General features: G+C 39.9%; 1 long non-coding RNA gene across 1 annotated transcript; it reads left to right on the plus strand.

Moving 5' to 3' along the window:
- The first annotated feature begins 108,935 nt into the window (after positions 1-108,935).
- Positions 108,936-109,415, plus strand: LOC146320924 (uncharacterized). The gene is made up of 2 exons (XR_014771436.1): positions 108,936-109,163; positions 109,244-109,415. It is a non-coding gene; the product is annotated as an uncharacterized LOC146320924 (long non-coding RNA).
- The last annotated feature ends 178,943 nt before the right edge of the window (positions 109,416-288,358 follow it).

Genomic DNA, 288,358 nt, shown 5'->3' on the forward strand with positions numbered 1-288,358 from the left:
GCATGTCATCTGTTCTCTCTCTGCCACCTTTCCTATCACATTCTTCAGTCTGCCCTGTTATTAAAGCCAAAAAAATCAAGCTGTAATGTTATTCAATACATAAGACATGATTTTTAATGTCTGTAATGTGGAAACTAGCTTCTAACCCCTGAGTGGAAAATGAAGTGCTTTATACAAGCTTATCTCACTGTTAGGAGATATATTTTAAATTTTGCATGTCTAGAATAGATTTGAAAAGAATCTCAAGTCAATCTATGTTCGGATTCCTCATCAGCTCAACTGTAATTACGCATGTTACATATGCAAACACTGCATCCTTACTGCAGCGGCCCTGGTTTGATTCCAGTCAGAGTAGGGAGGAGGCTTAAGTGTTTCTTAAGCAGAGGAGAACATGACAAAGAACTGATGAGTGACAGTGAGTTAGTAAAACGCTATGGATTGGACTGTACGGGGATAACATTTGTGGTCGATCTCATGAGAGACGTGCTCATGTAACAATAATAATGATCAACTTTTTTTTTATGTACCACTTTTTTAATGTTACCAAGTACTTTACAAGATAAAATAAAACTAGACAAGGCTGATAAATCTTCCTTAACAACAATAACAATAACACTATGATGCCAGAAATTAAAGTGATCATAACAGGGAGACTTTGGTCTGTTACAACTTTCCATCAGCAGAGTGATCACACAATTACAGTGCTTTCACAGTCTTACATGGTGATACAGTTGATTTCATTTCCACTGGATGCCCACATCTGCCAGGCTCACAAAATGGCATTCATGGACACAGGAAGTACAATTAGGCTTACAAAGTATTCAGTTCTTAAAGGATAACTTCAGTATTTTTCAGCCTGGGTCTAATTTCCCCATGTGTATGTGTGTGTATGATTGATGGGGACAACTCATTTTGAAATTGGTCCAGTATTGAGGGATGCAGATGCAGCCAGCAGTCACGAAACAAGTTACAACAGTATATATGGGGGTAAATGCCTCCTGTAAAAGTTCATGCATTGAAAGTGCTTTTTTTCCCACCACAGACCAGCTCAGATCACCAGTGTAAACTCTGTTAACAGCATGCAAAGCACATCTCTTAACCTTCACTTGCTCCAGGCTGTGTGTGACAAAATCTCATGGGATCTTAGTGTGTTGCCAGAAGAAAACAAAGGAACCATGACTGAGAGCCGGTCAGAGTGGAGTTGGTTGTCCCTGAGTGCAGTTGAGAGTTTCACTATATCGATTAAAAACAAAAAAAAAACAAAAAAAACAAAAAAAAAAGTTGCTGAAGTTGTGGCTAATTGTGCTACAAATTGATGCTAACATTCCTGTCCAGACACTGCATCTTGCAGACCATCGGGTCTGCAGTGTCCCAAGATCACTACTGCCAGCCCAAGAAGAGAATACATCCGATTTTAACTCATATGCTACAAGTGTTTAAAGCGGCAGAAAAATTCCTCAAAGTTAAGTGTTTGGTGTAAATCATCCCCACTATGGAATAATGGTGACCTTTTATCTAGGGGGATGTTGAGAATTTATTTTGAGGGAACATATTATTTGTAAGGATAAATAAGTTAAAATATAAGTTACTGTTAATATTCATAAGCAGTTAGAATGTAGTTTAATAAGGGACTGCATTTTTTCAGTTCATTTGATTTAGACTTAGATGTAATGGACTTCAGTACCCAGGATGCTCTAGGAAAAAGTGTGGACGCGACGTGATGACATCATTGTTGTTGTTGCTAGGCAGCCATGCTGTGCCTCTCGTGTAGCGCACGCTAAATGTATGTTTCCTTTTTTTTTTATTCACTAAAGAACGTCTAATTTGAATCAAGAGTCTCGCTTCGTCATTTTTTAGTAATAAGTTGAATCTGCAACATTTTTTGGTGCCGAAACCCGGGAAGCAGGAGACTATGGCTGACGAAGATAGAGACCACGAGGAGCAACTGGACAGTGGGGAACACCGTACTGAAAGGTTAAAAAGAAAGCGTTGGACAATACGGAGTTCCACCACGAGACTGCTGAATCAGATTGATGTTGAATTATCAAAGGAAGACCCGGACATTGGCCGTGTGCGAGAGATGCTGGCCGTGTTGTCAGCAAAGGAGGACAGCTTGCATGAGTTTGACCGCGTAGTGGAGGAAAACACTTCGCTGGAAGACGTGGAGGCGGAGGTCGAACTCGGGGAGGAATACAGAGACCGCATCATCGGCATGAAGACGCGGGCTCACCGAGTGATCAGAGCACATGAGACTGTGAGCAATGACAACCCCCGGCCCGCTCGGCTAAGTGATGCTAGCACAAACGCCGCCGGCTCACAGCACAGCAACCCGACTGTGAGACTGCTGAAACTGATGATCAAGAAATTCAATGGAGATGTAAGTTTATGGCAGGAGTTTTGGAACCAGTTTGAGACTGCTATTCATAGCAATGATGCCCTTTGCAAAAGAGAGAAGTTTACCTACCTGAAAACCTACCTCACTGGAACAGCTGCAAGGGCAGTAGCAGGATTCACACTGACAGACAGTAACTATGATGCTGCAGTTGATATACTCCAAACCAGATTTGGAAGGAAGGATCTCATTGTAAACGCACACATGTCAAAGCTACTGAATCTCACTCCTGTGAAGAAAGCATCTGATGTCAGTGCATTGAGGCAGTTATATGATGACTGTGAAATTCAGATCAGAAGCCTAGAGTCGCTGGGAGTGGTATCAGACACCTATGGAGGTATGTTATGCCCAATACTGCTCCAGATGATGCCAGAGGAAATGGCTCTTGAGTACAGCCGTCAGAGGGGGGATGATAATGAGTGGAAGGTGCCTAATGTGCTCAAGTTCCTGCAGAAGGAGGTTCAGAGCCGAGAGAGAGCGTTGCAGATGATGAGATCATATAACCAGAGAGGGAACCATTCTACTAACAAAACATGCAGCCAATCATACTCAGCCAGTGACATGAAACTAAAGAAACCAAGCATGACATCCACAGCTGCACTACACACTGCCAGCCAGAAGACACAAAACTGCCTGTTCTGTGATAGTACTGAACACAAATCTGAAAACTGTCCAGACCACCAGGTGTCAGCACGTAAAGAAAGGCTAAAGAAGCTTGGCAGGTGCTATGTGTGTTTGGCACCCAAACACATCGCAAGGTTCTGCAGGTTAAAGGGCATGTCATGTGCCATATGTGGAGGCAGACATCATGCAGCCATTTGTGAGAAAAATGAGGCACCCCCACCTGCTGTTTCTGCCAACATGGACACTGTTATTTCTTCTGCAATTCCCCAAGCAGAAAAGGGCAAGCCTGATAATGAGAACACTGTGTTGCTGCAAACCGTCAAGGCATGGGTTGTAGGGCCCACAAGCAGGAAGATGGTCTGCTGCTTGCTAGATGGAGGCAGCCAGGGGAGTTTTGTGCATGAGAATGTGGTGAAGGCACTGCAGCTACCTGTCGTCAAACAAGGAACAATCACCCTTCACACATTTGGCTCCTCTGCTCCAACGACGGTGAAGCGCAATATAGTGAAGCTCAGCTTGGAGAATGTCTGGGATAAACAGCAGAGCATTGAAATAGAAGCAGTTGTGACCCCTAAAGTGTGTACAGCATTGATGAAAGTCCCTGGTGAACATATTCAGAGGGAGATGAAAAGGAGGGGTCTCCAACTCGCAGACTTCACTGGAGATGACAAACCTGAACTTTCTGTGCTAATTGGCTCAGACTACTACTGGCAGATAGTATCCGGCCGAGTAGAAAGACTGACAGAGAGCCTGGTGGCACTAGAAAGCACCTTCGGATGGGCAGTACAGGGCCCAGTAGCAGTGTCCAGCATGACAGAGACAACATGTATGCACCTTCAGCTCAGTGAGAATGTGCAGCTTGACAAACAGCTGCATGCATTCTGGGAGCTTGAGTCTCTGGGCATCACAAGTGAGAAGTCTGAGAGCCCAGAGGATGCAGAAGCATTGCAGCGGTTTGAGGAAACCTCCATATTCAAGGATGGGCGTTACCAAGTGGAGATGCCATGGCGACAGAACCATCCTCCACTTCGAGACAATTATCGCATTGCAAAAAGGAGGCTGGAGAGCTTGAAAGGAAAACTAAGTAAGGATGTCACGCTCTACAGCAGATACAATGAAGTAGTGGAGGACTACTTAAAACAAGGAATGGCTGAGGATGTGCCAATGGAGCATACATCACCACCAAGCAGTGAGACATATTACTTACCTCATCACGCTGTACTGAGGGAGGACAAAGTGACAACAAAACTGCGGGTTGTGTTTGATGCTTCATCCCACGAAGATGGAAGTCCCTCCCTAAATGATTGTCTCTTAACAGGTCCTAACCTGAATCCAGATCTGTTGAGTGTTTTGATCAAGTTCAGACTACATGAAATTGCATACATGGCAGACATCAAGAAAGCATTTCTGCAGATCTCACTCTCACAAAGAGACCGGGATGCTGTAAGATTTCTGTGGTTCACAGGCCCACCCACAGAGGACAAGGATGAGAAGCTGCGCATACTCAGAATGACAAGAGTGGTGTTTGGAGCTTCATCAAGCCCATTCCTACTGGCAGCTACCATAAGGAAGCATTTGAGACAATATGAGTTAGAACACCCACAAGTGGTAGAAATCATTAGCTCCTCCTTGTATGTTCAAGTGCAAGTGAGGTGACAGAGGCCCATGCAGTGACAACTACAGCTAAGAACATTATGTCTGCCGCAGGCATGGAGTTATGTAAATGGATGACAAACTCTCCTGAGCTCAAAGAAAAATGGCAGGAAAGCTTGATGGATTGCACTGCACAACCAGAAACATGCGGGTCAGTGCTGAAGGTTTTGGGCTTGGTGTGGAGACCAGTCACTGATGATTTTGTGTTCGACCTCAGCAGGCTGCTTGATATTCTGAAAGAAAGACAGAATACAAAACGAAGTGTTCTGCAGTCGTCTGCTCGCATTTTTGACCCTCTGGGATTCTTGACCCCCTTCACCATCAGAATAAAGTGCTTGTTCCAGGAGATGTGGGAGAGAGGGCTCAAGTGGGACGAGGAATTGCCACCCGATTTGACAAAAAAGTGGCAACAGTGGTGTTCAGAGCTCCCTCAATTGCACCAGCTGTCAATCCCACGGTGGTACAAAACACACATGCATCAGAATGGTCATGATTTAAAACTACATGTATTCTGTGACTCAAGTGAAAGGGCTTACAGTGCAGTTGCTTATCTGCAGGGAGAAACAAAGGATGGAGAAGTGACCATAAGCTTGGTTGCATCCAAGTCCAGAGTGGCTCCACTCAAAAGGATGACACTGCCACGTCTGGAGCTGATAGGAGCTGTAATAGCGGCCAGGCTGGGGAGCACCCTCATGAAAGCACTGCAACTAGACAAGACACAGCTCAGACTATGGACAGACTCAATGATAGTGCTACACTGGATTCACAGTTCTGCTCACAAGTGGAAACAGTTTGTCGCAAACAGAGTGACGGACATCCAGTCTTTAACTGACCCACAGTCATGGTCCCACTGCAAAGGGAAAATGAACCCAGCTGACCTTCCCACCAGAGGCCTAACAGTGCAGGAGCTAAAGCAGAGCGTATTGTGGTGGAATGGACCTTGTGTTCTGATGTCACCTGATCAGTTGGAAAGCAATCAGGACGATGTTCAAGAAGACGAGGCAAACTCTGAACTCAGATCAAAATACCAGATTGCTGTACAGGTTGTTAATCAAGACACAGATTTCTTAAAACCTGTGTTATGTCTAGAGAAGTACAGTAAACTAAAAACAGTGCTCAGAGTGACGGCCTGGGTGAAGAGGTTTATTACCAACACCCGCTCAAGCACAAAATTAAGGGGTGAACTGACAGCAGAAGAGCTGAATGAAGCAGGGAAGCATTGAATAAAGGTGATTCAGATCCAACGTTTCAGCTCAGAAATTGATCTGCTGAAGGCAGGAAAATGCCCCGACACTGACTCCAGAATAAGAGAGCTAAAACCATTTCTGGATGAAGATGAGTTGCTCAGTGTGGGAGGAAGGCTCCAGCATTCTGACCTTTCTTACAGAGAAAAGCACCCATGGATTCTGCCCAACGACCACAGATATACAGAAATGTTGGTGCAGTATCAACATGAGAACATAATGCATGCAGGGGTACGAGACACTTTAGTGCGAACTAGAGAGAAATATTGGATTTTGAGGGCACGGCAGGTAGCCAAGAGAGTTGTGTCAAGATGTGTACTTTGTAAAAAATTCAAGGCAAGGGCGGGACAACAGACTACTGCACCACTGCCAAGGGACAGAATAACAGAGTCACCACCATTTGAGATCACAGGTGTAGACTTCGCAGGGCCACTCTATGTGAAGTCACAGAGCTCCATGACAAAGTCATACATAGCACTGTTCACTTGTGCTGTAACCAGAGCAGTGCACTTAGAGCTGGTCTCAGATCTATCCACTGAGAATTTTCTGCTAGCTCAGATAGCTAAGATTCATCTCAAGAAGAGGATTATGCAAGGTGATCTACTCAGATAACGCCAAGACTTTCAAGAGAGCTGATCAGGATTTGAAGGAGCTCTGGAAAGGCATCAAAGACCCTCAGCTACAGGAGTTCTTCTCAGAGAAGGGCATCACCTGGCGGTTCATCGCTGAAAGAGCAGCCTGGTGGGGCAGATTCTGGGAAAGGCTTGTAAGGTCAGTCAAAATTATTCTCAGAAAGGTGCTTGGCAGAGCTAAACTCAACTTTGAAGAAATGTGTACCATTCTAACTGAAGCTGAGGCCATAATAAACTCAAGGCCACTTACTTACGTGCACAATGATGTGGATGAGCCACAGCCACTGTCACCTGCACACTTCCTGGTGGGTCAGAGACTGACCTCCCTGCCCCCTAAGCCATTTCCAGCTGACATTAACCATCCAACAGGAAGCAAGGAGGAGATGACACGTAGGTGGCGATACAGACAGAGACTTATGACCAACTTCTGGAACAGATGGCGGAGAGAATATTTGCTGGATTTGAAGTCAGCACAACGCTGTGACACCCCACAGCCTTCTCTGCTGAAGGTGGGGGATGTTGCGCTCATCAGAGAGGATAACACACCAAGGCAGAGCTGGAGGCTAGGAAGAATTGAGGAACTGTTTCCAGGTCGTGATGGCCTCGTGAGGTCATGTGCAGTTCGCACAAGTATTTGTAAGGATTAATAAATTAAAATATAAGTTACTGTTAATATTCATAAACAGTTAGAATGTAGTTTAATAAGGGACTGCATTTTTTCAGTTCATTTGATTTAGACTTAGATGTAATGGACTTCAGTACCCAGGATGCTCTAGGAAAAAGTGTGGACGCGACGTGATGACATCATTGTTGTTGTTGCTAGGCAGCCATGCTGTGCCTCTCGTGTAGCGCACGCTAAATGTATGTTTCCTTTTTTTTTTATTCACTAAAGAACGTCTAATTTGAATCAAGAGTCTCGCTTCGTCATTTTTTAGTAATAAGTTGAATCTGCAACAGGGGAAACCTTTTACTAACAAAGCCTGGGAAGATAAAGGTATTACAACAAGATATGCTACGCGGATGACACCCAGCTCTACCTTTCAGCCAAACCTAACTCCACATTCCCACCCTCGTCCCTCACCAATTGCCTTCTTGAAATACAATCCTGGTTCACCTCAAACTTCCTTAAATTAAATTGCAATAAAACAGAACTTCTCTTAATAGGCACAAAAACTATGCTAAATAAACTCCATAATTTTTCTATTCCCCTCGATAACTCCTCCATCTCTCCCTCCCCTCAGGTTAAGAGTCTGGGAGTCATCCTCGACAGCACCCTCTCCTTCGCCTCCCATGTCAATAACATCACTCGGTCTGCCTACTTCCATCTTCGTAACATCAACCGGCTTCGTCCTTCTCTTACCCCTCACTCAACTGCTGTTCTTGTTCACAGTTTGGTCACCTCCCGTTTAGATTATTGTAACTCTCTTCTCTTTGGCCTTCCGCATAAAACCCTCCATAAACTACAACTGGTCCAAAACTCAGCCGCCTGTATCATTACACGCACCCCTTTAATCCATCACATCACACCTATTCTACAACAGCTACATTGGCTCCCCATCACACATCGCATCAACTATAAAATACTCCTCCTTACCTTCAAAGCTGTCCACAACCTTGCCCCTACATATCTCTCTGACCTCCTCCACATTGCTACACCTGCCCGCACCCTCAGATCCTCTTCTTCCATCCATCTCATCGTCCCCCCCGCCCGTCTTGTTACCATGGGGAGCAGAGCATTCAGCCGCTCTGCTCCCCAGCTCTGGAACTCACTCCCACCTGACCTCCGTAACACAGACTCACTACCACATTTCAAATCCAAACTCAAAACCCATCTGTTTAAACTGGCTTACTCCCTCTGATCACATTTGCATTGTCCAATTTTAAACTGTATTTTGTATTTTATTGTCTTTTTAATACTGTGTCTGCTTTTATGTTGATGATGTAAGGTGACCTTGAGTGTCAAGAAAGGCGCCTATAAATAAAATGCATTATTATTATTATTATTATTATTATTATTATATTAATGGGGCAAGCACAATCCTTAAGTTCCATACAATATTGACAAACATTCTCTTTTAGGGTCAGTTTGTTAAGCCTATAAAGTTCAGTGGGAATCAGCCTTACAAGAACATCCTATTTTAAGTTGGATACAGTGTGCTCCAGATGAATAGTGGCTTATATATATGACAAATTAAACTTGCTTGGCTTGGGGGAGAGACATAGCTGAGGTGCAACAAGAACTGAAATGGGTTGTAATTTGGAATAGCGTTGCTGATGCCTCCTAAAACCCAAACCATCAGTATATATACATTTGAAATTTTGTCGTAGACCATACCTTAAAGGGGACCTATTATATTCATTTTCGGGCCTTTGTATTTGATTTCTGGACTCCTATAGAGCAGCTACACACGATCGCCCGCACAGAAAGCTTTGTAGATCTTCAGGAAGCTGTGCCTCTCGCTGCATCTCTTCCTTGTATTTTCTACGTACCGCGAAAACGGTCTGTGTAATTTACTCCACCCCCCCGGCCCTGCTCCATGTACGCCTCCCGCCGAGCCCACTCCATTGTGATTGGTCGCACTCCCGAGGACTTCCGAAGGGCTGGCGAGCGCTGCCGAGCCCGGCTACTGGCTAATCCAGCTTCGTACTGGCCCATGTTGACAAAACAGTCCCCTGTGACGTACCGTAGACAGACAAACACGGAGGTATTTTTCTTTTGCTGGCCGGGAAAAAGCAACTCTATCCACTTCTGCCTGGTGCTTGCCTCTTTAGGAAAGCTAAACAAAGGTAACTTTCCCTCACACCCGAACAAACATTTTCTGGGAGCCATTGCTCAACGTGCTAACACTGTGAAATCGTTGTAGACAGCAGAGCAGCGCACAGCGATGTAACTTCTGAAGCAGAGCGGGGGAGCGGGCAGGCCTAGAGCATATGCCTGGGTATGACCATATAAGTAAGTCTGGCACGCATTAACATCAATGTTACTACACCGTTAAAAAAGACAGTAAAACACAGCATGCAGAGCCATCCAAAACAGCTTGCAGGGCTCACTTCCAAATGCATGAACCTCATTATTTGACGCTTTGGAATCGTTTAACACGAGTATCCGACATTGTGACAACATTTATAGGTCAAAAAAGAGGAAAAGCATAATAGTTCCCCTTTAAACCGAGAATTAGGCATCAAATAGGACTAGCCCCTGACCCATACTGTTCTTTCTGTTCTCACAGAACTGTTGGCTCCTTTATTCATGTTGTATGAAAATGTCCAGGGATTCTAGATTTCTGGGCAAAAGTTGTTAATACCCTGGCAGGACTAATTGGGGTGGTATTACCAATGCTGTACATCCTGCTGTACATCTTCTAAATGACGATTCCTGTCTCTTATTTCTCTTTTTCTAATTCTAACAACATCTTGAGATTTAATTTAGTCTTTCTCCTGCCATCATCATTACTGAGTTTTGTTGGAATGAAAGAGGGAGTGCTTGCTAGGGCTTGTTACAGAGTGCCTGGATGACGCATTTCTGCTTTTGCATCAATCCCAGTTAAGAGTGGGTACTGTACTTGGTTTCCTTCTGTGAGGTACACAGCATGGGGCCAGTCGCATTTTAGAAAAGAAGAAACAACAACAGCTGACTTCAAAGTAATGACAACCTTTCTAGAAATGTGGTACAATCATACAAGAGTACAATATTTGTTTCCAGAAAAACAAATACTCAAGTAAAGTACAGTACTCAAGTAAATGTACTTTCTTACTGTCCACCCCTGCATATTTGGAGTGGATGATTTTGTACTGTAAATACTTACAGTGTGCAAGATTTATGCAGGCTCTGCTAGTGTCTCTAAAGACTGGAACAGTTTGTAGACTGCTCAGCAGTGCAGTCAAGAGTACAATTATTGAAAAGTCATTCATCGGTAGATGTGTTCTGAACATGTGCCTCCTTGAACCTGCTGTAAGTGCCAGTGGGGGACAGGTACTTGCTTCTGATAGCAGTGATGATCCAGCTTGGCAGCACTCTTCTGTTACCACAAACAAGACGTTCTCCTCTGACAGCCCACTCCAGCACCACATGATAGGCTGCAAGTCTGTCCTGGCTGGATGAAAGGAAAGGGTTAAGATGATTTAGAAATGTCTGAGGGCAAACTAATGCATGCAACAGAAAAGGTGCATCTGTCAAACAATTCTAGGTACAGATATTACATGCATGAAGACATATTATTTATACTTACTCAATGGATAGTTGACCATTTGGTCTCTGTGGTTTTGGTTGCCTCCTCCAATTTATTTTGGGCACATGAAAGAAGGTATCCAGCACTGCTCTGCTGGTCAGAGGGCGGAAATCCTGTAAGGTGGTGTGGTGGAAAATCTGAAAATTAAGACAGACCCCATGACCAAGATTGTCTTTCTGGTGTTTTAATCGAGCTTTGCAAAGGATCAGTACACAGTCACACTCAAAGTGTAAAAGGAACTGATAATCAAGTCAAGAATGTAAATCTGTCTTACAGGGTTAGGAGATGAAGGAGGTTGGGTCAGGATGGACCTGAAGTGCTTATCGGGAGAGTGGGGATGTGATTGTGTTATCAGAAGTTGTTCTTCCAAAGGGAAAACAGCTGTGTGTTCAAGGACCAGTAACCAGTTAGTGCCTGACAGAACATGAGAAATAACTAAGAGGAACAACAGTGACCAGTTTGGTGAATAATTTTCCCACCACAGTGGTTACACAGCGTTGGGTAGTTTCTCTATCATCCCTGGACACATCAAGACCATAAATACTGGGCAACAGGTCCCACTCGTTACAACACAGACATTCTTCCTCTGTGGGCATAGAGTCACAGCATTCAAGGAGCACAATCAGTCTTCACAGATTCACAGACATGCAGCAGCTGCTTCATCCTCGTCTGCCCGTTGCCCCTTTCTCTCTATCCTCATCCGCTCTTTGTTTGTAGGAACTCAAACTCCTCATCCGTATACTCGGGCTCAAATAAATACTGGCAGCCACTGAAATCAAAGATCTCATCTACATTCTCCAAATCAGGTAAATATTTAGCCATGACACTTCAATCGGCCTAGTAAACTCTCACCTGTACTATGGGACAACCAACTGACTTTTACAAGTCATGGCTCCTCTGTTTTTTTCCAGTAACAAGCAAAGATCCCGTGAGATTTTGTCACACACAGCCCGGAGCAAGTGAAGGGTAAGACAGACGCTTCGCATGCTGTTGACAGAGATAAAACAGGCGATCTGAGCGGGTCTGTGGTGAAAAAAGCACTTTCAATGCAACAGGACGCATCTGTCCAATGTATACTGTCGTACTTATTTTGCAGCTGCCAGCTGCATCTGCCTCCCTCAACACTGGAAACAATTTCAAAACGAGCTGTCTCCATTAAGGCCAAGGTTTAAAATTTCCAAAGTTGTCCTTTAATACTCACTCGTAATTACACCATATCTAGATGGAGACAACATTCTATGAAATTTACTGACCATTCTATGGCCATTATCACTAAAGGCTAAAACACACCGTGCCACACTGCATTACCCTCGTCCAAGACACTGTGCTTGGAATATATCTCGACCTCAGCATCTCTGAACCCCATCTTTGCCCTCAAGCTAGCGTGTGTTGTCAGACTGAGCTCCTGTCTGTGCAGGAGAGCAGAGACAGTGGTCTGAAGAAGTGTGTGTGTGTTAAAGTGATAGTTCACCCAAAAATGAAATTTCACTCATGCCATTTACACCATGTTTTTAGCCTAAATGTCATCTGTAGCCTCTCAGACCGGATCTGTGTGCACACGCCTGAAGCAGGTACACAAGCTCTCGCCCAAGTGGTGTAGCTGCAGCAAAGAAATGATGTTCCTCTTCTATATCAGTCCTCGAACATTTTCTTCTTGGTTGAAAGTTTGCAAAGTCAACTGTACGCATAACAAGTCACTATTTCTGAGAAGATCTCGCTCTGTCTGAGTTGCTTCCAGGTAGCATGTAAACACAGGTATGAAAGTATTGCAAGACCTTGTATATCTCGTGTTGCACCGCTTGGGCAAGAGCTTGTGTACCCACTTCAGGCGTGTGCAAGCAACTCCGGTCTGAGAGGTTACAGTTGATATTTAGTCTAAAAATATGGCGTCTTTTTGGGTCAAATTTTAATGTCTCAGCTCACGGACACTTGGGTTACACCACACAAAGAGTATGGAGACATTTTGTGGGTTTTTTTGTGTTCTTTTTTACATCTTAAAACTGGTCACCATTCACTACAATTGGCCACAACGCTGTTTTCCACTGAAGCTCCAGTGTTTTGTGAACTGGAGATCTTCACCCATCCTCACATCAGCACAGGGATGAGTAGATATCGAGAGAAATTTAATTTGTGGGTAAACTATCACCTTAGGCTCTCAGTACTTTCTAACCTCTAAATGAATGACTGTGGATTAACGTTTAGTTTCTCTCCTGTGATGCTGTTTATACGTTTAGGTCACTGCTTTATTTTACCATTTCTTAATATTCGCTTAAGAAGTAATGGCAATTCTTCAATTTGTGTTCAACATTGTAGAGAAAGGCTATGTAGCAGTAGGTTTGGGCCAAAAATACAATCATGTGATATTGGAACTATTGATATGTCAGATCATTCACCGATAGATTTATAATTAACTAGAGATGAACCGATCGACAGTGTGACCGGCCCTGACCGGTGACCGGCCGGTCAGCGTCACATATCCGATTCTGTGCCCGTCATTGTCACACACGTGTTCTGCACGATGGTCACATCATGCGCGCAGCAGACAAACTGACCATGACGTCAATGCAGCGCTGATAACAGCTACACACTCTGATACATGTCTGCTTGAAGCTGGTGTCAGCGACAGATTCCAAGAACAAGATAAAGAGAAGACAGAAAGTCTACAATGAGACAGAGCAGCTGACAATGTCGCAAAACAGCCGTAAACTATGTAGCTCTTCAGGCTAATGTTAGCCAGCAGCAGACTGCTGTTCACAGAGGGACAGTTAAAATCTCACCTCCTGTTCTGGCTGAAGAATAAACAACCTGTGTTGATGTGTCTCCTCAAACATTTTCTCATCCAGACTCTATGGCATTCTTCCTTATAATTGCTTGACAATGACATGGATGGTTCCATACTATGCTCTTTGCAAGTAAAATTAATTATGACTATATTCATTGTGTGTTTTATTAAAATTTATAGCATCTGTGGTCTTCCCGGCTCAAATTTGACCCGGCCACAATTTGTGGTATAATGGGTCATACTATTGTGGTTTCCAGTACAATAAACACACACACACACACACACACACACACACACACACACACTGACTGTTCTGTCACACACACACACCCACTGACTGACACACACACACACACACACACACACACACACACACACACTGACTGACACACACTGACTGACACACACACACTGTTCTGTGTTTATATGAATTTCAAAATAGTTTTGGAAATAAATGTTATACTTTGTACATTTTTTTGTTATTTGTATCAGTCGGTTTTGACCTGGGAATATCCTGGCTAATGTTTGACATATACCAGTGAGTAATTATCCAAAATAACTTTTTTTTTTTTTTTTCTTGAAAACATGGTATAATTTCAGGTAAATGAGGTATATTGGCCATAAATTAAAAGTATAGTAAAGTATAATAAAAAGAATAAGTGTAAAACAAATAAGTCTAAAATTTGGGGTAATGAGTTAGACTGAAGTTGGCTAAAAATATGGAACACAGAATTGTTTGATTATTTTATACTTTATGCTTTATAAACAGTCAAACCACACCGGGTCAATTTTGAACTGGGAAGACAACAGGTGTGACTATTTGCTGCCATTACATTTTTTTTACATTGTTTCAAAACAGTATCCTGACTAAACTTTGACATGTACCAGTCTGTGATAATACATCAACTTATGTACCTCAGATCATAACTATATTCAAAATAGTTCAATATTTCTGCTTTTTTTAACTCAAAAATTGAGCATAATTTTATATAAATTACATCCATTATACCATATATTACAAAACAAAAGTGTAAAATATATGTTGATGTGTTGGAAACAAGTTAACTAAAAAGGTGCAACACAGAATTTGATGATCATTTTATACTACATGCTTTATAAGCAGTCAAACCAGACCGGGTCAATTTTGACCCAGGAGGATAAAAGGTGTGTAGTAAATGGGAAGACAATATGAGGGTTAATGAATATTTAATAGTCAGTGTCATATTATGAACATCTAATTTAATTTTTACAAGAAAAGTTGCAAAAATGTTTGTGAATGCTGTCAATTCCAGTTCTTAGAAAGACTGAAAATCGGAATCGGTCAAAATCGGAATCGGCAGGTCAGACCCTTATAAAAACCGGAGATCGGAATCGGCTAAGAAAATTGCAATTGGTGCATCTCTATAATTAACATCAGTAATAATCCAAAATCCACACTGTGGAAATTAAATTCAAACATATTAAATAACCCCCAGGTAAAAGAAGAAATGGAAAAGGAAATAGAAACCTATTTCAAAGAAAACAGTAATGGAGAGGTGTCCCCACCTATTGTGTGGGATACATATAAAGCAGTATTAAGGGGGAAAATAATTTCCCGTTCCTCATCACTAAAGAAACTCAAACAAGAGAGGCTCAACAATTTGTACAGTAAACTTAAGGAATTACAAAAAAAACCATAAGAGTAGAGCAGAATCAGATGAGGCAGTAGCAATTAAGAAACTGCAAAATGAGATAGATGAGATATATTCTGACGAAATAAAAAAAAAAAAAAAGGATATTTCTGAAACAGGCTTATTATGAGGCAGGAAGTAAAGCTATGAAACTACTGGCATACAAATTAAGGAAACAGCAGGCAGACAATACTATTAATAAATAATGTCTATAAACAAATGTCCTAAAACAAAGAAAATACAGTATAAAATGGAGGAGATTCAAAGTAGGTTTGAGGAGTACTATAAAGAATTATATTCACAACCAAGACTAGATGGAAAAATTAAATAAATATTTTCCTTAAACTTCTGAATCTACCTCTAGTTACACAGGAACAAAATAAAGCACCGGTTACTGAAATTACTGATAAAGAAGTTAAGGCAGCAATAACAAGACTTAAACCGCATAAAAGCCCAGGCTCGGATGGCTTTACGACTGAATGGTATAAAACTTTTAGCGAACAGATAACTCCAAGCTTGCGACAGACTTGCAATTGGGCACTCAAAAAGGGAGAGATCCCCCCTTCATCGAGGGAAGCCGTAATCTCAACAATACTAAAAGATGGTAAAGATAAATTAGATTGTAAACAATATCAACCCATTTCAGTATTAAACATGGACTATAAAATTTACATCTCAATATTAGCTAGAAGAAGAGAAAAAATCCTATCATCCCTTATCCACCTGGACCAGACAGGATTTATCCATCAGAGACAAACTAATGATAGCCTAAGGAGAACACTGCACATTATGTGGCATATTCATCAAAATAAGATGGAAGCAATGCTTATAGGATTAGACGCAGAGAAGGCATTCGATTCAGTCAGATGGACCTTCCTGTATAAAGTTTTGGAGAAGTTTGGCTTCCACAAAACCTTTATTTGAACTCTCCAAGCAATATACAATAATCCCACAGCAAGAGTTAAAATCAATGGCAGCATCTCAAAATCATTTACACCGGAACGTTCCTGCAGGCAGGGCTGCAGCTGTTCCCCTCTCCTCTTTGCTCTCTTTATTAGAGCCTCTCAGCCAGTATATTAGACAAAATGAAGAAATCAGGGGTATGCATATAGCGGGAGGGGAACATAAATTATCGTTATTTGCGGATGACGTATTGATCTTTTTAACCCGGCCTCTAGTATCACTACCAACTTTGATGTCATCTTTGAAGAGATTTGGTCAGTTGTCAGGATATAAACTAAATATCCAAAAAACCCAAATTTTGAATCTCAACTATGATCCACCAAATCACCTCCTAGAAAAGTATGATTTGAAGTGCGATAAGAAGTCAATGAAGTATTTAGGGGTTAATCTTACTCAGGATATCACAAAATTATTTGAAGCCAATTACATCCCTATAAAGTCTAAAATTAAATGTGATATTTTTAGGCGGAATCACCTACCATTCCTCAGTTTATCCTCCAGGAGTCAAGATGGTTATTTTGCCTCGCCTGTTATACCTTTTCCAATCCCTGCCAATAAATATAACTAAACAGCAATTCATTGAATGGGACAAATTAATTTCCTGGTACATCTGGATGGGTAAGAAACCAAGAGTAAAATACAAAGTAATGCAATTATCTAAAGAGAATGGAGGTCTAGCATTACCAGACTTAAAAGACTACTATTATGCAGCTCACTTAAGGCCCTTGGTGTGTCTTTGTAATTCACAGTTCAGAGCAAGGTGGAAGGAAATAGAAGTTGGGAAATCTATTGGATCATCAACACAAGCTATGATTGTCGACAGTAGATTGATGGACACCTTTACAGATAAAAACAATCCTTGGATACAAGTGGCTCTTAACACCTGGCAGAGGGTAGTTAAAAAATATAACCTGAAGGGTGTGGAGAAATTAAGATGGTGCGCATATGATACTGACTTCATCCCAAACGAGACGGATACCAGATTTAAAATATGGATGGGTAAAGGGCTAACATCATATTGCTGATGTATCCATAACAAAACACTGAAAAGCTTTAGACACTTAAAAAAGATTATGGATTGGAGGATCAGGATTTTTTCAGATATCTAAAAGTGAGACAGAGTGAATGGAATTATAGCTGAGGGCTTGGAGAAAGTAGACAATGATATATTGAATATTTTTGTGTCAATTTACAAATCAGGAAATGGATGCAAAATAATATCCAGATTATATAAAAGTAGGGCTGCACGATATTGGAAAAAACTGACATTGCAATTTTTTTTTTTTAACCCTGCGATATATATTGCGATATGAAAAAATACAGGAATTTTCACCAGATGACTTGAATAGCACTTTATGTTATGCTGCACTGCTGCCATCTTGTGGACAATTAACCTGCACTGATCTTGTGACTCACTCCATATACGGGGGCCTGGTCTGTTTTGGCAAACTGATTAAGAAAGATTGTGATTGGTGGATCGCTGCACGCAGTGTGTGTCAGGTACCCTTGAAATTAAATGAACACGTTTAGTTCATTTGCCTCCTACATCGCAATGTGACTATTGCGCACACATACATTGCAATGACGATGCTCAAACGATATATTGTGCAGCTCTATATAAAAGCTTTCAGGACTCCTCAAAGACAACCACCCAACATGTAAAAAATCAATGAGAAAGAGAGGGAGGAATGGTCATATCTGAAGATGAGTGGGGGGATATATGCAAATCACAGTGGATAACTACATCATCACACTGTTGGAGGCAATTTGGATGGAAAAATATCATGAGATTTTCATTACTCCTGCCCAGAAGAGATATCAAGGTGTTGGAATGAATTGTTGGGGGCTATGTGGAACAGATGTAGGTAACCATTATCATTTATTTTGGGATTGCCCCAAAATTACATTCTATTGGAGGGAAATTCATAAATGTTTGGAAACAGTAATTCAGATCACTATTCCATTTGATGCTTTGACAATGTATATGGGCACTGTAACACTGAATCTTCAAACTAAAACAGACAAATATTTAATGAGAATATTAATTATTGGAGGCAAAAAAGCTGTGACGAGGAAGTGGTTACAACCAGATGCTCCAACATTAGAGGACTGGTTAAAAATTATTCAGGAAATCTACACAATGGAGAGACTAACCTTTACTATAAAAATGCAAAGAGAAAAATTTAGGACATTGTGGTCAAAATGGATTGGATACATTAATTCACAGAGACCTGACCTACTTTAAAGGAAATTGCCATTTTCAATGAACTATGAGGAGCAGACTTTCATAGATAAATGAATGTGTGTGACATTGTTTGTTCAAATGTTTATAGTTGCTGACACTAAAATGTAAGGGAGAAAAATAGACAAGCTTATTTTGACTAAGTTTAATGCCATTATTTGAGTTATGTCTTTACTATTATGTACTTATGTAAATGTGATTTATGTACTGTCTTCATGTACTGAATGTCTTGCAAACCTGGACTGTGAATGACCTCCCTAATAAAAACAGAAAATTGTTCTTTTCAAGTTCATTTTTAGTAATTAAGAAAAGCTATATTAACCAACATCTTACAGTGTTAGTGGTAACCCTTGAGAGAATTAATATCAACACTGCATACGAGAGTTAGAAAAACTAACAATGGTTAGTGTTAAAAAGTGTTGAATTTTAACTCAAAAAGAGTCAATTATTACACTAAATTAGTGTTAAGGTACCAACTCTCCAAAACAATAAAATTAACTATCTGTGGTGTGGACCCATATAGACATTTCAAAAGTGTTGAAATCAATTCCAACAGTGTTAATCTGAGTATATAGATTTTGCTGTGTAGCTGGCAGCAAATTACTGTTCACACAGTGGCAGTTAAAAACTCATTTCCTGTTCTGACTTAAGAATAAACAATCTGTGCTGACCAGGGGGGTATACTACGAAGTAAGCTCAACACAGCCAGGCTTTCTTTGCATGATCTGGATCGACAAAGCCTAAAACCTCAATCAGAGATAACGGGTATCACAATGGTGGTTATCAACTCACTTTGTTAATCCAGGCTTTCGTCTTCAGACTCTGTGCGCGCTCACATAAAAGGGGCGTTTGTTGCGTCATTTGACTCTTCTTCCGCATGAAATGAAGCGATCGCGAGCCACTTAAGTCAAAATCATGAAGTTGTTATAATTATGAGCTGTGGAAAACATACAAATACATTACGGCAAAAAGCAACACTGTTGCTGCAAATTAAGCAGGAGAAGAAGTTTGCTGTTAGAAAATTACTGATGGACTAAATGTGGTTTTAATGCTGCCGTTTATTCTAACATGAAAACTGCACATTAAACAATAAAACTCCATACAGCAGATTTAAACATGATGAAGCCTGTCTGACACTGTCCTATGATGACAGAGACGTGGAGATCACTTAAGTTTTTGACCAAACCAACGTAAAATGAGTGCAACTGATTTAAGATTGTCTGTGATAAATGATGATGAATTTTCTAATCAGTGATCTGAGCTGCAATATCACCAAGACAAAACAGATAACAGTAAAAAGTATTCAAAGTATCTGTAGTTGCTTCATCATTATTTTACTGTGTGGATTATATACAATGTCAATTTAAAGTGTTAATATGATCTGGAGCAAACGGGAAAAATGACTCTGCATCACCAAACGGAGGTTACCATCATGACAGCACGATGTATACCGTTTGTGCTGCTGTTACATTTTTACATTAGATGAATTCGTTCGGTGATATTACAAACATACAGCTAAGCAGTTTTTCATTGTTAACCTCCTCCCTCAGTTTAAAAGCTATATCGCTCATAAACAACCTTGTTAGGACAATAGTTAGTTAAAGAAAGGCACTTTTTACAGACGATTTAATCATAAACTCTGAACATAACCTGTTCCCGACCAGGTTATGAGCTTAGCATAAGTTACCATGGTGATCTACCCAGGTTAAAAGAGAGCCACATTCGTGAGGGGTGTACTACGAAGCGAGATTAATGGGTTAGCGAGCTATGTTGAGTCTAAAGCCAGGATTTTCAGTGTCACGAAAGTGGCTCTCTTTTAACCTGGCTAGATCACCATGGTAACTTATACTAAACTCATAACCTGGTCGGGAGTAGGTTATGTTCAGAGTTTCAGATTAAATCATCTGTAAAAAGCACTGCTCTTTCACTTATAATTGTCCTAACAAAGCAATATAGCTTTTAAACTGAGGAAAGACAATAAAAATGAAAAGTTGTTGAGCTGTATGTTCGTAATATCACCGAACGAAGCAGCACAAATGGTATACATCGCACTGTCATGATGGTAACCTCCGTTTGGTGATGCAGAGTCATTTTTCCCGTTTGCTCCAGATCATATTAACACTTTAAATTGACATGGCATATAATCCACATACTAAAATAATGATGAAACAACTACAGACACTTTGAATACTTTTTACTATTATCTGTTTTGTCTTGGTGATATTGCAGCTCAGATTACTGATTAGAAAATTCATCATCATTTATCACAGACAATCTTAAATCAGTTACACTCATTTTACGTTGGTTTGGTCAAAAACTTAAGTGATCTCCACGTCTCTGTCATCATAGGACAGTGTCAGACAGATTTCATCATGTTTAAATCTGCTGTATGGAGTTTTATTGTTTAATGTGCAGTTTTCATGTTAGAATAAACAGCAGCATTAAGACCGCATTTAGTCGATCGGTAATTTTCTGACAGCATACTTCTTCTCCTGCTTTATTTGCAGCAACAATGTTGCTTTTTGCCGTAATGTATTTTGTATATTTTCCACAGCTCATAATTATAACAACTTGATCATTTTGACTTAAGTGGCTTGCGATTGCTTCATTTCAGGTGGAAGAAGAGTCAAATGATGCAACAAACGCCCCTTTTATGTGAGCGGGCACTGAGTCTGAAGACGAAAGCCTGGATTAACAAAGTGAGTTCATAACCACCATCGTGATGCCCATTATCTCTGATTGCAGTTTTAGGCTTTGTCGATCCAGATCATGCAAAGAAAGCCTGGCTGTGTTGAGCTTGCTTCGTAGTATACCCCTCATGTCTCCCCACACATCATCCAGACTTGTTTAGGTCTCTTCTTTTGTTTTTTCCTCACTGCTAAGCAGTACTACAGCAAACTGTTGCACCAAGTCAGCCTCTGTTTTGTTTACATCTGCCTACCCATGACTTCACAAGAGATTGTGCTTCCTCTGGTACATTAACTTAATAAGACTAAGGCTAAGAGTGACCCAGAGCACTTTTGGAGAAAATGTAAAAGTTATTTCATAGCCAGTGTTTTATTATGAATGTATGTGTGAATGTACAATTTAATTTTCCATAGTTACAAAAACATTTCTATATACTGTCGGTCTTACAAAGACAGAAAAGCAGAATTTGCAAAGGTCAGACTTTAAATAGAATGGAATTGGCCATGGACATCACAATCTATACAATTCTAAGCATACAGTTGTTTGACATTGACTGTTAGATACTGGTTGGTTAATGGTTTAATAATTTGTGTATCAATTACTTTGTAGCTGATCAGGTTAATTGCCAGCTAATTATAGTCAGGTTCTAACTGCAGTATGCAATAAATGGTTGTCCTTTGCGTGTGTTGACCTGTCACTCACTGCTGAAAGTACAGAACACAATTTAAAAGAAATTATATTTTATAATAAAGAGATATTAAATGAGCTTTTAGGTTGTCTGATATACTGCATTTATTTATTGGTTTGATTAATGGTTTACAGTAGCTCATCTGTCTTATTATCAGCTAAGCCTGTTTTATCTTCTCATTCTAATAATAGTCTAATTATCACCTACTGTTTGTGCACTTTTGTGCCCTACAATTTGGCCAGAAAGCCCCAATAAATTTGAATTCATCATAGGCCAAAGTGACTTCTCCTAAAAATGACTTCAAAAAAAAAAAAAATGACAGAAAGAACCAGTATTTTTATACTCATACTTAAGCTATATCACATGGAAGCAGCTTACCTTAATGGTGATAACACACTTGCCACTCTGCATTTTACACGCAGCAGCAAACTCCTGGAACATAAGTATGCACAGTGAGTGTTATAGTCAAAAACATGGTGACACAAAACATTGTGTGGCAAAAACATAATATAGGGTGAGCACTTGTATAATTCCTCTGGGATTAAACAAAACAAAAAAAAAAATTCAAAAACCACAGAGAAATAACTTGATGCTTTAGTCCCACTGACACGAATTTGGCACGAATGTAACGAGTTCTGGCAAAGGACAAACCCATCGTTACTTTGTGATGACGTCATGAAATCTTTGAATTGATACAGAAAAGTATAGTATAGTATAGTATAGTATAGTAATTTGAATGTATATTTTGTTGGCTCTGTTTTGTCATGTGAGCTTGTCTTTTATGTGATACAGAACAGGAATTAACTGTAAAGCAGAGTTAAGTGAGTCAGGGCTGTTTAATTTGAACTGATTTTATTACTTCATTTTCAATTTGTTCCTGCACAATAATAAATGAAATAAAAGTTAAAAATGTTATGTTATTGTTTTTTATGCCTTCACAAAGGAATAAAAATATTTGTGCAGCATTGCGCTATATTTATATGATGAGATAAGTACTTTAACTTTTAACTTTTTTAAGCCAATCATGCAATAAACTAATCAGAAATTAAAAGCAGGTGTGGCACCAGCGCAAGCAGTGGTAGCATGACGAGGAAGAGAAGGAAACAAGGATGTTTTGATACCAGCCCGAGTCTCTTGCAAAACGCATTTTCATCCAGTGAGTCATTAAATCAACATTATTACTCCCTTACTCGAATTGAGAATTGTAACACCGGTACCTCCGTCCCCTCACTTTCTTCACTTCGGATCCACATACACTAATATCAGGCATGCCCTTGTCCATAATTTCTGGGTGTTAACTGGGTATCACGGACACTTACCCTCCCTGCGCCTCAACTTTAGACTTTGAGATTCACTGACAAACAGGGTGAAATAATGTGTGAAAAGAGGAACGTAGCGTTGAGCCTCAGCACAATTTATAATGAGAACTACTAAGCAGGGTTAGTGTTATGGTTAAATTAGCTAACGTTAGCTACCATCCAGCCTAAAATGCCACAGTTGCCCTTGAACTGTCAAAATAATTTCTCTTCAAATAGCAAACTGTTACTAGCTGACATGACTCTACATTAATGTTAGCTAGCTAACAATACACCAATCACCAGCACAAAGACTTATTTATCATTTTACTAATTTTAAACTTACTTCACTTTATTGTGCGGAGTTTTCCACCTCGTGTTCGTGGTCGGTCGGTCCCCTGATTTAATTACTGCCTGTTGTCGTCAACCCGGTATGCTACATTCAGAGGGCCCCGGAAATGGGAACGCTACAATTTATGAATATAACACAAGGCAGCTAGAAGATCAAACAACAAATACTGTCAGTCTAAAGACCCTGCTCAGTATTTTAAAATACGCAAATTTACTTAAATAAAAAGAGAAAACGGTATCTCTATGAAGAAAGAAGAAAAGAAGTAAAGAAGTTTAATATTAAGGATTTTCTAATTCAAAAGTAGGACTTCATAGTTCCTACTTCGGTTTCTTGTCCCAAGAGGAAATTTGTCTTCCCCTGCCTTTTCTGTCTCTTTGTCATGACAAAAATTGCATTTTAATTATTTTCAGTGCGATGTCATAATATATCAATGTCAGGTTTTTTTTTTTTTTTGGTTTTTTTTTATCATTCATCAAAACAGGGTTGGGCAACAAAATGAGACTTCATCCATGCTACATCCACATACAACAAATATAAACATATGATCTGATGAGTATTTTCTCAAATGTCTGACAACTCATATGATATGATTATTCATTCATTTTCTGTAACCGTTTATTCTGGAAGGGTCATGGGGGCTGGAGCCTATCCCAGCTGACATTGGGCGAGAGGTGGGGTACACCACAGACAACATAGAGACAGACGCACACTCACACCTACAGAAAACTTAGAGTCACCAATTGCTTGTACTTAAATTCTGTCATGATATAACACTTTGCAAATACCAATCTGAAGCAGAGGGTCATCAGAAAGTAATTTCAGTGTTATTTCTGAATGGTATCATTGTGGGACAAGTCCTTAAAAATAACTACTGTGAATGGCAACAGGTGTCCTGTCCAATAAAGGCTAAAAGCTCCCCCCCCCAAAAAAAAGTCAAACTAGAATGTCGTGGGTAAAGTGTCTGTTCATGGAACATCCAGTGCTGAAGGTGCAGAATGGTGTGACCAGATCTCTGTGCCTGTGAGATCTCTGTCTGGTCTCACAATGGACTCTGCTTGACAGGAAGTTGAAGTGATTGGGGATATGCTTGATCTTTTGGTAGACTGTGTGCGTCTTGACCAAACTGCACATGCCCATTGCTGTCTCCAGTTAGATGGATGATGTCTACTGTTGGCTCTGAAATCAAAGACAGGTGAATTGGCAGTTGCAGGAACTATTAAATATAAAGCCTAAATTAAAAAAAAAAAAAAAGTGTGAACTTTTAATTGAATATTAACAGAGATATTTATGCTGAATGAGTGCAATGACTGCAAGCAGGGGGAAACTTCTGACGAAGCTCTGTCACAAGTGATCTCGTTAGATGTTGTTATGTTATTGAATTATTGATTTTTTGACCACTTTAGGGGAAAGGGAAAAAGGCTTTACAGCTTTAACAGAACATTGGCCTATCACCACTTTATAAAGTTGTAAGTGAAGCTGTAAGTGGTGAGCATGAGCAAACAGTTGCCCATTTACAGAGAAACTTAAGCATTCATTTGAAGTCAGATTTGTGTCCACCTGACAAAGATCAATATTCACTTTATTTCTGTTCAGGTCTGGACCAGATTTTCTGCTGTTTGGTGCTGGGTAGGTACTGTACAGTGAATTTACCACAGACTGAACAGCTGCCTGCTGTTGCTGGAACCTGGGTTGATGATGTTGAGAGTGAGATCTGAATTTTCCATCTAGAAAATCAGAACAAATGATTAAAGAAGGTTAAAACGTGTTGGTGATGATTCTTTGTGATAATTGACTAATATGGATGAATGCACTTTTACCAAACAAGAAACTGTTGTGTAAGCAGCAGGTTTTTAAAGAGTGATAAAAAATGCTGGGCACACAAGCTGCATAAAGTAGACCGTCTTCATAGAGGATTTTGGACACTACTTGAATAATGCTGCAACTACCTTGCTCACCAAAATGACCCTGTGTGTAAATAAGACAGCTCTGGAAATTTGGATTTGTTTGGAGAAGATATTTTTTTTTCTACTTACTTGGAAATAGCCTATTTCGCCCAGCTTCCCAGGTAGGGATATATTTGACACATTTTACTAGTCCATCAACATGTGGATGGAAAACTAAATTTGCTCACTTCATTTTTTTCTACCAAGATTATTTTGTTTTTCCTGATGTGATGGATGAAGGTAATATGATGTAGGTGACAGAAGGCTGCAGCCTGTGTGTTTGTTTGGAACAGTGACAAATGAATTGACCAATGACATTTTGATTTACAGTGAGTGGGACCAAAATCATCCCCTTAGGCCTTCTTGAAGGTCAGTGCCTTCTTGCTGATGACTAAGCAGTGGAGACCAATGCTGTCGCTAGGTGGCTGACTTGATAGTGCTGACTTTTTTAAGGCAGACTTCCATGGTGTTGTGGAGGATCTGCATTTCAGGGACTGAAATTGCCCTCGTCTCCGAGTCTGTTAGAAAACAATTTTCAGACACTTGAATCTTCTTTATTAAAACTTCTTCCAACAGCACAGCACAGCAGACAGAGCTGTGTTGGTAGACAGAAATAATAGAACTGGAGATCAATGACCCTTATTGATTATTACAGCTCTTAATATCAAACACAAACTTCATTATAACTTAACCAAACAATAGTAACAGAGTAAATGGTAGTCATCTACTGTTTAATACAAATTTTAATACAGCTATCAAGGTAACTGCTGCCTGCCTTTTATTCCACCAAAATCCTTTTTTTTTGGTGTGTCTAGCAAGGCTAAACTGAAGTCCCAGTTCTAATCATCATGGTACGCCACTGATACAAGTTTTCATACTAAGAATTTTTCTGATCTCTCTTCTTCCTCCCTTCAACTTGTTATATGCTTTGTTGAGCTCAGTGCTTCCATTCACTTCTCAAGATTGTTTTGGCTATAATAGTTCATCTTTGCTCTGGACAGTTCTATAAGCACATACTCTATTAAAAAGTGATAGTTCAGCCAAACATGAAAATTCACTCAATCAATCTACTCACCCCTGTGCTGATGTGATGATGGGTGAGGACCTCCAGTTCACAAAACACTCCCAGGTTTCAGCAGAAAACAGCCTTGCAGCCAAATCCAGTACAACTGAAGTGAAAATTTTAAAATGTAAAAAAAAAAGAACAAAAACCACAAGATGTCTTCATACTGCTTGTGTGGTGTAATCCAAGTGTCTGTAAGATGGGACATTAAAATTTGACCCAAAAAGACACCCTTTACATCATGTTTTTAGCCTAAATCTCAGCTGTAACCTCTCACAACAGAGCTACATGCACACGCCTGAAGTGGGTACATAAGCTCTCGCCTAAGCTGCACGACACAAGATATATGAGATCTTGCAATACCTTCACATCTGTGTTTACATGCTACCTGGAAGTGACTCAGACAACAGAGAGAGATCTGCTCAGAAATAGTGACTTGTTATGCATACAGTTGACTTCACAAACTTTCAACAAAGAAGAAAATGTACAAGGCCTTCGACATAGAGGAGGAACATCATTTTGTTGCTGCAGCCATGGACTGCAGAGCGAGAGCAACAGAAACCTGGTGGTGTAGTGTACAAAATCCTTTCCAGATTGAGAAAGGTCCAACTTATGTTTCAGGTGTACATGTGGCTCTGGTCTGAGAAGCTACAGTTGACATTTAGGGTAAAAACATGGCGTAAATGGCATCCTTTTGGGTCAGATTTTAATGTTGCAGCTTATGGACACTTGGATTACACCACACAAGCAGTATGGAGACATTTTTTGTGTTTTGTTTTGTTTTATTTTATTTATTTATTTAATTTCAAAACTGGTCACCGGTCACTTCAATGGATTCGGCTGTTTTCCACTGAAACCCCAGGAGTGTTTTGTGAACTGGAGATCTTCACTCATCCTCACATCAGCAAATTGGTCAATAGATATTGAATGAAATTTCATTTTTGGGTGAACTATCACTTTAAAGAATGGTACAACTGATGGATTGATTATTTATTAGAAAATAACTATCTTACAGCAACCAACATTTTAGCAGCCATGGCTGCCAAAGATAACAACCGCTTCTGAGTTAAGGGTCAGATGAATGATCATTAAGCAACTCTGAATTTTCGTTCACCTTACTCACTGCAAGAGCTGAATAATGTTCAGTATGAAAACTAGGCGTGTCACAGTAAAATGCAGACAAAGCAACAACAACAATGACATCAAAAATCCAAAGTTTAGTTTCTTTTCATTTACTTTGAGCAGAGAGTAGTGCAATTTACTGGGAGGTGCTCAGACCGAGGATACACTGGTGTATCCCTTAATTGGGCAGTTTTGGCAATTTTCATCCTGCGTCATCAAGACCCACAAAGGGACTGACAGAAGTTTCTGCAGCACTTGCACCTGCATGTTGTGAATAATGACACAAGCAAGTAGAAAGTGTGGTGTGTGTATTATTGTGCAGATGACCATAATGCAAGCCAATAAATAGCCTAAGTAAACAAATAACACTGATCAGTTGCCTATATTAATTATAAGATGGAAAAAGGAATATTAAATGATGATTGAAATCAGCATCAGAAAGAATACTACCAATAATCAGCCATTTCAATTTACAGATCTAACTGAATGCTGTTAGGTATCGAAATCTTTCTTAGATTTGTTTCTGTGAACATTCGTACCAGTCAGTTTGACCGCTGATACAGCTGTTATCAGCTCGTCATCAGCTCGTCATCAGTAACTGACGCCGCTTCAGACTAATGCCAAAAAAGGAACCAAGGATTTTTCATCTCACAGCTCTGTCTTCTCTGTCCTCACATCTCTGTCATGACCTCGCTAGGTGGAGCAAAGATGTGAGGAGAGGGAGCAAGTGGAGGAGATGAATTTACAGAATGAAAAGCATCCAGTGTCCTTGTTTTGCTGCACCGTCTTCTTTGGCTGTTCTTTGTTTTAAATGGCAGTTGGCAAACAGCATTTTGGTGATTTAATGCCACCCGCTGGATTGGAGTGTTACTTCACTTGACAGAATGACAATAGTGTGACTGAATCGGTCAGAAAAACAGATGTATTTGTTGTATTCATCATTCACATGCTGTGTACCGAACTGTGACGCCAGTACCATGAGTTTGATGATGATCAGGAGTCAGACGAGTCCCAGTTTTCAAGGAGCAGTAAGTAATTCTGGAGGAAGACATTTGATTGTTAAGTCTCAGGGGCACCGCCGGGGGGGGGGGGGGGAGTTAGGACGATTCTAAGGGCCCGGGCCTAACAGGTTTCCCTTTGAGGGCTATCAATATTATTTTAATAGTATTATCTATGTAATCTTTGAGGGGGCCCAAGATTTCTGGCAGTGCCCCTGTTAAGTCTCATTCCTTGGTCATCAAATACGGATACTTTGGGTTGATGCCTTGAGCTGAAACAAGAAGCCCAAGAAACCAAGACAACTCCACATCTTCACACTCCAGTGACTCAAACATGCAGAATCAACTTTCTGTGAAACAGCTCAGGGACCTCTGGCCCACTCTTCATATGCAGTCTGAGGTAATATGGTTAATCTCTCTCACCTGTTTTTCCTTTGTCAGTAATGTATGTCACATTATGCATAGTTTTATCTAATTTAATTAATCTTGAAATCATTGGTTTTACTGTGAATTTATTTATTTTGACTTTATAGATTTGTTTGCAATGAGATATTGAGTTTATGTAGTGACTTTTATGTTGCAATCATTACTAATACTGCTTTACAAACATTTAGCCATAATAAGAAAATGCTGTTCTAATCCTGTTCTGATTTTATTATTCTTTTTTAAATTAAACAATAATTTATCTTAGTGATTCACAAACCTAGAACTTAATGTACTTCTTCTTTTCTGAAATGTAGCTGTATGTATGCAGCGTTCTAATGGTCACAAGAACCTGCCCTTGAACACCGAGTTTGATTGCCACACCCCTCAACTGATGATCTTATTCAGACAAAGGGCTTCCAAAACTAGACAAAAACAAGATTTCACGTGCTATGGGTGATATATTCAAGTGCACGACCAGCAGGTGATTATGCATTTCACAGGTTAAATTTTTGGAATGTTTAATTTGATGGTTCAAATGAACTTTAATTCCACAATTGCTCCACTGCATAGTCCCCGTTTTTGCATGTCCATGCTCTTTCTCTGATTGCACCAGATAAATCAGCACAAGACGTGTGGACTTATTTTCTGATGCTGTAGTGGCCAGTTGGTTGGAACGGTTTGGCATTGGGCTTGATGAATAAATTTGTCACAGAATTTACGCTATTTTTATCCTCTTAGGAACTTCATGACATCAAACACAAGGTGTACTGCTGTTCTCCTTGGCCTTCCTGTGTATCATGTGGTAAGTTTCAGTGAAGAAAAACCAGGCCCATTCTTTATTAATTCATTCATATTTTCATTTCTGTTTTTTTTTTTTATAATTCAGGTTTTTATTTGAGTTTTTACTTGGTAAATGACAATCGTACAGTGCTCTTTAACATTAAAGAACAGGGCTCTTATACATAAACATAAATGAAAGTATCAATGATATTACAAGGTGTGGAAGTTCCTAGAAAGAAAAACAAAATAAAATAAAATAAAATAAAATAAAATAAATATCAGAGTGAAGGAAATCAGCTGTCGTCCTGCTGACTGACAGTAAAAGTAATGTAGGACCAAAATGGTTCCCATTCTGGCGCTGTGGTACCATCTCTATTATTCAACTTATAAAACATACATTCATATGAAGCAGTCTTTATCATCATATTTACCTATTCTTTAAACGGTAAGGCTTTCAGAGTTTTCCAGTGTTTAAAGGGGACCTACTATACTCAATTTCGGGCCTTTGTATTTGATTTTGGACTCCTATAGAGCAGCTACACACGATCGCCCGCACAGAAAGCTTTGTAGATCTTCAGGACGCTGTGTCTCTCGCTGCATCTCTTCCTTGTATTTTCTGCATCCCGCGAAAACGGTCTGTGTATTTTACTCCTCCTTTACTCCTGTGTACTTTGGTCACACTCCCGAGGACTTCCGAAGGGCTGACAAGCGTTGCCGAGCTCGGCTACCGACTAACCCAGCTTCGTATTGGCCCATGTTGACAAAACAGTCCCCTGTGAAGTGCCATAGACAGACAAACACGGAGGTATTTTTCCATTGCTGGCCGGGAAAAAGCAACTCTATCCACTTCTGTCTGGTGCTCGCCTCTTTAGGAAAGCTAAACAAAGTTAACTTTCCCTCACACCCGAACAATCATTTTTGGAAGCCATTGCTCAACGTACTAACACTGAAATCATTGTAGACAGCAGGGGGCTGTGCTACGAAGGAAGCTCAACACAGCCAGGCATCTAGTAGTTACCATGGTTACCAGGTTAAAAGAGAGCCACATTCGTGACACTGAAAATCCTGGCTTTAGACTCAACATAGCTCGCTAACACATTAATCTCACTTAATAGTTCACCACTCAGAGCAGCGATATAATTTCCAAAGCAGAGCGGGGGAGCGGGCAGGCCTAGAGCACATGCCGGGGTATGACCATATAAGTAAGTCTGGCACGACGTCAATGTTACTACACCGTTAAAAAAAGACAGTAAAACAGAGCATGCAGAGCCATCCAAAACAGCTTGCGGGGCTCGCTTCCAAATGCATGAACCTCATTATTTGACGCTTTGGAATCGTTTAACACAAGTATCCGACATTGTGACAACATTTATAGGTCAGAAAAGAGGAAAAAGCATAATAGGTCCCCTTTAAGAATAATCCTAGCTGCCACTGAGACCCCAACCATGATAACAGAGAATTTTCCTTTTGATATATTATCTATCTGTCCTTTGTCACCCAGTAAACACAGTGTAGGACAAAGTGGCACAAGTCTTTCTAACCAATCACTTAGAATACGTACGACAACCATCCAGAAGTGCTTGATAATTGGACATTCCCACAAACAATGTATCAGAGTACCGTTATCATTTTGACACTTCCAGCACAATGAGTTGTTCATGAGGCCTAATCTATTCAGTCTCACAGGAGTCCAATAATATCTTTGTACAATCTTATATTGTGTACATTTGCCTTTACATTCCCTTAAAAATTTCCCACATTGTGAGATTATTTCCCTCCATTCCTCATTCCCAAGAACAACCCCAAAGTCATTTTCCCATAAAACCTTCAAATTGTTTAGATCAGTACTGAGTGTAGAGTTCATTCTTCTGTAAAATATCGAGGCTCTGTGATGGTGTGATGGCAAAACCAAATACTCTAAAATATGGTTGTCTTCAGTTTGCCAGTCTAGTGACATAACACAGTGCCTTGTCTGAACATATTTCCAAAAATGTTCCTTTCCATTTAGGCTATATTTACTCAATTAATCAATATAAGACATAAACACTTTACCATCATACAAATTATCCAGCGTACATATCCCATGGTTGTGCCAACTCTTTCAGTAGACCAGTGTTTTACCAATACAGATTGCAGGATTTTGCCACAAAGACGAATATGGCTGTTTAGAATGAGATAATTTAATCATTTTGTGTATCTTCATCCAAACTTCCTTGGAATGCAACATAATAGGGTTAGAGATTCTACCTGAATTTTGAGAGAGGAGCTCTATGGGTGTAAAGGGAAAGGATAAAGATTTTTCTATAATGGGCCAGTCTAACTTGCATTGTCCAGTCCAATGTAGGGCAAGTTTCACCATCTCAAAAGAGATATAGTACAATCTTGGGTCAGAGCATAGCCAGAGCGTTGAGCCGATCTTGTGACATAGTGTTTCTAAGGAAAGTTTTTATCCTCTTTAATGTAGAAAAGCACCACTCAGCCTCTGATGTTGTCATTGGTGTTGTGATGATGATGTTGAGAAGACTTACAGTTTCAGTGAATGTTTCTCCAAGGTCGTTTTCCATCAAAACCTGATAGAGAGCCAGTGCACCTTTGCAACTCCGGAACTCCTCATTCTCGTAGATCAGGGACAGTTCTGTTTTAAGTCTGGCCTTGTCCAATGAGGGATAGGCTTCCACCGTGGTTTTCAGTGCTGAATCTGGGAACTTTCTGCTGTGTTGTTGGAACAAGTCTCCTTGCAAGACAGTGGCACTGATGAGGTGCTTGGTGAAAGAAAACCTCTCCTTGGCATGGCTCATGATGGTGTCACATACCTATGTGATAACATACAATTATAAAAAAGGTAAAGAATTAGGTCTTCACGCCTCACTACAATCAATGTTCTGAATAGCTAGCCTATATTGTGTAATAAACGGGATGGTTAACTGTAATTATTCATAGATATCATATGACAATAAACATTTGAGTCTGGACTACTATATCAAGTGGTGAGCATCTTCATTAGATTTTTTTGATGATGTCTTTGTTTCTCTCTGTTCCTCTGTGTCTCTGTGTGTCTGTTCCTCTGTGTGTCTCTGTGGGCCCTATCTTAGCCTGGCGCAAGTGCCATTTTTGCTATGTGCATAAGATAGCAAACGCGCTTGCACTGGGTCTGTGCCGCTGTGGGTGTGAGGTCTAAACATGAAGGCAAAAGGAAGGCGTGGCTGGGCACGTTTGCTATCTTGTGCTCAGGGTAAAATGTGCTCGTGCCTTAGGGTCGTGTCTTGTGCTGATCAAAAGCGTAAGTGGAAGGCGGGAGGCGCAATGGATTTAATTTATTCAAGGTGTGTCCAAATCCAACTTTGCTGTCTTGTGCCAGGGGTGGGAGTGATATTTCGCCCTGCCCCACCCTTTGCGCCACCAGTGCAAAGCAGGATAGACCTATCAGACGTGCCCAAGTGCCCTCATTAATTCACAGGGGAGTTTAGGCCAAACTTGCAATATACCAATCAGAAAGTCAGCTCTCATCACCTTTCAAGAGGCAGGTGCGCCAGCAGCGCAAGCGGAGGCAGCATGACGGCAGATTTACCAGGAGGAAACAAAGAGAAAAGATTTTCAAAGCAAGGAGACAGATCTCCTGGTTCCAGAAGAGAATGCGCAAGAGCACGCAATATATGGAGACAGCAGGACGTCTCCAAAACAGCTTCACGCCGAAATAGTTTATATACAATAATACAATAAATATGAACTGCAAATGTCATGCAGATATGTAACTGGTTATGTTTTAATCTGAAGCACCTTGAAACTGTGTTGTAATTTATAATTAATTATTAGCATCATCATCATTATTAATTTTACTGGCTGAGGAGCGGGGAGAGAGATGGTGAGAGGGGAGGCAAACAGATCCAGAGGCCGCGAAGCTTCCCGGCTCCACCTGGCACACCTGAGCCAGGTGGAGGAGCAGTTAAGCGGTGGTCTGTGCTCCTCCTTCTTCTCCTCTCCCACCTAATCCTCATCTCCTCCTCTCATCCTCCCTCCTCTGTCCCGCTGCGAAACAAGTTGTTCTGTTCTGAAGTTTGGAGTGTGCAAAATTACGCACGGATCTATCCAACCAGCTATGACAGAAGCACACATAACTTTTTTCTCTCAGGTTGGGCCGGACTCCTATGGTCAAATATAGTGTCTGTATATTTTGTATGTTATAGATCATAATTGTTCAATCATTGTTTTTCTGGATCATAACAAACAGGCAGACACACACTACAGCTGCTCCAGCTGTCATGCTGACTCATCCGATAAAGACAATCTTTAGGCTTTATAATTATAATTCTTTTCCTCATTAGTGAGTTCATCTTAAAAGAAGAAAAGTGTTCTGTGATTGTAGAGACGTGTACACTTCAGCCAAGCGTGAGACACACGTGAAAGCTTTTAACTTCAATATTTACTTTTTATTGCTGATAGAAAATATGTTTGAATAACACTTAACTAATCGACACTCAAGTGGGAGGAAGAGAATGATCATAAATGAAGGTGTTTTGTGATTGTGAAGACGTGTGTGTGTTTCGGCCAAGCCCGCCAGGTGCTATCTTGTGCTGAAAAACCACAGACTTTGCGCTTCGACCAGGTTTTGGCTGGTCTAAAGCGCAAGCGCGTTTTACTCCAATGTGCTCAGCACAAGATAGCAAACACGCCGGGCCACGCCTTCATGTTTAGACCTCACACCCACAGCGGCACAGACCCAGCGCAAGCGCGTTTGCTATCTTACCCACATGGCAAAAATGGCACTTGCGCTGGCGTAAGATAGCAAAATCACTTGCGCTGGCGGCGCAATGGCTCCACAATCACCAAACACCTTCATTTACATTAGTCTTTATTCTCCACAGGAGTGTCGATTAGTGAAGTGTCCTTTGAACATATCCACCAGCAATAAAGTGTGAATATTGAAGTTAATAGTGCAGGTATGTGTGTGTCTTGCCCTTGGCTGAGGTGCGCACCCTCATCTCCACAATCACCAAACACCTTTCATTTATGTTTAAAAGTCGTGCGCTCGCGTGTGTGTCTTTGAAGTTAATCACACTAATAAGTACAACAGTACTATTATTATAATTATAAAGCCCAATAAATCTCAGCAGACCTGCAAACAGGATCACAGCTGTCTGATAGTCTTTATCAGATGAGTCAGCATGACAGGTGGAGCAGCTGTAGTGTTTATGTCTGCGTGTTTGTTATGATCCAGAAAAACAATGTTTAAACAATTATGATCTATAACATAGAAAATATACAAGACACTATATTTGACCGCACAAGTCCGGCCCAACCTGAGAGAAAATGTTATGTGTGCTTCTATCATAGCTAGTTGGATATATCTGCGTAATTTTGTGCACTTCAAACTTAGGAAACTCTCTCTGATTATTTCACAGCGGGTCAGAGGAGCGAGGATGGGAGGAGGAGATGATGATTAGGTGGGAGAGGAGAAGAAGAAGGAGCACAGACAGCCGCGTATCTGTGCCTTCACCTGGCTCAGGTGGGCCAGTGGAACCAGGAAGCTTTGCAGCTAGACTGGATCGGTTCGCCTCCCCTCTCTACTGCACCATCTCTCTCCCCCGATCCTCAGCCAGCAAAGTTAATAATGATGATGATTATAACAATTAATTATGAAATATAACATACTTTCAACGTGCTTCAGGTTAAAATATAACCAGTTACATATCTGCATGACATTTGCGGTTCATTTGTTGTAAAGTTTCTTGCAGGCGTTACTGTAAACTATTTCGGCGTGAAGCTGTTTTGGAGACGTCCTGCTATCTCCATATATCGCGTTTTCACTTCTCTTACCAGGAGATCTGTCTCCTCACTTTAAAAATCTTTTCTCTTTGTTTCTTCTTGGTAAATCCGCCGTCATGCTGCCTCCGCTTGCGCTGCTGGCGCACCTGCCTCTCAAAGGTGATGAGAGCTGACTTTCTGATTGGTTTATTGCATGTTCGGCCTAAACTCGCCTGTGAATTAATGAGGGCACTTGGGCACGTCTGATAGGTCTATCCCGCTTTGCGCTGGTGGCGCAAAGGGCGGGGCAGGGCAAAATATCACTCCCGCCCCTGGCACAAGACAACAAGGTTGGATTTGGACACACCTTGAATAAATTAAATCCATTGCACCTCCCACCTTCCACTTACGCTTTCGATCAGCACAAGACACGACCCTAAGGCACGAGCTCAAGATAGGGCCCTGTGTTTCTCTGTGTCTCTGTGTGTGTAAGCAAGTGCTGACCTCCAGTGCCAAATGGTGCTGCATGTCTTCTCCCAATGTTCTCCGTTTCTTTGTGGGTGGCTCCTGAACAGGTCCTCTGTACTCCTCATCCTCAGCCAGATTAGGAACAGCTTCCCTGATCCAATACATAAGTTTTATGAATCAGTTGTGAAAACCGATTAGGGATATATTAACCAAACCCAAGGTTGTTATATTACTAGCAATTATATTTCATCTTAATTTCACATTAATTAATTATTTGAATAAGATGACATATAAGCATTTAAGGCTACACATAATTTATGCAGAGAATTAACAATTAGTCTAGGCTACATAATAATGCATTTAACATACCTGATAGCCTGCATGCGATTCATGAATGTCTGGGTGATTCCTGCGATGTAGACAGCATCGATGTTCCTCTTCTGGACCTGATTATACAGCATGTCCACATGTGGCATGATCTTATGGAACAAGGCTAGGAAAAAACACAAAGCTTCATCTTCCAGCATTCTCACATAGCCTCCAGCCTCTCTCTTCGTAGGGCTATCAAACGCTTCACTGTTCCAGATGGTCTGAAAACACTTCACCAGATCATTCTTGTGCTCATAGACTGTGTTGACTGCACCACTGTTGAAGTTCCAACGTGTTGACGATGCACTTGGAAGTCGGTGCGCCACCATCTCATCTAGCACTGCAGTTCTCTTGCTCGCTTTTGAGAAAAAAAGAAGCAAATCCCCCCATGTCAGTAAAAAAGTGAATGATCTGAGGGATGTGGGAAGTTGCCTGCTGCATTACCAGCTTTAACTGATGGGCATGACAGTGAATGTAGTGAGCGTTTGCATAGATGTCCTGTACCTTTCGCTGCACTCCTCCAGTGGCACCCCTCATTACCGCAGCCTCATCATATGCCTGGGCCATCAACTTTTTTTCTTGTCCCTCGGGAAGGATGCTGTGCAGCCTCTCCAATAAGGCACTGGCTATTGAATCCGCACAGCTGTTGGGTAGCTTGATGATTTCATAGAACCGCTCCTGTATATTGTTGCGTCCATCAATGTACCTTAGTACCAGGACTAGCTGACAGTGTGTGGAAATGTCGGTAGTTTCATCAGCCTGGATTGCTAAAAACTCAGCTGTCTTTACTTCATCTATGATCTGTTCTCTCAGAACTGCCAGCATACAGTCCAGGAGCTTGTTCTGAACTGTCTTCGAGGTGCCTTTAAATACGGTCGCATTTTCAAGGTGCTCCCTCAAGTCCCAATCAATGGATGCCATTAAGTTGACTAAACCTCTGAATATCCCGGTGTTGTCTTAGGAATCCCTTTCATCATGTCCCCGCATTGCTAATTCAAAAGCACCACAAAATTTTACATTTATTTTGGATAAAATATTACGGTTTTTATCTACCTCTTCATTGTGCCTTCTTACAGCAATGCGGTGCCCATCATCTAGCTGCATTGATATGCTAATCTTTCCGAGCACAGCTAGCTTTATGCAGTTTTCCATGTGAATTTTGGACCTCTCATGCTTCTTGATCCGTTCAGAGAGGTGCTTTAAGTCAGTTAGTCCAGTCTTTGTCCAAGTTGAATCACATTTGTCACTTCTGAAGAGGATACAGGGGAAACAGAAAAGTGCATTGGCTGCTCCACAACCTGCCAGCCACGTCTTACGGTTCAACCAGCTCAGACAAAAACTCTGTTTGTACAATTTATCTTTCTCCTTGGTTTGCTGGGAAATGTTCATTTCAGGTTTGTCGGGTCCCAGCTCCTTAACGAGAAGTTTTTCCTCCGTCGTTCGTCTCGCAAAAGGATACATTAATAATTTCACCGAATTTGGTGGAAGCTGTGCTTCAACTCCAGTTGTCACTGCCATCGCCATCGCCATCGCCATCATCTCTCTTCCTCGTCACCATAGTTTTTTTTCTCCCGCTGTAGGACAGAGTCTGGGAGTCGCACTACAAAAAAAACCTATCACTGGCTCCTCACGTAGCTCTAGCAATCATAAACCTTCACACATTTTACGTAGCAGTTGGGGCTACATTTCCAGCGCCCCACCGGCATTAAATTTGGTGACATTGATAGGCCAATTATTAATAATTTTTCCCTAGCAACCATAACCGGATTGGCTACTTAGCTGCAGGTCAGGGGCACTTTGCCGAGCGCCCCGTGAAAGAATGATACACTGTAGGTCAGTCTAATCAGAGGCATGCAACTAATTGTGATCACACCAAAATCTAATTAAAGGCCCTGTCAACCATAATATCCACTCAAAAAAAAAAAAAAAAAGTGGCTGTTGACGGTATTACACTAGGCTTTATCACTTGATTAAAGGCAGGTGTAATCATTCCCACAAAACAAAACAAAAAATCAGGTATGAAATTCAAAACAAAGTTTGAGCTCATTAAATCTGTCACCAGGAAGTGCATGATTACTCAAGCTCAGTGTGAAAAAGACACATTTGAAACATTTGGATGAAGGTCACAAAGCTAGCTCGTCAAAACTGCAGTTTGTCCAACAACAAGTGACATTTTTGGGTCATGTGATGACATGCGAGGGCAAATCCCTCTCCCAAAAAAGAGTAAAAGCATTTTAAAACATTTTCAAACTCAATCATAAAGAAACACGTTATGCCTTTTGTGTTCCTGTTGCAGGCCCTTCATTCCCACTGGTGTTTTCACTGGTGTCCTCAAGGCCCCCCTGAGTGCAATCGCACCTGGGTGAGGCCTAGAAGCACATAGTAAAGTGACATGGACTGCTGATGCAGGGTAAACATTTGTTGACTTAAAACCTGTCCTTCGGAAGACTCTGACGACTCCAACTCTTGGGTTACCAGATCCAAACCGACCTTTCGCTCAGACTGTAGACAAAGAGTGTTGAGTGCTACTCCAGGACCACGGAGACAGAGAGACCTGTAGCCTACTTTTCAGCTAAACTACAGGAATTCCTACTTTTAAAGGTGACTGTAAACTAATTCTGCTCTCGTATGTCTCCGCCAGTCCCACCAATCTTACGTTGTTTCTTTTGCAATGATTCTCCAGGATTTGCACACGGTCCCATAGCATATCCACCTTTTTCCCCATGGTACCGGTGTTTGTCACAAGGCCCTCAGTCGTGTCCTCCAGCTGGGAGATTCGCTCCTCCGCCTCCTCCACTCGTACCTGTAGCCCACTGACAGAGTTTTTCAGCTCGGTGGTGGTTTCTTTGATGGTCACTACATCAGCTGCTACTTCCGTCAGTTTAGTACTCAGTTTGGTTATTTCAGCAAAGATTTTTTCCACACTTATTTTCTTTTCTGCAGCTTCGTCGGGAGACTTGTCCTCATTAGCAGCTAGCTTGTTCCGAGTAGCTATGTGGCCCATATCCTTAAAATATTTCGACGTTGTCGCCATTTCTCACCGCCAAAAATGTAGTCAAAGTACTAAGAACTTTTCTGGGATAAAGTCTATCAATATTTAGCTCAAGGTAGGCAGATAAATATGGATTAAACAATTAAATTAGTTCCGAGTGGTCTGAGCCCTCCTACAGTGCTGCCATCCTGCTCAGCGTACCCACGTGACTCCTCATTTTCATTTAGTTCTAGGGATAACCTAATCAGCATTTCTGTAAATGTGCCAGTGTTAGACAGACAGTTAGCTGGCTAAATTTCAACTGCAGGTGAGAAGTTTTGAAACCTATGAAGTGTATTTTTTGGCCACTTGGGCTGTGTTGATTATATATATGACAGCCACCCCAAACTAGAGCTGTAACATGTAATTGGTTAATAGATAATTAATCAACTATCAAATTAATCACCAATAATTCTGACAATTGATTAATCACTTTGAGTCATTTTTTAAAGAAAAAAAGTCTCAATAGTCTGTTTTTAGTGTGAATATATTCAAATGTGAATATTTTCTGTTTTTTTTAGTCCTCTGTGACAGTAAACTGAATATATCTAGTTTGTGGACAAAAGAAGACATTTGAGGACGTCATCTTGGGCTTCAAGAAACGCTGATCAAGTGATTTTCACACTTTTTTTTTGACATTTTATAGTCCAACAACCTGATTGATTAATCAATACATTAATTCTGAAATAATAAATTCTGAAATATTAAAAATAATTGTTAGTAGCAGCACCACCCCAAACAAATGAAATAAATGTCATTAGTCCAGTAGTGGCACACTTAAAAGTTATCTTACCTTCTCTGCAATCAAGAGCACTAAACAGTAGAATGAAAACAGATGTGTATACAGCATTTTTATGACAATCAACCATAATCAAAATTCTTTGCTCACCTTAGTTTCCATTGTTTTCACTGGATGCGATTAGTGCATTGTCTTTCTGAGCCACAGCCAGATCTTGGGGTGAATCACTGGGACTCTGGTTCACTACCAGCCTATAAGGATCTGTCACTGCAGAAGGTGATGTGGTGATCAAACTCACCAGATTGTTGATGCATCCCAAAAAGACTGACCAACACTTTTAAATTCACTCAGAGCTGCAAATTAGAGCTGCAAACCACGGCTGCAGAGTCAAGAATGACTCGATGACACAATTTTAGAATTCAAGATCTAAACAAGATTAGTGGATTCTGAAAAGGAATAGTGAACTTTAGTGGCTCACTCAGTTACAGCATGGTCTGCGACATGAATATGTTGTTGTCCATGTTGACAACTGTTTAGCTCATCTTGTTCAGATTGCTAATGTAGTCTACAGGCTTTCAGTACACATTGTATTTGAACTTGTTTATGTAATAAATTTGCATTGAACCATTGTAAAAAAGATATGTAGTGTTCATAAGCTGTTATGTGACAATTTTAAAGATCTTGTTTTTAAAGGTACACTTGTAGTTTTGGGAAAGAATTTTGAATCAAAAAAGAATATTCATGGATACATACATGACTGACTGAATTAATAAATAATTACAGAATAAACAAATTGTCCTCAAAGACCATAATTTTCATATTGTTTCTTTTTTTTGCAGGGACCCAACTTTCTGGCTTCAGACAGTGTTTTAGGGACCTCATTTCCCTCTTAGGATCCCTTATTTATTCAGTTATGAAAATATATCAATATTTGCGTTTGTATTATTACTTTTCTGAGTTTGAATTTCTTTTCCAAAACTGCATAATGCGCCTTTATAGTTGCTAGGTTTACACTAAATGGTCAGAAGTATGCCACACAGTACCTTCATAACTGTTAAAAGGATGGTTCCTGTTATTCGAAGTGTGTTTGTATAGGGTACTTATCCATAGTCAGTGTATTGCCCACAGTAGATGTTAGTTGCCTGCTTCTGGTTTGGAGAAGCAGCAGGAGTACCGATGTAGATGAGCTAAACAGTATACTGCTTTAGACAGGGTTAGCAGCAAAATATTTTAACCACTTGAAAGTGTTCTTCCCAACAAAAAAGTATTTAACTTTATGCAATATTTCAAATATTTTCACTGCTTTACCTTCCTGTCAGCCAGCCTTTCCAACAGGATCTCACCTTTATACAAGCCAAATATCATATCTCCAAAGCCGCCCGAGTCTTAGCAGAAGCACTACTTACTTAATACATGGTTGGTTTGGAGAGCGCGATATTTGGCTTATATAACAGCAGTATACCATGAGAAAAGGCTGCCTGGTAGAAAGGTGAAGCTGAGAAAATATTCAAAATATAATGTACATTTAAACTGATACAAATTTTTGTAAGTGGTTAAAATATGTTATATGTTGTTGCTGACCCTTTCCTCAACAGTGCATTGCTACGCTTCTGTGCTGGTACGCGTCTTTGCTTCTACAAAATTGGAGGCGTGTCAACATCCATCGACTGCAGGTAAGTCAGTGTCTCATACAACCTAGGTTCTGTATAAACACCTGAAAAATGTTAGAAATTAGTTTTAATACAAATATGAAATATTGTAGTTAAAGATATAGTTTTTGCACACTTTCCTGATATTGTTAGTTACATGACGTTGATAGATACTTTATTTTAAACCAGATTTCCAGAGGCTTTGAGTTGCTACACGGTTTACAGATGGCCAAAAGAAATAAAAAATTACTGAAACTGACTGCCTCACTTTTTTGAGTACATTTCTCAGCACTCTTCCTTTATACATAAATAATATTGTATGACACAGAAAAACATCTTCTTTTTTAAGTTTTAAGTTAGTGTTTTTGAGTTATGGATAGTTAAGAGGGCTTACTGAACATGAAATGATGGGTTTTCATTAGGCCTGTCACAGTACGTAACAGCCAATGAAATACAAGTAATTTTTCCAACAACCAATCAAAGCACAGATGTGTTTTTTTGACAGCCAATCAGAATATAGGGAGATTTTACAACAGCCAATCACAATACAGGGGGATTTTCCAGCAACCAATCAGAATAAAGAGGTACTTCTCAACAGCCAATCACATTACAGTGGGATTTTCCAACAGCCAATCACAATAAAGGGGGATTTTCCAGCAACCAATCGGAATAAAGAGGTATTTCCCAACAGCCAATCACATTACAGTGGGATTTTATAACAGCCAATCACAATACAGGGGGATTTTCCAGCAACCAATCAGAATAAAGAGGTATTTCTCAACAGCCAATCACATTACAGTGGGATTTTCCAACAGCCACTTACAATACAGGGGGATTTTACTAGACTTGCACCGATTAATCGGCAATGCTCGGAATCGGGCCGGTTTTCACGTGACTGGCCTTGACCGGTGACCGGCCGGTCAGCGTCACAAATCCGGTTCTGTGCCCGTCATTGTTACACACATGTTCTGCACGATGGTCACGTCATGCGCGCAGCAGACAAACTGACCGTGACGTCAACACAGCACTGATAACAGCTACACACTCAGACATACGTCTGCATGAAGCTGGTGTCAGCGACAGATTCCAAGAACAGGATAAAGAGAAGACAGACAGTCTACAACGAGACAGAGCAGCTGACAATGTCGCAAAACAGCCGTAAACTCTCTCGCACTTCAGGCTAATGCTAGCAAGCTAGCAGCAGACTGCTGTTCACAGAGGGACAGTTAAAATCTCACCTCCTGTTCTGGCTGAAGAATAAACAACCTGTGTTGATATGTCTCCTCAAACATTTTCTCATCCAGACTCGTTTAACTTCTGTGTTTGTTTTTGAAAATGGAAATCTGAATCGGCTAAGAAAGTTGAAATCGGTGCAAGTCTAGATTTTACAACATCCAATCACAGCACAGATGTTTTTCATGACAGCCAGTCACAATACGGAGTCATTTTCAAACAACCAATCAGACTGCAGGGTTGTTTTGCAACGGCCAATCAGAATATAGGGATACTTTACAACAGCCAGTCACAATACAGGGGGGTTTTCCAGCAACCAATCAGAATAAAGAGGTAATTCTCAACAGCCAATCACATTACAGTGGGATTTTCCAACAGCCAATCAGAATACAGGGGGATTTTCCAATAGCCAATCAGAATACAGGGGGATTTTAAAACAGCCAATCAGAATAAAGGGGGGTTTTACAACAGCCAATCACAATGCAGGGGGTTTTACAACAGCCAATCACAGCACAGATGTTTTTCATGACAGCCAGTCACAATACGGAGTCATTTTCAAACAACCAATTAGAATGCAGGGCTGTTTTGCAACGGCCAATCACAATACAGGGGGATTTTCCAACAGCCAATTAGAATACAGGGGGATTTTCCAGCAACCAATCAGAATAAAGAGGTACTTCTCAACAGCTAATCACATTAAAGTGGGATTTTCCAACAGCCAATTACAATACAGGGGGATTTTCCAACAGCCAATCAGAATACAGGGGGATTTTCCAACAGCCAATCACAGTGCAGTGGGATTTTCCAACAGCCAATCACAATGCAGGGGGATTTTACAACAACCAATCACATTACAGTGGGATTTTCAAACAGACAATCAGAATGCAGGGGGATTTTGCAACAGCCAATCAGAATACAGAGGGATTTTCAAACAGCCAATCAGAATACAGGGGTATTTTCCAGTAACCAATCAGAATAAAGAGGTATTTCTCAACAGCCAATCACAAAACAGGGTGATTTTCAAACAGCCAATCAGAATACAGGGGAATTTTACAACAGCCAATCACAATGCAGTGGGATTTTACAACAGCCAATCACAGCACAGGAGGATTTTCCAACAGCCAATCAGAATGCAGGGGGATTTTCCAACAGCCAATCACAATGCAGTGGGATTTTACAACAGCCAATCACAGCACAGGAGGATTTTCCAACAGCCAATCAGAATGCAGGGGGATTTTACAACAGCCAATCAGAATACAGGGGAATTTTACAACAGCCAATCACAATGCAGTGGGATTTTACAACAGCCAATCACAGCACAGGAGGATTTTCCAACAGCCAATCAGAATGCAGGGGGATTTTACAACAGCCAATCACAATACAGGGGGATTTTAGAATAGCCAATCAGAATACAGGGGAATTTTACAACAGCCAATCACAATGCAGGGGGATTTTAAAACAGCCAATCACAGCACGGATGTTTTTCATGACAGCCAATCACAATACAGGGTTATTTTCAAACAACCAATCAGAATATAGGGGGATTTTCTAGCAACCAATCAGAATAAAAAGGTATTTCTCAACAGCCAATCACATTACAGTGGGATTTTACAACAGCCAATCACAATACAGGGGGAATTTCCAGTAACTAATCAGAATAAAGAGGTACTTCTCAACAGCCAATCACATTACAGTGGGATTTTACAACAGCCAATCACAATACAGGGGGAATTTCCAGCAACCAATCAGAATAAAGAGGTACTTCTCAACAGCCAATCACATTACAGTGGGATTTTTCAACAGCCAATCACAATACAGGGGGATTTTCCAGCAACCAATCAGAATAAAGAGGTATTTCTCAACAGCCAATCACATTACAGTGGGATTTTACAACACCTAATCACAATACAGGGTGATTTTACAATAGCCAATCACAGCACAGATGTTTTTCACGACAGCCAATCACAATATGGGGTCATTTTCAAACAACCAATCAGAATGCAGGGGTTTTTGCAACGGCCAATCAGAATACAGGGGATTTTCCAGCAACCAATCAGAATGAAGAGGTACTTCTCAACAGCCAAAACCATTACGGGGGGATTTTACAACAGCCAATCACAATACAGGCTGATTTTACAATAGCCAATCACAGCACAGATGTTTTTCATGACATCCAATCACAATACAAGGTCATTTTCAAACAGCCAATCTGAATAAAGGGGGATTTTGCAACAGCTAATCACAGCACAGATGTTCTTCATGACAGCCAATCACAACAGAGGGGTATTTTCAAACAAACACTCACAACACAGGGAGATTTTACAATATATACAATTTTACAATATATGATTATCAAAGTTCATAGATTGTTTAATGTGTATGTTATTTAGGAGGTGTGTCAAAAAGTAACAGGACTTAGTGTGCTGTGTGAGCTATGAGTCGGGTAGGGATTAGCGGGTTGTGTCAGTTTGTGACAGATTTTTCCTCAGCCGGACCAGCAACTTCAGGTTGGTCCATTGCTCGGTGCCCATCACTTGACGGCCTGAAATTAAAGAAAAAAGGTCATATATTTGTATACAATATAACTGATATGAGTATGCAGTTATCAGTATGACTATTTCTATTATTGTATATGATGGAATATTAGAATGTCAGTATCAATATATAAAAATGCACAGTAACAAAAATCAAGTAGGGCAAGAACATCCTCTGAATTAAAATTGAATTCAAATATAAAAAATAATTCAGAGGATTATCTTCTGCCTCCTCAAACCTAATGTACCCCAGTGTGGGGGCTGGATTTGTTTTTAGAGTGGCAGTGTGAAAATATTTTAAATGTATGGCAAACAGGTTCTGGTAAGGATGGAATGTAAGGTTTATGCCACAGGTATCCTAAATTAACAGCATTGGGAAATACCCAAATCATTTTTTTATGTTTCTGTAATGGTTAATATACCAGTATGTAGAGGGAATTTAACCAAAATATTTCTAATGCTAAAATGTAATTATTATTGTTATCCATGAATTTTCAAATTTACTGTTTACAAAAAAACCCAGAAAACATAGTAAAGCACATTATTATTTCTTGATTAAGATGTCAAATTATAGTTATTTACTTGCATTCCTGAACAGAAAAAAATGTTTTAGTGGTTGAATGCTATGCTTGATTAATTTCTGACTTCTCAGAGAAGCCCAGTGAGCCAGCTCAAATTTGGGTACAAAAAGGTGAATTCAGTTTGAAATTCCTCATTCCTGTTCACAATGGTAAAACGTCGAGAGTGCAGTGAAAATCAAAGAGTACACATTAAAACACTTCATGATGCTGGATGATCTCTGAGACAAATAGGGAAAGACATGGAGTCAATTGCTTCTGTGCTCAAAAAGTTACATTCAGTCACCCAAAAATGTATCTGTTTCACAAATGAATCACCATAGTTCACGTTCATGTAATTTATGTTTGGAGCAGACAAATCCACATTATCCTGTTTATTTATTTATTTATTTATTTTTTGGTTTGATTTTTGCTGTTACAAATACCCATTTTTGGTAAACTGAAGAATAACGACAAAAAATTAGAAGATAGTTGTGTCCTCAACTTATTTCCACGATCCAATACAAAAGTATCAGAACTGATCAATATTAGTATGCTCAAAATAATATAATTGATTTCAATGCATTGCTGTTTCTTATTAAATTCTCTCACCCCTTTTTTTTCTTTTTCTCACAAGATAATCAAAATTAATTAGTACAGAGGAATTCTCTACTCTTCTACGCATGCTTTTTGGAGTCTTACTTCACACAATATAATTATTACGCAGTAATGATTTTTCCATACACTATTGTGGATTTAGTAAACACTGAGTCTTACTTTGCACAATACGACAATTAACCAGTGATAATTTTTCCCATACAGTATTGTGGTCTTAGTAAACTCTTTTAAGTTGAACTCGTCAGTGCACCTCCAGGTTTCTATTAAACCTTGGTTAAAAACTGTCGGGACTCTTTCCCATCTCAACTCTTATATCTTGACATCTTTAGTAACCTGATTTTTCCCCGTTTTTAATTTTCTAAAAATCAATTAAATAAATTTTCAGATTCTCACCAAGCAGAATTGTTGAATCGCAGCGCTGAGTGAGTCTGGTCTCGGGTCTAAGGCCCTCCTTCTCACCTGTCTTTGTGGGGAGGTTGAGGTTGAAGGGAATATCTCCTCAGGGTGTGCACTACCACCGTCGACTCTGAGTCCAGAAACCCTCACACAAGCGATCCCACTTCTGACACCAAATTGTAAATTGAAAATCTGAAAATTAAGACCATGACCCCATGACCAAGATTGTCTTTCTGGTGTTTTAATCGAGCTTTGCAAAGGATCAGTACACAGTCACACTCAAAGTGTAAAAGGAACTGATAATCAAGTCAAGAATGTAAATCTGTCTTACAGGGTTAGGAGATGAAGGAGGTTGGGTCAGGATGGACCTGAACTGCTTATCGGGAGAGTCGGGATGTGATTGTGTTATCAGAAGTTGTTCTTCCAAAGGGAAAACAGCTGTGTGTTCAAGGACGAGTAACTAGTTAGTGCCTGACAGAACATGAGAAATAACTAAGAGGAACAACAGTGACCAGTTTGGTGAATAATTTTCCCACCACAGTGGTTACACAGCGTTGGGTAATTTCTCTATCATCCCTGGACACATCAAGACCATAAATACTGGGCAACAGGTCCCACTCGTTACAACACAGACATTCTTCCTCTGTGGGCATAGAGTCACAGCATTCACAGGAGCACAACCAGTCTTCACAGATTCACAGACATGCAGCAGCTGCTTCACCCTCATCTGCCCGTTGCCCCTTTCTCTCTATCCTCATCCGCTCTCTGTTTGTAGGAACTCAAACTCCTCATCCGTATACTCGGGCTCAAATAAGTACTGGTAGCCACTGAAATCAAAGGTCTCATCTACATTCTCCAAATCAGGTAAATATTTAGCCATGACACTTCAATCGGCCTAGTAAACTCTCACCTGTACTATGGGACAACCAACTGACTTTTACAAGTCATGGCTCCTCTGTTTTCTTCCAGTAACAAGCAAAGATCCCGTGAGATTTTGTCACACACAGCCCGGAGCAAGTGAAGGGTAAGACAGACGCTTCACATGCTGTTGACAGAGATAAAACTGGCAATCTGAGCGGGTCTGTGGTGAAAAAAAGCACTTTCAATGCAAGAACTTGTACGGGACACATTTGTCCAATGTATACTGTTGTACTTATTTCGCAGCTGCCAGCTGCATCTGCCTTCCTCAATACTAGACCAATTTCAAAACGAGCTGTCTCAATCAAGGCGAGGTTGAAAATTTCCAAAGTTGTCCTTTAATACTCACTCATAATTACACCATGTCTTGATGGAGACTACATTCTATGAAATTTTCTGACCATTCTATGGCCATTATCACTAAAGGCTAAAACACACCGGGCCACGCTGCATCACTCTCGTCCAAGACACTGTGCTTGGAATATATCTCGACCTCAGCATCTCTGACCCTCCGTCTTTGCCCTCAAGCTAGCGTGTGTTGTGAGACTGAGCTCCTGTCTGTGCAGGAGAGTAGAGGCAGTGGTCTGAAGAAGTGTCTGTGTGTTAAAGTGATAGTTCACCCAAAAATGAAATTCCACTCATGCCATTTACACCATGTTTTTAGCCTAAACAAGGCTGTACAGTGCGACAATTTTCGTCACATTTGCTACTAAAAATCATTCTGTGCGAAGAGAAATAAGTGTCCACTCGCACAAGTGTGAAGGAGTTGCGCTGGTATCATGTCTAAAAAAAAAATAGTAGGGAAAACAAGGCTATAGGCCACATACGGCCCGCGAGATAATTTCACGTGTCTGTTATGAATGGCCCATCGGTAAATAGCACTCCCACCACTCATACTACAAGTCCCACAATGCACTGCGTCAGCTGCTGCGCAACTCGAAAAATAAATCAGCTCGCAGTCGTGAAGACGCGAGCTTCTGTCAAACGACAATGTAAACAGGTTTGTCTGTTTAGGCAACTGACTCAGTGCAAAGAAACACAAGTATATGAGGAGGGAGATGAACTGCAGCTCCACCTGAAACCAGGTAAAAATAAAAATAAGACTGACCCACAGCAGAGAGAGAGAGAGAGAGAGAGAGAGAGAGAGAGAGTCAATATGGACAGATGTGTCGACTTGATATAAAAAACTTTTTATGATCATGAATCATAATATTAATGTACACTTATGTGGTGCGTGATTTTTTTTACTCCAAGTCTGATCTGTCTACTTTTAAATACTTAATTGCTGCGTTATTGTAAGTCATGATGAAGAGTCCAGACTCTGTCTCTCCTCTTCATCTCCTCAGTGTGTGTCAGTGTGCAGTTTAACCTTTTCCTAAAATACTGCTGGTTCTGTGGTGTTACATTTTAAATCTGAAGCCTGCAGTGCACCATAGAAGCTACAGTTGACTTTTCTGTTGAAGTTCTCAGTGCGTTTTGGCCTTGTGTGCATCTTGTGTGCAGACAAAAAGCAAGCATTTTCAAATGTAACCCCTACCTGGATATGTGAGCTGAAATATTCTCGTTTTCTTTTGTTATTGTTGAAGAAAAAAAATATTTTAAATCTTATTTATTTTATTGAGGAAAAAGTTGTTGCAGTCTGGCTGTTCAAATTCATATTTCTGAATAAAACATAGTCAGTTTTAGACAGTTTAATAAATGTTAATCCTGTTTGGCCCGCGACTTAGACTGTGTTTTAAATTTTGGCCCTTTCTGTGTTTGAGTTTGACACCCCTGCTATAGGCTGTCTCTTGTCCTATACGTCAGTTGTTGTAGCAATGCTTCACGGGAGTTGTAGTTCTAAGTGTGTACGGTCCTTCTCAATCCGAATACAAAAGAACTACATTTCCGGGTAAACAAACCAAAAAAGCACTGTTTTGTAAATATTGTGTGGCGGCAGGTGAACTGATGGCAGGGAATACGCCATACATCACAGGGAGTACAATCTTTAAACGTGACAACGTTTATAAACACAGTATTACAAAGCGACACATCACCTGTAGAGATGCTCACCTCGCCTCAAGTCAAGTTTTTTTGTAACATATTGTTCTGTTTTGAGTGTTCAATTTGAATGTTCAAGTACGTAAAATAAATAAGAATTGAAAGATCTGCTGCTGATTTAAAAATAATATCAGTGGAAACGTGGAAAAAAAGTGGAAATAGTGTTACTGCAGTATTTTATCACTAAGAAATAACAAGATTTGTATGCATAGGCCTATGATGAGTAAATGGCAGATTTTAGTGCTGAACAGTAAAAATGACTAATTTTACTATTTTTCTCAAAGATGAAACCCTAACATTACAGAATGCATGATTATAATCAGCAACTTTGAGATAAAAAAAAATGTGGTTTGAATGGGAGTTAATTGTCCTTAACGTCTAAATCTGATGCTACACAAAAAGTAATAATGCATCAAAGTCAATATTTTGGTTAATCCTTGACATATCCAAAAAAAAATGCCCCAGCCACCCAACATTTGTTGTATGGAAAATATCTAAATTTCTTTGCTTTTTTTCATAAATAATAACAGTGATATCGAGTAATCAAACAGGCATTTAAAGGGTTAAACTTCTCAAAATGATTGAATGTTTAGTTTTGGGGGCAGGACTGAAGTTGTTTGAGAGATTTATGCAGAAAAAAGTAGAAAAAATATGAATCTGTACTTTTTTTTAATGTAGTTTTTATGGAGGTGGACATTTTTGTCCTTAACAACCAATTAGGATGGAAATTAAGACGAAGCCAGGGGGTTAACATTGTTAGAATTTCTTTTTTTTTTTTTTTTTCTTTTTTTTTTTAATTAATATTTTTATTAGGAGGTAAGGCACATTAGAACAAAAACCAATGACATAATCACATTAAGTATCACATCACATCTGCATCACAATGTAATCACAATGTAAACATATTGATACGGTAGAAGGACTGTGCATCGTGAAGAATGAAAAGCGTGACATTCAATATGCCTCCTAGAATGTTTTCTTATTTTATACTTGCGGCCCAACAGGAACATGATGGGGCAGCAAACAAACAGTGTACAAATAGAAAAAAAAAAAGTAATAATAAAAGTAAATAAATAACTGAGGATTTTTGTATGTAATAAGTGTTTAAACAAGAATACAAGGGAAGCCAAAAGAGAGAGAGAGGAGAAAAAAAATAAAAATAAATAAATAAATAAAATCAAGAAGAACGAATAAATAATAATAATGATAAAGATAAGAGAAAAAAAAAAAAAAAAAAAAAAAAAAAAAAAAAAAGGGGAAGGAAAGGAGGTAGGGGTCCATCAATCAGGAGGCATAGACTGCAAAGAACGAAAGAATGTTAAAAAGGGAAGCCACTTATTATAAAATTTATCAGAATTTCCTTTCAGTGAATATCTTATCTTTTCCAGCTTTAGAAAAGACATGGTGTCATTGAGCCACTGAGTGCTGGAGGGAGCTTTTGTTGACTTCCAGTAAAGGAGAAGATGGCGTCTTGCCAGTAAAGAAGTAAAGGCTAAAATATCTAATTGGTTAGAGGTAAACCGGTTGTGGTCTTCTGGGAGCCCGAATATGGCGACATGGGGGGAGACTTTTATGGACATTGAAAGTATTTTTGACATGGTATCAAAATAATTCTGCCAGAAACGAAAAAGTAACGAACAAGAATAAAACATATGAGTTAAATTGCAAGGTGAAGCATGACATTTGTCACAAACGTCTGTGATACTGGGGTAGATTTGTGACAGTCGAGTTTTGGAATAATGGACTCTAAACAAAACTTTAAACTGTATAAGTGTGAGACGAGCACAGGCTGAGCTAATGTAAATTTTCTTAAGAGCAGTGTCCCACCAGTCATCTCCCAGATGTAGACCCAGTTCTTGTTCCCAAACAGTCTTGACTTTGGTAACTGGTGAGCAATCAAAAGACAAGATTTCGTTATAAACTTTGGAGATGAGTGACTTCTGAAGTGGGTCATGGGTTAGAAGCTCCTCCCACGGCGGACTTGATGGTAAAGACGGAAAAGCTGGAAACAAAGTGCTAGCACAGTGTCTGATTTGGAAGTAACGAAAGAGATGAGAGGGTGGGAGATGAAATTCACTTGAGAAATCTGTAAAGCTGCGAAAAATACCATCCTTGTAGAGGTCTTTAAAACATTTCAGGCCCTTATTATGCCATGCAGAAAAAGTTGAATCTGTAAATGCAGGTTGGAATAAATGATTCCTCAATAAAGGAGCTAAGGTAGATGCTGACTTGAATTTGAAGTGCCTCCTAAATTGATACCAAATTTTAAGTGTGGAGTGAACCACTTGATTATTTGTAAAGCCAGAGAGGTTGGATGGAATAGAAGAGGTAAGCAAAGCAGTTAGGGAGGATGAATCGCATGAGTGCGCCTCCAAATCACACCATGGCAGATCAACTGATTTGAACCAAAATGAAATCTTGTGAATATGTGCTGCCCAGTAATACAATTGAAAATTTGGAAGAGACAATCCACCGTTGAATTTACATCTCTGAAGTGTGGATTTGCGGATCCTGGGTACCTTTCCACACCATAGGAAGTGAGAAATAGTTTGATCAATTGTCTTAAAGAACTGTTTTGGGAGGAAAAGTGGGAGACAATGGAACAAAAATAGAAATTTGGGCAAAATGTTCATTTTAACTGCATTAATTCTTCCAATTAATGAGAGAGGTAAGCTTCCCCATCTTTGGAGGTCAGATTTAATTTTAGACATTAAAGGCAGGAAATTAGCAGAAAAAAGAGAGTTTAGTGTTCTGGTTACACTGATCCCTAGATACTTAAAGCCAGGCGAGCTAAATTTAAAAGGGATGTCAGATTGTTTGAGCTGTAATGCTGAAGCATTGACAGGGTAGCATTCAGTTTTAGAGATATTTACTTTGTAACCTGAGAATGATCCGAATCTCTGAAAAGTGGATAAAATTGTTGGGATGGAAAGAACAGGATCTGAAACATACAACAATAAATCATCGGCATAAAGGGATAATTTAAATTCTGTGCCCAATCGTGAAATCCCAGTAAAAATGGAAGAGGACCTCAGAAAGATTGACAAGGGCTCTATAGCTAGTGCAAACAGTAAGGGAGATAAAGGACAGCCCTGTCTGGTACCACGGGCGAGAGTGAAAAAACTGGATTGGATGTTATTGGTAGAAATACTAGCTTGTGGAGATGTATAGAGGAGACGTATCCATGAGATGAACACATTTCCCAGCCCAAATTTCTTTAGTACAGTAAATAAATAATCCCATTCAACCCTGTCGAATGCTTTTTCGGCGTCAACCGAGATCACTACTTCAGGTGTTGCTGTGTTGGTTTTAGAATAGATAATATTTAGAAGAGTACGGACATTAAAAAACAGCTGCCGCCCCTTAACAAATCCAGTTTGCTCAGGTGAAACAATAGTTGGTACAATATTTTCTAGGCGATAGGCCAAAGCTTTTGCGAGGATCTTAGCATCCACATTTATTAACGAGAGAGGTCTGTAGGAGCTGCAGAGAACCGGATCCTTATCTTTTTTTAAAAGGAGACCTATGGAGGCTTGTCTTAAAGTAGGAGGGAGAGTACCATGTTGTAGTGATTCCTTATATACAGCATGCAGTAATGGGGAAAGTTTATCTTGAAATTTTTTAAAAAACTCAACTGGGAATCCGTCCGGGCCAGGAGCTTTGTTATTTTGCATATTTCTCATAGCAAGAATAATTTCTTCTACCGTTAATGGCGAGTCAAGTTCCTTAGCCGAGTCTGGGTTTATCACAGGGAAATTGAGGTTATCTAGAAACGAATCCATTTCAGTAGTATCGGGTGGAGATTCAGATTTATATAAAGAGGAATAGAATGAGTGAAAGACAGAATTAATAGTTGTGGGATCTTTATGCAATATGCCTGAGGAATCTTTTACCTGGGGAATCATACGTGAGGCTGCCTGGCGACGTAGCTGATGAGCAAGAAGCCGGCTTGCCTTATCACCATGTTCATAATAAGTGGCGCGTGAGCGTAAGAGAAGTTGCACTGCATCATTAGTGGTAATAAGATCAAATTCAGTCTGTAGCTCAACACGTTGTTTAAGTAAACTGGGAGAGGGACAGGTAGCAAGTTGTTGGTCTAATTTAGTGATATTAGTAGAGAGTTCTTGCAATTTGGCTTTACGGGACTTGTTCAAATGTGCAGAGTACGAGATTATTTGTCCCCGAAGGTATGCTTTTAACGATTCCCAGAGCAATGAGCATGAGATTGGGTCTGTGTCATTTTTATTTATAGCAAGAAAATCATCAATTTTAGCTACAATGAATTTATTAAACTTATCATCTAAAAGAAGTAATGTATTGAACCTCCAAGGTGTTGGATACCGGGGTTGTGAGGAAAACTGAATGTCTAACGAAAGAGGGGCATGGTCAGAAATAACAATAGGGTGGTAATTAACAGTAAGTACATTAGGAATTAGTTTAGAATCAATAAAATAATAGTCAATCCGAGAGAAAGACTGATGCATCTGTGAAAAGAAGGAATATTCCTTGGAGTGAGGGTTGTAAAATCTCCAGGGATCAATGCAACCATTTTTGGACATGAAATCAGAAAGAGATCTCGACATTAATGATGGTGTCAGAGTTCGCGGGTTAGAGCGATCTAAGTTGGGATCGATTACACAATTCATGTCCCCACCAATTATAAGGAGATTGTTATTCAGTGAGGGGAGACATTCAAAAAGCTTGTTCATAAAATGTGGATCGTCAAAATTTGGGGCATATATGTTAACTAATAAAATAGGAACATGGAATAGTGTACCTGTAACAATTAAGTATCTGCCATTTTTGTCTGATATAACCTTAGAAGGTGAAAACTGAATTGACTTACCAATTAAAATAGCAACCCCCCTGGCTTTAGAATCAAAATTTGAATGAAATACCTCAGAAACCCAAGGACATTTAAGTCTGACCTGGTCTTTGGTGCGCATGTGGGTTTCCTGTAGAAACACTAGGTCAGCTTTAAGACGTTTCAAATGTGCAAATATCCTAGATCTCTTAATTGGACTCCCCATGCCTTTAATATTCCAGCTCAAAAATCTCACAGAAGACCCAATATGTTGGGTATCAGAAGTACTAGAATTTGAGGCCATTTTTTAAGTTCTTAGACAAAGAAATAAGTTGAATGTGGACCCCCAAGAGGAAGAAAAGAAAAAAAGAAAGAAAAAAAAAAAAAAAAAAAAAAAAAAAGGGGAAAACAAAGACACAAAAACACTTGCAGAACACATCCCACCCCCCCACCCCCCCATAGCACTTACAACGACCCCATCCCCAAACGATGGTGAACCCAGTGCTAACTCCACAAGGAGTTGGATCCCTTAAACAAATGCTTACGGCTTTAAGACTAATAGTAACAGTCAGGCTTCGGTTAGCTCCCACAAACCTAGCAACATTTGGTAACAAGGCACTAATCAAGTCCAAGTTAAACTGAGAACCACTGAAGAGTGAGGGAAAAAAAAACAAACAAAACAAACAAAAACGAAGCAATATTAATTGTGAAAAGTCACTACATCAGTGTTGTGTTGTGTATCTTATTTCCCTTACGCGTCCAGCGACCTGATGAATGCGCTGGCTTCTTCTGGTGATTTAAACTCCTTCTCTGCACCGTTGTGTGTAACCCGGAGGCGCGCCGGGTAGAGCAGCCCAAAACGTATCCCCGGTATCTCACGGAGCTGGCGTCGGACATCATTAAAGGCGGCTCGAGCACGAGCCGTCCTCGGAGTGTGGTCGGGGAAGATAGAGAAGCTCATGTCTCCAATCTTGATCCGTTGCTGAGCCCTGGCTCGGCGCAGTATGTCCACACAGTCCATATGATAGTGCAGACGAGCGACAATTGGGCGGGGGCGCTCACCGGGTCTCGGCTTCGGCTGGAGAGTGCGATGAGCGCGGTCCACGAGAGGCTCCTTCTCGAGCTTCAGTGCCTCCTTGAGCAGAGAGGAAATAGCTGTAGCAGTAGAAGAGGTGGAAAAATCTTCAGGAATTCCCACCAGCCGAATGTTATTGCGCCGAGATCTCGCCTCCAAATCCTCGCATTTATTGTCCAGTCTTGTCAGCTCTGTTGACAGGCGCTCCACTTTAGCTTGTAATGTGGTGATGTCGTCAGTGCAGGAAGAAAGCGATGTTTCCATCTGTCCAACGGTGCCCTTCAGAGCGCACACATCAGACTGGATGCTTGTAATACTGTAAGATAACTCCGACTTCACTGCCCGCAGCTCAGTCTTGATGTTTGACAGATTCTCGGTCAGGGCCGCTTGGAGCTCAGTTTTGAAAATAGCCGCCATCTCGACGCGGAGTGACGAGAGCAGCTCGGCCTTAAAGTCGGGGCGGGGAGGGGTGTCGCTGCCGCCCGCAGCTCCGTACGAGCAGGAGGGAGAGCCACTACGAGGCGGGGTTGCGGCGGGCGGGGTAGGCCGCGGTGGTTGTGTAGCTGGTTTAGCTTTTGGAGGCATTTGGATCGAAGAGAGGTCGGCGTTGAGTTGAGATTATGGTGGTGGGGAAAACACACCAAAAAAAAAAGACGGGAAAAAGATACAAAAGTGTGCCTGAGATAGGATTAGTGAAGGTTGTTGCAGGAGCTCAGAGAGGTGCGTCCTACTCCATCAGTCGCTACACCGGAAGTCCATTGTTAGAATTTCTGATCAGTATCGAATTTAGCCAATAAACACGTTAACTAACTGTCCAACTGTGTGTGCTACTAAATTTTTCTTTGTGCTATTAAAATTTTTAACTTGCTAGCACCAGTGCTACCACCTAAAAAAGTAAGTGTACAGCCCTGCTAAATGTCATCTGTAGCCTTTCAGGTCCAAATGCTCTGTAGTCATGGTAATGGGGTCCTTTGACGAGAGGGTCCTGCAAGGACAGATGGACCACGCTCATTCCAGCCCAGGTGCCCCACTCCCAAAGCAAAAAAGCTACGAAGATCTAGAGAGGGACAGCAGAGAGGAGGGAGGGGGATCGTGTGTGAAGTGCCGACTGATAGAAAACTTTTTTGATGATAAATCCTGATGGTACTGAACAGTTATCTGATTAAAATATCTGTCCGAAACAGACAGATGCTCGGCTACTCTATGAAATGTTTGTCACTTCACTGCATTATTCTGAAGCCTGCAGTGTGTTTTGGCCTTTGGGAAAAAAGTGTATAGTTTTTTTTAAGGCTGCCTCAAGGGTTAAAGGGATATTTTTCAAGTGTTTAAAGTGTAATTCAAATGTAACTTTATTAAATCAAATACATTAACCTAAATGACAAATACGCCCAGAAACCCTCAGAGGCACTGCATTTGGCATAAAAATACATGCTCAAATAATTACATGACAAACCCAACTCCATCAGGCACAGATGAGCATACTGACCTGCTCAATTTAACATTAAGGCCAAAACGCACTAAAATCTTCAATAGTTAAGTCAATTGAAGCTTCTAACAGCGCACTGCACTGTAGCGATACTAATTTCAAACAAGGTAAACTTCCAGCTCTCCTCACAGATCAACGATAAAGAAGGGCACTACTTAATGGTCAAAGGTTTAATTGACCACAAACAAGTTACATTATTGAATGTTTATAGACCACCAGGAAATAATAAACAGCTGATCAAAAAAGTTTTTAATCTTAGATCTGGTGTGTGATATAGTGTCAGGTGTGTTGGTATGTGGGGGAGACTGGAATATCCAACTTTATCCCTCCATGGACTCCTCAAACAAAACAAAACAAAAAAATAATAAGACCTGAAGCAGTATACATCAAAAAATTGCTTAAATAATTTGGTATGCTAGATGTGTGGAGGGAGCTACACCCACTTGATAGATGCTTTACTTTTTTTTTCTCATGCTCATTCTGTATATTCAAGAATTGATTATTTTTTTTATGTTTAATTCAGATCACCACAGGATTACCAAATGTAACATTGGGGTAAGGGGCATCTCTGATCATGCAGGGGTATATTTAACACTGCATTTTGACAGCAAGCCCAAAGACACATTGTGGAGATTTAACACTAATCTTTTGAATGATCCTCAATGTCAGAAATACAAAAAGGGAGAATTTCAAGAATACATGACCCATAATGACAATGGCACAGTGTCTCCCAGTACACTGTGGGACGCTGCAAAAGCTGTTATAAGAGGTAAACTTATCATGTGGTCAGCTCAGAAGAAGAAGGAAAAAGAGAAACAAGGATTTGACTGAAAACTTAAAGTCTTTGGAGAATAAACACCCATTGGAATGGTATTAAACCTTTAGAGAGATTATAATACCAGTTCTTAAGGAATGTTTTAATTATGTTCTTCGAGGGGGGGGGGGGACTCCATCGTCCTGGACACAAGCAGTAATTTTAGTAATTCCTAACACGGGTAAAGATAAGTCTAGTTCTTACAGACACATATCTGTTTTAAATATGGAGGAAAATATAATCCTGGATTTGACAGATACAGACCAAAATGGTTTTGTAAAAAACAGGCAGACCCAGGACAATGTGAGGCGGGCTTCCACCTCATTGAGTATATGAGAAACAGTGGATAGAGAATCTATTGCCGAGAAAGCTTCTGATTCTGTTCGATGGGAATATTTATACTTGGTTCTTAGACGATTTGGTTTTAACAGCCAGGTAGTTGGATGCCTGAAATCTTTACCTTCATTGCTCTCCCACAGCCAGAATTAAAATAAATGGGAATTTATCTAAAACAGCGTCTCTTGAGAGGGGATGTCGTCAGGGATGCCCCCTCAGCCCTACACTTTTCGCCCTCTTCATTGAGCCACTAGCACAGGAAATCGGAGAAGATAATGACGTAACAGGCATATTGATTGGAGATACACAACACAAGACCTGTCTGTACGCAGATGACATTCTTGTGACGCTTACCAACCCTAATGAAAGCTTGCCTAAATTACTATCTCTTCTTAAAGTATTTGGTTCATACTCCGGGTACAAATTGAACTTACAGAAAACCCAAACTTTTTACTATGAACCACAAGAAAAAGTTTACAGATTATGTCATTTTAAATGGAAGGGTGACATAATTAAATACCTGGGAGTACAAATACCTAGAGATCTAACTGCCATCTATGAACATAACTATACTCATATAACAGCGGATATTAAGGCCGATTTAAATCGCTGGTCATTATTACCAATGAACACGTATAATCGAATAGACGTTATAAAGATGAATATATTACCCAGGCTGCTCTACCTTTTTCAGTCATTGCCTGTTGATGTCCCTCCCAAGCAATTCAGTGAGTGGAACAGAATGATTTCAACCTTCATTTGGGGAAAGCAAAGACCCAGGATTCGATTTCAAACATTACAATTGCCCAAGGACAGAGGAGGAAGGGCTTCACTCTGCTTAGAAGATTATTACAAAGCAGCACAGTTACGTTTTCTGTGTGATCCTACATATGATGCGCAACGGAAAGACATAGAACAAACTCAAACAAACATACCTCTTCAATCTATATTTGGGGAAAAATCCCTTCAGAAGAAATATTTAGACAAATTATCTAAATGGACTGCAGTCCCCTTAAACATTTGGCATAAAGAATTTAAAGACCTGAACTTCGAGAGGAATGCACGAATATTACACTGGGTGGCGTATGACACAGAATTCACACCGGCTAAATTTGAAAACAGATTTAAACTCTGGACAAATGCAGGCATGACCTCATACTGTATGATATCCTCCAGTAGAGGCTTAGATACCTTTCAACAACTTTCAAAAACATATAACGTAGTAAAGAAAAGCAATAACCAGAAAATGGTTGAGCATAGAACCTCCTAAAACCTTTGAGTGGATAGAAATAGTTAATGACATTTATACTATGGAACGATCGACCTTTTCCCTGAAAAAAATGGAAGTCCTATTTGAAACTGTAGTGATTTCTTTATACGTGTTTGGTTGGAGAAACAATGTAATGTATTTTTCCTATGCACAAACAGAGCAGACTTTTAAGTTAAGAAAGAATGGGAGACATCTCACTTTGAAGGAAACACTGAGGACTAGCATTAAATGGAGCCAAGGATCATAAAAACTTTTTGGACCTCAAATAACACTCATGGACATAAAGGACTTTTTCGACAATGAATGTAACCCGGGTTCATTCAATCCTCATTCTGTATGTTTAGCATTTCTCTACACCTGTGATGACCCTGTCTGTTTTAAGTTCTGATTTTGTTTAAAAGAAAATAATAAAAATAAAGTTTAAAAAAAAAATTGTGTTGTTAAAAAGGAATTCACATTAAAGCATTAACGCGTTAACTTTGACGGCCCTATTAAATATACATTCATCGCATAGTTTGTGTTTTGCAGCTACACCCTACCTCAGAAATGTTGTGTTTTTTGTCTGAGAAATAATTACAGGAATATTTTTTAGTCATAATTTGTCTGCAATCTCATTATGTGAAATAAAAAAAATAGTATCATTAAGCCAGTATCAGAAATTGTATCGAATCGTGAGTTGAATGTATTGTTGTCCCTAAGGTGACTAATTTCCCTGTCGATTAAGGCAAAATTGAATTTAGACTAATCGACTGGTCTAACACTAAAAAAACACTCAGAAAGCTGCTAAAATGTAGTAGAATTTATTGATTTATAATGTTAAACACTGTCCGAAAAAAATACTGTGTTTATTAAGAGCCATTTGAAGACGTTAATCACAGTCTACAATCGCAAAATCGTACTTTAAATGCCGCTGAAATGCACGTTATTTTGCGCTGTGCAATACAAGCCTCACACATTTCTGTACAAAACATGACAACAACTCACTAAACGCTTCACCTTTTCAGACCAGAGGGTCACAGTGTCTGCGGGTAAAGGACACAGAGCTAATGTTAGCTGCCAGCCTGACACACAATGTGGCTAATGTCAGTAATGCTAGCAGCAGCAGTTTGGCTTGCAGATTTATGTCCGTGTAAGTTCTTAATGTGGGCACATTTCTCCAGTCGAGTGAATACATATCAGCTTATTCTGTCACAGTTTTACATTCATCTGTCCGACTTTGCAACTCTGGATGTTTGTATCAGCAAACATCCCCAAACATCATCAAGACTTCTTCAGGTTTCTTCTTTTGTTTTGTTTTTTCTCACTGCTAAGCATTACTACAGCAAACTGTTGCATGAAGTCAGCCTCTGTTTTGTTTACATCTGCCTACCATCACAAGAGATTGCCCTTCCTCTGGTATATAAACTTGATAAGACTGAGGCTAATAGTGACCCGGAGCACTTTTGAAGAAAATGAAAAAGATTTCATTGCCAGTGATTTATTATGAATGTACAATTCAATTTTCCAAAAATGTTTTTGTATACTGCCGATTACAGGTCTTACAAAGAAAGAAAATTTGAATTAGCAAAGGTCAGACTTTAAATAGAATGGAATTGGCCATGGACACTGCAATCTATACAATTCTAATCATACAGTTGGTCTAATAATGTTGGTTGGTTAATGGTTTAATAATTTGTGTATCAATTACTTTGTGGCTGATCAGGTTAATTAGCAGCTAATTATTGTCAGTTTCTAACTGCAGTATGCAATAAATGGTTGCCCTTTGTGTGTGTTTACCTGTCACTCACTACTGAACGTACACAACACAATAAAAACCCGATATTTTTATAATAGTGAAATATAAAATGAGTTTTTACGTTGTCTGATTGACTGCATTTATTTAGTGGTTTGATTAATGGTTTAAGGTTACGGGCTGTTTCCCAGAGTTGGGACAACCTTAAGGGAGACCTTGAAATACAACTTACGATGCACGTAGCGCTACGAAGGCTCTGGGAAACGGGGCCCAGGTCTGACAAAGAAAGAACCAATACTTTTATAGTCATACTCCTATTACGCTATACCACATGGAAGCAGCTTACCTTAATAGTGATAACGCACTTGCCACTCTGTATTTTACACCCAGCAGCAAAGTCTTGTAACACCAATATACAAACTGAGTGTTAAAGTGAAAAACATGGTGACACAAAACACTGCATGCCAAAAACATAATATAGGACAAGCAATTGTATAATTCCTCTGGAATAAAAAAAAAAAAAAAACATTCAAAAAACACAGAGAAATAACCACTGGCAAAGGACAATCCCATCGTTACTTTGTGATCATCTCATGAAATCTTTGAATTGATACAACAAAGTACGTAGTAATTTCTGTGGTAGTGGATCTTTTGTTTGTTCCGTTTTGTTATATGATTTTGTCTTTTATGTGATGCAGAACAGGAATTAGCTGTAAACCAGTTTTAAGTGAGTCAGAGCTGTTTAATTCTAACTGATTTTATTACATTATTTTTAATCTTTTCCTGCAAATAATAAATGAAATAAAAGTGAAAAATATTGTGTGTTATTGTAAGTTTTAAGGCTTTCACAAAGTAATAAAACTATTTGTGCAGCATCATGCATAATGTACATAAGATGAGATAAGTACAACATTGACTTTGATGCATTATTAGTTTTTGTGCACCATCAGATTTGAACTTTTTCTCCTTTTCATACTGTTATAACCACATTTTTTGATCGCACAGCCATTACAGTATAAAAAGATGCATTCTGGTCTGTAGGGAAGAGGTCAAATTAGTTTTTAATGTTGACCACCTCATGACACCATTTACCCACTTTAGGTCTATGAATGAAATGCTGGTCATAAAGCAAGTATGAAAAAAATTCTAAATGTTTCAGTAATACTAGTTTTCATTTTCCCTGAAAAAACAAAACTCAGAAAACCAAATGCATATTGAGGGTGCATGGTTGGTTTTCTGTTTCATTTTGTTGGCGTCGGTGACAGAGCTTATAAAATTGGCATTTAAAATATTACAATTCTAAAAATATTTAAATATTTAGTAGTTTTGACCAGAACTGAGGTTAATTAACATATTTATGCAAAAAAAGTTGAAAAAATATTTATCTGATATATTTTTACAGCAGTTTTTGTTAGTGGCTGTTTTCAGCCACCAACAGTAATTCCAACAGTACTGAAACAGAGTTTATTCCAGATAGATATAATTTACTCTACTAAGTTGCCTTACTTGGCAGTTATCTCCCTGGACGCCCAACAGGCATTTGATCAAATTGAATGGAAGTACATGTTTGCTACTATTCTTGCCCCAAATCCTCCATTTTGACTAATCATGACAGGTCTCCCCCAGGCAGGGTTGCTGCCTCTCCCCAATGCTCTTTGCGCTGACTCTCGAGCCTCTGGCCATTTCTATTAGAGCCAGTCCCCAAATCACTGGTATAAGTTGCGGCACATCTCATTGTACCATTGGTCTGTACGCAGGTGATATAATCTTGTCTCTAAACCCAGAAAGCTGCCAAAAGCTGTTTATTATATCAAAAAGGGGAAACAGGGATGTTTTTAGATCTTTTAGTGTTAACTGGGGAAAAAGTTTGTTCATGCCCTTCTCTCATGGTCTCGACGCTGGCTTTCTCGGCAATCTACCCTTCAGACTTTCCACTGAACACCTTGTGTATCTCGGGATTAATATCACTAGAAACCCTACATTTCTTTTTAAACTTAATTTTTTGGATTTGGGGACTAAAACTATGATAGATAAATGGAAATTTCTCATTCTTTCTTTAATCGGATGCGTTAATATTATTAGGATGCTAGTACTCCCCAAATTTATTTCTCTCTTTCAACATGTCCCGATTTTTCTTACATCTTCGTTCTTTAAAATATGCCCTTCATTTGGGCTAACGAAGGTGGCCAGGGCCTTCTTGTCTTCCAACATTATTACTGGGCCTGCAATGCCAGTTCATGGGTTTTCTCATCATTCTGCTGCTAGACAGAAGAGCAGTGTCTGTATCAGATGGCCTGAGATTGAGTCTTGTAATGCAGTCTTACTCACTGGAGCCTCTTTAATGGCCTTTTTATTTTCACAGCCAAATCCACCTATCAAATGTCTAAAGGATGACTTTATTTTTTTTTATATTATTCAGTTTAAAGTCATTCATTCTGTCTCTTCTACTTGTGATAAGTGTAAGTCAGGTGATGGTGAGGAAGTGTTGAGTATAGAGAAAAAGATTTTTTTTATTAATCTAATATTACTACTGTGTAAATTCCATATTCATGAATGTAAACTTAAAACCTGTCTTGTTTTTATTTCTGCCAGCAAAAAATAAAAACTGCTCTCTTTACCCATTTTTCTTTTTTGGTTTAAAAAAAAAAAAAAAAAAAAAAGCACTCACTTAAAGGTATACTCCCTCTTGTGGCATGGATTGGCAACAACTCAGGGTTTCATGTGTGCAATGTCTGAATACACCTATGAATTACTGGTAGAAAATTAATTATTGATTTTTCAGGGAGTAAAGCAATACGTTTTTGAGTTAACGGGATATTACAATCTTAAAATATTAATTCTGTATCTGCTTTTGACTAAAATCCAATGAATACTATGTCCTACTGGCTTTATTTTTTAATATACGGTTACTTTCACATTTTGCATAAATGATTTGCAGCAGCATTTCTCATCTTTCTTATAAAACCCAAACTTATTCTACACTTGAGTCTTATGAAAGTTTGGTGATGCGACGCGGTACAATGTCAATTCTGTCACTGTTTTCAGCACCGTCTGTTATGAGCAAATGAAGAGGAGCCACAGGAGAGGGAGGAGGGAGCGCTTGTTTTTGTGAGTGAAAAAGCACAGAGCCACAAGTCTGACCCACAGAGACGTCATGTCACTGTGAGAACAGGTAACACAGAGCATCACTGTTCCTCCACACTAATCAAAACCACACCACTCTTCAAATGAAACAGAGCAGCAGATCATCTTACTGCAAAAATACTGATATTTTAAACAGTTCCAAAGTTTCTCATTTATCTCACTTACACATGAGACTCATAATAAGATATAAACATCACTGTAAAGTCTCCCCCTCTGTCTCTACTGTTACTATATTTAGTAAAACTATCAGGATTTTTTGGCAACTAACAGCACTCTACAAACATAGCATTAATTGAATCAAAATGTAAAGACTGACACATTGCATTGTCTTGTATTGCGTCATATCGTATTGTATCGAATCGAATCAGAATTGAATCGTATCGAACCGAATCGCTGGCCGCTTAAAGATTTATAAAATATATCGTATTGTTGAACATGTATCGAGATACGTATCGAATCGTCTCAGTCAGTGAGATTCACACCCCTAGGCCTGATGCTATCAGCTAGTGTTTGTGAATCGTACTCCTTACAGCAGTGGTTCCCAGGCTTCTTTGGTTCGTGATCAAATATAGGCAATATCTGGTTAAAACATATATTATAAAGCTCTCTTTTAACCCACCATATTTAATTGAGCAGCTGAGGTTGTGTTTTTAACATTATAAAGATTAATTTAATTTTAATTTATTTATTATTTATTTATTATTTATTTAATAATTTTATTTTTCAAGTTCAAAACATTTGGCCCCAATATAGCTCCATAGGTTTAAAGCTAAAACCCAAAAAGGCACACTTTGAAGCATATATTCCCTCCTGTAGTATTGAGGAGCAACATTCTTCTCTTCATAAGCTCGATTCTCCTGGCTCTTATTTTGATAGAACTAATTTAACTTCCAGGTCAGATGTCTGCCTTTCAACGGTTTTCAAGTCAACAAGTAAGAAATAAGATAACACCAGTATAATTTACAATAATTATTTGGATTTCTCTCTTGTTTTTATTTCTGCCAGTAAAAATAGAAAATTAGCTCCCTTTACCAATTTTTCTTTGCTGGCTTAAAAGCACTAACTTGAGGGTATACTCCCTCTTGTGGCATAAATAGGCAACAATTTGGGGTTTCATCTGTACATTGTGTGAGTATACCTATGAATTACTGGTTAAAAATTACATATTTATTTTTCAAGGAGGAATCTGGTGTCCAATGACTGTTCAGTTATCTCTGTGCAAGCAGCTACAGTCTGAGAGGCTACACTTGAAATTTAGGCTAAAAACATGGTGTAAATGGCGTCTTTTTGGGTCAAATTTTAATGTCGCAACTTACGGACACTTGGATTACACCACATGAGCAGTATGAGACATTTTGTGGGGGTTTTTGTGTGTATTCTTTTAACATTTTAAAATTGGTCACTCTTCACTTCAATTGTACTGGATTTGGCTGCAACACTGTTTTCCACAGAAACCCCGGGAGTGTTTTGTGAACTGGAGATCTTCACTCAGTGAATTTTCATTTTTGGGGGAACTACTGCTTTAGGACATTACAACCTTCAAATATTAATTTTGTATTTGCCTTTAAACAATATCCAATGAATATTTATTATATTGATATATATTTTTTATTTTCATAAAGTTACTTTAACTTCTGTGTCAAGTCTTCCTGTCAGTCATATCACAATGGAAAACAATACATGTATGTTTTAGCAAACAGGACATTGCAACCTTCAAACATTAATTCTGTGTTTGCCTTCAACTACAATGAAATTACATTAAATAAACAATATATCAATATATATAATATATATGGCTTGTGTCAGTTAGGCAATGAAGGAAAGCATCACAAAAGGCACAAATATTATAAGTTAAAGGCAAGATATTAGTTAAAAGCAAATACAGAAATAGTATTTGAAGGTTGTGTTGTCCCATTTACTCAGGGACTTATTGTTTTATGTTCAGATGTAACAGAGATAGCTAAACAGTCACTGGGCACTAGTTTCCTCTCTGAAAAATAAATGTGTAATTTTTAGCCAGCAATTCATAGGTATACTCACACATTGAACAGATGAAACCCTGAGTTATTGCCTGTTTTTGCCACAAGAGGGAGTATACCCTCAAGTTAGTGCTTTGAACCAGAAAACAAAAATGGGTAAAGAGAGCTAATTTTCTTTTTTTTTGCCAACAGACATAAAAACAAGAGTAAAAATCTAAATAATGATACTAAAAAAAGGGATCAGTTTTGGTGTAATTTTATTTCTTACTTGTTGACTTGAAAACAGCAGAAAGGCAGACAGTTGACCCGGAAGTTAAATAAGCTCTATCAAAATAAGAGCCAGGAGAATCAAACTCAGGCATAGCATAGATGAAGACATGAGTGTTGCCCCTTCATACCATAGTAGGGAATATATCCTATAAATAATAAACCAAAATGTGAAATTGCTCATCTTTAAATCCAAAATAATTTTATAGATTACATCCTAACCAACCATTCTAAGCAATCTATGAACTTTGATAAATATAAAGGCAAAGGGCTGAGTTTCTTCAGTTTTCAGGACACATTATAAGAGACAAAATACTATTCTTTGAACTATGAAGGTAAACACAGAGTTACTGTTTGGAGATTACAAACACATGTATTAAAGATATTTACATCATATCGAAACAAAATACTCGCTTATGCTGGTTTATAATGGTTTATGCGTGTTGGACTAGTAATAAGAATTTTCATATAAATTATTTCAGATTCATCGATTCTTTAATTAGAATGTAATCTTTCAAGTATTTTAGATGTAAAAATGACCTTTTTTCAATTTTGGTTTAAAATATAGAAAGGGCACACTTAAGGGTATATTTCATAAACGTGTCATAAACGGACAACAACTCTTTGTCTTCATATGTGCTTAATTTATGTGCTATGAGTTATATTTTCCTGGCTCAGACAAATAGACAGTATATAGAATGTTGCATATATATAAGTTCTTGCTGCTCACACAAATTAAACAGGATTTTGAGCGGTGCTCCCTACTAAATCTTTCTGTAGCTGCCAGAAGCAATGCAATTAAAATGAATGTTTTCCCGCACTTTTTATAGTTATTCCAATGTATTCCAATATTTCTTCCTCTTTCATTTTTCCATAAAGTGGACAGTCTTATTCTCGGTTTTGTTTGGAATAAGAAGTCTCCAAGGTTACGTCGACAAGTTTTACAGAGGCCCAAAGCTCAGGGCGGAATGGTGTTACCAAACTTCCTGTACTATTATTGGGCAACAAACATATGAAATTTGAACTACTGGGTTAAATATGGGGATACTGAGGTCCCTCCGTCATGGTTGATTTTGGAGTCAAATTCTGTTCACCCGGTATCACTAAAAGCCTTCCTGTACTCACCCTTGTATTCTTCTATTTCTTGTTATACTGACTGTTATACTATGATAGTGTCCTCCAGTATTAAAATATGGATTCAATTTAGACATCATCTTGGCCTGCAAACACTTTATACTGGGGCTCCACTAGAAATATACATATATATATATATATATATATATATATATATATATATATATATATATATATATATATATATATATATATATATATATGTATATATACATATATATATATATATACATATAAATATATATACATACAATATTGTGCGGCATTAACTTTTTCCACTAAAGTTTACCTACTAATGTTGAAATCTAAGTCTAAACAGTTCAGTGTGATACATCATGGCATTTAGCTTGACAAAACTGGAAATGCTGTACAGTAGCCAGTCAGCGTAAACAAAAAGTAGAACAAGAGATTTTGTACTCAAATTAACATTTCCAGGGTTAACTGTCATGGAGAAAAAAACAGCTAAACATTTCAAGCAGTACATCTCACACAGTGACAAAACAACTTTAAATGTTGTTGTCAACTAGGTTTTAAAAATGAATGAAAGGCTTTGGTTGAATTACTACCTTTTCCAAACATGCAACAGAGCCGTGATAAGGGGATGAAACAGCAATACATTCCTCCATGGCTGTTAGACAGAAGGCTGTACTCAGTACCTTGCTCACACCGAGAGAGGTATCAGGAGCGCACACACAAGCATGCATAGAGCTCTGCCTCTTCTTCTTCTTCTTCCCTCAACCTCTGATTATACCATTTTCTTTGTAGTTTTACATGAAATATTGTTGTCATGTATGAATGCAAGATACAAGAAAGGATTGCTGCAGAAACATGCCAATTTAAGTTTGTCCCACAACCATTACTTAGCACTTGAATGAATAAGATAACCCAACTCAAAGAACATTACATGTCCTGTTCAAGAAAATGGCACTAACACCGAGATGTTCTGTAGTGATAGTGTAAATAGTCTCATGCTTGCACTGTTGTTTTTCTTTCCGTTTTGACAGTTCCACTTGTTTCAAAGTTTAAAACTAGGGTTGCAACTAAAGGTTATTTCCATTGTTGATTAATGCTGATTATATCTTCTCAATTAATCAAGTAGTTGTTTTGTCTATGAAATGCCAGAAAATAGTGAAAAAAAAAGGTTTTTATTTAGTGTCTCCCGAAGTGCACAATTATGCTCTCATATGTTTTATTTTGTCCACAACCCAAAGATAATTAGTAAACTGTAATAAAGGGTTAAAGAAACCACAACAACAACTCTCACATTTGAGAAAGTGCATCAGAGAATTTTGACTTTTTTTTTCTTAAAAATTACTCAAAGCAATTAACAGATTATCAAAATAGTTGGCAGTTTGTTGGCAATATCAAGATTCTCTTGGACTGAACTAATATATTATCTTTCCTCATCTCGTTGTGATGGCCCACTAGCAGATGTAGACAAAAAATATTTTTATATTGTGGTGGATTTATTGGACCATGATGCTGTATTCGCTGTGTAAAGATTTATTTCATCACAACTTACAATTTCCAATTTAATTTAGCAGACATTTTTATCTAAAGTCACGTACATCTGAGAGCTGATACACCACACAAGCAAGGATCTAGTCACGAGAGAACAACACGAATAAGTCCCATGAAGCAAAGTTCAAGTCTGACTGAGAGACTCTGACAATCGTTCCACCAGAATGGAAGAGTCTAGCAAGTGACCTTGAACTCTGTTGTGGTGGTCGAATCTGGTGTCTTTCATTTTAGATTATTAGAACATGATGTTGGTCTAAACCGGGGAAGAAAATACAATTGTATTTACCAGAAAATGTAAGTGGTTGTAAGTCACCATTTACGTTTCACTTTCAAAGAAACTGCCCATAAAAATTGTACAGATTTGATATTTGATTATAACTTTAAAGCGGTGAAGACATTTTCAGCAAATGCTGCTCTAGATGTGCTTTAATTTTACAGAAATGTCTACTTAAGGATTAACAGAAGTGTCCATTTCTTCTCTAAAAGATAAATCTGTAATTTTTACCCAGTAAATATATAAATAACCTGAGGCACAGCACATCTTAAGACAGAAGTTGTTGTCCCTTTATGCCACAAGAGGGAGTATATGTTTAATGAGCTCAAGGAATTACATACATCACACACCTTATGCTGTGGTGCTATAAAAGAAAGGCTGGGCAGAAATGTATAAAAACACTGCAAACTCTGGCTTTTTTGCAGAATACCAACCATGTAAAGGAAAAAAAATAAGAATTCTTTATTCAAGGGTCAGACAGATACAGCTACCATTTCCTGCCACCTACAAAGTTTTAGAGGAATGGATTTTTTTTTAAATTCGTTTAGATATTCTGGGGCAGTGGTTCTCAAACAGGGGTCTGTGGCACAAGTGGATTGGTGAAAAGTTTTTAGACTCATTAATTAAAAAAGAATATGTAAATAAATATCTAGCCTATAGTTTTATTCATAATTCAACAAATAATATATGTTAAATCTTAGCAGTGCCTTTAGCTATAATGAAATGAGACAGAATAAGCAATGCCTGAAGTGACAATAAAGTCATTTCTGGTTTTGGTTTAACTTCTATTCCAATTGCTGATTTGAGGACATGGACCAAAAAAGCAAGTGGATTTTTCATTGTTATTATTTTTTGTTTGTTTGTTTGTTTGATTGATTGATATATCGATATATAATGATATATTGTATATTTGTTTATCCTAATTATCAAAGTTAAATACAGTTTGGGAGGGATGATACATAGACCCCTCTTCAAGATCAAGATCCAGTCGCTCACCTGGTAGAACACATGCCTTATTTGCAAAGGCGGACTCCTTGTGCAGAGTGTTTCATTCCAGCCCTTGGACATGTGCTGCATGTCATCTGTTCTCTCTGCCACCTGTCCTATCACATTCTTCAGTCTGCCCTGTTATTGAAGCCAAAAAAATCAAGCTGTAATGTTATTCAATACATAAGACATGATTTTTAATGTCTGTAATGTGGAAACTAGCTTCTAACCCCTGAGTGGAAAATGAAGTGCTTTATACCAGCTTATCTCACTGTTAGGAGATATATTTTAAATTATGTTCGGATTCCTCATTAGCTCAACTGTAATTACGCATGTTCCATATGCAAAAACTGCATCCTTACTGCAGCGGCCCTGGTTTGATTCCAGTCAGAGTAGGGAGGAGGCTTAAGTGTTTCTTAAGCAGAGGAGAACATGACAAAGAATTGATGAGAGACAGTGAGTTAGTAAAACACTATGGATTGGACTGTGCGGGGATAACATTTGTGGTCGATCTCATGAGAGATGTGCTCATGTAACAATAATAATGATCAACTTTTTTTTATGTACCACTTTTTTTAATGTTACCAAGTACTTTACAAGATAAAATAAAACTAGACAAGGCTGATAAATCTTCCATAACAACAATGCCAGAAATTAAAGTGATCATAACAGGGAGACTTTGGTCAACTTTCCATCAGCAGAGTGATCACACAATTACAGTGCTTTCACAGTCTTACATGGTGATACAGTTGATTTCATTTCCACTGGATGCCCACATCTGCCAGGCTCACAAAATGGCATTCATGGACACAGGAAGTACAATTAGGCTTACAAAGTATTCAGTTCTTAAAGGATAACTTCAGTATTTTTCAACCTGGGTCCAATTTCCCCATGTGTATGTGTGTGCATGATTGATGGGGACAACTCATTTTGAAATTGGTCCAGTATTGAGGGATGCAGATGCAGCCAGCAGTCGCGAAACAGGTTGCAACAATATATATGGGGGCAAATGCCTCCTGTAAAACTTCATGCATTGAAAGTGCTTTTTTTTCACCACAGACCAGCTCAGATCACCAGTGTAAACTCTGTTAACTCTGTTAACAGCATGCAAAGCACATCTCTTAACCTTCACTTGCTCCAGGCTGTGTGTGACAAAATCTCATGGGATCTTAGTGTGTTGCCAGAAGAAAACAAAGGAACCATGACTGAGAGCCGGTCAGAGTGGAGTTGGTTGTCCCTGAGTGCAGTTGAGAGTTTCACTATATTGATTAAAAAAAAAAAAAAAGATGCTGAAGTTGTGGCTAATTGTGCTACAAATTGATGCTAACATTCCTGTCCAGACACTGCATCTTGCAGACCATCGGGTCTGCAGTGTACACTTTTCCCAAGATCACTACTGCCAGCCCAAGAAGAGAATACATCCGATTTTAACTCATATGCTACAAGTCTTTAAAGTGGCAGAAAAATTCCTCAAAGTTAAAAGTGTTTGGTGTAAATCATCCCCACTATGGAATAATGGTCACCTTTTATCTAGGGGGAAACCTTTTACTAACAAAGCCTGGGAAGATAAAGGTATTACAACAAGATATTAATGGGGCAAGCACAATCCTTAAATTCCATACAATATTGACAAACATTCTCTTTTAGGGTCAGTTTGTAAAGCCTATAAAGTTCAGTGGGAATCAGCCTTACAAGAACATCCTATTGTAAGTTGGATACAGTGTGCTCCAGATGAATAGTGGCTTATATATATGACAAATTAATCTTACTTGGCTTGGGGGAGAGACATAGCTGAGGTGGAACAAAAACTGAAATGGGTTGTAATTTGGAATAACGTTCCTGATGCCTCCTAAAACCCAAACCATCAGTATATATACATTTGAAATTTTGTCGTAGAGCATACCTTAAAGGGGACCTATTATATACTCCACCCCCCCGGCCCTGCTCCATGTACGCCTCCCGCCGAGCCCACTCCACTGTGATTTGTCGCACTCCCGAGGACTTCCGAAGGGCTGGCGAGCGCTGCCGAGCCCGGCTACCGGCTAATCCAGCTTCATACTGGCCCATGTTGACAAAACAGTCCCCTGTGACATACTGTAGACAGAGAAAAAACACGGAGGTATTTTTCTTTTGCTGGCCGGGAAAAAACAACTCTATCCACTTCTGCCTGGTGCTTGCCTCTTTAGGAAAGCTAAACAAAGGTAATTTTCCCCCACACCCGAACAAACATTTTCTAGGAGCCATTGCTCAACGTGCTAACACTGTGAAATCGTTGTAGACAGCAGAGCAGCGCACAGCGATGTAACTTCCGAAGCAGAGCGGGGGAGCGGGCAGGCCTAGAGCATATGCCGGGGTATGACCATATAAGTAAGTCTGGCATGCATTAACATCAATGTTACTAGATCGTTAAAAAAGACAGTAAAACACAGCGTGCAGAGCCATCCAAAACAGCTTGCAGGGCTCACTTCCAAATGCATGAACCTCATTATCTGACGCTTTGGAATCGTTTAACATGAGTATCCGACATTGTGACAACATTTATAGGTCAAAAAAGAGGAAAAGCATAATAGTTCCCCTTTAAACCGAGAATTAGGCATCAAATAGGACTAGCCCCTGACCCATACTGTTCTTTCTGTTCCCACAGAACTGTTGGCTCCTTTATTCATGTTGTATGAAAATGTGCAGGGATTCTAGATTTCTGGGCAAAAGTTGTTAATACCCTGGCAGGACTAATTGGGGTGGTATTACCAATGCTGTACATCCTGCTGTACATCTTCTAAATGACCATTCCTGTCTCTCCCTCACGGCTAAAGCACGCAAAATCTGGCTGGTGGGCCTAACTGCAGCCAAGAAGATTGTAGTCCAGTGCTGGAAACTTCCTCACAATATCTCAAATATTAATTGGCTCTGGAGCTTTTTGGACATTCCTTACCTGAACTACCATCAGCAAGGATTATTGATGCAGGACCAAACACAATTTTAATGTGGATGGATCTGATATCTGACTTGAAAGACTTTCTGTCTAAATAGGACTGCTCTGATCTATCCTGTTGGTTGCTAGAGGGGAGCTGGGGTAGGGGGCAAGAAGGGATAGGGAAAGAGGTTGAGGGCTGGGGGTACATAAACCTAAAATGTAAAATGGCAATTTGCTGGACTGGCTTTTAGCCTATTTGGTATTGTTCCAATAAAAAATGAATGATAAAAAAACCTTAAGTATCCAAAAGTACACATTACAAAGTTCATTTCTATATACACTGCTTACCTTGAAACTCTCTGAAACCACCACAATGGTGCTCTGACTTACTTGTAGAACCATGATGAAACACTATAAAAACTTCAGCATAGAAATGCAATCAAAAACAAAAAGGACAGCTATTGTCATTTTTTCTGATGTAACTGTTAAAATCACAGCATAAAATCAGATTGAAGCCAAGGAAGTTCTCCAAGTCTGTTATATAACTGAGATTTCTTTCTGGCTTCAGGGGCAGTATAATTGTGTGGTATTTTTCACCCAAATAAAAACAATCCAACATTAAAAGCCTACCTGAAATTATTTCTCTTTTTCTAATTCTAACAACATCTTGAGATTTAATTTTGTCTTTCTCCTGCCGTCATCATTACTGAGTTTTGTTGGAATGAAAGAGGGAGTGCTTGCTTGGGCTTGTTACAGAGTGCCTGGATGACGCATTTCTGCTTTTGCATCAATCCCAGTTAAGAGTGGGTACTGTACTTGGTTTCCTTCTGTGAGGAACACAGCATGGGGCCAGTCGCATTTTAGAAAAGAAGAAACAACAACAGCTGACTTCAAAGTAATGACAACCTTTCTAGAAATGTGGTACAATCGTACAAGAGTACGATATTTATTATTGAAAAGTCATTCATCGGTAGATGTGTTCTGAACATGTGCCTCCTTGAACCTGCTGTAAGTGCCAGTGGGTAATGGGTACTTGCTTCTGATAGCAGTGATGATCCAGCTTGGCAGCACTCTTCTGTTACCATAAACAAGACATTCTCCTCTGACAGCCCACTCCAGCACCACATGATAGGCTCCAAGTCTGTACTGGCTGGATGAAAGGAAAGGGTTAAGATGATTTAGAAATGTCTGAGGGCAAACTAATGCATGCAACAGAAAAGGCGCATCTGTCAAATAATTCTAGGTACAGATATTACATGCATGAAGACATATTATTTATACTTACTCAATGGATAGTTGACCATTTGGTCGATGTGGTTTTGGTTGCCTCCAATTTATTTTGGGCACATGACAGAAGGTATCCAGCACTGCCCTGCTGGTCAGAGGGCGGAAATCCTGTAAGGTGGTGTGGTGGAAAATCTGAAAATTAAGACAGACCCCAATGACCAAGATTGTCTTTCTGGTGATTTAATCGAGCTTTGCAAAGGATCAGTACACAGTCACAAACAAAGTGAAAAAGGAACTGATAATGAGTCAAGAATGTAAATCTGCTTTACAGGGTTAGGAGATGAAGGAGGTTGGGTCAGGATGGACCTGAAGTGCTTATCGGGAGAGTCGGGATGTGATTGTGTTATCAGAAGTTGTTCTTCCAAAGAGAGAACAACTGCGTGTTCAAGGACCAGTAACCAGTTAGTGCCTGACAGAACATCAGAAATAACTAAGAGGAACAACAGTGACCAGTTTGGTGAATAATTTTCCCACCACAGTGATTACACAGCGTTGACTAATTTCTCTATCATCCCTGGACACATCAAGACCATAAATACTGGGCAACAGGTCCCACTTGTTACAACACAGACATTCTTCCTCTGTGGGCATAGAGTCACAGCATTCACAGGAGCACAACCAGTCTTCACAGATTCACAGACATGCAGCAGCTGCTTCACCCTCGTCTGCCCGTTGCCCCTCTCTCTCTATCCTCATCCGCTCTTTCTTTGTAGGAACTCAAACTCCTCATCCGTATACTCGGGCTCAAATAAGTACTGGCAGCCACTGAAATCAAAGGTCTCATCTACATTCTCCAAATCAGGTAAATATTTAGCCATGACACTTCAATCGGCCTAGTAAACTCTCACCTGTACTATGGGACAACCAACTGACTTTTACAAGTCATGGCTCCTCTGTTTTTTTGTGGAAACAAGCAAATATCCCGTGAGATTTTGTTACACACAGCCCGGAGCAAGTGAAGGGTAAGACAGACGCTTCGCATGCTGTTGACAGAGATAAAACTGGCGATCTGAGCAGGTCTGTGGTGAAAAAAAGCACTTTCAATGCAACGGGGCGCATTTGTCCAATGTATACTGTTGTACTTATTTTGCAGTTGTCCTTTAATACTCACTTGTAATTACACCATATCTAGATGGAGACAACATTCTATGAAATTTACTGACCATTCTATGGCCATTATCACTAAAGGCTAAAACACACCGGGCCACGCTGCATCACTCTCGTCCAAGACACTGTGCTTGGAATATATCTCGACCTCAGCATCTCTGACCCCCCATCTTTGCCCTCAATCTAGCGTGTGTTGTCAGACTGAGCTCCTGTCTGTGCAGGAGAGCAGAGACAGTAGTCTGAAGAAGTGTGTGTGTTAAAGTGATAGTTCACCCAAAAATGAAATTTCACTCATGCCATTTACACCATGTTTTTAGCCTAAATGTCATCTGTAGCCTCTCAGCCCGGAACTGTGCACACACCTGAAGCAGGTACACAAGCTCTTGCCCAAGTGGTGTAGCTGCAGCAAAGAAATGATGTTCCTCTTCTATATCAGTCCTTGGACATTTTCTTCTTGGTTGAGAGTTTGCAAAGTCAACTGTACGCATAACAAGTAACTATTTCTGAGAAGATCTCGCTCTGTCTGAGTTGCTTCCAGGTAGCATGTAAACACAGGTATGAAAGTATCGCAAGACCTTGTATATCTCATGTTGCGCCGCTTGGGCAAGAGCTTGTGTACCCACTTTAGGCGTGTGCAAGCAACTCCGGTCTGAGAGGTTACAGTTGACATTTAGTCTAAAAATATGGCGTCTTTTTGGGTCAAATTTTAAGGTTGCAGCTTACGGACACTTGGGTTACACCACACAAAGAGTATGGAGACATTTTGTGGGTTTTTTTGTGTTCTTTTTCTACATTTTAAAACTGGTCACCATTCACTACAATTGTACTAAGTTTGGCCGCAACACTGTTTTCCACTGAAGCTCCAGGAGTGTTTTGTGGACTGGAGATCTTCACCCATCCTCACATCAGCACAGGGATGAGTAGATATCAGGAGAAATTTAATTTGTGGGTAAACTATCACCTTAGGCTCTCAATACTTTCTAACCTCTAAATGAATGACTGTGGATTCAAGTTTAGTTTCTCAACTGTGATGCTGTTTGTACTTTTAGGTCACTGCTTTATTTTACCATTTCTTTATATTCGCTTAAGAAGTAATGGCAATGCTTCAATTTGTGTTCAACATTGTAGAGAAAGGCTATGTAGCAGTAGGTTTGGGCCAAAAATACACGCATATGTGTAAAGCCATTGATGGAATTGTACTTTTGGAATTGGTTCTTAAGTGGGTTAACAGGGTGTCAAGGCCCATCCCTTATCTTGGGGCTCTCGAGTTGCTTACCTGGTAGTGCACATGCCCCATATGCAACACTAAAGTCCTTACTGCATAGCCCCTGGTGCATAGCCCCCTCTTCTGTGCTTTGTTCTTGCTACATGCCACAGCTTGTCCTGTTATTGAAAAAAAAGAAAATTATCATATTACATATGTGAGAGTGCTGTTTGTGGACTACAGTTCAGGGTGTAACACCATAGGGCCCTTCAGGCTCATCAGCAAGTTAAAGAATCTGGGCCTGAACAGGTGATGGGTACCTCCCTCACCCGCTATGTGGTGTGTGCGCGTGAGTGTGTGTACATGTGTGCATCTTTGTAGGGGTAAAACTATATGAGTTAGTGGTCCTCATTGCATGTTTGCATTCACTCTGCTTCATGTGGATGTGAACCACAGAAATACAATGTGAGCTTAATGCTGATGTAGGTAAGTTCAAAGCCACTCGATAACATCAATCACACGTGCACTCCGTGTAATGCATACATGTGTATCAAGGACCCAGGTGCAGAGAAAACAAAAACCAAGTCGGAAAGAGTTTGAGTCTGTGACTTCAGACGCATTAAATTTGCACATGGGAATCAATAGTGGAATTGGAAATCTCAATTCTTAATGATTCTGGAGTAATCGTAATTTTGGAACTGGTTCTAAAGTAAAACCAGGTCTTGATGCCCATCCCTAATAGCTACTGCTATATTTTGTAAGCTACTTTTACAGTATGGCTTGCAATTTATTCAAAAGATATTATCTTAACCCTTGTGCATTCCTTAATAAGTACAGCACATATTAGGGATGCACCGATCGACCAGAACCGGCCGGTTTTCAGCATGACCTGCCCTGACCGGTGACCGGCCGGTCAGCGTCACATATCTGATTCTGTGCCCGTCATTGTCACACACGAGTTCTGCACGATGGTCACGTCATGTGCGCAGCAGACAAACTGACCGCTGATAACAGCTACACACACAGAGAGAGTCAGAGAGACAGAGAGAGAGAGAGAGAGAGAGAGAGAGAGAGAGCGAGAGAGAGAGAGAGAGAGAGACTTTGTTTGTGTGTAAACTCATGGACTCTCAGACTTTGTGTTTTTCTGTTTTTCTTGCACCTGTGTCCTTCATGCAGCTGTCTGTTTACATGAATGAGATGAATGAGTGAATGTTTGACTGTGGATTATTGAGGGACTTTGAACTTTACTACAAGTAAAGCTCAAAGCTCACATTTAATTTCTCTAAGTCCACATTCACATCAAGTATAGTTTACAGCAGACATACAAAAACAACTTTGAAGACTGCAGGATGAGAGCCAAAAAAAACCCCAAACATGCTTTTATGCTCCAATGGCAATGGGATCAAAAATCGCAGTTTTGCCACTAGTCAAGGGGACAAAAATATCTTCTGGATGTAAATTGGGGAGCATTTTCATTACACAGTTTATTTTAGAGATATCATAGCATATGAAGTTTAAGTGTCTAAATTAACACAAAAATACACAACATGACCAAAGTGTATGCAATATGCTTTAACACAGCCAAAATGATGGAAAAAATTATAATCCAAAAGGACAAAAATGTCCATGGGTGTTATTGAGGGTTAAATAGTGTTCATAATTACACCATGTCTTAATAGGGGCTAGGGCTGAACAAATTTTAAGAAATATCTAGTTGCAATTATTTTGATTGATTTTGCTATTGCAATAGGATTTGTAATATTGGAGGAAAGGATATTTTTTACATTTTTTACAATTATTATTAATTGTTCAGCCCTAATAGAGACTAAATTCTATCTGTCCTATTTTTTGGATCAACCAATCACACCTTTTAAAAGAATAAGTCATACCCAGCAACAGCGTCAACCACACCTCCTCACCAAGATAAAAATTTCTGTCCCTCCTCCTTTTTTTTTAATTTTTTAGAATGTTTGTGAGTACCGCTCCAGATATTCAGAGGAGAGATACATGGCTTTCACTGAGATGTTGCAAAGGTCAGACTTTAAATAGAGTGGAACTGGCCATGGACACTGCAATCGACACAATTCTAATCATACAGTTGGTCTAATCATGTTGGTTGATTAATGGTTTAATAATTTGTGTATCAATTACTTTGTGGCTGATCAGGTTAATTATCAGCTAATTATTGTCAGTTTCTAACTGCAGTATGCAATAAATGGTTGCCCTTTGTGTGTGTTTACCTGTCACTCACTACTGAAGGTACACAACACAACAAAAAGAACCGATACTTTTATACTAGTGAAACATAGAATTAGCTTTTAAATTGTCTGATTGACTGCATTTATTCATTGGTTTGATTAATGGTTTACAGTCTAATAATGGGTGTTTGTGTTGGTTATTTACAGTAGCTCATCTAGCTAATTATCAGCTAAAACTGTTTTATCTATATACAGTGTAATTACCACCTACTGTTTGTGCACTTTTGTGCCCTACAATGTGGCCAGAAAGCCCCAATAAATTTGAATTCATCATAGGCCAAAGTGACTTCTCCTAAAAATGACCTCATTCTAGGCCTGAGTATATGTTGCCAATAGCCTGTTCTGACAAAGAAAGAACCAATATTTTTATAGTCATACTTAAGCTACATCACATGGAAGCAGCTTACCTTAATGGTGATAACACACTTGCCACTCTGTATTTTACACGCAGCAGCAAACTCCTGGAACATAAGTATGCACACAAAGTGTTAAAGTGAAAAAACACGGTGACACAAAACATTGCGTGGCAAAAACATAATATAGGACAAGCAAATGTATAATTCCTCTGGGATGAAAAAAAAGAAACATTCCAAAAACACAGAAATAACCTCATAGTTTAGTCTCACTGGCAAATTTGGCATGAATGCAACGAGTTGTGGCAAAGGACAAGCCCATCGTTACTTTGTGATCATCTCATGAAATCTTTGAATTGATACAGCAAAGTACGTAGTAATTTGTGTGTTACTGTATCTTCTGTTTGTTCTGTTTTGTCACGTGCTTCTGTCTTTTATGTGATACAGAACAGGATTTAGCTGTAAACCAGATTTAAATGAGTCAGGGCTGTTTAATTTGAACTGTAAACAGTAAAGGTGAACAGTAGAGTACAGTAAAGATGGACATTACTATGCTCAATGAAATAATGAAATATAGCAATATGTGGATTGTATAATTTGTCGTGTGATTACTGCTGTTCTCTCAAGGAGACTTTAAAAAGTTTTACATGGCTCATGTATCAAAATAAATGTTTTTATTCTTCAGTGCTTGTTGTCAAGGTTTATTGCACGAATGCAATAATATGTTTTCCTTTCTTCGTTAAGGACATATTTTCATTATGAAGACTTGTTCAGTCAGTCTGTCAAAATATGTATCCCCCATTATGTGGGGACACACATTCTGTCCGGCTGTATTTTCAGTCTGCCAAAATATGTATCCCCTGTCTACAAAGCCAGTCTTTACCATATCATCAAGTGGTTTTATTTTACAATTTCTTACCCAGCAAAAAATAGAAAAAATTATACGTCACATGAAAATAAATATCAGTCTAATTTAATTACATACAGCATTCTGAAAAGAACAAATGATCAACATAACATTACATTCTCAAATTATTAACTAGGTAGACACAAAAAATGAATGCTCCATCCTGTCTAGATTACAGTCAATTGTCTACTCATATACAGCATGCTAGCCACGTTCATAGCCACACCTCACTGTGTCACAAACTCACTCACAAACTGTTAAAAACACGGCCAATTATCACTGAAACACATGGCGGACTTTCACCCAACATGTACACATGAACCAGTGAACAGGATGGGTGGTTTTAGTGCTAACGTTTAGACATAATGTAGGATACTGATCCAATGCTTACCTTGTGGAGCAAGCGAAAATAAACTTTGAAAAACATGGCGTCCTACACGGAGCAAATCCCAACACTACGGTGCCCTGGAAGGGATAAACAGAGCGAATCACCAGATCAACTGCAGAACAGGCAGCGCAACAGTACCACCCTGTGACGTAAATAGGCAACTGCCTGACATCAAGTAACTGTCTGACAAAAGGAATTGAGAACCGTAACACCAGTAATAGCATTTTAATTATTTTCAGTGTGATAAAATAAGATCAACAAAATATTTAAAAAGTATCAATGCCATTTTTTATGATTGAACAACACAGGGCTACACACACATACAGCATATATACACAAATATAAAGAAATATAATCTAAGGAGTATTTTCACAAATGTCTGACATTTCATATATGATTAACCAAATCATTTCAGCTCTTAGTGTGAGGGCCTGTACTTAAATTCTGTCATGATATAACACTTTAGAAATACCAATTTGAAGTAGTGAGATTCAGAAAAAGTATTCCATCCATCCACAACCGCTTGTCCTGACAGGTGGTGGTGGTTGTGGGGTCCACCTGACAAATATCACTTTGTATTCACTTTATTTGTGTTTTGGTCTGCACCAAATTTCTGCTGTTTGGTGCTAGGTAGGTAGTGTACAGTGAATTTATCACAGCCTTTTCACTGAAAACTGAATAGCTGCCTGCTGTTGCTAGAACCTGGGTTGATGACACTGAGGGTGAGATCTGAGTTTGCCATCTAGAAAATCAGAACAATCAGTTAAAAGAAGGTTAAAAAGTGTTGATTAATTAAGTGGTGATAATTTTTTACTTTGTAATAATTCACTAATATGGATTACTGCACTTTTAACAAACGAGAAATTGTTGTGTAAGCGGCAGTTTTTTAAAGAGTGATTATATATATATATATACACAGCTTATAAAATTTTATAAATTTTATTCTTTTTCTATTTTTACCTGTTATAATGAAGGAAAACCCCAAACAGAAGTTTAGTGTGCATGTGTAGGCCTACTTTGAAATGAATTAAACACTGAACTATGCGTGCCTATTTGTGTAAAATTAATAAAATAAAAACTAGCCCACTTTAATATAAATAAAACATAGTGAAGTCCATTTCAGTGTGCTGTCATAGTTTTCTGTTTTTGTTTTCCTCAGCCACGTACAGCAATCAGCACCAAACTAAAATAAATGTTTTTCTGAAAAGCAATAACCTATTAAATGCTAGTGTTCTCACCTATTTAATGTGACTTGATTTTCATCTGTGAGGCGGGAGCGATATTTGGAATTTATGAAGTTCATGCTTCATGCTCACATAAGTATGTTGAGCCAAAGATGGACAGGACTTCAAATGGTTTTTCATGTTCATATAAGTGTCAGGAATGGCATTTCATGTTTCAAAAACAAGTTTGTCGGGTTTGGGGGGGGGTTCAATATCACTCCATTAGTGCTCTTTAGCGAGAACGGCCTTCTGACAGATGACTTTTTCAAGATCCGCTGTCAGGCTTTTGAACTTGGACACCCATAAGTCTTTATCCGCTATGTCGGCCAGTTCAATTTCAAGATCGGGCTGCATTACTCTTGCGAATGCAGAAATGTTCAGCAGGGATGGGTCCATGTCCAGGGGTGTGACAGGGAAGGACAGAGTGTTTTTTTCCCTTTCTGAACTCGCTGAATCTTTCCCCAAATGCTGTTTGAGCACACAGTGCTTCTGGGTGCAAGATGCAGTGAAATGTCAGCAGCTTTCGATCCAGTGACTTCTGAAGTAAATTCACAAAGCCCTTCTGTGCTCCTCTCATACTACTGTCAGTTGCCACTGACACCAGGTGAGTGTTTTTTTTTCTCCTTTGGCTTTTAGGCAACTCACAACAGCCTCACAAATGTCCTCCCCCCATGTTTGGCCTTTTAGCGTTATAAGTTCAATCAGTTCTTCCTGCAACCCATCAGAGTTTACACATCTGCATAACAGTGCTGTTACATCACTTGACTCATCACAGGCAATTGAATATGCTTGAGCTGAATTGATGTCATTAATTTGCTTACTGGTGATGTTTGATGCCATTTTAATGGCCCTGTCCTTGACGGTCTTTGCAGAGAGAGGCACTTCTTTAATTTTCTGAACAATTTCCTGTTTTGTACTTTTCAGCAAATGCTTGCTCTGAAAATGTCTTTCAACGTTACATTTTTTTTGGTTTGCTAATTTCTCGCCACATATCAAGCACACAGGTAAGCCAGCATCGCTGGCAGTTAAGGCAAAGGAATATGTCCACGCAGAATTAAACTCTCTATTTTCCTCTGAGACTTTTCTTTTTTTGGATTTATTCATGGTTGGCTTACCGAGGGCGGGGATCGCACACTCAAGAAGCCCCCTGCAGGTAAAGGTGTGGATAGACGTGGATGTGATGCATATTTTAGTTGACAGATTATTAAAACTTTTTAAAATTAGTATCACCTCAAACTCCAAGATAACTGTGCAACAAAATAAATAAAAATGAAATAAATCAAAGTTAAATTAAGAAATAACTGTTATTCATTTTCTTTCTTTTCTTTTTTTTCTGTCAAAGCCAGAGGGAGCCACTACAAGGAGGCTGAAGAGCTGCTTGCAGCTCCAGAGCCATGGGTTGCCGACCCCTGCCTTAGGCCTTCTTGAAGGTCAGTGATATCTTGCTGGTGACTAAGCCATCGAGACCAACGCTGTTGCTCGGTGGCTGACTTGATAGTACTGACTTGTTTAAGGCAGACTTTCGTGGTGTAGTGGAGGATCTGCATGTCCGGGACTGAAATTGCGCTCATCCCGGTGTCTGTTAGAAAAGAATTTTCAGACACTTGAATTTTCTTCATTAAAGTTTCTCCTAACAGCACAGCACAGGACAGCAGACAGAGCTGTGTTAGTAGACAGAAAAAATAAAACTGGAGACTCATGATCCTTATCCATTAGTACAGCTCTTAATATTAAACACAAACTTTATTATAACTTACCCAAACAATAGTGACAGTAACAGTAACTGCAGTAAAGTTTTAGTACAGAAAACTCTTGTTCAGCTATTATTGTGCGGTGTTTGCTGCCCTCAAGTGGAGTTTATATATGGCACGTATATGACACGTATGGCATGGTTTGTATATAGTACAAACATGTCATGAGCTAACTGCGGCCTCCCCCTTATTCCAGCAAAATCCTTTTCCATTTTGCTGCATTTTTGGTGTCTGGCAAAGTTTTGGCTGAACTGAAGTCCCAGCTCTAATTGTCACGGTTCGCCACTGAGGTGCAATTCAGGGATAAAGATACTTTCCTCAAATGTCTTTTCTTTGGTGCTTCTATGAACAGGTGCTATGAAAAAAAATTACAAAAAAAAGGAAAAAGAAATACCAGCTTTTTGGCTGGTTGTTTATTATTTATTATTTATTATTTATTATTATTATTATTGTTGTTGTTGTTGTTGTTGTTGTTGTTGTTATTATTTAATATTTATTCACTGTAAACCTGAGTAAGTTAGGCAAGTACTAGAGTAAACCTAACTTTTTTTTGAGCCAATAAACTCAAAAGTTCAGGGTTATCAGTGCTTAAAATTTTGGAATAAGTGTTAGATGTACTCTTTGATTACAGTGAAAATTAAAATTGATTAAGCAAACAGATATTTTCAACACATGCAACTCTAAATTTTCGTTCACCTTGCTCACTGCAAGAGCTGAATAATTTTCAGTATGAAAACTAGGTGTGTCACAGTAAAATGCAGAAAAAGCAACAACAACAAAAAAAAACATATCAATTAAGTTTAGTTTCTTTTCATTTACGCTGAACAGAGAGCAGTGCAATTTACTGGGAGGAGCTCAGACTGAGGATACACTGGTGTATCCCTTGATTGGGCAGTTTTGGCGATTTTCATCTTGTGTCATCAAGACCCACAAACTGAGACTTTCCTGCAGGCGACAGCATGTTCATTAATCTGCTGCCTGCAGCACTCATGGATCAGTGGACTGTACTAGCGGGTCTTAGCCCCCAGAAAAATTACGGCTATGGCTCCGTCCTTTGTCCGGTTGCCACCGTGGGTCCCCTGCACAACTTGACCTCTGTTCACTGGCCTCGTTTCTGGCTTGAGACAACGTATGAACCCCAAGGTATTAAAGCTATGGGAAAGGGGAGAGGGATGAAGGTGGGCCCTCTTATTCTACCCATTGGCCTGACCATGAAGCTCGTTGAAGGCTCCCTAAGGCGCACAGTCTTTTACTTTTGGCGCCGGTTACAAGAAGCAGTTTGCACGAGCCTCACAAACCTACCATGGTGCCTCCTCTCTCCTAGAGAATCCTTAGGGAATTTACCAGATTTAGTTTTCTAAAACTTGGAATCAACTTAGCTCTTAAATCAAAAATTGTTTAAATGATGTTAGTTTAAGTTCGAGTCACTCAATTTCTTAAATATTAAACTCGCATTACTTATTTGTTCCAGATTTACACCTAAACAGTGGTGGACAGTAACAAAGTACATTTACTTGAGTACTGTACTTAAGTACATTTTTGAGTATCTGTACTTTACTTGAGTATTTGTTTTTTTGGAAACGTATTACTTTCATTCCACTACATTTCAAAAACAAATATTGTACTTTTGACTCCACTACATTTCTAGGAAGGTTGTTGTTACTTTTCGACTGAGCTTTGAAGTCAGCTGTTGGTGTTTTTCTTTTCTAAAATGCAGTTGGTCAGATGCTGTGCTCTCCTCACAAAAGAAAACCAATCACAGTAGCTCCTCTGGATTGATGTAAAAGTGGAAATACATCATCCAGGACCCATAACCCAGAACAAGCAAGTTGTCCCTCTGTCATTCAAACAAAAAGCAGTAATGGTGACAGCAGGAGAAAGACAAAATGAAATCTCAAGATGTTATTATAATTATTAATTGTTCCAGGTAGCTTTTAAAGTTGGATTGTTTTAATCGGGGTGAAAAATACCACATAATTCATGTATATATACTGCCTCTGAAGACAGAAAGAAATCTCAGTTATTTAACAGACTTGGAGAACTCCTTACAGTTAGCTTCAATCTAATTTTATGTGGTGATTTTAATACAGTTACATCAGAACATGACAACAGCTGTCCTTTTTGGTTTTGATTGTATTTCTATGCTGAAGTGTTTATAGGTGTTTCTATAGGCTTTGTGTAGCAGAGTGGTTCTACAAGCAGGTCAGTGCATCATTAGATGGTTTCAGAGAGTTACAAGCTTCTGTAAATGCATCATGAAAACAATACAGCATGTATTGATATTAGAAAATGTACTTTGTAATTTGTACTTTTAAATACTTAAGTATTTTTATAAACGTGTACTTCTGAATACTTAAGTATTTTTAAAACCAAGTACTCTAGTACTTTAACTCAAGTAAAATTTTGACTGAGCAACTTTCACTTGTAGTTGAGTAATATTTGACCAGGAGTATCTATACTTTGACTCAAGTACTGGGGTTGAGTACTTTGTCCACCACTGGAATTGAGGGCCCGCATCCAGACAACTGCATTGAGATACAGGACACTCAGCAAACACCAGACCGCAGTCAAAAGTATTCTGGCTATCATATGGCAGGACCAGTCAAGAGACACTGCAGAATTGAGGGCCCACATCCACAGCATCAGATTAAATCAGATTAAAATATCTGTCTGAAACAGACCGATGCTCGGCTCCTCCATGAAATGTTTGTCACTTCACTGCATTTTTCTGAACCCTGCAATGTGTTTTGGCCTTTGGGAAAAAAGTATATAGTTTTTTTTAAGGCTGCCTCAAGGGTTAAAGGGATATTTTTCAAGTGTTTAAAGTGTAATTCAAATGTAACTTTATTAAATCAAATACATTAACCTAAATGACAAATATGCCCAGAAACCCTCAGAGGCACTGCATTTGGCATAAAAATACATGCTCAAATAATTACATGACAAAGTCCATCAGGCACAGATGAGCACTGACCTGCTCAATTTAACATTAAGGCCAAAATGCACTAGAAACTTCAATAGTTAAGTCAATTGAAGCTTCTATGGCGCACTGCACTGTAGCGATACTAATTTCAAACAAGGTAAACTTCCAGCTCTCCTCACAGATCAACGATAAAGAAGGGCACTACTTAATGGTCAAAGGTTTAATTGACCACAAACAAGTGACATTATTGAATGTTTATAGACCACCAGGAAATAATAAACAGCAGATCAAAAAAAGTTTTTAATCTTATATCTATGAAAGTGTCAGGTGTGTTGGTATGTGGGGGAGACTGGAATATCCAACTTTATCCCTCTATGCAAAACAAAACAAAACAAAAAAATAATAAGACGGTATGGTACATGTGTGGAGGGAGCTACACCCACTTGATAGATGCTTTACTTTTTTTTTCTCATGCTCATTCTGTATATTCAAGAATTGATTATTTTTTATGTTTAATTCAGATCACCACAGGATTACCAAATGTAACATTGGGGTAAGGGATATCTCTGATCATGCAGGGGTATATTTAACACTGCATTTTGACAGCAAGCCCAAAGACACATTGTGGAGATTTAACACTAATCTTTTGAATGATCCTCAATGTCAGAAATACATAAAGGGAGAATTTCAAGAATACACTACACATAATGATAATGGCACAGTGTCTCCCAGTACACTGTGGGACGCTGCAAAATCTGTTATTAGTGGTAAACTTATCATGTGGTCAGCTCAGAAGAAGAAGGAAAAAGAGAAACAAGGATTTGACTTGAACTTGAAGTCTTTGGAGAATAAACATATGGAATATAATGACATTGATGTTCTAAACCAGATTCAGGATATAAAACAGACTTTAAACAAAGTATATGAAAATCAAATAGAGAAGAGAGCTAAATTAATTAAACAATTTTTTATGAGAATGGTTCTAAATAAAAAAAAACTACTTGCTTGGAGAATACACAAACAGCAGGCCGAGAGATTTATACATAAAGTGAGACCCGCAAACCAATAAGATGTATCATACACTGGATGACATACAAATTTCCTTTGAAAAATACTACACAAAATTATATTATTTTGCTCAGCCTCAGGCAGCTGAGTCAACGGCCATATCAAATTTTCTAATGTCTTTAGACTCACCATCTGTAGGAACAGAGCAGAATAAAATAATAACTCAGGAGATAATAGAAGAAGAAATAAACAAGGCTATATCAAGATTAAAAACGAATAAAATGCCAGGTGCAGATGGCTACCCATCGGAATGGTATAAAACCTTTAGAGAGATTACAATACCAGTTCTTGAGGAATGTTTTAATTATGTTCTTCGAGGGGGGGAGACTCCATCGTCCTGGACACAAGCAGTAATTTTAGTCATTCCTAACACGGGTAAAGATAGGACAGAGTCTAGTTCTTACAGACCCATATCTGTTTTAAATATGGACTACAGATTATTTGCATTAATACTCACAAAACGAATGGAAAATATAATCCTGGATTTGATAGATACAAACCAAACTGGTTGGTTCTTAGACGATTTGGTTTTAACAGCCAGGTAGTTGGATGCCTGAAATCTTTACCTTCATTGCTCTCCCACAGCCAGAATTAAAATAAACGGGAATTTATCTAAAACAGTGTCTCTTGAGAGGGGATGTCGTCAGGGATGCCCCCTCAGCCCTACACTTTTCGCCCTCTTTATTGAGCTACTAGCACAGGCAATCAGAGAAGATAATGACATAACAGGCATATTGATTGGAGATACACAACACAAGACCTGTCTGTACGCAGATGACATTCTTGTGACGCTTACCAACCCTAATGAAAGCTTGCCTAAATTACTGTCTCTTCTTAAAGTATTTGGTTCATACTCCGGGTACAAATTGAACTTACAGAAAACCGAAACTCTTACTTTTAACTATGAACCACAAGAAAAAGTTTACAGATTATGTCATTTTAAATGGAAGGGTGACATAATTAAATACCTGGGAGTACAGATACCTAGAGATCTAACTGCCATCTATGAACATAACTATACTCATATAACAGCGGATATTAAGGCCGATTTAAATCGCTGGTCATTATTACCAATGAACATGTATAATCGAATAGACGTTATAAAGATAAATATATTACCCAGGCTGCTCTACCTTTTTCACGCATTGCCTGTTGATGTCCCTCCCAAGCAATTCAGTGAGTGGAGCTGAATGATTTCATCCTTCATTTGGGGAAAGCAAAGACCTAGGATTCGATTTCAGACATTACAATTGCCCAAGGACAGAAGAGGAAGGGCTTCACTCTGCTTAGAAGATTATTACAAAGCAGCACAGTTAACGTTTTCTGGTTTGCTGGTGTGATCCTACATATGATGCGAAATGGAAAGACATAGAACAAACTCAAACAAACATACCTCTTCAATCTGTACTTGGGGAAAAATCCCTTCAGAAGAAATATTTAGACAAATTATCTAAATGGACTGCAGTCCCCTTAAACATTTGGCATAAAGAATTTAAAGACCTGAACTTCGAGAGGAATGCACGAATATTACGCTGGCAACACCGCCTAAATTTGACAACAGATTGAAACCCTGGACAAATGCAGTCTTTCAAAAACATATAACGTAGAGAAATGCAATTTCTTTAAGTACTGTCAGGATGTATTTCTGTGACCGGTGTGGTATGTTTTACACTCCGACATGACGTGTATGGTGACAGATATATGGCTGGCAGGGTGCCAGAAAGTCTGGTGGACAAGACTCTGTCCATTGTTGGCATATTTGCATGGTCCAAAAATAAACCGGTTATGTCTAGTCAGACAACCCTATATAAGCTGTAACTGTTGGAGTGTTCTTGGTTCATTCCTTCTTACTCTGTATGCTGTATGATGTGGAAGAACCCGAGCTCGTATTGAACATTTTTTTTGGGTACACCTGTGTCATCTCTTCTTTCTTCTTATTCCCACAATAATCATCACTGTAACAGGTACCTTCAACTGAGACATTATTTTGACACAAATATTAAAACTATTGGAGAGAAGGGACTGAGATTGATTAAGATATTCACTGATGCATACAAAGGTAACTCTAATAGGAAATTGATCTCAAAGACTTACTCATCTTTACAACTGGACAGGGGTTTTTCCACTCTGTATGTTAAATCAAGGTGGGAGAAAGAAGCTAACATAACTGACTGAAGATGACTGGTTAAATATTTGTAGGACAATGTCTACAACTTCAAGTTCAGATTTATGGAGGGAATTCACCTGGACACCTATAACTCCAAAGGTTAAAAAATCACAAAGTCACAACCCCGAACAAGGTCGGTGCTGGAGAATGTGTGGTAAAATGTCTGCTGGTCATTTTCACATTTTTTGGGAGTGCCCTAAAATCTTTTCTTACTGGACAGATGTGGTGACAGAGATCAGATCTATAATCAGCTCAGAGCTTGATTTTAATTTCAGTGTTATATATTTGGGAAATGTATCAACTGTCCTGAAAAAACAGGACAGATACCTGTTACAAATACTACTAGCAGGTAGTAAAAAAAAGCAATAACCAGAAAATGGTTGAGCAAAGAACCTCCTACAATCCTTGAGTGGATAGAAATAATTAATGCCATTTATACTATGGAACGATTGACCTTTTCCCTGAGACATGCTACCAAGAAATGTGAAAAATACTGGAAAAAATGTCCTATTTGTCCTATTTGAAACTGTAGTGATTTCTTTATACGTGTTTGGTTGGAGAAACAATGTAATGTATTTTTCCTTTGCACAAACAGAGTAGACTTTTAAGTTAAGAAAGAATGTGAGACATCTCACTTTGAAGGAAACACTGACAACTAGCATTAAATGGAGCCAAGGATCATAAAAACTTTTTGGACCTCAAATAACACTCATGGACATAAAGGACTTTTTCGACAATGAATGTAACGCAGGTTCATTCAATCCTCATTCTGTATGTTTAGCATTTCTCTACACCTGTGATGACCTTGTCTGTTTTAAGTTCTGTTTTTGTTTAAAAGAAAATAATAAAAATAAAGTTTAAAAAAAAAATTGTATTGTTAAAAGGAATTTACATTAAAGCATTAACGTGTTAACTTTGACAGCCCTATTAAATATACATTCATCGCATAGTTTGTGTTTTGCAGCTACACCCTACCTCAGAAATGTTGTGTTTTTTATCTGAGAAATAATTACAAGAATATTTTTTAGTCATAATTTGTCTGCAATCTCATTATGTTAAAAAAAAAAAATCGTATCATTAAGCCAGTATCAGAAATTGTATCGAATCTTGAGTTGAATGTATTGTTACATCCCTAGTCACCATTAGGGATGTTCCTGGTGACTAATTTCCCTGCCGATTAAGGCAAAATTGAATTTAGATTAATCGACTGGTCTAACACTAAGAAAACACTCAGAAAGCTGCTAAAATGTAGTAGAATTTATTGATTTATAATGTTAAACACTGTCCGAAAAAAATACTGTGTTTATTAAGAGCCATTTGAAGATGTTAATGTTAATGTACAATTCAATTTTCCAAAAATGTTTTTGTATACTGCCGTATACAGGTCTTACAAAGAAAGAAAATTTGAATTAGCAAAGGTCAGACTTTAAATAGAATGGAATTGGCCATGGACACTGCAATCTATACAATTCTAATCATACAGTTGGTCTAATCATGTTGGTTGATTAATGGTTTAATAATTTGTGTATCAATTACTTTGTGGCTGATCAGGTTAATTATCAGCTAATTATTGTCAGTTTCTAACTGTAGTATGCAATAAATGGTTGCCCTTTGTGTGTGTTTATCTGTCACTCACTACTGAAAGTACACAACACAATAAAAACCCGATATTTTTATAATAGTGAAATATAAAATGAGCTTTTACGTTGTCTGATTGACTGCATTTATTTATTGGTTTGAATAATGGTTTACAGTCTAATGATGTGTGTTTGTATTGATTACTTACAGGAGCTCATCTGGCTAATTATCAGCTAAAACTGTTTCTGTTTCCTTTCTTCATACAGTGTAATTATTACCTATTGTTTGTGCACTTTTGTGCCATACAGTTTGTCCAGAAAGCTCAAATAAATGCGAATTCATCATAGGCCAAAGTGACTTCTCCTAAAAATGACTTCATTCCAGGCCTGAGCATACATTGCCAATAGCCAGGTCTGACAAAGAAAGAACCAATACTTACCTTAATAGTGACAACGCACTTGCCACTCTGTATTTTACATCCAGCAGCAAAGTCCTGTAACACAAGTATACACACTGAGTGTTAAAGTGAAAAACATGGTGACACAAAACACTGCATGCCAAAAACATAATATAGGACAAGCAATTTTATAATTCCTTTGGAATAAAAAAAACACATTCAAAAAACACAGAGAAATAACCACTGGCAAAGGACGAACCCATCGTTACTTTGTGATCATCTCATGAAATCTTTGAATTGATTCAACAAAGTACGTAGTAATTTCTGTGGTACTGGATCTTTTGTTTGTTCTGTTTTGTTATATGATTTTGTCTTTTATGTAATGCAGAACAGAAATTAGCTGTAAACCAGTTTTAAGTGAGTCAGAGCTGTTTAATTCTGATTTTATTACGTTATTTTTAATCTTTTCCTGCAAAATAATAAATGAAATAAAAGTGAAAAATGTTGTGTGTTATTGTAAGTTTTAATGCTTTCACAAAGTAATAAAACTATTTGTCCAGCATCATGCATAATGTACATGAATAAGTACAACATTGACTTTGATGCATTATTAGTTTTTGTGCACCATCAGATTTGAACTTTTTCTCCCTTTCATACTGTTGGTGGATGAAATTTCCCCATTGACTTCCATTATAACCACATTTTTTGATCGCACAGCCATTACAGTATAAAAAAGATGCATTCTGGTCTGTAGGGAAGAGGTCAAATTAGTCATTTTTAATTGTTGACCACCTCATGACACAATTTACCCACTATAGGCCTATGAATGAAATGCTGGTCATAAAGCAAGTATGAAAAAAATTCTAAATGCTTCAGTAATACTAGTTTTCATTTTCCCTGAAAAAACAAAACTCAGAAAACCAAATGCATATTGAGGGTGCATGGTTGGTTTTCTGTTTCATTTTGTTGGTGTCGGTGACACTGCTTATAAAATTGGCATTTAAAATCTTAAAATTCTAATTAACATTAGAACTAATTAGGCTAATTAACATATTTATGCAAAAAAAGTTGAAAAAATATTTATCTGATATATTTTTACAGCGGTTTTTGTTAGTGGCTGTTTTCAGCCACCAACAGTAATTCCAATGGTACTGAAACAGAGTTTATTCCAGATAGATTTTCCTTTTCTAACCACCCAGCGTTCATTGAATATAATTTACTCTACTAAGTTGCCTTACTTGGCAGTTATCTCCCTGGATGCCCAACAGGCATTTGATCAAATTGAATGGAAGTACATGTTTGCTACTATTCTTGCCCCAAATCCTCCGTTTTGACTAATCATGACAGGTCTCCCCCTTTCTCACTGCACCATGAAACCAGGCAGGGTTGCTGCCTCTCCCCAATGCTCTTTGCGCTGACTCTCGAGCCTCTGGTTGCGGCACATCTCATTGTACCATTGGTCTGTACGCAGATGATATAATCTTGTCTCTAAACCCAGAAAGCTGCCCAAAGCTGTTTATTATATCAAAATGAGGAGACAGGGATGTTCTTAGATCTTTTAGTGTTAACTGGGGAAAAAGTTTGTTCATGCCCTTCTCTCATGGTCTCGACGCTGGCTTTCTTGGTAATCTACCCTTCAGACTTTCCACTGAACACCTATCTCGGGATTAATATCACTACACTGCAAATGCTAACATACAAATTAATTAAATATGATAAGTGAACCAAACTCAGTTTTCATCAACCTGTTATGAACACTAATTTTAAATAAGTAAGTAGTAATTTGGGGTTGGAAAACATGCTTAACTTGATTTATCCCAGTTAAGTCAAATTAGAAAGAATAATTTATTGTACCCAGTGTGCTTTGGGCGTTTTATTGGACATGCTCAGACCTGCCTCATCTACTTCGCGCAACCAGAACTTTCCTACACATGTCCACGTCAACCGCATGGTCAACCAGGAGCTCCCTTCAACACCTTAACCTAGCCTACTTGTGTTTAGCACATTGATTTGGTAAGTAAATATTTTACTCTTTTGTAAACCGTTGCGTTGTCTTGTTGTAGTGTAGTGCTGTGTGCTTGCCAGGGAGGAGTAAACAAAATCAAATTCAAATATCACCACTAGCACAGTAACGTTACCATTTTTTTAAACAAATGTAGACTACAGTTTATGTAGTGTGGGAGAGAAGGTCAGCCGTTTGGCGTTGTTGTGGGTGTGGCGGAGCTTCGGTACCGGGACCACGGTGTTCCGACCCGCACAGGGAAGTTAGTTTCAGCCGGACGCCGAAGCGTGCAAAGCGGCTCGCCCTTGAAAATCGCGCGCTAGCCGCAGCCTTCCAGTTCACACCAGATGCTCATTTCTCTGCGCCGGTCGACAAGGCCTCTGCCCCTCAGCTGTGTATGTGTAGCCTGTGTCGTTGTGTGTCGGTGTGTGTGTGTGTGTGTCTGTCGGTGTAGGCTATGTGTACCCTGAACGTATATAGGTCAACTATATACACCTAAGGTGTGTCGGTGTGTGTGTGGGTACCCTTTGTGTATATATGTGTGTCGATGTGTGTGTGTTTTCATCTCTGTCGCGTTCTGTTTAGATAAATAAACACAAATAGGCAACAAACGCACACGGAGAGGGCTATGGTATTTGTCAATCTCTGTGTTTTATTTTGAAAATTGATTTAATTTAGAAAATTGACCGGATTCTCTTGTTGTTTCATGTGTGACTTCCTGCCAAGATTGACGCGATCGCTCGCGGCTCGCGCCCAAAACAGACCATACGCCGAAACGATCACTGCAGAGTGCGAGTGATCCCGGCGCCACTGATGTGAACTACACCTAAGGATCCACACACACAGATTTAACTTATTTTGACAATGTAACGAGAGTCGGGGTCCTTATCTCTGTATTTTCTAAAGGATTTCTCCTTTGCCACTGAATTTAAAGCTCAATATAGGAATACAGTTAACAAGAGTGATATTATAACAACCTGGTGTGTTGATTTATGTGTCTATATTTTGAAATTGTTGCCTTAATTGTGTGTTTTTTCACTGTCCTCCATTCAGGCTGAAGCAGATGGTCAACTGTCCACACTTACTCCGCTCTCAGCAATTAAAGTTATTTACCTAATGCTTCATACAATACAATAATCATTCAATATTTGTATTAGTTCCATGGGTTTGGGTAACAGAAATACATTAATGTTACTACAGTGGGATTATGATAAAACCAATTCCATTGTTAAACGGATCAAGTTAATTTATTCCAATTTTGGACTGTTTAAAATAAATCATTGTACATGGCAGTTTGTGACTGTTCATCGCACACTTCGACTTGACTGTTAAAAAATAATTAATTGTACATCTTTATTTATGACTGTTTAAAAAAATAATTCAAAGCACATTTTTGGTTTGTGACTAAAAAATTCATTGTATATTTCAATTTCACTATTTAAAAAATCTTTCATTTCATTTAAAAATAATTTATTGCACATTTTAGTTTGTCAATGTTAAAATGATTCATTGCAGATTTTAATTTGTGTTTAAAACAATTAATTGTACATTTTAATTTGTGACTATTTAGGAAAAAAATTAAACTTTTTTTAAAAAATAAGTGCTTAATGCTGAAATTATCATGTCTTTTCAGGTCAACCAGAGCAGTGCTCCCTAATGCAGTGGACTTGTAAGTACTGCACATTTTTTGCTGAAAAGAGAGGCTACTTGCTTAAGCATTACCGCTTAAAACATGGATTTCACACTCAGACATCCCCACTCCCATGCCTTCATAAGGAATGCCTCTGCACATTTAAATCTTTTAATGCACTCAGAGTACACCTTTCAACATGGCACACTCAAAAGGATGCAGGCAAAAGTGGAGAAACTGCATTTCACTGTCAGTTGTGCGACTTTGTGGAGCCTTGCACAGAAGCAGACTTCTTTACCCATTTGCGAAGACATCTTAAGCTGAGGCAAATGATTGCCTGCCCATATCAGGACTGTAACTTTCAGAGTAGTGTTTATTCTACCTTTACTGCACACAAAAGCAAAGAGCATCAGATGCACAACAAGACACCATTAAAACAGGAAATTGTTTCAAAAAATGTAGTTGAAGAACTTCCAAAAAATACGAGTGTTCAGCTAGAGGAGAGTGACCCTGAAGTTGATGATATTGACTGTGAAGTTGCTGAGCAAAATGAAGATGTGGAGGACTTAGAGAATCAGTTGGAACGCAATGTAGCTGCTCTTTTCCTGAAAATGTCATCAATTCTTAACATCTCTGAAACTGCCCTGCAAGAGGTCATAGATCAGATCAACCAAATTTATTTGTTATCACAGCCATTGCTACATTCTTCTATTCGAAAAATTCTACATACGCATTGTGCAAATGTTGATGATGCTTTAGTGAATGAGATAGCTCAAGTGGTCATTGAGAATAATGTATTCCTCAAATTCACTTCTGATGAGGGATCGTTGTCAACTGCTAACAGGCGAAAATCATACATTTCAAGGGAATTCTCTTTGGTTATGCCAGTTGAATTTGTCCTTGAAAACAAGCAGAATGTTGTGTATGTCCCCATACTAAAAATGCTGCAAACATTACTGAGCAATAGAGAAATTCTGGAAAAGACCATGTCACATGAGGCAACTTTGTCAGAGAAATACCAATCTTACAGAGATGGTGCCCGCTTCAAAGACAGTGCTTTCTTTAATGAGGAAGAATTCAGGATCGCTCTCCGACTGTATATTGATGATTTTGAGGTGGCTAACCCCTTGGGAACCTCCAGAAAAAAGCACAAACAAACTGCCATCTACTGGACACTTGGCAATTTACACCCTAAATATCGCTCGTCTCTTCATTCCATTCAGCTTGCTCTGCTTTGCAAGGCCAATGACATCAAAGACCAGGGTTATGCCAAAATTCTTCACCCTCTTATTCAGGACCTTGTTTTTCTTGAGCAACAAGGCATATATGTTGAACAGTTGGGAGCCACTGTTAAGGGCACAGTGTTATTTGTTGCAGCAGACAATCTGGCTGCCCACTCTTTGGGAGGGTGTGAAAGGAAGCTGTCCACTTACTGAAAGCTTGCAACATTTTCATGTCGTTGATGGTTACCCTCCAGACATTCTACATGGAGGGTATTGTTCCAGTAGAGTTGGCTCTGTGCTTAAAGGCACTGATGTCGAAAGGAACTATCTCCCTTGAGGCCCTGAATGATGCTATTAAACAGTTCCCATACACATTTGCAGACAGAGCAAATCAACCCCAACTCATTCCAAAGACCTTCTCCTCAAAGTCAACAATTGGAGGAAATGGTCACGAAAATTGGACTCTTCTCCGACTTCTACCATTATTAATTGGTCAACACATTCCAGACAGTGATGAAACCTGGGAGGTTTTAATGACCTTAAAAGATGTGGTGGAATTGGTAATGTCCACAAGCTTTACAGAAGAGTCTTTGTGCTTTCTTGATAGCAAAATCTCTGACCATAGACACTTGTTTCAGAAGGTTTTCCCGGGTGAAAAGCTACAACCAAAGGACCACTACGTTGAGCATTACCCTCAGCTCATTCAAACCTTTGGTCCTCTATCTGATGTGTGGACAATGCGTTTTGAGGGGAAACACAAGTTCTTCAAGAAAGTTGTGCATCACTCTCACAACTTTAAAAACATTCCCCTGACTTTAGCAAACAGACATCAGAAAATGATGGCCTTCCATCTAGCTGCCACAACTTTTTTTAAGCCATCTATTGAAATTCACAAAGTGAAGTCTGTGATGGTTTCCTCATTTCCAGAAAATGTGCAGAACTGGCTCAATCAAAGAAACAACCAGCTGAACACAGTCTTTGTAGCTTCCTCTGTCATCATTGATGGCATCAAGTACAGTTCTGACATGGTCATTTCTGTTGGATCTTGCGCAGGGCTCCCAGAGTTCAGACAAATCTCAAAGATTGTTGTTATAAACACAGATGTAGCATTTGTCTGCAGACTGATGACCTCATGGTATGATGAGCATCTTAGAGTGTATGACCTCTGCAGCAGCCATTTGCCCATCTTCTCAGTCACCCAGTTGTCAGATTTGAATGATGTGTTTCCTCTGTCACTTTACAGAGTTCATGGCAAACAGCTTGTTACACTCAAATGGTACATATTATGCCAAGTGGATTAAACACTGAGATGTTGCATGTCTCAAGATGATCTCATTTTTTCACAGGAGGTGACATCGAGATGGACCAAAGATTGATGCTCTGAGTTGTCGCTGATGAAGATGATATAAGGAAGCTGACCCTAAATGATAGACCGGATTCCATTGAAGAACTAAAACCACAGCTGCGGGATAAGCTGTCACTGCAGTACGACTTCAAACTCCAGTTCAATTTCTCAGTGGATGTAGAGTACAGGCTGAGACAGGCAGACCTTTCATTCATGAAAGACCGTCTCCCAATTACTCCATCACAAGACATGAAACATGACATACTTGAGAAGCTCGCCAAAACAATGTACAGTTTCAAGGCGTACCCGAACGATGACGACTTCAGCAGTGTCGCAAAATCACTGATAAGTAAGCACCCCAGTCTCACTGAACCTGGTCCCCAGCCAGGGTGGTATGGCTGGAAAAATAGCATAAAATTCAAGATGGCAAACTATCGTACAAAGCTACGAAAAGCAGGATGTGATGATGTAATGATAAATGGGGGTAAAAGAAGTTAACTTAATCCAGATGGAGAATCATCCAGCAAGAATGTCAAGCGACCAAAAAGAGGTGAAGCCAATTATTTGCCTAATTTACCTGACGGACATGATGAAAGAAGCCTTGAAAATGCCAGGAAGATTGTCATCGAGGAAATGAAGAAAAAAAAACCCAATGCCACTCTAGTCTCGCAAATGATGGACCAAACATTCCCACTGTGCAGAAGGGAGATAGTGACACAGGAGCCTGCTGTGCAGAGCACAGTTGAACGTTGGCCAGCACTTTTCACTGAGAGACAGGTAAGCTACTTGTTCGTTTTGGCCTGCCTTCCCCCATTAAGTTTCCAGCAGATTAAATGTCAGTCAGAACATATCAATGCTGTGAGGTGGAATATTAAAACACATCATCCTCAAAAAATTACTCTTGTACTATATACAAATCAGTAAAATGTTTTCAATGTCAGTATGTGTACTAATGTTATTTGTTTAATAATATAAGTAGTAATGTATTATTCACCATAGTTTCATATGTTAAGCTCTTTAATTTTCTACAGAATTAATTGAATGACAGTCAGTTTGATGTTGCTATCCCTCTCCCTCCTTCCACTCTCCATTTTTTCAGGTCTTTGCTGAGTTTAATCGCGTCGCCAGTAGGAACCTTGAAGGAGACCTTTATGAAGCCCTAGACCAACACACCCCACGCTTCATCGAGCTTTTCAAGTCCAAAAAAGGAACTACAGGACAAAAACTGACAGACTTGATCCAGCACATCAACTGCCTGGTAAGGATTTTGTAATTTACACTCCAGTAATAACGGGTGGTGGCAATGCACCTTAGGCCTGTTTCACATACCATTCACACTGCCTTCCTCTCTGCTGTGTTGCTGCATGCTGCTGTGGAGAGCAAGCGAGACAGATGTACCCTTGGTGACCGTACCAGTGATGTGTACCCATAAATACACTAACTAAATCACTTCAACAATTAAATAATGTTTTTTAAAATCCTTTCACAACACCTATACCAGTTGTTGTGGACTACTCATCTCAACATGTTTTTGTTCAATTTCAACAGGTTTTTATGTGTCTCTCAGTCTGTCATTCTTCGTAACAAGAAAGTCCAACAGTATGGTAGTTTGCACATTTCAAGTGAGTGCTCAATGAAAATGAAATGTTGAGTTTGTATAAAAACAAAGAAAATGTTTACAGGGAAATTGGGATGTGTAAAATTAGGTATTTAAATGTTACCAATTATACTAATAAAACTTAAAGCCCTGTCCCTATTATGAGGCTATGAACTATTAGAGAAAATATAGAAAAGTATATCAACACATACCCCCCACCCCACCCCTCAAAATGCTACGAAGTTCTTAACTTGTATCTATTCTCTCTCTGTATTTTTAGTCGCCAGATGTGACGGCACTTCGCTCTGTTGTCCTCAGAGGCCTTCCTATTGTGCTTGGTGATGACTCCAGTGAGGTCTACAAGACTTGCTTTGTAAGTAACATATTGAAAGAAGAAAGAAACATATTGATCTCAAGTTACTGACAAATCATATTTGATACGTTTGATAGTGTTGTCAAATATTTAAAATTACTGCTGTCAAAATTATCGCGTTAGCAGGCGATAATTAATTTTTAGAATTAGTGCCGTTAAAAATTTTCACGCATTTGACGCATGCGCAGAATGACCCGCCCCATACATCCCATAATACCACTCAGAAGTGCAGTGACGCGCAGTGGGCAGAGCGGATGCATGCGTGCGGTGAATGTAAACATGGAGGAAGAGCAGGTTGGCCCTCTGGATGGGGAATTTCAGTTTAAAAAGAATACAGATGGAACAATAAATAAGCAGATAGTAATTTGCAGCGACTGGCTAGAGCACATGTGGCCACATCTGGCCCGCGATTCAATTATATACGGCCCGCGAGATAATTTCACGTGTCTATTATGAATGGCACGTCGGTAAATAGCACTCCCACCACTCATACTACAAGTCCCACAATGCACTGCGTCAGCTGCCGCGCAACTCGAGAAATTAATCAGCTCGCAGTCACGAAGACGCGAGCTTCTGTCAAACGACAATGTAAACAGGTTTGTCTGTTTCGGCAACTGACTCAGTGCAAAGAAACACAAGTATATGAGGAGGGAGATGAGCTGCAGCTCCACCTGAAAACAGGTAAAAATAAAAATAAGACTGACCCACAGCAGAGAGAGGGAGAGGGAGAGAGATAAAAAAAAAAACTTTTTATGATCATGAATCATAATATTAATGTACACTTATGTGGTGTGCGATTTTTTCTTTTTTACTCCAAGTCTGATTTGTGTACTTTTAAATACTTAATTGCTGCATTATTGTAAGTCATGATGAAGAGGACAGACTCTGTCTTGTCAGTGTGCAGTTTAATCTTTTCCTAAAATACTGCTGGTTCTGTGGTGTTACATTTTAAATCTGAAGCCTGCAGTGCACCATAGAAGCTACAGTTGACTTTTCTGTTGAAGTTCTCAGTGTGTTTTGGCCTTAATGTTAAATTGAGCAGGTCAATATGTTCATCTGTACCTGATGGACTGATGGGTTTGTAATATTATTATATGAGCAGACTTTTATGCCAAATGCAGTGCGATTGAGGGGTTGCATGATTAAAGTGTGCGATATCTTGTGTGCAGACAAAAAGCAAGCATTTTCAAATGTAACCCCCACCTGGATATGTGAGTTGAAATATTCTGAGCTGAAATATTCTCGTTTTCCTTTGTTATTGTTGAAGAAAAAAAAAATATTTTAAATCTTATTTATTTTATTGAGGAAAAAGTTGTTGCAGTCTGGCTGTTCAAATTCATATTTCTGAATTAAACATAGTCAGTTTTAGACAGTTTAATAAATGTTAATCCTGTTTGGCCCGCGACTTAGACTGTGTTTTAAACTTTGGCCCCTTCTGTGATTGAGTTTGACACCCCTGGGCTAGAGGATGAGTAGAGAAGAGGGCCACATTTAAATGTACACACACACACACACACACACACACACACACACAGAGAGAGAGAGACACAGCAGAAGAAACATTTGATTTATATGGTGAAGCTCAAAGCAGGTAGATTTAGCCTGATGTTCTGGTTTTGAATTTTTAATTAGAAAAAAAAAAGAGTGGCCCTGTTGTGCTAGTTTGAAGAGGGGGAAAAATACTGTCCTGTTACTGAAAGAAAGAAAGAAAGAAAGAAAGAAAGAAAGAAAGAAAGAAAGAAAAAGTCTTGTTGATTTTGAAGAGAAAAAAAGAATACTGTCTAAGAAATAAATAATGTTCTTGAACAATATTAATGCCATTCAGTGTGGATTTATGGTTGTAATGAACAAATACAGTATGTTGCTGTACAGTATATATCCGCCTTGTGTCATTTCTTTCCATTCTAACAATAATTTACAGAAAAATATGACATATTTTGGGGATAATTTGAATTGCGATTAATTACGATTAATTAATTTTTAAGCTGTAATTAACTCGATTAAAATTTTTAATCGTTTGACAGCCCTATTTAAAATACACTTATTTTCAGTTGATCAGAATCAGGTGGATTCTAATCTCACTCATAAATGATCAGAATCCCTAAATTAGTACATAATGTAATTAAATTAAGGATGTGAATTCCCCAATCTCACACTTCCAGTCTACAGAATTTCCCAAAAGAAGACCAGATTCAAAAGGTAGTTGTGTGTGCTTCTTTTGCAGGATACAGCGAAGGAAGAAGCACTTGCCTCAGTGACAGTTGGGGTGCTGACCGTGGTCAACAAAGATGCTCAGCAGCAGGGTCTAAATGCAGTGCACCTCCAGCCCATTTCCACTGCCATCATACTTGAGGGAAGTACTGTCATGGACAATGTTAGAGACTTTCCCCAGGCAGTCTGCCTCATGTTTGGACTTATGTATGCTCTTCACTTAGATTACCCAAAATGCATGGCAAACACACTCAGATTCATTCAAGCAGTCATGCTTGGATTGGGAAGCAAAACACTCCCTCCAAAACTGCTTAGTTTGAAAAACAAACTACTGGGGTAGGCAAGTTGATACAGTGCAAAAACTTTTTCCCCTCTTCAAAATAGAGTCCCAGATGTCCCAGCTTTACCTGTATAAAAGAAAATTGACTTAAATTTACCCAAACCCATTTGGTGTGAGCAACTTAACAAAAAGATTATATTTCATTCTCAATAGGAGACACGGAAATATCAGCAATATTAGTATGTCCACACTGCACAGGCATCTCGCTTCACTTACAGCTCCTGCAAGATAATAATCCCAATAATTTAAAATGCACCAATATTATTGTTTTAGTAATATCAATAGTTTCCTGCGTCTCATACCAAGAAAGAATTGTAACCTTTTTTTAAATAAATGTATGTGCTTTTTAAATGTACGTGCTTTTGTACAAGTAATGCCAACACATCCAGGACTCTTATTTTGAAGAGAGGAAGAACAGGAAATATTTGTTGTTAATGTGCATTCGTCATATTTCAGGTTGTTACTTTGGTCTTCAAAAAGTATAGGCACCCAAGATAACCCTAAGCTACAGAACTAAAAATGATTAGTTCAGAAAGATTCTCTGAAAGGGTTTAGTTCTTAATAATAATATTCTCTCTTGCAATTATTTCAGGAACATAATTTTTTTATATGTTGTGCATTTTTGTTGAGAGGCTATTTCTTTGATATTTTTCTTGTCTAAAACTGGAACATATTCCCAGGTAGTTCAATTGTTTGAGCAAATGTTTATTCAAAAAATGTAGTGGAGACTCAAAACTGACTTGTTCGGCTGAGAAGTTGTCGTTTTCGATTATACTGCCTCGTATGTTGACATCTGTTGGCTGTTGCAGCAAGGCACACCTGGATTGAATAGTTTGATGAATAAAAATTCATAAAAGAATGTTAAGTAGGTTTGTAATCAAACTATTGATTGTTCACTTTTATACTGAGCATTAACAAAACACTCTTCAGCCTGTCAAGAGCCAACGTCTTCTGTTAAATGCATTGTTGAGCATTTTAAAATAAATTTTAATTCCACTGAGTTAATCCATTAAGTGTTCTCCCTTCATTGTGTGTGGTTTTTTTTAAATAAAATTAACATGTGCTGTTGTAATTCTTTTAGGTCAAGAAACTTTTAGCACAGAGCCAGGGATACCTTTATGAACCTGAATAAACAGATGCCGAACTTCATCAGACGGAGTTGGAACGGGCAGAGAGAGAGGAAGGACAGAGAAGTGGTCCAAGCTGAAGTTGGACCCACAGCTGTAGCCATGAGAGACAGTTGTGGGTCCAACTTCAGCTTGACTCTCAACTCTCTCTCTCTCTCTCTCTCTCTCTCTCTCTCTCCCTCTCTCTCAGAGAAAATAGTGCCAAGCGATTGTGAGGTCAGACTTTTTCCTGGACAATGGTTTTGTGATGCCAATGTTTCACTCTTGAACGCATATTGTTTTGAGAAGCTAAACGCTTTATTTTTATGACCTCAGCCAACTAGCTGAACTAGCCTCGTCAACACCAAAACCAGGCCCATGTGTTTACTTTTTACACTAATCCTTCCCTCGCTCCTTGAGATGAACCTGAGTACAGTGGCCAAGTGTGGCTCTCACAAAGTTAGATTACATTAAGTTGACCTGAATATGATGGATGAGCAACACTAAAGCGAATTAAGCTATTACTTGAGTACTGGAAGCTCACAATAAATAAGTTACTGTAATCTTATTCATTCAAGTTAATTTGAGTACTCCATACTAAAAATAAACAAGTTACTCTAATCATATTATTTAAGATAATTTGAGTACTGCAAACTCAAAATAAGCAAGTTACTATAATCCAATTATTTAGAATAATTTGAGTACTGCAAACTCAAAATAAGCAAGTTACTATAATCCAATCATTTAGGATAATTTGAGTACTGCAAACTCAAAATAAGCAAGTTACTATAATCCAATTATTTAGAATAATTTGAGTACTGCAAACTCTAAATAAACAAGTTACTATAATCCACTTATTTAGGTTAATTTAAGTACTGCACAGTCATAATAATTAAGTAAATCCAATGTAATTTATCTAAGTCAACATAAATTACTTTTTGTGAGGCAGCAAGTTTGCATATTTTTTTTAAGTAAAGTTTTGTTTAAGTAAGGAAATTTCTCTCTCTTTCTTTAATCGGATGCGTTAATATTATTAAGATGCTAGTACTCCCCAAATTTATTTCTCTCTTTCAACATGTCCCGATTTTTCTTACATCTTCGTTCTTTAAAATATGCCCTTCATTTGGGTTAACGAAGGTGGCCAGGGCTTTCTTGTCTTCCAACATTATTACTGGGCCTGCAATGCCAGATCATGGGTTTTCTCATCATTCTGCTGCTAGACAGGAGAGCAGTACCTGTCTCAGATGGCCTGAGATTGAGTCTTGTAATGCAGTCTTACTCACTGGAGCCTCTTTAATGGCCTTTTTATTTTCGAAGCCAAATCCAATTATCAAATGGCTAAAGGATGACTTTATTTTGCGTAACTCATTTAAGATCCTAAAACAAATCAAAGGTGTGCTGAGCCTCCCAGATCCATCTATGCTTCTATATGTCAGAACCCCTTTTAAGCCAGGCCAGATGGATGTTGTTTTTTCACATTGGTCAGATAAGGGACTGTCCACTATTAAGGATCTCTATATTAACAACTATCTTGCTTCTTTTGCGTAACTTCAGGTGAAATTTAATCTGCCTCCTGGTCACTTCTTTCGCTATTTGCAAATTAGAAATTTTGTCAGACAGTCACTCCCTCACTTTGATATGATCCCCAAATAACACATTTTTTATGAGCTTACAACTAAAACCCCTACCTCCAAACATTTAATTTCACAATTTGTAGGTCTTTTCTCATCTGCAACCTCCTCTCTCCACATTAAAGAGGCATGGATTAAGGACACTGTTGTAGACATTTCAAACAAGTTATGGGCAAAAGGGCTGGGCAGGATTAAAGCATGTTCTATCAATGTTAGACTTCAACTCATTCAGTTTAAAGTCATTCATTCTGTCTCTTCTACTTGTGATAAGTGTAAGTCAGGTGATGGTACTCTAGGCCATCTTTTCTGGTCTTGTCCAAAACTCACATCTTTCTGGTATGACTATATAGTAGACAAGATGAGGTTTTGCTCTTGAGGAGAGGAATATTATATTAGGAAGTGTTGAGTATAGAGAAAAAGATGCTTTTTTTTTTTATTAATCTAATATTACTACTGTGTAAATTCCATATTCATGAATGTAAACTTACAAACCTATCTTGTTTTTATTTCTGCCAGCAAAAAATAAAAACGGCTCTCTTTACCCATTTTTCTTTTTTGGTTTAAACCAAAAAAAAAAAAAAAAAAAAAAAAAAGCACTCACTTAAAGGCATACTCCCTCTTGTGGCATGGTTTGGCAACAACTCAGGGTTTCATGTGTGTAATGTCTGAGTATACCTATGCATTACTGGTAGAAAATTAATGATTGATTTTTCAGGGAGTAAAGCAATACGTTTTTGAGTTAACGGGATATTACAACCTTAAAACATTAATTCTGTATTTGCTTTTGACTAAAATCCAATGAATACTATGTCCTACTGGCTTTATTTTTTAATATACGGTTACTTTCACGTTTTGCATAAATGATTTGCAGCAGCATTTCTCATCTTTCCTATAAAACCCAAACTTATTCTACACTTGAGTCTTATGAAAGTTTGGTGATGCAACGCGGTACAATGTCAATTCTGTCACTGTTTTCAGCACCGTCTGTTATGAGCAAATGAAGAGGAGACACAGGAGAGGGAGGAGGGAGGGCTTATTTTTGTGAGTGAAAAAGCACAGAGCTACAAGTCTGACCCACAGAGACGTCATGTCACCGTGAGAACAGGTAACACAGAGCATCAGTTCCTCCTTAATTTTAATTTAGCAATTATTTATTTAAGTATCTGTCAAACCCATTTTGAGGTCCTGACCCAAGGTTGGGAACCACTGCTGTAAGGAGTACATACCAAATTCTGAAACTGAAAAGAAAAGATCTGAAACTGAAACAGAAAGATCCGAAAGTGAAAAAAAGATTTGAAACTATAAAAAATAAGATTCGAATCTGAAAAGATAAAATTTGTAACTGAAAGAAATAGGATCAGGAGTGAATCATAATTATATTTAACCTGAAAAAAACTTTTTGAACACTTATTTTGAACACACTGATGTATTTTTCAAAATTCAAGATCAAAACAGTTTCAAATTTTATTTTTCAAGTTCAAAACATTTGGCCCCAATATAGCTCCATAGGTTTAAAGCTAAAACCCAAAAAGGGCACACTTTGAAGCATATATTCCCTCCTGTAGTATTGAGGAGCAACATTCTTCTCTTCATAAGCTCGATTCTCCTGGCTCTTATTTTGATAGAACTAATTTAACTTCCAGGTCAGATGTTTGCCTTTCAACGGTTTTCAAGTCAACAAGTAAGAAATAAGATAACACCAGTTTAATTTACAATAATTATTTGGATTTGTTTTTGTTTTTAATTCTGCCAGTAAAAATAGAAAATTAGCTCCCTTTACCAATTTTTCTTTGTTGGCTTAAAAGCACTAACTTGAGGGTATACTACCTCTTGTGGCAGAAATAGGCAACAATTTGGGGTTTCATCTGTACATTGTGTGAGCATACCTATGAATTACTGGTTAAAAATTACATATTTATTTTTCAAGGAGGAATCTGGTGTCCAATGACTGTTCAGTTATCTCTGTGCAAGCAGCTACAGTCTGAGAGGCTACACTTGACATTTAGGCTAAAAACATGGTGTAAATGGCGTCTTTTTGGGTCAAATTTTAATGTCGCGACTTACGGACACTTGGATTACACCACATGAGCAGTATGAGACATTTTGTGGGGGGTTTTGTGTGTATTCTTTTAACATTTTAAAATTGGTCACTTCAATTGTACTGGATTTGGCTGCAACACTGTTTTCCACAGAAACCCCGGGAGTGTTTTGTGAACTGGAGATCTTCACTCAGTGAATTTTCATTTTTGGGGGAACTACTGCTTTAGGACATTACAACCTTCAAATATTAATTTTGTATTTGCCTTTAAACAATATCCAATGAATATTTATTATATTGATATATATTTTTTATTTTCATAAAGTTACTTTAACTTCTGTGTCAAGTCTTCCTGTCAGTCATATCAAAATGGAAAACAATACATGTATGTTTTAGCAAACAGGACATTGCAACCTTCAAACATTAATTCTGTGTTTGCCTTCAACTACAATGAAATTACATTAAATAAACAATATATCAATATATATAATATATATGGCTTGTGTCAGTTAGGCAATGAAGGAAAGCATCACTAAAGGCACAAATATTATAAGTTAAAGGCAAGATATTAGTTAAAAGCAAATACAGAAATAGTATTTGAAGGTTGTGTTGTCCCATTTACTCAGGGACTTATTGTTTTATGTTCAGATGTAACAGAGATAGCTAAACAGTCACTGGGCACCAGTTTCCTCTCTGAAAAATAAGTGTGTAATTTTTAGCCAGCAATTCATAGGTATACTCACACATTGTACAGATGAAACCCTGAGTTATTGCCTGTTTTTGCCACAAGAGGGAGTATACCCTCAAGTTAGTGCTTTGAACCAGAAAACAAAAATGGGTAAAGAGAGCTAATTTTCTTTTTTTTTTTTTGCCAGCAGACATAAAAACAAGAGTGAAAATCTAAATAATGATACTAAAAAAAGGGATCAGTTTCAGTGTAATTTTATTTCTTACTTGTTGACTTGAAAACAGCAGAAAGGCAGACAGTTGACCCGGAAGTTAAATATGTCATGGTTGTTGAGTTTTTTGGATTTGTTTTGGTGTTCTTGGTGTTTCGGTTTTCCTTGTTTCCCTTTTTCCCCCCTCCCCTTTCCTTCCAGGGCAGTGTGTGTGGCAGCGGCGGCGGTCATTGGCTGGCTCAGCATAATGAGACGCACCTGGCTCTCATCAGTGCACTTCCCCGGGTATATGAGCTTGGCCTAGTCTCCACTCCTGTGCCGGACTATTCAGTCGTTGTCGGTAATGTAGCGCAGCAAGCTTTCTAGTGGATCTTTGGTGTTTTTTCCTTCGTGACTCTAATCAACAGTGTTTTTGTGCAGCCTTCAGTTCCTCTTCCGACCGTGGGTGCAGCACTCGTGCTCCTGAACCTACGCCAGCACGGTTCCCCTCCTGTCGACCCCGCTGCGCCAGCCAGCCGACCGCGTCCAGCACCTGCCCTCGCCTTCCGTTGTTTTTTGCTCTTTTGTGAAACAATAAACTCTTTGAAAACTGCTTTTATCTCGCTCTCTGCGTCTGGGGTCCTGGCCAAACTCTGAACCTAACAGAATAGTCCGGCCAAATCATGGACCCCGCGGAGACAGATAAGTTACGGCAGGCGCTATCCTCTCAAGGAGCACGTGTTGGCCAGATGGGGGAAGCCATCCACGAGATCCAAGGCGTTCTCCAGACCCTGGTGACCAGCGTATCCCAGCTCGGCAGCCGCATGGATCAGGCCGTCAGTCAGATCCCCAGTTTGGCTCCTCCTGGGAATCTTCCTCCTTCCTCGGCTCCCTCCTTGGCGACTCCGGCTCCTTCACCCCGTCATCTCCCGGGAACCATACATCCCCACCCCGGTCAGGTATTCGGGAGATTTAGGGGCATGTAGTCAGTTCTTGCTTCAGTGTACTTTAGTGTTTGAACAGCAATCCCAGACTTACGCCACAGATAGATCGAAAATTGCCTTCATTATGAGTTTGTTAACAGATCGGGCTGCCTCCTGGGCTTTGGCTATCTCCACTAATTCGGCGGTAACTCAGTCTTATTCCTCTTTTGTTAATGAGATGCGCAAGGTTTTTGATCACCCGGTCCCAAGGGAAAGAAGCCAGCAGCCGGCTCCTTTCCCTCCGCCAGGGTTCAGCGCCAGTCTCCCAGTACGCTATCGACTTCCGCATTTTGGCAGCCGAAAGCGGCTGGGATGAGCGCGCATTGCAAAGTGTTTTTCTCTTGGGATTAGCTGATAATATTAAGGACGAATTGGCAGCACGAGACGAGACCCAGTCTCTTGACGAATTAATCTCATTAGCCATTAGACTCGATAACCGGCTACGTGAGAGATGCAGGGAGAGAATAGGGAGACAGGGCGCCCCTCCTCCTGTGGTTTCCAACTACCCTCCGGTGTCCACTCCGCAACGCGGGATTCCCCGGGACCTCACCCCCGTGCCTGCCCCCGCTCCTCGTGCGGGTTTTTCCTCCGTCCCTAACGAAGAGGAGTCCATGCAGTTGGGTCGAGCCAGACTGTCTCCCGCAGAACGGGAGCGCCGATTACTGCACCGGCTATGCATCTACTGTGGTCAGCCTGGCCACTTCCTCGCCACCTGTCCTCAACTGCCAAAAGGGGAGGCTCATCAGCCACGGAGGGGGCGCTGGTGAGCCGTACTATCTCTTCCTCCTCTCCCTCCACCCGAGTTCAACTTCAAGGTATGCTCAAACTCCCACATAACACGATACCACTGCAGGCACTGGTCGATAGTGGAGCTGATGACAATTTTATTGACTCTGAACTGTGTAGTCAAGCGAACCTTCCTATTGAGCCTCTCCCTGAGCCTAGGAACGTTCTCACCCTGAGTGGACAATTACTGGCTAGTGTCACCCACCGTACTGCCCCTGTGACCCTGCTACTCTCTGGTAATCATCAGGAAGTTATTTCGCTGTTAATCATTCCCTCTCCCACTTCACCTCTGGTTCTGGGGCTCCCCTGGTTAAAGTTGCACAACCCCCATATTGACTGGTCCGCCTCGGCCATTACCAATTGGAGTACGTTCTGTCATTCCCATTGTCTTCACTCTGCCATTCCCTCCAGTGCCTCCTCGCCACCTGTGCCTACCGAACCTATTGACTTGTCCTCCATTCCCCCCATGTACCATGATCTTCAGGAGGTTTTTAGCAAGGACAAAGCGCTTTCTCTTCCCCCACACCGTCCCTATGACTGTGCCATTGAACTGCTCCCTGGAGCCCCATTTCCATCTCAAAAACTGTACAATTTGTCCAAGCCTGAAAGAGAGTCCATGGAGCAGTACATCACAGACTCGTTAGCTGCGGGGCTAATCCGCCCTTCCTCTTCCCCAGTGGGAGCGGGTTTTTTCTTTGTTGAAAAGAAAGACAAAACCCTGCGCCCTTGTATAGACTTCAGGGGGATAAATGACATTACAGTGAAAAATAAGTACCCACTCCCTCTGATTGATTCCGCTTTTGGCCCCTTGCACCAAGCAACCATTTTCTCCAAGCTAGATCTCCGTAACGCCTACCACCTCATCAGGATTAAGGAAGGAGATGAGTGGAAAACGGCGTTCAACACCCCCCTGGGACATTTCGAGTACCTGGTTATGCCCTTTGGTCTGACCAATGCACCAGCTGTTTTCCAGGCTTTGATCAATGACGTTTTAAGGGACATGCTTAATAGGTTCGTGTTTGTTTATTTAGACGACATCTTGATTTTTTCCAGAGACCTTGATGAACATGTCCAGCATGTAAAGCTGGTTTTAAGGAGACTATTAGAGAATAGACTCTTTGTGAAAGCAGAGAAATGCGAATTCCATGTCACATCTGTCAGTTTTTTGGGGTTCGTGGTGGAAAGGGGACAGCTGAAGGCGGATCCGGCCAAAGTTCAAGCGGTGGCCGAGTGGCCTGTCCCCGCCACCAGAAAACACCTCCAGAGGTTTTTGGGGTTTGCAAATTTTTACAGGAGGTTCATTCGCAATTACAGCCAAGTAGCGGCCCCACTCACTCAATTGACCTCCTCCAAGCTCCCCTTTGTGTGGTCGCAGGCAGCCGATGCTGCCTTCGACCGATTAAAGTGCCTGTTTACCTCTGCACCTGTGCTTTCCCATCCAGATCCTGCATTACCGTTCGTGGTCGAAGTCGACGCCTCTGACTCTGGGGTAGGGGCCGTCCTCTCTCAACGCTCCCCAGTTGACCACAAAATGCACCCCTGTGCCTTCTTCTCTCGTCGGCTCACCCCAGCAGAGAAAAATTACGACGTGGGCAACAGGGAGCTCCTCGCTGTGGTCTTGGCTCTCCAGGAGTGGAGGCATTGGTTGGAAGGCTCCACGCACCCTTTTACGGTATGGACTGACCACAAGAACCTCTCCTATCTACGGTCTGCACGTCGACTAAACTCCCGGCAGGCTCGGTGGGCCCTGTTCTTGGGTCGGTTCCGGTTCTCCCTCACCTACCGCCCTGGTTCCAGGAATGTTAAGCCCGACGCCTTATCCAGACAGTTTACTCCACCGGTGGAAGACACACCTGTGGAGACCATCCTCCCTTCCTCCTGCGTGGTGGGGGCGGCCAGGTGGGAGATTGAGCAAGTCGTGCAGGAGGCTCAACAAGATCAACCCATTCCCGAGAGCTGCCCTCCCAACCGGATGTTTGTTCCACCCGCCGCCAGAACTCCTGTGCTCCAGTGGGGACATGCTTCCAAAGTCGCCTGTCATCCTGGGTTTCATCGCACCCTCTCCTTGCTCCGACGCAGTTTCTGGTGGCCCTCCATAACGTCTGACACCAAGGAGTATGTTTCCGCCTGCTCCGTCTGTGCCCGCAACAAATCCTCCCACCAGACTCCTGCTGGCCTCCTACGTCCACTGCCCATCCCCCATCGCCCTTGGTCTCATGTTGCAGTGGACTTCGTCACTGGACTCCCACCGTCAGAGGGTAACACAGTAATCCTTACCATTATTGATCGTTTTTCCAAAGCTGTGCATTTTGTTCCTCTGCCCAAACTCCCCTCAGCCCTAGAGACGGCCAACCTCCTCGTCCAACATGTGTTCAGACTTCATGGTATACCTCAGGACATAGTTTCGGACCGGGGTCCCCAGTTCTCCTCCCAGGTCTGGAGGGCCTTCTGCCAGGCTCTGGGAGCTTCAGCCAGCCTCTCGTCTGGATACCACCCCCAAACCAACGGCCAGACGGAGCGGGCCAACCAGGACCTCGAGTCAGCTCTCCGGTGCGTCACCGCTAGACATCCCGCCTCCTGGTCCACCCATCTTCCCTGGGTGGAATACGCCCACAACTCTCTGGTCAGCTCAGCCACAGGTATGTCCCCCTTTATGGCCTCTGTGGGTTTCCAACCTCCCCTCTTCCCCATCCAGGAGACCGAAGTGGCAGTTCCGTCCGTTCAGGAGCACCTCCGGCGGGCACGGCGGGTCTGGCGGGAGGCAAGGGCGGCTCTCACGCGGACTGCGGCTCGCAATCAACGATTGGCGGACAGACGTCGCGCTCCTGCCCCCCACTATCAGCCGGGTCAAAAGGTGTGGCTTTCCTCACGCGACCTCCCTCTGCAGACGGAGAGCAGGAAGCTAGCCCCCAGGTACATCGGCCCTTTTGAAATAGAAAAGGTAATCAATCCCTGTGTGATGAGACTCAAATTGCCCGCAGCCCTTAATGTTCACCCGGCCTTTCACGTTTCCCTGTTGAAGCCTGTGTCCACCAGTGCTCTGTGCCCTCCGGCCGAACCCCCTCCACCCCCCCGGCTCATTGATGACCACCCTGCCTACACTGTCCGGCGGTTGCTGGACGTCCGCAGACGGGGCCGGGGATACCAGTTTTTGGTGGACTGGGAGGGGTATGGTCCAGAAGAACGGTCATGGGTGTCCCGTTCTTTTATTCTGGATCCGGACCTTATTAATGACTTTTACAGGGACTTTCCTGGCAAGCCTGGCAGGCCGCCGGGTGGCGTCCGTTGAGGGGGGGGTAATGTCATGGTTGTTGAGTTTTTTGGATTTGTTTTGGTGTTCTTGGTGTTTCGGTTTTCCTTGTTTCCCTTTTTCCCCCCTCCCCTTTCCTTCCAGGGCAGTGTGTGTGGCAGCGGCGGCGGTCATTGGCTGGCTCAGCATAATGAGACGCACCTGGCTCTCATCAGTGCACTTCCCCGGGTATATGAGCTTGGCCTAGTCTCCACTCCTGTGCCGGACTATTCAGTCGTTGTCGGTAATGTAGCGCAGCAAGCTTTCTAGTGGATCTTTGGTGTTTTTTCCTTCGTGACTCTAATCAACAGTGTTTTTGTGCAGCCTTCAGTTCCTCTTCCGACCGTGGGTGCAGCACTCGTGCTCCTGAACCTACGCCAGCACGGTTCCCCTCCTGTCGACCCCGCTGCGCCAGCCAGCCGACCGCGTCCAGCACCTGCCCTCGCCTTCCGTTGTTTTTTGCTCTTTTGTGAAACAATAAACTCTTTGAAAACTGCTTTTATCTCGCTCTCTGCGTCTGGGGTCCTGGCCAAACTCTGAACCTAACAAAATAAGCTCTATCAAAATAAGAGCCAGGAGAATTGAACTCAGGCATAGCATATATGAAGACATGAGTGTTGCCCCTTCATACCATAGTAGGGAATATATCCTATAAATAATAAACCAAAATGTGAAATTGCTCATCTTTAAATCCAAAATAATTTTATAGATTACATCCTAACCAACCATCCTAAGCAATCTATGAACTTTGATAAATATAAAGGCAAAGGGCTGAGTTTCTTCAGTTTTCAGGACACATTATAGAGACAAAGTATTATTTTTTGAACTATGAAGGTAAACACAGAGTTAATGTTTGGAGATTACAAACACATGTATTAAAGATATTTACATCATATCGAAACAAAATACTCGCTTATGCTGGTTTATACTGGTTTATGCGTCTTGGACTAGTAGTAAGAATTTTCATATAAATTATTTCAGATTCAGATTCAGATTTAATTAGAATGTAATCTTTCAAGTAATTTAGATGTAAAAATGACCTTTTTTCAATTTTGGTTTAAAATATAGAAAGGGCACACTTAAGGGTATATTTCATAAACGTGTCATAAACGGACAACAACTCTTTGTCTTCATATGTGCTTAATTTATGTGCTATGAGTTATATTTTCCTGGCTCAGACAAATAGACAGTATATAGAATGTTGCATATATATAAGTTCTTGCTGCTCACACAAATTAAACAGGATTTTGAGCGGTGCTCCCTACTAAATCTTTCTGTAGCTGCCAGAATCAATGCAATTAAAATGAATGTTTTCCCGCACTTTTTATAGTTATTCCAATGTATTCCGATATTTCTTCCTCTTTCATTTTTCCATAAAGTGGACAGTCTTATTCTCGGTTTTGTTTGGAATAAGAAGTCTCCAAGGTTACGTCGACAAGTTTTACAGAGGCTCAAAGCTCAGGGCGGAATGGTGTTACCAAACTTTCTGTACTATTATTAGGCAACAAACATAAGAAATTTGAACTATTGGGTCAAATATGGGGATATTGAGGGCCCTCCGTCATGGTTGATTTTGGAGTCAAATTCTTTTCACCCGGTATCATTGAAACCCTTCCTGTACTCACCCTTGTATTCTTCTATTTCTTGTTATACTGACTGTTATACTATGATAGTGTCCTCCAGTATTAAAATATGGATTCAATTTAGACATCATCTTGGCCTGCAAACACTTTATACTGGGGCTCCACTACAAATATATATATTATACATACATACATACATCCATACATCCATACATCCATCTTCCAAACATGCAACAGAGCTGTGATAAGGGGATGAAACAACAATACATTCCTCCATGACTGTTAGACAGAAGGCTGTACTCAGTACCTTGCTCACACCGAGAGAGGTATCAGGAGCACACACACAAGCATGCATAGAGCTCTGCCTCTTCACCTTCTTCTTCCCTCAAACTATGATTATACCATTTTCTTCTTGTTTTACATGAAATATTGTTGTCATGTATGAATGCAAGATACAAGAAAGGATTGCTGCAGAAACATGCCAATTTAAGTTTGTCCCACAACCATTACTTAGCACTTGAATGAATAAGATAGCCCAACTAGAGAACATTACATGTCCTGTTCAAGAAAATGGCACTAACACTGAAATGTTCTGTAGTGATGGTGTAAATAGTCTCATGCTTGCACGGTTGTTTTTCTTTCCATTTAGACAGTTCCACTTGTTTCAAAGTTTAAAACTAGGGTTGCAACTAACGGTTATTTCCACTGTTGATTAATGCTGATTATATCTTCTCAATTAATCAAGTAGTTGTTTTGTCTGTGAAATGCCAGAAAATGGTGAAAAAAAAAGGGTTTTGTTTAGTGTCTCCCGAAGTGCACAATTATGGTGTCAAATGTTTTATTTTGTCCACAACCCAAAGATATTTAGTAAACTGTAATAAAGGGTTAAAGAAACCACAACAACAACTCTCACATTTGAGAAAGTGCATCAGAGAATTTTGACTTTTTTTCTCTTAAAAAATTACTCAAAGCAATTAACAGATTATCAAAATAGTTGGCAGTTTGTTGGCAATATCAAGATTCTCTTGGACTGAACTAATATATTATCTTTCCTCATGTCGTTGTGATGGCCCACTAGCAGATGTAGACATAAAATATTTTTATATTGTGGTGGATTTATTGGACCATGATGCTGTATTCGCTGTGTAAAGATTTATTTCATCACAACTTACAATTTCCAATTTAATTTAGCAGACATTTTTATCTAAAGTCACGTACATCTGAGAGCTGATACAACACACAAGCAAGGATCTAGTCATGAGAGAACAACACGAATAAGTCCCATGAAGCAAAGTTCAAGTCTGACTGAGAGACTCTGACAATCGTTCCACCAGAATGGAAGAGTCTAGCAAGTGACCTTGAACTCTGTTGTGGTGGTCGAATCTGGTGTCTTTCATTTTAGATTATTAGAACATGATGTTGGTCTAAAACGTGGAAGAAAATACAATTGTATTTACCAGAAAATGTAAGTGGTTGTAAGTCACCATTTACGTTTCACTTTCAAAGAAACTGCCCATAAAAATTGTACAGATTTGATATTTGATTAGAACTTTAAAGCGGTGAAGAAATTTTCAGCAAATGCTGCTCTAGATGTGCTTTTATTTTACAGAAATGTCTACTTAAGGATTAACAGAAGTGTTCATGAACGGCCCAGGGGATATACTGTAAATCTACAGAATTTTCCATTTTAGGGTTGAAAGAAATGTCCACAAACCTAACAGAATATGTACTGATAATTTTTTGCCAGGACATCATTCATTACTCTACAGATTGTTTTCTTACAGTGTAGCTGAGTTAACTAGAATAAATTAAAAATAAGTTAAAAAATAAATCTGTAATTTTTACCCAGGAAATACATAAATAACCTGAGGCACAGCACATCTTAAGACAGAAGTTGTTGTCCCTTTATGCCACAAGAGGGAGTATATGTTTAATGAGCTCAAGGAATTACATACATCACACACCTTATGATGTGGTGCTATAAAAGAAAGGCTGGGCAGAAATGTATAAAAACACTGCAAACTCTGGCTTTTTTGCAGAATACCAACCATGAAAAGGAAAAAAAATAAGAATTCTTTATTCAAGGGTCAGACAGATACAGCTACCATTTCCTGCCACCTACAAAGTTTTAGAGGAATTGATTTTTTTTTTCATTCGTATAGATATTCTGGGGCAGTGGTTCTCAAACAGGGGTCTGTGGCACAAGTGGAGTGGTGAAAAGTTTTTAGACTCATTAATTTAAAAAAAATATGTAAATAAATATCTAGCCTATAGTTTTATTCATAATTCAACAAATGATATATGTTTAATCTTAGCAGTGCCTTTAGCTATAATGAAATGAAACAGAATAAGCAATGCCTGAAAATATCAGAAAATAGAGATAACACAATTAAAGTGACAATAAAGTCATTTCTGGTTTTGGTTTAACTTCTATTTCAATTGCTGATTTGAGGACATGGACCAAAAAAGCAAGTGGATTTTTCATTGTTATTATTTTTGTTTGTTTGTTTGGTTGTTTGTTTGATATATCGATATATAATGATATATTGTATATTTGTTTATCCTAATTATCAAAGTTAAATACAGTTTGGGAGGGATGATACATAGACCCCTCTTCAAGATCAAGATCTAGTCGCTCACCTGGTAGAACACATGCCTTATTTGCAAAGGCAGACTCCTTGCTGCAGAGGGTTTCATTCCAGCCCTTGGACATGTGCTGCATGTCATCTGTTCTCTCTCTGCCACCTGTCCTATGACATTCTTCAGTCTGCCCTGCATGTCATCTGTTCTCTCTCTGCCACCTTTCCTATCACATTCTTCAGTCTGCCCTGTTATTAAAGCCAAAAAAATCAAGCTGTAATGTTATTCAATACATAAGACATGATTTTTAATGTCTGTAATGTGGAAACTAGCTTCTAACCCCTGAGTGGAAAATGAAGTGCTTTATACAAGCTTATCTCACTGTTAGGAGATATATTTTAAATTTTGCATGTCTAGAATAGATTTGAAAAGAATCTCAAGTCAATCTATGTTCGGATTCCTCATCAGCTCAACTGTAATTACGCATGTTACATATGCAAACACTGCATCCTTACTGCAGCGGCCCTGGTTTGATTCCAGTCAGAGTAGGGAGGAGGCTTAAGTGTTTCTTAAGCAGAGGAGAACATGACAAAGAACTGATGAGTGACAGTGAGTTAGTAAAACGCTATGGATTGGACTGTGCGGGGATAACATTTGTGGTCGATCTCATGAGAGACGTGCTCATGTAACAATAATAATGATCAACTTTTTTTTTATGTACCACTTTTTTAATGTTACCAAGTACTTTACAAGATAAAATAAAACTAGACAAGGCTGATAAATCTTCCTTAACAACAATAACAATAACACTATGATGCCAGAAATTAAAGTGATCATAACAGGGAGACTTTGGTCTGTTACAACTTTCCATCAGCAGAGTGATCACACAATTACAGTGCTTTCACAGTCTTACATGGTGATACAGTTGATTTCATTTCCACTGGATGCCCACATCTGCCAGGCTCACAAAATGGCATTCATGGACACAGGAAGTACAATTTGGCTTACAAAGTATTCAGTTCTTAAAGGATAACTTCAGTATTTTTCAGCCTGGGTCTAATTTCCCCATGTGTATGTGTGTGTATGATTGATGGGGACAACTCATTTTGAAATTGGTCCAGTATTGAGGGATGCAGATGCAGCCAGCAGTCACGAAACAAGTTACAACAGTATATATGGGGGTAAATGCCTCCTGTAAAAGTTCATGCATTGAAAGTGCTTTTTTTCCCACCACAGACCAGCTCAGATCACCAGTGTAAACTCTGTTAACAGCATGCAAAGCACATCTCTTAACCTTCACTTGCTCCAGGCTGTGTGTGACAAAATCTCATGGGATCTTAGTGTGTTGCCAGAAGAAAACAAAGGAACCATGACTGAGAGCCGGTCAGAGTGGAGTTGGTTGTCCCTGAGTGCAGTTGAGAGTTTCACTATATCGATTAAAAAAACAAAAAAAACAAAAAAAACAAAAAAAAAAAGTTGCTGAAGTTGTGGCTAATTGTGCTACAAATTGATGCTAACATTCCTGTCCAGACACTGCATCTTGCAGACCATCGGGTCTGCAGTGTCCCAAGATCACTACTGCCAGCCCAAGAAGAGAATACATCCGATTTTAACTCATATGCTACAAGTGTTTAAAGCGGCAGAAAAATTCCTCAAAGTTAAGTGTTTGGTGTAAATCATCCCCACTATGGAATAATGGTGACCTTTTATCTAGGGGGATGTTGAGAATTTATTTTGAGGGAACATATTATTTGTAAGGATAAATAAGTTAAAATATAAGTTACTGTTAATATTCATAAGCAGTTAGAATGTAGTTTAATAAGGGACTGCATTTTTTCAGTTCATTTGATTTAGACTTAGATGTAATGGACTTCAGTACCCAGGATGCTCTAGGAAAAAGTGTGGACGCGACGTGATGACATCATTGTTGTTGTTGCTAGGCAGCCATGCTGTGCCTCTCGTGTAGCGCACGCTAAATGTATGTTTCCTTTTTTTTTATTCACTAAAGAACGTCTAATTTGAATCAAGAGTCTCGCTTCGTCATTTTTTAGTAATAAGTTGAATCTGCAACATTTTTTGGTGCCGAAACCCGGGAAGCAGGAGACTATGGCTGACGAAGATAGAGACCACGAGGAGCAACTGGACAGTGGGGAACACCGTACTGAAAGGTTAAAAAGAAAGCGTTGGACAATACGTTGTTCCACCACGAGACTGCTGAATCAGATTGATGTTGAATTATCAAAGGAAGACCCGGACATTGGCCGTGTGCGAGAGATGCTGGCCGTGTTGTCAGCAAAGGAGGACAGCTTGCATGAGTTTGACCGCGTAGTGGAGGAAAACACTTCGCTGGAAGACGTGGAGGCGGAGGTCGAACTCGGGGAGGAATACAGAGACCGCATCATCGGCATGAAGACGCGGGCTCACCGAGTGATCAGAGCACATGAGACTGTGAGCAATGACAACCCCCGGCCCGCTCGCCTAAGTGATGCTAGCACAAACGCCGCCGGCTCACAGCACAGCAACCCGACTGTGAGACTGCTGAAACTGATGATCAAGAAATTCAATGGAGATGTAAGTTTATGGCAGGAGTTTTGGAACCAGTTTGAGACTGCTATTCATAGCAATGATGCCCTTTGCAAAAGAGAGAAGTTTACCTACCTGAAAACCTACCTCACTGGAACAGCTGCAAGGGCAGTAGCAGGATTCACACTGACAGACAGTAACTATGATGCTGCAGTTGATATACTCCAAAGCAGATTTGGAAGGAAGGATCTCATTGTAAACGCACACATGTCAAAGCTACTGAATCTCACTCCTGTGAAGAAAGCATCTGATGTCAGTGCATTGAGGCAGTTATATGATGACTGTGAAATTCAGATCAGAAGCCTAGAGTCGCTGGGAGTGGTATCAGACACCTATGGAGGTATGTTATGCCCAATACTGCTCCAGATGATGCCAGAGGAAATGGCTCTTGAGTACAGCCGTCAGAGGGGGGATGATAATGAGTGGAAGGTGCCTAATGTGCTCAAGTTCCTGCAGAAGGAGGTTCAGAGCCGAGAGAGAGCGTTGCAGATGATGAGATCATATAACCAGAGAGGGAACCATTCTACTAACAAAACATGCAGCCAATCATACTCAGCCAGTGACATGAAACTAAAGAAACCAAGCATGACATCCACAGCTGCACTACACACTGCCAGCCAGAAGACACAAAACTGCCTGTTCTGTGATAGTACTGAACACAAATCTGAAAACTGTCCAGACCACCAGGTGTCAGCACGTAAAGAAAGGCTAAAGAAGCTTGGCAGGTGCTATGTGTGTTTGGCACCCAAACACATCGCAAGGTTCTGCAGGTTAAAGGGCATGTCATGTGCCATATGTGGAGGCAGACATCATGCAGCCATTTGTGAGAAAAATGAGGCACCCCCACCTGCTGTTTCTGCCAACATGGACACTGTTATTTCTTCTGCAATTCCCCAAGCAGAAAAGGGCAAGCCTGATAATGAGAACACTGTGTTGCTGCAAACCGTCAAGGCATGGGTTGTAGGGCCCACAAGCAGGAAGATGGTCTGCTGCTTGCTAGATGGAGGCAGCCAGGGGAGTTTTGTGCATGAGAATGTGGTGAAGGCACTGCAGCTACCTGTCGTCAAACAAGGAACAATCACCCTTCACACATTTGGCTCCTCTGCTCCAACGACGGTGAAGCGCAATATAGTGAAGCTCAGCTTGGAGAATGTCTGGGATAAACAGCAGAGCATTGAAATAGAAGCAGTTGTGACCCCTAAAGTGTGTACAGCATTGATGAAAGTCCCTGGTGAACATATTCAGAGGGAGATGAAAAGGAGGGGTCTCCAACTCGCAGACTTCACTGGAGATGACAAACCTGAACTTTCTGTGCTAATTGGCTCAGACTACTACTGGCAGATAGTATCCGGCCGAGTAGAAAGACTGACAGAGAGCCTGGTGGCACTAGAAAGCACCTTCGGATGGGCAGTACAGGGCCCAGTAGCAGTGTCCAGCATGACAGAGACAACATGTATGCACCTTCAGCTCAGTGAGAATGTGCAGCTTGACAAACAGCTGCATGCATTCTGGGAGCTTGAGTCTCTGGGCATCACAAGTGAGAAGTCTGAGAGCCCAGAGGATGCAGAAGCATTGCAGCGGTTTGAGGAAACCTCCATATTCAAGGATGGGCGTTACCAAGTGGAGATGCCATGGCGACAGAACCATCCTCCACTTCGAGACAATTATCGCATTGCAAAAAGGAGGCTGGAGAGCTTGAAAGGGAAACTAAGTAAGGATGTCACGCTCTACAGCAGATACAATGAAGTAGTGGAGGACTACTTAAAACAAGGAATGGCTGAGGATGTGCCAATGGAGCATACATCACCACCAAGCAGTGAGACATATTACTTACCTCATCACGCTGTACTGAGGGAGGACAAAGTGACAACAAAACTGCGGGTTGTGTTTGATGCTTCATCCCACGAAGATGGAAGTCCCTCCCTAAATGATTGTCTCTTAACAGGTCCTAACCTGAATCCAGATCTGTTGAGTGTTTTGATCAAGTTCAGACTACATGAAATTGCATACATGGCAGACATCAAGAAAGCATTTCTGCAGATCTCACTCTCACAAAGAGACCGGGATGCTGTAAGATTTCTGTGGTTCACAGGCCCACCCACAGAGGACAAGGATGAGAAGCTGCGCATACTCAGAATGACAAGAGTGGTGTTTGGAGCTTCATCAAGCCCATTCCTACTGGCAGCTACCATAAGGAAGCATTTGAGACAATATGAGTTAGAACACCCACAAGTGGTGGAAATCATTAGCTCCTCCTTGTATGTTCAAGTGCAAGTGAGGTGACAGAGGCCCATGCAGTGACAACTACAGCTAAGAACATTATGTCTGCCGCAGGCATGGAGTTATGTAAATGGATGACAAACTCTCCTGAGCTCAAAGAAAAATGGCAGGAAAGCTTGATGGATTGCACTGCACAACCAGAAACATGCGGGTCAGTGCTGAAGGTTTTGGGCTTGGTGTGGAGACCAGTCACTGATGATTTTGTGTTCGACCTCAGCAGGCTGCTTGATATTCTGAAAGAAAGACAGAATACAAAACGAAGTGTTCTGCAGTCGTCTGCTCGCATTTTTGACCCTCTGGGATTCTTGACCCCCTTCACCATCAGAATAAAGTGCTTGTTCCAGGAGATGTGGGAGAGAGGGCTCAAGTGGGACGAGGAATTGCCACCCGATTTGACAAAAAAGTGGCAACAGTGGTGTTCAGAGCTCCCTCAATTGCACCAGCTGTCAATCCCACGGTGGTACAAAACACACATGCATCAGAATGGTCATGATTTAAAACTACATGTATTCTGTGACTCAAGTGAAAGGGCTTACAGTGCAGTTGCTTATCTGCAGGGAGAAACAAAGGATGGAGAAGTGACCATAAGCTTGGTTGCATCCAAGTCCAGAGTGGCTCCACTCAAAAGGATGACACTGCCACGTCTGGAGCTGATAGGAGCTGTAATAGCGGCCAGGCTGGGGAGCACCCTCATGAAAGCACTGCAACTAGACAAGACACAGCTCAGACTATGGACAGACTCAATGATAGTGATTCAGATCCAACGTTTCAGCTCAGAAATTGATCTGCTGAAGGCAGGAAAATGCCCCGACACTGACTCCAGAATAAGAGAGCTAAAACCATTTCTGGATGAAGATGAGTTGCTCAGTGTGGGAGGAAGGCTCCAGCATTCTGACCTTTCTTACAGAGAAAAGCACCCATGGATTCTGCCCAACGACCACAGATATACAGAAATGTTGGTGCAGTATCAACATGAGAACATAATGCATGCAGGGGTACGAGACACTTTAGTGCGAACTAGAGAGAAATATTGGATTTTGAGGGCACGGCAGGTAGCCAAGAGAGTTGTGTCAAGATGTGTACTTTGTAAAAAATTCAAGGCAAGGGCGGGACAACAGACTACTGCACCACTGCCAAGGGACAGAATAACAGAGTCACCACCATTTGAGATCACAGGTGTAGACTTCGCAGGGCCACTCTATGTGAAGTCACAGAGCTCCATGACAAAGTCATACATAGCACTGTTCACTTGTGCTGTAACCAGAGCAGTGCACTTAGAGCTGGTCTCAGATCTATCCACTGAGAATTTTCTGCTAGCTCAGATAGCTAAGATTCATCTCAAGAAGAGGATTATGCAAGGTGATCTACTCAGATAACGCCAAGACTTTCAAGAGAGCTGATCAGGATTTGAAGGAGCTCTGGAAAGGCATCAAAGACCCTCAGCTACAGGAGTTCTTCTCAGAGAAGGGCATCACCTGGCGGTTCATCGCTGAAAGAGCAGCCTGGTGGGGCGGATTCTGGGAAAGGCTTGTAAGGTCAGTCAAAATTATTCTCAGAAAGGTGCTTGGCAGAGCTAAACTCAACTTTGAAGAAATGTGTACCATTCTAACTGAAGCTGAGGCCATAATAAACTCAAGGCCACTTACTTACGTGCACAATGATGTGGATGAGCCACAGCCACTGTCACCTGCACACTTCCTGATGGGTCAGAGACTGACCTCCCTGCCCCCTAAGCCATTTCCAGCTGACATTAACCATCCAACAGGAAGCAAGGAGGAGATGACACGTAGGTGGCGATACAGACAGAGACTTATGACCAACTTCTGGAACAGATGGCGGAGAGAATATTTGCTGGATTTGAAGTCAGCACAACGCTGTGACACCCCACAGCCTTCTCTGCTGAAGGTGGGGGATGTTGCGCTCATCGGAGAGGATAACACACCAAGGCAGAGCTGGAGGCTAGGAAGAATTGAGGAACTGTTTCCAGGTCGTGATGGCCTCGTGAGGTCATGTGCAGTTCGCACAAGTATTTGTAAGGATTAATAAATTAAAATATAAGTTACTGTTAATATTCATAAACAGTTAGAATGTAGTTTAATAAGGGACTGCATTTTTTCAGTTCATTTGATTTAGACTTAGATGTAATGGACTTCAGTACCCAGGATGCTCTAGGAAAAAGTGTGGACGCGACGTGATGACATCATTGTTGTTGTTGCTAGGCAGCCATGCTGTGCCTCTCGTGTAGCGCACGCTAAATGTATGTTTCCTTTTTTTTTTATTCACTAAAGAACGTCTAATTTGAATCAAGAGTCTCGCTTCGTCATTTTTTAGTAATAAGTTGAATCTGCAACAGGGGAAACCTTTTACTAACAAAGCCTGGGAAGATAAAGGTATTACAACAAGATATGCTACGCGGATGACACCCAGCTCTACCTTTCAGCCAAACCTAACTCCACATTCCCACCCTCGTCCCTCACCAATTGCCTTCTTGAAATACAATCCTGGTTCACCTCAAACTTCCTTAAATTAAATTGCAATAAAACAGAACTTCTCTTAATAGGCACAAAAACTATGCTAAATAAACTCCATAATTTTTCTATTCCCCTCGATAACTCCTCCATCTCTCCCTCCCCTCAGGTTAAGAGTCTGGGAGTCATCCTCGACAGCACCCTCTCCTTCGCCTCCCATGTCAATAACATCACTCGGTCTGCCTACTTCCATCTTCGTAACATCAACCGGCTTCGTCCTTCTCTTACCCCTCACTCAACTGCTGTTCTTGTTCACAGTTTGGTCACCTCCCGTTTAGATTATTGTAACTCTCTTCTCTTTGGCCTTCCGCATAAAACCCTCCATAAACTACAACTGGTCCAAAACTCAGCCGCCTGTATCATTACACGCACCCCTTTAATCCATCACATCACACCTATTCTACAACAGCTACATTGGCTCCCCATCACACATCGCATCAACTATAAAATACTCCTCCTTACCTTCAAAGCTGTCCACAACCTTGCCCCTACATATCTCTCTGACCTCCTCCACATTGCTACACCTGCCCGCACCCTCAGATCCTCTTCTTCCATCCATCTCATCGTCCCCCCCGCCCGTCTTGTTACCATGGGGAGCAGAGCATTCAGCCGCTCTGCTCCCCAGCTCTGGAACTCACTCCCACCTGACCTCCGTAACACAGACTCACTACCACATTTCAAATCCAAACTCAAAACCCATCTGTTTAAACTGGCTTACTCCCTCTGATCACATTTGCATTGTCCAATTTTAAACTGTATTTTGTATTTTATTGTCTTTTTAATACTGTGTCTGCTTTTATGTTGATGATGTAAGGTGACCTTGAGTGTCAAGAAAGGCGCCTATAAATAAAATGCATTATTATTATTATTATTATTATTATTATATTAATGGGGCAAGCACAATCCTTAAGTTCCATACAATATTGACAAACATTCTCTTTTAGGGTCAGTTTGTTAAGCCTATAAAGTTCAGTGGGAATCAGCCTTACAAGAACATCCTATTTTAAGTTGGATACAGTGTGCTCCAGATGAATAGTGGCTTATATATATGACAAATTAAACTTGCTTGGCTTGGGGGAGAGACATAGCTGAGGTGCAACAAGAACTGAAATGGGTTGTAATTTGGAATAGCGTTGCTGATGCCTCCTAAAACCCAAACCATCAGTATATATACATTTGAAATTTTGTCGTAGACCATACCTTAAAGGGGACCTATTATATTCATTTTCGGGCCTTTGTATTTGATTTCTGGACTCCTATAGAGCAGCTACACACGATCGCCCGCACAGAAAGCTTTGTAGATCTTCAGGAAGCTGTGCCTCTCGCTACATCTCTTCCTTGTATTTTCTACGTACCGCGAAAACGGTCTGTGTAATTTACTCCACCCCCCCGGCCCTGCTCCATGTACGCCTCCCGCCGAGCCCACTCCATTGTGATTGGTCGCACTCCCGAGGACTTCCGAAGGGCTGGCGAGCGCTGCCGAGCCCGGCTACTGGCTAATCCAGCTTCGTACTGGCCCATGTTGACAAAACAGTCCCCTGTGACGTACCGTAGACAGACAAACACGGAGGTATTTTTCTTTTGCTGGCCGGGAAAAAGCAACTCTATCCACTTCTGCCTGGTGCTTGCCTCTTTAGGAAAGCTAAACAAAGGTAACTTTCCCTCACACCCGAACAAACATTTTCTGGGAGCCATTGCTCAACGTGCTAACACTGTGAAATCGTTGTAGACAGCAGAGCAGCGCACAGCGATGTAACTTCTGAAGCAGAGCGTGGGAGCGGGCAGGCCTAGAGCATATGCCTGGGTATGACCATATAAGTAAGTCTGGCACGCATTAACATCAATGTTACTACACCGTTAAAAAAGACAGTAAAACACAGCATGCAGAGCCATCCAAAACAGCTTGCAGGGCTCACTTCCAAATGCATGAACCTCATTATTTGACGCTTTGGAATCGTTTAACACGAGTATCCGACATTGTGACAACATTTATAGGTCAAAAAAGAGGAAAAGCATAATAGTTCCCCTTTAAACCGAGAATTAGGCATCAAATAGGACTAGCCCCTGACCCATACTGTTCTTTCTGTTCTCACAGAACTGTTGGCTCCTTTATTCATGTTGTATGAAAATGTCCAGGGATTCTAGATTTCTGGGCAAAAGTTGTTAATACCCTGGCAGGACTAATTGGGGTGGTATTACCAATGCTGTACATCCTGCTGTACATCTTCTAAATGACGATTCCTGTCTCTTATTTCTCTTTTTCTAATTCTAACAACATCTTGAGATTTAATTTAGTCTTTCTCCTGCCGTCATCATTACTGAGTTTTGTTGGAATGAAAGAGGGAGTGCTTGCTAGGGCTTGTTACAGAGTGCCTGGATGACGCATTTCTGCTTTTGCATCAATCCCAGTTAAGAGTGGGTACTGTACTTGGTTTCCTTCTGTGAGGTACACAGCATGGGGCCAGTCGCATTTTAGAAAAGAAGAAACAACAACAGCTGACTTCAAAGTAATGACAACCTTTCTAGAAATGTGGTACAATCATACAAGAGTACAATATTTGTTTCCAGAAAAACAAATACTCAAGTAAAGTACAGTACTCAAGTAAATGTACTTTCTTACTGTCCACCCCTGCATATTTGGAGTGGATGATTTTGTACTGTAAATACTTACAGTGTGCAAGATTTATGCAGGCTCTGCTAGTGTCTCTAAAGACTGGAACAGTTTGTAGACTGCTCAGCAGTGCAGTCAAGAGTACAATTATTGAAAAGTCATTCATCGGTAGATGTGTTCTGAACATGTGCCTCCTTGAACCTGCTGTAAGTGCCAGTGGGAGACAGGTACTTGCTTCTGATAGCAGTGATGATCCAGCTTGGCAGCACTCTTCTGTTACCACAAACAAGACGTTCTCCTCTGACAGCCCACTCCAGCACCACATGATAGGCTGCAAGTCTGTCCTGGCTGGATGAAAGGAAAGGGTTAAGATGATTTAGAAATGTCTGAGGGCAAACTAATGCATGCAACAGAAAAGGTGCATCTGTCAAACAATTCTAGGTACAGATATTACATGCATGAAGACATATTATTTATACTTACTCAATGGATAGTTGACCATTTGGTCTCTGTGGTTTTGGTTGCCTCCTCCAATTTATTTTGGGCACATGAAAGAAGGTATCCAGCACTGCTCTGCTGGTCAGAGGGCGGAAATCCTGTAAGGTGGTGTGGTGGAAAATCTGAAAATTAAGACAGACCCCATGACCAAGATTGTCTTTGTGGTGTTTTAATCGAGCTTTGCAAAGGATCAGTACACAGTCACACTCAAAGTGTAAAAGGAACTGATAATCAAGTCAAGAATGTAAATCTGTCTTACAGGGTTAGGAGATGAAGGAGGTTGGGTCAGGATGGACCTGAAGTGCTTATCGGGAGAGTGGGGATGTGATTGTGTTATCAGAAGTTGTTCTTCCAAAGGGAAAACAGCTGTGTGTTCAAGGACCAGTAACCAGTTAGTGCCTGACAGAACATGAGAAATAACTAAGAGGAACAACAGTGACCAGTTTGGTGAATAATTTTCCCACCACAGTGGTTACACAGCGTTGGGTAGTTTCTCTATCATCCCTGGACACATCAAGACCATAAATACTGGGCAACAGGTCCCACTCGTTACAACACAGACATTCTTCCTCTGTGGGCATAGAGTCACAGCATTCAAGGAGCACAATCAGTCTTCACAGATTCACAGACATGCAGCAGCTGCTTCATCCTCGTCTGCCCGTTGCCCCTTTCTCTCTATCGTCATCCGCTCTTTGTTTGTAGGAACTCAAACTCCTCATCCGTATACTCGGGCTCAAATAAATACTGGCAGCCACTGAAATCAAAGATCTCATCTACATTCTCCAAATCAGGTAAATATTTAGCCATGACACTTCAATCGGCCTAGTAAACTCTCACCTGTACTATGGGACAACCAACTGACTTTTACAAGTCATGGCTCCTCTGTTTTTTTCCAGTAACAAGCAAAGATCCCGTGAGATTTTGTCACACACAGCCCGGAGCAAGTGAAGGGTAAGACAGACGCTTCGCATGCTGTTGACAGAGATAAAACAGGCGATCTGAGCGGGTCTGTGGTGAAAAAAGCACTTTCAATGCAACAGGACGCATCTGTCCAATGTATACTGTCGTACTTATTGCTGCCTCCCTCAACACTGGAAACAATTTCAAAACGAGCTGTCTCCATTAAGGCCAAGGTTTAAAATTTCCAAAGTTGTCCTTTAATACTCACTCGTAATTACACCATATCTAGATGGAGACAACATTCTATGAAATTTACTGACCATTCTATGGCCATTATCACTAAAGGCTAAAACACACCGTGCCACACTGCATTACCCTCGTCCAAGACACTGTGCTTGGAATATATCTCGACCTCAGCATCTCTGAACCCCATCTTTGCCCTCAAGCTAGCGTGTGTTGTCAGACTGAGCTCCTGTCTGTGCAGGAGAGCAGAGACAGTGGTCTGAAGAAGTGTGTGTGTGTTAAAGTGATAGTTCACCCAAAAATGAAATTTCACTCATGCCATTTACACCATGTTTTTAGCCTAAATGTCATCTGTAGCCTCTCAGACCGGATCTGTGTGCACACGCCTGAAGCAGGTACACAAGCTCTCGCCCAAGTGGTGTAGCTGCAGCAAAGAAATGATGTTCCTCTTCTATATCAGTCCTCGAACATTTTCTTCTTGGTTGAAAGTTTGCAAAGTCAACTGTACGCATAACAAGTAACTATTTCTGAGAAGATCTCGCTCTGTCTGAGTTGCTTCCAGGTAGCATGTAAACACAGGTGTGAAAGTATTGCAAGACCTTGTATATCTCGTGTTGCACCGCTTGGGCAAGAGCTTGTGTACCCACTTCAGGCGTGTGCAAGCAACTCCGGTCTGAGAGGTTACAGTTGATATTTAGTCTAAAAATATGGCGTCTTTTTGGGTCAAATTTTAATGTCTCAGCTCACGGACACTTGGGTTACACCACACAAAGAGTATGGAGACATTTTGTGGGTTTTTTTGTGTTCTTTTTTACATCTTAAAACTGGTCACCATTCACTACAATTGTACTAAGTTTGGCCGCAACGCTGTTTTCCACTGAAGCTCCAGTGTTTTGTGAACTGGAGATCTTCACCCATCCTCACATCAGCACAGGGATGAGTAGATATCGAGAGAAATTTAATTTGTGGGTAAACTATCACCTTAGGCTCTCAGTACTTTCTAACCTCTAAATGAATGACTGTGGATTAACGTTTAGTTTCTCTCCTGTGATGCTGTTTATACGTTTAGGTCACTGCTTTATTTTACCATTTCTTAATATTCGCTTAAGAAGTAATGGCAATTCTTCAATTTGTGTTCAACATTGTAGAGAAAGGCTATGTAGCAGTAGGTTTGGGCCAAAAATACAATCATGTGATATTGGAACTATTGATATGTCAGATCATTCACCGATAGATTTATAATTAACTAGAGATGAACCGATCGACCGTGTGACCGGCCCTGACCGGTGACCGGCCGGTCAGCGTCACATATCCGATTCTGTGCCCGTCATTGTCACACACGTGTTCTGCACGATGGTCACATCATGCGCGCAGCAGACAAACTGACCATGACGTCAATGCAGCGCTGATAACAGCTACACACTCTGATACATGTCTGCTTGAAGCTGGTGTCAGCGACAGATTCCAAGAACAAGATAAAGAGAAGACAGAAAGTCTACAATGAGACAGAGCAGCTGACAATGTCGCAAAACAGCCGTAAACTATGTAGCTCTTCAGGCTAATGTTAGCCAGCAGCAGACTGCTGTTCACAGAGGGACAGTTAAAATCTCACCTCCTGTTCTGGCTGAAGAATAAACAACCTGTGTTGATGTGTCTCCTCAAACATTTTCTCATCCAGACTCTATGGCATTCTTCCTTATAATTGCTTGACAATGACATGGATGGTTCCATACTATGCTCTTTGCAAGTAAAATTAATTATGACTATATTCATTGTGTGTTTTATTAAAATTTATAGCATCTGTGGTCTTCCCGGCTCAAATTTGACCCGGCCACAATTTGTGGTATAATGGGTCATACTATTGTGGTTTCCAGTACAATACACACACACACACACACACACACACACACACACACACACACACACACACACACACACACACACACTGACTGTTCTGTCACACACACACACCCACTGACTGACACACACACACACACACACACACACACACACACACACACTGACTGACACACACTGACTGACACACACACACTGTTCTGTGTTTATATGAATTTCAAAATAGTTTTGGAAATAAATGTTATACTTTGTACATTTTTTTGTTATTTGTATCAGTCGGTTTTGACCTGGGAATATCCTGGCTAATGTTTGACATATACCAGTGAGTAATTATCCAAAATAACTTTTTTTTTTTTTTTCTTGAAAACATGGTATAATTTCAGGTAAATGAGGTATATTGGCCATAAATTAAAAGTATAGTAAAGTATAATAAAAAGAATAAGTGTAAAACAAATAAGTCTAAAATTTGTGGTAATGAGTTAGACTGAAGTTGGCTAAAAATATGGAACACAGAATTGTTTGATTATTTTATACTTTATGCTTTATAAACAGTCAAACCACACCGGGTCAATTTTGAACTGGGAAGACAACAGGTGTGACTATTTGCTGCCATTACATTTTTTTTACATTGTTTCAAAACAGTATCCTGACTAAACTTTGACATGTACCAGTCTGTGATAATACATCAACTTATGTACCTCAGATCATAACTATATTCAAAATAGTTCAATATTTCTGCTTTTTTTAACTCAAAAATTGAGCATAATTTTATATAAATTACATCCATTATACCATATATTACAAAACAAAAGTGTAAAATATATGTTGATGTGTTGGAAACAAGTTAACTAAAAAGGTGCAACACAGAATTTGATGATCATTTTATACTACATGCTTTATAAGCAGTCAAACCAGACCGGGTCAATTTTGACCCAGGAGGATAAAAGGTGTGTAGTAAATGGGAAGACAATATGAGGGTTAATGAATATTTAATAGTCAGTGTCATATTATGAACATCTAATTTAATTTTTACAAGAAAAGTTGCAAAAATGTTTGTGAATGCTGTCAATTCCAGTTCTTAGAAAGACTGAAAATCGGAATCGGTCAAAATCGGAATCGGCAGGTCAAACCCTTATAAAAACCGGAGATCGGAATCGGCTAAGAAAATTGCAATTGGTGCATCTCTATAATTAACATCAGTAATAATCCAAAATCCACACTGTGGAAATTAAATTCAAACATATTAAATAACCCCCAGGTAAAAGAAGAAATGGAAAAGGAAATAGAAACCTATTTCAAAGAAAACAGTAATGGAGAGGTGTCCCCACCTATTGTGTGGGATACATATAAAGCAGTATTAAGGGGGAAAATAATTTCCCGTTCCTCATCACTAAAGAAACTCAAACAAGAGAGGCTCAACAATTTGTACAGTAAACTTAAGGAATTACAAAAAAAACCATAAGAGTAGAGCAGAATCAGATAAGGCAGTAGCAATTAAGAAACTGCAAAATGAGATAGATGAGATATATTCTGACGAAATAAAAAAAAAAAAAAAGGATATTTCTGAAACAGGCTTATTATGAGGCAGGAAGTAAAGCTATGAAACTACTGGCATACAAATTAAGGAAACAGCAGGCAGACAATACTATTAATAAATAATGTCTATAAACAAATGTCCTAAAACAAAGAAAATACAGTATAAAATGGAGGAGATTCAAAGTAGGTTTGAGGAGTACTATAAAGAATTATATTCACAACCAAGACTAGATGGAAAAATTAAATAAATATTTTCCTTAAACTTCTGAATCTACCTCTAGTTACACAGGAACAAAATAAAGCACCGGTTACTGAAATTACTGATAAAGAAGTTAAGGCAGCAATAACAAGACTTAAACCGCATAAAAGCCCAGGCTCGGATGGCTTTACGACTGAATGGTATAAAACTTTTAGCGAACAGATAACTCCAAGCTTGCGACAGACTTGCAATTGGGCACTCAAAAAGGGACAGATCCCCCCTTCATCGAGGGAAGCCGTAATCTCAACAATACCAAAAGATGGTAAAGATAAATTAGATTGTAAACAATATCAACCCATTTCAGTATTAAACGTGGACTATAAAATTTACATCTCAATATTAGCTAGAAGAAGAGAAAAAATCCTATCATCCCTTATCCACCTGGACCAGACAGGATTTATCCATCAGAGACAAACTAATGATAGCCTAAGGAGAACACTGCACATTATGTGGCATATTCATCAAAATAAGATGGAAGCAATGCTTATAGGATTAGACGCAGAGAAGGCATTCGATTCAGTCAGATGGACCTTCCTGTATAAAGTTTTGGATAAGTTTGGCTTCCACAAAACCTTTATTTGAACTCTCCAAGCAATATACAATAATCCCACAGCAAGAGTTAAAATCAATGGCAGCATCTCAAAATCATTTACACCGGAACGTTCCTGCAGGCAGGGCTGCAGCTGTTCCCCTCTCCTCTTTGCTCTCTTTATTAGAGCCTCTCAGCCAGTATATTAGACAAAATGAAGAAATCAGGGGTATGCATATAGCGGGAGGGGAACATAAATTATCGTTATTTGCGGATGACGTATTGATCTTTTTAACCCGGCCTCTAGTATCACTACCAACTTTGATGTCATCTTTGAAGAGATTTGGTCAGTTGTCAGGATATAAACTAAATATCCAAAAAACCCAAATTTTGAATCTCAACTATGATCCACCAAATCACCTCCTAGAAAAGTATGATTTGAAGTGCGATAAGAAGTCAATGAAGTATTTAGGGGTTAATCTTACTCAGGATATCACAAAATTATTTGAAGCCAATTACATCCCTATAAAGTCTAAAATTAAATGTGATATTTTTAGGCGGAATCACCTACCATTCCTCAGTTTATCCTCCAGGAGTCAAGATGGTTATTTTGCCTCGCCTGTTATACCTTTTCCAATCCCTGCCAATAAATATAACTAAACAGCAATTCATTGAATGGGACAAATTAATTTCCTGGTACATCTGGATGGGTAAGAAACCAAGAGTAAAATACAAAGTAATGCAGTTATCTAAAGAGAATGGAGGTCTAGCATTACCAGACTTAAAAGACTACTATTATGCAGCTCACTTAAGGCCCTTGGTGTGTCTTTGTAATTCACAGTTCAGAGCAAGGTGGAAGGAAATAGAAGTTGGGAAATCTATTGGATCATCAACACAAGCTATGATTGTCGACAGTAGATTGATGGACACCTTTACAGATAAAAACAATCCTTGGATACAAGTGGCTCTTAACACCTGGCAGAGGGTAGTTAAAAAATATAACCTGAAGGGTGTGGAGAAATTAAGATGGTGCGCATATGATACTGACTTCATCCCAAACGAGACGGATACCAGATTTAAAATATGGATGGGTAAAGGGCTAACATCATATTGCTGATGTATCCATAACAAAACACTGAAAAGCTTTAGACACTTAAAAAAGATTATGGATTGGAGGATCAGGATTTTTTCAGATATCTAAAAGTGAGACAGAGTGAATGGAATTATAGCTGAGGGCTTGGAGAAAGTAGACAATGATATATTGAATATTTTTGTGTCAATTTACAAATCAGGAAATGGATGCAAAATAATATCCAGATTATATAAAAGTAGGGCTGCACGATATTGGAAAAAACTGACATTGCAATTTTTTTTTTTTAACCCTGCGATATATATTGCGATATGAAAAAATACAGGAATTTTCACCAGATGACTTGAATAGCACTTTATGTTATGCTGCACTGCTGCCATCTTGTGGACAATTAACCTGCACTGATCTTGTGACTCACTCCATATACGGGGGCCTGGTCTGTTTTGGCAAACTGATTAAGAAAGATTGTGATTGGTGGATCGCTGCACGCAGTGTGTGTCAGGTACCCTTGAAATTAAATGAACACGTTTAGTTCATTTGCCTCCTACATCGCAATGTGACTATTGCGCACACATACATTGCAATGACGATGCTCAAACGATATATTGTGCAGCTCTATATAAAAGCTTTCAGGACTCCTCAAAGACAACCACCCAACATGTAAAAAATCAATGAGAAAGAGAGGGAGGAATGGTCATATCTGAAGATGAGTGGGGGGATATATGCAAATCACAGTGGATAACTACATCATCACACTGTTGGAGGCAATTTGGATGGAAAAATATCATGAGATTTTCATTACTCCTGCCCAGAAGAGATATCAAGGTGTTGGAATGAATTGTTGGGGGCTATGTGGAACAGATGTAGGTAACCATTATCATTTATTTTGGGATTGCCCCAAAATTACATTCTATTGGAGGGAAATTCATAAATGTTTGGAAACAGTAATTCAGATCACTATTCCATTTGATGCTTTGACAATGTATATGGGCACTGTAACACTGAATCTTCAAACTAAAACAGACAAATATTTAATGAGAATATTACTTATTGGAGGCAAAAAAGCTGTGACGAGGAAGTGGTTACAACCAGATGCTCCAACATTAGAGGACTGGTTAAAAATTATTCAGGAAATCTACACAATGGAGAGACTAACCTTTACTATAAAAATGCAAAGAGAAAAATTTAGGACATTGTGGTCAAAATGGATTGGATACATTAATTCACAGAGACCTGACCTACTTTAAAGGAAATTGCCATTTTCAATGAACTATGAGGAGCAGACTTTCATAGATAAATGAATGTGTGTGACATTGTTTGTTCAAATGTTTATAGTTGCTGACACTAAAATGTAAGGGAGAAAAATAGACAAGCTTATTTTGACTAAGTTTAATGCCATTATTTGAGTTATGTCTTTACTATTATGTACTTATGTAAATGTGATTTATGTACTGTCTTCATGTACTGAATGTCTTGCAAACCTGGACTGTGAATGACCTCCCTAATAAAAACAGAAAATTGTTCTTTTCAAGTTCATTTTTAGTAATTAAGAAAAGCTATATTAACCAACATTTTACAGTGTTAGTGGTAACCCTTGAGAGAATTAATATCAACACTGCATACGAGAGTTAGAAAAACTAACAATGGTTAGTGTTAAAAAGTGTTGAATTTTAACTCAAAAAGAGTCAATTATTACACTAAATTAGTGTTAAGGTACCAACTCTCCAAAACAATAAAATTAACTATCTGTGGTGTGGACCCATATAGACATTTCAAAAGTGTTGAAATCAATTCCAACAGTGTTAATCTGAGTATATAGATTTTGCTGTGTAGCTGGCAGCAAATTACTGTTCACACAGTGGCAGTTAAAAACTCATTTCCTGTTCTGACTTAAGAATAAACAATCTGTGCTGACCAGGGGGGTATACTACGAAGTAAGCTCAACACAGCCAGGCTTTCTTTGCATGATCTGGATCGACAAAGCCTAAAACCTCAATCAGAGATAACGGGTATCACAATGGTGGTTATCAACTCACTTTGTTAATCCAGGCTTTCGTCTTCAGACTCTGTGCGCGCTCACATAAAAGGGGCGTTTGTTGCGTCATTTGACTCTTCTTCCGCATGAAATGAAGCGATCGCGAGCCACTTAAGTCAAAATCATGAAGTTGTGTTAATTATGAGCTGTGGAAAACATACAAATACATTACGGCAAAAAGCAACACTGTTGCTGCAAATTAAGCAGGAGAAGAAGTTTGCTGTTAGAAAATTACTGATGGACTAAATGTGGTTTTAATGCTGCCGTTTATTCTAACATGAAAACTGCACATTAAACAATAAAACTCCATACAGCAGATTTAAACATGATGAAGCCTGTCTGACACTGTCCTATGATGACAGAGACGTGGAGATCACTTAAGTTTTTGACCAAACCAATGTAAAATGAGTGCAACTGATTTAAGATTGTCTGTGATAAATGATGATGAATTTTCTAATCAGTGATCTGAGCTGCAATATCACCAAGACAAAACAGATAACAGTAAAAAGTATTCAAAGTATCTGTAGTTGCTTCATCATTATTTTACTGTGTGGATTATATACAATGTCAATTTAAAGTGTTAATATGATCTGGAGCAAACGGGAAAAATGACTCTGCATCACCTAACGGAGGTTACCATCATGACAGCGCGATGTATACCGTTTGTGCTGCTGTTACATTTTTACATTAGATGAATTCGTTCGGTGATATTACAAACATACAGCTAAGCAGTTTTTCATTGTTAACCTCCTCCCTCAGTTTAAAAGCTATATCGCTCATAAACAACCTTGTTAGGACAATAGTTAGTTAAAGAAAGGCACTTTTTACAGACGATTTAATCATAAACTCTGAACATAACCTGTTCCCGACCAGGTTATGAGCTTAGCATAAGTTACCATGGTGATCTACCCAGGTTAAAAGAGAGCCACATTCGTGAGGGGTGTACTACGAAGCGAGATTAATGGGTTAGCGAGCTATGTTGAGTCTAAAGCCAGGATTTTCAGTGTCACGAAAGTGGCTCTCTTTTAACCTGGCTAGATCACCATGGTAACTTATACTAAACTCATAACCTGGTCGGGAGTAGGTTATGTTCAGAGTTTCAGATTAAATCATCTGTAAAAAGCACTGCTCTTTCACTTATAATTGTCCTAACAAAGCAATATAGCTTTTAAACTGAGGAAAGACAATAAAAATGAAAAGTTGTTGAGCTGTATGTTCGTAATATCACCGAACGAAGCAGCACAAATGGTATACATCGCACTGTCATGATGGTAACCTCCGTTTGGTGATGCAGAGTCATTTTTCCCGTTTGCTCCAGATCATATTAACACTTTAAATTGACATGGCATATAATCCACATACTAAAATAATGATGAAACAACTACAGACACTTTGAATACTTTTTACTATTATCTGTTTTGTCTTGGTGATATTGCAGCTCAGATTACTGATTAGAAAATTCATCATCATTTATCACAGACAATCTTAAATCAGTTACACTCATTTTACGTTGGTTTGGTCAAAAACTTAAGTGATCTCCACGTCTCTGTCATCATAGGACAGTGTCAGACAGATTTCATCATGTTTAAATCTGCTGTATGGAGTTTTATTGTTTAATGTGCAGTTTTCATGTTAGAATAAACAGCAGCATTAAGACCGCATTTAGTCGATCGGTAATTTTCTGACAGCATACTTCTTCTCCTGCTTTATTTGCAGCAACAATGTTGCTTTTTGCCGTAATGTATTTTGTATATTTTCCACAGCTCATAATTATAACAACTTGATCATTTTGACTTAAGTGGCTTGCGATTGCTTCATTTCAGGTGGAAGAAGAGTCAAATGATGCAACAAACGCCCCTTTTATGTGAGCGGGCACTGAGTCTGAAGACGAAAGCCTGGATTAACAAAGTGAGTTCATAACCACCATCGTGATGCCCATTATCTCTGATTGCAGTTTTAGGCTTTGTCGATCCAGATCATGCAAAGAAAGCCTGGCTGTGTTGAGCTTGCTTCGTAGTATACCCCTCATGTCTCCCCACACATCATCCAGACTTGTTTAGGTCTCTTCTTTTGTTTTTTCCTCACTGCTAAGCAGTACTACAGCAAACTGTTGCACCAAGTCAGCCTCTGTTTTGTTTACATCTGCCTACCCATGACTTCACAAGAGATTGTGCTTCCTCTGGTACATTAACTTAATAAGACTAAGGCTAAGAGTGACCCAGAGCACTTTTGGAGAAAATGTAAAAGTTATTTCATAGCCAGTGTTTTATTATGAATGTATGTGTGAATGTACAATTTAATTTTCCATAGTTACAAAAACATTTCTATATACTGTCGGTCTTACAAAGACAGAAAAGCAGAATTTGCAAAGGTCAGACTTTAAATAGAATGGAATTGGCCATGGACATCGCAATCTATACAATTCTAAGCATACAGTTGTTTGACATTGACTGTTAGATACTGGTTGGTTAATGGTTTAATAATTTGTGTATCAATTACTTTGTAGCTGATCAGGTTAATTGCCAGCTAATTATAGTCAGGTTCTAACTGCAGTATGCAATAAATGGTTGTCCTTTGCGTGTGTTGACCTGTCACTCACTGCTGAAAGTACAGAACACAATTTAAAAGAAATTATATTTTATAATAAAGAGATATTAAATGAGCTTTTAGGTTGTCTGATATACTGCATTTATTTATTGGTTTGATTAATGGTTTACAGTAGCTCATCTGTCTTATTATCAGCTAAGCCTGTTTTATCTTCTCATTCTAATAATAGTCTAATTATCACCTACTGTTTGTGCACTTTTGTGCCCTACAATTTGGCCAGAAAGCCCCAATAAATTTGAATTCATCATAGGCCAAAGTGACTTCTCCTAAAAATGACTTCAAAAAAAAAAAAAAATGACAGAAAGAACCAGTATTTTTATACTCATACTTAAGCTATATCACATGGAAGCAGCTTACCTTAATGGTGATAACACACTTGCCACTCTGCATTTTACACGCAGCAGCAAACTCCTGGAACATAAGTATGCACAGTGAGTGTTATAGTCAAAAACATGGTGACACAAAACATTGTGTGGCAAAAACATAATATAGGGTGAGCACTTGTATAATTCCTCTGGGATTAAACAAAACAAAAAAAAGGCTAAGAGTGACCCAGAGCACTTTTGGAGAAAATGTAAAAGTTATTTCATAGCCAGTGTTTTATTATGAATGTATGTGTGAATGTACAATTTAATTTTCCATAGTTACAAAAACATTTCTATATACTGTCGGTCTTACAAAGACAGAAAAGCAGAATTTGCAAAGGTCAGACTTTAAATAGAATGGAATTGGCCATGGACATCACAATCTATACAATTCTAAGCATACAGTTGTTTGACATTGACTGTTAGATACTGGTTGGTTAATGGTTTAATAATTTGTGTATCAATTACTTTGTAGCTGATCAGGTTAATTGCCAGCTAATTATAGTCAGGTTCTAACTGCAGTATGCAATAAATGGTTGTCCTTTGCGTGTGTTGACCTGTCACTCACTGCTGAAAGTACAGAACACAATTTAAAAGAAATTATATTTTATAATAAAGAGATATTAAATGAGCTTTTAGGTTGTCTGATATACTGCATTTATTTATTGGTTTGATTAATGGTTTACAGTAGCTCATCTGTCTTATTATCAGCTAAGCCTGTTTTATCTTCTCATTCTAATAATAGTCTAATTATCACCTACTGTTTGTGCACTTTTGTGCCCTACAATTTGGCCAGAAAGCCCCAATAAATTTGAATTCATCATAGGCCAAAGTGACTTCTCCTAAAAATGACTTCAAAAAAAAAAAAATGACAGAAAGAACCAGTATTTTTATACTCATACTTAAGCTATATCACATGGAAGCAGCTTACCTTAATGGTGATAACACACTTGCCACTCTGCATTTTACACGCAGCAGCAAACTCCTGGAACATAAGTATGCACAGTGAGTGTTATAGTCAAAAACATGGTGACACAAAACATTGTGTGGCAAAAACATAATATAGGGTGAGCACTTGTATAATTCCTCTGGGATTAAACAAAACAAAAAAAAAAATTCAAAAACCACAGAGAAATAACTTGATGCTTTAGTCCCACTGACACGAATTTGGCACGAATGTAACGAGTTCTGGCAAAGGACAAACCCATCGTTACTTTGTGATGACGTCATGAAATCTTTGAATTGATATAGAAAAGTATAGTATAGTATAGTATAGTATAGTAATTTGAATGTATATTTTGTTGGCTCTGTTTTGTCATGTGAGCTTGTCTTTTATGTGATACAGAACAGGAATTAACTGTAAAGCAGAGTTAAGTGAGTCAGGGCTGTTTAATTTGAACTGATTTTATTACTTCATTTTCAATTTGTTCCTGCACAATAATAAATGAAATAAAAGTTAAAAATGTTATGTTATTGTTTTTTATGCCTTCACAAAGGAATAAAAATATTTGTGCAGCATTGCGCTATATTTATATGATGAGATAAGTACTTTAACTTTTAACTTTTTTAAGCCAATCATGCAATAAACTAATCAGAAATTAAAAGCAGGTGTGGCACCAGCGCAAGCAGTGGTAGCATGACGAGGAAGAGAAGGAAACAAGGATGTTTTGATACCAGCCCGAGTCTCTTGCAAAACGCATTTTCATCCAGTGAGTCATTAAATCAACATTATTACTCCCTTACTCGAATTGAGAATTGTAACACCGGTACCTCCGTCCCCTCACTTTCTTCACTTCGGATCCACATACACTAATATCAGGCATGCCCTTGTCCATAATTTCTGGGTGTTAACTGGGTATCACGGACACTTACCCTCCCTGCGCCTCAACTTTAGACTTTGAGATTCACTGACAAACAGGGTGAAATAATGTGTGAAAAGAGGAACGTAGCGTTGAGCCTCAGCACAATTTATAATGAGAACTACTAAGCAGGGTTAGTGTTATGGTTAAATTAGCTAACGTTAGCTACCATCCAGCCTAAAATGCCACAGTTGCCCTTGAACTGTCAAAATAATTTCTCTTCAAATAGCAAACTGTTACTAGCTGACATGACTCTACATTAATGTTAGCTAGCTAACAATACACCAATCACCAGCACAAAGACTTATTTATCATTTTACTAATTTTAAACTTACTTCACTTTATTGTGCGGAGTTTTCCACCTCGTGTTCGTGGTCGGTCGGTCCCCTGATTTAATTACTGCCTGTTGTCGTCAACCCGGTATGCTACATTCAGAGGGCCCCGGAAATGGGAACGCTACAATTTATGAATATAACACAAGGCAGCTAGAAGATCAAACAACAAATACTGTCAGTCTAAAGACCCTGCTCAGTATTTTAAAATACGCAAATTTACTTAAATAAAAAGAGAAAACGGTATCTCTATGAAGAAAGAAGAAAAGAAGTAAAGAAGTTTAATATTAAGGATTTTCTAATTCAAAAGTAGGACTTCATAGTTCCTACTTCGGTTTCTTGTCCCAAGAGGAAATTTGTCTTCCCCTGCCTTTTCTGTCTCTTTGTCATGACAAAAATTGCATTTTAATTATTTTCAGTGCGATGTCATAATATATCAATGTCAGGTTTTTTTTTTTTTTTGGTTTTTTTTTATCATTCATCAAAACAGGGTTGGGCAACAAAATGAGACTTCATCCATGCTACATCCACATACAACAAATATAAACATATGATCTGATGAGTATTTTCTCAAATGTCTGACAACTCATATGATATGATTATTCATTCATTTTCTGTAACCGTTTATTCTGGAAGGGTCATGGGGGCTGGAGCCTATCCCAGCTGACATTGGGCGAGAGGTGGGGTACACCACAGACAACATAGAGACAGACGCACACTCACACCTACAGAAAACTTAGAGTCACCAATTGCTTGTACTTAAATTCTGTCATGATATAACACTTTGCAAATACCAATCTGAAGCAGAGGGTCATCAGAAAGTAATTTCAGTGTTATTTCTGAATGGTATCATTGTGGGACAAGTCCTTAAAAATAACTACTGTGAATGGCAACAGGTGTCCTGTCCAATAAAGGCTAAAAGCCCCCCCCCCCCAAAAAAAAAAGTCAAACTAGAATGTCTTGGGTAAAGTGTCTGTTCATGGAACATCCAGTGCTGAAGGTGCAGAATGGTGTGACCAGATCTCTGTGCCTGTGAGATCTCTGTCTGGTCTCACAATGGACTCTGCTTGACAGGAAGTTGAAGTGATTGGGGATATGCTTGATCTTTTGGTAGACTGTGTGCGTCTTGACCAAACTGCACATGCCCATTGCTGTCTCCAGTTAGATGGATGATGTCTACTGTTGGCTCTGAAATCAAAGACAGGTGAATTGGCAGTTGCAGGAACTATTAAATATAAAGCCTAAATTAAAAAAAAAAAAAAAGTGTGAACTTTTAATTGAATATTAACAGAGATATTTATGCTGAATGAGTGCAATGACTGCAAGCAGGGGGAAACTTCTGACGAAGCTCTGTCACAAGTGATCTCGTTAGATGTTGTTATGTTATTGAATTATTGATTTTTTGACCACTTTAGGGGAAAGGAAAAAAGGCTTTACAGCTTTAACAGAACATTGGCCTATCACCACTTTATAAAGTTGTAAGTGAAGCTGTAAGTGGTGAGCATGAGCAAACAGTTGCCCATTTACAGAGAAACTTAAGCATTCATTTGAAGTCAGATTTGTGTCCACCTGACAAAGATCAATATTCACTTTATTTCTGTTCAGGTCTGGACCAGATTTTCTGCTGTTTGGTGCTGGGTAGGTACTGTACAGTGAATTTACCACAGACTGAACAGCTGCCTGCTGTTGCTGGAACCTGGGTTGATGATGTTGAGAGTGAGATCTGAATTTTCCATCTAGAAAATCAGAACAAATGATTAAAGAAGGTTAAAACGTGTTGGTGATGATTCTTTGTGATAATTGACTAATATGGATGAATGCACTTTTACCAAACAAGAAACTGTTGTGTAAGCAGCAGGTTTTTAAAGAGTGATAAAAAATGCTGGGCACACAAGCTGCATAAAGTAGACCGTCTTCATAGAGGATTTTGGACACTACTTGAATAATGCTGCAACTACCTTGCTCACCAAAATGACCCTGTGTGTAAATAAGACAGCTCTGGAAATTTGGATTTGTTTGGAGAAGATATTTTTTTTTCTACTTACTTGGAAATAGCCTATTTCGCCCAGCTTCCCAGGTAGGGATATATTTGACACATTTTACTAGTCCATCAACATGTGGATGGAAAACTAAATTTGCTCACTTCATTTTTTTCTACCAAGATTATTTTGTTTTTCCTGATGTGATGGATGAAGGTAATATGATGTAGGTGACAGAAGGCTGCAGCCTGTGTGTTTGTTTGGAACAGTGACAAATGAATTGACCAATGACATTTTGATTTACAGTGAGTGGGACCAAAATCATCCCCTTAGGCCTTCTTGAAGGTCAGTGCCTTCTTGCTGATGACTAAGCAGTGGAGACCAATGCTGTCGCTAGGTGGCTGACTTGATAGTGCTGACTTTTTTAAGGCAGACTTCCATGGTGTTGTGGAGGATCTGCATTTCAGGGACTGAAATTGCCCTCGTCTCCGAGTCTGTTAGAAAACAATTTTCAGACACTTGAATCTTCTTTATTAAAACTTCTTCCAACAGCACAGCACAGCAGACAGAGCTGTGTTGGTAGACAGAAATAATAGAACTGGAGATCAATGACCCTTATTGATTATTACAGCTCTTAATATCAAACACAAACTTCATTATAACTTAACCAAACAATAGTAACAGAGTAAATGGTAGTCATCTACTGTTTAATACAAATTTTAATACAGCTATCAAGGTAACTGCTGCCTGCCTTTTATTCCACCAAAATCCTTTTTTTTTGGTGTGTCTAGCAAGGCTAAACTGAAGTCCCAGTTCTAATCATCATGGTACGCCACTGATACAAGTTTTCATACTAAGAATTTTTCTGATCTCTCTTCTTCCTCCCTTCAACTTGTTATATGCTTTGTTGAGCTCAGTGCTTCCATTCACTTCTCAAGATTGTTTTGGCTATAATAGTTCATCTTTGCTCTGGACAGTTCTATAAGCACATACTCTATTAAAAAGTGATAGTTCAGCCAAACATGAAAATTCACTCAATCAATCTACTCACCCCTGTGCTGATGTGATGATGGGTGAGGACCTCCAGTTCACAAAACACTCCCAGGTTTCAGCAGAAAACAGCCTTGCAGCCAAATCCAGTACAACTGAAGTGAAAATTTTAAAATGTAAAAAAAAAAGAACAAAAACCACAAGATGTCTTCATACTGCTTGTGTGGTGTAATCCAAGTGTCTGTAAGATGGGACATTAAAATTTGACCCAAAAAGACACCCTTTACATCATGTTTTTAGCCTAAATCTCAGCTGTAACCTCTCACAACAGAGCTACATGCACACGCCTGAAGTGGGTACATAAGCTCTCGCCTAAGCTGCACGACACAAGATATATGAGATCTTGCAATACCTTCACATCTGTGTTTACATGCTACCTGGAAGTGACTCAGACAACAGAGAGAGATCTGCTCAGAAATAGTGACTTGTTATGCATATAGTTGACTTCACAAACTTTCAACAAAGAAGAAAATGTACAAGGCCTTCGACATAGAGGAGGAACATCATTTTGTTGCTGCAGCCATGGACTGCAGAGCGAGAGCAACAGAAACCTGGTGGTGTAGTGTACAAAATCCTTTCCAGATTGAGAAAGGTCCAACTTATGTTTCAGGTGTACATGTGGCTCTGGTCTGAGAAGCTACAGTTGACATTTAGGGTAAAAACATGGCGTAAATGGCATCCTTTTGGGTCAGATTTTAATGTTGCAGCTTATGGACACTTGGATTACACCACACAAGCAGTATGGAGACATTTTTTGTGTTTTGTTTTGTTTTATTTTATTTATTTATTTAATTTCAAAACTGGTCACCGGTCACTTCAATGGATTCGGCTGTTTTCCACTGAAACCCCAGGAGTGTTTTGTGAACTGGAGATCTTCACTCATCCTCACATCAGCAAATTGGTCAATAGATATTGAATGAAATTTCATTTTTGGGTGAACTATCACTTTAAAGAATGGTACAACTGATGGATTGATTATTTATTAGAAAATAACTATCTTACAGCAACCAACATTTTAGCAGCCATGGCTGCCAAAGATAACAACCACTTCTGAGTTAAGGGTCAGATGAATGATCATTAAGCAACTCTGAATTTTCGTTCACCTTACTCACTGCAAGAGCTGAATAATGTTCAGTATGAAAACTAGGCGTGTCACAGTAAAATGCAGACAAAGCAACAACAACAATGACATCAAAAATCCAAAGTTTAGTTTCTTTTCACTTACTTTGAGCAGAGAGTAGTGCAATTTACTGGGAGGTGCTCAGACCGAGGATACACTGGTGTATCCCTTAATTGGGCAGTTTTGGCAATTTTCATCCTGCGTCATCAAGACCCACAAAGGGACTGACAGAAGTTTCTGCAGCACTTGCACCTGCATGTTGTGAATAATGACACAAGCAAGTAGAAAGTGTGGTGTGTGTATTATTGTGCAGATGACCATAATGCAAGCCAATAAATAGCCTAAGTAAACAAATAACGCTGATCAGTTGCCTATATTAATTATAAGATGGAAAAAGGAATATTAAATGATGATTGAAATCAGCATCAGAAAGAATACTACCAATAATCAGCCATTTCAATTTACAGATCTAACTGAATGCTGTTAGGTATCGAAATCTTTCTTAGATTTGTTTCTGTGAACATTCGTACCAGTCAGTTTGACCGCTGATACAGCTGTTATCAGCTCGTCATCAGCTCGTCATCAGTAACTGACGCCGCTTCAGACTAATGCCAAAAAAGGAACCAAGGATTTTTCATCTCACAGCTCTGTCTTCTCTGTCCTCACATCTCTGTCATGACCTCGCTAGGTGGAGCAAAGATGTGAGGAGAGGGAGCAAGTGGAGGAGATGAATTTACAGAATGAAAAGCATCCAGTGTCCTTGTTTTGCTGCACCGTCTTCTTTGGCTGTTCTTTGTTTTAAATGGCAGTTGGCAAACAGCATTTTGGTGATTTAATGCCACCCGCTGGATTGGAGTGTTACTTCACTTGACAGAATGACAATAGTGTGACTGAATCGGTCAGAAAAACAGATGTATTTGTTGTATTCATCATTCACATGCTGTGTACCGAACTGTGACGCCAGTACCATGAGTTTGATGATGATCAGGAGTCAGACGAGTCCCAGTTTTCAAGGAGCAGTAAGTAATTCTGGAGGAAGACATTTGATTGTTAAGTCTCAGGGGCACCGCCGGGGGGGGGGGGAGTTAGGACGATTCTAAGGGCCCGGGCCTAACAGGTTTCCCTTTGAGGGCTATCAATATTATTTTAATAGTATTATCTATGTAATCTTTGAGGGGGCCCAAGATTTCTGGCAGTGCCCCTGTTAAGTCTCATTCCTTGGTCATCAAATACGGATACTTTGGGTTGATGCCTTGAGCTGAAACAAGAAGCCCAAGAAACCAAGACAACTCCACACCTTCACACTCCAGTGACTCCAACATGCAGAATCAACTTTCTGTGAAACAGCTCAGGGACCTCTGGCCCACTCTTCATATGCAGTCTGAGGTAATATGGTTAATCTCTCTCACCTGTTTTTCCTTTGTCAGTAATGTATGTCACATTATGCATAGTTTTATCTAATTTAATTAATCTTGAAATCATTGGTTTTACTGTGAATTTATTTATTTTGACTTTATAGATTTGTTTGCAATGAGATATTGAGTTTATGTAGTGACTTTTATGTTGCAATCATTACTAATACTGCTTTACAAACATTTAGCCATAATAAGAAAATGCTGTTCTAATCCTGTTCTGATTTTATTATTCTTTTTTAAATTAAACAATAATTTATCTTAGTGATTCACAAACCTAGAACTTAATGTACTTCTTCTTTTCTGAAATGTAGCTGTATGTATGCAGCGTTCTAATGGTCACAAGAACCTGCCCTTGAACACCGAGTTTGATTGCCACACCCCTCAACTGATGATCTTATTCAGACAAAGGGCTTCCAAAACTAGACAAAAACAAGATTTCACGTGCTATGGGTGATATATTCAAGTGCACGACCAGCAGGTGATTATGCATTTCACAGGTTAAATTTTTGGAATGTTTAATTTGATGGTTCAAATGAACTTTAATTCCACAATTGCTCCACTGCATAGTCCCCGTTTTTGCATGTCCATGCTCTTTCTCTGATTGCACCAGATAAATCAGCACAAGACGTGTGGACTTATTTTCTGATGCTGTAGTGGCCAGTTGGTTGGAACGGTTTGGCATTGGGCTTGATGAATAAATTTGTCACAGAATTTACACTATTTTTATCCTCTTAGGAACTTCATGACATCAAACACAAGGTGTACTGCTGTTCTCCTTGGCCTTCCTGTGTATCATGTGGTAAGTTTCAGTGAAGAAAAACCAGGCCCATTCTTTATTAATTCATTCATATTTTCATTTCTTTTTTTTTTTTTTATAATTCAGGTTTTTATTTGAGTTTTTACTTGGTAAATGACAATCGTACAGTGCTCTTTAACATTAAAGAACAGGGCTCTTATACATAAACATAAATGAAAGTATCAATGATATTACAAGGTGTGGAAGTTCCTAGAAAGAAAAACAAAATAAAATCAAATAAAATAAAATAAAATAAATATCAGAGTGAAGGAAATCAGCTGTCGTCCTGCTGACTGACAGTAAAAGTAATGTAGGACCAAAATGGTTCCCATTCTGGCGCTGTGGTACCATCTCTATTATTCAACTTATAAAACATACATTCATATGAAGCAGTCTTTATCATCATATTTACCTATTCTTTAAACGGTAAGGCTTTCAGAGTTTTCCAGTGTTTAAAGGGGACCTACTATACTCAATTTCGGGCCTTTGTATTTGATTTTGGACTCCTATAGAGCAGCTACACACGATCGCCCGCACAGAAAGCTTTGTAGATCTTCAGGACGCTGTGTCTCTCGCTGCATCTCTTCCTTGTATTTTCTGCATCCCGCGAAAACGGTCTGTGTATTTTACTCCTCCTTTACTCCTGTGTACTTTGGTCACACTCCCGAGGACTTCCGAAGGGCTGACAAGCGTTGCCGAGCTCGGCTACCGACTAACCCAGCTTCGTATTGGCCCATGTTGACAAAACAGTCCCCTGTGAAGTGCCATAGACAGACAAACACGGAGGTATTTTTCCATTGCTGGCCGGGAAAAAGCAACTCTATCCACTTCTGCCTGGTGCTCGCCTCTTTAGGAAAGCTAAACAAAGTTAACTTTCCCTCACACCCGAACAATCATTTTTGGAAGCCATTGCTCAACGTACTAACACTGAAATCATTGTAGACAGCAGGGGGCTGTGCTACGAAGGAAGCTCAACACAGCCAGGCATCTAGTAGTTACCATGGTTACCAGGTTAAAAGAGAGCCACATTCGTGACACTGAAAATCCTGGCTTTAGACTCAACATAGCTCGCTAACACATTAATCTCACTTAATAGTTCACCACTCAGAGCAGCGATATAATTTCCAAAGCAGAGCGGGGGAGCGGGCAGGCCTAGAGCACATGCCGGGGTATGACCATATAAGTAAGTCTGGCACGACGTCAATGTTACTACACCGTTAAAAAAAGACAGTAAAACAGAGCATGCAGAGCCATCCAAAACAGCTTGCGGGGCTCGCTTCCAAATGCATGAACCTCATTATTTGACGCTTTGGAATCGTTTAACACAAGTATCCGACATTGTGACAACATTTATAGGTCAGAAAAGAGGAAAAAGCATAATAGGTCCCCTTTAAGAATAATCCTAGCTGCCACTGAGACCCCAACCATGATAACAGAGAATTTTCCTTTTGATATATTATCTATCTGTCCTTTGTCACCCAGTAAACACAGTGTAGGACAAAGTGGCACAAGTCTTTCTAACCAATCACTTAGAATACGTACGACAACCATCCAGAAGTGCTTGATAATTGGACATTCCCACAAACAATGTATCAGAGTACCGTTATCATTTTGACACTTCCAGCACAATGAGTTGTTCATGAGGCCTAATCTATTCAGTCTCACAGGAGTCCAATAATATCTTTGTACAATCTTATATTGTGTACATTTGCCTTTACATTCCCTTAAAAATTTCCCACATTGTGAGATTATTTCCCTCCATTCCTCATTCCCAAGAACAACCCCAAAGTCATTTTCCCATAAAACCTTCAAATTGTTTAGATCAGTACTGAGTGTAGAGTTCATTCTTCTGTAAAATATCGAGGCTCTGTGATGGTGTGATGGCAAAACCAAATACTCTAAAATATGGTTGTCTTCAGTTTGCCAGTCTAGTGACATAACACAGTGCCTCGTCTGAACATATTTCCAAAAATGTTCCTTTCCATTTAGGCTATATTTACTCAATTAATCAATATAAGACATAAACACTTTACCATCATACAAATTATCCAGCGTACATATCCCATGGTTGTGCCAACTCTTTCAGTAGACCAGTGTTTTACCAATACAGATTGCAGGATTTTGCCACAAAGACGAATATGGCTGTTTAGAATGAGATAATTTAATCATTTTGTGTATCTTCATCCAAACTTCCTTGGAATGCAACATAATAGGGTTAGAGATTCTACCTGAATTTTGAGAGAGGAGCTCTATGGGTGTAAAGGGAAAGGATAAAGATTTTTCTATAATGGGCCAGTCTAACTTGCATTGTCCAGTCCAATGTAGGGCAAGTTTCACCATCTCAAAAGAGATATAGTACAATCTTGGGTCAGAGCATAGCCAGAGCGTTGAGCCGATCTTGTGACATAGTGTTTCTAAGGAAAGTTTTTATCCTCTTTAATGTAGAAAAGCACCACTCAGCCTCTGATGTTGTCATTGGTGTTGTGATGATGATGTTGAGAAGACTTACAGTTTCAGTGAATGTTTCTCCAAGGTCGTTTTCCATCAAAACCTGATAGAGAGCCAGTGCACCTTTGCAACTCCGGAACTCCTCATTCTCGTAGATCAGGGACAGTTCTGTTTTAAGTCTGGCCTTGTCCAATGAGGGATAGGCTTCCACCGTGGTTTTCAGTGCTGAATCTGGGAACTTTCTGCTGTGTTGTTGGAACAAGTCTCCTTGCAAGACAGTGGCACTGATGAGGTGCTTGGTGAAAGAAAACCTCTCCTTGGCATGGCTCATGATGGTGTCACATACCTATGTGATAACATACAATTATAAAAAAGGTAAAGAATTAGGTCTTCACGTCTCACTACAATCAATGTTCTGAATAGCTAGCCTATATTGTGTAATAAACCAAAATGGCTAACTGTAATTATTCATAGATATCATATGACAATAAACATTTGAGTCTGGACTACTATATCAAGTGGTGAGCATCTTCATTAGATTTTTTTGATGATGTCTTTGTTTCTCTCTGTTCCTCTGTGTCTCTGTGTGTCTGTTCCTCTGTGTGTCTCTGTGGGCCCTATCTTAGCCTGGCGCAAGTGCCATTTTTGCTATGTGCATAAGATAGCAAACGCGCTTGCACTGGGTCTGTGCCGCTGTGGGTGTGAGGTCTAAACATGAAGGCAAAAGGAAGGCGTGGCTGGGCACGTTTGCTATCTTGTGCTCAGGGTAAAATGTGCTCGTGCCTTAGGGTCGTGTCTTGTGCTGATCAAAAGCGTAAGTGGAAGGCGGGAGGCGCAATGGATTTAATTTATTCAAGGTGTGTCCAAATCCAACTTTGCTGTCTTGTGCCAGGGGTGGGAGTGATATTTCGCCCTGCCCCACCCTTTGCGCCACCAGTGCAAAGCAGGATAGACCTATCAGACGTGCCCAAGTGCCCTCATTAATTCACAGGGGAGTTTAGGCCAAACTTGCAATATACCAATCAGAAAGTCAGCTCTCATCACCTTTCAAGAGGCAGGTGCGCCAGCAGCGCAAGCGGAGGCAGCATGACGGCAGATTTACCAGGAGGAAACAAAGAGAAAAGATTTTCAAAGCAAGGAGACAGATCTCCTGGTTCCAGAAGAGAATGCGCAAGAGCACGCAATATATGGAGACAGCAGGACGTCTCCAAAACAGCTTCACGCCGAAATAGTTTATATACAATAATACAATAAATATGAACTGCAAATGTCATGCAGATATGTAACTGGTTATGTTTTAATCTGAAGCACCTTGAAACTGTGTTGTAATTTATAATTAATTATTAGCATCATCATCATTATTAATTTTACTGGCTGAGGAGCGGGGAGAGAGATGGTGAGAGGGGAGGCAAACAGATCCAGAGGCCGCGAAGCTTCCCGGCTCCACCTGGCACACCTGAGCCAGGTGGAGGAGCAGTTAAGCGGTGGTCTGTGCTCCTCCTTCTTCTCCTCTCCCACCTAATCCTCATCTCCTCCTCTCATCCTCCCTCCTCTGTCCCGCTGCGAAACAAGTTGTTCTGTTCTGAAGTTTGGAGTGTGCAAAATTACGCACGGATCTATCCAACCAGCTATGACAGAAGCACACATAACTTTTTTCTCTCAGGTTGGGCCGGACTCCTATGGTCAAATATAGTGTCTGTATATTTTGTATGTTATAGATCATAATTGTTCAATCATTGTTTTTCTGGATCATAACAAACAGGCAGACACACACTACAGCTGCTCCAGCTGTCATGCTGACTCATCCGATAAAGACAATCTTTAGGCTTTATAATTATAATTCTTTTCCTCATTAGTGAGTTCATCTTAAAAGAAGAAAAGTGTTCTGTGATTGTAGAGACGTGTACACTTCAGCCAAGCGTGAGACACACGTGAAAGCTTTTAACTTCAATATTTACTTTTTATTGCTGATAGAAAATATGTTTGAATAACACTTAACTAATCGACACTCAAGTGGGAGGAAGAGAATGATCATAAATGAAGGTGTTTTGTGATTGTGAAGACGTGTGTGTGTTTCGGCCAAGCCCGCCCCGCCAGGTGCTATCTTGTGCTGAAAAACCACAGACTTTGCGCTTCGACCAGGTTTTGGCTGGTCTAAAGCGCAAGCGCGTTTTACTGCAATGTGCTCAGCACAAGATAGCAAACACGCCGGGCCACGCCTTCATGTTTAGACCTCACACCCACAGCGGCACAGACCCAGCGCAAGCGCGTTTGCTATCTTACCCACATGGCAAAAATGGCACTTGCGCTGGCGTAAGATAGCAAAATCACTTGCGCTGGCGGCGCAATGGCTCCACAATCACCAAACACCTTCATTTACATTAGTCTTTATTCTCCACAGGAGTGTCGATTAGTGAAGTGTCCTTTGAACATATCCACCAGCAATAAAGTGTGAATATTGAAGTTAATAGTGCAGGTATGTGTGTGTCTTGCCCTTGGCTGAGGTGCGCACCCTCATCTCCACAATCACCAAACACCTTTCATTTATGTTTAAAAGTCGTGCACTCGCGTGTGTGTCTTTGAAGTTAATCACACTAATAAGTACAACAGTACTTTTATTATAATTATAAAGCCCAATAAATCTCAGCAGACCTGCAAACAGGATCACAGCTGTCTGATAGTCTTTATCAGATGAGTCAGCATGACAGGTGGAGCAGCTGTAGTGTTTATGTCTGCGTGTTTGTTATGATCCAGAAAAACAATGTTTAAACAATTATGATCTATAACATAGAAAATATACAAGACACTATATTTGACCGCACAAGTCCGGCCCAACCTGAGAGAAAATGTTATGTGTGCTTCTATCATAGCTAGTTGGATATATCTGCGTAATTTTGTGCACTTCAAACTTAGGAAACTCTCTCTGATTATTTCACAGCGGGTCAGAGGAGCGAGGATGGGAGGAGGAGATGATGATTAGGTGGGAGAGGAGAAGAAGAAGGAGCACAGACAGCCGCGTATCTGTGCCTTCACCTGGCTCAGGTGGGCCAGTGGAACCAGGAAGCTTTGCAGCTAGACTGGATCGGTTCGCCTCCCCTCTCTACTGCACCATCTCTCTCCCCCGATCCTCAGCCAGCAAAGTTAATAATGATGGTGATTATAACAATTAATTATGAAATATAACATACTTTCAACGTGGTCCAGGTTAAAATATAACCAGTTACATATCTGCATGACATTTGCAGTTCATTTGTTGTAAAGTTTCTTGCAGGCGTTACTGTAAAGTAAACAATTTCGGCATGAAGCTGTTTTGGAGACGTCCTGCTATCTCCATTTATCGCGTTTTCACTACTCTTACCAGGAGATCTGTCTCCTCACTTTAAAAATCTTTTCTCTTTGTTTCTTCCTGGTAAATCCGCCGTCATGCTGCCTCCACTTGCACTGCTGGCGCACCTGCCTCTCAAAGGTGATGAGAGCTGACTTTCTGATTGGTTTATTGCATGTTCGGCCTAAACTCGCCTGTGAATTAATGAGGGCACTTGGGCACGTCTGATAGGTCTATCCCGCTTTGCGCTGGTGGTGCAAAGGGCGGGGCAGGGCAAAATATCACTCCCGCCCCTGGCACAAGACAACAAGGTTGGATTTGGACACACCTTGAATAAATTAAATCCATTGCACCTCCCGCCTTCCACTTACGCTTTCGATCAGCACAAGACACGACCCTAAGGCACGAGCTCAAGATAGGGCCCTGTGTTTCTCTGTGTCTCTGTGTGTGTAAGCAAGTGCTGACCTCCAGTGCCAAATGGTGCTGCGTGTCTTCTCCCAATGTTCTCCGTTTCTTTGTGGGTGGCTCCTGAACAGGTCCTCTGTACTCCTCATCCTCAGCCAGATTAGGAACAGCTTCCCTGATCCAATACATAAGTTTTATGAATCAGTTGTGAAAACCGATTAGGGATATATTAACCAAACCCAAGGTTGTTATAATTACTAGCAATTATATTTCATCTAAATTTCACATTAATTAATTATTTGAATAAGATGACATATAAGCATTTAAGGCTACACATAATTTATGCAGAGAATTAACAATTAGGCTAGGCTACATAATAATGCATTTAACATACCTGATAGCCTGCATGCGATTCATGAATGTCTGGGTGATTCCTGCGATGTAGACAGCATCGATGTTCCTCTTCTGGAGCTGATTATACAGCATGTCCACATGTGGCATGATCTTATGGAACAAGGCTAGGAAAAAACACAAAGCTTCATCTTCCAGCATTCTCACATAGCCTCCAGCCTCTCTCTTCGTAGGGCTATCAAACGCTTCACTGTTCCAGATGGTCTGAAAACACTTCACCAGATCATTCTTGTGCTCATAGACTGTGTTGACTGCACCACTGTTGAAGTTCCAACGTGTTGACGATGCACTTGGAAGTCGGTGCGCCACCATCTCATCTAGCACTGCAGTTCTCTTGCTCGCTTTTGAGAAAAAAGAAGCAAATCCCCCCATGTCAGTAAAAAAGTGAATGATCTGAGGGATGTGGGAAGTTGCCTGCTGCATTACCAGCTTTAACTGATGGGCATGACAGTGAATGTAGTGAGCGTTTGCATAGATGTCCTGTACCTTTCGCTGCACTCCTCCAGTGGCACCCCTCATTACCGCAGCCCCATCATATGCCTGGGCCATCAACTTTTTTTCTTGTCCCTCGGGAAGGATGCTGTGCAGCCTCTCCAATAAGGCACTGGCCTTTGAATCCGCACAGCTGTTGGGTAGCTTGATGATTTCATAGAACCGCTCCTGTATATTGTTGCGTCCATCAATGTACCTTAGTACCAGGACTAGCTGACAGTGTGTGGAAATGTCGGTAGTTTCATCAGCCTGGATTGCTAAAAACTCAGCTGTCTTTACTTCATCTATGATCTGTTCTCTCAGAACTGCCAGCATACAGTCCAGGAGCTTGTTCTGAACTGTCTTCGAGGTGCCTTTAAATACGGTCGCATTTTCAAGGTGCTCCCTCAAGTCCCAATCAATGGATGCCATTAAAGGAGAAGTGTGTGATTTTCAGCGGCATCTAGCGATCAAAATTCAGAATGCAACAAAGAGGATTTCCCCCTACGCTGCCTCTCCCTTTTCAGGCGTAAGGAGGCCATCACGTGACAAAATGGCGTAACGCTCGCATTAGCTAGTCTTTCCAGTGTTGAGGTTTGTTTATGGATAATATTAAAAAACGTGTTTCGTTGTTAGGCTCTAGAGTTCATAACTTTCATGTAAAATGGCAAATATAACTGTTATTTGCTCCACAATGTGGTCGTATTTTGTCGAGCGGCTTTGCATGGTGATACACGCCGACACTGGCGAAGTAACTGTAGTTGTTTAGTGTGACAGTACAATAGTTACGGCGGGACACTTATTTATTCTCCGTTTACAGAGTCAATGTCTCAGTTATAGGTCGGGGGTTAGAGGACAAGGAGGAGGGAGAGAAAGACGGAGCGGAAGAGGACGAGAAAGAGGAAGCAGAGAGGCCGAGGTTACGGTGCAGTCAGGGCCAGGTGAGGGAGAGGTGCGGGCGGGCGACCAGAGCGGAAGCTTCGCTGGAGGATGAAGAGGAGCGATTTGAAGCTTCACAAATGAAGGTATGTATTTAGAAAATTACTTTGTTATACTAATCCAACACAAAGTTATATTTCCAGCTCTGTTCTCTTCATGTAGCGATGTTAGTGTCGTGTGTCTTCTGATGAGTAATCTCAGAGTAACGAGTAATCTCAGAGTAACGCGAGTCATCATTACTTGGGATGTTACTGAATGATAATAAATACTGCAGAGGAACAGCATCACTCAGCTCGTGTTACTCTGACTCTGAACAGCCTGTACATCATAAACTGCAGTGATATTAGCATATTACCAACATAATATCAAACATCTCATTAACCTTGAATGTATTTTTCCTGTGTATTATTTCTTCAGAGACTTGTTGAAGACCCTGGAGGAACACAGGCAGCTCACCACTCAGCTCCTGAGGAGGCAGACAGGACTGTTTGATGCCCTGATGATGCATCAGCTCAGACATGGTGCCCCACCTTTTACCAGGGTATCATGGTGTACTTGTGGTAACTGTAGGAACATGTTGAGGGGGCCTGGGGTTGACAACAGGGAGTATCATTACACAGCCTGTAGGCATTTTATTTTTTGGCTACATGGCTCTTTAGTGCAGGGAAACCGACTTGTCATCCCCAGCTGCTGTGTTTGGAGCATCAGGGACAAGTTCGCGTTTCCTTCCAGGCCCTCTGGAGTGTCAATACAGGACCACAAGTACTCACTAACCTGTGTATATAACATCAGGGAATCAAACAAATTTTTTATTTGTTCTAGATTATATAAATTATTTATTTATATATTGCAGAGTATGTTCCATATTTTCATATTTTTCTGCTAATATTACATGTATGGTTTATTTTTTAGTCCATTATTTGTAATTCAATGTTACATTGAATTGTAAGTGCAATTAATAAATGATGATAATTAGATATACCTGCTGTATTTATTACAATTTTATACATATAAATATGTACTTTTATATGAAGTTCTTTCCTGCAGTGTTGGTACATTTTCATGACCACTTCAGGCTTCACTAATGTATATTATCATTACAGGGGTCAAAGATTAATCTAAAAAAAAACAAAAAAACAAAACACCACTGACAAAAATGACATCAGCAATATAAATTATTTATACAAACAGTCTTGGTCATCCCTGTCAGTCTTGATAATACAAGGAGAAATGCTGTCTGATAATCATAAACCTCCAGCTTTTAGTGTTCAGACAAACATTTCTGCAGCTTGTTCTGTCTTCATCAGAGTTGCTTTGATAAAGACAGAAGAAGCTGATGAGACATTTGTCTTTTTGAACTGAAGACTAAAAGCTGTGAGTTTATCATTCTGTGTTCCTAACTGAGAATCACCCTGTTTGAGCTACTTATTACATGACATTTGTTGTTTACATGTTGATATTATTAGGCTATTATTTATTTGGCTGAAATGTGGACAATAAATATAAAAAAAAGTTGATCATCAGATGTACATGATTTATTTTTTGCAGTGATATACATATAAACATGCTTGCAATTATACAGTAATCATGACAATACTTCCCTGCAATGTCTGTAAATTTTCATTTCTACTTCAGGTTACACTGATGTGTATTAGCCTTACAGAGGACAGCTGTACCTCACAGTTTGGAATGAAAAGATAAATATAAAAAAGAACACTTTGCTTTGTGTTGTGAATAGAAGGAGAAATGTTGGTGTACAATCATAACTTGCAGCTTTTAGTGAACAAACACAAACATTTTGACAACTTATTCTGTCCTCATCAGAGCTGACTTGGATAAAGACAGAAGAAGCTGTTGAGACATTTGTCTGTTTGAACACTAAAAGTTGTGAGTTTCTGGAGGTTATCGTTGAGCTCCAGCTCTTTCATCCTGTGGTCCTCCCTGAGAAACACACTGATTCAGCTCTTTGTTGTTGGATGAAACACGGTGACTTCCTGTCTAATTCATTCCAAATCAGCAGCTGTACTGAGTGTCCGTCCTGTTGAAGACAGTGTCAAGATGTATTAAGTTAGAATATTATTTGGTTTTTATGCAGTGTGGAAATGCTAATATTTCACCAAAAGTATAATTTACAGGGCAGGTTAATATTCCACATTAAAGGCAAATAAATGTGTGTCACTTACGTAGACCTCTCCTGACTTGTGTCTGCACCAGTTCTGGTGTGGCAGATCCATGCATGGGGGGCACCAAAGTGAACCTTCTGGGGTCATCTGGTCCAAGGCTCCTCCATCGTGGCATCCTGAGTGACTTACAGTGTCTTTCAGCTAGTTAAGGAGAATGGACTGTCCTCCTACTTTTGCTGCCATTAGGAGAGAAACAAAATATACATAGTGATGTCATACAGGAGTATTCAACTATATTCCATGAAGATGTTAGAGTATGCAGATTTTCATCCCAAACAAAAACCACACCTGATGATTCAGTTGATTAGCAGCCATCATCCAGATATGAGGCACTAATTAGTGAAAACAAGTTTTGATTTTTTTCTTATTTTGCTTTGATGAAAACTTACATACTCTTAGCCAACAATGGTTAAATACCCCTGATGTAATATACAGTAACTTTATGACTATATCTTACATCATTATAATGAATGTATAGGCAAACAATAACAAGTAATATAGTAATAAAAACTAACCACATCATTTTCTATACCTGACACATATGGAGATATAACATTAAACATAAACTATTAATGAAAAACCTATTAATAAGTGCTGTTAGGTTGATAATCAGACCTGTGAGGACAGCACTGTTAATTAATTGTGATGACTAACCTGTCTGTCCCAGTAGAAGCAGCGTCGATGGTAGATAAAGCTGCAGCTGAGACATGAAAAGGTTTTCCCTTCATAGGAGGTGATGTTACAGGACGTTTGTCATAGCTGCAGAAACATAAAGAAAATACGAGCTACGTGACACAGTCACACACACCTGTAACACATCCTGTTACATCCGACGGTGCAGAGAGGAATGGCTCACCTGGACAAACATAACCACACTAAATTATAGCTATAACTCATAAACCAGCAGTCAGCTACAGTCACATTAGCTCTACACATTTATAGACAATAACTTCGAGCAGCCGTGAGCTAATCTCTGCAACACCACCGGATATTTCAGCTCCTGATCATACTTTTGAAACAACATGCAAAATTACGATCGTGGTAACAAACATATTATCGACAGAAACACAGGACGAACACGTTACTTGTGTGAATAATTAGCGTTATGGCCATGTTATATCGTTAGCTAAAGCTATCTCATCATAAAGTGAAATTACGTGTGTAGGATGAATTACCTGTCCAGCAGAAAAGAGGCAACTTCGGTGTTGCTGTGAAAACAGTCCCTCATCAGTGATTTCCATGTGGTAAACGCCACACCGATGTTAGTCCTTGTTTTCTGTCGTCTCCTCTCACGCTGCCGTTTGTTTTCTTCATGTTTTCACTTCTTTGAGAAACAAGAGTTCACACTCTGCTTCTTTTTCTTGTGGTAAATAACAACTATGATCATCCACTGGTCAAAACTGTGGCTGTCAGCCTTCAGAAAACAAGATAGTTTGCCAGTAAACGTCGCTGTCTGTCCTCCTCTTCGTCGCCCGTATTTACGCTGCGAAGTTTACGTAACGCGTCCGCTCCGCGCAGCCGCAGAAAACATGCCGGTGCAAGATGGCGTCCTCCGTAAAAGGCGACCCGACAGTATGTAACTATAAATGGCTATTTCTAAGGTAACACAAACATAAAGATTGTGAGTATAAGTTGATTGATAATAATAAATAGCATACTTATGTATAATATATTCCATTTATGTCAATAAATTCCTGTAATTATTACACACTGGTCCTTTAAGTTGACTAAACCTCTGAATATCCCGGTGTTGTCTTAGGAATCCCTTTCATCATGTCCCCGCATTGCTAATTCAAAAGCACCACAAAATTTTACATTTATTTTGGATAAAATATTATGGTTTTTATCCACCTCTTCATTGTGCCTTCTTACAGCAATGCGGTGCCCATCATCTAGCTGCGTTGCTATGCTAATCTTTCCGAGCACAGCTAGCTTTATGCAGTTTTCCATGTGAATTTTGGACCTCTCATGCTTCTTGATCCGTTCAGAGAGGTGCTTTAAGTCAGTTAGTCCAGTCTTTGTCCAAGTTGAATCACATTTGTCACTTCTGAAGAGGATACAGGGGAAACAGAAAAGTGCATTGGCTGCTCCACAACCTGCCAGCCACGTCTTACGGTTCAACCAGCTCAGACAAAAACTCTGTTTGTACAATTTATCTTTCTCCTTGGTTTGCTGGGAAATGTTCATTTCAGGTTTGTCGGGTCCCAGCTCCTTAACGAGAAGTTTTTCCTCCGTTGTCCGTCTCGCAAAAGGGTACATTAATAATTTCACCGAATTTGGTGGAAGCTGTGCTTGAACTCCAGTTGTCACTGCCATCGCCATCGCCATCGCCATCATCTCTCTTCCTCGTCACCATAGTTTTTTTTCTCCCGCTGTAGGACAGAGTCTGGGAGTCGCACTACAAAAAAAACCTATCACTGGCTCCTCACGTAGCTCTAGCAATCATAAACCTTCACACATTTTACGTAGCAGTTGGGGCTACATTTCCAGCGCCCCACCGGCATTAAATTTGGTGACATTGATAGGCCAATTATTAATAATTTTTCCCTAGCAACCATAACCGGATTGGCTACTTAGCTGCAGGTCAGGGGCACTTTGCCGAGCGCCCCGTGAAAGAATGATACACTGTAGGTCAGTCTAATCAGAGGCATGCAACTAATTGTGATCACACCAAAATCTAATTAAAGGCCCTGTCAACCATAATATCCACTCAAAAAGAAAAAAAAAAAAAAAAGTGGTTGTTGACGGTATTACACTAGTCTTTATCACTTGATTAAAGGCAGGTGTAATCATTCCCACAAAACAAAACAAAAAATCAGGTACGAACTTCAAAACAAAGTTTGAGCTCATTAAATCTGTCACCAGGAAGTGCATGATTACTCAAGCTCAGTGTGAAAAAGACACATTTGAAACATTTGGATGAAGAAGGTCACAAAGCTAGCTCGTCAAAACTGCAGTTTGTCCAACAACAAGTGACATTTTTGGGTCATGCGATGACATGTGAGGGCAAATCCATTTTCAAACTCAATCATAAAGAAACACGTTATGCCTTTTGTGTTCCTGTTGCAGGCCCTTTATTCCCACTGGTGTTTTCACTGGTGTCCTCAAGGCCCCCCTGAGTGCAATCGCACCTGGGTGAGGCCTAGAAGCACATAGTAAAGTGACATGGACTGCTGATGTAGGGTAAACATTTGTTGACTTAAAACTTGTCCTTCGGAAGACTCTGACGACTCCAACTCTTGGGTTACCAGATCCAAACCGACCTTTCGCTCAGACTGTAGACAAAGAGTGTTGAGTGTTACTCCAGGACCACGGAGACAGACAGAGACCTGTAGCCTACTTTTCAGCTAAACTACAGGAATTCCTACTTTTAAAGGTGACTAAACTAATTCTGCTCTCGTATGTCTCCGCCAGTCCCACCAATCTTACGTTGTTTCTTTTGCAATGATTCTCCAGGATTTACACACGGTCCCATAGCATATCCACCTTTTTCCCCATGGTAATAGTGTTTGTCACAAGGCCCTTAGTTGTGTCCTCCAGCTGGGAGATTTGCTCCTCCGCCTCCTCCACTCGTACCTGTAGCCCGCTGACAGAGTTTTTCAGCTCGGTGGTGGTTTCTTTGATGGTCACTACATCAGCAGCTACTTCCGTCAGTTTAGTACTCAGTTTGGTTATTTCAGCAAAGATTTTTTCCATACTTATTTTCTGTTCTGAGGCTTCGTCGGGAGACTTGTCCTCATTAGCAGCTAGCTTGTTCCGAGTAGCTATGTGGCCCATATCCTTAAAATATTTCGACGTTGTCGCCATTTCTCACCGCCAAAAATGTAGTCAAAGTACTAAGAACTTTTCTGGGATAAAGTCTATCAATATTTAGCTCAAGGTAGGCAGATAAATATGGATTAAACAATTAAATTAATTGCGAGTGGTCTGAGCCCTCCTACAGTGCTGCCATCCTGCTCAGCGTACCCACGTGACTCCTCATTTTCATTTAGTTCTAGGGATAACCTAATCAGCATTTCTGTAAATGTGCCAGTGTTAGACAGACAGTTAGCTGGCTAAATTTCAACTGCAGGTGAGAAGTTTTGAAACCTATGAAGTGTATATTTTGGCCACTTGGGCTGTGTTGATTATATATATGACAGCCACCCCAAACTAGAGCTGTAACATGTAATTGTTTAATAGATAATTCATCAACTATCAAATTAATCACCAATAATTCTGATAATTGATTAATCACTTTGAGTAATTTTTTAAAGAAAAAAGTCTCAATAGTCTGTTTTTAGTGTGAATATATTCAAATGTTTTTTTTAGTCCTCTGTGACAGTAAACTGAATATATCTAGTTTGTGGACAAAAGAAGACATTTGAGGACGTCATCTTGGGCTTCAAGAAACGCTGATCAAGTGATTTTCACACTTTTTTTTGACATTTTATAGTCCAACCAACTGATTGATTAATCAATACATTAATTCTGAAATAATAAATTATGAAATATTAAAAATAATTGTTAGTAGCAGCACCACCCCAAACAAATCAAATAAATGTCATTAGTCCAGTAGTGGCACACTTAAAAGTTATCTTACCTTCTCTGCAATCAAGAGCACTAAACAGTAGAATGAAAACAGATCTATCGGACTTGTGTATACAGCATTTTTATGACAATCAACCATAATCAAAATTCTTTGCTCACCTTAGTTTCCATTGTTTTCACTGGATGCGATTAGTGCATTGTCTTTCTGAGCCACAGCCAGATCTTGGGGTGAATCACTGGGACTCTGGTTCACTACCAGCCTATAAGGATCTGTCACTGCAGAAGGTGATGTGGTGATCAACCTCACAAGATTGTTGATGCATCCCAAAAAGACTGACCAACACTTTTAAATTCACTTAGAGCTGCAAATTAGAGCTGCAAACCACGGCTGCAGAGTCAAGAATGACTCGACAACACAATTTTAGAATTCAAGATCTAAACAAGATTAGTGGATTCTGAAAAGGAATAGTGAACTTTAGTGGCTCACTCAGTTACAGCATGGTCTGCGACATGAATATGTTGTTGTCCATGTTGACAACTGTTAGCTCATCTTGTTCAGATTGCTAATGTAGTCTACAGGCTTTCAGTACACATTGTATTTGAACTTGTTTATGTAATAAATTTGCATTGAACCATTGTAAAAAAGATATGTAGTGTTCATAACCTGTTATGTGACAATTTTAAAGATCTTGTTTTTAAAGGTACACTTGTAGTTTTGGGAAAAAATTTTGAATCAAAAAAGAATATTCACGGATACATACATGACTGACTGAATTAATAATTAATTACAGAATAAACAAATTCTCCTCAAAGAGCATAATTTTCATATTGTTTCTTTTCTTTGCAGGGACCCAACTTTCTGGCTTCAGACAGTGTTTTAGGGACCTCATTTCCCTCTTAGGATCCCTTATTTATTCAGTTATGAAAATATATCAATATTTGCGTTTGTATTATTACTTTTCTGAGTTTGAATTTCTTTTCCAAAACTGCATAATGCGCCTTTATAGTTGCTAGGTTTACACTAAATGGTCAGAAGTATGCCACACAGTACCTTCATAACTGTTAAAAGGATGGTTCCTGTTATTCGAAGTGTGTTTGTATAGGGTACTTATCCATAGTCAGTGTATTGCCCACAGTAGATGTTAGTTGCCTGCTTCTGGTTTGGAGAAGCAGCAGGAGTACCGATGTAGATGAGCTAAACAGTATACTGCTTTAGACAGGGTTAGCAGCAAAATATTTTAACCACTTGAAAGTGTTCTTCCCAACAAAAAAGTATTTAACTTTATGCAATATTTCAAATATTTTCACTGCTTTACCTTCCTGTCAGCCAGCCTTTCCAACAGGATCTCACCTTTATACAAGCCAAATATCATATCTCCAAAGCCGCCCGAGTCTTAGCAGAAGCACTACTTACTTAATACATGGTTGGTTTGGAGGGCGCGATATTTGGCTTATATAACAGCAGTATACCATGAGAAAAGGCTGCCTGGTAGAAAGGTGAAGCTGAGAAAATATTCAAAATATAATGTACATTTAAACTGATACAAATTTTTGTAAGTGGTTAAAATATGTTATATGTTGTTGCTGACCCTTTCCTCAACAGTGCATTGCTACGCTTCTGTGCTGGTACGCGTCTTTGCTTCTACAAAATTGGAGGCGTGTCAACATCCATCGACTGCAGGTAAGTCAGTGTCTCATACAACCTAGGTTCTGTATAAACTTAGTTTTAATTAGTTTTAATACAAATATGAAATATTGTAGTTAAAGATATAGTTTTTGCACACTTTCCTGATATTGTTAGTTACATGACGTTGATAGATACTTTATTTTAAACCAGATTTCCAGAGGCTTTGAGTTGCTACACGGTTTACAGATGGCCAAACGTGTTTCTCTGCAATTATAATGTTCTTTTAGGATAAAAAAAGAAATAAAAAATTACTGAAACTGACTGCCTCACTTTTTTGAGTACATTTCTCAGCACTCTTCCTTTATACATAAATAATATTGTATGACACAGAAAAACATCTTCTTTTTTAAGTTTTAAGTTAGTGTTTTTGAGTTACGGACAGTTAAGAGGGCTTACTGAACATGAAAGGATGGGTTTTCATTAGGCCTGTCACAGTACGTAACAGCCAATGAAATACAAGTAATTTTTCCAACAACCAATGAAAGCACAGATGTGTTTTTTTGACAGCCAATCAGAATATAGAGAGATTTTACAACAGCCAATCACAATACAGGGGGATTTTCCAGCAACCAATCAGAATAAAGAGGTATTTCTCAACAGCCAATCACATTACAGTGGGATTTTCCAACAGCCAATCACAATAAAGGGGGATTTTCCAGCAACCAATTGGAATAAAGAGGTATTTCTCAACAGCCAATCACATTACAGTGGGATTTTATAACAGCCAATCACAATACAGGGGGATTTTCCAGCAACCAATCAGAATAAAGATGTATTTCTCAACAGCCAATCACATTACAGTGGGATTTTCCAACAGCCACAGGGGGATTTTACTAGACTTGCACCGATTAATCGGCAATGCTCGGAATCGGGCCGGTTTTGACGTGACTGGCCTTGACCGGTGACCGGCCGGTCAGCGTCACAAATCCGGTTCTGTGCCCGTCATTGTTACACACATGTTCTGCACGATGGTCACGTCATGCGTGCAGCAGACAAACTGACCGTGACGTCAACACAGCGCTGATAACAGCTACACACTCTGACACGTCTGCTTGAAGATGGTGTCAGCGACAGATTCCAAGAACAGGATAAAGAGAAGACAGACAGTCTACAACGAGACAGAGCAGCTGACAATGTCGCAAAACAGCCGTAAACGCTCTCGCACTTCAGGCTAATGCTAGCAACCTAGCAGCAGACTGCTGTTCACAGAGGGACAGTTAAAATCTCACCTCCTGTTCTGGCTGAAGAATAAACAACCTGTGTTGATGTGTCTCCTCAAACATTTTCTCATCCAGACTCGTTTAACTTCTGTGTTTGTTTTTCTCACGGCAAAGTTTTACTTCAAACTGTTGCACCGCATTAGTCTCCGGTTTGTTTACATCCGTACCACGAAATCCCGCGAGATGATCTCGCGAGATCACATTCACCCAATTCAGAATCTTAATATAAAATTATAATAAGGCCTGGTTGTAATCTGGATGATTTTGGAGAAAATATTAAATGAATATTTAATAGTCAGTGTCTTATTATGAACATATTTACAAGAAAAGTTGCAAAAATGTTTGTGAATGCTGTCAATCACAGTTCTTAGAAAGACTGAAAATCGGAACCAACCAAAATCGGAATCGGTAGGTCAGACCCCTCAAAAATCGGAAATCGGAATCGGCTAAGAAAGTTGAAATCGGTGCAAGTCTAGATTTTACAACATCCAATCACAGCACAGATGTTTTTCATGACAGCCAGTCACAATACGGAGTCATTTTCAAACAACCAATCAGAATGCAGGGTTGTTTTGCAACAGCCAATCAGAATATAGGGATACTTTACAACAGCCAGTCACAATACAGGGGGATTTTTCAGCAACCAATCAGAATAAAGAGGTAATTCTCAACAGCCAATCACATTACAGTGGGATTTTCCAACAGCCAATCAGAATACAGGGGGATTTTCCAATAGCCAATCAGAATACAGGGGGATTTTACAACAGCCAATCAGAATAAAGGGGGGTTTTACAACAGCCAATCACAATGCAGGGGGATTTAACAACAGCCAATCACAGCACAGATGTTTTTCATGACAGCCAGTCACAATACAGAGTCATTTTCAAACAACCAATCAGAATGCAGGGTTGTTTTGCAACGGCCAATCACAATATAGGGAGATTTTACAACAGCCAATCACAAAACAGGGGGATTTTCCAGCAACCAATCAGAATAAAGAGGTATTTCTCAACAGCCAATCACATTACAGTGGGATTTTCCAACAGCCACAGGGGGATTTTACTAGACTTGCACCGATTAATCGGCAATGCTCGGAATCGGGCCGGTTTTGACGTGACTGGCCTTGACCGGTGACCGGCCGGTCAGCGTCACAAATCCGGTTCTGTGCCCGTCATTGTTACACACATGTTCTGCACGATGGTCACGTCATGCGTGCAGCAGACAAACTGACCGTGACGTCAACACAGCGCTGATAACAGCTACACACTCTGACACGTCTGCTTGAAGATGGTGTCAGCGACAGATTCCAAGAACAGGATAAAGAGAAGACAGACAGTCTACAACGAGACAGAGCAGCTGACAATGTTGCAAAACAGCCGTAAACGCTCTCGCACTTCAGGCTAATGCTAGCAACCTAGCAGCAGACTGCTGTTCACAGAGGGACAGTTAAAATCTCACCTCCTGTTCTGGCTGAAGAATAAACAACCTGTGTTGATGTGTCTCCTCAAACATTTTCTCATCCAGACTCGTTTAACTTCTGTGTTTGTATATTGTATACAAATATATGACCTTTTTTCTTTAATGACTATTTCTATTATTGTATATGATGGGATATTAGAATGTCAGTATCAATATATAAAAATGCACAGTAACAAAAATCAAGTAGGGTAAGAACATCTTCTGAATTAAAATTGAATTCAAATATAAAAAATAATTCAGAGGATTATCTTCTGCCTCCTCAAACCTAATGTACCCCAGTGTGGGGGCTGGATTTGTTTTTAGAGTGGCAGTGTGAACATATTTTAAATGTATGGCAAACAGGTTCTGGTAAGGATGGAATGTAAGGTTTATGCCACGGGTATCCTAAATTAACAGCATTGGGAAATACCCAAATCATTTTTTTATGTTTCTGTAATGGTTAATACACCAGTATGTAGAGGGAATTTAACCAAAATATTTCTAATGCTAAAATGTAATTATTATTGTTATCCATGAATGTTCAAATTTACTGTTTACAAAAAAACCCCAGAAAACATAGTAAAGCACATTATTATTTCTTGATTAAGATGTCAAATTATAGTTATTTACTTGCATTCCTGAACAGAAAAAAATGTTTTAGTGGTTGAATGCTATGCTTGATTAATTTCTGACTTCTCAGAGAAGCCCAGTGAGCCAGCTCAAATTTGGGTACAAAAAGGTGAATTCAGTTTGAAATTCCTCATTCCTGTTCACAATGGTAAAACGTCGAGAGTGCAGTGAAAATCAAAGAGTACACATTAAAACACTTCATGATGCTGGATGATCTCTGAGACAAATAGGGAAAGACATGGACTCAATTGCTTATGTGCTCAAAATGTTACATTCAGTCACCCAAAAATGTATCTGTTTCACAAATGAATCACCATAGTTCACGTTCATGTAATTTATGTTTGGAGCAGACAAATCCACATTATCCTGTTTATTTATTTATTTATTTTTTTTGGTTTGATTTTTGCTGTTACAAATACCCATTTTTGGTAAACTGAAGAATAATGACAAAAACAAAAAACACAACAAAAAATTAGAAGATAGTTGTGTCCTCAACTTATTTCCACGATCCAATACAAAAGTATCAGAACTGATCAATATTAGTATGCTCAAAATAATATAATTGATTTCAATGCATTGCTGTTTCTTATTAAATTCTCTCACCCCTTTTTTTCTTTTTCTCACAAGATAATCAAAATTAATTAGTACAGAGGAATTCTCTACTCTTCTACGCATGCTTTTTGGAGTCTTACTTCACACAATATAATTATTACCCAGTAATGATTTTTCCATACACTATTGTGGATTTAGTAAACACTGAGTCTTACTTTGCACAATACGACAATTAACCAGTGATAATTTTTCCCATACAGTATTGTGGTCTTAGTAAACTCTTTTAAGTTGGACTCGTCAGTGCACCTCCAGGTTTCTACTAAACCTTGGTTAAAAACTGTCAGGACTCTTTCCCATCTAAACTCTTATATCTTGACATCTTTAGTATACTGATTTTTCCCCGTTTTTTATTTTTCCAAAAATCAATTAAATAAATTTTCAGATTCTCACCAATCAGAATTGTTGAATCGCAGCGCTGAGTGAGTCTGGTCTCGGGTCTAAGGCCCTCCTTCTCACCCGTCTTTGTGGGGAGGTTGAGGTTGAAGGGAATATCTCCTCAGGGTGTGCACTACCACCGTCGACCCTGAGTCCAGAAACCCTCACACAAGCGATCCCACTTCTGACACCAAATTGTAAATTGAAAATCTGAAAATTAAGACCATGACCCCATGACCAAGATTGTCTTTCTGGTGTTTTAATCGAGCTTTGCAAAGGATCAGTACACAGTCACACTCAAAGTGTAAAAGGAACTGATAATCAAGTCAAGAATGTAAATCTGTCTTACAGGGTTAGGAGATGAAGGAGGTTGGGTCAGGATGGACCTGAACTGCTTATCGGGAGAGTCGGGATGTGATTGTGTTATCAGAAGTTGTTCTTCCAAAGGGAAAACAGCTGTGTGTTCAAGGACCAGTAACCAGTTAGTGCCTGACAGAACATGAGAAATAACTAAGAGGAACAACAGTGACCAGTTTGGTGAATAATTTTCCCACCACAGTGGTTACACAGCGTTGGGTAATTTCTCTATCATCCCTGGACACATCAAGACCATAAATACTGGGCAACAGGTCCCACTCGTTACAACACAGATATTCTTCCTCTGTGGGCATAGAGTCACAGCATTCACAGGAGCACAACCAGTCTTCACAGATTCACAGACGTGCAGCAGCTGCTTCATCCTCATCTGCCCGTTGCCCCTCTCTCTCTCTATCCTCATCCGCTCTCTGTTTGTAGGAACTCAAACTCCTCATCCGTATACTCGGGCTCAAATAAGTACTGGCAGCCACTGAAATCAAAGGTCTCATCTACATTCTCCAAATCAGGTAAATATTTAGCCATGACACTTCAATCGGCCTAGTAAACTCTCACCTGTACTATGGGACAACCAACTGACTTTTACAAGTCATGGCTCCTCTGTTTTCTTCCAGTAACAAGCAAAGATCCCGTGAGATTTTGTCACACACAGCCCGGAGAAAGTGAAGGGTAAGACAGACGCTTCGCATGCTGTTGACAGAGATAAAACTGGCAATCTGAGCGGGTCTGTGGTGAAAAAAAGCACTTTCAATGCAAGAACTTGTACGGGACACATTTGTCCAATGTATACTGTAGTACTTATTTCGCAGCTGCCAGCTGCATCTGCCTTCCTCAATACTGGACCAATTTCAAAACGAGCTGTCTCAATCAAGGCCAAGGTTGAAAATTTCCAAAGTTGTCCTTTAATACTCACTCATAATTACACCATGTCTTGATGGAGACTACATTCTATGAAATTTTCTGACCATTCTATGGCCATTATCACTAAAGGCTAAAACACACCAGGCCACGCTGCATCACTCTCGTCCAAGACAGTGTGCTTGGAATATATCTCGACCTCAGCATCTCTGACCCTCCATCTTTGCCCTCAAGCTAGCGTGTGTTGTGAGACTGAGCTCCTGTCTGTGCAGGAGAGTAGAGGCAGTGGTCTGAAGAAGTGTCTGTGTGTTAAAGTGATAGTTCACCCAAAAATGAAATTCCACTCATGCCATTTACACCATGTTTTTAGCCTAAACAGGGCTGTACAGTGCGACAATTTTCGTCGCATTTGCTACTAAAAATCATTCTGTGCGAAGAGAAATACGTGTCCACTCGCACAAGTGTGAAGGAGTTGCGCTGGTATCATGTCTAAAAAAAAATAGTAGGGAAAACAAGGCTATAGGCCACATACGGCCCGCGAGATAATTTCATGTGTCTGTTATGAATGGCCCGTCGGTAAATAGCACTCCCACCACTCATACTACAAGTCCCACAATGCACTGCGTCAGCTGCCGCGCAACTCGAGAAATAAATCAGCTCGCAGTCGCGAAGACGCGAGCTTCTGTAAAACGACAATGTAAACAGGTTTGTCTTATAGTGGCATAATTTTCAACATGATGTAATCTTCAACATGATGCCCATCCAGCACAAAGTCCTCTCTCCGTAATATATAAAAAAACACTCCATTCTTAAACAGAGTACTGTTGGAGGCCTCATTAAAAGAACGCTCCATTCTGAAGTAGTGTACTGTTGGGAGTTTCACAGGGTAGTGATGAAGATAGATCAAACCATAACATCAATCACTGTCACCTAAATACCTTGTAGGTACTTTCCAGCCCTTGGTGCTTCTCACACAGCGTAATTGTCAGATCAGGTGTTTTGTTTCATGTGTAACATTGATCTGTTTTGTCATTTAATTATTTTTTAAAAAAATATAAGATTGATGTATGCAAACCTAAGGGAAGTAGCAATTTGCTAAGAAAATGAATGTCATTATGATTCCATAAGGTAAAATTTAATACACAAATATGTTTGATTGTGAGCCAAAATGTTCAAAGTGGGAGGAGGCTCCTAGAGCCTCCTAAACAGTATATAACAAGGTGTTTTGCACCTCTTTCTTCAGTCTAAACCTGGGTTTGACTCAAGCTTGTTGATTTTTCTACCTAGAGAGATCAATAAACTTTGTGTGGCAGAACTTTGTTGCTCTTCCAGTGATTTTTCCAGACTTTGCCTGATTCTTCTTTTTGATGGTTTGAACTCTGAAAATATACAAGTGATAACAGTGGTTTTTTATTAAGGTTTTTAGGGTGTTGTGGCTCTAAGCCCAGACCTTACTGGCCTATTTTTCTGAGCTTTTTTTGTCACAACAGTCTGTTTAGGCAACTGACTCAGTGCAAAGAAACACAAGTATATGAGGAGGGAGATGAACTGCAGCTCCACCTGAAACCAGGTAAAAATAAAAATAAGACTGACCCACAGCAGAGAGAGAGAGAGAGAGAGAGAGAGAGTCAATATGGACAGATGTGTCGACTTGATATAAAAAACTTTTTATGATCATGAATCATAATATTAATGTACACTTATGTGGTGCGTGATTTTTTTTTTTACTCCAAGTCTGATCTGTCTACTTTGAAATACTTAATTGCTGCGTTATTGTAAGTCATGATGAAGAGTCCAGAATCTGTCTCTCCTCTTCATCTCCTCAGTGTGTGTCAGTGTGCAGTTTAACCTTTTCCTAAAATACTGCTGGTTCTGTGGTGTTAGATTTTAAATCTGTAGCCTGCAGTGCACCATAGAAGCTACAGTTGACTTTTCTGTTGAAGTTCTCAGTGCGTTTTGGCCTTAATGTTAAATTGAGCAGGTCAATATGTTCATCTGTACCTGATGGGCTGATGGGTTTGTAATATTATTATATGAGCATATTTTTATGCCAAATGCAGTGCCATTGAGGGTTTGCATGATTAAAGTGTGCGATATCTTGTGTGCAGACAAAAAGCAAGCATTTTCAAATGTAACCCCCACCTGGATATGTGAGCTGAAATATTCTGAGCTGAAATATTCTTGTTTTCTTTTGTTATTGTTGAAGAAAAAAAATATTTTAAATCTTATTTATTTTATTGAGAAGAAAATTGTTGCAGTCTGGCTGTTCAAATTCATATTTCTGAATAAAACATAGTCAGTTTTAGACAGTTTAATAAATGTTAATCCTGTTTGGCCCGCGACTTAGACTGTTTTAAATTTTGGCCCTTTCTGTGTTTGAGTTTGACACCCCTGCTATAGGCTGTCTCTTGTCCTATACGTCAGTTGTTGTAGCAATGCTTCACGGGAGTTGTAGTTCTAAGTATGTACGGTCCTTCTCAATCCGAATACAAAAGAACTACATTTCCGGGTAAACAAACCAAAAAAGCACTGTTTTGTAAATATTGTGTGGCAGGAGGTGAACTGATGGCAGGGAATACGCCATACATCACAGGGAGTACAATCTTTAAACATGACAACGTTTATAAACACAGTATTACAAAGCGACACATCGTCTGTAGAGATGCTCACCTCGCCTCAAGTCAAGTTTTTTTTTAACATATTGTTCTGTTTTGAGTGTTCAATTTGAATGTTCAAGTACGTAAAATAAATAAGAATTGAAAGATCTGCTGCTGATTTAAAAATAATTTCAGTGGAAACGTAGAAAAAAAGTGGAAATAGTGTTACTGCAGTATTTTATCACTAAGAAATAACAAGATTTGTATGCATAGGCCTATGATGAGTAAATGGCAGATTTTAGTGTTGAACAGTAAAAATGACTAATTTTACTATTTTTCTCAAAGATGAAACCCTAACATTACAGAATGCATGATTATAATCAGCAACTTTGAGATAAAAAAATGTGGTTTGAATGGGAGTTAATTGTCCTTAACGTCTAAATCTGATGCTACACAAAAAGTAATATAGCATTAAAGTCAATATTTTGGTTAATCCTTGACATATCCAAGACTGATAAAAAAAAATGCCCCAGCCACCCAACATTTGTTGTATGGAAAATATCTAAATTTCTTTGCTTTTTTTCATAAATAATAACAGTGATATCGAGTAATCAAACAGGCATTTAAAGGGTTAAACTTCTCAAAATGATTGAATGTTTAGTTTTGGGGGCAGGACTGAAGTTGTTTGAGAGATTTATGCAGAAAAAAGTAGAAAAAATATGAATCTGTACTTTTTTAATGTAGTTTTTATGGAGGTGGATATTTTTGTCCTTAACAACCAATTAGGATGGAAATTAAGACGAAGCCAGGGGGTTAACATTGTTAGAATTTCTGATCAGTATCGAATTTAGCCAATAAACAAGTTAACTAACTGTCCAACTGTGTGTGCTACTAAATTTTTCGTTGTGCTATTAAAATTTTTAACTTGCTAGCACCAGTGCTACCACCTAAAATAGTAAGTGTACAGCCCTGCTAAATGTCATCTGTAGCCTTTCAGGTCCAAATGACGAGAGGGTCCTGCAAGGACAGATGGACCACGCTCATTCCAGCCCAGGTGCCCCACTCCCAAAGCAAAAAAGCTACGAAGATCTAGAGAGGGACAGCAGAGAGGAGGGAGGGAGGGGGATCGTGTGTGAAGTGCCGACTGATAGAAAACTTTTTTGATGATAAATCCTGATGGTACTGAACAGTAATCTGATTAAAATATCTGTCTGAAACAGACAGATGCTCGGCTACTCTATGAAATGTTTGTCACTTCACTGCATTATTCTGAAGCCTGCAGTGTGTTTTGGCCTTTGGGAAAAAAGTGTATAGTTTTTTTTAAGGCTGCCTCAAGGGTTAAAGGGATATTTTTCAAGTGTTTAAAGTGTAATTCAAATGTAACTTTATTAAATCAAATACATTAACCTAAATGACAAATATGCCCAGAAACCCTCAGAGGCACTGCATTTGGCATAAAAATACATGCTCAAATAATTACATGACAAACCCAACTCCATCAGGCACAGATGAGCATACTGACCTGCTCAATTTAACATTAAGGCCAAAACACACTAAAAACTTCCCCACTTGATAGATGCTTTACTTTTTTTTTCTCATGCTCATTCTGTATATTCAAGAATTGATTATTTTTTTATGTTAAATTCAGATCACCACAGGATTACCAAATGTAACATTGGGGTAAGGGGTATCTCTGATCATGCAGGGGTATATTTAACACTGCATTTTGACAGCAAGCCCAAAGACACATTGTGGAGATTTAACACTAATCTTTTGAATGATCCTCAATGTCAGAAATACAAAAAGGGAGAATTTCAAGAATACATGACCCATAATGACAATGGCACAGTGTCTCCCAGTACACTGTGGGACGCTGCAAAAGCTGTTATAAGAGGTAAACTTATCATGTGGTCAGCTCAGAAGAAGAAGGAAAAAGAGAAACAAGGATTTGACTGAAAACTTAAAGTCTTTGGAGAATAAACACCCATTGGAATGGTATTAAACCTTTAGAGAGATTATAATACCAGTTCTTAAGGAATGTTTTAATTATGTTCTTCGGGGGGGGGGGGGGGGACTCCATCGTCCTGGACACAAGCAGTAATTTTAGTAATTCCTAACACGGGTAAAGATAAGTCTAGTTCTTACAGACCCATATCTGTTTTAAATATGGAGAAAAAAAATAATCCTGGATTTGACAGATACAGACCAAACTGGTTTTGTAAAAAACAGGCAGACCCAGGACAATGTGAGGCGGGCTTCCACCTCATTGAGTATATGAGAAACAGTGGATAGAGAATCTATTGCCGAGAAAGCTTTTGATTCTGTTCGATGGGAATATTTATACTTGGTTCTTAGACGATTTGGTTTTAACAGCCAGGTAGTTGGATGCCTGAAATCTTTACCTTCATTGCTCTCCCACAGCCAGAATTAAAATAAATGGGAATTTATCTAAAACAGCGTCTCTTGAGAGGGGATGTCGTCAGGGATGCCCCCTCAGCCCTACACTTTTCGCCCTCTTTATTGAGCCACTAGCACAGGAAATCGGAGAAGATAATGACGTAACAGGCATATTGATTGGAGATACACAACACAAGACCTGTCTGTACGCAGATGACATTCTTGTGACGCTTACCAACCCTAATGAAAGCTTGCCTAAATTACTATCTCTTCTTAAAGTATTTGGTTCATACTCCGGGTACAAATTGAACTTACAGAAAACCCAAACTTTTTACTATGAACCACAAGAAAAAGTTTACAGATTATGTCATTTTAAATGGAAGGGTGACATAATTAAATACCTGGGAGTACAAATACCTAGAGATCTAACTGCCATCTATGAACATAACTATACTCATATAACAGCGGATATTAAGGCCGATTTAAATCGCTGGTCATTATTACCAATGAACACGTATAATCGAATAGACGTTATAAAGATGAATATATTACCCAGGCTGCTCTACCTTTTTCAGTCATTGCCTGTTGATGTCCCTCCCAAGCAATTCAGTGAGTGGAACAGAATGATTTCAACCTTCATTTGGGGAAAGCAAAGACCCAGGATTCGATTTCAAACATTACAATTGCCCAAGGACAGAGGAGGAAGGGCTTCAGCCTGCTTAGAAGATTATTACAAAGCAGCACAGTTACGTTTTCTGTGTGATCCTACATATGATGCGCAACGGAAAGACATAGAACAAACTCAAACAAACATACCTCTTCAATCTATATTTGGGGAAAAATCCCTTCAGAAGAAATATTTAGACAAATTATCTAAATGGACTGCAGTCCCCTTAAACATTTGGCATAAAGAATTTAAAGACCTGAACTTCGAGAGGAATGCACGAATATTACACTGGGTGGCGTATGACACAGAATTCACACCGGCTAAATTTGAAAACAGATTTAAACTCTGGACAAATGCAGGCATGACCTCATACTGTATGATATCCTCCAATAGAGGCTTAGATACCTTTCAACAACTTTCAAAAACATATAACGTAGTAAAGAAAAGCAATAACCAGAAAATGGTTGAGCATAGAACCTCCTAAAACCTTTGAGTGGATAGAAATAGTTAATGACATTTATACTATGGAACGATTGACCTTTTCCCTGAAAAAAATGGAAGTCCTATTTGAAACTGTAGTGATTTCTTTATACGTGTTTGGTTGGAGAAACAATGTAATGTATTTTTCCTTTGCACAAACAGAGCAGACTTTTAAGTTAAGAAAGAATGGGAGACATCTCACTTTGAAGGAAACACTGAGGACTAGCATTAAATGGAGCCAAGGATCATAAAAACTTTTTGGACCTCAAATAACACTCATGGACATAAAGGACTTTTTCGACAATGAATGTAACCCGGGTTCATTCAATCCTCATTCTGTATGTTTAGCATTTCTCTACACCTGTGATGACCTTGTCTGTTTTAAGTTCTGATTTTGTTTAAAAGAAAATAATAAAAATAAAGTTTAAAAAAAAAATGTGTTGTTAAAAAGGAATTCACATTAAAGCATTAACGCGTTAACTTTGACAGCCCTATTAAATATACATTCATCGCATAGTTTGTGTTTTGCAGCTACACCCTACCTCAGAAATGTTGTGTTTTTTGTCTGACAAATAATTACAGGAATATTTTTTAGTCATAATTTGTCTGCAATCTCATTATGTGAAATAAAAAAAATAGTATCATTAAGCCAGTATCAGAAATTGTATCGAATCGTGAGTTGAATGTATTGTTACATCCCTAGTCACCATTAGGGATGTTCCTGGTGACTAATTTCCCTGTCGATTAAGGCAAAATTGAATTTAGACTAATCGACTGGTCTAACACTAAGAAAACACTCAGAAAGCTGCTAAAATGTAGTAGAATTTATTGATTTATAATGTTAAACACTGTCCGAAAAAAATACTGTGTTTATTAAGAGCCAATGGAAGACGTTAATCACAGTCTACAATCGCAAAATCGTACTTTAAATGCCGCTGAAATGCGCGTTATTTTGCGCTGTGCAATACAAGCCTCACACATTGCTGTACAAAACATGACAACAACTCACTAAACGCTTCACCTTTTCAGACCAGAGGGTCACAGTGTCTGCGTGTAAAGGACCCAGAGCTAATGTTAGCTGCCAGCCTGACACACAATGTGGCTAATGTTAGTAATGCTAGCAGCAGCAGTTTGGCTTGCAGATTTATGTCCGTGTAAGTTCTTAATGTGGGCACATTTCTCCAGTCGAGTGAATACATATCAGCTTATTCTGTCCGACTTTGCAACTCTGGATGTTTATATCAGCAAACATCCCCAAACATCATCCAGACTTCTTCAGGTTTCTTCTTTTGTTTTTTTTTTCTCACTGCTAAGCATTACTACAGCAAACTGTTGCATGAAGTCAGCCTCTGTTTTGTTTACATCTGCCTACCATCACAAGAGATTGCGCTTCCTCTGGTATATAAACTTGATAAGACTGAGGCTAAGAGTGACCCGGAGCACTTTTGAAGAAAATGTAAAAGATTTCATTGCCAGTGATTTATTATGAATGTACAATTCAATTTTCCAAAAATGTTTTTGCATACTGCCGATTACAGGTCTTACAAAGAAAGAAAATTTGAATTAGCAAAGGTCAGACTTTAAATAGAATGGAATTGGCCATGGACACTGCAATCTATACAGTTCTAATCATACAGTTGGTCTAATAATGTTGGTTGGTTAATGGTTTAATAATTTGTGTATCAATTACTTTGTGGCTGATCAGGTTAATTATCAGCTAATTATTGTCAGTTTCTAACTGCAGTATGCAATAAATGGTTTCCCTTTGTGTGTGTTTACCTGTCACTCACTACTGAAAGTACACAACACAATAAAAACCCGATATTTTTATAATAGTGAAATATAAAATGAGTTTTTACGTTGTCTGATTGACTGCATTTATTTAGTGGTTTGATTAATGGTTTAAGGTTACGGGCTGTTTCCCAGAGTTGGGACAACCTTAAGGGAGACCTTGAAATACAACTTACGATGCATGTAGCGCTACGAAGGCTCTGGGAAACGGGGCCCAGGTCTGACAAAGAAAGAACCAATACTTTTATAGTCATACTCCTATTACGCTATACCACATGGAAGCAGCTTACCTTAATAGTGACAACGCACTTGCCACTCTGTATTTTACACCCAGCAGCAAAGTCTTGTAACACCAGTATACACACTGAGTGTTAAAGTGAAAAACATGGTGACACAAAACACTGCATGCCAAAAACATAATATAGGACAAGCAATTGTATAATTCCTCTGGAATAAAAAAAAAAAAAAAAACATTCAAAAAACACAGAGAAATAACCACTGGCAAAGGACAATCCCATCGTTACTTTGTGATCATCTCATGAAATCTTTGAATTGATACAACAAAGTACGTAGTAATTTCTGGGGTAGTGGATCTTTTGTTTGTTCCGTTTTGTTATATGATTTTGTCTTTTATGTGATGCAGAACAGGAATTAGCTGTAAACCAGTTTTAAGTGAGTCAGAGCTGTTTAATTCTAACTGATTTTATTACAAATTTCATCTTTTCCTGCAAATAATAAATGAAATAAAAGTGAAAAATGTTTCTCATTTATCTCATTTACACATGAGACTCATAATAAGATATAAACATCACTGTAAAGTCTCCCTCTCTGTCTCTACTGTTACTATATTTAGTAAAACTATCAGGATTTTTTGGCAACTAACAGCACTCTACAAACATAGCATTAATTGAATCAAAATGTAAAGACTGACACATTGCATTGTCTTGTATTGCGTCGTATCGTATCGTATCGTATCAGAATTGAATCGTATCAAACCGAATCGTTGGCCGCTTAAAGATTTATAAAATATATCATATTGTTGAACATGTATCGAGATACATATCGAATTGTCTCAGTCAGTGAGATTCACACCCCTAGGCCTGATGCTATCAGCTAGTGTTTGTGAATCGTACTCCTTACAGCAGTGGTTCCCAGGCTTCTTTGGCTCGTGATCAAATATCGGCAATATCTGGTTAAAACATATATTATAATGCTCTCTCTTAACCCACCATATTTAATTGAGCGGCTGAGGTTGTGTTTTTAACATTATAAAGATTAATTTAATTTTAATTTAGCAATTATTTATTTAAGTATCTGTCAAACCCATTTTGAGGTCCTGACCCAAGGTTGGGAACCACTGCTGTAAGGAGTACATACCAAATTCTGAAACTGAAAAGAAAAGATCTGAAACTGAAACAGAAAGATCCGAAAGTGAAAAAAAGATTTGAAACTATAAAAAATAATATTCGAATCTGAAAAGATAAAATTTGTAACAGAAAGAAATAGGATCTCAAATATCAAAATAATTACCAGAGTGAATCATAATTATACTTAACCTGAAAAATTTTTTTGAACACGTATTTTTATTTTGAAAACACTGATGTATTTTTCAAAATTCAAGATCAAAACAGTTTCAAATTTTATTTTTCAAGTTCAAAACATTTGGCCCCAATATAGCTCCATAGGTTTAAAGCTAAAACCCAAAAAGGGCACACTTTGAAGCATATATTCCCTCCTGTAGTATTGAGGGGCAACACTCTTCTCTTCATAAGCTCGATTCTCCTGGCTCTTATTTTGATAGAACTAATTTAACTTCCAGGTCAGATGTCTGCCTTTCAACGGTTTTCAAGTCAACAAGTAAGAAATAAGATAACACCAGTATAATTTACAATACTTATTTGGATTTCTCTCTTGTTTTTATTTCTGCCAGTAAAAATAGAAAATTAGCTCCCTTTACCAATTTTTCTTTGCTGGCTTAAAAGCACTAACTTGAGGGTATACTACCTCTTGTGGCATAAATAGGCAACAATTTGGGGTTTCATCTGTACATTGTGTGAGTATACCTATGAATTACTGGTTAAAAATTACATATTTATTTTTCAAGGAGGAATCTGGTGTCCAATGACTGTTCAGTTATCTCTGTGCAAGCAGCTACAGTCTGAGAGGCTACACTTGACATTTAGGCTAAAAACATGGTGTAAATGGCGTCTTTTTGGGTCAAATTTTAATGTCGCAACTTACGGACACTTGGATTACACCACATGAGCAGTATGAGACATTTTGTGGGGGTTTTTGTGTGTATTCTTTTAACATTTTAAAATTGGTCACTGTTCACTTCAATTGTACTGGATTTGGCTGCAACACTGTTTTCCACAGAAACCCCGGGAGTGTTTTGTGAACTGGAGATCTTCACTCAGTGAATTTTCATTTTTGGGGGAACTACCTGTATTTGCATTTAACCAATATCCAATGGATATTTATTATATTTATATATATATTCTATTTTCATGAAGTTACTTTAACTTCTGTGTCAAGTCTTCCTGTCAGTCATATCACAATGGAAAACAATACATGTATGTTATAGCAAACAGGACATTGCAACCTTAATAATAATAATAATAATCTTTATTTATAGAGCACTTTTCAAAATTCACATTACAAAGTGCTTCACAAAGGCAACAAAGCAAAACAGACAGGATCAAGTGTCACACAACAACTCAAACAGGTTAAAATAAGATGGTACAGAGCAAGAATAGGAATGTAAAAACATTTTTAAGAAAAGCAGTGCACAACAGTTCAAGTTTAGATAAAATCAGGAAAGGCTCTCCGATAAAGGTATGTCTTAAGAAGAGATTTAAAGGAGATCACTGACTCGGCTGTCCTAATTTCCTCAGGCAGTTTGTTCCAGAGCTTTGGGGCCCTGACTGAAAAGGCCCTATCCCCTTTAGTTTTCAGCCGGGCATGTGGAACAGACAAGAGACCTCTGCCTGAGGATCTCAAGGTACGTCGTGGAGTGTAAGGTACTAACAGGTCAGAGATATATGGGGGTGCGAGGCCATTGAGAGCTTTAAAAGTCATCAGTAAAATCTTAAAATCTATTCTAAAACATACAGGGAGCCAATGTAGAGATGCTAAAACAGGAGTGATATGATCATGTTTCCTAGTTCTGGTTAAAAGTCTGGCAGCTGAGTTTTGAACATTCTGAAGTCTGTTAATAGATTTTTGGTTCAGGCAGGTAAAAAGGCTGTTGCAGAAATCCAGGCGTGATGAGATAAAAGCATGTAAAATGGTTTCTGTGTCTTTAAAAGATAGTGTAGAACGTATTTTTGAAATATTTCTTAGATGATAAAAACATGACTGCACAAGCTTTGTCGTATGATGTTCAAAATTTAGGTTTCCATCAAACCACACTCCCAGATTTCTAGCAACAGGCTTGATATGATCTGTTAGGGGACCAGCAAATGGTGGGATTTGTGTGATCATTTGCTGGGGCCCAATCAACACAATTTCAGTTTTGTCAGCGTTTAGTTGGAGAAAATTTTGTGACATCCAATCCTTTACTTCAGATAGACAGTCATTTAGTGAATCAAACATATTAGGGTCAGAGGATCTCAGAGGTAGGTACATTTGTGAATCATCTGCATAAAAATGGTAAGACACACCATGTTTTTGTAAAATATGCCCAAGAGGAAGCATGTATAAAGAAAATAAGATTGGCCCCAAAACTGACCCTTGGGGCACACCATATTTAACACACGAGAAGGATGACACATAGTTATTAACAGAGACGCAGAATTTCCTGTTTGATAGATAGGATGAAAACCATTGCAGTGCTGTACCAGAAATCCCTGCCCAGCGCCTCAGTCTGTCGAGGAGGATGTTGTGGTCGACTGTGTCAAAGGCCGAGCTAAGGTCCAGGAGAACAAGAACTGCACATTTGCCATCATCAGCAGCCATTAAAAGGTCATTTGTGACCTTAAGCAGGGCCGTTTCGGTGCTGTGGAACTTCCGGAAACCAGATTGAAATTTTTCAAAAGTGTTATTATTTTCGAGTGCCGATAGAAATTGCTTGTACACTATCTTCTCTAAAATTTTTGAAATAAATGGCAACTTGGATATCGGTCTGTAATTTTCAGGGAGGGAGGGGTCCAGACCACTTTTTTTTAAAAGCGGGTTCACACATGCAGATTTAAAATGATCAGGGACACAACCCGTAGATAGGGAACTGTTAAAAACAGAAAGCAAATGGGGCCCAATAAAATCCATTATTTTAAGTAAAAACTTTGTTGGTATCACATCAAGAGGGCTGGAAGACACTCTCATATGTGACACTGTGTCTAAAAGTTCAGACAGGGTGATGGAATAAAACTGATTAAAATCATTACGCTGCGGGCAAACTTTATCAGAGTAAGCTATGCTTGTGGTAATGGAGGCTCTTATTTTCTCTACTTTATTAATAAAATAAGATAAAAACATTTCACAATCAGCATTACTTCCAGCTGGGGCACAGGAGGGGAGAGGATTTAGCAACTGGTCAACTGTTTTAAATAAAACTCTAGGATTGTGTTGATGTTTGGAAATAAGATCAGAAAAATAATATGTTCTTGCATTCTTGACCATTTTGTTAAAATGTAACAATAACCCCTTCATAGTAATGAGATGTACATGGAGCTTGGACTTTTTCCATCTGCGCTCAGCTTTCCTACATTCTCTTTTGCAGCTGCGAATGTCATCATTTATCCAGGGTTGTTTTTTTGCTGAGGACTTAGACCTAACTTTAAGAGGTGCAATGGCATTGAGAGTAGACAAACAGATTGAATTGAAGCAGTTGGCCAGATCATTGGTATTGGGATGTTCAGACAGTTGTGAACTTTGATCACCAAACAGTGTGCAGAACTCTAAGATACTGCGCTCATTAAGAAATCGAGTGGGCAAGGTGCTGGGTGTAACTGTACTGATCACAGGTAATTCACAGTTAAAAATTATACATTTGTGATCTGATACAGTCATCTCCAAGAGTTCGACAGGGGATATTTCTACACCCAGTGTAAACACAAGGTCCAGTGTGTGACCACGGTTATGAGTTTGCCCAGACACATGCTGATTGAAGTTAAAAGAAGAGGTGATGTTTAAGAAATCAGTAGCATAAATGTTAGTGGAGTCATCAACATGAATGTTAAAATCACCACAGAGAACGATTCTGTCAAAATTTAAAACAAGGGTGGATAAAAATTCAGAAAATTCAGTTAAAAAGCTGGCAGGCGATTTTGGGGGACGGTAAATTATCGCAAAGATGATTGGATGGAGACCACAGACTTTAAAAGTGAGAGCTTCAAATGAAGAGAATTTCTCACAGGTTAGTTGAAAACATTTTAAGATTTTCTTAAAAACACTCACTAGACCACCACCACGACCACTGAGTCTGGGTTGGTTAAAACAAGCATAGTTTGGAGGACACAGTTCAACAAGAGGGCCATGATCATGCAATTGCAACCAAGATTCTGTTAAAAACATAAAATCTAAGTTAGCAGATGAGATAAAATCATTTAAAATAAAAGTCTTATTGGATATGGATCTTGCATTAAAAAGTGCAATTTTAAGCTTGTTCAGTCTGGGAGCCAAAGTTGGAGCAACAGTCGGAATCTTTAGTAGGTTGTTAATATTTCTGTGTGAGTTGTTCGTGGTTCTGTTGTGAGATCTATGTGTTATAATAACAGGAATATGAGAGCTGCGTAAAACAATGTTTGAAGGAGATGAATTTATAGGCCAGTGGGTGGAGCTAGTGAGCGCGGTGGACACTGTCACTGACGGTGAAGAAGAAGAGTTGGATGCAGTGACCGGTGTTGTGTCCAGGTGTGCTGCAGGAGTAGTTAGTCAAGTGCGTTTGACGATGAAGATAGAATGAAAAATATTTGCAGCTAGGGCACGACTGCCCTGTGAGCTGGGATGAAGACCGTCTCTGCTAAAGAATGATGCACGATCCCAGAAAAGATTAAAGTTATCAATGAAAACCACATTGTGTGAGGAGCAGACGGACTGTAGCCAAGTGTTGAGGCTTAGCAGCCTGCTAAAACGTCCTATGCCTCGATTGAAGGACGGGGTGGGACCAGAGATAAAAACTGATTTTTTGCAGCCTTTTAGGATGTCAAAGAGACTGTTAAAATCCCGCTTTAAAGTCTCGGATTGTTGTTTGGTGGTATCATTGGTGCCGACGTGGATGACAACATTTCTGACTTGCGGATGTTTACTGAGAAGAGTCGGGATGTGCCGAACTATGTCCAAAACCGTGGCACCAGGGAAACAGTATGTCGCAGCTGTTTTGGATTTAATGTTCCTAACTATGGAATCACCAATGATCAGTGACGCAAGAGGAGGGGGTTTGGAAGTCTGACCTGGGATTGTAGGATGACCGGTGGACTGTTGATGTTTGGCACGTGGGGAGGGGGTGTGTCGCCGGGAGCGTGCCCTCTCCAGTTCGGTGGCCTGTACCTGAGAGCTAGCCCCAGGACGCGGAGTGAACTGCACGCAGCCGGGTCGCTGAGTGGGGGCATGCCGTTGAGAGCGACGGTCAACAGGTGGGATAGACGACTTGGACACCGCTGTAGAGGGAGGAGGCGGTGACAGGGGGCTGTCAGACCCCGGGGACGATGCTGGGAGTGGAGGGAAATCCTGCTCGCACAGGATGGAATATTTGTTGCTCAGCTGGACAGCCTGAGGTGGAGGGGGGTGGGAGGAAAGCTCCCCACTATGTTTACCCTTACGGGTGTTCCGGGCAACAGTCCACGGCTCCTTCTGGCTAGGAGTGGAGCTAACAGGGGCCTTGGGTTTAGCTCCCAGCTTTGTCCAGTGGTCTGCTGCTTGAGCAGCAGCAGCGCCAGCGTCATCTAAACATGGTACAGTCGAGTCCAGTTCTCCGGCATTTGTGGTGGTGACAGCGGGGCCCATGGTGATCAGAGAGTCGAGGATCTGTTCTTCATCCCGGATCTGGTATAGCACGGATATTCTCCCTTCCAGCTCGGATATTTTCTGGGACAGGCGGAGGCAGCTGTCGCATCCGGATGGTGAGGTGAGTGGAGGCATGCCAGTGGGTCTGGTGGTGGTTGCGGCACAGGCCCAAGAATGGGCCTGCTGCGTTGGAACAGCCTCCGGTAAGTGGATTGATCAGCGGTAGTCCCCTTCGGTTGATGGTTGGTACAAACAGTAACGCTGAGTTTGTCTGTAGTACCTGTTGCCGAGCTAGCTCAGATGCTAAAAACAACAACAAACCGGTTGCGCTAGTAGCAGCAGGTCTGCCTCGATCGCGAGATTAAAACTTAAGATCAAATCATTCAGAGGCTAAAATCTCCCCCTATGTGAACGTGGAAGTAGAACAACCGAGATCCAACAAAGGCGTATAAAAATTGTGTCCAAAAACTGGTTAAAATGCGAGTTATTAGACAGAGCTACTAACCGGCCGGTACAAACGCCAACGCCAACGCATGCGCAAAGCTCGTCATAACCTTCAAACATTAATTCTGTGTTTGCCTTCAACTACAATGAAATTACATTAAATAAACAACATATCAATATATATAATATATATATGGCTTGTGTCAGTTAGGCAATGAGGGAAAGCATCACTAAAGGCACAAATATTATAAGTTAAAGGCAAGATATTAGTTAAAAGCAAATACAGAAATAGTATTTGAAGGTTGTGTTGTCCCATTTACTCAGGGACTTACTGTTTTATGTTCAGATGTAACCAAGATAGCTAAACAGTCACTGGGCACTAGTTTCCTCTCTGAAAAATAAATGTGTAATTTTTAGCCAGCAATTCATAGGTATACTCACACATTGAACAGATGAAACCCTGAGTTATTGCCTGTTTTTGCCACAAGAGGGAGTATACCCTCAAGTTAGTGCTTTGAACCAGAAAACAAAAATGGGTAAAGAGAGCTAATTTTCTTTTTTTTTTTTTGCCAGCAGACATAAAAACAAGAATAAAAATCTAAATAATGATACTAAAAAAAGGGATCAGTTTTGGTGTAATTTTATTTCTTACTTGTTGACTTGAAAACAGCAGAAAGGCAGACAGTTGACCCAGAAGTTAAATAAGCTCTATTAAAATAAGAGCCAGGAGAATCAAACTCAGGCATAACATATATGAAGACATGAGTGTTGCCCCTTCATACCGTAGTAGGGAATATATCCTATAAATAATAAACTAAAATGTGAAATTGCTCATCTTTAAATCCAAAATAATTTTATAGATTATATCCTAAGCAATCATCCTAAGCAATCTATGAACTTTGATAAATATAAAGGCAAAGGGCTGAGTTTCTTCAGTTTTCAGGACACATTATAAGAGACAAAATACTATTCTTTGAACTATGAAGGTAAACACAGAGTTAATGTTTGGAGATTACAAACACATGTATTAAAGATATTTACATCATATCCAAACAAAATTCTCGCTTATGCTGGTTTATACTGGTTTATGTGTGTTGGACTAGTATTAAGAATTTTCATATAAATTATTTCAGATTCATCGATTCTTTAATTAGAATGTAATCTTTCAAGTATTTTAGATGTAAAAATGACCTTTTTTCAATTTTGGTTTAAAATATAGAAAGGGCAGACTTAAGGGTATATTTCATAAACGTGTCATAAACGGACAACAACTCTTTGTCTTCATATGTGCTTAATTTATGTGCTATGAGTTATATTTTCCTGGCTGAGACAAATAGACAGTATATAGAATGTTCCATATACATAAGTTCTTGCTGCTCACACAAATTAAACAGGATTTTGAGCGGTGCTCCCTACTAATTCTTTCTGTAGCTGCCAGAATCAATGCAATTAAACTGTTAAAATGTTTTCCCGCACTTTTTATAGTTATTCCAATGTATTCCGATATTTCTTCCTCTTTCATTTTTCCATAAAGTGGACAGTCTTATTCTCGGTTTTGTTTGAAATAAGAAGTCTCCAAGGTTACGTCGACAAATTTTACAGAGGCCCAAAGCTCTGGGCGGAATGGTGTTACCAAACTTCCTGTACTATTATTGGGCAACAAACATAAGAAATTTGAACTAATGATCCCAACTAATACCCAACTAACTAATCCCAACTAGTACTATATATGTATATATATATATATATGTATATATATATATATATATATATATATATATATATATATATATATATATATATATATATACATATATATATATATATGTGCGTATACACACACACACACACACACACACACACACACACACACACACACACACACAATATTATGTGGCTTTAACTAACCTACTAATGTTGAAATCTATGTCTAAACAGTTCAGTGTGATACATCATGGCATTTAGCTTGACAAAACTGGAAATGCTGTACAGTAGCCAGTCAGCGTCAACAAAAAGTAGAACAAGAGATTTTGTATTCAAATTAACATTTCCAGGGTTAACTGTCATGGAGAAAAAAACAGCTAAACATTTCAAGCAGTACATCTCACACAGTGACAAAACAACTTTAAATGTTGTTGTCAACTAGGTTTTAAACATGAATGAAAGGCTTTGGTTGAATTACTACCTTTTCCAAACATGCAACAGAGCCGTGATAAGGGGATGAAAAAGCAATACATTCCTCCATGACTGTTAGACAGAAGGCTGTACTCAGTACCTTGCTCACACCGAGAGAGGTATCAGGAGCGCACACACAAGCATGCATAGAGCCTCTGCCTCTTCTTCTTCTTCTTCCCTCAACCTCTGATTATACCATTTTCTTTGTAGTTTTACATGAAATATTGTTGTCATGTATGAATGCAAGATACAAGAAAGGATTGCTGCAGAAACATGCCAATTTAAGTTTGTCCCACAACCATTACTTAGCACTTGAATGAATAAGATAACCCAACTCAAAGAACATTACATGTCCCGTTCAAGAAAATGGCACTAACACCGAAATGTTCTGTAGTGATAGTGTAAATAGTCTCATGCTTGCACTGTTGTTTTCTTTCCGTTTTGACAGTTCCACTTGTTTCAAAGTTTAAAACTAGGGTTGCAACTAACGGTTATTTCCACTGTTGATTAATGCTGATTATATCTTCTCAATTAATCAAGTAGTTGTTTTGTCTATGAAATGCCACAAAATGGTGAAAAAAAAAGGATTTTGTTTAGTGTCTCCCGAAGTGCACAATTATGCTCTCATATGTTTTATTTTGTCCACAACCCAAAGATATTTAGTAAACTGTAATAAAGGGTTAAAGAAACCACAACAACAACTCTCACATTTGAGAAAGTGCATCAGAGAATTTTGACTTTTTTTTCTTAAAAATCAAAGCAATTAACAGATTATCAAAATAGTTGGCAGTTTGTTGGCAATATCAAGATTCTCTTGGACTGAACTAATATATTATCTTTCCTCATCTCGTTGTGATGGCCCACTAGCAGATGTAGACATAAAATATTTTTATATTGTGGTGGATTTATTGGACCATGATGCTGTATTTGCTGTGTAAAGATTTATTTCATCACAACTTACAATTTACAATTTAATTTAGCAGACATTTTTATCTAAAGTGATGTACATCTGAGAGCTGATACAACACACAAGCAAGGATCTAGTCATGAGAGAACAACACGAATAAGTCCCATGAAGCAAAGTTCAAGTCTGACTGAGAGACTGAGTTTGGTAGCTCGTTCCACCAGCCGGCAGCCAGAATGGAAGAGTCTAGCAAGTGACCTTGAACTCTGTTGTGGTGGTCGAATCTGGTGTCTTTCATTTTAGATTATTAGAACATGATGTTGGTCTAAACCGTGGAAGAAAATACAGGTGTATTAACCAGATAATGTAAGTGGTTGTAAGTCACCATTTACGTTTCACTTTCAAAGAAACTGCCCATAAAAACTGTACAGATTTGATATTTGATTAGAACTTTAAAGCGGTGAAGAAATTTTCAGCAAATGATGCTCTAGATGTGCTTTAATTTTACAGAAATGTCTACTTAAGGATTAACAGAAGTGTCCATGAACGGCCCAGGGGATATACTGTAAATCTACAGAATTTTCCATTTTAGGGTTGAAAGAAATGTCCACAAACCTAACAGAATATGTACTGATAATTTTTTGCCAGGACATCATTAATTACTCTACAGATTGTTTTCTTACAGTGTAGCTGAGTTAACTAGAATACATTAAAAATAAGTTAAAAAATAAATCTGTAATTTTTACCCAGTAAATACATAAATAACCTGAGGCACAGCACATCTTAAGACAGAAATTGTTGTCCCTTTAGGCCACAAGAGGGAGTATATGTTTAATGAGCTCAAGGAATTACATACATCACACACCTTATGCTGTATAAAAGAAAGGCTGGGCAGAAATGTATAAAATGCCAACCATGTAAAGGAAAAAAATAAGAATTCTTTATTCAAGGGTCAGACAGATACAGCTACCATTTCCTGCCACCTACAAAGTTTTAGAGGAATGGATTTTTTTTTTATTCGTATAGATATTCTGGGGCAGTGGTTCTCAAACAGGGGTCTGTGGCACAAGTGGAGTGGTGAAAAGTTTTTAGACTCATTAATTAAAAAAAATATGTAAATAAATATCTAGCCTATCGTTTTATTCATAATTCAACAAATAATATATGTTTAATCTTAGCAGTGCCTTTAGCTATAATGAAATGAGACAGAATAAGCAATGCCTGAACATATCAGAAAATAGAGATAACACAATTAAAGTGACAAAGTCATTTCTGGTTTTGGTTTAACTTCTATTCCAATTGCTGATTTGAGGACATGGACCAAAAAAGCAAGTGGATTTTTCATTGTTATTATTTTTTGTTTGTTTGTTTGATATATCGATATATAATGATTTATTGTATATTTGTTTATCCTAATTATCAAAGTTAAATACAGTTTGGGAGGGATGATACATAGACCCCTCTTCAAGATCAAGATCAGGTCGCTCACCTGGTAGAACACATGCCTTATTTGCAAAGGTGGACTCCTTGCTGCCGAGTGTTTCATTCCAGCCCTTGGACATGTGCTGCATGTTATCTGTTCTCTCTCTACCACCTTTCCTATCACATTCTTCAGTCTGCCCTGTTATTAAAGCCAAAAAAATCAAGCTGTAATGTCATTCAATACATAAGACATGATTTTTAATGTTGTAATGTGGAAACTAGCTTCTAACCCATGAGTGGAAAATGAAGTGCTTTATACCAGCTTATCTCACTGTTAGGAGATATATTTTAAATTTTGCTTTTCTAGTATAGATTTGAAAAGAATCTCAAGTCAATCTATGTTCGGATTCCTCATTAGCTCAACTGTAATTACGCATGTTCCATATGCAAAAACTGCATCCTTACTGCAGCGGCCCTGGTTTGATTCCAGTCAGAGTAGGGAGGAGGCTTAAGTGTTTCTTAAGCAGAGGAGAACATGACAAAGAACTGATGAGTGACAGGAAGTTAGTAAAATGCTATGGATTGGACTGTGCGGGGATAACATTTGTGGTCGATCTCATGAGAGATGTGCTCATGTAACAATAATAATGATAAACTTTTTTTTATGTACCACTTTTTTAATGTTACCAAGTACTTTACAAGATAAAATAAAACTAGACAAGGCTGATAAATTTTCCATAACAACAATAACAATAACACTATGATGCCAGAAATGAAAGTGATCATAACAGGGAGACTTTGGTCTGTTACAACTTTCCATCAGCAGAGTGATCACACAATTACAGTGCTTTCACAGTCTTACATGGTGATACAGTTGATTTCATTTCCACTGGATGCCCACATCTGCCAGGCTCACAAAATGGCATTCATGGACACAGGAAGTACAATTAGGCTTACAAAGTATTCAGTTCTTAAAGGATAACTTCAGTATTTTTCAACCTGGGTCCAATTTCCCCATGTGTATGTGTGTGCATGATTGATGGGGACAACTCATTTTGAAATTGGTCCAGTATTGAGGGAAGCAGATGCAGCCAGCAGTCGCTAAACAAGTTACAACAGTATATATGGGGGCAAATGCCTCCCATAAAAGTTCATGCATTGAAAGTGCTTTTTTCCACCACAGACCAGCTCAGATCACCAGTGTAAACTCTGTTAACAGCATGCAAAGCACATCTCTTAACCTTCACTTGCTCCAGGCTGTGTGTGACAAAATCTCATGGGATTGCCAGAAGAAAACAAAGGAACCATGACTGAGAGCCGGTCAGAGTGGAGTTGGTTGTCCCTGAGTGCAGTTGAGAGTTTCACTATATCGATTAAAAACAAAAAAAAAAAGATGCTGAAGTTGTGGCTAATTGTGCTACAAATTGATGCTAACATTCCTGTCCAGACACTGCGGGCCCTATCTTACGCTGATCGAAAGCGCAAGTGGAAAGCGCAAGGCGCAAGGGATTTAATTTATTCAAGGCGTGTCCAAATCCACCTTTGCCAGGGGCGGGAGTGATATTTTGCCCTGCCCCGCCCTTTGCGCCAGCAGCGCAAAGCGGAATACAACTATCAGTGTGCCCAAGTGCCCTCATTAATTCACAGGCGAGTTTAGGCTGAACATGCAATAAACCAATCAGAAAGTCAGCTCTCATCACCTTTGAGAGGGAGGTGCGCCAGCAGCGCAAGCGGAGGCAGCATGACGGCGGATTTACCAGGAAGAAACAAAGAGAAAAGATTTTTAAAGTGAGGAGACAGATTTCCTGGTTGGAGGAGTGAAAACGCAATATATGGAGATAGCAGGACGTCTCTAAAACAGCTTCACGTGTAAATAATTTATTTTACATTAACGCCTGCAAAAAACAATACAATAAATGAACCGCAAATGTCATGTAGATATGTAACTGCTTATATTTTAACCTGAAGCACGTTGAAAGTATGTTGTATTTTATCATTAATTATTTTCATCATGATCATCATTAACTCTGCTGGCTGAGGATCGGGGGAGAGAGATGGTGCAGTAGAGAGGGGGAGGCGAACAGATCCAGTCTAGCCACGAAGCTTCCCGTTTTACGCTGGCCCTCCTGAGCCAGGTGGAGCAGATATGTGGCGGTCCGTGCTCCTCCTTCTTCTCCTCTCCCACCTAATCCTCATCTCTCTCCTCCCATCCTCGCTCCTCTGACCCGCTGCGAAATAATCAGAGAGAGTTTCTTAAGTTTGAAGTGCGCAAAATTACGCACAGATATATCCAACCAGCTCTGATAGAAGCACACATAACTTTTTCTCTCAGGTTGGGCCGGACTTGTGCGGTCAAATATAGTGTCTGTATATTTTATATGTTATAGATCATAATTGTTTAAACATTGTTTTTCTGGATCATAACAAACAGGCAGACATAAACACTACAGCTGCTCCAGCTGTCATGCTGACTCATCTGATAAAGACAATCAGCTGTGATCCCGTTTGCAGGTCTGCTGAGATTTATTGGGCTTTATAATTATAATAATAGTACTGTTGTACTTATAAGACACGCGCGTGCACGACTTTTAAACATAAATGAAAGGTGTTTGGTGATTGTAGAGATGAGTGTACGCACCTCAGCCAAGGGCAAGACACACACATACCTGCACTATTAACTTCAATATTTACACTTTATTGCCGGTAGATATGTTCAAAGGACACTTCACTAATCGACACTCCTGTGGAGAATAAAGACTCATGTAAATTAAGGTGTTTGGTGATTGTGGAGCCATTGCGCCGCCAGCGCAAGTGATTTTGCTATCTTACGCCAGCGCAAGTACCATTTTTGCCATGTGGGTAAGATAGCAAACACACTTGCGCTGGGTCTGTGCCGCTGTGGGCGGGAGGTCTAAGCATGAAGGCAAAACGAAGGCGTGGCCGGGCGCGTTTGCTATCTTGTGCTCAGCTCATTGGAGTAAAACGCGCTTGCGCTTTAGACCAGCCAAAACCTGGTCGAAGCGCAAAGTCTGTGGTCTTTCAGCACAAGATAGCACCTTGTAGCAGGCTTGGCCGAAACACACACACGTCTTTACAATCACAAAACACAGTAATTTATGGTCATTCTCTTCCTCCCACGTGAGTGTGGATTAGTTAAGTGTTATTCGAACATATTTTTTTCATCAGCAATAAAATGAAAATATTGAAATTAAAAGCGTTCGCGTGTCTCGCGCTTGGCTGAGGCGCACACACGTCTCCACAATCACAGAACACTTTTCATCAATGTTAAACAGCCGTGTGCGCATGTGTCATTAAAGATAAACTCTAAAGAGGAAAATAATTATAATTTTAAAGCCTAATAAATCTAAATAGACCTGCGAAGGGAGCACGGCCGCGATCACACCTGTCTGATCGTCTTTATTGGATGAGTCAGCATGACAACTGGAACAGCTGTAGTGTTTGTGTCTGCATGTTTGTTATGATCCAGAAAAACAATGATTGAACAATTATGATCTATATTATACAAAATATACAAGACACTATATTTGACCACAGGACTCCAGCTCAACAGAGAAAAAAGTTATGTGTGCTTCTAACAGAGCTGGTTGGATAGATCTGTGCGTAATTTTGCGCACTCCAAACTTCAGAACAGAACAACTTGTTTCGCAGCGGGACAGAGGAGGGAGGATGAGAGGAGGAGATGAGGATTAGGTGGGAGAGGAGAAGAAGGAGGAGCACAGACAGCCGCGTATCTGCTCCTCCACCTGGCTCAGGTGGGCCAGCGGAACCGGGAAGCTTCGCGGCTGGACTGGATCTGTTCGCCTCCCCTCTCTACTGCACCATCTCTCTCCCCGCTCCTCAGCCAGTAAAATTAATAATGATGATGATGCTAATAATTAATTATAAAATACAACACAATTTCAAGGTGCTTCGGTGTAAAACATTACCAGTTACATATCTGCATGACATTTGCAGTTAATTTATTGTATTGTTTTTTGCAGGCGTTACTGTAAACTATTTCAGCGTGATATATTGCGTGCTCTTGCACATTCTCTTCTCGAACCAGATCTGTCTTCTTGCTTTGAAAATCTTTTCTCTTTGTTTCTTCCTGGTAAATCCTCCGTCATGCTGCCTCCGCTTGCGCTGCTGGGCACCTGCCTCTTAAAAGGTGATGAGAGCTGACTTTCTGATTGGTTTATTGCATGTTCGGCCTAAACTCGCCTGTGAATTAATGAAGGCACTTGGGCACATCTGATAGGTGTATCCTGCTTTGCGCTGGTGGCGCAAAGGGCGGGGCAGAGCAAAATATCACTCCTGCCCCTGGCACAAGATGGCAAAGGTGGATTTGGACACGCCTTGAATATATTAAATCCATTGCGCCTCCCGCTTGCTTTCAATCAGCACAAGACACGACCCTAAGGCACAAGCACATTTTACCCCAATGAGCTGAGCACAAGATAGCAAACGCGCCCGGCCACGCCTTCGTTTTGCCTTCATGCTTAGACCTCCCGCCCACAGCGGCACAGACCCAGCGCAAGTGCGTTTGCTATCTTACCCACATGGCAAAAATGGCACTTGCGCTGGCGTAAGATAGGGCCCTGCATCTTGCAGACCATCGGGTCTGCAGTGCACACTTTTCCCAAGATCACTACTGCCAGCCCAAGAAGAGAATACATCCGATTTTAACTCATATGCTACAAGTGTTTAAAGCGGCAGAAAAATCCCTCAAAGTTAAAAGTGTTTGGTGTAAATCATCCCCACTATGGAATAATGGTCACCTTTTGTCTAGGGGGAAACCTTTTACTAACAAAGCCTGGGAAGATAAAGGTATTACAACAAGATATTAATGGGGCAAGCACAATCCTTTGTCAGTTTGTAAAGCCAATAAAGTTCAGTGGGAATCAGCCTTACAAGAACATCCTATTTTAAGTTTGATACAGTGTGCTCCAGATGAATAGTGGCTTATATATATGACAAATTAAACTTGGCTTGGGAGAGAGACATAGCTGAGGTGGAACAAAAACTGAAATGGGTTGTAATTTGGAAAAACGTTGCTGATGCCTCCTAAAACCCAAACCATCAGTATATATACATTTGAAATTTTGTCACAGAGCATACCTTAAAGGGGACCTATTATACTCATTTTTGGGCGTTTGTATTTGATTTTTGCAGCTACACACGATCGCCCGCACAGAAAGCTTTGTAGATCTTTGGGACGCTGTGCCTCTCGCTGCATCTCTTCTTTGTATTTTCTGCGCCCCGTGAAAATGTTCTGTGTAATTTACTCCACCCCCCCGGCCCTGCTCCATGTACGCCTCCCGCCGAGCCCACTCCATTGTGATTGGTCGCACTCCCGAGGACTTCCAAAGGGCTGGCGAGCGCTGCCGAGCCCGGCTACCGGCTAATCCAGCTTTGTACTGGCCCGTGTTGACAAAACTGAACCTCGAAACTCTCTGAAACCACCACAATGGTGCTCTGACTTACTTGTAGGACCATGATGAAACACAAAGCCTATAAAAACTTCAGCATAGAAATGCAATCAAAAACAAAAAGGACAGCTATTGTCATTTTTTCTGATGTAACTATTAAAATCACAGCATAAAATCAGATTGAAGCCAAGGAAGTTCTCCAAGTCTGTTAAATAACTGAGATTTCTTTCTGGCTTCAGGGGCAGTATAATTATTAGTAGAGTAGATAAGTATTAGTATTATAAGTATTTTTCACCCAAATAAAAACAATCCAAGATTAAAAGCCTACCTGAAATTATTTCTCTTTTTCTAATTATAACAACATCTTGAGATTTAATTTTGTCTTTCTCCTGCCATCATCATTACTGAGTTTTGTTGGAATGAAAGAGGGAGTGCTTGCTTGGGCTTGTTACAGAGTGCCTGGATGACGCATTTCTACTTTTGCATCAATCCCAGTTAAGAGTGGGTACTGTACTTGGTTTCCTTCTGTGAGGAACAACAACAGCTGACTTCAAAGTAATGACAACCTTTTTAGAAATGTGGTACAATAGTACAAAATTTGTTTCCAGAAAAACAAATACTCAAGTAAAGTACAGTACTCAAGTAAATGTACTTTCTTACTATCCACCCCTGTATATATGGAGTGGATGATTTTGTACTGTAAATACTTACAGTGTGCAAGATTTATGCAGGCTCTGCTAGTGTCTCTAAAGACTGGAACACTTTGTAGACTGCTCAGCAGTGCAGTCAAGAGTACAATTATTGAAAAGTCATTCATCGGTAGATGTGTTCTGAACATGTGCCTCCTTGAACCTGCTGTAAGTGCCAGTGGGGGACAGATACTTGCTTCTGATAGCAGTGATGATGCAGCTTGGCAGCACTCTTCTGTTACCACAAACAAGACGTTCTCCTCTGACAGCCCACTCCAGCACCACATGATGGGCTGCAAGTCTGTACTGGCTGGACGAAAGGAAAGGGTTAAGATGATTTAGAAATGTCTGAGGGCAAACTAATGCATGCAACAGAAAAGACGCATCTGTCAAACAATTCTAGGTACAGATATTACATGCATGAAGACATATTATTTATACTTACTCAATGGATAGTTGACCATTTGGTCCCTGTGGTTTTGGTTGCTCCAATTTATTTTGGCCACATGAAAGAAGGTATCCAGCACTACCCTGCTGGTCAGAGGGCGGAAATCCTGTAAGGTGGTGTGGTGGAAAATCTGAAAATTAAGACAGACCCCATGACCAAGATTGTCTTTGTGGTGTTTTAATCGAGCTTTGCAAAGGATCAGTACACAGTCACACACAAAGTGTAAAAGGAACTGATAATGAGTCAAGAATGTAAATCTGTCTTACAGGGTTAGGAGATGAAGGAGGTTGGGTCAGGATGGACCTGAAGTGCTTATTGGGAGAGTCGGGATGTGATTGTGTTATCAGAAGTTGTTCTTCCAAAGAGAGAACAACTGTGTGTTCAAGGACGAGTAACCACTTAGTGCCTGACAGAACATGAGAAATAACTAAGAGGAACAACAGTGACCAGTTTGGTGAATAATTTTCCCACCACAGTGGTTACACAGCGTTGGGTAATTTCTCTATCATCCCTGGACACATCAAGACCATAAATACTGGGCAACAGGTCCCACTCGTTACAACACAGATATTCTTCCTCTGTGGGCATAGAGTCACAGCATTCACAGGAGCACAACCAGTCTTCACAGATTCACAGATATGCAGCAGCTGCTTCACCCTCATCTGCCCGTTGCCCCTCTCTCTCTATCCTCATCCGCTCTTTGTTTGTAGGAACTCAAACTCCTCATCCGTATACTCGGGCTCAAATAAATACTCTCTCAGCCACTGAAATCAAAGGTCTCATCTACATTCTCCAAATCAGGTAAATATTTAGCCATGACACTTCAATCGGCCTAGTAAACTCTCACCTGTACTATGGGACAACCAACTGACTTTTACAAGTCATGGCTCCTCTGTTTTTTTCCAGTAACAAGCAAAGATCCCGTGAGATTTTGTCACACACAGCCCAGAGCAAGTGAAGAGTAAGACAGATGCTTCGCATGCTGTTGACAGAGCAAGTGAAGAGTAAGACAGATGCTTCGCATGCTGTTGACAGAGATAAAACTGGCGATCTGAGCGGGTCAGTGGTGAAAAAAAGCACTTTCAATGCAACGGGACGCATTTGTCCAGTGTATACTGTTGTACTTATTTTGCAGCTGCCAGCTGCATCTGCCTCCCTCAATACTGGACCAATTTCAAAACGAGCTGTCTCCATCAAGGCCAAGGTTTAAAATTTCCAAAGTTGTCCTTTAATACTCACTTGTAATTACACCATGTCTAGATGGAGACTACATTCTATGAAATTTTCTGACCATTCTATGGCCATTATCACTAAAGGCTAAAACACACCATGCCACACTGCATCACCCTTGTCCAAGACACTGTGCTTGGAATATATCTCGACCTCAGCATCTCTGACCCCCTATCTTTGCCCTCAAGCTAGCGTGTGTTGTCAGACTGAGCTCCTGTCTGTGCAGGAGAGCAGAGACAGTGGCCTGAAGAAGTGTGTGTGTTAAAGTGATAGTTCACCCAAAAATGAAATTTCACTCATGCCATTTACACCATGTCTTTAGACTAAATGTCATCTGTAGCCTCTCAGACCGGATCTGTGTGCACACGCCTGAAGCAGGTACACAAGCTCTCGCCCAAGTGGTGTAGCTGCAGGAAAGAATTGATGTTCCTCTTCTATATCAGTCCTCGAACATTTTCTTCTTGGTTGAAAGTTTGCAAAGTCAACTGTACACATAACAAGTAACTATTTCTGAGAAGATCTCGCTCTGTCTGAGTTGCTTCCAGGTAGTATGTAAACACAGGTGTGAAATTATCGCAAGACCTTGTATATCTCGTGTTGCGCCGCTTGGGCAAGAGCTTGTGGTCCCACTTCAGGCGTGTGCAAGCAACAACGGTCTGAGAGGTTACAGTTGTCTAAAAATATGGCGTCCTTTTGGGTCAAATTTTAAGGTCGCAGCTTACGGACACTTGGGTTACACCACACAAAGAGTATGGAGACATTTTGTGGTGTTTTTTCTGATCTTTTTTTACATTTTAAAACTGGTCACCATTCACTACAATTGGCTGCAACACTGTTTTCCACTGAAGCTCCAGTGTTTTGTGAACTGGAGATCTTCACCCATCCTCACATCAGCACAGGGATGAGTAGATATCGAGAGAAATTTAATTTGTGGGTAAACTATCACCTTAGGCTCTCAGTACTTTCTAACCTCTAAATGAATGACTGTGGATTAACGTTTAGTTTCTCTCCTGTGATGCTGTTTATACGTTTAGGTCACTGCTTTATTTTACCATTTCTTCATGTTCGCTTAAGAAGTAATGGCAATTCTTCAATTTGTGTTTAACATTGTAGAGAAAGGCTATGTAGCAGTAGGTTTGGGTCAAAAATACACGCATATGTGTAAAGCCATTGATGGAATTGTACTTTTGGAACTGGTTGTTAAGTGGGTTAACAGGGTGTCAAGGCCCATCCCTTATCTTGGGGCTCTCGAGTTGCTTACCTGGTAAGCAACTGGTAGTACCTGGTAGTGCACATGCCCCATATGCAACACTTAAGTCCTTACTGCATAGCCCCTGGTGCATAGCCCCCTCTTCTGTGCTTTGTTCTTGCTACATGCCACAGCTTGTCCTGTTATTGAAAAAAAAAGAAAATTATCATATTACATATGTGAGAGTGCTGTTTGTGGACTACAGTTCAGGGTGTAACACCATAGGGCCCTTCAGACTCATCAGCAAGTTAAAGAATCTGGGCCTGAACAGGTGATGGGTACCTCCCTCACCCGCTATGTGGTGTGTGTGCGTGTGTGTGTGTACATGTGTGCATCTTTGTAGGGGTAAAACTATATGAGTTAGTGGTGCTCATTGCATGTTTGCATTCACTCTGCTTCATGTGGATGTGAACCACAGAGATACAATGTGAGCTTAATGCTGAAGTTCAAAGCCACTCGATAACAATCACACGTGCACTCCGTGTAATGCATACATGTGTATCAAGGACCCAGGTGCAGAGAAAACAAAAACCAAGTCGGGAAAAGTTTGAGTCTGTGACTTCAGACGCATTAAATTTGCACATGGGAATCAATAGTGGAATTGGAAATCTCAATTCTTAATGATTCTGGAGTAATCGTAATTTTGGAACTGGTTCTAAAGTAAAACCGGGTCTTAATGCGCATCTCTAATAGCTACTGCTAAATTTTGTAGGCTACTTTTACAGTATGGCTTACAATTTATTCAAAAGATATTATCTTAACCCTTGTGCATTCCTTAATAAGTACAGCACATATTAGGGATGCACCGATCGACCGGAACAAGCCGGTTTTCAGCATGACCTGCCCTGACTGGTGACCGGCTGGTCAGCGTCACATATCCCATTCTGTGCCCGTCATTGTCACACATGAGTTCTGCATGATGGTCACGTCATCAGAAGAGACAGAGAGACAGAGACAGAGAGAGAGAGAGAGAGAGAGAGAGAGAGAGAGACTTTGTGTGTGTGGTAAACTCATGGACTCTCAGACTTTGTGTTTTTCTGTTTTTCCTGCACCTGTGTCCTTCATGCAGCTGTCTGTTTACATCAGGGGTGCCCACACTTTTTCGGCTTACGAGTTACTTTTAAAATGACCAAGTCAAAATGATCTACCTACATTAAAAATGAGGAGGCAGACTCACAGCCCAGTCCACCCACCCCGAAAATGATCAAGACAGCAGCAGCACCCCCAGATTGTGACCCCCCGGACCAGGACATCAGCTGTGCACCTGCAACTCAAGCTAACGTCCAAGGTCAAAATGCTAGTATTTCAGAGGCACCGCATCAAACAACTAGCTTCACATTTCCGGGAAGGTCATTTGGTAAAGAAACGTTTTGTCGGTCATTCAGTGCGAGCTGGTTTAGCAAATGGAGATGGCTCCATTATATTGAGGATGGCGATCGTGTTGTTTGTTTCATGTTCATGGAGATGTTTTGGACATTGGCAGCCTAATGAGGAGCTTCATCAGCGCCAACCCGGAGAGGAAAGCCACATTTGGAGTTGTGTGACGCCGGTCAGACACTTTTCTTTTCTAATGCTGCCGCCGCGCAGCACACGGTGCCTTTACACACAGAGTTCAGCACCACAGTGACATGGACAGCAGCCGTGACAAATTGTTTATGGTTGACAAGGTGATCGGCACCATGGACAGTTATACAGACAGATTTTTGCAGTCTTAATTACTGTGCGGGTATTTTTTAATCATAATTATGAATGCAGGGAGTTGCGAGTGCAGCGCAGAGCTTTTTTTTTCTCAGCCCCCCCTGCTGAGAATATGTTCCTGCGGCTATGTCTCACACTGGCTGCCCTGTACGTCAGTCAAGTGGCAAATGCCATACTGGGGATGGATGATAGGCTAACATCTAATTTTCTAGAGATCTACCCACACTACCTTTGCGATCGACCAGTCGATCGCGATCGACGTATTGGGCACCCCTGGTTTACATGAATGAGATGAATGAGTTAATGTGTGACTGTGGATTATTGAGGGACTTTGAACTTTACTACAAGTAAATAGGTATACTGTTCTCCGGTTGTCCAGCCGTACGTGAGTCCGTGCGTCCATCCTTCTGTCACAGATTTTTGTTTGCGTGATAACTGTTGAACAGGTGGACAGATTTGCACCAAATCTTGTGTGCTAAGACTTTATAATAGGTACATGAACTGATTAAATTTTGGAGGCCAACGCTTTCAAGATGACCGACTTTCAAGATGGCTGACTTTTTGTTTGTGCGATAACTTTTGAACGGGTGGACAGATTTGCACCAAATCTTGTGTGCTAACACTCTATAACAGGTACATGAACTGATTAAATATTGGAGACCAACGCTTTTGAGATGGCCGCAAAATGGCCACCTGACAGACCTGTCTCTGAAAACACACTTATGCCAATGACTTGGTCAATTTTAAAGCTTTTTTATATTTGACCTTGATATATTTTTGAATAACTATGTTGGATACTATTAGGTAATAAAGGTAATAGCTCTTTCCTTGCAATCTTTTCTCATTAACTGTATACTGTATCAATAGAGCCATAATTCTCAAACTCCTGAGACACTTGCAAATAGGATTTATAATGAATCAATGGTTTCAATCAGGTGTAGGGAACACAAAAAGTCAGTATGAAACTGTTGCAGGCGGAGACATCAGAATCGACGCTTCAGCGTTGACTTCTACCCGTTTTCATTACACCATTTCTTAATAGGGGCTAGGGCTGAACAAATTTTAAGAAATATCTAGTTGCAATTATTTTGACTGATTTTGCTATTGCAATAGGATTTGCAATATTGGAGGAAAGGATATTTTTTACATCATTATTCTCAGTTGAAAAACACATTAAAATGATTATGGTGTGTTATTTTCAGGGATCTGCACTAAACTAGAGAATGATGTGTCGGCCAGTACACCTCTGCAGCGCCACAATATTTAATTTAAAATGGTATTTTGACCTTCACTTTGCCTTTCAAAAATGTTGCGCATCCTGTGATTTGAAAATTGCAGCAGAACATATTGCAATTGTGACAAAATTTTGATTAATTGTTCAGCCCCAATAGAGACTAAATTATCTGTCCTATTTTTTGGATCAACCAATCACACCTTTTAAAAGAATAAGTCATACCCAGCAACAGCGTCATACCCAGCAACCACACCTCCTCACCAAGATAAAAGTTTCTGTCCCTGCTTCTTTTTTTTTTTTTTTTTTTTCATTTTTTAGAATGTTTGTGAGTACCACTCCAGATATTCAGAGGAGAGATACATGGCTTTCAGTGAGATGTTGCAAAGGTCAGACTTTAAATAGAGTGGAATTGGCCATGGACATTGCAATCAACACAATTCTAATCATACAGTTGGTCTAATCATGTTGGTTGGTTAATGGTTTAATAATTTGTGTATCAATTACTTTGTGGCTGATCAGGTTAACTATCAGCTAATTATTGTCAGTTTCTAACTGCAGTATGCAATAAATGGTTGCCCTTTGTGTGTGTTTACCTGTCACTCACTACTGAAAGTACACAACACAATAAAAAAAAACTGATAATTTTATAATAGTGAAACATAAAATTAGCCTTTAAATTGTCTGATTGACTGCATTTATTTATTGGTTTGAATAATGGTTTACAGTCTAATAATGTGTGTTTGTGTTGGTTATTTACAGTAGGTCATCTAGCTAATTATCAGCTAAAACTGTTTCATCATCATACAGTGTAATTATCACCTACTGTTTGTGCACTTTTGTGCCCTACAATTTGGCCAGAAAGCCCCGATAAATTTGAATTCATCATAGGCCAAAGTGACTTCTCCTAAAAATGACCTCATTCCAGGCCTGAGTATAGGTTGCCAATAGCCTGTTCTGACAAAGAACGAACCAATACTTTTATAGTCATACTTAAGCTACATCACATGGAAGCAGCTTACCTTAATGGTGATAACGCACTTGCCACTCTGTATTTTACACGCAGCAGCAAACTCCTGGAACATAAGTATGCACACAAAGTGTTAAAGTCAAAAACATGGTGACATAAAACATTGCGTGGCAAAAACAGAATATAGGACAAGCAAATGTATAATTCCTCTGGGATGAAAAAAAAAAGAAACATTCAAAGTTTAGCCTCACTGGCAAATTTGGCATGAATGCAACGAGTTGTGGCAAAGGACAAACCCATCGTTACTTTGTGATCATCTCATGAAATCTTTGAATTGATACAACAAAGTATGTAGTAATTTGTGCGTTACTGTATCTTTTGTTTGTTCTGTTTTGACCTTCACTTTGCCTTTCAAAAATGTTGTGCATCCTGCGATTGCAGCAGAACATATTGCAATTGTGACAAAATTTTGATTAACTGTCCAGCCCTAATAGAGACTAAGTTCTATCTGTCCTATTTTTTGGATCAACCAACCACACCTTTTAAAAGAATAAATCATACCTAGCAACAGGGTCAACCACACCTCCTCACCAAGATAAAAGTTTCTGTCCCTTGTTTTTCATTTTTTAGAATGTTTGAGAATAATATTCAGAGGAGAGATACATGGCTTTCAGTGAGATGTTGTGGTGAGGCCCTGCAATTACAGGTGCACCTCAAGTGTATTTAACACAAACATGAAGAGAGCAATAAACATAATATCTGTTGCAACAAAAAGTGCACCACCAACTTCTGAAAGTAAAGACATAAACACGCTGTTTGTTGGTCTGAGTAAGCATGTGTGACCACTTGAAATTGTATATATATCAGAATATAGAAATCAATATACATTGAGGCCAAAAGACAATAAAGACAATAAATATTGAGCTCCAAAAGGAGTGGGAGCGGTCTTCAAAAATGTCAAAACTACATGCCAAAACAATTTGTGTTATTTTTAGGGATAACAGATACGGATACAGTTTACTGTAAACAGTGAATCTGTAATTATGTGTCCCTAGAGTCTATTACTTATGGCCACTGACTGACAGATAATGTGACTTGGCTGATGCACAGAACATTTACAAAAACTGTAAAGACAACATTATTATTCCAAGCATGTGGTCAACACTCTAAGTAGTGAAGCTCTACTATGTCATGTTTTTATCTTAATATAAAAGTGCAGTGTAGCAGTAAATGCATTCCCTTCAAGGGGCTGCACCTAATGATTATTATTTAAATGATTAATCTTTTAATTAATGTACTGATTAATCTGACATTTTTTTTTATTATTCAATTATATAACGATTTACTTACCAAAAATTACAGATAAAAACTTGTCTTATAAAATTTCAATATTTTATTCAATCATAATCCTGCAAAACAGACAAATAAAGCATATTGGAATAATGATAATAGTGTCATATTTTTAAAATATGTCTAATTTCCACCCTATTTTTTCTTTTCTTTTTATGAGACTTTATAACTAAAACATATACATGTATAAACCAGTGTTTTTCAACCTTTTTTGAGCCACGGCACTTTTTTACGTTTAAAAAATCCCGCGGCACACCACCAACCAAAAATGTTACAAACGACACATTGTAGCCTAATACAGTATATATATAATGACAATTTAGTCTCTTAATTTGTTTATACTCACTCAGTGTGAAACCTGGGCCTGTTTAGATGAACACAAAGCTGATATCCTGGCAGGAACTGAAGAAAGGCACACACAAAGCTCTTCCTCAACAGCTCTCAGTCTCTCTCCGTTTTTAGTTTTAATAGCAGTCATGCTTGAAAAGCTCAGTTCACATAAATATGTTGTGGAAAATGGGAGCAATGTTGAAATAGCTCTGTTTGCCAGAATGGGGAACTCTTTGGCAGCAGTCAACCAAAAACTGTCCAAAGGTAGATCAGCAAAGCTTAGTTTTAAACCACGGTCTTGTCTCAGTTCAGTTAGTTCCTCCTGCTCCTGCAAAGTCATGTCATTTCCAAAAACTGCTGCTGAGCTATATGGGTCCCTAACCCAGTCAAAGCTTTCAATGAGGGTTGAGGGGAAATAAAATGACAACCTCTCCTCAAGAGTTTTCAAATGTTTACCTATAATCTCACACAACGCAGCAGTGTTGACATGTCCTTGCTATTTCTGGGTGAGTGGGAACATTTCAAGGTTGGCACTTTCCAGATGTTGTTGCCAGAGGTGCACCTTTGAAGGGAATCCGTTTATTTTATCTGTGCTTGTGAGCAGGTTTTCATTTCGGCCTTGCAGTCGTGTGTTCAGTTCATTCAGATGCTGAAATATATCTGCCATGTATGCCAGCCTTGCACACCACTCATCACTTGCAAGCAGCCTTGCGTCATCGGACCTCTCATCAGTCAAAAACACTTTTAGTTCCTTGCGCAGCTCATATACACGGGCCAGCACTTTGCCGCGTGACAACCATCGGACCTCCGCATTGAGCAATAAGGCGTTATGCTCCGCTCCCATTTCCTCACATAAAGATGCAATTATGCGGCTTTTCAGAGGTCTTGTCTTTACAAAGTTTACCATGCGCACAACATCATCCAACACAAAGTCTTAGCGACCAACGCCTCACGGTGCAAAAAACAGTGTGTAATGATTACATCTGGGTGTCTCTCTTTCACTCTGCTAATGAAGCCTTTGGTGCGCCCGACCATGGCTGCTGCTCTATCAGTGCAGACACTCGTACAGTTTTCCCACTTAAGTCCTCCTTGTTCAAGATATTCTGATGTGACCCGACAAATTTCCTCTCCTGCTGTTTTTTCTGGCAATGCCTTGCAAAATAGGAAGTTTTCTCCGATGGCGTCTCCATCCACAAAACGCACATTGGCCAAGAGTTGAGCATGTCCACTAATGTCCGTAGACTCATCAAGTTGCAATGAAAATTTCCCACTGATGCGTATCTTTTCCAAGACAACACTTTCGATGTCTGCAGACATGTCATCAATACATCTGGCAATTGTGTTATCTGAGAGAGGGATTTTGGCTACTTCTTTAACTGCAGCAGGGCCAAGCATCTTGTTCACAATGGCTTTACAGGCAGGTAGTATTAATGTCTCTGCCACAGTGTGTGGCTTTGTTTGATTTGGCTACGAGTTCAGCTACTAAGAAGCTAGCTTTGAGAGCTCTCTCAGACACCTTTGTGGTTTTTCTCATTAAAGTTAGCCGTTTCTCAGTGTGTTCACGCAGGCGAACAAAATAGTCTGTGCTCTTGTTTTGAAGTGATGGGTGTTTCGTTTGCAGATGGCGTTTAAGCTTGCTTGGGATCATGGCACTGTTGGATAGCTTTTCCCCACACACCAAGCATAATGGGGTGGGCGCAGTCAGATCACCGGTGAAAGTAAATCCAAATGAAAGATAACTTTCGCTGTATTGCCTCGAGCTCACCGTTTTTGCTTTCTTTTGACCACCACTCGTACTAGGCTCTTCATCTGGGTTGGAATTTTGTCTAGGGCCCAGTTCGGAGTCTGCATTTTTCCTTGTCAAATATTTATCCATCGCTGCTGTCATGGCCACCTCTCGCACGCATCACTAATTCTATTAAGGTCATTATTGTGCTCCCTACTGCCACCTATTGACCTGGAAGAGTATTTGATTACTCTGCCATGCTCTGCCATGCAATGTAGTCACTAGCAGGCATTGCGCACCCCCCGGATAATTTCCCATGGCACACCTGACAATCTCTCACAGCACACTAGTGTGCCGCGGCACAGTGGTTGAAAATCACTGGTATAAACAACCAAGATCAACCAACATAAACAACACAAACATAATATATTATCCATTCAAAAAAAATCCAATAAGCAAATAAAAAAGGACATTGTCCAACAATGTGATATTGACATCAACAGATGTCATCAGTCAGAGTTTCTGGAGGAAAAGGTGTAAGGGTTCCCAAAGGTGACAGAACCTGCCCGATTTGCTTTGTTTTTTTCCTCCAGGATAATTTTCTCTGGCTTTTTTGCCTTTATTTGACAGTGGCAGCCGAAGATATGACAGAAAAGGGGGATCGAGAGACAGGGGATGACACGCAGCAAATGGGCCACAGGTGGGAGTTGAACCAGCAGCCACTGTGGAGGACTGATAACAACAGTACATGGGGCGTGCGCTCTACCAGCTGAGCTACAGGCGTCGCTCCTTGGATGACTTGTTATTGAGATCATAAGTCAGTTTCTCCAGAGGAAGCACAGCTGATATCTGTGATAACCACATGTCAACTGTGGGGACCTGTGGGATAGACCATCCCAACAAGTTGCGCTTTTTAGCCAAATATAAAAGAGCCGTTAACACAGATTTGACATCATTATTAAAGAAATTGTCTGAAGTATGGTGCAGCAAGGAGAACAAAGGAGTCAATAAGAACTGTCTGCCAGTAACCTCCTGAATTACAGAGTGAAGCTCTTTCCAAAATACGTGCATACAATGGCATGACCGGGACACATGAAGCAAACGTACCTTTGTGTGTTTTACATTTAAAACAGAGGTTTGAGCTGTTGGTGAACATTTTCTGGAGGCAGGCAGGTGTACAATAAATCCTGTGATAAAATGTAGACCTGGCTGAGATCAATATATCTCTTAACTGACAGTTTCAAGCAAATCCCATTCTTCCTTAAAAGAGATTCTGTAAAATCACAAATTTGGAGATACTTAAAAGAATCTCTGTGAGGGATATTAAAATCTGTTCTAATTTGCTCAAACAACTTCAAAGCCAAAGATCATCAGGCCTGCAAAATCAAATAGGCCACTCCTTCAGACCAAAACTCCTGATCTGTACAGGAAGATCAGGGTTAAACGTTAGGGGAGATCCAACATAAACGACAGACAGGTTATCTAGGTGTTTTCTCACATCCTTCCACATCAATACTGTGTTGTAAATGATTGTGTTATGATCAAGGGAAGTTATTTGGTCTAAATTGTTGATAAAAGGCAGGGATTTAAGTCTCCTGGGATAACATGCTAGAGACCAATCCATAAAAGTTTCTTGCATATTTGTAAACCAATCTAACATCATTTTGAGCTGAGCCGACCAATAGTCGACAGCACAGGTTTTGTTTTTTGTTTTTTTTTTAACAGCCAATTAGAACACGTGTTGTTGTTTTTTTAACAACTGCCAATCGTAGCACAGGGATTTTACAAGATCAGAGGGGTATACTATGAAGCAAGCTCAACACAGCCAGGCTTTCTTTGCATGATCTGGATCGACAAAGCCTAAAACTTCAATCAGAGATAATGGGTATTACGATGATGGTTATCAACTTGCTTTGTTAATCCAGGTTCTCATTTTAAAGCTTTGTGCGCGCTCACATAAAAAGGGCGTTTCTTGCATCATTTGACTCTTTTTCCACATTAAATGAAACAATCGCAAGCCACTTAAGTCAAAATCATCAAGTTGTTATAATTATGAGCTGTGGAAAATATACAAAATACATTACAGCAAAAAGCAACATTGTTGCTGCAAATAAAGCAGGAGAAGAAGTATGCTGTCAGAAAATTACTGATCGACTAAATGCGGTCTTAATGCTGCGGTTTATTCTAACATGAAAACTGCACATTAAATGATAAAACTCCATACAGCGGATTTAAACATGATGAAGTCTGTCTGACACTGTCCTTTGATGACAGAGACATGGAAATCACTTAAGTTTTTGACCAAACCAACGTAAATGAGTGTAATTGATTTAAGACTGTCTGTGATAAATGATGATGAATTTTCTAATCAGTGATCTGAGCTGCAATATCACGGAGACAAAACAGATAACAGTAAAAAGTATTCAAAGTGTCTGTAGTTGCTTCATCATTATTTTACTATGTGGATTATATACCATGTCAATTTAAAGTGTTAATATGATCTGGAGCAAACGGGAAAAATGACTCTGCATCACCATTATATGGATTCGTTCAGTGATATTACAAACATACAGCTCAGCAACTTTTCATTTTTAATGTCTTTCCTCAGTTTAAAAGCTATATCACTCATAAACAACCTTGTTAGGACAATAATTAGTTAAAGATTAGCGTTTTACAGACAATTTAATCTGAAACTCTGAACATAACCTGCTCCCGACCAGGTTATGAGTTTAGCATAAGTTACCATGGTTATCTAGCCAGGTTAAAAGAGTGCCACCTTCATGACACTGAAAATCCTGGCTTTAGACTCAACATAGCTTGTTAACCCATTAATCTCGCTTCGTAGTACACCCCTCAGATAAAAGAAGAGGGGGATTTTACAACAGCATAGCAAAACACAGGGAATTTTCTATGAGCACAAGGGTTGTTTTTGTTTTATTTTGCTAACCCTAACCCTTGTTGCAACAGTCAGACCCTTTACAGCTGCCAACCACGAGACAGGTGGGTTTTACATCAGCCAATGATGACAGCCAATCACAGCACACGAACAAATAAAAGAACACAGTTTTTTTTCTTTTTCTTCTTCTTTTTTTTTTTTTTACAATAACCAATCACAACACAGAGGGATTTTTCATCAACCATCCATGGCACAGGGGGTTTATACAACAGCCAATCACATTATAGGTGATTTTTGACAGTCAATCCAAAAACTGGGTTTTCTCTACAAGAGTAAATAAGAGAACAGGAGCCAGTTTCAACTAGGGGTGTGCGATATGACGAAATTAGATCGTGAAGGATTAGAACGTGTAGACGATCTGCCAAAGTGAGGAGATCGTATGGATCGTTCAGGGGTCCCTAACAGGTGGACCCACACGCCGTCCTATACGGACCCGGACCTATAACCAATAAACTATTAAGAGATTTTAAATTTTGACGAGACGCTTCTATTTTAACTGGCGCAACTTTTCTAGTCTTTCTGGCGCTGGTTTAGCTGATCAGGAAAAGCACAGACCAACTGCAGAGAAGCTGCGTGTGCGTGTTAATGACGGAGTTTATTACAACAGTCGAAACTAACGTGATGGTTAATGACATCAACACCAACCAGATGCTCTTATAAAATTAAACAATTGTCTATACGTAAAACAGGAGAGTCTGTGTTTCTCTGTGAGAAACTTTCAGACCTTCTCACAGCGGAGTGAACAGGTGAGGGAGGAGAGGAGGGCAGACTGATCACTAATCAATACCGTCGTCCTCTCGGACTGATTAAAAAACAAAAAAAAGTCAAAGTTGGTGACAAACCAAACCTGGGTGTCCACACAAATAAAGTCTTTGTGTGAAACACTGCAGAGTTTAACACCGTGCTGTTTACAGTCTGCTGTCATTAGTTTGACAGAGACAGAGGGTCGTGTCTAGAAGGGAACCCTAGACCTGCGAAAGATCGCGCGAGTTTGATTATTTTAGTAGAAATAACGGACACAAATCTCGCGAGAGTTGCGCAAACAAAGAGTTACCTTCTAGACACGAGCGAAAAAGGTGCGCAGCTCCAAAAATAGAAAATCATGTCATGGTGTCGATGTTTTTAATGTGGCGGGCCGCCATAAATAAAACTATTCACCGATCCACAGAGAGTCACTGAAACACTGATCACTGACCTGCTGTGATGAAAAAAATACTCAGATTCTTTATTTAGGTATTTTTACATTGGGGTATTAGTGTTTTTACTTAATTACAATTTAAAAACCTTGCATGTTATTGTTTCCTTTTTTGAAAAATCAACATTTTTATTGCTGTTGTTGTACTTTAATGGTATTCTTGTTGGTATTTTTTGATTACTAAATACAGACCTGCAAACTCATAAGAGGAGAAAAAGGTTAACCAGTCCCCTGTCCTCTGGGGGTCTGGGAGCGTCTGTCCTGCTCCAGAAGAAAAATGTTGTGATTTTAACATGTTAACAAAACATTCTGGTGACTGTTTCAGTTAAGAGAGTTAGTAACATCTTCTGTTTGTGGTTTTTGCAGACATTACTAACTTTACTTTTACCTTTGTGCTTGAAAAAAAAGTAGAAAGTAAAGTAAAAACAGTAAATGTAAATCTAAATACATAGCATAATACATAATATAAATACATGTAAGATCGTGATAAAATCGAAATCGTGATTTTCTAATAAAAAAATCGTGATATGATATTTTTGCCATATCGCCCACCCCTAGTTTCAACACAGAAGGATTTTACAAAAGCCAACTCCAACACGGAGGAGTTTTAAATCAGCATTTGACAGCACAAGAGAGTTTTACAACAGCCAGCATCAACACACTGATTTGACTACAGAAAATCAAAGCACTGTTGCCTTTTGTAATACCCAATTACATCACATGGGGCTTTACAGCCATCAATCATGAGACAGGGAGGTTTTACATAAGCCTATCACAACACAAGGGGAGTTTTATGACAGCTAGTCACAGAACAGGTGGATTTTACAATAGCAAATAAAAGAAAAGTTGTTTTTCCAATAGCCAATCATAACACAGGGTGATTTATCCACCAGTCACAACTGATGGGGGTTTTACAACAGCCAATTACAGCAAATGGGTCATTTACAACAGCCAATTACAACATGGGGATTTTTTTAAACAACCAATCACAGCACAGGGGGATGTTACAAGAGCCAATGATGGCACAGGTGTTCATTTTACAATAGCCAATCACAACACAGGAGGGTTTTAGAACACAAGTGTTTGCTTTTTTTTAACCACAACCAATCACGGTACAGGGGTATTTTACAACAGCTGATTGAGTTTACAAAAGCCAATCTCAACACAGAGATTTTCCAAAACAAAATCAAGCACAGGTGAGTTTATATCAGCCAATTACAAAATAGGGGAGCTTTACATGAGCCAATCACAACACAGAGGGATTTTAAAATGGCCGGTCATAACACAGGAGGGCACAGGTGAGTTTATATCAGCCAATTACAAAATAGGGGAGCTTTACATGAGCCAATCACAACACAGAGGGATTTTAAAATGGCCGGTCATAACACAGGAGGGTTTTACAACAGCCAGTCAAACCATTGGTGTATTTCACAACAGGCAATCACAGCACATAGGACTTTTCAACAGCAAATCACAGGAAAGGAGGGGTTTAAAGGAATAGTTGACCCAAAAATGAAAATTTAGTTGTCATCTACTCGCCCTCATGCCAACTGAAGATCAGGTTTAGTTTTTTAGTCCACAAAACACTACTGGACTTTCACAGGAAAAGAGCATTGCAGAATCCTCCAAACAATGGAACGGTGTGCAAGGGGACTTGGATTACACCAGTATGGAGGGATTTTATGTTTCTTCTCTCCCCAGTTGTTTTTTAGCATTCAAAAACTGGTCACCATTCATTTACATTGTTTGGGAGATTCCTGTCAAACTCCAGCAGTGTTTTGCAGACTAACAAAATATGCCCGACCCTCAATTGACATAAGTTTGAGTAGATAATGACTAAATTTTCATTTTTGGATGGACTATCTTTTTACATAGTGCTTTTAGCTGTGGGCTGTATAGTGTATATAGGAGAAAAATAGTGAACATGTTGTGCTTTTAACCAGCTCACTCATTTGAGACTCTAAATAAGTACGAAAGCATATACTGTTCAATACTGTTAAAATTTGAAAAGTGTAAAAAGTGTTGAAAATTGTTCTTTTTGACTTCCCACTGCGCAGCCGCAAAGATGGCAGCATAAAAGAAATTCACCCCTGACAATTTGGATTAAATAGCCCTGTAAAACTATTAATCTTGCTTCAGTTGACCTTAAACTACGGATAAGGGCGAAATCATGACGAAAGACAGGCAGAACAAAGTCAAAATCAAGAAATATGCACAGAATGTCGATTCACACGATAACTTAAGCCGAGAGTCCTCCCCAGCTAGCTGCAGCTTGCCAGCTAAGGCTAATGGAAAAGAAGGCACGGACACCGATATGGTCAGTCTGAATACCATACTCGCTGAGATAAAAAGTTTCAGACAAGAAAACAAGCAACAACTGGGAGAAATCAAAGAGGAGATAAGCAAAACCAAGCTGAGACTCGATGAGGCAGAGGAGCGAATTCTAAACACAGAGGAGAGGCTACAGTCTATGGAAATAATAAAACTCCAAAACTCGCCTGGAAGCAAAACAAACAGACCAAGAGGGAACGTCGAGACGAAACAACGTTAGGATCTACTCCGTAGTGGAGGGGTCTGAGAACGAGTCTCCATCAATGATAAGCTTTGTTGAAGAGCTGCTGAAACATAACTTATCTCTGCCACCTGATATGGATCTCCAGATCAAAAGGGCGCACAGCGCACTTGGACCAGCACCGCAAGAAGGAGCTCCTCCGAGATCCCTTGTAGTAAAGTTTCTGAGCTAAAGAAGTTGGGAAATCTATTGGATCATCAATACAAGCTATGATTGTAGACAGTAGATTGATGGACACCTTTACAGATAAAAACAATCCTTGGATACAAGTGGCTCTTAACACCTGGCAGAGGGTAGTTAAAAAGTAAAACCTGAAGGGTGTGGAGAAATTAAGATGGTGTCCATATGATACTGACTTCATCCCAAACAAGACGGATACCAGATTTAAAATATGGATGGGTAAAGGGCTAACAGCATATTGCTGCTGTATCCATAACAAAACACTGAAAAGCTCTGAGACACTTAAAAAAGATTATGGATTGGAGGATCAAGATTTTTTCAGATATCTACAAGTGAGACACAGGGTGAATTAAATTATAGCTGAGGGCTTGGAGAAAGTAGACAATGATATATTGAATATTTTTGTGTCAACTTAAAAATCAGGAAATGGATGCAAAATAATATCCAGATTATATAAAAGTAGGGCTGCACAATATTGGAACAAACTGACATTGCAATTTTTTTTTTTTAACCCTGCGATATATATTTTCACCAGATGACTTGAATAGCACTTTATGTTATGCTGCACTGCCACCATCTTGTGGACAATTAACCTGCACTGATCTTGTGACTCACTCTATATACAGGGGTGTGGTCTGCTTTGGCAAACTGATTAAGAACGATTGTGATTGGTGGATTGCTGCACGCAGTGTGTGTCAGGTACCCTTGAAATTAGATGAGAACACGTTTAGTTCATTTGCCTCCTACATCGTAGGACCTGCAATGTGACTATTGCGCACACGTACATTGCGATGACGATGCTCAAACGATATATTGTGCAGCTCTATATAAAAGCTTTCAGGACTCCTCAAAGACAACCACCCAACATGTAAAAAATCAATGAGAAAGAGAGGGAGGAATGGTCATATCTGAAGATGAGTGGGGGGATATATGCAAATCACAGTGGATAACTACATCATCACACTGTTGGAGGGAATTTGGATGGAAAAATATCATGAGATTTTCATTACTCCTGCCCAGAAGAGATATCAAGGTGTTGGAATGAATTGTTGGGGGCTATGTGGAACAGATGTAGGTAACCATTATCATTTATTTTGGGATTGCCCCAAAATTACATTCTATTGGAGGGAAATTCATAAATGTTTGGAAACAGTAATTCAGATCACTATTCCATTTGATGCTTTGACAATGTATATGGGCACTGTAACACTGAATCTTCAAACTAAAACAGACAAATATTTAATGAGAATATTACTTATTGGAGGCAAAAAAGCTGTGACGAGGAAGTGGTTACAACCAGATGCTCCAACATTAGAGGACTGGTTAAAAATTATTCAGGAAATCTACACAATGGAGAGACTAACCTTTTCTATAAAAATGCAAAGACAAAAATTTAGGACATTGTGGTCAAAATGGATTGGATACATTAATTCACAGAGACCTGACCTACTTTAAAGGAAATTGCAATTTTCAATGAACTATGAGGAGCAGACTTTCATAGATAAATCAATGTGTATGACATTGTTTGTTCAAATGTTTATAGTTGCTGACACTAAAATGTAAGGGAGAAAAATAGTAGAAGACAAGCTTATTATGACTAAGTTTAATGCCATTATTTGAGTTATGTCTTTACTATTATGTACTTATGTAAATGTGATTTATGTACTGTCTTCATGTACTGAATGTCTTGCAAACCTGGACTGTGAATGACCTCCCTAATAAAAACAGAAAATTGTTCTTTTCAAGTTCATTTTTAGTAATTAAGAAAAGCTATATTAACCAACATCTTACAGTGTTAGTGGTAACCCTTGAGAGAATTAATATCAACACTGCATACGAGAGTTAGAAAAACTAACAATTGTTAGTATTAAGAAGTGTTGAATTTTAACTCAAAATAGTCAATAATTACACTAAAGTAGTGTTAAGGTACCAACTCTCCAAAAACAATCAAATTAACTATCTGTGGTGTGGACCCATATAGACATTTCAAAAGTGTTGAAATAAATTCCAACAGTGTTAATCTGAGTATATAGATTTTGCTGTGTAGCTGGCAGCATATTACTTCACACAGTGGCAGTTAAAAACTCATTTCCTGTTCTGACTTAAGAGTAAACAATCTGTGCTGACCAGAGGGGTGTACTACGAAGCGAGATGAATGGGTTAGCGAGCTATGTTGAGTCTAAAGCCAGGATTTTCAGTGTCACGAAAGTGGCTCTCTTTTAACCTGGCTAGATCACCATGGTAACTTATGCTAAACTCATTACCTGGTCGGGAGCAGGTTATGTTCAGAGATTCAGATTAAATCATCTGTAAAAAGCGCAGTTCTTTCACTTATAATTGTCCTAACAAGGTTGTTTATGAGCGATATAGCTTTTAAACTGAGGAAAGACAATAAAAATGAAAAGTTGTTGAGCTGTATGTTCGTAATATCACCGAACGAAGCAGCACAAACGGTATGCATCGCGCTGTCATGATGGTAACCTCCATTTGGTGATGCAGAGTCATTTTTCCCGTTTGCTCCAGATCATATTAACACTTTAAATTGTCATGGTATATAATCCACATACTAAAATAATGATGAAACAACTACAGACACTTTGAATACTTTTTACTATTATCTGTTTTGTCTTGGTGATATTGCAGCTCAGATCACTGATTAGAAAATTCATCATCATTTATCACGGACAATCTTTAATCAGTTACACTCATTTTACGTTGGTTTGGTCAAAAACTTAAGTGATCTCCACTTCTCTGTCATCATAGGACAGTGTCAGACAGACTTCATCATGTTTAAATCTGCTGTATGGAGTTTTATCGTTTAATGTGCAGTTTTCATGTTAGAATAAACAGCAGCATTAAGACCACATTTAGTCGATCAGTAATTTTCTGACAGCATACTTCTTCTCCTGCTTTATTTGCAGCAACAATGTTGCTTTTGCCGTAATGTATTTTGTATATTTTCCACAGCTCATAATTATAACAACTTGATCATTTTGACTTAAGTGGCTTGAGATCGCTTCATTGCATGCGGAAGAAGAGTCAAATGATGCAAGAAACGCCCCTTTTATGTGAGCGCGCACAGAGTCTGAAGACGAAAGCCTGGATTAACAAAGTAAGTTCATAACCACCATCGTGATACCCGTTATCTCTGATTGCGGTTTTAGGCTTTGTCGATCCAGATCATGCAAAGAAAGCCTGACTGTGTTGAGCTTGCTTCGTAGTATACCCCTCATGTCTCCCCAAACATCATCCAGACTCGTTTAGGTCTCTTCTTTTGTTTTTTCCTCACTGCTAAGCAGTACTACAGCAAACTGTTGCACCAAGTCAGCCTCTGTTTTGTTTACATCTGCCTACCCATGACTTCACAAGAGATTGTGCTTCCTCTGGTACATTAACTTAATAAGACTAAGGCTAAGAGTGACCCAGAGCACTTTTGGAGAAAATGTAAAAGTTATTTCATAGCCAGTGTTTTATTATGAATGTATGTGTGAATGTACAATTTAATTTTCCATTAAAGAACAGTTACAAAAATGTTTCTATATACTGTCAATTGCAGGTCTTACAAAGACAGAAAAGCAGAATTTGCAAAGGTCGACTTTAAATAGAATGGAATTGGCCATGGACATCGCAATCTATACAATTCTAAGCATACAGTTGTTTGACATTGACTGTTAGATACTGGTTGGTTAATGGTTTAATATTTTGTGTATCAATTACTTTGTAGCTGATCAGGTTATTTGCCAGGTAATTATAGTCAGGTTCTAACTGCAGTATGCAATAAATGGTTGTCCTTTGTGTATGTTTACCTGTCACTCACTGCTGAAAGTACAGAACACAATTAAAAGAAATTATATTTTATAATAACGAGATATTAAATGAGCTTTTAGGTTGTCTGATATACTGCATTTATTTATTGGTTTGATTAATGGTTTACAGTAGCTCATCTGTCTTATTATCAGCTAAGCCTGTTTTATCTTCTCATTCTAATAATAGTCTAATTATCACCTACTGTTTGTGCACTTTTGTGCCCTACAATGTGGCCAGAAAGCCCCAATAAATTTGAATTCATCATAGGCCAAAGTGACTTCTCCTAAAAATGACTTCATTCCAGGCCTGAGTATACACTGTCAGTTCTGACAAAGAAAGAACCAATATTTTTATAGTCATACATGGAAGCAGCTTACCTTAATGGTGATAACACACCTGCCACTCTGCATTTTACACGCAGCAGCAAATTCCTGGAACATAAGTATGCACAGTGAGTGTTATAGTCAAAAACATGGTGACACAAAACATTGTGTGGCAAAAACATAATATAGGGTGAGTAATTCCTCTGGGATTAAACAAAAAAAAAAAAACATTCAAAAACCACAGAGAAATAACTTGATGCTTTAGTCCCACTGACACATTTGGCACGAATGTAACGAGTTCTGGCAAAGGACAAACCCATCGTTACTTTGTGATCACGTCATGAAATTTTTGAATTGATACAGAAAAGTATAGTATAGTATAGTAATTTGAATGTATTGTTTGTTGGTTCTGTTTTGTCATGTGAGCTTGTCTTTTATGTGATACAGAAAAGGAATTAACTGTAAAGCAGAGTTAAGTGAGTCAGGGCTGTTTAATTTGAACTGATTTTATTACTTCATTTTCAATTTGTTCCTGCACAATAATAAATGAAATAAAAGTTAAAAATGTTATGTTATTGTTTTTTATGCCTTCACAAAGGAATTAAAATATTTGTGCAGCATTGCGCATAATTTATATAAGATGAGATAAGTACTTTAACTTTTAACTTTTTTAAGCCAATCATGCAATAAACTAATCAGAAATTAAAAGCAGGTGCGGCACCAGCGCAAGCAGTGGTAGCATGACAGCAAGAGAAGGAAACAAGGATGTTTTGATACCAGCCCGAGTCTCTTGCAAAAGGCATTTTCATCCAGTGAGTCATTAAATCAACATTATTACTCCCTTACTCGAATTGAGAATTGTAACACCGGTACCTCCGTCCCCTCACTTTCTTTACTTCGGATCCACATACACTAATATCAGGCATGCCCTTGTCCATAATTTCTGGGTGTTAACTGGGTATCACGGACACTTACCCTCCCTGCGCCTCAACTTTGAGACTTTGACTTTGAGATTCACTGACAAACAGGGAGAAATAATGTGTGAAAAGAGGAACGTAGCGTTGAGCCTCAGCACAATTTATAATGAGAACTACTAAGCAGGGTTAGTGTTATGGTTAAATTAGCTAACGTTAGCTACCATCCAGCCTAAAATGCCACAGTTGCCCTTGAACTGTCAAAATAATTTCTCTTCAAATAGCAAACTGTTACTATCTGACATGACTCTACATTAATGTTAGCTAGCTAACAATATACCAACCACCAGCACAAAGACTTATTTATCATTTAACTAATTTTAAACTTACTTCACTTTATTGTGCGGAGTTTTCCACCTCGTGTTCGTGGTCGGTCGGTCCCCTGATTTAATTACTGCCTGTTGTCGTCGACCCGGTATGCTACATTCAGAGGGCCCCGGAAATGGGAACGCTACAATTTATGAATATAACACAAGGCAGCTAGAAGATCAAACAACAAATACTGTCAGTCTAAAGACCCTGCTCAGTATTTTAAAATACGCAAATTTACTTAAATAAAAAGAGAAAACGGTATCTCTATGAAGAAAAAAGAAAAGAAGTAAAGAAGTTTAATATTAAGGATTTTCAGATTCAAAAGTAGGACTTCATAGTTCCTACTTGGGTTTCTTGTCCCAAGAAGAAATTTGTCTTCCCCTGCATTTTCTGTCTCTTTGTCATGACAGAAATTGCATTTTAATTATTTTCAGCGCGATGTCATAAGAAAAATACCAAAAAGCTATCAATGTCAATTTTTTTTTATCATTCATCAAAACAGGGTTGGGCAACAAAATGAGACTTCATCCATGCTACATCCACATACAACAAATATAAACAGATATGATCTGATGAGTATTTTCTCAAATGTCTGACATTTCATTGATATGATTATTCATTCATTTTCTGTAACCGCTTATTCTGGATCGGGTCGCGGGGGCTGGAGCCTATCCCAGCTGACATTGGGTGAGAGGCGGGGTTAGGGTTGCCACCTTTCAGAAATGAAAATAAGGGACGCCCACCACAGCTCCTCTGGGCCATGACCACCACAGGCCCGACTCCCGTGGGGTGGGGCGCCCACAGCAGTGCTATGTTTTATTTTGTGCCAGTGTTAGTAGTAGTAGTAGTAGTAGTAGTAGTAAAGGGGTGTTCAAGAAAGCAATTAGTCATACTCAGTGGTGGACAAAGTACTCAACCCCAGTAACTGAGTCAAAGTATAGATACTCCTGGTCAAATAATACTCAACTACAAGTGAAAGTTGCTCAGTCAAAATTTTACATGAGTTAAAGTACTAGAGTTCTTGCTTTTAAAAATACTTAAGTATTCAAAAGTTCATGTTTTTAAAAATACTTAAGTATTCAAAAGTACAAATTACAAAGTACATTTTATAATATCAATACATGCTGTATTGTTTTCTCGATGCATTTACAGAAGCTTGTAACTCTCTGAAACCACCTGATGATGCACTGACCTGCTTGTAGAACCACTCTGCTACACAAAGCCTGTAGAAACACCTATAAAAACTTCAGCATAGAAATACAATCAAAAACAAAAAGGACAGCTATTATCAATTTCTGATGTAAATGTATTAAAGTCACATCATAAAATTAAATTGTAGCCAACTGTAAGGAGTTCTCCAAGTCTGTTAAATAACTGAGATTTCTTTCTGTCTTCAGAGGCAGTATATACATGAATTATGTGGTATTTTTCACCCCAATAAAAACAATCCAACTTTAAAAGCTACCTGGAATAATTAATAATTATAATAACATCTTGAGATTTCATTTTTTCTTTCTCCTGCCATCACCATTACCGCTTGTTTTTTGAATGAAAGAGGGAAAGTTTGCTTGTGCTTGTTAGTGCGCCTGGACGTATTTCTGCTTTTACATCAGTCCCATTTGAGAGGAGCTACTGTGATTGGTTTCTTTCTGTGAGGAACACAGCATGTGACCAACTGCATTTTAGAAAAGAAAAAACACCAACAGCTGACTTCAAAGCTGTGCTTAGTCGAACAGTAACAACAACCTTCCTAGAAATGTAGTGGAGTCAAAAGTACAATACTTGTCTTTGAAATGTAGTGGAGTGAAAGTCAGAAGTTTCCAAAAAAAAAAATACTCAAGTAAAGTACAGATACTCAAAAAATGTACTTAAGTACAGTACTCAAGTAAATGTACTTCACTACTGTTCACCACTGGTCATACTTAAAGCTTGAAATGCTTTATTACCAATGAACACATTCTTTATTGTGCAACATTGTTGCATATAAAGTGCTGTTAATTAGGCTACATAAAGCCTTAATTTCATGCATCCCTATTTAACATACAATGAGGAAAATATATAACAAAGTGCCATATGCACACAACTTAGTTATTGTACAATCAATTAACCTATTTAATGAGATACTGTATGATCTACCACATGGCAGTAGCACTAGCACCTAAAGGAGATCTATTTGTGTGGAGTGTGCAACAATGAACTTTTAAAATATAAACTAAATAAACTGAGAACTTAATGCAACTTTTAAAGTGCATAACTGTTCTTGCTGTAGGGACTCCTTTTGTGAAGCCTGGGGACATTTTTACTTAAAGAGGAAAAACCAGAAAAAAAAAACAAAAAAAACACTTGTAAACTTGTTTATCCGCGTTTTCGCTTTTGAGAACGTGGTGGACTATCGTGGTGTAGTGGACATTTTTAAAAGGTGCGGGTGTTGTAAGCAGCGCCGGTGTGTGGTGTCTGTCTCTAGGCAACGGTGACAGCAACACACATAGGCAGCCAAGCACCGGAGCGGGGGGTCCTGCGTAGATCCTGCCACGACAATTTTGCTGGCCTTAGTATTTCCTGTGTTTTATTTTGTTCATTATTGTTAGAATTAGTGTTGATGTGTGTGCGACAGACATGTGTATTGGACATTTATGAAAATACGGAACAAATCGCGTCCCGTATTGGTTCAATACGGGACGCAACATTTAATTGTCAATTAAAGGACGATTCCATATTTTACGGGATGGGTGGCAACCCTAGGCGGGGTACACCATAGACAACATAGAGACAGACACACTCACACCTACAGAAAATTTAGAGTCACCAATTAACCTAGCATGCATGTCTTTGGACTGCGGGAGGAAGCCGAAGAACCCGGAGGGAACCCACGCAGACACGGGGAGAACATGCAAACTCCACACGGAAAGGCCCAAATCATTTCAGCATTTAGTGTGAAGGCCTGTGCTTAAATTCTGTCATGATATAACACTTTACAAATACCAATCTGAAGCAGAGGGCCATCAGAAAGTACTTTCAGTGTTATTTCTGAATGGTATGTGGGTAAAGTGTCTGTTCATGGAACCTCCGGTGCTGAAGGTGCAGACTGGTGTGACCAGATCTCTGTGCCATCATTCATTGCCCAGCTCTGTCTGGTTTCACAATGGACTCTGCTTGACAGGAAGTTGAAGTGATTGGGGATATGCCTGATCTTTTGGTAGACTGTATGTGTCTTGACCAAACTGCACATGCCCATTGCTGTCTCCAGTTAGATCGATGATGTCTACTGTTTGCTCTGAAATCAAAGACAGGTGAATTGGCAGTTGCAGGAACTATTAAATATAAAGCCAATATCTCAAAAAAGTGAGAACTTTTAACTGAATATTAACAGAGATATTTATGCTGAATGAGTGCAATGACTGCAAGCAGGGGGAAACTTCTGACGAAGCTCTGTCACAAGTGATCTCTTTAGATGTTGTTATGTTATTGAATTATTGATTTTTTGACCACTTTAGGGGAAAGGAAAACAGGCTTTACAGCTTTAACAGAACATTGGCCTATCACCACTTTAAAGTTGTAAGTGAAGCTGTAAGTGGTGAACATGAACAAACAGTTGCCCATTTACAGAGAAACTTAGGCATTCATTTGAAGTCAAATTTGTGTCCACCTGACAAAGATCAATATTCACTTTATTTCTGTTCAGGTCTGCACCAGATTTTCTGCTGTTTGGTGCTGGGTAGGTACTGTACAGTGAATTTATCAGCCTTTTCACTGAAGACTGAACAGCTGCCTGCTGTTGCTGGAACCTCGGTTGATAATGTTGAGAGTGAGATCTGAATTTGCCATCTAGAAAATCAGAACAAATGGGTAAAAGAAGGTTAAAACGTGTTGGTGATGATTCTTTGTGATAATTGACTAATATGGATGAATGCACTTTTAACAAACAAGAAATTGTTGTGTAAGCAGCATTTTTTTAAAGAGTGATAAAAAATGCTGGGCACACAAGCTGCATAAAGTAGACTGTCTTCATAGAGGATTTTGGACACTACTTGAATAATGCTGCAACTACCTTGCTCACCAAAATGACCCTGTGTGTAAATAAGACAGCTCTGGAAATTTGGATTTGTTTGGAGAAGATATTTTTTCATTTTTCTACTTACTTGGAAATAGCCTATTTCCCCCAGCTTCCCAGGTAGGGATATATTTGACACATTTTACTGAAATTGCCCTCATCTCCGAGTCTGTTAGAAATCAATTTTCAGACACTTGAATCTTCTTTATTAAAACTTCTTCCAACAGCACAGCACAGCAGACAGAGCTGTGTTGGTAGACAGAAATAATAGAACTGGAGATCAATGATCCTTATTGATTATTACAGCTCTTAATATCAAACACAAACTTCATTATAACTTAACCAACCAATAGTAACAGAGTAAATGGTAGTCCTCTACTATTTAATACAAATTTTAATACAGCTATCAAGGTAACTGCTGCCTGCCTTTTATTCCACCAAAATCCTTTTTTTTGGTGTGTCTAGCAAAGTTTTGGCTAAACTGAAGTCCCAGATCTAATCATCACTGTACGCCACTGATACAAGTTTTTATACTAAGAATTTTTCTGATCTCTCTTCTTCCTCCCTTCAACTTGTTATATGCTTTGTTGAGCTCAGTGCTTCCATCCACTTCTCAAGATTGTTTTGGCTATAATAGTTCATCTTTGCTCTGGACAGTTCTATAAGCACATACTCTATTAAAAAGTGATAGTTCAGCCAAACATGAAAATTCACTCAATCAATCTACTCACCCCTGTGCTGATGTGATGATGGGTGAGGACCTCCAGTTCACAAAACACTCCCGGGTTTCAGCAGAAAACAGCCTTGCAGCCAAATCCAGTACAATTGAAGTGAAAATTTTAAAATGTAAAAAAAAAGAACAAAAACCACAAGATGTCTCCATACTGCTTTGTGTGGTGTAATCCAAGTGTCCGTAAGATGCAACACTAAAATTTGACCCAAAAAGACACCCTTTACACAATGTTTTTAGCCTAAATCTCAGCTGTAACCTCTCACAACAGAGCTACATGCACACGCCTGAAGTGGGTACATAAGCTCTCGCCTAAGCTGCACGACACAAGATATATGAGATCTCGCAATACCTTCACATCTCCGTTTACATGCTACCTGGAAGTGACTCAGACAACAGAGAGAGATCTGCTCAGAAATAGTGACTTGTTACGCATACAGTTGACTTCACAAACTTTCAACAAAGAAGAAAATGTACAAGGCCTTCGACATAGAGGAGGAACATCATTTTGTTGCTGCAGCCATGGACTACAGAGCGAGAGCAACAGAAACCTTGTAGTGTAGTGTACAAAATCCTTTCCAGATTGAGAAAGGCCCGACTTATGTTTCAGGTGTACATGTGGCTCTGGTCTGAGAGGCTACAGTTGACATTTAGGGTAAAAACATGGCGTAAATGGCATCTTTTTGGGTCAGATTTTAATGTTGCAGTTTATGGACACTTGGATTACACAACACAAGCAGTATGGAGACTTTTTTGTGTTTTGTTGTGTTTTATTTTATTTATTTATTTTTTTAATTTCAAAACTGGTCACCGGTCACTTCAATTGTACTGGATTTGGCTGTTTTCCACTGAAACCCCAGGAGTGTTTTGTGAACTGGAGATCTTCACTCATCCTCACATCAGCAAAGGGGTCAATAGATATTGAATGAAATTTCATTTTTGGGTGAACTATCACTTTAAAGAATGGTACAACTGATGGATTAATTATTTATTAGAAAATAATTATCTTACAGCAACCAACATTTTAGCAGCCATGGCTGCCAAAGATAACAACCGCTTCTGAGTTAAGGGTCAGATGAATGATCATTCCTTAATATTAAAGATGACAAACAATAAAAATTTATTTGTGTCATATTGGACAATTTTTGAGACACCCTTTCCCAGAATGTTTTGACTTCAAGACACTCCCAGACCATACGCATAAGTGTATCTACCAAATTAACATTACATGACGTGCAATTCATCATACACAGATACTTTCATCAAATGTTTTTTCTTTGGTGCCTCGATGAACAGGTGCTATGGAAAAAAATAACACACACACAAAAAAGAAATGCTGGCTTTTTTGACTGGTTGACCTTTTTTTTTTTTTTTTATCAATTCCATGAGTGGATGAATGGATCACTGTAAACCTGAATAAATTAGCAGTACTCTAGTACTTGCCTAACTAATAAACTCAAATGCTTGGGCTTATCAGGGCTTAAAAAATTGGAGTTTTGTAGTCTTTGATTACAGTGAAATAAAATGATTGATTATGCAACTCTGAATTTTCGTTCACCTTACTCACTGCAAGAGCTGAATAATGTTCAGTATGAAAACTAGGCGTGTCACAGTAAAATGCAGAAAAAGCAACAACAACAACATCAAAAACCCCAAATCAATAAAGTTTAGTTTCTTTTCATTTACTTTGAGCAGAGAGTAGTGCAATTTACTGGGAGGTGCTCAGACCAAGGATACACTGGTGTATCCCTTAATTGGGCAGTTTTGGCAATTTTCATCCTGCGTCATCAAGACCCACAAAGGGAGATCATAGTCCAGTGACTGACAGAAGTTTCTGCAGCACTTGCACCTGCATGTTGTGAATAATGACACAAGCAAGTGGAAAGTGTGATGTGTGTATTACTGTGCAGATGACCATAATGCAAGCCAATAAATAGCCTAAGTAAACAAATAACACTGATCAGTTGCCTATATTAATTAGAAGATGGAAAAAGGAATATTAAATGATGATTAAAATCAGCATCAGAAAGAATACTACCAATAATCAGCCATTTCAATTTACAGATCTAACTGAATGCTGTCAGGTATCGAAATCTTTCTTAGATTTGTTACAGCTGTTATCAGCTCGTCATCAGTAACTGACGCCGCTTCAGACTAATGCCAAAAAAGGAACCAAGGATTTTTCATCTCACAGTTCTGTCTCCTCCGTCCTCACATCTCTGTCATGACCTCGCTGGGTGGAGCAAAGATGTGAGGAGAGGGAGCAAGTGGAGGAGATGAATTTACAGAATGAAAAGCATCCAATGTCCTTGTTTTGCTGCACCATCTTCTTTGGCTGTTCTTTGTTTTAAATGGCAGTTGGCAAACAGCATTTTGGTGATTTAATGCCACCCGCTGGATTGGAGTGTTACTTCACTTGCCAGAATGACAATAGTGTGACTGAGTCGGTCAGAAAACAGATGTATTTGTTGTATTCATCATGCACATGCTGTGTACCGAACTGTGACGCCAGTACCACAATTTTGATGATGATCAGGAGTCAGACGAGTCCCAGTTTTCAAGGAGCAGTAAGTAATTCTGGAGGAAGACATTTGATTGTTCAGTCTCATTCCTTGGTCATCAAATACGGATACTTTGGGTGAATGGCTTGAGCTGAAACAAGAAGCCCAAGAAACCAAGACAACTCCACGCCTTCACACTCCAGTGACTCCAACATGCAGAATCAACTTTCTGTGAAACAGCTCAGGGACCTCTGGCCCACTCTTCATATGCAGTCTGAGGTAATATGGTTAATCTCTCTCACCTGTTTTTCCTTTCTCAGTAATGTATGCCACATTATGCATAGTTTTATCTAATTTAATTAATCTTGAAATCACTGGTTTTACTGTGAAGTTGTTTATTTTGACTTTATAGATTTGTTTGCAATGAGATATTGAGTTTATGTAGTGACTTTTATGTTGCAATCATTACTAATACTGCTTTACAAACATTTACACATAATAAGAAAATGCTGTTCTAATCCTGTTCTGATTTTATTATTCTTTTTTAAATAAAACAATAATTTATCTTAGTGATTCACAAACCTAGAACTTAATGTACTTCTTCTTTTCTGAAATGTAGCTGTATGTATGCAGCGTTCTAATGGTCACAAGAACCTGTCCTTGAACACCGAGTCTGATTGCCACACCCCTCAACTGATGATCTTATTCAGACAAAGGGCTTCCAAAACTAGACAAAAACAAGATTTCAGGTGCTATGGCTGATATATTCAAGTGCACGACCAGCAGGTGATTATGCATTTCACAGGTTAAATTTTTGGAATGTTTAATTTGATGGTTCAAATGAACTTTAATTCCACAATTGCTCCACTGCATAGTCCCCGTTTTTGCATGTCCATGCTCTTTCTCTGATTGCACCAGATAAATCAGCACAAGACGTGTGGACTTATTTTCTGATGCTGTAGTGGCCAGTTGGTTGGAACGGTTTGGCACTGGGCTTGATGAATAAATTTGTCACAGAATTTACACTATTTTTATCCTCTTAGGAACTTCATGACATCAAACACAAGGTGTACTGCTGTTCTCCTTGGCCTTCCTGTGTATCATGCGGTAAGTTTAAGTTAAGAAAAACCAGGCCCATTCTTTATTAATTCATTCATATTTTCATTTCTTTCTTTTTTTTCATAATTCAGGTTTTTATTTGAGTTTTTACTTGGTACATGACAATCGTACAGTGCTCTTTAACATTAAAGAACAGGGCTCTTATACATAAACATAAATGAAAGTATCAATGATATTACAAGGTGTGGAAGTTCCTAGAAAGAAAAACAAACAAAAAATAAATAAAATAAAATAAATATCAGAGGGAAGGAAATCAGCTGTCGTCCTGCTGACTGACAGTAAAAGTAATGTAGGACCAAAATGGTTCCCATTCTGGCGCTGTGGTACCATCTCTATTATTCAACTTAAAAAGCATACATTCATATGAAGCAGTCTTTATCATCATATTTACCCATTCTTTAAACGGTAAGGCTTTCAGAGTTTTCCAGTGTTTAAAGGGGACCTATTATACTCAATTTCAGGCCTTTGTATTTGATTTTGGACTCCTATAGAGCAGCTACACACGATTGCTCGCACAGAAAGCTTTGTAGCTTTGTACACTGTGCCTCTCGCTGCATCTCTTCCTTGTATTTTCTGCATCCCGCGAAAACGGTCTGTGTACTTTACTCCACCCCCCGGCCCTCCTCCACGTACGCCTCCCACCGAGCCCACTCCGCTGTGATTGGTCACACTCCCGAGGACTTCCGAAGGGCTGACAAGCACTGCCGAGCTCAGCTACCGGCTAACCCAGCTTCGTATTGGCCCGTGTTGACAAAACAGTCCCCTGTGAAGTGCCATAGACAGACAAACACGGAGGTATTTTTCCATTGCTGGCCGGGAAAAAGCAACTCTATCCACTTCTGCCTGGTGCTCGCCTCTTTAGGAAAGCTAAACAAAGTTAACTTTCCCTCACACCCGAACAATCATTTTTGGAAGCCATTGCTCAACGTACTAACACTGAAATCATTGTAGACAGCAGGGGGCTGTGCTACGAAGGAAGCTCAACACAGCCAGGCTTTCTTTGCACGACAAAGCCTAAAACTGCAATCAGAGATAACGGGTATCATGATGGTGGTTATCAACTCACTTTGTTAATCTAGGCTTTCGTCTTCAGACTCTGTGCGCGTTCATATAAAAGGGGCGTTTGTTGCGTCATTTGACTCTTCTTCCACATGAAATGAAGCAATTGCGAGCCTTACTTAAGTCAAAATCATCAAGTTGTTATAATCATGAGCTGTGGAAAATATACAAAATACATTACGGCAAAAGCAACATTGTTGCTGCAAATAAAGCAGGAGAAGAAGAATGATGTCAGAAAATGACTGATGGACTAAATGCGGTCTTAATGCTGCTGTTTATTCTAACATGAAAACCGCACATTAAACAATAGAACTCCATACAGCAGATTTAAACATGATGAAGTCTGTCTGACACTGTCCTATGATGACAGAGACATGGACATCACTGAAGTTTATGACCAAACCAACGTAAAATGAGTGTAACTGATTTAAGATTGGCTGTGATAAATGATGATGAATTTTCTAATCAGTGATCTGAGCTGCAATATCACCAAGACAAAACAGATAACAGTAAAAAGTATTCAAAGTGTCTGTAGTTGCTTCTGTAACAGAGTTAAAATTGTGAATCTGAAATCTGTCAATTAATTTCATTATTTTGAGTGTGTGAATTTTATCTCTATGAATTATTTAATTTACCGTCATTTTGTTATTTTTTTCCTTTGAAAATTGCCTCCCTGCACTCTGCCTCTTCCGTACCTCCTGGGCTTCCGTAGCCCCTCCCTTCTACCCCTCACAGTGCCGTTTTGCATTGCTGAGGGTAAGTTGTGTGGAAAATGCTGCCGCTGTATTATATTGTTCTCTTTGAATAATTAGCAATTTGGGTTGTAACCGTTGATGAATATTGTTTACTGTTAAATTTCGCTATTGTTACCAATCCTTTTTGTGTTGTTTTCACAACGAATTTAAGTTTTATATACGTTCTTAGTCCATACCACTTCACTGTTTTTGGCGCGGTTTGCATCATGGCGGACGCTCCGCGTCACAGTATTGAAGCAGCACCACTTGAAATTCCGCATTTAAAAATAACTGTTTGGCATGTTTAGGGGCAGAATAGCAGATGGGAGAGTCCAGAAGACTTAAAAGAATGTGTTATGTCTTCTGCAGGTATGTGTTTTCCCTTTGTTAAGTTATGAATTTTGTTGTTTCTGTTAAGTCACTCCACCCCATACGCTGTTGTGTTTCAGCCACAAGGTGGCATTGTTGTCCTTCTTGAATGAAGTTTTTCATGATTTTTAGGATGTTTATTGTTGAAAGGTGTTATTTGTAAATGTTTTCTGGTAGAATTTCATAGCTCTTGATAGAGAAATGTGTATGTAATATATATAATGTTAAGATGATGAACTCATGCATTTTGAGAAAAAAAATGTAAATCACACAGTGCCGTTTTGCATTGCTGAGGGGGCAGAATAGCAGATGGGAGAGTCCAGAAGACTTAAAAGAATGTGTTATGTCTTCTGCAGGAGATATTAAATGCCAGAAAACTACCAGCAGCTGTCTTCTGTTACACCTATCCATACATCCGTTACACTGGTGCCGTGACCCTTTGGATCTTCCGATCAGCTTGATGCTCATCGCCGTGGATGCTGTGCCACCATTCGGATCTGCATTTCAAGATTTCTTGTGGTTAGATTTATGAAAGAGTGGTTTAGGGCACTCTACTTGACAGTTTTGCCTTCAGAAAATTGGAGTAATTCTTACTTACTGCCATTTATATTATTTTTATACTTCTAGTTTACCTGTTGGTGTGAAATAAGTTTTGTTTCTTTTTTTTTCTTTTCTTTCTGAAAATACACAACGCAAGTACATTTAATGTTTAGTAGTAGCTGCTGAGATCATAATGGATAGGTTTGCTAGTCCTACTTTGCCTAAAGGTAGGGGTGTTTGGTTCAGAGATATTGCTGATAGTAGGGCTGTGGGACATTCAAAGTTCATGTCTGATGGTTGTGCTGATACGGGGTTAGGCCAGAGCCCAAGTTGTACTCCTGTTAGTGGGATAATGAGGGAGGGCCCCCAGACTTCCACACCCCACAGTGATGTTGATGCTATTCACCACCTCACAGACATGGTAGGGCAGTTAGGTGCTCAAATTGGTGAATCCATTGTTGCCAAGTTAATGTCAGCTGGTGTTGTAAACATGACTAGTGATCACCAGGCTACTTCTCCCATCCAGAACGCACAATGTGACGTTGACAGACATACCCTCCCACAGGTGACAGTCCATGTTAAATCTAATAACGACCTCCAAGCATTTAGAGGTGACAACACTGACAAATACTCAGTCCAGGACTGGATTGACATGTCCAAAACTCACCTCAGGAAGCAAGAAATTCCTGTGTGTGACCAAGCAGAAGAAATCATGAGCCACTTAATGAGCAAGGCCAGAGATGTTGTGAAGATTGCCTTGCGTAGTGACACTTCACTTGATGCTAAAAAGAAGCCTGAACTAATATACAATGTTCTTCTCCACTATTTCAGTGAAGCTCCCTCATGTCTCCCTCTTGCTGACTTCTATGCTACCCTGCCCAAGCACAGAGAGAATCCAGTTGACTACTGGATAAGGCTGAACAAGGCAGCCGACCTAGCTCTTGAGGGCCTGCACAGACAAGGGAAGCAGACAGAGAACATGAATGATGAAGTGGCTCTCATGTTCGTCAAACACTGCCCCGACCCAGAACTATCTTGCATCTTAAAGTGTAAGCCAATTCGTGAGTGGACCTCACGTGATGTTCAGCTGAGGATTGATGATTATCAGAGGGAGTTAAGAGCTAGCAGCAGAACCACTTGTGCTGCACAGCTGAAAAGCCACATCACCACTGTCACCACTGAGCAGCTCAGTCCACCATCACTGAGCCTGACAACATCTGAGCGGTGCCACGCCCCAAGTCCCTCTCCCTCTTCCACACCCTCCTCTCTCAGAGCCCAGCTTCATGGTTGTCACCCCCCTTGCCCCTCTGAAAAATCTGCCCCAGTTCAGGGTGGTTCACTGCATTCTCAAGGCCAAGCCTCTGTACCAGTTGTGGCACAGAATCTCCAACAGTCAGAGGAGAGGCTTCTCGCTCGTATGGTCGACATATTTCAGGAGATGATGGAGAAGATGCAGCAGCGCAACACCTTTAATCCAACTCGGGGTGGTAGGTTCCAGCGCGCCCCCCGTGAACGACGTCCCAGAGAAGCAAGTTGTAGAGTTTGCAGTGACACAAGTCACACCACTGTTTCACACTGCATGTCTGAGAGACTGTGTTTTGCCTGCCTCGCCCCTGGCCACACCAGACTGAACTGCCCTGCCAATGACACCCCCCAATCTCAGTCTGAGGGAAACTAGCCGACCTGTATTCGGAGGGAGGCAGTACAGGTCACACCAGAAACTCCCAAAGTGACGACATGTCTGATGCTGAGACTGTTTACACCTCTGTGAGAGACTCATGTAATGACTCTGAAGTTGTTGTTTACCAGAATATCCACAAAGTTGGCAACAGTGACAGTCTCTTCTACACAACAGTTGACATGGGTGGGACAGTGAAGATGGGTGGAATGTTGGACAGTGGCTCAATGGCCTGCAGCATCAGTGAGATGGCTGAATCAAAACTGAGAGCAGCTGGAGTGATAACTGACCAAAACCTGACTGATGTAAATGTGATCCTTGTTGGATGTGGCGGACTTCGTGTTAAGCCAAAATGTGCTTTTGATGTGGAGATGGAAGTGTACGGCTGTAAAATGTTAGTCCCCACGCTTGTAGTCCCAGGACAACATGATGACTTGATACTGGGGACCAACGTCATAAAACATATCCTGCATCAGTCCAAGCTGTGCGAGTCTTACTGGGAGACAGTGTCCAGCCCCTGCCCAACCAGAGACCCTGAAACTGAACATTTCCTCTCCATGCTGTCTGGTTTGAACCCCTGGAAAGGTGAGGATCTCCCTGACAAGGTCGGCACAGTCAGGTGTAACTCAGCTACCTGCCTTGAGCCTGGCCGTGAATACCTCATATGGGGTAAATTGCCCAAAAACACTGCTGTTTCCCCAGGCAGCACCGTTATGACAGAGCCCACATCATCACGCTCAGCTCCCAGGGGTGTTTTGGTTGCAAAGATTGTAACGACATTGTGGGGAGACAGGTGGGTCCCGCTGAAGCTCATCAATACGTCTACCAAGCCTGTGCTGTTGAGACGCAATGCAAAGCTGGCTGATGTCTACCCTGTTGTAGCACTTGAAGACATGGCTGTTGCTGAGCATTCGGAGACTCCCATTGCTGCCTGCTCTCAATCAGCTGCGCCACCTACTGCGGGTGCAGGCCCCTCCACAGACAAGCTCAGGTCAGTTGGACTCGATGGTGTTGACAATGAGTCATGTGAAGTGTCAGAAAACTGCAAGAGGAGAATGGCTGACCTTGTTCTGCAGTACGAGGATGTCTTTTCACGCCACCATCTTGACTGTGGTGAGGCAAAGGGTTTTGTACACCGCATACACCTGTCAGACTGCAGACCGTTCAGGCTCCCATACAGGCGAGTACCCCCTGGCCAGTACCAGAAGCTGCGCCAAGTGCTGAGTGAGATGGAGGAAAAGGAGATCATCAGAAAATCAACCAGTGAATACGCATCACCATTGGTGCTTGTGTGGGAAAAAAATGGGGATCTCCGCATCTGTACAGACTTCCGCTGGTTGAATAAGAGAACCCTGAAGGACGCTCATCCCCTTCCTCACCAGGCAGATTGTTTGGCAGCACTGGGAGGAAACTGTCTGTTCAGCACAATGGATTTGACCTCCGGGTTCTACAACATGCCACTCCATGAGGATGACAGGAAGTACTCAGCCTTCACTACTCCCATGGGTTTGTACGAGTACAACCGTCTGCCGCAGGGCCTCTGCAACAGCCCGGCAAGTTTCATGCGCATGATGACCAGCATTTTCGGAGACCAAAACTATCTGAGCTTACTGTGCTACTTGGATGATCTGTTGGTGTTTGCACCTGAGGAGGAGACTGCCTTGCAGCGGCTACAGATGGTGTTCGAGAGGCTACGTAGCCATAACTTGAAGCTGGCCCCCAAGAAGTGTTTCTTCCTTAGGAGGTCTGTTAGATTTCTCGGCCACATGATAGATGAGAATGGTGTTTCAACAGACCCAAGTAAGGTTGAGAACATCACAAACATGACAACCACTGACCTCATGGAGCCTGATGGTGTCACTCCATCTCAGAAGCGAATAAGATCCTTTTTGGGGATGATCAATTACTACCAACACTTCGTTCCCAGATACTCTGCCATCGCCAAGCCGCTCTTTGACCTACTGAAGGGCGAGAAGAGGAAGGGCAAAAACCTTAAGAACAAACTGTCAGGCAGAAAGTTGTGTGCTTCTGACTGGACAACAGAGCAAAATCAGGCTTTTGAGAAACTGAAGGCTTCTCTGGTTCACAGCGCTGTCCTAGCCCACCCTGATTTCAGCCGTCCCCTCATGCTTTCAACTGATGCATCCCTGGATGGCATAGGCGCTGTTCTTTCTCAGATTCAAGATGGTGAAGCACGAGCCAGACCAATTGCTTTTGCCAGCAAGTCATTGTCTCAGTCCCAGAAGAACTACCCAGCTCACAGGCTGGAGTTTCTGGCCTTGAAATGGTCAGTCTGTGACAAGTTCAGTCATTGGCTGAAAGGCCACAAATTCACAGTCTGGACTGATAACAACCCATTGACTCACATCCTGACAAAGCCAAAGCTAGACTGTTGTGAGCAACGCTGGGTAGCCAAGTTGGCCAGTTATGACTTTGACATCAAATATGTCCCAGGTCAACAAAACATTGTGGCTGATGCCTTGAGCCGTGTGCCATTTGTCAAGGAGAGTGTTGGCCACAGGCTGCTTGCTGAACCCTATGAAGGTCTTCTCGCTGTGGTCAAAGATGTGTCAAGTTCCTCAGTGCAAAATGCCTTCCGATCATCCAGTGGTCACGAGAAACCCTCTCCAGTGAGTGTTAATGCCCAGCTCACATACGGTCTCCCACACATACACACAGAGTCTGTTGCAAGGGAGGATGTGTCCGCCGTACTGCAGTCGCACCTTGAGTGGGATGCTGGTCCGAGGTCCCGTGCTGTTGAAGTGTTGCAGTTTCTGCCTCAGTTGGTTCCACCTGGACAGGACACCTTACCAGCTTACACAGAAAAGGACCTCCGTGACAAGCAGTTGGAGGACGGCACTCTCTCTCGGGTCTTGTACTATGTTGAGAGACATCGGAGGCCTTCTAGGAGAGAAAGGTTCAAGGAGTCCGTCTCTGTCACAAAGTACTTGAAGCACTGGGATAAGCTAACTGTGAGCAATGGTGTGCTATACAGGATTTCAAGGGACCTGAAAACAAAAGCGAAACGTTTCCAATATGTTGTCCCTGACTCACTCAAGACTGAAGTCCTGCAGGGGATTCACGATGGAGCAGGTCATCAGGCCCAGTCCAGGAGCCTCAGCTTGACAAGACAGAGATTTTTCTGGCTACATCTTGACAGAGATGTGAGAGACTATGTTCGTCATTGTCGGCGGTGCATTGTCAGCAAGACAAGTGAACCTGAGGGAAGAGCTCCCCTGGAGACTATAACATCGACTAGGCCACTAGAGCTGGTCTGTATTGACTTTTGGTCTGCTGAAGACTCTAGGAACAAGTCTATTGATGTCCTAGTGATAACAGACCATTTCACAAGAATGGCTCAGGCATTTCCATGTAAAGACCAGACTGCTAAGCAGGTGGCAAGGGTTCTGTGGGACCGGTATTTCTGTATCTTTGGCTTCCCTGAAAGGATCCACAGCGACCAAGGTGCTAACTTTGAGAGTCAGCTGATAAGTGAGCTCCTCCGAGTATCAGGTGTCAGGAAGTCACACACAACCCCCTACCACCCTATGGGAAACGGGAGTGTGGAGCGTTTCAATCGAACCCTGGGTGGCATGATCCGTGCATTGTCCCCTGAAGAGAAGGCTGATTGGCCACGACGCCTGCAGACACTGACTTTTGTGTATAATTGCACGGCCCATGAGACAACAGGGTACCCCCCCTTTTACCTGATGTTTGGCAGAGTCCCCCGCTTACCTGTTGATGTCCTCTATCGTACTGTCCTTCATGACTCTGCAGTGATGAGCTATGACAAGTATGTAGCATGCCTTGCTGATGATCTGAAAAAGGCGATGGTGATTGCCCAGGACCATGCTGTGAAAGAGCAGAACAGGCATGCTCAGCTGTACAACAGGAGAGTGAAGGGATCCAACATTGACATCGGTGACAGGGTGCTCTTGGCCAACAGGAAGGAAAGGGGTAAGAAAAAGCTTGCCGACCGATGGGAATCAACTGTCTACACTGTGGTGGACCTGAACCCAGAGACACATACGTACAAAATCTGTGACACAGTCACTGGACAGGAGAAGGTGATCCACAGGAACTTGCTGATGCTGGCGAATTTCCTCCCTGTGGTGGATGCATGTGAAATGTCAGACCCTGCCTCATCCATGCCTGCCTCAGACTCCTCAGCTCCAGGAACTGATGGTGTCCAAGAGGATGGAGGGACTTTATTTGAGGAACAGAGCAAGATTCTATGTGGAGCTGATGGGGACCTTAATTCTGAAAGTGACAAAAACTCGCATGTGACTGTGGAAGAGGCGCAGGGCCCCTTAACGGATCCGGAACCTGTGGACTCTGAGAGGAGAACCATAGAATGGATTACGCAGCTATCTTCACCACGTCTATCAGAAGCAGACGTTACTGACGTTACAAGCCTGACCTCTGACCCCCAGACCTGTTCAGTCTCACGAGGGGATCGCTGGACAGTTCAGTCTGTGACTTGTGACTCTGTTCCTGTGACTGTTGTAGACATTCCAGTAGGTGTGAGACAGACAGACCCTGCCCTCAATACGATGACACAGACAAACAGTACGTCAGACGCTCTGCAGACTGCTGACCAGACCTCATACACACGCTGTGATCATTCCAATACACAGACGCAGGTTAGGTCAAGATTTGGTCGTCTAGTCAAACCTGTGAACCGGCTCATACAGTCAATGTCCAGACAGGATGTTGTTCAAGATGAGTTCAATGTTAAAGCCATTTGCAAATCTGTGTTCCAGGCTTTTGCTAACTGATACCTTCGATATAGAGAGTGTGCCCCTTTGGGTCTGTTGGTTTTTGTGTTGATATAGTGTTCTATTGTTTTCATTTTCTACTGTTTTTTGGGCTTACACTACACTATGTGTTGGGTTTTTGTGGGGTGTATAAGGCACCCTGTTACCAGTGGCTGGGTTGAGAGATAAGCGCTGCTCTCATACCACTTCATCCTCAGGGGATACATTTATTGTTGGTTCTCATGCTGACCCCTCGTGCTTTGTGACCTTGTAGAGATTTATTTGATGTATATTGTGTAGTTGGTGCTCATATTCGATAAAATTCAGTGGGGGTGGGTGTAACAGAGTTAAAATTGTGAATCTGAAATCTGTCAATTAATTTCATTATTTTGAGTGTGTGAATTTTATCTCTATGAATTATTTAATTTACCGTCATTTTGTTATTTTTTTCCTTTGAAAATTGCCTCCCTGCACTCTGCCTCTTCCGTACCTCCTGGGCTTCCGTAGCCCCTCCCTTCTACCCCTCACAGTGCCGTTTTGCATTGCTGAGGGTAAGTTGTGTGGAAAATGCTGCCGCTGTATTATATTGTTCTCTTTGAATAATTAGCAATTTGGGTTGTAACCGTTGATGAATATTGTTTACTGTTAAATTTCGCTATTGTTACCAATCCTTTTTGTGTTGTTTTCACAACGAATTTAAGTTTTATATACGTTCTTAGTCCATACCACTTCACTGTTTTTGGCGCGGTTTGCATCATGGCGGACGCTCCGCGTCACAGTATTGAAGCAGCACCACTTGAAATTCCGCATTTAAAAATAACTGTTTGGCATGTTTAGGGGCAGAATAGCAGATGGGAGAGTCCAGAAGACTTAAAAGAATGTGTTATGTCTTCTGCAGGTATGTGTTTTCCCTTTAAGTTATGAATTTTGTTGTTTCTGTTAAGTCACTCCACCCCATACGCTGTTGTGTTTCAGCCACAAGGTGGCATTGTTGTCCTTCTTGAATGAAGTTTTTCATGATTTTTAGGATGTTTATTGTTGAAAGGTGTTATTTGTAAATGTTTTCTGGTAGAATTTCATAGCTCTTGATAGAGAAATGTGTATGTAGTATATATAATGTTAAGATGATGAATTCATGCATTTTGAGAAAAAAAATGTAAATCACACAGTGCTGTTTTGCATTGCTGAGGGGGCAGAATAGCAGATGGGAGAGTCCAGAAGACTTAAAAGAATGTGTTATGTCTTCTGCAGGAGATATTAAATGCCAGAAAACTACCAGCAGCTGTCTTCTGTTACACCTATCCATACATCCGTTACACTTCATCATTATTTAAGTGTGTGGATTATGTACGATGTCAATTTAAAGTGTTAATATGATCTGGAGCAAACGGGAAAAATGACTCTGCATCACCAAACGGAGGTTACCGTCATGACAGCGCGATGCAGACAGTTTGTGCTGCTGTTACATTTTTACATTATATGGATTCGTTCGGTGATATTACGAGCATGCAGCTCAGTAATTTTTAAATGTTAACGTCCTCCCTCAGTTTAAAAGCTAAGGACAAAAATTTGTTAAAGAATAACGCGTTTTACAGACGATTTAATTTGAAACTCTGAACATAACCTGCTTGCGACCAGGTTATGAGTTTAGTAGTTACCATGTTTACCAGGTTAAAAGAGAGCCACATTCGTGACACTGAAAATCCTGGCTTTAGACTCAACATAGCTCGCTAACACATTAATCTCACTTAATAGTTCACCACTCAGAGCAGCGATATAATTTACGAAGCAGAGCGGGGGGGCGGGCAGGCCTAGAGCACATGCCGGGGTATGACCATATAAGTAAGTCTGGCACGCATTGACGTCAATGTTACTACACCGTTAAAAAAAGACAGTAAAACAGAGCGTGCAGAGCCATCCAAAACAGCTTGCAGGGCTCGCTTCCAAATGCATGAACCTCATTATTTGACGCTTTGGAATTGTTTAACACAAGTATCCAACATTGTGACAACATTTATAGGTCAGAAAAGAGGAAAAAAGCATAATAGGTCCCCTTTAAGAATAATCCTAGCTGCCACTGAGACCCCAACCATGATAACAGAGAATTTTCCTTTTGATATATTATCTATCTGTCCTTTGTCACCCAGTAAACACAGTGTAGGACAAAGTGGCACAAGTCTTTCTAACCAATCACTTAGAATACGTACGACAACCATCCAGAAGTGCTTGATAATTGGACATTCCCACAAACAATGTATCAGAGTACCGTTATCATTTTGACACTTCCAGTACAATGAGTTGTTCATGAGGCCTAATCTATTCAGTCTCACAGGAGTCCAACAATATCTTTGTACAATCTTATATTGTGTACATTTGCCTTTACATTCCCTTAAAAATTTCCCACATTGTGAGATTATTTCCCTCCATTCCTCATTCCCAAGAACAACCCCAAAGTCATTTTCCCATAAAACCTTCAAATTTTTTAGATCAGTACTGAGTGTAGAGTTCATTCTTCTGTAAAATATTGAGGCTCTGTGATGGTGTGATGGCAAAACCAAATACTCTAAAATATGGTTGTCTTCAGTTTGCCAGTCAAGTGACATAACACAGTGCCTTATCTGAACATATTTCCAAAAATGTTCCTTTCCATTTAGGTTATATTTACTCAATACATCATTATAAGACATAAACACTTTACCATCATACAAATTATCCAGCGTACATATTCCATGGTTGTGCCAACTCTTCCAGTAGACCGGTGTTTTACCAATACAGATTGCAGGATTTTGCCACAAAGACGAATATGGCTGTTTAGAATGAGATAATTTAATCATTTTGTGTATCTTCATCCAAGCTTCCTTGGAATGCAACATAATAGGGTTAGAGATTCTACCTGAATTTTGAGAGAGGAGCTCTATGGGTATAAAGGGAAAGGATAGAGATTTTTCTATAATGGGCCAGTCTAACTTGCATTGTCCAGTCCAAAGGAGGGCAACTTCCGCCATCTCAAAAGAGATATAGTACAATCTTGGGTCAGAGCATAGCCGTTGAGCCGATCTTGTGACATCGTGTTGCTAAGGAAAGTTTTTATCCTCTTTAATGTAGAGAAGCACCACTCAGAAGCTGATGTTGTCATTGGTGTTGTGATGATGATGTTGAGAAGATTTTCAGAGTTTCAGTGAATGTTTCTCCAAGGTTGTTTTCCATCAAAACCTGATAGAGAGCCAGTGCACCTTTGCAACTCCGGAACTCCTCATTCTCGTAGATCAGGGACAATTCTGTTTTAAGTCTGGCCTTGTCCAATGAGGGATTGGCTTCCACCGTGGTTTCCAGTGCTGAATCTGGGAACTTTCTGCTATGTTGTTGGAACAAGTCTCCTTGCAAGAGAGTGGCACTGATGAGGTGCTTGGTGAAAGAAAACCTCTCCTTGGCATGGCTCATGACGGTGTCACATACCTATGTGATAACATACAATTATAAAAAAGGTAAAGAATTAGGTCTTTACGTCTCACTACAATCAATGTTCTGAATAGCTAGCCTATATTGTGTAATAAACCAAAATGGTTAACTGTAATTATTCATAGATATCATATGACAATAAACACTTGAGTCTGGACTACTATATCAAGTGGTGAGCATCTTCATTAGATTTTTTTGATGATGTCTCTGTTCCTCTATGTGTCTCTGTTTCTCTCTGTTCCTCTGTGTGTCTCTGTGTGTCTGTTCCTCTGTGTGTCTCTGTGGGCCCTATCTTATGCCTGGCGCAAGTGCCATTTTTGCTATGTGCATAAGATAGCAAACGCACTTGCGCTGGGTCTGTGCCGCTGTGGGTGTGAGGTCTAAACATGAAGGCAAAACGAAGGCATGGCTGGGCACGTTTGCTATCTTGTGCTCAGCGCATTGGGGTAGAACGCGCTCGTGCCTTAGGCTCGTGTCTTGTGCTGATCGAAAGCGTAAGTTTCTCTTTTGAGGAAAAAGAAGCAAATCCCCCCATGTCAGTAAAAAAGTGACTGATCTGAGGGATGTGGGAAGTTGCCTGCTGCATTACCAGCTTTAACTGATGGGCATGACAGTGAATGTAGTGAGCGTTTGCATAGATGTCCTGTACCTTTCACTGCACTCCTCCAGTGGCACCCCTCATTACCACAGCCCCATCATATGCCTGGGCCATCAACTTTTTTTCTTGTCCCTCAGGAAGGATGCTGTGCAGCCTCTCCAATAAGGCACTGGCTATTGAATCTGCACAGCGGTTGGGTAGCTTGATGAATTCAAAGAACCGCTCCTGTATATTGTTGCGTCCATCAATGTACCAGGACTAGCTGACAGTGTGTGGAAATGTCGGTAGTTTCATCAGCTTGGATTGCTAAAAACTCAGCTGTCTTTACTTCATCTATGATCTGTTCTCTCAGAACTGCCAGCATACAGTCCAGGAGCTCGTTCTGAACTGTCTTCGAGGTGCTTTTAAATACGGTCGCATTTTCAAGGTGCTCCCTCAAGTCCCGATCAATGGATGCCATTAAGTCGACTAAACCTCTGAATTTCCCAGCGTTGTCTTAGGAATCCCTTTCATCATGTCTCCGCATTGCTAATTCAAAAGCACCACAAAATTTGACATTTATTTTGGATAAAATATTATGGTTTTTATCCACCTCTTCATTGTGCCTTCTTACAGCAATGCGGTGCCCATCATCTAGCTGCATTGATATGCTCATCTTTCCGAGCACAGCTAGCTTTATGCAGTTTTCCATGTGAATTTTGGACCTCTCATGCTTCTTGATTTGTTCAGAGAGGTGCTTTAAGTCAGTTAGTCCAGTCTTTGTCCAAGTCGAATCACATTTGTCATTCCTGAAGAGGATACAGGGGAAACAGAAAAGTGCATTGGCTGCTCCACAACCTGCCAGCCACGTCTTACAGTTCAACCAGCTCCGACAAAGACTCAGTTTGTACAATTTATCTTTCTTCTTGGTTTGCTGGGAAATGTTCATTTCAGGTTTGTCGGGTCCCAGCTCCTTAACGAGAAGTTTTTCCTCCGTCGTCCGTCTCGCAAAAGGGTACATTAATAATGATTTTACCGAATTTGGTGGAAGCTGCTCTTGAACTCCAGTTGTCACTGCTGTCGCCATCGCCATCATCTCTCTTCCTCGTCACCGTAGTTTTTTTTCTCCTACTGCAGGACAGAGTCTGGGAGTCGCACTACAAACAAAACCTATCGCTGGCTCCTCACGTAGCTCTAGCATTCATAAACCTTCACGCATTTTACGTAGCAGTTGGGGCTACATTTCCAGCGCCCCACCGGCATTAAATTTGGTGACATTGATAGGCCAATTATTAATAATGTTTCCCTAGCAACCATAACCGGATTGGTTACTTAGCTGCAGGTCAGGGGCACTTTGCCGGGCACCCAAAATCTAATTAAAGGCCCTGTCAACCATAATATCCACTCAAAAAAAAAAAAAAAAGTGTCTGTTGACAGTATTACACCAGTCTTTATCACTTGATTAAAGGCAGGTGTAATCATTCCCACAAAACAAAACAAAAAATCAGGTATGAAATTCAAAACAAATTTTGAGCTCATTAAATCTGTCACCAGGAAGTGCATGATTACAATGTTGATGATCAAATGATTTGTGTTCCAACTCAAGCTCAATGTGGAAAAAGACACATTTGAAACATTTGGATGAAGAAGGTCACAAAGCTAGCTCGTCAAAACTGCAGTTTGTCCAACAACAAGTGACATTTTTGGGTCATGTGATCCCTCTCCCAAAAAAGAGTAAAAGCATTTTAAAACATTTTCAAACCCAATCATAAAGAAACAAGTTATGCCTTTTGTGTTCCTGTTGCAGGCCCTTCATTCCCACTGGTGTTTTCACTGGTGTCCTCAAGGCCCCCCTGAGTGCAATCGCACCTGGGTGAGGCCTAGAAGCACATAGTAAAGTGACATGGACTGCTGATGCAGGATAAACATTTGTTGACTTAAACTTGTCCTTTGGAAGACTCTGACGACTCCAACTCTTGGGTTACCAGATCCAAACCGACCTTTCGCTCAGACTGTAGACAAAGAGTGTTGAGTGTTACTCCAGGACCACGGAGACAGACAGAGACCTGTAGCCTACATTTCAGCTAAACTTGACGCTTTAGCTACAGGAATTCCTACTTTTTAAGGTGACTGTAAACTAACTCTGCTCTCGTATGTCTCCGCCAGTCCCACCAATCTCACGTTGTTTCTTTTGCAGTGATTCTCCAGGATTTGCACACAGTCCCATAGCATATCCACCTTTTTCCCCATGGTACTGGTGTTTGTCACAAGGCCCTCAGTCGTGTCCTCCAGCTGGGAAATTCGCTCCTCCGCCTCCTCCACTCGTACCTGTAGCCTGAGTTTTTCAGCTCAGTGGTGGTTTCTTTGATGGTCACTACATCAGCAGCTACTTCCTTCAGTTTAGTACTCAGTTTGGTTATTTCAGAAAAGATTTTTTCGATACTTATTTTCTGTTCTGCAGCTTCATCGGGAGACTTGTCCTCATTAGCAGCTAGCTTGTTCCGAGTAGCTATGTGGTCCATATCCTTAAAATATTTAGACGTTGTTGCCATTTCTCACCGCCAAAAATGTAGTCAAAGTATTAAGAACTTTTTTGGGATAAGGTCTATCAATATTTAGCTCAAGGTAGGCAGATAAATATGGATTAAACAATTAAATTAATAGCGAGTGGTCTGAGCCCTCCTACAGTGCTGCCATGCTCCTCGGCGTAGCCACGTGACTCCTCATTTTCATTTATTTCTAATGATAACCTAATCAGCATTTCTGTAAATGTGCCAGTGTTAGACAAATAGTTAGCTGGCTAAATTTCAACTGCAGGTGAGAAGTTTTGAAACCTATGAAATGCATTTTTTGGCCACTTGGGCTGTGTTGATTTTTTTTTTTAAATATATGGCAGCCACCCCAAACTAGAGCTGTAACATGTAATTGGTTAATAGATAATTAATCAACTATCAAATTAATCACCAATAATTCTGATAATTGATTAATCACTTTGAGTCATTTTTTAAAGAAAAAAATCTCAATACTCTGTTTTCAGATCCTCAAATGTGAATATTTGAGTGTGTTTGTTTTAGTCCTCTGTGACAGTAAACTGAATATATCTAGTTTGTGGACAAAAGAAGACATTTGAGGACGTCATCTTGGGCTTCAAGAAACGCTGATCAAGTGATTTTCACACTTTTTTGGACATTTTATAGTCCAACCAACTGATTGATTAATCAATATATTAATTCTGAAATAATAAATTATGAAATATTAAAAATAATTGTTAGTAGCAGCACCACCCCAGACAAATCAAATAAATGTCATTAGTCCAGTAGTGGCACACTTAAAAGTTATCTTATCTTCTCTGCAATCAAGAGCACTAAACAGTAGAATGAAAACAGATGTATCGGACTTGTGTATACAGCATTTTTATGACAATCAACCAGATTGCCAGATCTTGGGGTGCATCACTGGGACTCTGGTTCACTACCAGCCTGGACGATTGTAAAACGTTGAGAGTGCATTGAAAATTAAAGAGTACACATTAAAACACATGATGCTGGATGATCGCTGAGACAAATAGGGAAAGACATGGAGTCAATTGCAGAGTCTGGTACTTACAAAATGCGCCAAGGAAGAGGCAGGAAATGAAAGTTAACAGAAGCAGATGTCAGACACCTCAAGATTGAACTCTTCAGTCAGCATCATCGTGTTCATGTCCGCAGAAAAGCTGGAAAATGTTTTGATGCCAGATGCATTGCACCCACAGTGAAATACAGTGGAGATTCCATTATGGTATGAGGTTCCATTTGTGGAAACGGCGTGGGCAAATTAGTGAAAATCGACTGTATCATGAACAAGAACATCTACCACAGCATCTTGGTGCATCATGGAATCCCTTCTGGACTGAATCTGATTGGTCGTTACCAACAAGACAATTACCACAAAAATACTTCAAAGCTGTGCAGAGACTATTTGACCAAGAAAAAGGAATCTGAAGTACCGGAACTGATGGACTGGCCAAGTCACAGTCCGGATTTCAATCCTATTGAAGAAATTTGGGATTTAGCAGGATTAGTAAGGATTGATTGCACAAAATTTTCATCTAAAGCAAGACTGTGGGAACAGCTAGAAACTAGGATTGGGCGATTGGACGACTATATCGTCTATCGACGATGGGCTGAATCCATCGCAGATTGCTTTTTCTGCCAGATTTTTAGGGTGATATTTGTCATTTTATTTTGCTAATGTAATAGTCTGCAGAGTGACAGCCTCTGCTCTACACCGCGCTGTCATAATTTGTAGACACTTTGTGAGTTTATTTTGTGCACTGGACATAGTGAACGTACGCAGCATTGCGTAACATTGTGAATTCGCCACTTGCACACATCTCCCAGCTAAGACCGGAAAAGACTTGGAGAAAGTAGGTGGGGGGACAGTGGTATCGCCAATTGCTGATGGATGAGCTGATGATGATCGTTTGGAAAATTTTAGCATATAGCATAGCATAGCATAGATATTCCTGGTCAAATATTACTCAACTACAAGTGAAAGTTGCTCAGTCAAAATTGTACTCGAGTTAAAGTACTAGAGTACTTGTTTTTAAAAATATTTAAGTATTCAGAAGTACACACTTTTAAAAATACTCAAGTATTCAAAAGTACAGATTACAAAGTACATTTCTACCCTTACCAAAAAGTAGTATACTCAAGTATACTTAGAAGTATACCTTTTATGAACTAAGTATACTTTCTGTGAACTAATACTTAGGTAAGTATACTTTTCAGATTACTTTGAATGTACTACCAGGAATATACTTAACAAAAGTATACTTAGTTTATACTGACGAGTACACAGACAAAGTTTAAGTATACTCTAAGTATAATATACTTGATATACTTTAAGTATATTAGCCTATATCCAATAGTAGTTAAAACTTAGCACAAGTATATAAAAATGTTGTACCTGCTTGCATGCAACATGGAGTGTTATTTTACTGTGTTATAGCTGGCTTGTTGTATAGCCATTTCTCACATTGGCTGCTTTGAGGTAGTTGCCATAAAACATACACTGTGAGTGAACCTGTAGTGTACTGCTTATACTTTACTACATTTACACTTAAATACTACTATATTTACCTACATACTGTTTATAGGTTCAAGGTTGCCACACACAAGGTTTGGAAGTACACAATGCTCAAATCACACTTCAACTCATACTTAAAGTACCATACTTCTTTCTTTATAAAACATATTTAAAAACAACAACATTGTGCCAAAGTGCTTTACAATTTAAAAACATGAAAATGCACCATGCACATAAATCATCACAATCTAGTCACGTTTATGTACATTTGGCAACATACAAATGATCAACTTCAACCAAAACACATTTCTTCTGGACCATTTGGCCAGATTGCACAAACATTACCAGTCTTCTCAACAGCATTAATGAAATTATTCTCTACCCCAGAAATGAGCATCAGTGTCGATGTAGGACTGGCTGGTACGTTGTAAGACCTGTCTATATGATGGCAGGAGTGTGTGTGTTCCCGCATTTATACATGCTTTGGCAGTTATTTTTATCTGTACTGTTAAACTTGACTTGAAAAGATAATCAGTTTAGGTAATGGTCCAAGGTCTCAGTGGGGTGAAAGAGTGTTTTCCTGCCTGGTCATTCATATTTATCTAGTTTGGTTCTCTGTTGGACCTCTTGACCCAGGCTTGAAGGGGCCCTACACCCATAATGAAGGCTGTATATTATTTATTTTTCTTTTTGAATGTTATAATAGTAACATAATATAGACTTAGTATTATAATACAGACAGAAATATAATATATGACTGATTTGGTATATGTGATACAATAATCCATTGTTACTATTTGGTATCTATGAATAACTCACACTGGTCTTCTGTTTGTTTTCAGCATCTCACATTCACAAGTTGCAGGGCAGTCTAGTCAAGTTCATGCACATTCAGCAATGGGATAACATACAAATGATCAACTTCAACCAAAACACATTTCTTCTGAACCATATTTGGCCAGATCGCACAAACATTACCAGTCTTCTCAACAACATGGATGAAACTGCTCACTACCCCAACTTGCGGGTCTTTACACACTGGCCTTCTGTTTGTTTTCAGCATCTCAACTAAAATACAAGAATGTTTTTCAAATTCACAAGTTGTAGGTCTTTGATGTTCACAGCTGCTTTTAAAAACCACAAGGTCGCCAAGCAAGCAAAATGTGCCATCATTTAAGCATGCTGCATTGTTAGATCTTTTTTTTTAGCCTTTCATACCTTTCACTATGGTACAGCACCCCATCAATCAAAAAACGTCTATATGACCAAAAGCAGTCACCAATCGTAAAGCGGTTACCCAAAGATCGACACAAGTTTCGAATGGCATGCCTATTTGTCACATTTGCTCTCACAGGGGGATGCCCAGGGGGATGCCCAAACCCTGTAACACTTTCATTCAGTTCTTCATTTGTAAGTGCATTTTTTCGACAAAGGACTGAACCTTTGGACATCTTATCTGTTTGAACCTTTTTGGCAACTTTCTCCACAAGAGGAACTTCAAAGCAATTTGGGAGGGACATATTGGGTTCCGTGAAAATACTTTAGCACAGTGCCCATATTAGATTCAAATACAAATGTTGACATAGCCCATAACGGACCCCAATTTCTTACACTCTGGTGGACATGTGTTAGAAAATGTATGTTGAATGACATGTTGAGTTCGCCATAGAGTCTCTGGAATTGTATCACAAATTTCTTTAGAGACAGTTCAGACATGAATGTACAGCTAGACTTGACCTGATCTTGTAGAAGTGTATATATGCTAAGAAAAAATGGTTTCAGATCCGGGCAGGGAGTATGCCTTTTAAAGCAGGCAGAGCATAAAAGAGGAGAAACGCTCGCCACTCTGAAGCTTTCCAAAATTTCCTCTCATTAAGCGATCGTGGGGTCCTTGTTACCTCAACAGGAGGTTTTATTTGTTTCAGTCGTCGATTCACTTCCTCTATTTGTCTGCCGATATACCAGGGGCTCTCGTGGTTTCGTGGTGGTATCAACCCACAATGAAGCTCTCTGACGAGTGACTCCCAAGCACACATTGCGTTGGTACTCTGGAAGTGCTCAAGCTTCATTAAAGGAGATGGCCCTTTGACTCCATACACTGGGGTTTTCTCTGTACCAACCATTGCATGCCTGTAATGATCTTTTTCATTTCTAAGTTTAGGTTCTGGTTGTTGGTAGGGATAGTTTTTTATCACCTTCATGGTAACAAAAGTCACAACCATAGCGACCATTGAACTGCTTTGTGTTACGCAGCATCGGACGAGCAACCGAGTCACAGCTGGAGATTAGAACAAACACTTGAGATGCAATTGTTTCCCTGAACATCTTGCCATTCAACACCTTCCTTCTCCAACAGTGAGGCCTCTTTAACAAAGGGTGTTAGTAATGTAAATACAGATGGTTTACCTTGCCCAAACCATAACGCTGACACCAAAACATGTTTTTTCCTCACTTCTGGTTTTAGTTCTATTACCTGACACTGGATGGGCCAAATGCTACATTTGGAACTCTTGAAGACTGGTGCACCATCACAGTTCCAAATAAGGCACAAATCATCCTTTCCACGAACTCCAGTGTCACATAGTTTTTGATATTCTTGACCAGACTCTATGTCAGAAAAAAACCCAGTGATTGTAGTTTTCTCATTAAGAGTTACAGTACGTTCTTCTAGAAGTTGCTTAATCTGTCCATGCAATGGCAAAACAAAGTAAATGCCCTTCTTTAAATTTGCTTCAGCGTCAAAAACTGTGTTACATGAGTTACACTGAGAAGGGCAGTCTGCTCTAACGCCAAAGTATGTCAAACAGGTTTCACAATAAAAGTGAACATCAAAATCAGAGGAACTTCCAAATTCTTTGTTGAACAGGTAATGTGATGCCGGGATAAGACCTGGAAACATAATGTTAAACATTTCCAATAAGTGACTGACTGCTTCGCTGGTTAAATTATGCTGTAACATAAGACATCAGCATCAATACACTCTCTTTTTTTGTAAGACTTGCCCCAGGATACAACAGATCATCTGTTGGTTTGTCTTCTGAAGACACAGGCATGCTGTCCGCATCAACTTCATCTTGAATCAAATCTTCCTCGGCTCCTTGACTTCCAGCAATCACACCGTCATCAGACAGGTTCTCTCCAGGATCTAATAGATCGTCCACATTCTGTATGTTGACAAAGAAAAAAAAAGATTTAGTTTTATTCTTTATTTAATAAGTCTAGTTCTGAAAAAGGCTGTATAGCCAAGAGATGTTTATTCACATGAAATACCTCTCCACTCAGCTATTTGATTCAAGTGGGGGGTTTGGGGGGTTAGATCACCAAATGATTCCTGGGCGCGGCACCGCTGCTGCCCACCGCTCCCTCAGGGGATGGGTCAAATGTGGAGGACAAATTTTGCATCCTTGTAATCAGTGGGACTTTAACCTTTTTAAGATTACATAATAAACCAACATTTTGGCTCTAGTACTGTATGATTGTGGTGAAATGTAAGCCGACTGATGTGATTAAGATTGCGAAATCCACATTTTTCATCCTGTGGCCTTCTTATGGCTTTCCTAAATTATGTCTCCATAAGCATTCAAACATGTAATGTACTCAGATATTAGAAAGATATATGGTTGATCAGAAATTGTGTTATATTCTGCTTTGTTAAAAGGCATTTTCATCCGAACTGTGTCTGTCACTGTCTGATTTCTCTATGCATAGGGAGGGAAACTGAAAACTGCACGCCTAGCGGTTGCGTTCCTGCTGTCAGGAAATTTTTGGATAAAAATGCATTTTATGGAGCAAAACTGAACTTCAATCGTGTGTCATCTGTGTAACATCTGTGGCATTGAGGTCAGTACATTACATTGATTTGAGCGTTTATCAAGACATAATGTGGGAAAACCCGTAAGAACATAACACAAGAACATGAGTAGCTGTGCCAGGCTATGGAATTTTCCCAACAGATATTAGGTATAAGACAGTCTCACAAGCAACACTGATAGTGGCTGACACTAACACTATTACACACTACCAAGACTATTGAAGCCAAATCTAAGTACATACCATTGAAGACCCAGTCATGCTTTCTTCATCCGAATCTCCCTGCGTCAAGTCTCTACTGGCTCCTTCGTTTTCGCCACCTGTGCCCTCAAGATTCTCCTCATCAGCCTGGCTCTCCTCAAAACGAGATGCATCTTCCTCACTCTGATAAATCATGTATGTAATAAATAGGGATGGGCACAGAATAGCAGGGATGGTAACAAAAGTACCGATTCAAATAGGTACTACCGAGTATTGATTCACTTATGATAGAAAAGGTCCCTGATTTATATACCTACGATGACAGAGTGCATGAAAACGAGCGTAAAGTATGAACGGAGTTGGGGTCCTATTCTTTTTCCAAACAGGTAATAAAACTGTATCATGAACGAAATTTGAACGTGGCTGACAATACCGTATTGGCCCGAATATAAGACGGCCCTGATTATAAGACGACCCCCTCTTTTTCAAGACTCAAGTTTGAAAAAAGACTTTTTGAACACCAAATTAATTTTTATACAGAAAATTTTTCCTTACGTTGATTACATAGCGCTGAAAAGACAACAGCTTCTCTCCAAAGTCAGAGGGCAGGCGCTGGGCTAGACTTGTTCTGCGTCGCAGCGTTAGTCCGTTACGCCGCATCATTCTTTTACACCAGCCGAGGCTAGCTTTGAAGTCAGCGGTGGGTATGTTTAGCTCTTTGGCTATTTCCACGGCCTTGAGCTGAATGACAGCTCTGCTGATGGGCATCCCGTCCTTTCGTTTCTCGTCCACGTACGCGCACACCCTCCTGTCAAGTTCTTGGAAGCGGCCGCTCTGAGGACCATGGAAAGCTTTTCTCTGACTGTGAGCATTTTTTAGGTGATCTTTTTGAGCTCTCCATCTCCGTACATTACACTCTGTGACACCATATTTCACAGCCGCTTTGCAATTGTTTGAAGACTCTGCCTCATTTATCACCATCATCTTGAAGTTTACATCATAACTTCTCCTCAGCTGCCGGTTAACCTGGCCGATCTTCGACCCACTTTTCTCCCGATTGTCGCTACGTTTCTCCATTTTCTGTTATCTCTTCTATTATTTTCTTCTCTTTTCTTTCTTACCGCTATTTTTCATTTTTCTTCTTCGTGACACGGGTTCGCTTTGGCCTGGGGAGTCAAGTTCAGCATTCTGGCGCCATCTAGCGTCGTGAATGGGTATAATGTCCAGACCCCGAATATAAGACGACCCCCACTTTTTCAGTCTTATTTCAATGCAAAAAACACCGTCTTATATTCGGGCCAATACGGTACTATTATACTACTGAAGCAAAATCTAAGTACATACAATTGAAAGCCCAGGCATTCTCTGTTCATCAGAATCTCCTTGCATCACGTCTCTACTGGGTCCTGTGTTTCCACCGCTCATGCCCTCTTCAGGATCAGATGCATCTTCCTTTGCCTGCAGATAAACATAGAAAAAGATCACATTTTGTATTATTCCATTTAATTTTTAACTCTTCTGTAGTTTTGTCAAAATAAAACCATGTAAAGTCATGGTCAACACCAGCTGTTCTAGTCTATGCAGGATTATCTTTTTGCGGACTAGTTGACAATTTGTTTTTGTCATGCGATCTATTTTTAACTTGGATCAACGTGGAGAACACAAAGTTAGCCTACCTTTTTGGAAACTATTCTATTCACCAAAATCATTGCACAGTGGGTTAGCTTTAATCCCCCACATTGCACAGTGGGTTAAGCTCACAGTTATGCTTTCTTAACTAAAATAGTATGAGCCAGGTGTAAGAAATAGAGCTAGATGGAACCCCAGATGGACAACTGAGGATGGATGCAGTGACATAGAGCCGATGTGATTTGGATACTCATGAGCTCTGTCCAACCCTTGGGCAGCTGTAGGCACATAGACTAAGCGCATAACTCCATTCCTGTTCACTACTTCCTGGACGAGGCTTACACATTGGTTTCCTGTGAAACACTATTGGATGAAGTGATTAATCAGATGTGCTACAACCCTGAACTAAATCACTTCATCCAATAGTATTTTAGAGGAAACCAAAGTGAGCTTCCTCCTGGAAGTACTGGAGCTGGACTAGAGTTACGCTGTAGTCGAATTAGTCTAACCATATACAGTTGGTTAAAACTCATTCCTTAGATCAAATGTTCTTTGGAGGAGCTGGTCACCTCCAAGTCGGAGGTGCACGATCGAACCCTGATGTTTTCAAATTAGTATGTAAGCACTAACAAGATACACTGTGAAAGTGTCTGTGAATTGTAGCTGATTGACAAGATACCTCTGAAGATCCAGGCATTGCACCCCTGGAACCCTTGCCCAGGTTTCCTTGGGAATGCGCCAAGTCCTCCTCTCTCTCTCTCTACAGGTTTACCAGTGAAAAGAAAATTAATTAAAGAATGTCACTTAATTAAAAGGGCATATTTAACACCAGGACCTATGAATGGCAAATTCAGAATCCAACCTTGCTATACTAGCTTGAAGCTACCTTACTTAAGCAATTCAGTTAGCTGGGTAATTAATCATTTTCATTTATTGACAAGACACTTGCCCATTGGTACTACTTTTGAATTGAAATTTCTGGAATAAAATATCAGGGCCATGGGTGCAGAAGTGCAAATCCATCACCTGTGAAAAAGGTGACAAAGAGCCCTTACGCACATAGATCAAATTAATTTGGATTAAAAACTTGTATTTTCACCAAAAGGTGACTAATTTGCACCCCTGCATATTCAGTGGAGACCAATATGTCCTTTAAGGCCAAAGTCCTAGCCATTTTAGTGCCATAGTATCAAATGAATTGATGAAATGATGTTCTATGCAGTAGAGCCAGAGAAATGCACAAAGCTGGAAACTCTGGGACTACATTTGTTGTTAACTAGGATTCTTGTATGTACATCAGCAATCACACCATTTGATGAGGAGATGGTAGCTAGGTGTTTGTATATTATAATGATACTGATGTGACATGTGTTGAGGTAACGTTAGTAAGAATCCCTGGTTTGACAACCTAACGTTAGTCTACTACAGTGCCGTGGTTCTCAACCTTTTCAGGCTGTGAAAATCATATTTGAACTTGGGACCCCCCAATTTGTTTTACTCTTTTCCACAGATAAATATTATGAAAATAGCAGATCTACAGGCTCACAACGCCTTGTGTTGCATGGCATTGTGAGCCTGTAGATTGGCTATTTTCAATTTTTGCCTTATCATTATTATTATTAATATTATTATTATTATTATTATTATTATTATTACTACAATTTGGCCAATGTTTTTAGCAGTTTGTTGATTACTTAATCACTTTTGAAGCAGTATTTTTCTTTGAGGGTCTTACAAGTCCTTAAATTATCAGTTCACTGACCCCCCTGGGAGTCCAGACCCACAGTTTGAGAACCACTGGTCTAGTACGTCCTTTTCAATGTTGGTTTTCTCTGGAAAATAAACTCAGCTCACAAAATGTGGCACAGGTTGCTGGCACTAGCTGGCTAGCAATAACAGACAAAAACAACGGGGTTTTGTAATGAAAAGAATGTTTGATCGTTGATACCGATTTTATAGGGTAACACACTTTGGCATAACACCGGGCCGGCGCTTTTGGACGATGTGTGTGTGACACATGACTCTGATCTATCGGTCATGTCATCTGGAATATTATCAATATAACGTACCTTTCTTTCCCATCTGTACTTGGTTCTCCTAGGAATCTTGTCTGATTTGCTCTCCAAATACTTCTGATAACTTCCATGTCTTTGAGCCATAATAAACTGTGCTCTAGCTAGGTAGGCTAGGCTAGTGTGAGCTGCGCATTGGGTCTTGTGCACTGCGCATGCGCCCCAGAGTCCTTTGCTACGAAAACTGAGGAGTAGGGAAACTGAGCGGGTAATTCTAGCAAAGACGGTTATCTTTGATTCTAGCAAATGCGGAAACTAGCTAGTAGCTACGCTTCTAATTTTGACTTCACACTTGAACAGTCATGGAATATGCACCGTTTTATTTCAAATCTGACAAGACTGTGGAGGTCGGACCAGTAAAATGCATCAAGAATGAAGATATGAGTAAAGTTGACACATTGGAAACTGTAAAAGAATGCCCTAATCTGACGGATGATGATGGGTGGATAAATGTAAAGTGGACCAGCAAGGGGGAAAAAAAAGAAGGAAGAATATTATCTTGCCAAGGTCTTGCTGTTCAGTGGTAAGTAACTGAATACTGAATATTGTCTGACTTATTGTACTAGGGTGACGAAAAACCTTATCTTTTACTAGCTAACTGCTAGCTTTTTTTTTTTTTAAAACACATTGTGTTCTCCCTGCTCTTCTCGAGAGTGGGGCAACGTAGAATACTATGCACTGCATGGACATCTCCCGAGCCGAGGGTTGATGCAGCTCGGGTGGATGTCACGCAGCTGCATTCCCACTGTCGAGCATCAAACCTGATATGAGCAGGTTGCGGCTCCGCCGTTGTAGATAGCTAGGCTCATAACAGAGACTGACACCAATTTCATAGAGTAACGCACTTTAGCATAACACCGTTCCATCGCTGGCCGTTGATGTGTGTGTGACAGGGAGAACTTACAAACAAGACGGCGCCACATTCAGTTCACTCTGAAGCAACCTTTTGCCCCCTGGCTGCACACTCAGCTCCCATTGTTTGTACACAAGAAATCCGTTTTTTGGGTCCTTCTTCTTTTTTGAAGCAAGTCTTAGTTCTATGGTGTTACTTTCCACGTCCAGCGTCTCCAACAGCTCCAACACACTGCTCTCTCTGCCCACACTAAGAGTGAATGCCTCCAGAGTCTCTTGATCACCAGATCATTTTCACCTGGTGCAATTAACCAGTGTCACCAGGCTGAGAGGCACACCCAGGCCTACAGCACTCAGCCAAAGGGTGCGGCCTGCAGCTCAGGTGAATAATAATGTATTGGACCATTAACATTGATTTTACGGATGGGGTCCATGGGTGTCAATGCACTGCTTTTCAGTTTATCACTCAAGTTTGATATTAACTACAAAAAGATTAACTACAAAAAACCATGCAATTAAAAACAATTAAAAAATGTTAACTGTTCATTATTATTACACATATCATATTATCTATTAAAAGAGTCAGCTTGATGACTGGTTAGTCAGATCTGCATTCTGCATTTGGATTTAATAACTCTAGCTAAAGTCACTTTTTCTCCATCCAGATGACTACAGTGACCTTTGCAAAAAGAGAGAAGACTGGTGCCAAACCGGCGCAGATATCTGGGAAACAGGAAAAAGAAAAATAACACCCCCCAACAAGTTGGCTGACCAGGAGGACACACAAGGGAAAAGAAAGGTGATATAGGGAAATTGTATCGAACATAATGTTATGATCTAAAAAGAGAACCATGAGGAATGATCATGGCATTTTTAAGCATATTGGTATTAGTCCATGGGCCAAAGCCCATAATTTGGGGGGGGTTATAATGTGTATTTCACACAAAGGTAACACATTGTGCTAAACCATTCATTAAAATTAAACAACCATTCCATTCTGACATCATCAGAGCACCAGAACATTTCTGGATTTTGAACAGACATTTCATTGAATATAGGTCTTTTTAACTCATCATAAAAAGGACAATACAGAAGAAAATGTAATTCATTCTCAACTTCTCCTCTGACCTCTGATTCCTTGGAAGATTTGCTGTAACATAAAATTCAGGACCATAATTGTGCTTGATTTGAATATATGTTCGTAATTTTGGTTTTTAACAAAGTATCATTTAACCATTTTGCCTCAAATTTACCTAGTAACTTTCCTCTAATTATGTTTATGCTACATGTTAAATTATTACTATACATATATTGTAACTCAGCTTCCTCAAAGATATGATTAATCTCTTTAACCCAAGGAGAGTTGTGCAATTTACTCCAGAGAAGAACCTTATTGATCCTGTTTTCTGACATATTAAGCAGGCGATTCCACAGTCTAATCATCACATTTCTGCCTTATTGAACCCGGAATCCAACCCAAATCACCCTGTAACACACTGTACCCTTTATTCACAGATGCAGACCATACAAGGCATAACTATAACCCTCAACAAAATAATAAACAAAGGACAGAATAGTTCGTGGCCTGCAATGCTCACCAGCGTCCACATTACTGAAGTTAAGGAAGTCAACTAGGGGAAAAAAGGGTGAGGGTGCTACCAAGTGACAAAACAAAAAGGAGGCGTCAACTGGTAATGCTCTGTTATACTCTGGCTGTTACATATTCTCCCCTGGTAATAACAAGGCTGTCCTCAGCCGTACACAGCTGACGAAGCAACCAAGCAACACTTAACACCTTGTTATACATGAACTTGATGAAAGATATAGAGAAAGACATAATGACCAGCCTACTGATATACATATCAATGAACAGAGTACACTATAAAGCAGAGAAACACCCAGGAAACACATCAGGTGGATGAGGACAGCCTAATATCCCATTTTTTTTTTTATTATTAGTAACTGTGTTTGTTATTCATGGTAGCCTACGAAAACCTGAACCACACAGCAAAAACGAGGAGATAAAGATCCCAACAATACCCTGCAAGGAAATTTGAACTTTGGCAAAACCTGTACCACCAAGGCAGGATACACAATGTAAACATGAGGTATGCAAGAATATCACTATAACTCCGAACTGTAAAACTTGCATTGCATTTCACTTTTCAACACATACTCGACATAAAAAACCAAATGCCTATTTCAGGTCAAGTCTGTCGGTATGGTAAGAGTTTGTCCATCTGCTGGCCGACCAATCAGATGTGACTCTGGGGCAGGGGTCGCGTTAACCGAATATTTTCCGTCGTTGACCAGTTTTTTAAAACGGTGATGTCAAAATCTGAAGGTCATCTGTCATTTTGACAGGTTGCAATTCACACCCCTGACCACTTGGTGGCGAGTGAGCATATTAATTAGCTATTAGGTTCGCTCGAGATGAACTGTGCCTCGCCTGGAGAGTAGACGAAATCAGGCAGCCACAGCAGGAGGTGGAGACAAAAAGCTGCAGTCAAGTCGGACAGTTTTCAGTAGACTTACGACAGAGTAGAGGAAGAGACACGGACATCCTGTTAGATCAACTGTAGGTTACCTGTAGTCTGCAGATCATGTTCATAGCTGAAGAAATAAAGTGCGTTCTTGATCGTTGATTGAAGTTAAAATAGAAGAGATCCTCCTTTTGATGCTTGTAACATCTGTTCTTTTATCTGCCTTGTAAAGCACTAAACTGTTCTTTTGATAAGTCAGACACAAAATATCTGCTTGCTGACAGATTAAAACTTCATTGCACAACAGAAAACCGATATGTCCAGCATTAAATATTACAATTACACAGAAAATTAGTATTTTATACTAATTTTGTTGTCAAAATTAGGAGCCAATCAAAGCCTGTCAGCTTGTCAATCAGGTGACAGCCAGGCGTTTGCAGTTGGTGGAGGGCAGTTGCGGCATCTGGCACTACAGGCTCGATCTCGTGAGGTTATCGTTGCCCACATGTGCATGACATCAGTGCAAGTCGGGATCAAGTCGGACACAAATCTAACTGGCATGCACTGTGCAGCGATCACCGCTGATCGATTCTGCGCAGGCCTGGCTCATCTCGAACGCACCTAGTGTCACGGCAGCTGAGTGTCAGCAGCTGAAGTTTCTTCAAAAAGCCCAAAAACGATGATGATGATGAGTCTGTAGTTGACATCTCTGACTGACACGGAGCGGGCCTGCAAACAGGGGTGCCAGTTTAGCTGCAAAGTTGGACTGTGCGTCTTAACCCTAACAAGGTCACCAACAGCATAGGAGGCCTGATGGCATCTCAAGTCATAATAGTGTTTTTGTGTGTTGTGGCACCCCAGGTTCATCCACGCCGTCACTCGTAGGGGGCAGCGGGCTAGCCGGCCAGAGGGGTTTGGGTGGGACATGAGCCATCTGAGGCTGTTGTGGTCAGTGAAAATACGTGGAGGCCCTCTACGTAAGGTCTGAAATCCTCAAGAGCCCAAATCACAGCCAAACGTTATTTTTCAGGGGTTGAGTATGGCTTCTCAGTTTTGTGAAGAGAGCGACTTGCGTAAGCCACAACAGTCTCTCGTCCATCCGAGTCTTTCTGCATCAGTGCGGCCCTGAGCCCTTGTGAAGTCAGGGAATCTTAAGACAGGTGCAGATGTGATGTACTCTTTCAAAGTTTCCATGGATTCTTGACATTTATCATCCCAGCGGAAGACAGCCTCCTTCCTCGTGAGAGCATGGAGGGGCTCTGCGTGGCGAGCGTAGTTTGGGACGAACCGCCGGTAGTATCCGGTCAGTCAGAGGAACTGTCTGACATGTTTTACAGTGGATGGGGCCTTGAACTCTGTCACAGCTTTTATTTTGTCCTCGTCAGGTTTTATGCCAGAGGATGTGATGCGGTAACCCAGGAATGTGAGCTCCCTCAGACAAAACTGACATTTCTTTAGCTTCAATGAGAGGCCAGGAGTTTTAAGTCTTTTGAGCACCTCTTCCAGGTCTTTTAGGTGCTGCTCAAAGGTGGGGGAAGCAACAACAATATCATCCAGATACACAGCACACGTTTTGTAGATGAGACCAGCCAGTGCAGTGTTCATTAGTCGTGGCCGGGGTGTTGCAAAGACCAAAGGGGAGGACACAAAACTGAAAGAGACCACTGTGTGAAATGAAGGCTGTCTTTGGTCGTGACTCCTCAGCAACTGCCACCTGCCAGTATCCTTGAGCTAAGTCCAGTGTTGTGATGAACTGCCCCCTTGCCAGAAAGTCAAGAGAGTCGTCAATACGTGGTAAGGGGTACGAGTCTTTTGTGTGACTTGGTTGACGCCCCTATAGTCCACACAGAACCTTGGGTCATAGCCAGCACTGTTGACAATGACGACAGGCGCTGCCCACAGGCCCATGGAAGGCTCAATGATGCCATCCTGCAACATCTGCTCTATCTGTTCCTCAATGATTCTTTTTTTTGTTGGAGAGGTGCGATACGGAGGGAGGTTTATAGGCTTTGCGTCTCCTGTATCAATTTTGTGTTCAGTCAAGGAAGTGTGCCCCAGATGACCATCAAACACGCTGTCGAACTGGGTTAGAAGATTGAGCATCGCTGCTTTTTGACCATCCTCAAGGTTTGCCTCAGCGACTTTGGACATGAGACTGGTTTGCAAGGTGTCGAGTGACATGATGGCTCCTCCTGCAGTGAATGATTCATCTGTACAGTCCTCATCCTCGTCCCCCATAGGACAAGGGATGTCATCCATCAAGACGGTTCTGGATGGGATGTGGATAGTTAGGGAGGCTCGAATCATGAAATCCATACCTAGGATGAAAAGGGATGACAGGTTGGGGATTATGACTAAATGTTGGTAGAAGCGTTTCCCCATGAAGCCAATAGGGAGCCAGGTCACACCATCAGGGGAACAGGCGGCTTTATTAGTGAGGCTCAGTGTTGGACCTGTCCACTGACGTGTTCTGCTTGGATAAGAGTCATTAACACAGATGAGATCTGCATGCACCGCAGAGAGTGAAGTGCCTGTGTTTAAGGTTGCTTCCACAGGCACAGCATTAAAGTTCACTTTGGTTCTCAGCGGTGTGTTCCAGGGAGCCTGGGAGTCTGTGTCCTCAATGTGACACAGGATGTGTTCTTGTGGGGTTGAGGCAAGTGGATGAGGCTCAGTCAGCGTTTGGAGGGAGGATTGCCTCGGTGAAATGTGCTCCCTCCTCTGAAGTTTTCCGACTGCCTGGAGTGAGGTGGGGTGTCAAGAGGCATGCTGTCTGTCTTGACCTGTGGCACACCTATATCTGGAGACGCAGTTGCTGGGGATGAGGGAGTTGTCATAGGCTGTGGCTTAGGAGGAGGTGGCACCTGAGATGTAGTGTTGCAGGTTGGGCAAGTGCGGGACGTGAACCCAGGGTGAGAGCATTTATAGCAATGGGGCTCAATGTTCTGTGTCTTCCTCACATGTGCAGGAGGAGACTGGTGTCCACTCGGCCCCAGGACTACATGCAGTTCATGTGCACTCAGTAACAAGTCCATCACCGAGGAGATAGGGGCTCCATACAGTGCAACTCTGTATTTTTCCAAAGAATGTTTACACATCAGTTCAACCTGTTCCTGTGCAGGTGGTGGGTTCTTTGGTTTATTAAACTCACCCAGCATGTGAGCCACGAATTTTGGGAGGGGCTCATGTGGTGCCTGGACACGGTCGAGAATGCCTCTCAGGACGTGCTCTTGGAGGTCAGATGGCAGAAAAACTGTTTTGAACAGCTGGCAGAATTGGGCCCATGTGATGACGTGAGCTGAGAGCTTTAAACCATTTGCCTGGCTCCTTTGCAAGGAAACGTGGCAGCTCGTGTAGTATCTGTATGTCTGCCAGGTTTAGTGAAGTTCTGTAGGTGGTGACAGCCTGCATCCAGTCTTCAGGGGGCACCTTACCATCACCAGCAAACACCGGGGGCTTGAGCTTTGCATGATGTAATGCAGCAGTGATCACTCTGGATGTGTTGCTCTGCTCAAGCGAAGGGGGATGCAGAAAAGAGCTTGAGTAATTTCCATGAGCACCAGAATCTGATGTGAGGTCTGATTTGGTTACAGCAGGCGTAAATGGGGTCGAAGTGGCCATAGGGGTTGGGTTGGGTTGCTGGGTGTCAGGACTGTCAGAGTGTTTTTCATCCCACCGTTTAAGCAGACTGCGCTGTAGATCCAGGGTGTCACTCAGACACTCCCGTAGTCTTTCAACCTCCGTCTGCAGATCCTGAACCTGTTCCTCGAGGCCCGCAGTAGTATGGTGGGGGACAGTGTACTCAGTCGGACAGGTAAGGTTCATGTCAGAGTCGGAGTCAGGGTCGTCACCTTGTGCCTTTGGGTGAGTTGCCATTATTTACGCTTTTAAGTCAAATACACACTACGAAATCAGCTCTAACGCTGTCCAGGAGCAAGATTAAAATAACTGTTCTCCCTTAAGTCAAGTTACAAAAGCTCTAGTAGAATGCACTTAGCACTGCATAAGAATAACACGTGCAGCAAACACATTAAATACCAAAAAGGTATGGCAATATGAGAAAAAATCACTGAAAATGTTTTACTACTAGAGGGCATAATACAGGCAACTCAAAGCTTCAAATACATTTATCCCAATTTCGCTTTCAATGTCTTTTTCAGTTTTCCGAGATACTCACAAAGTCCAAGTCCAAGAAAGAAAAGTCAGTTCACTTGACAGTGAAATAGTCCATAATCCACGGGGGAAAGGTGGTGAGGGGGCCGGGGGGGCTTGAACACGCTTGATCCAACAGAAGAATACTTGCTTTAATGGTCCACTTTAATCTGTTGAGTGTGGTACAGACAGTCAGCAGAAACAGGTTCAATGCACTCGGCAGGCAGGGGGGTAACGTGAAGTCCATACACGTCCCACGCCGCGGACACGAAGCGAGATCCGATACTCCCGACTGCAGTGACGATAGCTTTAGCAGAAGTTAGCTTCCAACGGGGCCCACTTGCGTCGGCGTAACACACACTCACAGCGGCTCCCACGGTGGAGAAAAGCACAAAGCAGTCCGGTCTGGTCCGATGTCCTTCTTAGTGTGCCCAGGCGAGGTCCAGAGAATGATGTTCGGGTGCCAGTTGTAACATGAGGCTGGAGAGAAGCTTAGCCACGGAAAGTTGCGAGGCAGGAGACGAAGTGGAGGGACTTTCACACTGTACCCTTTATTCACAGATGCGGACCATACAAGCCAGGTCTCACGGCATAAACCATAACCCTCAACAAAATAATAAACAAAGGACAGAATAGTTTGTGGCCTGCAACGCTCACCAGCGTCCACATTACTGAAGTTAAGGAAGTCAACTAGGGGAAAAAAGGGTGAGGGTGCTACCAAGTGACAAAACAAAAAGGAGGCGCCACCGTGTGGCATCAACTGGTAATGCTCTGTTATACTCTGGCTGTTACAACCCTGAACAGCCAAAATAGGAGCAAACATATGAACACCTAAAAAAAAAAACGTGCAGCTCTGTTCTGTATGGAGTCTGCTACTTTATAATCTTTAAAGCCCCATATCTCTGAAGAATAATTTAATATAGGGGAGACACATGCATCATAAAGTTGTGAGTATGAAATATTATATTATATCTAAGATTTTTACATACTTTGAATTTGTTGACAACAGACCCTAATGCTCTCCCAGCTGAAGCTGCCAGGACTTTAATGCCAACCTCATAAGTCATAAATTCATCAAGTGTAAATCCCAAATATTTATATACAGGTGAATATTTCAGTATCACAGTACTGAAATTCATTATCCCTTTTTTCCTAAAATGAATAATCTGTGTTTTACTTTGATTTATTGATCACCTCCAACAAGTAGGAGTAATTAAAAAAAACAAAACAAAAAAAAACAATGAACATCAAACTAAAACTTAGCAGGTGACATTTTGTGATTCAATCTAATACCAGACAAAAAAATAAATATGCATCAAAATCAGTGTTGTTACTAAACATTAACATATCCCAGTCTCCAATACCCTCACAAAAAATAAATTAAATTTGTATTTATCATACACAAAAAAATTCAAATTTTGTGCATTTATTTTTGTAATAATGAATGAGTATTATCTAAACGGCATTAAAAGGGTTAAAATTCTGCAAATTAATATTTTGTAGTTCCCGATCAGGAAGCTGGTTAAAAGGTTTAACCAAAAAACAAAAACAAAAAACCAAACAAACAAACAAAAAAAACAAACTAAAAAAAAATGTACAGTATTATTGTATAGTTTTTTTTATAGCATTGGTAACCTTAAAGACATATTTGTCCTTGGGTATATATATTGACCAACTTATTACAGTCACAGCATTATAAATTATAAACTGAGGAAAGACATGAAGCCACGAAGAACTTCGTTTGGAAAAGAATTAGTTAAAGATTTAATTTGAAACTTTGACCATAACCTGCTCCGTACCAGGTTATGAGTTCAGCAAAAGTGACCTTAGAGATCTAGCCAAGTTAAAAGAGAGTCAACTTCATGACAGTGAAAACCCCGGATTTAGACTCAACATACCTCACTAACTCATTAATTTCACTTTGTAGTTTATCCCTCTGGTGTCACCTGCAGTTAGTGCTTGTGATGTATTCACAAAATGGTGGTTTATGTTGGTAATTGTTAATTTTGTGCTGGTTTAGAGACATTTTAATTGACACCATGTGTGAGGGGTCTTGAACATTTCAACACTCCAATTGAAGTTCTTATATGAAGGAGAGGATTGGTTGAAAACAATGCTTCATCATATGCTGAATTCTGGGATACGTGTAGACCAAAAATATGTCTATGCACGTATATGAGTTAAATTTGCACATGGGAATCAATAGTGGAATTGGAAATCTCAATTCTTAATGATTCTGGACGAATCATAATTTTGGAACTGGTTCTAAAGTAAAACCGGGTCTCGATGCCCATCCCTAAAAGCTAGCTACTGCTATATATTCTAGTCTACTTTTACAATATGGTTTACAATTTATTAACAGAGATGTTCTTAACCCTGACTTGTCCACGGTGTACCCTGCCTCTCGCCCAATGTCAGCTGGGATAGGCTCCAGCTCCCTGCGACCCTTCGGGAATAAGTGGTTACAGAAAATGGGTGGATAGATGGTTCTTAATAAGTACAGCACATATTAGGGATGCACCGATCGACCGGCCAGAGACTGGCCCTGACCAGTGACTGGCCGGTCAGTGTCACATATCCAATTCTGTGCCCATCATTGTCACACACGAGTTCTGCACGATGGTCACGTCACTGCAGTCAAGCCAGCCTCCACTCTCTCCCTCCCACTTGTTTTGTGGTGCGCATATACACAAGACATTACGGTAAGGGAGCATCAAGGACTGATTTCAAAATAAAAGTTCCCTTCTTTTGGGCGCGATCTCACATCTATTCAATCAGTCAGTCAGTGTGTCTTTGAATCAATCAATAAATAATTAAATTAATCTATTAATAGTCTTTTCATTATCCAATCGATTTAATATTAAAAGTAAACTACTTTAATGTAGAATGATAGTACACCACCTCAGAGTGTCACTCAGACAATTTCAGGGAAGTCTGATGTCGACTTTCAAAATTAAAGCTGTCTAAGATGTCAAATTTTTCCTGTTTGTGCTGCTAAATTAGATTGATATTCTAGTTTTAAGTCCCAGTTTAGCAATTTTTATTAATGGTACTGCAATATCATGTTCTCATTGCTTTACAGTGTTTTCTTAGCATCATTCTGTCTTCGTATTTAGAATCTGCTTCTTTTTCTGATCGTATTTATTCTTCCTATATGGATTCGTTCATTTGCTTTCACTGATATTGTGTGCATGACTGCTCGCCTCTTCAGTAGAGAAGTTATCTTTTGCATTTTAAATTGTGTCCCGTGTCTCTCTCTGCACCTGAATCTAGGATTGCTCAAGAAACTTTACACAGCTGTAATTTCGTATTCATTTATGAGATGTTTCCTTTTTTCATTAACATCGACAAGTTTACAGTCATTTACAGATCTGACATATAAGTAAACCAATGACAGTAAATATAAAAACAAGCAAGGAAAAAAGGTAAAGAAAAACATTACAGGAATGTACAGACATAGTCAGGACACATTGCATTTAAGGTGATATGTCTACTGTTTCCATGCCAGACCACAGAGCCCTGCATTTATCGTTTGTAAACAATCAGGTCCCAAATAAGCTATGAAAGGACTCCATATTTTCTAAAGCTGAAAAGGTTCCTCTCTTAAATAAAAGCTGAATGCTTCTAATGGAATGAATACTAACACACTATTTATCCACTGAAGAAGGATTTTCAAGAGTGGATTTGTGGATGGATATATACTCTATATCCAGAAGTCATGGATATATAGTATATATCCATGGCTTCTAGAACGCTGTTCTTAAAGAAATCAGTGATATACTTGGTCGAACAATAAACATTTCCCCCTTATCATGCATTCTTGGTATACATAATCCTCCAAATATTCTTCCAAATCCACTGAAACTCCTGAAAATCCTTCTTTCTGTGTTAGAAGATGTGCTTTACTGAAGTGGGAGTCAGAGAAACCTCCTAGCATCACTCAGTGGATAAATAGTGTGTTAGTATTCATACTATTAGAAACATTCAGCTTCTAAGGTGTACTATCAATCTGAAACATAATTGGTCTGTGGAAACAGGCAGTTTTCTTTTAATATCAGTCTGAATTTAGGTAGAAATGCTGAAAATATTGGACTTTTCTCAGGGCTTTAATTTTGAAAGTCTACATCAGACTAACCTGAAATTGTGTGAGAGCCATTCTGAGGTGGTGTACTATCAATCTGAAACATAACTGGTCTGTGGAAACAGACAGTTTACTTTTAATATCAGTCTGAATTTAGATGGAAATACTGAATATACTTGAAATTTCAGAGGGATTTCATTTTGAAAGTCTACATCAAACTTCCCTGAAATTGTCTGAGTGACTCTCTGAGGTGGTGTACAATCATTCTGAATCATAATTTGTCTGTGGAAACAGGCAGTTTCCTTTTAATGTCAGTCCAAATTCAGGTGGAAATGCCAAAAATATTGGACGTTTGTCAGGGCTTTAATTTTGAAAGACTACATCAGAGTTCCCTGAAATTTTGTAAGTGACACTCTGATGTGGTGTACTGTTTTTCTGTATTGAATTTTTTCTGTGGAAACAGGTAGTTCATATATATATATATATATATATATATATATATATATATATATATATGTATATATGTATATATGTATATATATGTATCAATCTGAATTTAGGTAGAAATAGTGAAAACATTGGACTTTTCTCAGGGTGTTTATTTTGAAAGTCTACATCAGACTTCCCTGAAATTGTGTGAGTGACACTCTGAGGTACTATCATTCTACATTAAAGTAGTTTACATTTAATATTAAATCGATTGGATAATGAAAATACTTTGATATTAATTGCATGATTGTATTTCTTTTTTATTGTTTTGCTTAAATAATTAATAGATGAATTGTTTAAAGAATTAATTAATTGATTATATATAATTGATATACACACCGACAGGCAGATTGAATAGATGTGAGATTGTGCCCAAAAGAAGGTTACTTTTATTGAAATCAGTCCTAAATGGTCCCTTACCGTAATGCCTAGTATATATGCACCACAAAACAAGTGAGGGCTAGATTGACCATGTTTTTCGAAGTGGAGGCTGGCTTGATTGTAGTTTTCCCCTCAAGATGGGATTTAATAAAAGATACTTTAAAGGTTTTTTGGCAAAATTTCCTGAAAATTCCCATTATACATGTATGATTTCCAGTGAGAAACAAGCAGTCTTTTCATGTAGAAGCTATTTTTGCAGAAGAAGACAGAGGACTGATAGAGAGCTGAACAGTATGATGTCACAGTGAAGTTGACCTTTGACCTTTTGGATATAAAATGTCATCACCTCACCATTTTATTGAGTTATGGCCAAAACTGTTTAGTGAGGTCACTGTGACCATGACCTTTGACTCCCAACATCTCATCAGTTAATCTTTGAGTCAAGGAGAACATTTGCAATAAGTTTGAAGAAATTTGCTCTTGGCGTTCTTGAGATATCACATTCACAAGAACATGATGACCGGAAAACATACTGGAATGCCTCTAGCCATTTAACCAATAAGACATAAAAGTGGTTTTTCAAATTTTCTGAAGAATTCTGAAACACAGAGTCCTTTAAAGGACAGTCGTGAATACACACACACAAAAAAAATAGTGTGATCGGTCCAGTAGTATTCAAGATTAGCTGCGGACAAGCTGCAGTTCTTGTCATCACACACACGTGCGCACACATGGAAGCAAATGCACAATCCTCTCCCAGGTTACGCCTGGCGAGGATAATAAAGCACATCTTTCTAGTGGCACCTCAACAAGGTGCACCAAGTGTTTTCTGAAATCCTGTCATCTCCATGAGGTTCCCAGGCAGGGAGAGGAGACTTCAGGAAGTCACTTCTGGCTTAGAAATCATTTAGGACACGCTGCAACCAGTAATCACAGTCACAATTTGCTGTTTTACTGCTTTGTGTGTTTTGTGTGGGTTGAACCAGGGTTCTTAAAGTGCAGGCCCATGGCAGCCCTCAGAAACACAAACTCATTTTTTATTATTTATTGGCATGGCTATAAGAAAGTACAGTATTGCCAAGACTCATTCAAAATATACCAATAAAACACAGGCAGCAAGCAATAAAACACAGTGTTCAAGTCACATTAAAGTGCAATGCAGGAACAGGAAACTGAACATAACTGATGGATATCAGCTGCTATTAAGTCATGATGCAACCCACATGATAAATTGGACATGGGCAAATAAGGCTGAAAAACAAAGGGACAATTAAATAATAAATTACTATGTCTCAGTAATTTTTCTCAGAAAAACACTAACGCAATTGTTTATGTTTTCTGCTTTTATTTTCTACCAAATATTCTATATGGATAGGTCATCCAATAGAAATTATAGTGAATAAGGTGACAATGTAATTTCCACCAGTCAGAAAGCAGCTCACAGCGGGTAGTTCCGCCCACCTGTTCAGCGTTACGAGTAGCATGTTTGTGTGTCAGCGTTGTGCATTCGGAGCCAGAGAGCACGGTGTCAGAGCTGCGGTGATAAAAAGTGAGGTACATGAAAAAGGGACAAATGAAAACCAGGTGATAAAACTAAGACAGTGTCTACTGAAGATAACTGTTGCCTAAGTGGTCGCTAGTTAAAGTGACTCCACGTGAGTTTATTCAACTCGGTAGCTGCGGCTAAGTTGTTAGCTCTCTGTTGTTAGCGCTAGCTTGCGTACTAAGCAATTAGCTCTCGTCCTCCCACGTCGGCTGAGTACGGAGACTTCTGTTGGTTTTCATCCCTTACTGCCTCGAGAAGCAAGGTAAATAATGTACGGTTCATGAACAGTGTATTTTTTTTTTTTTAAAGGTTATTTTTTTTTGGCATTTTTGCCTTTATTGACAGTGACAGCTGAAGGTATGACAGGAAACGGGGGTGAAGAGACAGGGGCTGACATGCAGCAAATGAGCCGCAGGCGGGATTCGAACCAGCGGCCGCTGCAGAGGACTAACAACCTCAATACATGGTGCGTACGCCCTACCGACTGAGCTATAGGGGCGCCCATGAACAGTGTATTTTATTGTAATTCAGTGGAAAATGAAGCAAACTTATCTGGTGTGATTGAACAGTAAAAAAAAGGCACTGCTATATGTTTGTTTAGAAATTTTGTGCTGTGCCCGACCCCGCTCAGAGATCGGTGAGCATGCATATTACATGATTTAAAGTTGATTTCAGTACAAATTTCATGATTTAAGAGTTGATGTTAATTCTAAAAGTTAATGTCAGTACGAGAAAAAATATAACATTTCATGATGCAATTACAATTGAAATGGACATTAGATATTAGGTAACTCATGATTTTCTTCTGATCCTGTCTGTTGACAGGTCAGGTTTTTTTTTTTTCTATTCTGTGTGAATGGGGAATTCAGAGTTCAGGAAGAGAATGGGTAAATATGTGGGGGGAATTGCATAGAGGGCTGAGTGTGATGATATCTGCTGATACTGGGTCTACCGCACGGGAGAGTGCAGCGGAACCTGTCCAGTGACCACAGGGTATCTTTGGTCTCTCTCTCTCTCTAGATCCAGGTGGGAAGGCTCGCCATCTATCTCACTGGCTGGGTCCACACGAGGAAACAGTCCAACATTCACAGAATAGAAAAAAAAACCTGACCTGTCAACAGACAGGATCAGAAGAAAATCATGAGTTACCTAATATCTAATGTCCATTTCAATTGTAATTGCATCATGAAATGTTATATTTTTTCTTGTACTGACATTAACTTTGCTCTTGGACATCCCAGGAACTGTGGACTTAGACTTACCACTTTGTTTTTGACTTTTTCTGCACTTTGGACTGAATCCAGCATACTTACCTCCTCAGTTTCAGGAACTGTATAGTGGTGGTTGATGTGAAGGACATCCTCCTTAGGTGAATGGGGTGTGTTATTAAACCTGGTATCTTTTGGATATTGTGAACTGTGAATTTGATAAGAGTGAGTTGAATATAAGGTTGATGCACAAATTTCAGCTTACGAGGGTGCACCCAAAATAGGAATATTGGCCAATTTGATACTTTAAAAATTTCCTTTGTTGGTATTATTGAGTAATAACAACTTTCGTTGTAAATTGTTTGTTATTTTTCTACTAAAAGCCGGCATAAATTCAAATCTGCTCTCTTGTCTGAGTCTCATTGAACACTCCACTGAGCTCCTGTAGTCGAACCTTGGACCTTGGGGGACAGATAAAGTGATCAGCCTTATCTGCAAAAAAGTGGAATTCTCCAGTCTAGGAGGTCCAGTTAGAGAAAATTTCCTAAAGCAAAGGTCCGGAACATCATCATGTCTAACTTGTGTTATGATTTAGAGTGATATATACTGAAGTAGTGTAGTAGTTGTATCAACGTCTACATCAGGGGTGGCAAGCTCATTTTGGTTCAGGGGCCACATACAGACCAATTTAATCTCAAGTGGGCCGGACCAGTAAAATTAAAGCATAATCTATCAATTATTCTGCAGATTAATCAAGTAATCAGATAAGAAATATTGCGTGTTCTGCATTTTTTCTATTACATTCTTTTGCTTTATTTAAGAACAATTGTAATATACAAAAGAGAAGATAAGACAGGTCTATTAAATGAACAACTATAAATTGCTGAAGTAAAAATACTCAGCAAAGTAACTTTACTTTTAATGTAGATTTACTTTTACTGTATTTACTTTATTTTAGCACAAAGGTAAAAGTAAAGGTAGTCATGTCTGCAGAAACCACAAACAGAAGATGGAACTAACTCTTTTAACTGAAACAGTCACCAGACGCTCCCAGACCCCCAGGGGACAGAGGACTGGTTTACCAACATGCCACCTTTTTCTCCTCTTATGAGTTTGCAGGTCTGTATTTAGTCATCAAAAATACCAATAAGAATACCATTAAAGTACAACAAGAGCAATAAAAATGTTGAGTTCTCAAAAAAGGAAACAATAACGTACAAGGTATTTTTACATTGTGGTATTAGTGTTTTTACCTAAGTAAAGAATGAGTATTTTTTCCATCACAGCAGGTCAGTGATCAGTGTTTCAGTGACTCTCTGTGGTTCAGTGAATAGTGTTTTATTTATGGCGGCCCGCCACATTAAAAACATCGACACCACGACATGATTTTCTATTTTTGGAGCTGTGCACCTTTGTCGATCGTGTCTAGAAGATAACTCTTTATTTGCACAACTCTTGCGAGATTTGTGTTCGTTATTTCTACTAAAATAATCAAACTCACGCGATCTTTCGCAGGTCTAGGGGTTCCCTTCTAGACACAACCCTCTCTGTGTCTCTGTCTGACAGCAGACTGTAAACAGCACGATGTTACACTCTGCAGTGTTTCACACAAATTAGTTTCACACATTTGTGTGGACACCCAGGTTTGGTTTGTGACCTGTTTTGGTATTTTTATTTTTTTAATCAGTCCGAGAGGACAACGGTATAAGTGCTTGATTAGTGATCAGTCTGCCCTCCTCTCCTCCCTCATCTGTTCACTCTGCTGTGAGAAGGTCTGAAAGTTTCTCACAGAGAAACACAGACTCTCCTGTTTTATGTTTAGGCCTCCTTATACAGTTGTTTAATTTTATAAGTGCATCTGGATGGTGTCGATGTCATTAACCATCACGTTAGTTTCTGTTGTAATAAACTCTGTCATTAACAACAGTCTCCCCACATGCAGCTTCTCTGCAGTTGGTCTGTGCGTTTCCTGATCAGCTAAACCAGCGCTGGAAAGACTAGAAAAGTTGTGCCAGTTAAAATAGAAGCATCCCGTCAAAATTTAGAATCTCTTAATAATTTATTGGTTATAGGTCCGGGTCCATATAGGACGGCGTATGGGTCCGGACTCAGACCGTGGTCCACCTGTTAGGGACCCCTGGTTTAGTGGCTGAAAGATTGTAAGTAAAACCTCATGGTGTACAGTATGAAATCAATAAAGATAATTATACAAAAAAAAAAAGAATGGTCGATATGTTTTAATTAAAGGTCGTTTACAAGGGCAAGATATTGTAATTATGAGCATTTATTTTCCACCAGCTCACTCAGCAGATTTCCTTACTAAAGTATTCTTAGACCTTGCAGAAATGACAGCAGATGTCAGGGTTGTAGGGTTTTTGGTTTTGGGTTTGGTCTGCCTTGTGTTTCTTTTTTTTCTTTGTCTCCCTTTTCCCCCTCCCTTTTCCTTCCAGGGCAGTGTGTGTGGCAGCAGTGGCAGTCATTGGCTGGCTCAGCATAACGAGACGCATCTGGCTCTCATCATTACATTCCCCCTGCTATATGAGCTCGGCCAAGTCACCACTCCTGTGCCGGACTATTCAGTCGCAGTCGGTAACGTAGCGAAGCACGTTTCTAGTTCTCCTGTGGACTTATGGTGTTTTTTCGTGGCTCTAATCTTCAGTGTTTTTGTGCAGCCTTCGGCATGCCTCCCGACCGTGTGTGCAGCTCTCAAGCTCCTGAACCGACGCCAGCTCGGTTATCCTCCTGCCTGCTCTGCTGCGCCAGCCAGCCGACCACGTCCAGCACCTGCCCTCGCCTTCAGTTGTTTTTTGCCCCGTGTGAAAAAATAAATCTTTTTGAAAACTTCCCACCGTCTCGTTCTCTGCATCCGGGGTCCCGGCCAAACTCAGAACTTAACAGCAGATACAGTAATAGTGGGTGGTGATTTTAACTGTATGTTAAATCCACTCATAGATAGATTTCCACACAGTACAATGGCCCCTTCTCTCCAAGCAAATGCTCTTGGTGCCATTTGTGAGGATCTTGGATTTGATGATGTATGGAGAAGGCTGCATCCTTCTAACAAAGAGTATACCTTCTTTTCAGTGCCTCATAGATATTGGACAAGAATTGATTACTTTTTTCTACCCAGATCTGAATTACACTCAGTTTTGTCCTGTAGCATAGGCAGTATAATAATATCTGATTATGCCAATGTGGTTATGGACATAAAACTCAAGACTACAATGAACAAATCCCGTCACTGGAGACTTGACACTCTTGTCCTTAAAGATAATGCTTTTACATTGTATTTCTCCAAAGAATTTAAGACATTTTTGTCCATCAACAGAAAGTCATCTAATAATCCCTCACTATTATGGGAAACCTGCAAAGCTTATGCAAGAGGGTTGATCATATCATATTCCGCAACCAAGAGGCGCCAAAAATTGGAAAAACAAAAGTGTTTAGGGAGTAAATTGTCAAATAAAGAAAAGGAGTATATTAGCTCTCCATCACCTACTTTATTGCAAGAAATCTCTGCTCTCAGGTCAGCTATAAATTGTATTCTTACTAAAAACGAGGAGAAAATAATTAAGTATACTAGATAGAGGTTTTATGAATATGGAGATAAACCTGGGAAATGTCTTCCATACCTTGTTAAAAAACGAATGGAGTCCCAGTCTATAGCAGCTATTGCCAATGATAAGGGTGACAAGGTATATGAAAACATGTTGATAAATGATTGCTTCAAGCATTTTTACACAAATTTGTATTCTTCGGAACAGAAAGCTGATGCACCTCAAACAATGGAAGACTTTTTTGCTCAGATAAATCTCCCAACATTATCAGAAGAACAGAAAAGTCTTCTCAATGGTCTCATTACAAGAGATTAAGTATTTAATGCCATTAAAAAACTCCAGAGTGGGAAATCACCAGGGCCTGATGGATTTTACCTAGAGAACCATTACTTGAAAATTTCAATCATTCATTCTGTAGTGCAGAATTACCACGGACTCTTAAAGAGGCTAAAATTTCGCTCATATTAAAAAAGGGGAAATGTCCTGAATTTTGTTCGGCTTATAGACTGATAGCACTCTGAAATGTAGACCAAAAATTGCTTTCTAAAATTTTAGCAATGCACCTGGAGGGTCTTTTACCCATACTAATTAAAGAGGACCACACTGGTTTCATAAAAGGCAGAAACTCTGTTAACAGTATTAGACATCATTCAGGCCTTTAAACAAAAATCTATAGACGGTCTGGTGCTTTCTCTAGATGCAGAGAAAGCATTCGACCGAGTTGAGTGGCCTTTTCTATTTTACACATTGGAAAAATTTTGTCTTGGTGATAATTTTGTCAAATGGGTTAAAATCATTTATAATGACTCACAGGCTGCCGTTTGGACTAACAGGTTATGGTCAGACTATTTTCATACATATAGAGAAACTAGACAAGGCTGCCCTTTGTTGCCTCTCATATTTGCATTGGCCATTGCATTGCATTGGCAGAAGCTATACGCCAAACACCTTCTATTCATGGATTACAAATTGGAGAGGTATGTCATAAAATAACTTTGTATGCTGATGACGTCCTAGTGTTCATATCTGACCCTGAGACATCAGTTCCAGCTCTTATTAAGATGATTGACACATTTAGTAAATTTTCTGGCTATAAGATTAATTTAAATAAATCAGAGGCTATGTCCCTGGGTACTCTTACCACCATACCTAATACCATACCATCCTTTCCTTTCAAATGGTGTCCCTCGGGTTTTGTCTATCTAGGTATTTTTGTTACCCCATCATTTAATCAGCTGTACAAAGCCAATTTCACTCCATTATTCAGCAAAATAAGACAAGACTTAGAGCGCTGGAACTCTCTTCCTGTTTCCTGGTTAAGACGCATAGCCCTGATAAAAATGAATGTATTGCCTAGGTTGCTTTATCCCATTCAAATGATTCCTATATTGTTTTCGAATAGGGTTTGTGAATGATAATAATTGTAACTAATAATTGTGAATGATAATAATTGTGACTAAAAGTATACAAGAATCTGACTGCGAATAATAACAATTGTGATTAATAACACACAAGAATCTGTTTCTGAAATTGTATTAAACTGTCTTGCAACTATGTTGTACCAACTCGAGTTCATGCACAGGTCAACGAGACATATTGTGGAAATAGGAACATAACAGGATGTTGGACAGTACAGAAAGTCTCAAAATGATCATAGCAGAGACATCTGACCCAGACAGACACTCACACAAAAGAGGAACTAGCACTCATTATTTCATTACAGACAGACCCTACCCATGTACGCACCCACACAGTCTGATAATCTGCAGGGAAAACACCTACACACACACACCCAGGATGCATGCGTTGATCACGCAACATATAGGCCAATGAGACATACCAGAATAAGTAAACAACCAATCAGGGCAAGACACAACCCCAAAAGAGAAGAGTACAAGATACAGTACCCCTAGACACGAGTTAGATCTCTCTCGGTACTCGTACTTGACCTGTGCTGAACTGATCTCCACGCTCTGCAGACCGTGAATAAATGCTGTTGCTTCAATCCTCAATTCTCTGTTTTCTTCTCCACATCAACGGACTCGGTGAGGCAACCAGTAGCAGTTTCCTGCCTCAACAGGTTCTAAAAGACTTGAATGGATGGCTCAGTTCTTTCATATGGAGTAAACGTAGACCTAGACTTAAAATGGCAGTACTGCAGCTGCCAAGTTCTGTGGGTGGTTTAGATTTGCCAAATATTAAAGTATACCAACTGTGTGCTCACTTGAGATTTATATCTGAATGGATAAAGAATGAAGCCTCCACTATATGGCTGGATGTTGAGACATCATTATCGAAATGTAGATTACAGGATTTATTCTTTTTCAAGAACTTTAAAACATAAGAGACAATTGTGCCAACCCAATAACAATCAATATTTTAAAGGCAGGGCGATCAGTCCGCTGTCTAGAGGGGAGATTCAAATTAACTTCCACATTTACCCCAATAACTAACAATCCTGAATTTTTGCCAGGAACATTTGATCCTGATTTCCAACATTGGGATAAAAAAAAAAAAAAAAAAAAAAATGGGAGTCTTGTTGGGCCGGCACAGTGGTGCAGTGGTTAGCACTGCCGCAAGAAGGTGAGTTCGAGGGCCGTTCTGTGCGGAGCATGTTCTCCCCGTGTCTGTGTGGGTTCTCTCCAGGTTCTCCGGTTTCCTCTCACAGTCCAAAGACATGCATGCTAGGTTAATTGGTGACTCTAAATTGTCCGTAGGTGTGAATGTGAGTGTGAGTGGTTGTCTGTCTCTATCTGTCAGCATGAACTGGCGACTTGTCCAGGGTGAACCCTGCCTCTTGCCCAGTGTCAGCTGGGATAGGCTCCAGCAGCCTGCGACCCTTACGGAATAAGCGGTTACAGAAAATGAATGGATGGATGAGAGACTTGTTTTCAAATAACAGTCTAATGTCATTTGAGCAATTGAAAGAGAAATACCAGCTCACAAAACAAGATTTTTATCATTTCCTACAAAAAAGGCACCATATCATTAAGAGTACGACCGTTGTAGATCATCCTGAGATATCTGCAGTTGAGAGAATGTTGTATCAGCAACCAGAGAAGGTGTCTTTGAGTTCATTATATGATGAAATGAGTGACATGTCTCCTACAAATACAGGGGATTAAGGATGTGTGGGAGAAGGAATTGTCAGTGACTATTAATGAAGAGACATGGAAAGACATTTGGAGTCAAGCCAAAAATATATCCATCTGTACTCGGACAAAAGCAATCCAACTGAAAATTATACATAGAATATATATATCTCCTAGTCACAGGCATTCTTTTGACCTCTCACTTTCTCCTCTGTGCCTCTGCCTCTGTGTGTAAAACTGAAATGGGTACCCTCACCCACTGCCTATGGACATGTTACAAAGGTATTGGTCTGAAGTATTATGTGAAACGGAAAAAATATTTGATAAGGATTTAGAAATGGATCCAATGTCTTTTATTGTACACTGTAAGAAAAAATCTGTAGAATTTACAGTGAAATACTGGCAGCTGTGGTTGCCAGAAATTCACCGTAAAAATTACGGTGACAATGTAGAGGACTTTACGGTATGCTGTTTTGGCGACTGTAAATTTTGCAGAACAGAACTGTTATTTGTTTACGGTAGTTTGCTGTAAAAATAACAGTTACAACATAAACCTGTTTATGATAATCTGTCAAAAATACAGTCTAACTCAGTAATAAACACGACAGAAGCTGTATGATATATTACGGTACTGTATTTCAGCTAGTTCAAATTTACGGTAAATTACTGGCAGCTGTGGTTGCCAGAATTTCACCGTAAAAAATACAGTACAACACATGAGGAATTACAGTTGGCTGGCACAGATTTTCCAGTCAGCAACAGCCTAAAACCCTATAATGATTGTAAACAAAATAACAAATAAAGCCTGTTGTGCCAACTATCATTGACAAACCTGAAGAATCTGTTCTTGCATTAACACATTCTCTGATCCAACATGTCAAGTATACTCACAAAGCATCATGTGTCCATATGATGGATAGTCCATGAATAAACATAAAAAAAATGAGCCACTTGACCTGGGTTGATCACGGGTAAAGAGTCACTCAGTATTCACCAGTCACCAGCTCTGATTGTAGAGTCTCATGTTGTCCATCAATTCTTCACTGTGGACTTGGCATGATCATTTCTGCAGCCAGAAAATAGAAACAGAGCAAAAGTTAGATTGATGCAGTGTTTAAGCATCATGACTACACAGAGAAAAACTCTGCCTTCTGTTTTTTAACTGAGCTCCAATGAGCTAACCATAGAACCAGCCGTCTGGAATATAGTTCTGCAGGTCACTTCTACAACATGCTTCTGCTTAACTGATTTCGTTCTAACAAAGACTGATGTTAAGCTAGTAGTCTATTATTCATTTTATCTGGAAGTTGTTTCTGTATTACTCAAAGATTTTTGTATGAAATGGGGCTTTTTCATACTCTAGTGCTGAGCTGCCCCAGTCTCCTGAACCAAAATCAAAAACAGCAAGAAACACAAAAACAGCTTGCTTGCATTTGTAATCCAATATTTACTAGACATACCAGTCTTTGACTGAAAGAAATCGGTTGTGTAGAAGCAAAGACATTCCATGCCAAAATGCAAGTTGACGGGGTGTTTAGTGGCTCAGTGCTGAAACACATCACTTTCTACATGTCTACTAATTATAAAAGGATCTACAAATATTTCAAAATCAACCAACAACTGCTGCCAGGATAGGAACCTCAAGTTCACCAGCCCCTGCTGCTGCTGTTATGTTTGCCCAAGCAGGACCATCACTACTTCTATACAACCAACATTAATAACTGATGCATTGTTGGAAATATTAAAAAAAAGAAACTATGTGGTGAAAAACCTGTACTGATGTGGTAAATGCCCACAGACAACTTGTTATTAATTCCATATTCTGTTTGGCTGACAGATGCCAGAGAAGGCTCTACAGTGTGAATACCAAAAAAAACAGTCTGTGTGAAATATTAATTTACTACCATTGCACAGGTGCTCTTTGGCACCTGGGCAAGTTTGTGTTTCCTAAGATGGCAGCCTGCACTTGGAGCATAGACATTTGATGAGGAGGATGGATATCCCCATTAAAATTAACATAGTAAGACAGTTGGAGCAACAGCCATTGCATCTAAATTCTGAGTTGAATCATAGTGCACTGACACCTTGTGGCAGAGAAGTGTACAGCAGTAACTACACGGCTGGTAAAACCATATACCCTGGGAAAATTTGGGGAGGGTTAAACTGTAAACTGTAAAACTGTATTAAAAAAGTGGATACCGCCCAACCCTTTCAGCTGTACCACTGCTTACCTCTAATTGGGCTTTACAAGACTGGTGTCCAAGTCACTGGGTCCAGACTTGACTGAAGACAGTTAGGACAGTCTCAGACATGGTACGATGTTTAGGGAACTGGAACTTTGAACTGGTGTTGTAACTACTGCCTGAAGAGTTGTCATCAGTGTCCACTGTGGACAGGCAAGAACCTCTCTGCAGCCAGAAAAAAAACAACAGTGAAACAAAACATTACCACTACAACCACTGCTACTACTACTAATGACAGCACAGCGTTTCCTCTACAGATCCTAGCCGCCACTCCTTCAAATTTCTTTCTTTTTTTTTTTTTTTTATTGTTGACGCAAATACACCACCGTCGCATCTCTCCACCTTCAAAACAGACTCCTGTCGGGTACTTGCGAGCACTATGGTAAACTGCAGATAACTATCTTGCTCAGTATGGAAATAAACTTGCACGTGCTCATTTGCATGATGCTAGCGTTGTTTGCGGGGCGCGGTCGTCAAGCACGTCAAGCACCTAGGCAACAGGGCAGAGTCAGAGGAGCGAATTCCTGAATTACAAATAAACAATAAAGCAGCGAATTACCGGCCGGAGAAGAGGTAGACGTAAGTTATTAGCTTGAGATAATGCGACATAGATTTTACAAGTTAAACAGTTAAACAAGTTAATTTGGCCCGGTGCCAACTTAGTGTCGTGAGTAAACTAAGTTAATTGTTAGTATTAGGCTAACGTTAATATCTACACACCACTATGTAACAACTGACTGCATTTTTCAGATGAGTTTATTGAAATATTTCTCTAAGAAGAGAAACGGAACGTCTACCCCCGCTGCTGAAAAAAATCCTAGAGGAAACACTGCAGCAATAATAATGACAATAATATTAATAACAGCAACAATAATATAATAATAATATGTAGCAAAGTACTTCTTCCAGGCCCGGCTGACCTGTTTAAGTGCTGTCTACCATCACAGTTCAAAGGTATTCAAAGGTCGTCTGTGTAGTCCTTGGACTATCCTTGATACATTAATAGTTTAGCTGTAGACCTGAGTGAACATCCTCAAAGACTTGTTCATCTATACTGGCTCTCTCATGTACTTATTTCGATAGTGAGCATTATGTCACAAAATGCTCATTTGTTATTGTGATTTTTATAGCTCTTGTATATCCAACCCACTTACGTATCTTTTTGACTTGATCATTTTATTCAGACCATGTACATGCCCTGAATGTTTAATAAAGGTCGACTGGTGGAGCACATGGCACGTACCTGGGGCTGGACCTTGCGATGGTAATCTGGGTTCAAGCCAGACTTCGTGTCCTTTGCTGCATGTCATCTCCTCTCTCTTCCCTGTCTTTCCTGTCCCTCTTTCTCTGCTGTCTCTGAAAAAAATATTGAAAGAAAAACACTCTTAAAAGTTAAAACAAATACAAAAATAAAAGCTTGCTTATGACATTAACATGGATTAGAATCTCACCATCACAAAGGCCAGCAAGTTGTTCCCTCCAAGTCGGTGACCACTCAGGAATTTGAATGCAATGCTTGAAAGGTGGTAGGAGCAAAAGACATCAAGTTTTACAACTGTTATAAAGATAATTTCTATAAGAGCAGTGTGTACAGATTATTAGGACATTTACTCTAAACACATTAAAATATTTTTTAGATATCTGTTTAGCTTACTTACCTTGGAAGAGATTCTAGATCTTAGTGATGCCAAGAGCCTTCAACCTACTGAAGTGTTACAATAGCACTGAAACAAAAGCTTAGATGTTCTTCACAGGCAGTTTTATTAACTTAACCATTCATAATTGCAGCAAATTGCTACAAAAAGCCAGTTCACATTTTTTAGCCAGTTCAAAGTAAAACAAAAAAGCTTATAACATTTTAAGCTTATAACATCAAAGCGTATCAAAGTATATTGTTCTGAATAACAATGGCTAACAGTTGACCATGAACAACAATCACCTCCAAAAAAAGAAAAGAAAGAAAAAAAGGAAACACACTTTTACTTGCCTCTATAACCACAAAGCACTTTCTCAGAGAAAAAACTAAATGACATGAAAATACTTGGAGCAAACTCCTGAGCAGTGGCAATGCCAAGGCAGACTGAGGTAGGTGGGGGTGGTGCTGCATACGGAGTCGATGAACATGTATAAAACTCTGCTGACATCAGCTTGGGCTCAAAACATAAAAAAATGGAAACCTAGCATTCCATACAATGACAGATACAAATGACATCCAGTCATTTAAAACATACATAATATGACCATCCAAAATTGTGAAATTATGTACGCCCATAGGATGTAAAATAAAGAAAGGCAAATGTCCCCATTACCAGTTCAGATGATCAAGTCCATCTTTAACATGTCTATCTCCACTCATGAGCGGAGAGATCTGCAATGGGGGTGAGGACTCGTGGGTTCACTGTAAGTTGCTTTTTGTTTTGTTTTTTCAACTTTTATGCCCTTCTCTGGATTGATGTTGAGGAAACACCTTTATGAACACAAGAATTTATATTCAACCACTAAATCTAAATACAGTAGTTTGTTATAGGGGAGAGAAAGGTGTGTGTGTGTGTGTGTGTGTGTGTGTGTATTTCCCCGTACCTCTGAAGGAACTCAAGTGTGGAGCCCAGTTCCACGGGATAATGGATATTAAGGCAGTAGTAGCTTCCAAGCATCAAACAAATGGCAGAGACGAAGGTGGGGATTTGGTCAATCACAACCTTGTGGTCTACATTCAGCATGAACTGCTTTGCGGCATAGAAGGAGTTTCCTGCAAAGAAAATACAAGTAGAAAATACTTAACAGCACACCAGCCATTACCATCCAAAAGTGGTCTTAAAAACAAGACAGTGCATTCCATATCAAATTTAGCTTTGTTTCTTACTGTAAAACTCAAAATCGTCTTACCGCATACAATGATGCATGGTGTCACTGGCAGGCTTTCCACATGTACTTCTTTTGGCAGACATGTTTCTTCCACATAATGAAAGAGATTCTCTTCTTTTTCATCAAAGTAGCAAAGAAGAAGGAGCAACATGTCTTTTAGATCTTCTGAGCAGCCCTCCTTTCATCCTCTCAAAACTTGCAGGTTTGTGACAAGCTGCAGAAAGTTTTTGCTCTTGTCTGCGCAAACGGTTCTCATGAAGTTCAGAAGTCCCTTTTTTTCGACATTACTAAGGAAAGTTTCCTTCAGTGGTACTCCAGTTAGCTCCTCAAAGTGGACTCCCATGCCAGTCTCCTGGAAAAAAAAGGGCCACTCTTCCAAGAGGGTTTGCAGATCGGTCCCCTTGTTTATTTCTTTCCGTTGGGAGTAATAAGTGCTCTTCATGAGACTTCTCACCTCGTCGGGACTGGGGTTTAACTGCTCACTAAGCATCTTCATTTCATCTTTCTTCTTTTGCTGGGTTTCTGCAGTTTCACTGACTGGAAGAAACTTAATGTCCCATTTAACGCAGCCCTAAGTATCTTGAACTGCTGCTCTTTTCTCAGCTGGGATCTCCTCCGTGTCATACTCATCTGACCCCTTTTGTCGTTTCATCATTGGTGTTGAGGACCGCTTTACATTCTCAATCCTGGTTTGTAACTGCTTAACCAGGGAGTGATAGCCTGGTCCCACCACATCACCTTCGATGACGTCTTGCAGTGACTTCAGATACTTTGCCAACATTTTCTTGGCAACTTCTATAGAGACTTTCTTGCTAGGAGACGGACAGACCTTCATAATCTCAGAAACGATGATCTGAATCATTTCTCTGAAACAGTTCTTCAGGAAAATTCTTCCATGGAATCTCAAAGCAGTCAGTCCAGTCTGGACCAGCAATCATGCTGCTGGGTGAAGGAGAGGCAGAGAATGAGGAGCACGTCGCGGAAGCTGGAGAGGATAATGGTGACTGGCTGTGGATTTCAGTGTTCTGTGCTGTAAAACAGAAATAATGACATTAACAAAATGTACTGAATGATGTTTTGTCCTTGGTTATGATAAAAAGTAAACATTGTCTAAATGTACTCACTGGTTTGTTTCCAGGCAGCCACCAATTTCCTCGCTTGAATTGGTCTGACAGTACTGACAGCAGATCACTTTCCTGGATAAAGGTAAAATCCTCTGCTGTCTCCACCCCCAGTGATTGTAGGGTCTCCTCTAAAATATCTAGAATTGAGGTTGGGAGTTCTGGCAGCACTCTGGTAATGGCACTGCGTATGCTGCTATGATGTGTTTCCTGTCCTCTTCATACGTCTTGCATAAATTGACAGGCAGATAAACTCCATCCCCAATTACCACGCAGACAGCGATGTAACACGTTGACCGTCTTTAATGAGGTAACTGGCAGTAGGGTAAAACTGACAAAGAAAGGAGATATTGTTACAAAGTGTCCAAATCCCTATATTACAATATATAATATACAATATAATAATAATTATACCATAAGTTGGCCACAGCAAGCATAATGTTGCTAGCACAATATATCTTAAACATATTTGGCTATGGCTGACATGAATACACTATGCACATTTTTATCTCTATAAATCTATCAAACATCTCAAATGTATAAAAATATACATACAAATGAATAAATAATGAAACCAAAGTCTATTTTTACATACCAACGATGCTTTCAAACGCCCGAACACCAGGATGATGTCCGATTAAACAAAAGGCAAGAGCTTTTCCCTGGCTCTGACATGGAGAACTACCAGACGCCTACTGATGATGTCATCACCAAGAGACACACCATGTGATCTACATGACTGCTATAAAAGTTAACCAGCAGGGGGAGCTAAATGACAACTAAACATACTGCTTAATAAAATAACACTGGTAAAGCAGAACAATGTGCATCATCCATTTCTGAGTATAAAAAAAATGCATAAAGCTCAGTTAACTCCAGAATGGCAGCCAAACACATCCTTTATTGTGACACCACACTGTGTTTTAATGGAACCATTTGGTGTCCTTCCTTTATGTATGATGGCAAAGGACAGAAATCAATTAAGTCACTGATTTTCAGACATTTCATCTGTCTTTCCTAACTGAGTACTCAGGACGGAGTTCTGCTTTGTAGACTGACACCAGAAAATGAACAGTGTCATTTTTTTATGAAAATAAGCACCAGTTCACCAAACTCCATGGAGTCAATGCTCCCTGTGATAAGGAACTGTCCTTTCTTGTATGATGTTCCCTTATACATCATTTCTACCGTGACCTTTGTGTTGGTGTCAGTGAAGTCAAATTGTCTGACTGCATCTTGAATGGCTTTGCTGTACGGTACTGAGTAAAATGGAAAACTATCCTTAACTTGCAAGATAGCTCGACCCATTGATCCTGCTGAAAGATAAGCCTGCAACATCTGATGTCTTTCAGAGAGCGTGTGGCAGAGGTTTTTAAAATTTTTCAAATTCCTCGCACATCTCTTGAAATAACTGCGCTTGCTTTCAAAGCGCATTGTCCATAGCCTTATTAGAGGGCCAAATTTCAGAATTAGAGCTGAGTAATGATGTAAATAATGGTGCTTTGGTTTCAGGTTACTTTCTGGGAATAGAGCCTTTCTTGACTCATAATATTCTTGAATAAGAACATCAAGATATGCAACCTGAGGTACAGAGATGGTCTGGGCGCATATTATCTCCACAATGTCTTTTAGCTGCATGGTCAACTGCCAGACATCATCTGTTGTATCTTTCACTCTGTCACCAATTATGAGACAGCAGCCTTAGAAAATTCCAGTTCTGTACAGCCTGTCCTGAGAGTTTAACTGCTTGAGGACTGACCTCACATGGCTTTGTAGAAGCAACAAAGTCACAGTATTTGAACTGTTTGATGCGCCGATTCAAAGTGGAGTAAGTAAACCATGCCCTTTTCTTGATAAAATATTTGAGATACAGTGCAACATCGTAAGACAAAATGCGCTTGAAGATGTCATGTCCTAGACAAGGTGGTAATCCTGGCTGACAGACATTAAAGTGTTTAAAAGAGTTGAATACTGACTTGAACTTTACTCCTTCCACAGCCTGAGTATCTTCAGTCTGGAGGCGATCAACAGCAGAATCGTAGTTCTCAGGTGTATGCTCTGGTCCGCACAGATTTGGATCACCACCCTGAAATTCAGATTGGGTTATCAGGCAATACCTACAGAAGTACTCTGAGCGACTAAAATTTTCAAAGAAGCCTCCAATACAATGCAAGCCCAAATTATCTCCCACAATGCAATACAAGGTTCCTCTGACAACTGTTTCATCTGATACCACTATACCATTCTCCTCTAATTCCTTCAAGTCTGCTAGTAATTCAGAGAAAACCTTCACATGCCCAAATTCTTTGAAATCTTTCTCTCTGCACAATAACACAAGAAACATATGATCTGTGTCTGACCGTACATGAAGTGGCAGGTGTTGTGCCGTACAAGGATTACCAACAAAGGGAGTAGGGTCTCCCTGCAGAACCGGAGGCAGCAGTTTCAGGACCACACTTTCAGGACCGCAGTTGTAGGATCCTCTGGTTTTCACAACATTGCCACGTTGCGAGTCGGATGACATCCTGCCTCCGGTTCTGTAGGGACACCGTAGACATCGAGTATGACATCGAAAATGTGAGTACTAATGTGTCATTTGTTTAATGTTAAAAGTCAATTCTGCTGTCTTCAATTAGCAAAGGTAACGTTTATTATTTAAAATGAATAGGTATATTTCATAGTAACTTAAATGCATTGGCAACAGCTAGCTATGTTTAGCATAGCAAGCTGTTGCAAAAGAAAGAATGTGTGCAGGTGTTGAATAAAACCGTCGCGCCATTTAATGTCTAGCTAGTGTGTTTACTTGATGACCATGATAATTCTAGCCAGCATATTAATCAAACAGATAATGCATGATATGCATTTTTAAGAGCCCATTATTATGTAGACCCGGGTTTTCAAAGTCTGACCGTGGGTCTCCCTGATCATGTCGTCCATTTACTATTTCAGTGAAGTGGAGGAATTCAAAAGAGGAATAGATAAGCAATTGAGGAGAGAAGGGAAACAATTCTATTGGTATGTAGGGCTGTTACCTACTTCACAATCTGGGGGTTGAATATTGGAGGGTCAGGAAAACTCAAATGTCAATAACGTTATTTCTACTCTGTTTTCTTGCATCCCTCTCTTTTTCTCTCTCTCAGGAGTCATGGGGGCCTTTAGGGGTTCTACTCCAAACAGATTTATGAGTCAGCCAGTCCCCTAGGCCCTGCTGTGCAGAGTTCAAGCTGCGCTTATGCACATTACATTGCAACTTTTTTGTTTGTTTTTCAATAAAAAGGATGTTCACAAAAAAGACATGTCTTATGTTTCTGAACAAAATGTAAGATAAAATGATTCTGGTATGTTTTAGAGCCATTTTAAGAATTTTAGGCATATTTTGATGATATTTGGATAATATCAGGAATCACAATTGTTTTGCCATTTGGGTGGAATAAACCTTTAATAATTTAGGCATATTTTGATGATATTGGGATAATATGAATCACAATTATTTTGGCATTTGGGTGGAATAAACCTTTAATAATGAAGTACAATTATTTTGGCATTTGGGTGGAATAAACCTCCAATATTATAGTTAGAAAGTACCTTTAATATTGTATTAAGTAGTATATGGGTGGAATAAAACTCCAATATTAAAACCTAGGGGCCTAGGCTTTAATATTGGAGAAATGCAGGTGTGAATCTGCATATTTTGATGATATTTGGATAATATCAGGAATCACAATTGTTTTGGCATTTGGGTGGAATAAACATTTAATAATGAATCACAATTAAAACTTTAATAGTGAATCACAATTATTTTGGCATTTGGGTAGAATAAACCTTCAATATTATCGTTAGACAGTCAATAGTATTTTGCTGTCATCCAGTTCAATAGGTGGCGCTATCGCAGATAACCTAAGGTCTTAGAAATGCGGTCCCAGAACTGTGGGTCTGAATCTGCAGCCTCCGGGTCTGCAGATGGATACTATTGAACAAAGGTCCACACTTTCTTTGTTAACTTTTGGGGCCTGCATGTAACCATAAAAGCCTGAGACCACATGTTGGCTCCCAAGAGAACAAAAGAACAGAGTCAACCCCCTCTTTTTGGATGACTCAGCAGAGTCAAACCCCAGCAGAACCCCCGCTGACCAGCAGAGGTCTCCGGGGAGTCCACAGCTCCCATTGGGTGAAATCCGCCATGGCCAATGACGTCACGCAGGACTATAATAACATGAAGCGCACCCGAAGGCAGCGCTTCCGACTGTGACTCCCATAGTCAATGGAAGTGACCAGTAACTGCTCCTAAAGTTAGAAACTCGCCCCACGTGGCGACGCTTTAGAAAGAGTTACTGCAGTACACCATTAGACGCGTTAGGCCTACAGATTTCCCTCGCTGGTCGAGCTGATTTCCTCTCCTCTCCTCCACTCTGTACACCGAGGAACACAGAGCCGCCCGGTACGAGACCACGGATTGACCCTCTCAACCGGATGCCCGCGGATGCCCGCGGATGCCCGCGGATGCGAAACCTGGCAGATAACAAGGACTGCCCGCTTCAAGAAGAAGGATAAGTACCCCTTCTTTCCGAGTGATTCCCCGCTACCCCTTCGCCGAGGACCCGTTAGCCGCTGGGAGCCGCTAACCCCGTTACCTCCGCCGCAACCAGGACGCAGGAGGAACGACGACACATCACTCCGCTTTCTGCAAAAGTAAGAGGCTTTAGCTCTGGGCAGATATAAGATATTGTGTGTTTTCTTTATACCATTTGTAACGGCTTGTTAATATGGACCGCCGCGTCCAGTTTTATGCTGCAAATTTTAATGTTGTAAAGACATTGTCTGTGTTACTGTGTTTGTTATTCTCCTTCCGCTCAATTGTGTCTGCTCGTGATACATAGTGATCCGACCTCATCGGACCGCTATTGTGTCGCCTCGCACTCGGGATTGGTCAGTACTTCGGCTATGTTGGTTCAATGTCCAGATTCACGCCGCTCATCAGCTGAGCCGAGCTTGTCTCTGCGTAACACAGACGGGTTACTGCACCCCAATACCGCCTGCGTGACGACACCCTTGAGTGCTCTCCTTTCTCTCCCTCTTCCCTACTAACCTACACTTGGAGCCGAGTAACTTGAATCTCCCTCGCTCCCAACGCCCCTCCTTTATTGTGAGTCACGTGCGTTCTTGGCGAGCCGCCATTACGAGCGTGGTCAGTGGCCCTCGCATGACGTAGCCTGCAGCGGCAGCGCCACCATCTTGCCACGTCTTACCCCCGGTTCGGGCTCCCCCCCCCCACACACACACACACCTCGTTCCCTCACACTCACTTGCACACACACACACACACACACACACACACACACACACACACCCTTCTTGATACTTGTTCTGTAACATGTTATAGTTAATAGGGTTTATACAGCAATGTTGATGTTGATTGTAAATTAATGTAATCAGTGTGAATAAATCCTGTTATGCTATAAAGAGAAGTTGTCCTGGTTTTTCGTATATATTGTGATAAAAGCTGGTTGACAAAGTCAGTGCCTGAGCTCTTGAGACTGAACGTACGCCCGATCATTGGTCAGGGTTTTCCCGGTGGTGCCCCGTTATAAGATAATTAGAATATTATCCTTATGTAATAGTTAATTAATTATTAATTAATTTTTTTTTTAATATTCTTTTTATTGCCAAGTGCACACTGGGTAGAATACATGTCTCTTACAAAGCAATCATAGATTTTTATGTTTTGTAATATATAAAAATAAAATAAAATACAAAGAGAAAAAACAAAAAACATAACAGCAACATCAAATATGAATAGATTGGATATGACAATATGGCGGATTTCTACACAGCTTGGGTACTGCAACAAAACAACAACAAGAAAAAGGTGTAAGCCTGAGCTGGAAGTTTATGGAACAACGATGTCAACTGAAACTAAACAGAAGCTATGCGTCTGACGACAAATGAAATCAATATCATTTGACAGGGAAAAGAACCTTTTTACAGTCAGCATCATCACAGAATTATCATGAGAAGACGTTCATATTGTAACCTTGACTTCACTCGAGTCCTTCAGGTACTTTAATACAGGTTCCCATACTTTATCAAAAATTGCCTGTCTGCCTGCATTCTTAAATCTAAGTTTTTCCATGCACAGGGTCTCGCTGAGCTCCCTCAGCCACATTTCAATTGAAGGTACATTATCTGACTTCCAGTGTCTTAAAATAAGTCTTTTAGCCAAAATGGCACCAAAACATAAAGACTGTTGTAAAGACTTTGTACTGTTAAAATAATGAGTTGAATCACCCGCTGATCCCAAAATGGCCACCAAGGGGCAGGGTTCACACAACCTTTTAAATGCCTTTGAGTAAAAATCAAATATTGAAGACCAGAATGAGTGGAGACTGGGACACGTCCAGAGCTGATGAGTGAGTGTTCCAACCTGGTTCTTGCATTTGTCACACAAGGCTGATACATTAGGATACATCTTGTTAACTTTTATCTTTGAGTAGTGTAATCTATGTATTATTTTAAACTGAATTAGTTTATGCCTAACGTTAATTGAGCATCGATGAATATTTGAAAGACATGTATCCCAGTATTCCATAGAAAGAGGCACTCCCAGTTCAGATTCCCACTCAGACCTTTGCTTTTCTGTGCTAGTTTCTATCTGGTTGAAGAGTATTTGGTAAAAACTTGAGACTGCTCCTTTTTTACCTGGCGTAATTGTAATTATTTTTTCAAGTGCATGATAGCGTGGGATATCTGATAATGTCGATACATGGGCCTTTATAAAATTTCTGATCTGCAGATAGCGGAAGAAATGTGAGGCTGGCAAGTTATATTTAGCTTTCAGTTGCTCAAAAGACATCAGGTGCCCCCTCTGATATAAGTTGCTCAGGGACCCCGCTCCCTTCTCCCTCCATCGAGCAAACACTGGGTCTCCAGCAGAGGGCTTGAAAGCATGGTTGTCACAAATTGGTGTATCACTGTACATATTTGGAGCCTTTAAATGTGATTTAATCTGATTCCAAACTTTT

Source organism: Lutjanus erythropterus, chromosome 9 (assembly GCF_056507025.1).
Source record: "Lutjanus erythropterus isolate fLutEry1 chromosome 9, fLutEry1.hap2, whole genome shotgun sequence".
Classification (NCBI taxonomy): Eukaryota; Metazoa; Chordata; class Actinopteri; order Lutjaniformes; family Lutjanidae; genus Lutjanus; species Lutjanus erythropterus.